The sequence below is a fragment of the Lasioglossum baleicum genome, chromosome 15 (genome assembly GCF_051020765.1).
Source record: "Lasioglossum baleicum chromosome 15, iyLasBale1, whole genome shotgun sequence".
Classification (NCBI taxonomy): domain Eukaryota; kingdom Metazoa; phylum Arthropoda; class Insecta; order Hymenoptera; family Halictidae; genus Lasioglossum; species Lasioglossum baleicum.
In genome coordinates, this window is record NC_134943.1 from 5,974,795 (window position 1) to 6,216,155 (window position 241,361).

The 241,361-nt window shown below is 44.0% G+C and overlaps 1 protein-coding gene across 1 annotated transcript; it reads left to right on the forward strand.

The window, feature by feature from the left end:
* Window positions 1-23,008: 23,008 nt before the first annotated feature.
* Octalpha2r (alpha2-adrenergic-like octopamine receptor) lies at window positions 23,009-181,064 on the forward strand. Its single transcript, XM_076439644.1, has 4 exons — window positions 23,009-25,287; window positions 25,390-27,919; window positions 159,618-159,998; window positions 163,060-181,064. The coding sequence occupies exons 2-4, from the start codon at window positions 26,726-26,728 to the stop codon at window positions 163,654-163,656; spliced, it is 2,172 nt and encodes a 723-aa protein (XP_076295759.1). The 5' UTR covers window positions 23,009-25,287; window positions 25,390-26,725; the 3' UTR covers window positions 163,657-181,064.
* The last annotated feature ends 60,297 nt before the right edge of the window (window positions 181,065-241,361 follow it).

Below are 241,361 nucleotides of genomic sequence, written 5' to 3' on the forward strand. Positions count from 1 at the left end.
ATTCTCACGTGACAGCGTTGCGGATTCTTCTAAAAGGTTAGGTTATCACCTACGGTAAAGCATATTGAAATTGGCCCCTAAAATTCATAGCATTCTTTCACGACTTTTCCTTATTACACAAAGAGATTAGGGAAACACTTGGAATATAGGTTTCAATGCGCTAGTCTTGAGGAACAATTTAATAAATAAAAGTAAATATGTTACGAATGATTTTATTAGAGTAATCGTGTTACAAAAGCATTTACTTGCCTCAACGATGTCTTAACGATATAAAATATTCACAACATGTCCTCAACGTTTAAAGAAAACTTCATCGCTCTTTTGGTACGAGAGTTAAATATTCCATTCCCAGCTGAATCGTCCCACACTCCGAGGAGATCGTGAACAATTGAGGAAATCGGTTGAAGAGACACGCAGCGGAGCATAATCCCGCGAACCTGAGGGATCTCTCAGCTTCCGCGTGCGTTATCATTGTTCCGGGGGTTTGAAACGAAGCCCGTGGGACAGCACCGGCAGAAACGAAAAGAATAATTTTCGAGAAGCTCCGCGAGAACGGGTAAGAATGGCGTACGATGGGAAATGTAAATCTTCGGCTGCATTATTAACAATCTTCCACGAGCCCTGTTCGACTAACCGCGCGCGGTATTAGCCCCGCGTGCAGAATTTCTGCTCGCCCTTCGCTCGAAATAATTCAGCGGAGCGCCGCTCTATATACCGGGAGTGCTTCTTAATTGCGCGTTAATAATTCACCGGGACGAATCCGCAGACGGAAACACGAAAAAATCGCTCGCACGATTCTCTTGCTCACCTCGCGCAGAAAATCGTCCTGTTCCTTTGCGCGGACGCCGGACGTCCATCGAGATAACACCGGGAACATCACCGGATGCGGCGTGTCCGTCACAGACGTTTATTATACGCGCGAACGACCAGCTCGAATGGATGTCAATTTTCTGTGCGACTGCAAATCGGAGGACTCGGCCTCCGCGTCTGGTATTGCGAATCACCTCCGAGAAATCGCGATCTAAAAATCGCACATCGTTTTTTCCGTCTCCGTTGCGTCCACGTTAACCTCATTTGATCGCTCGCTTTTGTGCGGTTCCTTGTTGTTAATTGTGCGAAGCAGAACAAGTGTTGCTCTCCTTGTTCATATGACGTGTATGAATAAATGAAAATTATTGGAAAGAGAGACTGAAGCTTTCGCATACACGTAATGTTACGTTACGCGTTAAACGAATTGAACGATGAATTGAAAGCGAAAACAGACCAAACAATAAAAAGAGTGTACAAATCGATTTGTTAGACCCACTAATACACTCAATCCCTCACAGTCCTGAACAAAACAAGCTCGGCCAACTCCCACGCGATTTCTACAGAGCTATATCTCAGATCAGAGCACGGATCATCGGCGCCTGGGCATGATGTTGCCCTAACTCCGAAGTTCGGCTGCCGAAGACGCTCGGAATAGCTAGTTCTCGCTGCTAATTCCGCGGTCGCGGGCAGAAACACGCTGCTGGCATAGTCGTGAACAGCATCTGCGATTCACGTGTCGTCTTTCGAGGCGAGAATTCACTGGCCACCGTCAGCGAAATCATCTTCCCGTCATCCATCTTCCATGCGGTCGCTATACAAGCGTCGACTATCGAGCATCTGTCGATCAGTAGTACACCGACGACGCGGCGACTGAAACTCGATTTACATAACATCGATCGGTTTCTGGGCCGCATAAAATCCAATCGCCGAAGGATTCCGGGGGCTGTCGGTCTCGCGCGAAATCTCTTCTTCGTCATCCGGGCGGACAGCAGCCGATTCCTTTTGTGTCCTGTATCGTTGCACGAGCTTGGCGCAATCTCGCCAGGTTGCCGATCGATCCCACGACCGACAGGCCCTGTCAGACGGTCGAGCGATCTCCAACGATCGATCGACAGCTTGTGAGAGCTGTGGATCTCGTCGATCCTCGGAATATTCGCGAGCTAACCGACCGCGAGGAATCGCGGACATCGCGGATAGTCTACCGTGATACATTCGACACTTTTTCTATTGACAGTGTGGTCTTTGGAACGTCTATGTCAATGGCTTCGTGTGAGTTTTGTCGGGAAATGACTGTTGACACCATCAAGGTGCCATATACCGTAGCGTCATGACAATTGAAAATTTATTCTGTGGATGATACTGTACAGGGTGCGGCCGAATAACATATACTAGCGGGCACCAGGTGGTTCCTTATGAAAAAATAAGAACAAAATATGGAATAAAATTTTTTCACTTAAAGCTTAGTTTTCGAGAAAATCTAGTTTGAAAATCCTATTCATACGTGTGCTGTTCCGGCAAAGTTACGGTTCGTCGAGCCGTAAAAGCATACGTACGAATAGGATTTTCAAACTAGATTTTCTCTAAAACTAAGCTTTAAATAAAAAAATTTTATTCCATATTTTGTTCTTATTTTTTCATAAGGAACCACCTCGTGCCCGCTAGTACATGTTATTCGGCCGCAGCCTGTATAAATTCGGTTATTTGTCTGGTTAATGACAATTTTGTCGCTCCAAGTAAGATATGTATCAGGTAGTGCACGAACAGTAATTTGTTCTTTACCTGAAATATTCCGGCGTGTAAGATTGTTTAAACATCGCCGCGGTTTTTGCCACCGGTAATTCGAGTTTGATTTCGAGCGGAGGTAATTTCCCGCGAGCTGCGGGCTGCGGCGTCCGAATTATCCGGTTCCGGCAACCGGTTCGCTTCTGTTCGCGCGTTTTTACTGGCTGTCAGTAGCCGGCAACGATACGGGCAAGAAGAAGTCTGCTGGCCCTCTGACCGGATGGACGCTGTAGAAAGAAGCTAATCGAGAATCGCTTCCGCAACGTTTCCACACACGCTGACAAGAACGCACGTTGCAGCCCTCTTTGCGTCACCACCCGCAGCGAATCGATTCTTCGAAATGGCACAACGACGCCTTGCTTGGCTTTGTTGTTTCTTGTACGATAAATTGCCCAATTTGGATGAAAGCTGAAAATGCCGACAAGCTTCGTAGGTTTCAAATAAAATCTGTATATATATTTTCATCCAGTATAATTCTCTGTTAATGTACACAGTCCACTGACATAACAAAGTTCCATTAAAATAATAGATTGTCGAATTGAGCCGATTTGAATAAAAGTCTAGCCATGCTTAAGAAAACTCGACGAATTTCGTCGAGTTCGAGTTAAATCCGCGAGTCCACAAAGGTCGCTGCATTCATGGAAGAATCAATTAACAAATGAGTATGTTAAAACCCGTAACAATCCCATTGTTGAGTTACCGCTGGGGAAACCGTGCTTTTCGCCCGAAAACGTGTATGTATGTACCGCGTTCCCTCGAACGCGAACGGATCAAAAAGTTGTCGACATTTCGCGAGCCGTTCACTTCAGTCGTCTATCAATTTCTAAAGACCCGGGTCGGTTCGCCGGGGTAATGGAATAATTAACTGACAAACGGCTATTTTAGCGGGGCACAATGGCCCCGGAGCGTTCGACTAATGAAAAGAACGTTTCTTCACGGGCTGATACAGAACCGGAACTTGTACTGTAATTACACGGTGATCCGCTGAAGGCAGCCGCAGGGGCAGAAATAGCAATAACAAACGTTACCCCCTTTTTTTCTGTCAATTTAAGCAAACGCTCCGCGGTAATTTGGGTCGCGGTGCCGAGCGTGAACAAGTCGAAATGCATTTATAAGGGAGAGGGAAATGCGCGTCCGCGTTCCTGGAGAAGTGGGTTGGCGAAGGCAGACGACTCTAAGCTACGAAATCGTGATACTACGCCGGCAGCCGGCGAAGAGGAAGTTTCTTCCGCGAAAGAATTGAATTACCGGGACGTGAGGTAGCGCTGGTAGTTAAGGACTGCCTTCGGGGGCAATGCGAGGTCGCCTTCTTCTTAAGAAATAACGCTACCTATGTCCCCGGCACGAGAATCATTCGTTCCAGAGAGAAAACACGATTAATATTAGTCCTGAGAAAAATAATTGTGGTACAACACCTCTGCCAACTTGAAAGTGTACACCATTTAGATTAGAAGGTATTTTATAGTATTTTTTAGTATAAGTGCAGTAATTTTTTATTTCAACTTTTTATTTAATTAGTGTCAGCAAACCCGCCGTAGATCCTTGGGGGTATACTGTAAAGTAATTATAATTATTCTTTAATGAAAAGCATGTCCACACGTACCCCTGGATTTGAACCTAGGCCTCCGAGGGATGGAAGTCAAGAAGCTAGTCTACTTTGCCAATGAGTTTACATTAGTCATATGATATTGTACAAGCATAGCTCTTACCTAAAGACATTGACTACGCATCATTTTTACAGTGTCACTTATCAGACGATTAATACTGGGGCTCTTTAAAAATAATTGTGGTGTTAAACAATGAAACAAGGCTAACTACATATGTCTAATAGCCAAGCAAAACTTCATCCTCATTCGTCAAACTTTCTTCTGGCCTAGACCAGGTACTGAATCTTGAACCCACAAAAGTGACCCCCTTTTTCGCCCAGGTCTGACACATCGATGAACATCTTTCCGACAGCTGATCGCTGCCGGATCCCAGCATTGTCAGAGTTTAGCGCGACCCAGTGCTGTCGTCTTTAGAATGAAAATCGGCGGCGCGTTTCAATCATCAAAAAGCAATCAGAAGATCTCTGGTTCGCGCCAGCGTTCCCGATAAGAGTGCTAGGCTGGTGTACGTCGATCGTAAATCGATTCGACGATCGAGCGACCCGCGTCATCACCAGAGAGAGAGAGCGAGAGAGAGCGAGAGAGAGCGAGAGAGAGCGAGAGAGAGAGAGCGAGAGCGAGAGTAAAGAGAAAGAGAGAGAGAGAGAGAGAGAGATACATCGACGCTGTGGGTACGCGTGTGTGCGTCGGCCTAGTCTGCGAACTTCATCCCCCTGCCCCGCACTCTGTGGCCCCTTTCTCCCTTTCTTTCGCGCATCCGTGACGTCACTCCGCCCCTACCATCGGTTTTCACCATCATGCCTGCATCCCTCGCTCGGTCTCGCTCCAGCCTTCGCGAAAGAATCTGCTCGAGGTCGATACACCTCCCACCCCGTCAGCTCGGAACCAACTGGCCTTACACTTCTTCCTGCCAGAATCCTGGCCGAGTCCTCAGACTTCTCTTTCTCTCCTGGCTTCGTGTGCCCTCTCGTTTTCCTCTCCATTTATCTCCGAACCACCCTCCCGCATTCCCTTTTCAATCCCCTCGACATGCGGCGATGTAACAATCCTCCCTTTACGTCTGTTGCCATGTGACTGCGTTATCTATGGGAATTAGCAAACTAGGGAAAGATATTGAAAATTTGTCATACTGAAACACATTGTGCTTATCAACTGTTATTTCGAAAACCAGCAGTCAGATTGAATTAAATTTTTTTCTGTTAATCCGGAGGATCAAAACTACAGTAAAAAATTTTTCTCTCGACTCAAATAGGAATCGTGCAATGAGTGAAATTATTTGTATCCAAAAAGACAACTTCCAATTTATCAGCATTTTGTTTCGTGTGAAATCTGGAAGTTTTTCATCCACCTCGTGTAAGGTATGGAGGTGTGTTTCGACACGAGTGTGACTGAAGAGGGAGACTCGCTATTATTGTTGAGCAGTATTACGACACAACAGCCCCGTTTCCGTCGCCAAACAACAAGCGTCGTTCACCGATTCGTCCGTGTCAGTGGCACGCGGTTATCAGAAAAGGGACGAAGGACGACGGATGAAGGACGAGAACCAAGAAAGAAGGGTGTGAGGCAGATAAACGGCTTCTGAAGAAGCACCGGACACAGGGCCGGCGGGTAATAAGGGCTACTCGTGTGCACGACACAGTTCGGAGTCCTCCGGATAGGAAGGGGTTAGCCGGGACCAGGATAAAGGGATGATAAGTAGACGCCGGTGTTGGAATGTTAAAGCGATCATTCATGGGGTTGACGTTGTAGAATCGTTGTCGGTCCGGCGCCACCTTATACAGCACGCCTCGTACAAGGCTAATCCCGCACGACCCTGCATTATCCTGACCCTTCTATATTTATATCGACCATTTCGGGAACTCGGAATTCAGAAGGGTTAACATGCTCAACCCTTTTCATTTAGCTTTCGTCGTGGTACTGTAATCCGTTACTGTCGCTTTACAGTCTGCCCAGGACCTGCACCGTGACCCATAAAATTGTAACATGTTCTAGACATTGTTGCTGAATCGTTTTGCCCTGGTCGTTAACCCTTCAAGTTCTCTAGGTGAGCAGAATTTATTAGGTTCGACCTTTTCACTGGAGTTTTCTTGAACATTCTGGGGTGGACGTTTTAAAGACGTTCGAATTTTTATGTATTGTTCTTTGATGTGTTTTTTGTACAAATATCTTCTTTCAGGATTATTATTTAAAGACCGAGCTCCAAGTGTAATTTACAAGTAAGAACAACTGACCTATTGATTTAGTCGTTCTTGCTCGTTCAAATTTATTTTTTCGATCGCAAAGTCGCCGGGCGCCTCGAACAACAGGGCTGTCCATAAATCGGCAAGGATTGCCCCATTGTTCCAAAAACGAAGCAGAGAATCGCCACCAGAAAATATTTAGTCCCGCTGTCCCATAAACACGCTTAACCGCAGTCGAATAGTCCGCAACAATGGCGATGATTTAGCCATTCCGGGGCATCCAACGATCCACCTCAAGATCCAAACCCCGGCGTTGCGTTGGCTCGTGATATTCGGGCTCGCGGGGTATCCGGGTCACCGGAAATAATACATTAAACCGATAGTATCGTTAACTTCTTGCGTCACGGGGGCCCATAACGATCCCGGTGAAAAGTGTAGTCGCCGAATCGGCCGGTTCGCTGGGATCTTCGGGATGAAAACGGGGGATGAAATGGCGAGTTTCCATTCTCGGTCGAGATTTCCGAAAAGCGTACCCCCCGTCGCGACTCTTGGAAAATCGAACGGTTTTACCCAATTTCTGTGACCCGTCTCGGTGTCGGAGACTTAAGGGTGGCGGGGATGAATTGAAAAATTTTGATAACACGACGAAAGTGTAATGAAGAAGCATGTAACGCTCCAGATTAATTAATTGCATTAGTTGGTTTGTGAAAAATGTTGAAATATCGCCGTTTTTGAGTAGAAAAAGAAAAAGAAATTCTGTTCTTGAGCGGGAGCAGGGCAAGTTGCCACTAGGGGTTGGCTGCGGGGGTGGAGGCACGCGGCAGTCATCCGACACGACCCCTTTTCCACGTGTTGCTCGCCCCTTCGTTGTCCCAGTGCACTGGCAGAGTGCAGTTAACGAGGACCCCGCCCTTGTGACGTCATACCGCGCGGCGCTTGCGTGTGCGTGATGTGCACGCACGACACACGCACATGCACCCACTTCGCGGACGAGGCCGAGCGCGTCACACACTCCCAAGGCACACCGCACGCTTGATTTCTTGCGCTGACTTTTTCCACGGCCTTCTCCAACCACCACCTCTACCTTCTCCTCTTCCTCAACCTCCCCAATTTCCATCCTTTCAGCCACCCCCTTTCACGCGAAGATTGTGTTCCAGCGTTGCTTTGTTATTCTCGGTGAAAAGGGTGGTTCTTGAATCGACCGAGAGTTCAAGCTGTTTTAGGCAATGTTGGGAGGGAAGGGTGAAGGTCTTCTTCTGGGTTAGGGGTGTGTGAATTGCATGGGATATAGTTTAACCACAGAATATTCGGAAAATTGTGACACGGTTGGAATATCAGTTGTCGGGGTTTAGGGCAGAGTTGGGCAAACGCTAGTCACAATTATGATTATTGACTAATAACTTCATCAGCTCTACAAAAGTGACTAACAATTAATGACTAAGTAAGTACTTGAGGGTGACTATGAGTAATATCTACATAAGTATTTGAGCGTAATGACTAATGAATAATAACTAAATTTTTATTAAGGGTGAATATTGAATACTGACTATAATGGCATAACTAATGATTAAATACGCAATCAGAGTTTCCCTATGACTAATGACTAAAAATGGTTATAAATTAAAATAAGACATAATAATAACAAAAAATATCCTATTAGTTTATAAACATATAAAATACAGATTATGACACGTTTGGTCACTGCAAATTCCGATATACTTTAAGTATACATATTAATGTATGTTCATCGCACAATAGTGACTGATGACTAAAGATTGATGACTGATCATTTAAACTAACTAATGATTAATCATAACTAATAAGCAATAACTAACGATTAGTTAGAGTTGTGACTAACTAGTGTCATGTAGTTATGATTAACTAATCAAAAAGTTTTAACTGACTTTTTTTAAGTTTTGACTAACAATTAATCAGACTATTAGTCATTTTTAATTATTAGTTGATTTTTGCCCAACTCTGGTTTAGGGGTCGTTTCCTAAGCTCTGTCTTTCGATATCGTTGGGAGTGGTTTTTTCAGTTATGAATTTACTTTTCGTTCACATCGTATTATTACACTTTTTAATATTTTCAAGCAAACGGGAGTAGATGAACACTCACGAGCAATGGTACACGGAAACCGTCATTGATACACTGGGGTGGCAATAACTGAATTGATATTCCGGGGAGATTGATATCTGGTTGCAAACCATATTTACTCGTTTATTTTGGAATACTTCGGAAATCACTAATTGTGAAGGAAATATTTACACATTTCATAGGTGTTTTCGTCCCTTGAATATAAACCAGGTCCGTTGAAAAAATATACGTCAAATATTTTCCCAAATTTTATATTGCGTACGCGTTTCATAAAAATCAAACCAGTAGTTGCTTGATTACTTTTCTGCTCACAAAATAGCCGTACTAAATCGCCGAAAATCCATAACGTGAAGATTTTATTCATCAAAATTGATTTAATGTTAGACCGCATAGTAAAACCTCTGCTAAACAAGAATTTCAAAAATCTAGAAATTCTTGATTGTCTCGATTTCATAAAAAAGAAACAAAGTTAACAAACAAGTTCGTACACTATAAACAGCGTACAGACTGAAATGTAATCACTCCCAGCTCAACTATTGAACAAAATAGGGCAATAATCAACTAATATTTAAAAATGACTAATAGTCTTTTTGAATGTTAGTCATAGCAAAATAATCGTTAGTTAAAACGTTCTGATTAGTTAGTGATAATTAAATGGCAAATAATTAGTCACAGCTCTAAGTAATTCTCACAGCTATTGCTTATTAGTGAATTAGTAGTTGAAGATCAGTCATCAATCTTTAGTCACTATTGTGCGATTAACATACATTAACATTATTAAATAGTTATCACTAACTAATCAAAAAGTCTTGACTAATGAATATTTTGCTACGACTAACATTCAAGAAGGCTATTAGTCATTTTTAAATATTAGTTGGTTATTGCCCTACTCTGCTATTGAACTAGTCTCGCTAAAAATCTAGCCACTAATCGTTAATCTCACGATAAAATCCAACAAACAACCACCCTTTCGGTACAGTTTATTCTACTGATCGATCCACTCGAAACGGAAAGAAAATCCCACGAGTGGTAGAAAGCAAAGCATAGCTGAATAAAAATGAGAAGAGCGAAAACAATTCAAGCAATCGCAACAATGTCCCAGCGTTTTCTATACCACCGCAGGAAATCTTGCAAAAGCTCGCAGGAACATCGTCTCCGATCTGCGACGGCAAGTATCCATAAAAAAAAGGGAAAAAATAAAAACCCGTAAATCGAGCAAACAATTCGGGAAAAACATCTCAGCATTACGAGAAGCGCGGATAGGGAGCGTGAGAGAGTGAGAGAGAGAGAGAGAGGAATGAGGGATGCGCGTCGAATCGGGAACAAATTCCGACGCGAAATTTCGAAATCCACCCCCGTAAACCAAAGAGGGAATTCGAAGTTCGTGCAACCGGTTGGAGGAATCCGGCGCATCGACGTACCCCGAAATTCCTGCATGCAGCAACCGCGTTGCATATAAGAGGCTGGAAAACGGTGGCCGCACACCGGGTACCGTGTTTCGAAGTTAGTTTCGCCGCTGGAGAATTTCTTGATACCGATACCCGATGGCGGATCGGGCACTCGGACCTCGATTTAGATCGGGAAGCGTATCGACGCGGCAACAACAAAACTCGAATCGAATCGAGACGAATTCTCTCGACCGGCCGCAAACGTCTGCGGTCCGCACAACAGACGTTGCTAATCCGTTTCGCGTTGCAAGTCGGTTCCACGGAGATCGAGTTCAACGTGTTGGACATTTTTCGGGGGTAATAAGAACTTTACAGTTCCGGGGGTATATGTAGAGATCAAAATACGGAGAGATCAAATACTATCACCACTCTCAGCACATTTAGTGCTCTCAGAAATCTGAGCACTCTCAATACTCTCACCACTGTCCGCACTCTCAGAATTCTCTGCACTCCCTTAGCACCATCAGTGTGCTCAAGTCTAGAGATGGGATAAAGTTCAATATACAGGGTGTCCCAAAATTCGTGAAAATCCCGAAAGGGGGTGGTTCCTGAGACCATATCAAGCGACATCTTCCTTTGCAAAAATGTTATCCGCGGCTTTGTTTAGGAGTTATTAACGAAAAACACGGACCAATCAGAGCGCGACCTAGACGCGAGTTGCGACAGCCGGCCAATAGACAGTTGGCGCGCCGGGCCGACTGTCGCAACTCGCGTCTAGGTCGCGCTCTGATTGGTCCGTGTTTTTCGTTAATAACTCCTAAACAAAGCCGCGGATAACATTTTTGCAAAGGAAAATGTCGCTTGATATGGTCTCAGGAACCACCTCCTTTCGGGATTTTCACGAATTTTGGGACACCCTGTATACTCACGAATCCGAGTCAATTTCAGTAAGCAAGTTTCATTTCATTTCGATTTCGATTACGGGTTTCGATTACTACTTAAAAGCAATAATGTTTCAATGATTATATTTGAAAAGTATTCATTTTATACAAACTGATATCGAGCCTCGGAATGAGTACTTACAAGTATCGAAAAGATACTCATAAGTACTTCGATGTTGAAAGGAATCGAATCTTTCACAAGTGTTCGATCGCAAGGGACCGTCCACTAGAATTGTATCGTACTCTCTCTTTCTGACTCTCTTCTTTCACCCGAAGGCTGCTCGATATTCATAAAAGTTTCGAATCTGTTCGACCAAGATTCGAATATACTTGCTAGTATTATTTCCGTTTACCAAAGTGCTTGTAAAAGGTTCGAAACTGTCTGGCATAGGTTCAAGTATACTTAAGAGAACTGTTTCTGTTTTTCGAAGTACATATAGAGAGTTCGAATTCAATTAATCCAAGTTCGAACCTGTCTGCATCCCTACTCAAGTCACTCTCAGCACACGGTCTACTCGCGAGAAATACTATCAAAGACCCCGGGATAAATCTTGTAAAGGCTATGTCTCGGCAATTAGAATTCGATTTTACTTGATACACATTGCTGTTAACATATTTGATACGGGAGATCGTTTCGGCTTCGTCACCGGACTTTTAAATATTCGCAGTGCAGCAGCGAACGACGAAGTTGCTCGCAGTAATTTCGTTCGACCGTGGTCCCGGCGGACCTTCTGGGAACCGGAAATTAACGGACGGCTCTGCCGCACGCGTTTTTCCCCATTATGCAGTTTATTTACCGGTCGCACCGGTCCCCTAGCGTATATCGCGGCCTCGCGCGGGATTGGAAAGTTTCGCGATCGATCGCGAAATCTCGACGGTGTTTTATTTGTTTTGCTGATCGCGTTTCGTTGGGATTGTGGCGGGAGACGTTAGCGAGCTTGGCCATTTATGCAGATCTGTCAATATTTTTGAACGTCATTCTACCCTCTGGTCAATTTAACACATTTTTCCTTGGTCGTTGGAAAGCAGTCTGTTTCACAGTTCATTTGATTTATTACTTGCGAATGTGAACAATTTATGCAAACATATTTAATATTTAATGGTGCTTTATGAAATTATTCTGATCGAAATGTGAGAAATTCTATTTCCGTACATTTTGAAATTTCATCTTTTAATTAAAAATAGATCGTGTTACTGTCATCAAAATTTTGGTTTTAATTTAAACAAGACTGTGTGTGATGTCAAATGAAATACAAGCGTTATGTCATCGTGGAAGATTGGTGTTCAAAGCTTGAGTACGTGGATTTATTAGATTGAAACTGACATTTGGTTTGGACCTGCAGTAGTTTTATTCATTCATACATTTATTTTTGACATGGTGAGCCGGAGGCTCGGTATTTATTTTTGTTCCTCTCGTTCATTTTGTTCCGTTTGGGCAGGTTAGCGTATTTATGTTTATTAGTGATTATTCCTCATTGTATTAACTTCCAGGCTGTTTCATTCTCATTTTTTATTGCATTATATTTTTTATACGTATGAAACACAGAAAATGGCATTTATGAACTTGACAAGATCTCGCATTGGGATCGCTAATATTTTACATATACAGCATTGAAATATATAATATTCATGACTGTCGCACTGGCTTATTGCCGCTTTTGTACAATGCTGGTACGTGACATATTTATATTTTTCTCGTAAATATGTAACGCGGTTTTCTGTATCTGGCTCCGAGTATTTATTACAAACCTGGAGAAGCTTGTAAATATCAAACCAATTTATTTTTTTCTCGAGAATTTTATTTCGAGTTATAGAAGAACGAGTACCATTCAATAAAGATGAACTAATTCGACATTTTATATCGGATTCGCGTGTCCTAGCACACACAAGTAGAATTGGTCTGTCATGATCAGACGCGCGAACCGAAAACGAAGCGTCGACTCCGAAAATGATATTTATTCTTTTTACTTACTTTTACAAATGAAATCTCCTCAGGTTCAGCTGTGCTGGATCACTTTCTGGATCTACGGTTTCGTGTCAATTCGAAGACAATCAGACAGTGATCAGAAGCTGAAAGACATTGAACGAAAAACGATCGACTGACAATGGAGAATTGACGGGATACGACAACTAGTTAATCAGAGACGCGTCGTGGATTACGCCTTCGTCCTCTTATCGCTGTCGAGACTGCTGTTATCGTAATAATACGTAACGACATGGTCAACGTCATTCTTAAGCGTCTCGTTTCCTATTGTCGACGCGTGTCCCGCATTAAACCCGTTCCGTGATTAACCTAATCAAACTGCTTCAGACGTCACACGATGAGATCAAGTCTCTCAATCTCCGAGCGTAATTTTCCAGTTAATAAAAACCCCTTCATTAATAAACTGATAGAACTACAATCTGTATAACCCGATTAAAGGGATAAAATCCAGTGAATATTTAAAAGCGTATAAAGAGACACAGCTTAAATCTTCAATTTTGTCTACCCTTGCTTTGCAACAATATTTAATGCCACCGATAAATCCATCGGTTCAAATTACAGTTAAAATTGCAAATATTCGACTAATCCTCGTAAGAAGCACGGGAAAACAGCTTTTCCAATTCAATTCGTTGCACAACGAGCAAATTTCAGTAATTTCGAGCGGCAACGCGATAAAATAATTTTTCTCCCGGAGGAAAAAACCGCTCGAATTATTCGAGCACGCGCGCCGCGCACTATTTCGCGTAAAAAATTATAACAGCAAGAATGGCCGACACGAAATTTAAATAATTCTCTATCGGTCACGTATAATTGATAATCCACGCGTGTCGTCGGGGCCGAAGCCCTATTTAATATAAATTAAATATCGATTGTATTTTACGGGCGCGAATAATTCCTTCGACATCGCCGATTCATGTTTCCCTGGTATTGCGATATAGCCGCGCACACAAGCTTAGAGGATCGGATTTGACGCGAGAGCTCGAGAATTAATGTAACGCACCGAGGGAATAATCGGTAAAAATTTTAATTTGTAATTTCCTGTCGCGAATTTCTGACAGTTCGTGGTTCGCGAGCGATGTTTCAGCCATCTAGCTTCGCTGAATGAATCACGTTTTCCGCATAATTTAATGGAGCCCAGCTTGCCGAATTGCTCGCGAATTCAGAAGCAAGAAGAACTCGACCAGGTCAAAAAAATATAATACATTCGGAACAATTTTAAGAAACTGAGAATATTTTCATCAATGATTTAAATACTATTTTTTAATATATTCGCAGACGATTTAAAAATCTTCAGCAGCATCTCGTCCTACGATGATGCTTGCAGATTACACGCAGACCTAGATCGTTTTAGCGAGTGGTGTTGCTAGAATGGTATGGAACTCAATATTAAAAAATGCCAGGTTATACGGTCTTCCCGTCGCGCTGTACCATTCATATATCCTTACCGTCTCACTGACTGTATTCTCTCCTCAATAAGTGCGATAAAGGACTTAGGAATTCATTTCTCCTCAACCTTGAACTTTCCCAACCATATTCATAATATTGTTAACTCCGCCTCAAGAACACACGGATTTATACTACGCTTTTCTACTGATTTTCACGCAATACACACAATTAGATTGCTATATATTACCCTTGTCCGTCGCCAGTTGGAATTTGCTTCAGTTATATGGTCTCCGAATAGCTTAAATTACGAAATCATACTCGAGAGAGTGCAGCATTTTCTTAGGTTTTGTTCTTATACGATTAATAATCTTTCGTCAATCTTTGATCACGATTACTCCACAATATTAAACATAGTCAACCTGGAAACATTGTCTGCTCGCAGAAGAGTATCCGACCAGAGCTTTATTTTTAATTTAATTAATAACCATATAGATTGTCTCTCTCTCCTTATGCAAATCGATTATTACGCACCTGAACGTGCTTTGAGATCTCGAGCAAGTTTTCAAACACTTATTGAAAACTCCAACACTCTATATAATAGTATTGATTTTTTTAATGGATCGTTACACACTTTAAAAAAAAAATGACGCAGGATTAACTGATAATATCAGTACCTTTATACCAACAGTTTTTTATGCATGTCCTTTCTTAGTAATTTACGTTAAGTCCTTGTTCTATTGTAAATATGTGTGTAAAAGGACCTCGGTCCGTTTATAATAAGTAATAATAATAGTAATATATGAATTTCAGATAAGAACAGTGTACTTTCAAAATGTGAAATGAACAAAATGATTTTTAGCCCGGTTCGCCAATAACGAAACGACGCACAGAGCAAACTCGGAATCAATAAAAAGCATCAAATTGACAGGAACGCAAACGGGCTTAAAACTGATCGGAAATAACTCAGAAATGAATTTTTCAGATTTTGATGGAATAATCTGAACGAACACGGCAATTTGCATGCCCATTTGGTATCGTGTTCGTTTCCCGAAGGCTTTTGACTCGCGAAATAAATTCGGTACCGCTAAAATCGCGCGTTGCGTCGCAGTGAGTTTCTCGTGCAATACATAGTAATCGAATTCATTGGTCGCCGGGTCGGGAGCACTTGCTCGCGCCGGTTTCGGCGCCACCTGTGACTAATACAATTGGCCGAGTGTTTCGGAAACGTCGGAGACACCGTCGCTGGTCTGCAAATGTAATTATATCGCGATTGACGACGGACTCTCGACGTTTTCGATCGACTCCTCCGTCGTCGTCATCGACGATCGAATAAAATTTCACGAAATCACGGTAATCGCGAATTATTCCAACTGTCGTAGATATATACGTGTATATATGTACATGGATACCAAGCAGCGCTGATATCAGCGTATAAAAACGTTTATACGAACAACTGCGAGGGCACTTCGCCCATTAATAATTCACTCGACGAGAATTTTAAACAAGAGAACGTCGTATCAGCTACGGCCCCCATAAACCCAGCGCGCAACTTTTATCCAGCAGGTTATTCCGCCTCGACGGTAATAATATCAATGTAAATCAGGCTAGTAAATTTGGAGCGGGCCAGTGTATTTACCGTGGGAATTTATAATGTGGCTATTCGGAAAATTCCACGAGATATCCGCTGGCGGGTCGAGGTCTCGCGGTTCGCTCGTTTCCGGCTTTGCCGCTTAAGTCTCTCCACTTCCTCGCTTCCGGAATTTTTAAAATGAAAATAGTAGACGTATTGGATTTAAAATTTGCGGGCGTATTCAGTAATCTGTAAAGAATATACAAGAATATTCTTCAATCAAATACGATCAGAATATTAAAAAATAATAAGCTTCATAAAAATATAGACGTATACGTACTTACCCAGAACATGGTATTTGTAGTTGCCTAAAATGAATAAAAATCGAAAAGGTTCTTCGAAAAATCTATGAATTAAGGTTCCAAATAAAAATCTTTATTACTTTCACTTTAAGAAAATCGTGAATCTCGGTGACGCGTAACAATGCAGCTAAGCGAGCAGCGTCTTCTCGTTTTGATATCGCCTGGAAAGCTCGATCCACAACGGACGGCCTGTTTCGCTAGATGTGTTCGATACGCAATTTATACTCGATACTCACGCGGGCTCGTGTTCTCACGTTCTTCGGGCCGGGACATCGAGTATTTCGGCCGCGGGACGATTTTCCGGGGTTAATCGATGCACGGGGACCATTCGTCGAATTCGACTGGATTTCGATATAGCGTCAGATGCAAATGTTTCCATCGCCCGGCGGGTAGTATCGTTATGACAGGGTTGCGAGGGAAAAACGACGGCGGCGAAGTAGCTGGCCCGATAAACCAGCTCCGTTTACGAGCAGAGTGATTCCTAAGAAGGCACAAGTTTGCCGTTATTTATTGGACCAGCGTAAAAAGCCCGGAGTTTACGGTCCCGGGGTTTACGACACCGGCCACCGTAAAATTAGCTATTAAAATTAGCCAGCCAGTTTGCTTGGAATTAGTTGGACGCCTCCGTATCGAAACGGGTCGGCGAGCCAAGCATCTCCTCTGTGCACAATCTCCATACGGTTTTTCTATTTTTTTTTTGTTTTGTTCTCTAGGCCTGTTTTCCGCAGCGATCGACAATCGGTTCGTTAGAGCCGCCAGGGGAAATTTCATGGTGTCACCGTTCCCCCGTCAGTTTTCTCCATTGGGAGCCGAGTCATTGGATTAGCGGAGCGGCAGGTAATTCCTCGTGTTACACCGGAACGGAAATGTAGAATGAAATTTTTCGGTACAAGGCTTCGTTTGCGCTGGAATCGGCTTTGATTCGATGGCTCTGGCCCGGCGCACTCGGCTTCGGTAGTCTGACTATCGCGTACTCGTTCTACTGGCGTTACTGTTTTCAAATATTGTTCGGCTTGGCTGGGTTTTTTTTGGGAGCTGTCGGTGATTGAATTACCGGAGAAATGAAATTCGTCGCGGGTATTCGATTAAGCAGAATTGTATGACTGCGGCTGGACACATCCATAGAAGGACAATCATTTTTGTGGACATAGTGGATTAATAATTAAAAGGTGAATGGTCAGGCCGGTCCATTATGCATCAGTCGTGTGACGAAGTAATGTCTAAATCCTCATGGGCCCCGCATACTTAATTCTCACCGCAACACCACCGTGCCAACCTCGACGCGAGTCAGCACTCGTCTCACCTCAGACCGCAAGAAATCCCCTAAAACCACAATCCTCGTGGTCGATTCGCCGCGGCTGCAGTCAGACTTAAATAACATCCCACCGTTCGTGAAATATCCAGCTGATATTCCCTCTCATGCGTTGGTCCAATCGCCGATGTAACGATCCGACTTTGTTTCTCCATTGACGGATGGCGTTTCGAGAATTCAATGTGCTCACTGGAGTCTATAATCCTTAAGTAGTATCCTGCCGCGTGAATTGGCCTGACAGTCTAACTGCTGCGTCGATCCGATCACCATACAATGATCCTGTTTCCATTGACAAATCACGTCATTGGAGCTCACAGTGTAATGGCCATGCGTGACAATCCGCGTGGCTGACTCGTGCCAGGCTGATTCCACTTCGAGAGAATCTTCTTGCGTAAGTCCGTCTGGGAACGTCGCTCGAGAAGTTTGCTGCGATAATAATCCTGTTCGTGGAACAATTACTACTTAATGGATCAAGATGTGTAACAGTTGTTATTAGTTAATGATAATGCTATTGTTGATTAACACTCTCGTGGTGTATTTAATCGATGAATAATGCAGAGACGAGACAGAGTGTATTACACAGGCTTTGTAACTCGTGTGCTAGAACTCATTCGGGTAGGTGTTAAGGTGATAAAAGTGGGTCGACCCGCGTCACGGTAGAAAGGTGCGAAATCTGCGCGGGTATCCGTCGGAGCGTGTTCCGAGGAGTAGATTGCATTAGTGCCGAATCTTGAGTCTCATCATCGGTAATGATCGCGTCCCGTCCCCGTTGACAGATAATGCGAGGCGAGTGTAGGGCCCGTATCTCGTCGCCGGTACCGCGGAGAGACCAAAACGAAGGAGTTCGTAACTAGTTTCCCCGCGGAGCGCAGCGCATGTCCTACGGACGGGAACAATGTCGATACACGTACACACCGTGTGCACCAACACGCCGCTGGGCCGACGCCAGAGAGAGGCCTGCACGTCGGAGTTACGACAATATCCCAAACTTACCAACGACAAACTTTCGGCGAAGAGACAGACGGAGAGAATGAGAGCAGCTTGCGGGGGCGGAGAGACTGCGTTGACGCGTCCCCGTCAAAGGAACCGACGGCCGCCGCCTTATAGATGCCGAGGCAGGCCAGGAAAGAACGAGGGAGAGAGAGAGAGAGAGAGAGAGAGGTAATTTCTGCTCTTTCTCGTTCTTCGCCCTTCGTGTCCCTTCACCCTTCTCCATAACATTTTACGGCGTAATTTTTTTCTCGCCAGGGTGTGATTGGCCACTTCAAACATGGTGAACGTGTTTGCAGATTGAAGATTGCGGAGGTAAGCAGGAGACCTTCATTTTTATTTTATTATTTGGTGAGATTGCTGACGATATTATGATCTGATGTTGATAAGATTGGATTGTTTGTGAGAAGGGTGGAATTTTTGATAATGGATTTATAGAACACAGTGTTTCAAGGATTTTTGAATACCATCCTATTTCGGATAACAAGATGGATTTAATTCATAATCATATATGGATATATATTAATGTATACATAGAACTTGTCTCATGAAAATATTATATTTCCCTTCCACAAACATTCCAAACAAACCGACATTAATATTATTTAATCCCATGTTTAATTACATTTAAATTATTTTGCTTAAACCCCATACTTCGTTAAATGCAAATTACATTAATAATACTGGTGCATTGATTAAACAAACCAGCCTTAAACCGATCGTAATCACATTTATATTAATTTAATGAAATATCTTCATTCGAGAACGATATAAAATTAGATGTTAGACAATTCGACGTAAAAAGTACAGAATGTGTACACTATATTCAACTTACTAACATCCTCTCTTTTAAAATTTGTTTTGTATTCCTATGCTCATCCACCCGGGATATGGAATCAGTGAAAAATGACTTCGCACCCAGAAATTCGAACAAACGAGTCTAGCACGATTCGACACAGCAGAAATCCTCAAAACATAAATGGCCACGAATTTTTTCGGGTGTCCACAGAGAAATGTTAATATTAATTTCGGGCAGAGTCCCCGGGAAAAGTAATGTGAATAAGTAGAATCCGTTCGTGGTTCACTCGGTCGACCCTCGAGGGTGGTTTCATCAGCGAGGAATGGGGACAACCCGGCTCCCCGTTAAAACCCCATACGTGGCTGGTTCCACGTCGACGATCGTCGGCTGTTGTCCCGGTTAATACGGCCGGATGAGATCGTGCGCGGAACAACGCACTGTCCATCTTAATTTGCCCTGCGCGCGCGTTTTTTAATTCGATCCCGCGTCTCGTTCGCTGTTCGCCCGATCCTCGTCCATGGTCGCTGGGAGCTCTGGGTACCGTGAGCCGTTGTAAACGGCTGCGAAAATATTTGCTGGCGTCATTGCTTGTCAACGCTTGTAGATTGCGTTCCACGCTGTCGTTGTTTTACCTGGACAGCGAAAAACCGGAGGAAAACAAGAATCCTCGGAAAGAATTTCCGCGCACCACTGTCACCATTGCGATACGCTATGGATGACCAGGAGTCGCTCGGACGGTGTCGAAAGCCATCAAGTTGGAACTATACTTCTGTTTATTTTCATTATTATTCACATTTTTGTCAGTTTATTGGAATGTCGTTTAACCGCGAAGCAGTTTATGAAGAAGAGGGGCTCGAAAATTAGTTCGGCCGTATCTAAAACGCGGTTTCGTTATCGTCGGAATACTTGATCATTTGTGATTTGCTTGGCGGTGAAAGAATCCTTCTTGCACCCTGTTGCCGGCGAGTGCTTCCGATAACAAATTTCGAAGCTGAGTTTTACGAGCCTCCTTTTCGCGGCGGGAGCCGTTCGGAGGTGCTACACCGCTTTATAACGACGATTTTTCAGGTTTCTTTTCCCCGGCTTCCTCGACGGGGAATCGTGTGGAACTGCGCTCGACCTATCATCCAGACACTTCACAACCTAATATCGTACATCGGCCGCACTTCCGGCGCCCGCGTGGGCATCGGAAATTCGCATGCGGACCCGCGGCAACTCGACAACCTTATAAGCGGTCCGCAGAACTTGAGGCACGAGGGGTGAGAATGCGAAATTTGCAACGCAGATTCGTCGTTCCGAGCTACGCCGGACGACCTATCGCTTTGAATCTTCGATGCGATTTGGTCAGCCGCGAGCCATTTCTCTACTGCAATATCCTCCGACATAGTAGACGTTGCTGGAACTGAAACATCGTTTCCAATGAACGGCGAAGGAAATCATTTTTAACACTGTACCCACCGCCGATCGTTTCGTCGTTTTTAAAAAGCCCATCGTAGAAAATTTCTATTTCCTGTATGGCTACATTCATTTTAATGCTTAAATATTGATTACACACGAATCACATTTTATTTCATTTAAAAGGAAAGGTATAATATTCATGTTTGTTAGACTATGATTATGATTATCTTCATCACGAGTGTGACTCGTTAAAATACGGCATGGGGTTAACCCAGACCGACCCTAAAAAGTCGAGGGGGAAAGCAACTTGGTCCTACGAAGGACAGTTGGCCCGACGTGAAATTAAAGGCTTCGGGTTATTGGCACGCGGTAACCCTGTTCCTTCGGTCCTTTCTCCTTTAAAGCATCGGATCGACCAGCCGCGGCGTGGTAAAACGAGAACGAATGGAAGGCGGACCGATTGTTGATGTCGGCCATCGACAACCCCAATCAACCGATTAACGTTGCCACGCCGGTGTCGGCGTTATCATCGTCGTCATCGGTGATCGTCGTGCACGTCATCGTCGTCGGGATTGCGCTTGTACGTGGCTGATCGCCGATGGGGTCGGCTACGTCTTTATTGTGGTGGCCGCGTCCGTGAATACACCCTCGGACCGCTAACAACCGGCCTGGCAGCGCAACATAATATATTCCCGATCCGGTGGCTCGGTGTTCTAAAGGCGACTATCAAGTTGTGGTCGCCTAATTTACGATCCCGGCAAATGGACCCCGGGTTTAGTGGACACGCGGCTCTTCGATCCACGGCACCCTCCAACAGAGTATTTCCCGTTTTCTCCGCTGCGGGAACCTCGCGGGTTGCCATCCCGTGCGCTATAGTTGCAGGATAATATACTGTTGGAGCTCAGAGGATGTCTGGGGAGAGAATTAAATGTTCAGAATTTTGTCCTCGTGTTAAAAGAATAAAATTTTCACTGGTCAGATAGCCATTGTTTTAAGAAAATGGGTGACACCTAATAATAATCTGGAATGTTTGGGATATCACTGAAAATTTATTTGGCATTTCCACGGTTCTTCTACGAATTTTTGTTGACGATTGGTGAACGCTGATATCAGCAACGAACAACAGCGTTGCAATCTGTTCCAGCAATGAAATCTACATAAATTATTAATATAGGTACGTGTAAGTAGAAATGGCAGCGCAGATTGATAACACAATAGGAACAAAACAGTGTCGACTAGAAATGCGTAATTGCTTTAAACACAATTAGCCAGGAACGGGGTATAGCGATCGTGTTATGTCTGCCAGCTAAAGTCGCCTCTCAGCCATATTGAACATCTGGTGGTCTGATCGTCGAGTATAGTCAGTGCACTACTGAAAGGGTCAAAATTGATCGTATCTGGTTATCAAGCTAAAATCATGGTAGTCCGTCCTCTCGAGATATAAATTTCTCATCCACGTAACATTAACTTGTTTTTAGTAATATCAACTGTCTCAGCATAGGCTACATTTATAGCGGTTCTAGCATTTTTCTAGTGCACCCGAGTGTTAGAAAAAGTTGCAGGGAAAAAAAATGTTTCTTGTCTATCAGAATGAATTTCAATTGCAAACCTGCACAAAGCAGCAGAAACTCGCTCCTACCATGATCGCCGACGATTCAAGTAACCATAGAAATCAGCAGCGAACATCAATCTCAATCATCAATAATCCCACGCCACAGGCCATCCCAAGGAAAACTCTCTCAGAGCCACCCAATTAGCCAGTTAAGCGCGCATTCAACCGGATATCTCCTGTCCCCATTGGCCTAGGATCGACGTCACCCACGCTCCGGAAATACGACTCCTCATCCTCCCCGAAACGGATAGGACTGCTTTGAAACGTGTGTCCATCAAACCGAACTCTTCCTAAAAAATCTCTCGACAAGCTTTCATCTCAAATCCTGCGAACTCCTACCAACAGTAGATGGACACTAGTAGTACATAGGTAAGAACCATCCTTAACACATTGACTGCCAAGTCACCCATATCTGGGTGATGGTATTATTTCTCGAAACATGAACTTTTCGTTTTGTCGGATGGACAGTTTTGATTTTACCGAATTTTTTGTGATCGCTAAGTAGGCAGTCAATGTGTTAAACGAAGTTACAAAAGGTCCGGCAAAAGGTACGGAAGCGTGCTAAATTGCGAAAAACTGCAACAAAATGTAGCGGAATGAGACAATGGGAGTCGACGAGGATAGAAAGAGAGATCCAAGAGTCAGCCAGGAGTAGTTTTTCGCGGACGAATCGGTCGATGGTCCAAAGTCGACTGTCGGGCCGCGGCGGTCTGGTACTGGCGGCGTCGCGACGCTTGCGCCGCAGGTCTTGCGACTCCGTCAGACGGCGCCCCGACGCTGGTACCGTCGGACGGACCGGTCGGTCGGGCCACCAGTCGGTTGAGTCAGCAGCTCTCTCTCTCTCTCCTCTCACTTTCTCCTTTTCTCTCTCCCCCCACCAGCGCACAAAGAGAGGCCGTTCGCGCGCGTGTACGCCGAGAGAGAGAGCAGGTTCGCACACTTTCTCACAGGGCTGACGCACACACTCTGCCCCGGCTCGGAATCACGGGCTCGTGGCGGGTCCCGTCAGTGTGGACCGACGTCGGACACGCGCACATGCACGCCCATTCTCTCTCGTTTCTCCGTTGCGCGCCCTCCCGACATCCTGCGAGAGAGAGTCTCTATCCGAACGACACGAGAGGGAGTCCGAGTTCCTGGCGGAGTCCCTCGCGGCTGCAGTGCGTTCCCAAACAGCCACGAGAGAGCCTCGAACGTGTCCGCACGCACGCACGCCACGCGACCATCAGCCCCGGCTCCAGGGGCCACGAGGTGGCCCTTCGACTCCGGATTCGGCGACCGCGAAAAACTGCAAGCTCCTCTCGTCGTCGTCTTCGTCGCCTTTACCGTTTTCGTCTCCGTTTTCGTGTCATCGTCGCGAGAACGTTCGACGTCGAGACGACACGCGTCGATCGAGTGCTGCGACGTCCCAACCCTTGATCTCTCGATCCCTTCGAGGAGCCTCTCTCGTGTCGACGTTTTTCCCGCGCGTGTGCCGCGAAGGATCGTGCTAGGACCTCGTGACAGGACACTCTTTGTTCTCCCCTTTCGCACGTTGCAAAGATTAGTGAAGAGGATCTTGTCAAGGTCCTCCCGACGATGATGGCTCGAGAGTGATCGTAGTGGAGATGCGTCGATGGAAACGGTGTCGGGGATCGCAGGCTCGATGGCGCAGCTAGCAGCGTGACTGAGACTCGAAGGGACGAGCTCGCAAGGACGACCGGAAGATCGGCGAAAGTGGTGGCTACACGTCGCTGGCTGGTGGGGAATCGATGACCGTCGAGGATCGCTGATCAGCTGACGGGTAAAGTGGTGCGCGAGGACTCCGAGAGCGCGTCAAGCGGCCGTGCGCGTCCTGTTGATCCTGAGCGGCGAGGACGAGGCTCAGGGGCGTGTGTCCGCCGCGACTGTCCCCGTGTAAATAGCTGTACATAACCGGGATCCTAAATTTTCACTACCGCGAGCCCATCCCTTTAGCTCCCTAACCGATCGCCCCTGAATCGATCAGTCCTTAATCAGTTGTGAACCGATCAATTCTTCCCAAGATTGATCGAGTCTACGATTAAGAGGGTACGAAGTTCTGTGACTTAGATAGAAGCGAGGAACGGATATAAAATCGAGAACGAAGTTCCAGTGAAGTTAGAGATAGAGAAACGGAACGGATGTACGATCGAGAAGTTCTATCGGTCGGTGGTCGGCGTGTATAAAGACGTGTACAAAGATCCTAATTAGTCGAGTTCGCTTTTCGTCGCGAGTGTCTTCTTCGTGCGGTGTCGCCGCCGGGAGGTCCCGTCGATCCCGAGGGGAACGACACACAACGTGCCGAGAACACAATTCGCGAAGAAGCAAGTCGGAGCAGTACGGGTATCCAGCGCTTTAGCCTTTTTAGCAGCGGCGCGATAATTAAGTAGCTCCGCGGCCGCGCGTTACGAGCGTTCGCGACGTCGAGCCGCGAGTAGAGAATTTACACATAACCTACGCGTAACATATATACATACACAGAGACACGGATAGATACGATTGTACGCTAAGATAACCGCGAGGTTGTAGAACGGGAGGGGAATAAAATCGGTCGACTAGGAATCAAGCGGGGACAGGGTGACGCGTTTCCGTCGCCGAGGACTTCGACGAGTCCTGATTCTAGATCGCTAAAAGAACGATAGATCCGATCTATTAGCGAAAGGGAGCAACGCTCGATTCGCGGAGCTGTCTCTCGCCTTCTCTTGTTCTCACCGTCACTTTTCAAAGGGGGACCAATTTTTCACGGTGATTCGCAATCTCTATTCCTTCTCTTCTCTTCTCTCTCTCTCTCTCTCTCCTCCGTCTTTCGGCCGGTCATTTCTCTCCGCCTTTCTACCTTTTATCTTCTTAATCCAGCCGGCCGGCGTGACGCGGCTCGGCGTGGCGGCGGACTATACCATAAATCTCGCCGCTCTTTCTGTATTAACTTCGTCATCGTGAGCCGACCGGCGAATATACGGGCCAGTCGTGACTCACGCGAGCAATAAATCAACGGAGCAGCCTGACTCACCTGGCGAACCGAAGATCCTGATATCACAGTCCTCCGGTATAGATAACGGTGCCGAGTAACAGGTAGACTGCTCGCCTCTTTCTCCTTCCGCCTTCATCTCCGTCAATCAGAAAAACACCGTGTCGAAGTGATCGAAACTAAACCTGATTCATCTGTGGCGACAGGAAGGTTCTCCTAACACAACTCCAACAACGGTGTCGAGTAACAGGTACATTGATCGCCTCTTCTCACCTCCCACTGTCTTCATCGTCGATCAGAAAGACAACCACACAAAGCAGCACGATTCACCTGACGAAAGAAAGATTCTCCTATCAGAGTCCTCCAGAACAGTTCGAATAATAGAGTGTCTCTTTTGTCATTCTTCATTGTCGATCAGAAGGAAGAAAATCTGGTATCGAAGTGAAAGAAGATCTTGCATCGAGGCAGTCTGACTAACTTGTCAAAAGAAAGGTTCTGCCATAGTGTCCAGAATAGTTTGAAAAACAATGTCAAGTAACAGGTAGACTGATTCTCTCCTTTTCTCTATCATTGTACATCCATTATCGAGCAGAAAAAGGAGAACATAGTGTCAAAGTGATCGAAACAAAGCCACAGCGAAGCTAGTAAAGTAGCAGCAGTCTAGAACAGCCTGAATCACTTGGGTAAAGAAAGATTGTCCTATGAGAGTGTCCTGAGTAGTTCGAAAAGCAGAGCCGACATCTTTTCTATCATTCTACCTCTACCATCGATCGAAAAGGGGAGAACCTAGTGTTGAAGTGATTGAAAGAGAAAATACTCCTGTGAGGGTCCTGGAGAATTGTTCTAACAACAGCGTTGAGTAACAGGTAGACTCTATCGTTCTAATTCTACCATTCTCTCTACCTCCATTATTGATCCAATAGTGAAGAATCTCGTGTCGAACTGGTCTAAACAAAGCCATAGAGGATCTAGCCCATTAGCAGCAATCCGGAGGATTCTGATTCATCTGGGGAAGGAAAGATTATCCTGTCAGAGTGTCTAGAATAGTGTCGAGGTGATCGAAACAACGCCACAAAGGATCTAACACAGGAGCAGCTTGGTTAGCGCAGCCTGATTCACTTGGAAAAAATCCTCCTAGTAGGGGTCCTAGAGGATTGTTCCAACCAGGTAAATCGTTTCTCATACTATCATTCCATCTCCATTATTAATCAAAGAACAGTGTCGAGTAACAGAGATAGACTGTCGGTCCGTTTCCAAGTATAAGGATACTCCTTCGTCGATCGGGGAGAGAGAGAGAGAATAGAAAATTGAAGTGCAACGCGGTAGAGGACCCAGCGAGCACCCGCGTCCGTTCACCGAGGATGCGATCATCCTGAAACGGGCATGACGCCCCTGGCCTCGAGATGCGACGAGACCACCACCATCCTGCTGCTGCTGCTACTCGAGCTGGCGCCCGGTGCACGGTGTTACTCGCGCGCGGCCACCCTGTCCGGCTCGACTTCGTCGAGATAGCATCAACAGTGGACGGCGAGGGTGCGAGTGATGCCTCAGCTCGGCAGCATTATGACCATCGACGCCGGTAGTCCGACAACGGCGTCCAGCAGCGAGCTCGAGGAGAACATGACGTGGTCTCGACCGGCCGGCGGCTCGACGTCTTCCTCCTTGCACGAGGCCCACACCGTCCGGGACGAGACACAGACCGATCACGAAGACCAGCACCTGCGCCAGTTGCTGCGTTTAGCTACCGCGAGCATCGGGGATCGGGGGACCACGATACCCAGCGCCGGGATCGACCAAGGACCAAGCGAAGGATCCGCGAGCACCGCCAAAGGGAACAACACCGAGGACACTGTTCCGCTGGACGAGCGCACAGCCGAGAGAATCGGTTGCGCGTGCGAGAGGCTAGATCTGGGGAACCGGTTAAGACACCAGGACATCTCAGTAGGATCGTCGTCATCCGGTTTGCCACCTTTTCTCACCAGTAACGAGACCGACCTGGACGACAGGACATTGCTGGAAGGCAGTGGTGAGGGTAGCACCATCGGCCTGGACTCCACCACCGGCATCGGTGTCAGTAGCACCGACAAGGAAGACGCGCAAGGACTCCGCGAGCTCGAACTGCTATTCGGCCTGGGTGGTATCATGGAGGACTTCGGTGGGACGTTCAACGAGTCGTTCAATCAGAACCTCTCGTTCCCGTGGAACAGCAGTCATTACAATGAGACCTACATCGTCTTCGGCGAGAGTATGTACCCATCCGGCTATACCTTGCCGCACATCGTCCTGGCGTCCATCCTCGCCACTCTGCTGATGATCGTAATCGTCGTGGGTAACATGCTGGTGATCATCGCGATCGCTACGGAGAAAGCGTTGAAGAACATTCAGAACTGGTTCATCGCTAGCTTGGCTGTCGCCGATTTCTTCCTCGGGCTGGTGATCATGCCGTTCTCCCTCGCGAACGAGATAATGGGCTATTGGATCTTCGGGTACTGGTGGTGCGATATCTATTCGGCTATGGACGTGTTACTGTGCACCGCGAGCATCATGAACCTATGCCTCATCAGCCTCGACAGGTTCTGGAGCATCACGCAGGCTGTTGAGTACCTGAAGAAGAGGACGCCCGCTAGAGCTGCTCTCATGATCGCTCTGGTATGGTTGCTGTCCGCGCTTGTGTGTATCCCGCCACTGTTAGGATGGAAAAGACCCACCCCAGCCGAAGAGTACCCCAAGTGCAAGGTGAGTCCTTCTACGGTTGTACAATTTATAGTTCGCTCGGTCCGATGGGATCGATCGAACGCATAATTTCGCTTTCGAACGACGTGCGAGATCGAGTTTAGATAGAGACAACGGTGCAACTAGCTCAACCGGCCGGCTACACGCAAAGACACGTGCACTCGACGACGTGCACCCGGCCCTGCACGATTAATGTTTAAAACACAATTTTCCATGGCCTCGCCGCACAGGCCGGCACCCACCCATCCGGGAGTTAATTATTTCGCGGGAACCGGATGCGCCGTCGTGCCGCTGACATCTTACTCGCGTTCTAGGGAGTTCGCAAAAATATCCGGGTGATTTGCGCCACCTTGGCCAAAGGATTTATGGCGGTTCCTTTGCGGGATTGTTAGATCGCGTTAACGAGTGTATATTTTCTAGCAGATCGATTTTGTTCTGGGTCATTGTTAGTATTCTCAATCATTGTCAGTATATTCTGCGGATTTAATTGAGAACAGTATGTTGTATAAATATAGGCTCCAAAAACTATTTGAACGTTGTAAGTCTTATATCATAGAAGTGATCAATTGAACCTATCGATTGATTACTGGGAATGATTGTCAGGGTCGGATAGAGGAAGAATCTAAATTCATCGAGAATGGAGTCGGGTTTCTTCCTCCGGTCACGAAAGGTTATAGGATAGGGTTGCTTTGCTAGGGAGGCACTTGGCCGTGATAGTGGGACCGTAAATCCATTTTGAGTAATTTCTCCTGCGAGTGCACTTATTATCTACGACGATCTGGGAGTTTGAAGCACTCGATTAAACCGGCTGACGTTGATTCTATTTTCTAATCGATAAAAGCCACTCGGTTTTCTATACCGGCGTCATGGCGCTCGACTCCGCGGCGTTTCTAATGTTGCAGGATTGTACAGGATGATTCTGGGAACTGGGTCGAACTATGGTTTTGGTCTGAAAGACAATAGGTAAAAATACGCGTAGAGATGGATGAATCCTATCGGGTCACAGAGCGGTGGATATCGATACTGTTGTGAAACGGTGTTGAATTCCGTTTGAGAGGAGACTCGTTGTCAAAGTAATGATAGATGTCGATCTTGGGATTATTTCCTGGGAACATTATTGGCGATGTAGAAAACTGAGTCGATCGTTATAAACGATTGAGTACGTGAATTGTTATAAACAATTTTCTCGGGAGAGTTAAAGGTTATGTGGAAGGGAGCGAGGTGACAAAAAAATGCAAAATCGTGAGAGGCTGAGTTATTGAATTTGTTTTTGGCGTCTCGAATCAGGGATTCAGGCATTGCAAGACCACTTTTGAATCCTCCGGTATAAGCAATTTCAAGTCAGAGTATTTCCACAGTGTATCCTGTGGCGGACACGCGAGAAGAGTAGGAACAGGATGCGGCGAGAGAAGTGGAGTGGAGAGGAGAGGAGAGGGGAGGAGGAGAGAAGGATCGGACGGTTGGCTTTTATGCAGCGTTGAAACCCACCCTTATCCTCAACCCTTCGGAACCAGCTTACGTTGCCCACTACAAAACGCCGTCCAAGATTGGATTTCTATGCCCGACAGTTCGATGCACGTAGCTGACTCGCACAACTTCACGGCGTTTTCCGTTTTTCTTCCACTCACGGTTCCACCCAATTTTTTCTTTTTCCCCCGAGTTTTTTTCGAATGTTCTTCGATTTCTGACGTTGAAAACGAACTCGAAAAGCAATTCCTCCGCCGGTCACGGAGAAAATAGTAGAATCCCTTTACCGGTCCTACGGGACTACCGCGAGGCTTATGGTCCCTATCGATCTCGCTGTTTGCTACTAATTGGAGGGCTAGTGCTCTTCGGACCCGCTGCGCTGTTTAATTAACCCCCGCGGGTGACAGGAACCGGCGAACCACTCGCACCGGATTTTTTGGAACTCTCACCTATTCGATCACTGCATCCCTGTTTGTTTGAAGGGCCTTGCTGGAAATGTCTACCCTGAAAAATCCAGAGTCTCTCCGAGTTTTGTATTAGCTAAAAAAGTCCGAATTGTAGAATTTTATTTACCAATGTTATGGAACACCGTTAAACATTTTTTAATGTTCCAATGGAGTATCATATTTATTTCACTGCTAACTAGTCCATCATCGATTCGTTAAAATACTCCAAGAATAATGATGAGCGAAGAAAAGAGGAAATGAAATATAGGAAATATAGTTGGACACACATTTTCAGTTCAAGATTATGTAATTAATCCATGCTTAACAAATGTCAGGCCACAATGTGAATACAAAGGATATTAATAATTTAACAGAGGAGAGTTCTAAATATAATGAATTTATACATAGGTGATCAGAAGACATATAATTTGGACTGTGTGGTTATAGATTCATCAAATTCAATTTATTTTGAATTAATTAATTTGAATCGATTCAATTAAAAGTCTCTTTGTCATTGGAATGTCGCGATGTGAATATAACGAATTAAATGAGTAAATTTAAGTGGGTTAAATTTAAATGTAGTGTAATTATAATAAATACTCTAATTTCGATGCTTAAATATTATTGTTGAGTAGTTTCTTGACTGGGTCAATGTTGATCGTTCGAACTTGCACGTGGTGTGCCAATTAATTTAACTGTGACTAGAAGGACCACTTCCTTGGTGAGACGAACAGAATTGCGAGATTTTCTAACAATACTTTATTCCAACTACCTCTGAGAAAGTCGACTGTCGGTACAGATGTCTATGGTTTCGAAGTTGCTAAGTCGACAGGCGGAAAGAATCTGATGTGTGGCACGCAGGACCAGGATAAGGAAAAGATGGTTTTTCTCCTTTACAATTTCAACAGGGTTGCTTTGAATTAATATTCGGACGCTCTAAAAAAGACGCTAACTTTTTTAACATTGTACTATACAATTTGAACTTTTTTGGGAAGCAAGAGCAATTAGTTTACTACAGGATGCGAAAACTCAGACGCTACCAAACAAGGGTTCAGTGTTCTGATCGAACGCTTATACAATATACATATCTAAACCTAAACAATTATTATTTCAATTTCTCGTGGATGCTGCATTTTAATAACGATCACAAAACGAGGTACAAATTATTATTACCAAAGAAACAAAGTCGAGTAAAGAAATTACCCTTAGAAGTTAATTCAGAGCCCGGAGAAGCACGAATACTTCTTTTTTCACTTATTACACTTTTCAACTTCCAATAAATGAGTGTATAATTAAGACGAAGCATTATTATGATCAAAGAAGCAACGTAAAGTAGAAAAGACACCCTTAGGGATTAATTCATAGCCTCAGAAAGTATAAGTACTTTAACTTCCATTTCTTGTGTTCCTCGTCTGCCAATATAATGAGTGTAGAATGAAGTTGAATCATTATTATTATCAAAGAGACAATGTACAGTAAAAAAAAACCAGCCGGAGGGGTTAATTCATAGTCCAAGAAATTATAAATCGTTTAACTTCCATTTCTTGTGCTTCCCGTCTTTCAATATAATGAGTGTAGAATGAAGACAAATTATTGTCTTCAAAGAGACAATGCAGACTCAAGAAACTGCCCTTAATTTATGTTCTGAGGAAGCATGAATAGGGACAGGATAATGCGAGGATCATTAAAGCGTGGAATAAACATAAAATATTAGTTGTTATGTGTGATGATATCTGATTAATTGGACTGCGAATCCTGGATGCAAAATGAAATTGTTGTAAACCTAAATACTATGAGACAGATGGATCAAATTCCACCCAAAATCTGGTATCTGCAGATTCCTCGCAGGGTTTACAAATACCGAACAGGTTCTAACCAAGGTTTAGAAATTCCGAACAGATTCAGATTCCCATCTGACACCTACACCTCTCGCGAGACTTCTTTCAGCATTCCCGAAGCGGATCCTTGCGAGGGGAAGCGTTTTGACACCGTGGAGGCGAAGTTCGCAAAGGAACCAGCACGGCGGATAAGCTTATCTGGTTAAGCCTAGCGTGTTGACTGAAGTCGACCATAAGTTCGCGCGAGATACGTCTTCCCGTGAGAACGTAAAAGCCGAGCGAAGCTGAGCGGAGTCGAGAGAAGCGGACGCGCGCCATTAAGCGGTCGCATCCGTGCCACGGATACATGTAATGCAAGAATAATGGCCCGTGTCGCGGATCTAATGGTTTATTAAGACGGCTCGCTATCTAGCCCGCTTTATTAGGGACTGTTGATGCCAGCCGTGCCTCGCTCTACCTCCTTGCCTCGCCCTCTATCCTTGATGCTTGCGCGCCGCGGATTTATGGTAGGTCATCCCCGGATTAAGTTCTTCGGGACTATAAAGACCTGGAAGTCCTCCTACTTTTCCTTTTCTGCCGCGTAACGAGACTCCGTTCGTCAGCCGGATTTCCATGCGAATTCTCCTTGGACCGACCCCAGACCGCACCACGTCGAACCCCGCTGCTTTGACCGTGTTTACGTTAATGAAACATGCAAAACAGGTGATTCGGCTGAAACCGCTAGCACGGATTAAACGCTAAGTATCGCAGCTGCTTGATTTATTTTTCTCAGCGAGGTTTATATAGGCTATGAAATAGTTCTGTAGATGTTACGAATGGATACGAATTATATGATAAGTATTGCGGATTGTTTCTTCATTTTCATGAATTATTTAGTTTCTCTAACATTCTTAGGGCAACAGCATTATCCTGATAGGCAAAAATATTTTTTGAAAAACATATTGAACCAACCCTCTCAGTCACCGTCATCCCTCGAAACAAAAAAGAACCGCATCGCAGCGATTTTTTTCCAGGGCTCGCCCTCTCAGAGTTTCCTCGTTGCAAGTGCGAGAATTAAGGCTAAAGGATCGCTCTTTTTAAAGTCAGCGACGAAACGACAAACGGTCGAATGAGATTACGGGGCTTATGGGGGTGGTTCGGGGGTGGGGTGAAATTCGCCGGCGCCGCAGAGGCCGCGGGTAACCGTCTTCCCTTTTTCTTCTGTTCCCTCGAACAGTGGCAAGCTAATCGCGTTAAAAGATTGAAGCACCGGGCTCCTCGGACGAGTGCCGGGTCAGAGCCGAGCAGGAAGCTACGCTTCCATCCTCGACTATTTGTCGCTCTTCATTCGTCACCGCTCAGGAAAAATCCGGCACGGGGGGTTGGCGCTAGATGGAGGGTAGGGGGTGGTGGTGGGTTTCGCAGTCTTCTGCGGCTGCGAGATTGTCAGCCTCCGGAATAGCGAGGTCGTCGCAGCTAGACGATGAATTACGGTTGAGAAAGGTGCGGTTGAATGTTAAGGAAGATTCATTTTCGTCGCTCCTCTTCTACGTCTGCGGGGACTCTCGCGAATCCGGGGTCCTCGTGAAATTTCTGCGACTCGAAAAGGCGGTGTAATTGTACGGGGTGAGTGCGATGAGCTAGAGATTCGACCGGGTTATTGCTGAAATGAATTGCAAAATGTACTCCTCTATTCCTGCGTATAAATTTTACTACTAGAAACTCACTTTGAGAAACCTATTAAAAATTGCTCATTATTCATAACATTGTTTATTAAATATGTTGGTATCTAATCAATTACTAAATATTTAAGTATTGTATCATCTCAATTTCATATCTATAAAATAAAAAAATCATATACAATGAGATTATAAAATTTGAACTTGAAATTTGTACTTGGCCCCCGTTTGCAATTTTTAGGAGTAAATTACCGAGGAATTTTCACGAATCGCAATTCTTCCGTTGATTTGCCACGACGAGAAGCATCGCCAGGTGTGAAGCACAATGCAGACCGTAGTCCGTGAAATTCCCCGTCGAAACGAACTTCGTATTTCGTTGTCGAGTGCCTTTTTTCGGGCCGTGTCTGTTACAAGCAAATTGATCATTTCGGTAAATTGGTAGACACAGTAAGGACAGTCCGAAACCGCCGAGCAATTACCGGCTTGAATCTACCTCCGAGCAGAGCGCCAACTAGGAAAATAGTGGACGATAGGGCAGTCCTGGATATTGGATTCCATCTACCTCTCGGCTCGGTGTATTCGAAAATCTCTTCTATCTATAGTTCTCTGTCCCGACAGCGGATATATCTCTGATCTTGGTCACGGTGTGAAGCCATACCGCCTGGGTCCGACGATTCCGGAGGCAATAGACCGAGGAAAGTGAAAATTGATATACCTAGAATTTCCCTGGGTGTCGTAAGTCAAAGCAAATGTTTCTACGGTGTCTTTCCTCATTCTGCTGTGCTGGGAAAAATTGTGGAGTAGTTAGATAATAATCGGAAATACTAATTTTGATTCAAATACGTGTAAATGTAGATTGAACACTTTATTACGTAGGGAAAAGGGTTGTCGTAGCAGCCGATTCACGTTTCCAGGTTGTTTACTAGGATCGTCGTTGGAATCCATGACAAAGGTGCTTCCGCCGTGAAATATTTCGCGGAGGGTCCCGAGCGCGAGGAAGGATCTCAGCAGACGCTTAAATGGGTATCGTCCGAGAGAGGACTCGGGCGCGATTAAAGTGTTTCGAACATAAAAGCGGGCCGTTCTGCTCACTCGTTGAACGAGCCAGGTCTTTAACCATCAACCCTCGGAAATAAAGTCGAAAGCCCGGCTGCTCGCCTCCTCCCTCCCACAGTTACACCGTTTATTAGTCTGTAATTAAGGGATTCTTTGTCGCAAAGGGACCGACTTCTGAAACATTTTCAGAATTTATAGATCTGCGGGGGAGAGACGGGGTTCGGTGTTCGCGTACTGGTTTCTTTCGCTGATGGACCGGAAGGCGGAAATAGAAGCGTATAATTAAACCGTGATCGATGGAGGCTTCGGTGCAGAGTGCCGAGGCACCGAACACTTAAGTGTACCGGGAAATATTATTCTTTTTTTTAGCCGGGTGCAGTCCGATTACAAATCATTTGCAATGAGGTTGGGAGCCGTTCGATTGCGTTGCGGGAATAGATGGGAGAAATTGTTTCCAGAGACTTTGAACTGGTTCGCATAACTCCTCCGTTGTATTCGATTAATTGCTGCATTTAATAGCAATCCCTATCTAGCAGAAGAGATCCCCTATTCTGCGAACAGGCCAACCAAAGTTTTGGGAAGTCTGAAGTATCATCTTTGGAGTCGTCGTGTATGAAGGCGTGCTCGCGGTAGATACATCTGAAATGGCGTTCGAGTTTTCCATGACGGGGCGAGCAAACGATTTCGTTGGCCGTGCGCAACAATTCGAAAGGTCTGTTAAGCAGCCCAGATAAATAGACCTGGGGGGTGGCGTTAGGCGGCCATTTGTTTAAGTTTCGGAGCGGCCTCCCGGGTACGGACGTGCTTCAATCTCCTAATGCGATTAAGTTCGCACGGAGCGGCGTTCCGCGCACAGCTACCGACGAGCAGCGAACTTGTATCTCCGGGGTGCATTATCCGTTACAAGTTCTAATAAATTCGGGGGAGAGACGGGTCTCGGTGCCCCGTGACAGTAAGTCGGTCGCCTCCATCCCCGCGCGAATTAACCCTGGGGCCCCCAGAGCGAGCATCTCCGCTTCCGCCACTGTACCCACACCAGCACGCGATCAGACGGAAATTCTTCCGAATCCCGGAACCGGGACGCTAATCTAAGTACGGGAGAACTTGAGCCGCGAGTCTGCCTGGCCATGAACGGATATTCCACTTGGAACTACGTTAACGCGCGACGAGACTCGAGAATTAGGATGTCGAATCGACTTACGCCGTTGGTTGCGAGTTGCTGGAGGAGTGTTGACTGATTTTGACTGCTGACCGATTTGCAATGCAGTTTCTTGGCTGAGAACAAAAGCTTGATTTGGAATATTGTGCTTTAAAGATATTTTTATAAATCACAACTAAAGGGTTGTTTAGTCTTGTTTTATTAAATTTATGCCTACTGAGTTTCTTTTTGTAGTATACAGGGAATATCATGTTTCTCCAACGCTCCACAATAATTTCCTCACAACCTGATGATTTTTACTGCTTACGTTTGGTACATTCATTCATTTCCTCAAGTAGAAATGACGCTACGAAAGCAATCGTTGGGGAAACGACCGTAGCCATAAAAAAATATACAAAAAAGAACTTTTTAAAAACCACGCTTATATTAAAATGCACTGAAAAGGAGAAAATAATTTTTTTAGACATTGCTGACTATAAATAAAAGCGTGGAGCGCTAAACTATATTGACGTAACCTTCGTGGGCGCTCCACGCTTTTATTTATAGTCACTAATGTCTAAAAAAATTATTTTCTCCTTTTTAGTGCATTTTAATACAAGCGTGGTTCTTAAAAAGTTTCTTTTTATATATATGTTTTTATTTTCTACTTTTCAGTCTTTTTTAAATGGGATGCAAGATATAGTAATGCTGGTACGAAATAGTAAGATATAGAAACGCAAGATATGGAAATACGCGAAATAGAATGAGGGGATGACTTCGAGAGATGACTCTTGATGGAGTCCGAAATTGTCCGAAATGGAACTGAATGAACGAAACGTTACATCCACACTGAACTCCTTAGGGGCGAAGTGGGCCAGTGGAGTGGGGATGAATCGGAGTGGGAACACGTAGTGGAGTAGGGATCGCTGAACGTGATGATGTACTACCGAGCGTCGCGCGGCGAGGTGTGACGGTTAATATAAAATCTTTTTTTTCTCCTAGACGCCCAGTTTTTTTAAAAGTTTCTCTTTTAATATTGCATTGTCATCCAGTTCTGAGGTATGTTTAAAGTTTCAAGCCTCTAGCTCATCGGGAAATGGTTTAAAATTCTATTGCTGTAGGAATGGCAACGTATGGCACCGTCGGTGGCCGTTCGGTCGAACTACATGCATTTAATCACCATTACCATTCGATCCGAAGGGACGGATGATCCACGATCGAATGACTCGTCCGATCGTAAAGGGATGATCTCTCCTGAACCTCCCTTAAATCGTGTCCGGGTCGAATGTAATCTGTTTATAGTGGTGAACGCGCGGGGGCATCGGGGTGCACTTATGGGTAACAACGTTCGTTGTAACGACACGACGGGCAAATGGTCTCCGACAGAGGCAGCGGTGGCACACGCTTGTAAACTCTTACGAAGGCACACGTGATCCGACTGGTTCACATCGAGCCGCTGTCGTACGGATTGCTGCCAGGCTTTAAAGATGAAATTGCTGGTTACCGTCCCGACGAGCCCGCATTGTCGCCGACGCTCTCAGTCCTGTCCAAATGTCTTCCGATGCAGAATGGCCCGATGGAATGTCAATGATCCCTTTTCAATCGCCGGCCAAGAAATTTCGGCTCTGTGGAACTTGGTTCCGCGATCCTCGGCTATTTCACCCATTCACCGAGTGTTCACCATTCACTGTTCCATAGCTACAAAGTAAACGTTAATTAACTCGCGATGTACGAAAGTACGGCCGACTCTTCGAGGAATTAGTATGGCGTCTTAACTAAACCGAATTCGCGGAAGAGCACACTCTTTAAGGCAGTTGACTCTCTGGCAGTGCCCTCTCATTAGCAGCTAAATATTAACTTTTCAGTCTCGCTTCTCTCTTTTTGTTTAGGAACAATTTCAGGAAGAGAAAAACGTATCTCTCCTTTGAATAATTTCAGGGAATCAAAAATGATACAACAATTTAAACTTATGTAATGCCTTCACAGAGTACTACATTTCATTCGCTCATTTGGTCGAAACTGCATAAAATCCACAGTTAATTTACAATACTCGCTCGCATATCTGGTTTCCAGATTTTAACATATTTCACATATCAAGCGATCCTGACCACGAGCAAAACGGAATTAAAAGAATTACGTTAAAAAGCGAAATTACTCGTGTCCATCAATCGATCGTATCCATATCAAAGGGATATACATGTAAAATATCAGCTAGCCAATGTTAAAATTAATCGTCAGAATGATATTGATGTTACGAGCCAAGGTTCAGGCAGCGATGCGGAACCGAGGGGAGTTTGGATTTAGAGATATTTTGGGTCTAGGTAGGAAGAGTACACGTAAAGGACTAGCCAATGTCTATTTTACCACTGGGTCGCCTCGTGTGGAACATAGGAGTGGACTAGCTGGTGTCTATCTCACCACCGGGTCGCCTCGTGTGTGGAATATGGAAAAGTGGACTAGCCGATGTCTATTTCACCACCGGGTCGCCTCGAGGGAACAAGGGAGTGGACTAGCCGATGTCTATCTCACCACCGGGTCGCCACTATAAAGGATAGGGTCGTGGTTCCGCTGTCTCGTAACTTATTGAATTGAAATAGATACACCTCGAGCGGCAAAGGTGTATCGTCATAGAATACTAGCTACTGGAAGATCGAAAAGGAATATGCCTAATGGAAATGAACTCCGAATAGATTAATACACGTAATATATTGTTGATAATAATTGAGGATACAAATGTTCAGTGTAAAGTGTCGCGGACTCGCGGACTAAACGCTCTCAGTTTTGCCGCACCGAGAAATGCGGGGGCGATATACCACAGACTGCTCGACAAAGACTTTAGCACCCGATCTTGCTCGAGATGACTTCTGACGTGGTATATATACATACTGCGCGTATTCACTTGAATCAACCCAACTAATAGGAGGGATCCATGCCCTTATAGTACCCAAAATCGGACCTAGCGATGGTGGGGGCCACGTGTTACTTCTGAGAGATTAGAAATGAATTCTTAGAAGTTATATCGTTTGCAAGAAGCCCCTCTATGATCCGATTTTGAGTTAGCCCTTTGTTCTTAAATAGGCCCTTTGTTTTGACACATATCTCCGGAAGGGTCAAGAGTCACAAACGGTAGCGTCTGCATATGTAACATTAACGACGAAATTACACTTTCTTCAATTACTAGGACATCGTTAAAGGAGTATTAATCAGCATTTATTTAGCAGCGGGATAGTCGAATAAGGCATGAAAAAACTGTTGGATGCGTACTGGACGGAGGGAACGTTTTCAGGATGGAATTAATTTGTTTCGGAGATTCCAGTTAGCATTTTTACGAGGGTGTTTCGTCCCGCTTCGAACCATCAAGTCGGCGAACGTCAAAACGTCGTTCGACGTTCCCGTCGCCGTTTATTTCACTCGCGACGTAACGACTGCGTCGTGGATTTCGGCCAAAAGTGTTCGAAATAAAATTTGCGTGCTCCCGGTAGCTGTAGGTAGCGGGTCTCGATACGCGAACTCAATTTCCCTGGCACGTCGACGAGATCCGGCGATACCTCGTAAGTTTTGCGAGCGTTCCCCCGATCGGTTTTACTATCGATAGCGCCCCTCCCCCGGGGCGTCGTCGAGAAATGACTAAATATATATGTGTATGTGTATATATGTATGTACAAATATATTCTATATATTTTATTCTAACATATATATCGTTCTGTTCGCGCAGCTCGCTTCACGGACCGGCAGAATTTTTGAGGAAGGATAAGGGATACTGTCGTGAAGTATATCTGTATCTCGTTACACGTTGTTCGAATGATTTACCGGCTACGAGGCCATCGTACGCCATCGTTTTGGCGTACTTGGCATTCGTTTGCCTCGAACGCCGGCTGATAGAATTTCAGATTATTGTAATGGCGTCTGATACCGTCCAAGAATGCCTCCCTACCGAATATTTTATCATTGATCTGTTTATTGGTACTCGAGAACCGCAGCGCAAAGAAATTCAACCGTTCAACAACGGAGAGAACCTTTCTCTCTCTTGGAGAACAGAGAAACTCGAAATCGGAATTTTATCACGAATCGCGAGCTAGGTTATTGGCTCTCGGGTAAATAAAGATTCAATCTTTGTTGCGGCCGTATTTAGAACAAATTCGACGTGCGAACTTTACGTAGAATCTCGACGAAATTTCTCCGGCTTAGACGGTTTACTATTATATTTATCTGATACTTTAACCTCTTGATCTTTCCTAGCAGTATTTCAAATTAAATAATTCTTTATTTGTTCATAGTGGTGAGGTGTGAGTTCAATTTTTCAATTTTAACAAGTTTGTCTAGAAAGTGAATAAAATGAAATTAAAATATAGCGAGGAGGTTCAGAATAAAAAGAAAATGGAAGACGAAAATCCCCGAGTGTAGGACGTAAATATAGAAAGCAAGTTTTCACTTTGAAAGCAACTTTCAAAGACAGAAGCACGTATCTTACTCGAGAGACTTCTCCTCGCGAAAAACTGTTCAAAAGCCTCTTTATACTCGGCCGAATTTCGCATTAAACTACGCGCTGCACAATCAAACGTTGAAAGGGATGTTCCGTGAAAGGACGTTCCATTAAACGAAATCAATGCAACATGAATAAATTCCTCGCCATCGAACCAGGAAAACACTTCAACCGTGTACATTTCGCCCATCAAGAATACCGATTTTCCTCAGTAGATGATGCGTGTTTCAACACCGAGGGCGTTTCATTCAAAAATTGTGTAAAAGATAGCAAATTGAAAGAAAGAGCGAGAAGGAGAGAGGGAACCGTAGTTTGCAACGGTGCTTTGGACTACTTTGGAGTTACATGCGGGGAATTATGTACTAGGAAATCCTAGTGGTTGGAACTCGTCGGGACCGGGTAAGACTAAATCCGTGGCCGGTCCCGATGAAATTTTCACTGAAAAACCACCTCGGACCGGTATCGATTCGTTGTAACACGTGCACGCGCGATTCACGGCGACAGCGAACATTCTACTCCGCTATCCACCGTATTATTGGCGACATCAACTATTCATGAGGGGCGAGCCACCGACGGGGAACCATTACAACGCGCGAACACGTATGCAACTTTCACGGATAATCAATGACGAGCGTATCGAACACTACGTGACGGCTCCACCGCCTCGTAATATGTAAATAAGATGTTGAATGCGCCGCCGTCGAAAACCTTGTAATGGATCGGCGACCTGTAATTTCGTCCGGGAGTCTCTTCGAGACGCGCGCGAGATCGATACGACGAGCTACGCCGTAATCTAGCTCCGACATAATCATACTATCAGCCATATATTCATTCTGATTCATGCATCCTTCATTCTGCACTTAAAACTCACATTGTCGAAATTTCATCTAACTAAAGCATTGAAAATTCAACCGGTAAATTGTTAATATTATATTATAATTAGAATTATCTCTGAATTTTATGGAGATCGAACGTATCTACGACCGTGGAAAATTCCTGTTGGTGATTGAAACTAATGTGGAAACGTAAATTGAAATCTCTTCTTTAAAATGACGTGTTAAAAATTGTTGCACGATTTTGTTTTCACCACGTCGCATTTTATATCGACAACATATTGATGCTTCTGAATGAAAGCATATCAAACAATTTTTTAAATGTATGACTTCATCTAACTTGCCGATGCTTATTTATAAAATAAATTGCTCCGATTTTATGGACCGTTTGAGTTTGCTATGTTGGCAATAAAAATGCGAAAGCACGACAAACGGGGGACGAATTCGCAAACGAGATTTCATAGACCGCGTCGGTAGTTCCTTTCCTGGAACGTTGACGCACGCCAGCGATAGCGAAATTCATTTACGACCGAGGAATAATCGTATTCGTAGATTAGAACGTAACGCTCCGGTATCGCTGCTTTTTATCGTCATTTTGTATTTTTTACAGCACGTGGGCAAAAGCGAGAGAGAGAGAGAGAGAGAGAGAGAGAGAATGAGAGAGAAAAAAATGAAACCACCCGCGCCACATCGAATAGCTTTCCGCGAGGGAATAAAAATTACGACTCTTAAGCTTTCGCGAGCCTCGGGAGCGAGTGGCTCCTTCAGCGCGGCGCTACAACGAGGATATATTAAAATTCTCGCGTAATAAGCCGCCCTCGCGAATCATGTCGCCTTTTGTCGGACCGTTGCCTGTTCATTCCCCGTTCCCTCCTGCCACCGGCCGTCGTCGCGATATTCCGTAACAGTATTTTAATCTCGGCCCGGCGATGAAGGAACGACAGGGCGAATCCCACTGAATAATTTTGATGAAATAATAAAGGGAAGATCTGATTCCTCCGGGCCAGTTTGTCGCAGAACCTACTTTAAAAGTTAACGAGTCCGTGCCGTGGATAAAGTTCCGTGTAAACGCAGTTCCGCCGTTGTTATTGTTGAACGGCGCTCTCGTCTCACGGTTACGGCTGCATTCAAGACTCGAGAAACACGATTTCGATTGTTGTTGGACAAGGGACGGGAATGTTTACGCTCAACTTACATTTTTAGAGACGCCTGAGTCCAGCCGCTGTTTGTAAACCTTTTGTGTTCGTTCGAGTCCGAGCTTAAACTCACTGAGGAAACGTGCTGAATCTGTACATAGTGATTTTTAAGGAAGGGTCTAACAGGATGAGCATGACCCAGCGGCCCGCAGGACAATTTTTATTGATATCGTGTGAAAACCAATTCCTTTAGGTTGATTCGTCCTCATTCATTTTTCTTCATTGAATAGTATGCAATTTTTCTGGCAGAAAATGGGAATCCCTTTCCGGACATTACTCCGTGTCTCCGAGAAAATATAATTAGAATCCTCGGTTCGTTTCCCATTAAAATCAGCAGTTTCTCACGGCTAAGAAGCCAAGTTTTTCTAATTCGAGCAACAGATCGCCGGAGCTGGCAAAAAGAAAGCCCACTCGCTCGGAATGTCCGAAGTTCCGATCGACTAGATATCTCCTCGCAGTCGATAGACCGACTATGAATTCTAATTAGAGAGCTCGAGGCGGGAGTGAATGAGAGAGAGAGAGGGAGAGAGCACGGCATCCAATTAACAGGCCGGCGGGCGTAAAAACAAATTCCGGTCCATGAAGCAGCGTCGAGGCCAACGAGCAGCTCGGTGAACTCCTCGGCAAGGTCCCCTTCGCTTATTTGACCAAGGTGGATCCTCCTGCCAAGTGGCATTTGCGGCGAGCGTATTTTAATCGTCGCCTAATTGTAACGAACAACCCGCAGTCAACCTACGCGCCCGTACCAGGCCGACAACGAGCAACTTCCCGCTGATATTCTCACGTTTCTTGAAAATTCTGCCACTTGTTACAGAGATATTAATTATTTTATTGCACGATTCTATAGAAACCATCTATTTCTGGTCATACACAATTCGACGGTAGGTTCGACGCCTCGGGGATGCGAGTTAATTTTCCCGACGAGGTTCGGTCGCCGACTACAAAAATGCCGTAACGTATATCCACGAAAAAAAGAGGTTATTACCTCGTCGGCCTGGCCTTTGAGCTGATAAAAGGCTCGGCTCGTCAGCGGAACGGTGGAAATTCAAAACGCCGCAGCTCTTGAGTCCGGCGTGGCGCGGACTCGTGTAAAAGTTATCCGGTTTAATGAGAAGCTTCCGGAATATGCAATAGTCGCTGCTGTCCCATTACGGATTCTTTTGTTCAGCCAGAGACACGAGCTCAAGTGCGAAATGAGAGTTCCTACAGCCCTGCGACTGGGGACTGTTTGTCTGGCGACCTGTCGATCATTGAAAAATGACGCTGGCCCTTCGAACTGACTCATTTTCCCTTCTTCTGGTCCTATACTGACTTCCTGGAGGACCTGTAGTGCCTCGTGAAAGTGTTCGAGTACTCACTACGCGATCGAGTGTAGTCAGGAACTGCTGTCAACAGGAGGGTCGGGCATCGACAGCCCGGAAAAATATTAAATCGCGTGCAAGACAACCCCTTCCTCCACCACTTCCAGCGTTATACCCACCTCTTCAACCCCTTCTCTCCCTAGCTCACGTAACCACAGCCCGAACCACCGAATTGCTATTGGACCATAGCTCGGATGCAAGTAAGGAGGGGTGGTTGGGGGAGGGTGGAGCTGTATTCATCGCGAAACAAATGCGTTCCCGTCCGACATGGCGATTCATTCGTGGCCGATTAATTTCTTCGGAATAAACTGCGACCCCGAACGGCTCCGTAAGAAGCCGGCCATTAATCCGACCACTTCAGACACTACAGGGAGGAATAGAGAGTGAGAGAGAGAGAGACAGAGAGAGAGAGCGGGAGAGAGAGAGGGAGAGAGAGAGCGGGAGAGAGAGAGCGGGAGAGAGAGAGCGGGAGACCCGGTCTTGCGACCCGGAAACCCGAAGACGGTTTCAGTCGATCCTGGAACTTGTTTGTCTTGATTCAGTCTTCGACGATCAATTAGTCCCCTGGGATGTGTCCGACTTCGGCTTACGAGGGCGTGCAACCTGGTTTCGAAACCATTTGTTCAACGTCACGCAAGACGATTGAGATATTTATTTATTTAACCAAGTAAACCTATTTGCGAATTTACTGTAGCGGGAAAGCGTCAGATTTGGTATTTTTTGGAAAATAAGCCGGCATAGGTGTCGGAGTAAATTTGGTAAATTGTAGTGGAACTCAGCCGGTAAGACCGCAAATAAGGTACAAACGCGACCGAAAGCGTCGTATTAGCATTCTAATTTTACGGTCGACGTAAAAAGCCTGGTAATCAAGCAGAAATGAAATTCTTCGAGGAAGGGAAAACGCGAATTCGCATAAACACCCGCAACCTATTAATAATTCAGCGCGTTAAAAATACAGATTTCGCCGCGTTCCGGTGTTTCGTACCCACGCGTGCCGCGAATGCATAAATACAAGCCGGCCCCCCGTGTTCGCGGACGATATTCGCAAGGAATAAATAGACCTGGCTTGCACCGCAGCGCGGCGGCGGGTCCGCTTTTCTCCTCCGTACTCCGATTTATAAAAGCGGCAGCCAAACAGAAACGTATTTTTCCACTAACAAGCCGCGTTCCTTTGAAAGAAACAACCGCCCGTCGTCAGTCGAATTAAAATCTTCATCTTATCGAGTTCCTCCGAGGTTTTCCACCGTCTAGAAAAATCCCTCGCGTTCCTCTCTTTGCCTCTCGGCGTTTCGCGACATTCTACAACCGCGATTCTGAGACCGATAAAACATCCTCAGCAACAGCATGTACGCGATTAGGTCTCGATAGATTACATCCTTTTTTCATTTTGAATTTTGATAAATCGATATCCTTGATTTTCTGGAAATGTATTAGCCAAATGAGTCGGTGGAGAGCACTAAAAGGAATGGAACAATTTGATTGGATTTATATTGGACCCATAGAAGGTTAAATAATGGTCGGACACGGAGTAGCATGTTTTCATCTAACGCAATAATAATAATAGAGGTAGGAGGGATCGCGCAAATTCCGCAAAAATCGTTGACGGGAATCGGGTCGGCGATACAGCCGTTATTTTATCAGAGAAGAATTTGCAAGTATCGAGAGTGGTAAAAAAAGGGTAACGATGGGTCGGCCGAGCAACGATTAATGGCTCTAATGGCACAGCGGTGGACGGTGGTATGCAGCAGCCGGTGCATCGCCGGAAAAAGAGATCCGGGCCCAGCGACATTATTTACCCTCGACAATAGCATCGCCGTTGTAAAATTCGCGCGACTCGACCCGCAGCTCGCAGTTTCGCGACATCGTACGTCACGGTTCCGCAATTTGCTCCTTACTACCGTCTTGTACCACGTTTATGTTATTCTGCCACGCTTTCTCTCTGCTTCTTTATTTCTGTGCCGTTACTCCTTCGGTGCCAAATCTGCATCCGGATCGAGGCTCGAGGATTAAGGCGTCCGGAGAAGTTTACTGACGTAATCAAAACGGCTACTCGAGCACGATTGCACTCTGCCCGACAGGGCTGAAGGGCCCTCGAAATCCGAGATGTCTGCGAGTATCGGCTCGCCCTCCGGACACTCGTAACAAAAATCAGAATGGTCGAGGGTCCGCGATAAATCCGCCCCGACCCGATGTTCCCCGTCTATAACCACGGTTAATAGAAACGGCAATGTCGAGCAATTAATTCACCTGGAAACGGTCCCGAGCAGGCTCGGAATTATTATAATTTACCGAGCACGATGACCCCGAGTGTATCTGAGTGAAACCGCGGCCTAAACGTTGTTACATAAATCCTGATGACACGGCAGCCCATTCCGGGTACAATAATTAGCGCTGACTAACACGGCCGCGTTACCATAACCGGATACACCCTGCTGTGTGCTCGTTCTACACTGTCTCCCTTGTGCCCTGGACGATAAAATTCTTTTTGTCCCATTGGATAGGGACGACAACGAAATTGTGCCGTTTACTCTCGGGGACCGTACTATTCTTCTAGGATCTTAACGGTTAGGGGATAGCACCGGTCTGAGATTTCTCAACTGGACAGTCTTCTACCTAGACGATTATAGCGCTCCCTTTGCTGTTTCTACGATACTAAATCCTCTGGAAAAACCTCTGTGCTTGTAGACAGAAACCATGTGTATGAGTCCAATGGTTCTCCTTTTTAATTTGTCGGAAGTGCAGGTGCCGATTGCTTAACCCTCATGTCAACAACTTGGTACCCGCTTTCAATTCCTTTTTAGAGCTCCTTTAATGTTTTTTTTTCTCAAATCTGAAGCAACACGGAAAAACAATGGAAATTTAGTATGCTCGCGGAGGAAGACACTAATTGAAGAAAGGTACGTGCCTCGATTGTGCGGCCCGACGCAGCCCGAGTTTTTCATACCAAGGAAAAAGCTGCCTCGTTTCGATCATCGTCTCATTTACCTCTTTTACCCTGCCAATAAAACGATCGCCGTCGGAGCAGCGCTAATGGAATTCGGCGCACGCGAAAGAAAACATCGAACTTCCAACCCGCAAACTTTCCTCGCATCCTCCCCCCACCCACCACTATCTTGTTTTCTACTGGTCGCACTCGGAAATATCCCGTTAAGAGTGAAACACGATTGGGTGAAGACCGCGAAAGCCCCCGTTGGACTTTTAACAACCTTTAACTGAATGGATTCCGACGTGGTCCAATAATTTTTCTTAGCACGTCGAAATTTCCTTCGGAACCACTGAACACAATTTATCTCGCGCTGCGGAACCGCCACTTACGGTTTCCGTGGAGTAAATGCAACCAGATTTTCACTGTTTAACAAACCCCGATTTTTTCTTCGATTTCACACCCCACAAATCAGTTTCCTAAAACAGCCCTTAGTTAGAAACTATATTAAAATGCACTGGTAGCTGAAGACTCGATTGGATGTGTCGTTCACAATATTTGACATCCATCCGCTGGTATTTTTCTCGAGGGGCATCGTTGGATCGTGCCCTCTCGCAAAATTCACTGATCCTGCCCATTACCCAAATCAACGCGTCCGCACGGATTTTCAACCCCATTGCACAAGGGTGCGAGCAGTATTCGTTCATTCCACGCGAATTCAGACACATGGCACACCCACTGAACTTAATCACGGGCCACACGTGACCCTATATTACGCTTCATACCAAAATTCATGGGAAAGGACGAAAAGCACATTAAAATCAGAAAATGTTCGACACATTCGTTCAAAAACGTGTCGTTCCAGAACTTAAAATGTGAAAAATCTGCTCCAACGAAAAATGAAACATATGCAGATTACTTCAAGACGATATTTAAATAGAATAATTACACAAAATTGTATGAGGTTGATCCGCAATGATCCAAGATAATTTATAAGTAGAATAATTACACGAATTGTGCTCAATTATTCAAGCATTCGTGAAAATTGTTTCCAAGTGGGTTAAGCGAGAGCTGGAACTCGAGTTTCAGCGAACAGGCACGCTGTTCATTGTGCGAGGGTTAAAATCGGCGCAAGAAACACTTGTCAGATACAGTAAATACGCTATTTGAGCCCCAGCCCCTTCTCGCCCTTCCGGATTCCGTGTTTCAGTTTCCTTTCACCTCTGTTTGGCCTCAAGTTCGAGTTGCGGCGCCTTTCATCGGCCAACCCCGAATCCACTAACGTTGTTTAGCCTCACGATAGGCGGCCATTGGCGGGGTGACAAAGGCGTTTGTCTATACGATTCTCACCCCCGGTGAGGTCGACCTCGATTTGACTATTGGCACTCAGCCGATGGCCACACTCGGACCGCGGCCGCACAGGGATCAACTTAAACGTCGATGCGAATCGATTTCATTTCTGACCGGCCGCGGTCCTCAACGTCGATTGTCTGGTTAACTTCCACCCTCGTCAACCGCTGTCACCGGGAAATCACCTTCGTATCGAAAGAAATAGGTGCGACAACTATTTTCCTTTTTCCATTGAGAGGATCGTACAATTCTTTGGACTAAATTATTTCTATTAAGGTGGAGTGGGGTAAGTGTACCCTAGTTTTTGCAAAATTGGACTTTAAACTGATGTATGTTCAGTCTGGTACGTAAAAACTTAACGGTTATTACTGATGAATTAGTACATATCTTCGGCTGAATATAATAACTAGGTAACTTACAATTCCTTATTTCAGAGAAATTGATGAAACAGTATTTTAAGGTTTTAAGATTATGGTAGGGAGACACCGTTATTTTAAACATAATGCCAATATCTGCTTATATATCTTTATTTTAAGTGGAACAATACATGAAAAAACATAATTTTGGATTAAAATAATTTTTTTAAAAAGTCGAGTTGCCCATTTATAACATAAATAGAAATCAGTATTTATCTTTCATCTACTTTGAACACTGCTCACTAGATCTCGTAGATTACTTTGATAGGTTATACCAAGTTTTTATATTAAATTCTACTTGGTTTCTTCTTTAATACGAAGTAGATAACTCAAAATGTCCAAATTTCAAGTTACCTAGTTATTACATTCAGTCGGCGATATTATGTAGGGTTCTAATTTTGCTCGAAAATTAGGGTTGTGATAGAATATTGTACAAAGTGTCAACTACTACGCACTGTGACATTGTGCGACAATGTCGAATAGTTCATACTAACTTATACTACATTAATAAATACAAGCTAGGAAAATTTCGTTCGTGTTATAATAAAAATAACCAATTAACACACTTGTCCCGTTGACGCACGTACCCCACACCACCTTATCTTCTTTTGGGTCACCGTGTCAGGATGTTCATCATCAATTAAGACACGAATACACGCAGTTCTATTTCGCAGAAATTCTATTCGAGGGAAACACTGTTCGCCAGCTGCACGTAACAACCGGATCGCGTATTCCATGCAGTGGGCGGCCTAGCGGGACGCGCGGAAGAAACTAAAACAAGTGTCGCGGCGTAAAATTTTATGAAATTCTCTGGTTCTCGGCAATTTCGTTGAAAAAAGTTTCTCTTTGACGCGAGTGCTCGAAACTTTGTCTGTAAAAACACGAATCTACATGAGCGCGATACCGTCGCGGAAACAGCTCCCAAAGTCCGAATCGATGGGGTAAGAAGATGGACTTGCAAGATTAAAATATTTTGAGAAAATATATTATTGCCACATATTAAGATCATATTGGAGAAAGGGAAACAATTTTTACTTTGCATAAAAATGCGCATACTGATTAAAACATTATCCAATCTTGTCGACAATATTTGTTGGCGCGGACACACCTCTTGTCGAATTGTACGACCATTTACGAAACACTCTGCATACAATTGAACCATCTTGCAGAAAGGTACGCCGTTCGAACGAGTCGCGAAACCGCAACACGGGCAGATTGTACCGACAAGGCATTGTGCCCGCTGCCAAGAAACGAGACTTTTCATTCTCGCTGGCAGGTTTTCAACCGCGATGCCCGTTTGTTATTCCGCGCGTCTTAGCGTTCACGCGAGAAAGGCCACGAGAATGACGTCGCCGAGTGGAGCGCGTGCCTTGCAGGGACAGGGCAATTTGCAGGCAATTCCGCGGCGCAATTCGCAAGGGCGCGCACGTTGCCTCGAGTACGTGGACCGGCGCGAGGACGTTTCTCCTCTCTTTCTCTCTCTCTCTTTTTCTCTCCCTCTCCGTTTCTCCCTCTCTATCTCTCTCCCAACGACCTCCCGCATCGTTATCTCGCGCGCGAAACGTACGAAAAACGACCGATTCAATTTCCATGGAGTTCCGTGGGAATTCGGCGCGAATAATAATCGCGGGCGATTGCGATCGGGCGAATTCGGATTTTCCCGCGTGTTTGCGCCCGGCCCTAGTTTCCACGCGGGTGCAACGGCCGGGAAAGAGCAAATGAACCCGCTCGTGGACAGAAACGCTTTTCCTGCACCCGCCGCACAATTTGATCGCAATTCATGGCTATTCGCGAACGTTAGCCGCGCGCGTTTGCGCAAAATAAAATTAGTTTCGCTTGCGATCAAAAGCACTAAGACAGGTATTACTATGTACAATATATGCATACAGTGGTCCAATTCTTATTCGTGTCATGCTATATTGTTTTTTAAACATCGTATTTTCATTTTAATCGAGTAATTTCGTTCGAAAAATATCGAATGTTCAGTTGTTTGGAGAAATCCAACTGAATACAGTATTTTATCGATGTAAGTCCCCAACACGGGTCTGCTCAGGGACACTTGTACGCCAGGGATGCTATCCTTTGAGTTTTGCAGAACGTAGAGAAGGACAGCCGAGCTCGAGAGGCCTTGGTCGCCGAGAAGTGTAAACATAACTAATCCGATGAAAAACTTCTTTATTCTTCATTATCTTTTTATGGAACTTTCACTAACATATTCGTGGCATTTTTCTAATGCAAAATGATACCAAATATGATATCATTCCGATGATATTTACTTGTGTAATGAACGATCAAAGTTTTCGACGCAAAGAAGGACAGCGTGTGGGAAAGAAAGAGACGCAGAGAGTAGCAGCGCGCCGACACAGTTTAAAGAACTTCCCATACGCAGTTCCTCCTTGCGTTCGAAACTTTGATCGTCCATTACACAAGTAAATATCATCGGAATTATATCATATTTGGTATCATTTTGCATTAGAAAATTACCACGAATATGTTGGTGGAAGTTCCATAAAACAATAATGAAAAATAAAGAAGTTCTGACATTCGGATTAGTGTGGTCTCACCGATATATCCGAGTCGTATGATGTCATACTTCAAGGGGGTATACCCAGTGTCGCCAGGTCGCCAGCAATCGAGGGGAATCAAGAACCCCCTCTTTGATGACCAGTTCAGTCTACGGCACGGGAACCGTGGTCTACGGTCTTGGTGGGGGACGTTGGAGTGTGCGCGTGGTGCTGGAATGGGATAGTGGAAGGGGAAAAGGAGGAGAGTAATTGATGACCATTTGGTCATCAACTGGCGACACTGGGTATACCCCGTAGTAGTGGGGATAGCTTCGGGACACTTATCGGCCAGACATTTGGGACATTTATAGATAAAATACTGTATTATAAGACGGATTACAATTAACATCGTGATTGCCAAACAATCCTTCTAGAGCGAAGCGAGGCGTGCGTGGGCGGATAGTAAAGCGAACAATGAGCGAATAATTTTTCGTCGCGTTGCGGGCTAAGTGCTCGCTCGGAATTTTATGACGGCGTTAGTTTACGCGAGGACGGGAAAGGGATCGATACCGGCGACGACGCTCTGTACAAAGCGACGACTGAAATTCCATCTCACCCTAAACCATCCCCGCATCATCCCCTGTGCCCTCAGCCATCCAGGAACCCGCCCAGTTTAAGATAGATTTCGATCTTTCCGGCCGGTAGTTGATTAAACGGAACCTGGTCCCGCCGATGGAAATGCGCGCGGTTCGAACGAAAATTGGGAAACTTTTGCGCGAAATATTCATGCCACGGCTAAATATATAGTCGCTCGCAAAAGTCTGCCCTCGGCGTCTGCAGAATTTGAGAGTGGAAGGTCGTCCCTGCAGATTTTGCGAACGCTGATCAGTGTTTTTGGTGAAATGAACTGAAGGAAATTAGACATTTATGATGAATCTTTTAATGAAACAGACATCAACAAACCTGCAAAGTTTGAAATTGACGTCTCCGTCAGTTTTCCCTTTAGAAATTCTGAAATATCACAAGGATTTTCGCTGTCAGAATTTCTTGTCGCCACGACATCATGGAAATTCGGTGCAATTTGGAAAACGCAACGGAGAATCACTCAAGAAACGGGACGCGTTAGCATTAATCACTGTTGGATGTGTCTTAAGATGCACCTCTGCAACTCCAGGCATTCGGTAATAGTCGTCGTAGAATTTAATGAACATAATTGGAGAGTCGAGGGGATGGCGCCGCGGAAACGAGGTTTACAAATCGTCTCGCCTTTCGAAATCTCTGGGACGGTTTTGGAGCGTAACTCAGCTCAGTTGTTACAGAACGTCGAGATAAGAACGGATTCGATCATCGCGATTCGATAATTGAAAGGGAAATCGGACACCCGTCTCGCAGTTTCCCGTCCTCGAAGCTTAAACTCTGTCCGAGGATCATCTCGCCATCATCTCCGACGAATTATCTTCGAGTGTGATAGAAGAGAGATGATCCACGGTAGAGGAAAGTTCGCGGCGGTCACAATTACTCCGAGAAGCGAGGTAGAAAGAGAGAGAATTGATGGTTAACGGCGCGGCGTAGCGGTATCTTGCCAAAAGTTCCGAGTTTCTTAAGGGTCTCGAAAAAGTTTAACGAATCTTTCTCCGGAGGATCGTGGAGTATAAAATACGCTTGCCCCCCGCTGTCCGGGATGAAGTATAGAGACGGCGAGCGAAATCTGAAATCGCATGAGTGCGCAATAACGATAGCAATATTCGTTATCGCCGCGAATCCTCCGGCTCTGTCAGAAACGGGAGATTCGCGGGGCCGAAACGCTCCCTTGCGTAGAGCGAAATTTCCAGGAGGAATTCGAGCATTCTGCCTTTGATTCTAGTCTTTAGAATGTGTACTCATCCGTTTGTTCGCGGGAAATTATTTCATTTGCTCTTTAAAGTTATAAATTTAAAATTTCAAGTTCTGTGTTGAAATTCGAAGAGATCTGGGAAGAATTCTAAAGCAAAAGACAATATAGATAAGCAGACAAATATTATATACTAGAGACGAATTCTAGTGAATCGTCTCCCGTCGGCTCTATGGGATATTCTACTGGGTACCGAGGTTGTCTGACCATTTATGGGCCACTGTTACTAGGTGTTGATCCTACTTAATCGTGTACAAGGGAATTCTCGGAGGAATTCGATACGTTTGACCGCTTTATGACCTGTACTACTGGCTGATTATCGCATTTAATCATAATCTGGCATGTTCTATTAGCTAATGAACATGTGTGATGCCATAGAATCTAGACATAGAAACTACAATCTAATCTAGCAGGTACTGAATGTGTTTGACCATGTACGAAACTATTCTACTGGGTTCTTGATGGGGCTGATCGTATACGAGCTAGTTCCACTGAATCTGGGTTAAGACCGATCATGTAAAAGCCTGTTGTGCTTCGCTCTGGGTAATCCGAATGATATAAGAGTTTATTCTACTGGGTATCGTACCATTCGGATTATATACGGTCCTATTCTACTAAACGTTGAAGTACTCTGATCATGTACGAGGATATTGTATTGAATGATGAACAACACTAATCTTAGATCCACCGATTATATTCGGAATTGAGCAGGGTTGATCAAATGTGAGGCTAATTTGCTGATTGCTGTTCCAATTAGGTTATAAATGAATCTGTTCTGTTAGAAATTGAATACGGCTGATCATATACAAGCCCGTTCTATGTTTGGGTGCTGAATATATCTGATCACCTACCAATCTATTGTAGTTTACTAGAAATTCAAAATGTCTGATCCTATATGAAGCTATACTACTCTGCACTGCTCTAGTATAATCATAAGTCAATCTATTCTATTAGGAATTGGACACGTCTGATCTGATACCAGATTATTCTACTGAGTACTGTATATAAACCATAAATCCATCTACCTACTATATAAGGCTGTTCTACTAGATACCCAGTCTCCTCTCATGCTGTACGAATCGTTGCTACCTAAATATCATGAACAAATGCTCGTACCTAACAGTAAGACCGAATAGCCTACGAAAACGAGTACCGGAGCACACGAGACAAAATCGCAGCGAACGGTATCCATTTCCGATACACTCGGTTACAGAAGCGGCAGGCAGGCTAACGGACATTCCATTTCCATTTACTTGGCGCTTTAATATTTCATTCTAGCTGGAGGAATCGATCGCGTCTCATTAATGTTTCCGTTCCGCGCAACATTCGCGAACCCATTTTCTTTCGGTCGCATCAAGAATTCATACGATTAAGAAACAATGTCTGCACATACACACGAGCTCTGCGCACGCGCGCATTCGCACGATCATTTCCACGATCCTCTGTCTCTCTCCCTCCGGACGCATCCAGGGATTGGCAAAAACGACCGGCAAGAAATCGTCCGTTATCGAAGCCTGTTATCGCCCCGCCTCCTATCTTCATATCGAATTCCGCGTCCGGCACAGATTTCCATAATTTATGCGCTTCTACCCGGTAACTCCCATCGTGCGGAGAGAGCCTTCGAAAAATCAGTCAGCCGCCCCTCCCCCAACACACCCTCCATCCGACCGAATCCTCCGGCGAGTGATTTTGTACGCCCTCCCCCCGAATTTCTTCGCGGACTGCAATCCTTCGGGGATGGGGGGACGTGCGGGAGACGTGCACTTCGTGGAATAACTTATATGATCCCCTACCCCGAAGTTCTTCGCCATCCTCCTTCCCACTCTCAGCAAGTATTTCACTCTTTTCGACATCCGCATCGTGCCGCTCGAAGCACACCGCTTGTTACGAAACGATTTCCCCGCGACTTGCGACTCCACTGATCGAAGTTCCTAAGGGCCACCAGGAAAGGCCGTTTATTTAAAATAGGTAGAATTAATTAAAAAATTTTCATGTCATGAAATGGGTCAAAACTAGTTCAAGCCTTTTAAATTTGTTTTTATTGTACTGCCCGTCCAACAAGAGATGGCAGAGATTTTGACAGTGGGGCGCAGGGGGGTTTGCGATACCCCACTCTTGCGCTTAGGTTCTGGCAGGAACGATCCATCATCTCTAGGGTTTCCAATACCGGACCTAAAATACAATACCGGTATTCGGTATTTTTTTAAACGTTGTACCGGAATACCGGTATTAATACCGGTTTAAGGAATTTTCAAAGAGATACAAAAACACAGTTGTTTTTTGCCATATTTATTAGTTTTACACAAAAAATAATAACTATAAAAATATAAATAATTATGTTATGTACAAATATAAAATTAAGGGGAACAAATGTTATAATAAAATATTATTAATAAGAGCAGTAAAATAATAGGTTTTAACATTGGAAACAAAAGATATAATATAAAAAATAAACCATTACAGTATTATAATACAATAAAGGAACAAAACATATAGTATATATTATTATTAAGAAGATCCTAATTACTAAGAGTAAAGAGGTAGTATAGATACTAAGAATAAATATGACATCAAAATTTTGTGTAGTCTATTATATAATATCTATTAATAGAAAAAAACTAACTAATTTATTAATTGCATATTTTTGAAATGTAATTTTTTAAACGGCACACACACATCGTCAGCGGTGAACTCTTACAAATGTGAGATTAGGTTTCAGCAAATGACAAGACAGCAAATGATTGATGTTGATACTACTGTAAATACGTATTTTAAATAAGAGTAGACGTCCGAAAAAAATATTTATCATTTATAGCTAATACCGAAAATAGCGGTATTTCACCTTAGCAAATGTCGGTTTCATGAAATTACAAAATAGCACGAAATACCGGTATTCGGTATATCGGTGTACCGGTATTGCAATCCCTAATCATCTCGCAAAAAATTATCAAAATCGAAGTTGGACACTCGGGGTCCTTCCCGTGTTAGTCAGGTTAAACAGGACCAAAATTGAGTTTCAGTAGAAAAACACAAATTTTCAGAAAGCGAGTAAACGACGGTAACCGCACAGGCAATTTTTGAATATTTATCCAACGATGTCTACGTTTCCCTATTTGTTCGGGAAAAAAGCCAGTAGTTTAAATACGAAATATTTTTCCAATTCTTTTTCTACAGATAAAAATGGCGGAGGGTGTTAACTACGCCGTAGGTGCTACGGAGTACAGTATATCGCAGAAACAACAGAGACTGTTTCCTTGCTTGAAAAGTAAACGTTGAATTTGTGAAGTAGCTTCTCCCGTTGGAACTAAGCTAATACTTGGATCACAGGCGAGGTGTGCAAGTAGACCAGACACCATAGCTTTTAGAGGAGAAGGGGACCTAAAAAAGGGAAGGGGTGGTTTTTAAACGTCCGAGTAATTTTGAAAGAATTCTGTCCTTGTATTGTCGGATGTTTAAAGAGATTCTTTATGTACGATTGAAGAAAGAAACGTGTTCCTTTTTCTTTCTATTTTCTTTTGTTTGTTCCTGGGTGACCTATTTGTTTTTACGGTTCTCGAGGCTTGTGGCTCTGTGAACTTTTGTCTTCGTTCGTTGGTTACGAACGAGGAAGGTTCGCGGTGTTAGGGAGTTCGAGGCGCTCGTTCCTGCGAGCTTCCCAACCCCATTAAACATCCCTTTCTTCCGCGCTCTCATTATCTCTCTCGCGTACCATCATATTCCCGGTGGTTGCGCGGTGAGTTACATTCCACGGTTTTCCGTTACGCAGGATCTACGTCCGCCACCCCCGCTTTTTCCCGCCATTCCTTGGATTTCGTATGCGAACCGGATACCGGGGTATTCAGGCCGCGTTCGCGCCAAGGAATATTCTCCCTGACGATGCCATAATCGTGTCGCCTCGCTTCTCAGCCACGGAACCGATTAAATTAATGAAATCAACGAAACTGCGCCAGCATTCTTCCTCAGCAATCCTTTAATCATACCTCCTGAAACAGTAAAGGATTATTTTAAACCTTCGAAAAATGGAAAAAAAATTTCTCGATGTATAACTACAAAATCTAAACAAATAATACAAAACACTTGAAAGTATAACAAAGTTATAAATCATAACAAAGAACATATAACGACTAGAAGGTTAGTTCGATTATTCCAAGTCGGAATTAAGTCAAAGAAAAGAAGTAGAACTCACAGAGAGCTCCACGCCTATCCAAAAGGCACAAAGGGTTCTGTTTCCTTTGGTAACACCTGCATCTTTTTTTAGCCGCTTCTGCATCGTTAAAGTGAACACCTTGCACAGCCTCGAAGCTTCTTTGACCGGGGAAATGGTTCGGTGGCTCCCGTGGCCGCACAAAGTGCCCAGAAAAATATTTGCGAAAGTCCCGCGCGGGGTAATTCGTTTTCACGGTCCGATAGTTTTTATTAGAAACGCATCTTGCATCGGCGGATCACAGTGGCCGAAAGTTAATCGGCGGGCAAAGATGAAAGGGCCCCGCGATAAGGATCGCTTTGGAGGAGCCTTGGCGATCTCCTACCGTCGGAAATTTCCAATAAAACCACCTTCCGCCCCGCCGACCCCCGCAGGGAGACGCGAGAAGGAATACTTGGAACGATGATTCCGTCTTCGGAAATTTTGCTGGGGCCCGAGCCTGAACGGGAATCGCTCGTAATATTTCCGGGACAGGAATTTACACGGCTGCTCAATTAATCTGCTCAAATAAATTCAGTTCCTCGCGAATTCGCGTGGTCTCGCATATTTTTGGATTCCCGCGCGGTGCATCGAACTGCGATCGAATAAAATGCATTCTTGTTCAGGGAATGTTCCTACTGGCATTCGCAAACGTTCCGAACAATTTTTGCTATTTTTACAATGCATGGAAACATTTCCGTGACAGCTAAATTAAGAACAGTGTATCATAATAACAAATTTAGAGTGCATCCTGAACTATTTGTCTTTCGAGAAGAAAGAGTTATAGAACCAGCAAATCCGTTGAAATTAGTACCGATATATAAAGTTGTATGAAAATGTGCCAGGGTCCAGGGGATATCAGAACGAGTGTACTCCAATTGGGAGTTAGAATCGCGAAGAGATTGGTTATTCAATACAATCGTTAAAATTAAACCCTGCATATATTGGGCCACTTTACAAGACTTCCTGCCCTCTCGCGAAAAATAGTGGGCGCCGGGGGAAGCAGGGGGTAGGTTTAATTTCCTCGAAATATTCGTGGTTACAACTTTTGCAACTTTCTTCATCAACCCGGGAGATTCACCCGTTCTGCGTTTATTTAGTCTAATCGGTTCTGAACACTTTAAGAAAAGCAATTTTCTTTTGAGGATTATATTGTGTGTTCATAACACTGAACAACTAGGCGAGACTCTTACATTAAATAGAGACTCTTATTATTAGCGCATCATTTTTGCAAGCAAGAACTGTCCGTTATCACACCAATTTCTTGAGTAATAACATAGGGTAAGCTTGAAGAATCGTTTCTGGCGTCACGTGCGGACTCCGGAGAAATGCGTCCGTGCGACATCCACTTCGTTGGGAGACTGATGATCGCAAGGTATCATCGCGTCGTCGAAGCACGAGAGAGAGAGAGAGAGAGAGAGATCCTCATCCGCGGATATTCCCCCCTGAACGGTTTTCATTTTTCCCCCGGAAAAATCGCTCCGTTTTCCGGTTGGGCCGGACTGCGATCGAGGGCAGAACAGCCCCATCCACTTCATGGGAATTTCGACACAATATTTCTCCCTCGGCACGGTCCGTTGCCATTCATCCGAGCGCTGCGGCGACGCTCACCCGAAACCATGGCGAAAAAGAGTCGAACGATGGGAAGAAAGCCAAGAAGCATGTACGGAAAACGATAAGGAATTCGAACTGGCCCATTGAAACCTCTGACTCGGTATGTCGACCAACAAAGATTTCGACCACCCCTCCGATCCTCCATTTTCCTTTTGCCTCTGTTCTCCAGGCTCGTTTCGCTTTGTATTTCGCTCTACGACCACGTACGTCGAATTCCCGGCACTGTGTTAATTCCGAGAGTTAAGTTTATGTTCATTAAGAATTTTTTCGAAGAATCTTTTAGCAAAAATAATACTTTTCTTGTGAAGAATCGCTTGGAATTGGTTGCAAGGTTTCGTTCGAGCTCGTGGAAAGGTCTTACTAATTTTATAAAATTTTAAGCACAGAAGAGCTCGTTTAGAAGTTTCGTTCAACAGCTGTTTAAATCTCTGCTGTAGGTTGTAAAGGGTAAAAGGATTTTTTCAACGGGGATGATGTATGTTAAAGAGCGTTTCTCTAATGAAACTTTTGCAAAGAAAATGGAAACAAGTTGGGAAACTGCGATACTATATCGCGTTCCTAGGCGGAGCAAGAAAGAATTTTATGGCCCGTTAATATACGCTCGAAAAAAGCGCGAAATTATGCGACGACCTAATAATTCGAGTGTGTGGTTATAAATCCCGCCTGTCTGTTTAATCTAATTCATTAACGTCCGTATTAAACGATATTAAACTACGTGGAAAACAAGAGTGGGACGGGCTAGTGGGGTAAGGACGTGCTTCAGACGGGCTGACAATAAGCTTTACTTAAATAACAGTCGTTAACGAGAGAACGCGGTGCACGTTGCTGAAATGTATGTTGCGCTGAATGAGACATTAGGCTATGTGGGTTTGTGCAAGATGCAAAGAAATTTAACGAGAATTGTCAGACCTGTGATCGACTTATTCTACTTGCACGATCGACGTCAGTATAATATCGTTTCGAGCATAGAGAAACCGTGTTGTATTTGACTAACTATCGACAGACATAAGCAGTTGTCCGATAACCGACTGACCTATTCTATTGACCCGAGTAATAGGCGACTCGTACTACTTGTTTGTATTCTACTAGTGGATCATTCACGCTACTTTTTTACAAGCTATTTAGTGAGATCAGTGCTAGTTTCGCACTACTTGTCTGATAAATTCCAGATCCATACTACTTGACTGACAATGGACAATCTCCACTTGTTTGTCCGACTAAAATTGTAAAAGTTTGTATGACTGAAACTTTCACCTCGGCTTGTCAATAACGGACTCATACTACTTACACAATAATAAAACCCTTGAAACCCATTCTTTCTGTGGAGATTAACAAATTTCCAGGTTCATCCGTTACCGCCAGCCATTCGTGAATGAAAAAGGGCTCCCAAAGAAAAATCGATAACAGCGACAACAACTATAATTACAGAAGATTAATATCTCATATAACGTCGCAACTCCACGCCCCATCCGGGCGCTGTACATTTCCGTGTCCCGCAGATGGCTCCAATTACCTAGGACAAAAATTTATTCTCCCGAGTGTCTTAATGACCGGCTCCTCGTCGCGGCGGAGGAAAGAACGGTTCCGAATGGGCGGACTTTAATCGTCCTCGAATTACTGGCCGCCCATGGGAGGCGGCAAGGGGGCCGACCATTGTTAATCGCAGTTTCGCGCGTCGGCGTTTAAAGTCGCTTAACGCGAGATCGCCGGTTCCTCCGGTTACAATTAGTACGTCTCGGGGACGACGACGCGTAAAAATTCGCGGCCGATTTGTACATGTTTTTTTTATCTCCGTCCGACGGAACCATTCTGTGGCGGATATCATTTTTCCACGAGCCGGACAGCCGGCCGAATTAATCCCTGGAAAGACCGGACTGATTCCGTCGGTGAATGCCAGTGATACAGATCCCGCAATCGAGCCCTTCGAAATTGGATATTTTCGTGGACATGGTTACACCGGTAATACGCCGCGATGGGTATTTACTCGGGAATGGAAAATGCCTTCCTAAAAATGCCCACGTGCCGTTCCATGAGGATTGAAGTCCATATTGCTGGCACGCTTTCCGTCCCGTCGCTTGATTAATGCTCTTTCTTTCTCATTAGGCATCTGCAACCGCGAATCAGATTCGCTTCTGCTACACACTTGCAAATTTCTAGACAATCCGTGGCTCAATAGTCGGGCAATGCGATCATTTTAGTGAATCCCAAAGTGACCACACGGAAACATCATTCAATCCATTTTTCAAAAAGTCAATACAATTATAGTACACTGTGTCCGAAATTATTTTATTCAACGCTATTCTGCTCCTACGTTGAGTGAAATAATGGATTATTAATCTTTGAGGCGACTACAGTTGAGAACGTAGATTCGAGTCAATGGAAGATCTACTAATTAAATTTGTAAGTGCATAAAAAAACTTCTGTTTCACTCCCGCTCGTAATTATACATTATTGAGGACACGACGGACGACAAAGTAGGTTTCGATTGCAGGGCACAATTGAACGCGCGAGCCTTGCAGAAAGAGAATATTACTGTGAAAGGCTTTCAGCAGAATTGAATCGAAATTATAGAATATTTATTTAATAATTATCGGACTGCGGACTGTACGCACCGCGTCGGTGCGCGGAGCCTCGACTAAAACGCGCTAATGTGAAAGCTTTAATAAAGTTTAATGCACGCTCACTGTATTTTTCTTTTTCGTTAAACAAAGTGCGGGCTTTATGCGTTCGCCACAGGTGTAACTGCGTAGAACGGTGGCGGAATAAAAACCTTAATAAAGTGTAATGGACTTTGCTTTCAGTTGCACGCGATAATAAATAAACCGCGGATCTCATGCATTTATAGCGTCGCGCGAGTGTGCAGAATGCAAATAAGGAAAAATATTAATAGCGCTTAACGAAGTTGATTAATGCAACGGAATAATATTAGCGCGGAACGATACAATTTTACTCGCCGAGTCACCGGGGGCTGCGTGAATTATTTGCGTTCCATTTGGGTATACGAGTTCCATTAAACCTTTGCGGAATAACATTTACCATCTTCGTTAACCTCTTCCAGGATAGCGACGCGTATGTGTACATTTAATTCCAATTTGACACTGCTGCGCAATGGTCAGCTATCTGGGCCCTGTTTGCTCTAGTATCTTCGAAATTGGGTTCGTCCTTCTTCAGCTTACACTACTCTAATCTATTCAAACTTGGTGAAACCACAACTTAGTAGAAATTAAAATCGTTCCACTGGGCTGACACCATTGTCACTCTGAAATCACATTCGGACCTTGTAATATTCTCCTAACTGTGTTTAAGCTCAGAAGCCGAGGCTAGATTCATGCAAATCCTTATTCACCATTTTCTACATACATTTATCAAGTCTAGCAGGATCTAGAAAATTAGAAGCATTGAAATTCATTAATTTCGATTCCGCAATCCACGTTCCGAAACAACGAAAAACTATGAGCAGTGTTGTCACAAATCACGGTGGCTCGTCGAGGAGCGATGGGAATCACGATTATCCTGTCGCTGGAAGGCATTCAGGATAATATGTATCGCGGCGGCGTGATTGCGCGTTACCGCAGCTGGAACGCCGAACATTAGCAATAGTAATTAATACCGTGTAATATCCAAATAGGATGAAATCGACGTTGTGGTAACGGATCGATCAGTAATATCTCCTGGCTGGTGGCGAACGTTCTGTGCAATCACGTGCGTGACGCTGGTTTAACTTTCGCTGTGATGTCGACGGTTATTCGCCAGAGCCTTTGCGTTCCGGTCTGCGAAAATTCCGGGACCGGTAAATCGCAATCTCCGTGATACGTGGAGGCGCCATAATCGCGGCTCAGACTCGCATACTATACGTTTCCGGGTGGCAGGGGTTCGAAGCTCGAGAACCAGCGGGGGAATTGCGGCTTTCTATCTGCTCCTGGCTCAACGATTTCGTCTTTTCGCACCTCAACGCGATATGAAAACGAGTGGTTGATTTGTACTACTTGTCCGATAGACATTTGATCTGAGGTCTGACTCATTCTTGACACATATTACTGGTCCAACAAATGACTGACTTACACCACTTGTTTAACTGGCACTGCTCATTATAATCGCGTTAACAAGCACATCGGGTGTACGTAGACGACTTTTCATATTTTCTGGCAGCCATCAGCGTCGTCCGCGTTAATAACGATGGCGTCACGACCGGATGGAGTTCTCTGCGCTTTCGGTTGCTCGCGAGAAAATGTTTGTCGTCGCCTCGATCGCCACCTCGAAGAAAATCTCGCGATCCAGGCGGAGAGAATCGAGATGAAGTTTGCTTCAGCGAGAAAGTTTGCAGAGCGTCCTCGAGATGAATTCGCTGGAGGGCGCTGGACGGGGGGTATGTGGTATGGGAACTGGAGAATGACGGCAAGACGAAGCGCCAGCAGGGAAAACAAAAGGAACGGAGATGGAAGAGATACAACAGCGTCCAAAAGTTCCAGTACACGTGTTCCAGAGCCGGGGAACGCGGAACAGTTGTGTTCTAGTCGAATAACCTACGATTTTTCGCCCGAGGGAATGTCAGAAATGTATCGCTAATGTTTTCCGCGCTCCGTCGACTTCGTCCCCGAGTGGAATCTTCGATGATCGTCTCGAAAGCGCGTGCAACACACTTTTCGAATCGAGGATTCATGGTTTCCTGTTATCCTTTTATTACGCCATGTTGCTCAATACCCAGTGGTATGTTTGTGAAATTATTTCTGAAACAAGATTTCCCTGTTCTTGGTCTTCTAGGTGGTTGGGTATCATACGTGTTTGGTGTGCAAATAAGTTCGGTGCCTTTTGAGCATACTTTTGATCTTGATTTATAAAAAGAAGGAATGCACGTTACGTTTCGAAGTAATCACCGTTACACCAAGTTCCTTAGCAAGTTTCTGTTGTGTTAACAATTGCTCTAATTCCTCGTCTTGCACTTTTTTCGGCATTCCACTACGTTCTCCATTAGTGAGATCAAAATTTCCACTACGAAACCTTCGGAACCACTTCTTGCATGTTTTATAGGTTAAGAGGAAGTCTCAGCACCATTTTACTTTGACTCAAATGCAAAAAGTGTACAGTGTCGAATGTGCTGTTTCTTAAACGCCGCGGTGAAAAGTGTTGTTTTTTGATGTTATGTACCAATTAGCGTAAATTTATGTAGTGCGTTTGGTAAGGTAAGGGTGATGCTTTGAAACACCAAAGTGGCGGGAGAAAATTCTCATTTGAAATGCAATTGAATATATTGTAAAGGCATCGAACTTATTTGTACACCTAATAATTTATTTATGTTTTCATACTTGCAATATCCTATTGAACGTTTTAGTATTTCCTTCGAATTCATTTCGATAACAATCTTCACCAAATTGCTTTTTGTTTCTCCGAGTTTATCGGCGAAACAGTCTCGCTTCTCGAGGATTCTAAATTATATTAATTGCAACAACGTGCAGCCAGAACCAGCGGAACGTGAGATCATCGGGGAACGCGGTGGCCGAAGTTCCCGTTTTCTCCTCGACCATTTTCCGATCTGGCGTGCTAGGTGAGAAAGGAGGTCGAAGAAAGGAGCGCCCTCCTTCATTACCAGGTCCTTTCCCTTCCTGGGCATAGGACGGCTTGGAACGCGATCGATGCCGCTAAGAGAACAAAACCCTCCCTCTCCGTCCCACTCTATCTCTCTTAGTTCATCCCCCGTCTCTCTCTCTCTCTCTCTCTCTCTCTCTCTCTCTCTCTTCCTCACGCGCCGAAACAGTTTGCCTGAGCAGCACCTCATGAAACCGAGCTGAAGGTTGTTGGGTTCTCGTATCTTATCGAGACCAAGGATCGATATATACGATTCCCAGTGTTTCCGCCTTATCTGCGAATGCACAGGCTCCTGGTCTCGCGGACGAGTGTCCTGGAGCTTTGATGTTGCGCCGCTGAAAGGCTGCTCGTGACCTTCGAACACGTGTCACCGCGCGTGATCGACGAGTTTCATTAGCTGGCCTGGCGACGATCGAGCCTTCCCACGACAGATCCGGGGCTTGTTTTTAACCCATTAAACCCATACCCACCTGATCCACTCAATGCCCAATCGAGGATTTGCGCTTGACCCGTGCCTGACCAATGGTACTGTAATATCGCTTGCATGAGAACTGATCTACTTATACCCCCTATTAAATTATTGACAGTTCAATTTTATTTGCCTCTCGGTTCTCTTTGTCTGACTGTAGGCAGCCTCATTCCACTTGGTGAATTGTAGGTTGTTTTATTCTACGTATCTGATCAGAGACTGTCATATTATATTCATCGTTACAGAGCCTAGAATATTCTACTCGTCTGGCTAGACACCATTCTACTTTTCTGGACACAAACTATGTCACTCCAGTTGTCCGACTACAGACAGTCTTGTTTTATCTTTTTTATGTCGCGAAAAGTGACCTATTTTACTTGTCTGGCCATTCGCCGTCCTATTCTACTGATCATACAGACTCATCTGTGCTATTTGTCTGACCAAAGTTACATCCACACTACTCGCCTGACCAGCGGTGTCTCGCACCACTAGCTCGAGAGCCGGGAAATTGAACGTGGAATTAAACGTGGAATTTAAAAGTTTACTTTGCAATCAGAAGAAGTTCCCAAAGGAGTCCTCAGCGAACTTTATTATCGAAACATTCCTCGCATCCCTGGAAAGGTAATTTCCCCGGTAACAGGATTATTCCTTCCGCATTAAATCATTTCGCAGGATAAAGGTCGAGCAAACGAATCGGAGGAACAGGAGCGGTGTTACAGGACGACGTACCTCTCAGAAGGGAATAATCAAAGGGTAATACGACAGCTACATCCGGCTCCCAAAAGTAAAAAGAAAGGAACGAGAGGACGGTCTGTTCAAAGGGCGTAAATCATTGAGCATCGGTTCAAGAAAACTCCGCGGGAAAGAGATCGTTTCTCGAGAGGAGTTCCCGAGAGCCGGAGTTTTTGTCGGCACTTAATCAATTCAATTGTGATTCGTCAGAGGGAATCCCTGAAGGTCCTTGTTTCGGACTCCCGCCTCTGTTGTTTTAATTACTGTTCTGGAGTACTTCGCCTCGGTGGCACGAAAGTCTGGCCACTTTGCCCACGGACAATGGACTTAACGAATCACAGATTACCGGGTTTATACCCTAGCACAGCTGCGTGGACTGGCGGATTAACTGGGGAATCGAGTGTCTCTAAACTTTTGAGGAATTCCTCGTCTTTGGAGGACATTTCGTGGAGTGTTAAAGTAAAATCCGTCGACAAAAATAGACAGTCATTATAATTTCAACTGCAGTTCGACACTTCTAAAATGGCCATTCTTGCGCAAGACTTCTTGTAACGACGAAAATTCAGAAAACAATTTCGCATAATAAATTCTGTCTTTTTTACGCTCGGTAAAATTGTAACTTTAGAGTTCCGTCCCGAGCATCTCGGTACTTTTTGATGAGTATTTACAGCTTAATTTCCCCGAGAATTCGTTGGTCTCCTTGACCAAATTTCCCGCGAGACCGAGTCGTTTAGCGAGCCCGAGATTTCTCGGAACATTTAATTCTTCTTTGTCTTCGAAGTGGAACGAGTTTATCGGCGCCGCTCTCGCGCAAGAAGCAAAGTTAAAAATGCGCCGACGAACCGGGACCGGTTACAAAACGGCGATCAATCCAGAAAAACCCCGGCTTTTTATAAATACGTTCTTGGGACGTGACGTCGATGTCAGGTTCGCCGCCGTTACTCCTTTCCCCCAGCAATATCCTCGTTCCTCGGATGATAAGCGCGTCACATCAGGACGGATACAACAGTCGATAATTCTATCAAATCCCAGCTAACGAACCGGCCAGGATCTTTTGTCGTGGGCGTGGTACGTGACCGATTAATTACATTAACACGCGACGTCGCTCTGAAGCACCTCGTTAATTGTCCATACCGGAAGTGACGGGGATCGAAGGCTGAAGGCGGTTGTTTTTCGTAAGCTGAGCTCTTATCGAGCGTGAGCGAATGGTGGGCTTCATAAAGGACAACCGAAGCTGCAAATCCCTTGGGAAAGCATAAAAATTATTTATATATTTCCTTTGACTGGAATTATAAGTTATAAATTTCACTTAATTCCTTTTTCATTCTACAATGGGTGTACAAAGTATTCGCACACCTTTTAAAAACTAATAACTTTTTTAGTTTTTAAAAGGTGTACGAATACTTTGTACACCCACTTGTATTTGAAGGATATACAGGAACACATATTACGGCAAGTAACCACAATCTTAAATGGTTTAATACTGTTGAGAGTTGCTAAAAGGATAATCTTAGAAAGTTAAATATTTTTTGAATCCGTACAGTGACTCTTTCCTAAATCATTTATCTGCATTGAGTTCCAGAAGATCTCGTATTCTATAACACTTTGTTCAAATTGCCTGTTTTCGCGCAGAGAACAGAAGCTCCCCGAATTTAGCACAGTAGATCTCTTCCCTTGCGAATCATTTCGATCCTCGGGCTATTATCTCCTGGCTTTTACGTGACCCACGCGGAAAGAGTGTTTATAATCACGACACCGACGCCTCTTAAGCTCCAACTGGTGTTTACACGCATCGCGAACGTCTATTTAAGATCCGAGTGCATTCTTGTTGCGTCAGCAAGCTAACTTAACTCTCGCTGACCGGCTCGCATTATTTCCAGGCTCGATTCCAAGTTATTTCGAGAGCATTACGGTTTACGTTGGGGAGGGTGGTATTTCGATTCAGTGTTGGAAGCAATGGACATCAGATGTGCCGTGATCAGTCAGACAATCCGATACGGCTAGCAATGGCTCTCTGTTTCACTCGAAGGGAGCAACAGTTGCTTCATCGTCTTGTTTCCGCTCGGCGGATCCTTAAATAAATTCCCCCTAAAACTGTACTCTGCGTTGAAAACTACTCTCTCCGGCGCTTCACGTAAATAATAAACAATCCTATCGCGTACTAAACGCGGATCATAAAAAGGGGTTACCTGCTCTGGTACGGAAGCGTCTCAATAACCGGAACTCTGCGCACAGGCTGTTCGACAGCGATGTATTCAGTTAGTTATTCACTACCGTGATCTTCAATTTCCATTAAATCGACTTCGCAACGGGAATCGTTACGCAATTTATGCTATTTTATCGTTGTTCATTCTGAAATTGGTATAGAATTTTTATTTCAAATTCTACAGAGTAAAAAGAAATTTATGTTAATGATATAAAAGGCGAGGGTACTGCGATAATCTATTTATACCTTGAACTTATTACTTCCTCGCGAGATCGGAAAATTGATTAATAAGTTCGTGGCCGTTCATTTGCTGCACGGATCATTGGCTACACTCGCGCGCCCACGTCTGCAAAGCAAGTGCGAATGAATACTTTATGATATCATTCATATTGCAATAAAAGTGAGGGACATATAATTGCAGCTACTATACAGGGTGAGTCACCTAACGTTATCACCTCATATATCTTTGTTGTTTTCAAAGGTACATTAAGTGTCTTGAGGACAATGTTGAATAGTAAAATGGGGCTGATACGACACCAAATATATTTTTGTTTTTACGTAATTTTTTTCAGAGATATCAAGGTCACCTTCATTTTTTAAAATGGAACCACCCTTTATTACGAATTCAGTGACTGTACAGAGGCCGAAATAATGATAGGTTCACTTCAATTTGTTGACATAATGTTGTGTTTAATGCAACATTTTTGATTTTGCTCATAATTATTTATTCATTGTAATATAATTAACAAAATACACAGGTCAATTGAATAATACAATGTTAATTAATGTAATTACAAATTTTCTATTACAACACTAGAATTTTAGTTGCGAAGTCACAGATTCTCTGAAAATTATGCATTCTACTGTAACTTTAAACAACGAAGAGTGCATAAAATGAATTTCACTGTTTTTAAGTGAACTGTCAGATTATGAATGTCACATATTTGTGACGGTGGTAGCAAACATGTTAGTGTATATATGTTTTTGTCTATCGATCGTATTTATTGGTAATAAATCTTTAAATGTTTTTGGCGCTATACGGTTCGATCCTTTATAATGTTAGTGTATCTTTGAAGACAACAAAGATATTTGAGGTGATAACGTTAGGTGACTCAGCCTGTATTACGGATACATTCAATTATTATTTACAGTACTAGAAGAATGAAATATTCAATAAAACAAGAACCACTATGTTGGATTCGTATAATCGTCCGTTAAATAAATAAATGGATTAGCGTTAATGTCGTGCTGGAGGAGCCAGTATTGATAATAAACGCTCGAGTAGAGCGGCAACGGCGATTGTCAGTCACCGCACGGTCAGATGTTATCGAACGGCTCGATACGGTGCATTGTGGTCCGATCGTGGCGGAGCCAGCGAATGTGACTAATTAGTTTCATTAAGTTGGAGAGCAACGATCGACCGGATTGTCACCTGACAGGATCACAGGGCCGCAGGCCGGCATGATCGATGCGACCATCGACCGAGGACCCTGCGGTCCGCAAACAGATGGATACGCACCCTTGAGGCTGAGTACATAAATACGACGAATCGGCAAACGTTTGCGACGTTCCACCGATGGACGTGACTAATTGATTTCATTAAGCGACCAGTCCACGCTCGATGACTCTTCAACAGTCCACGTTCCTCCCAGATTTTTCCTTGGACGCGATCAATACATTTTTCTTTCAAAACTGTTCGGGAAAATGAATTAAACAAGAATTATTTTTTACAAACAGCTACGATCGATGAAGAAAGAGGAAATTCGACTGTGTAAATTAATTTTTACATATTAATTTTACACGGTTTTGTTTATTGTGCACGCAAACAGATGTTCGTGAAGAATAAACGAGTCCCTTCCAGGGAAGATGCTTGGAACAATGTGTTTAAAATTCGAGGTTCCCAGTCTGTCGGAGAGTTTGCGCGGCAATGCAACATAGTATCGCTCGAACGTTCGGCCGCAATTAATGTCATTAGCCTTGCGGTTTGAACGGTCGAAATTAGTAAGCACCAGCTTCCATTGATCCCGCTCGGAGCCAATATCAGCCTGGTAACACAATCGCCGGATACTTTTCAAAGGAACGCCGCACACCGCGCGCCAGGTCAATAAGTACCAGTGGACCGTTTAAATATTTGTCCGGAACTGGTCGCGCGCGGTTAATAAGGATCATTAATTTCGGCGATACGTCGACTGTGAACTTTCTCCCTCGGCCGGAAAACGACCGGACTCGAGCAGAGAATCAATACTCCGACAATTTTTCGACCATCGAGTATCGACCGGACAAAAATGAAAGCCAGTGCCCGGTGACTGATTGATCTCGCCGAGAAATTTAGCATATCCCGTACAAAAATCGGCAAAACCTTCCTCCCATTCTGTAGCTATTTTTCTATATTTTTAATATGCAGTTCCGACCTGCAAAAAGAAGTTGTAGAATTTATCTGTGAATTGAAGGACGTATTTTTTTAATTGTGCCCTAAGGATTGTTCGTTTAATTTGTCTTCTTTAAAGTAATTCTGACGAAACTTTATTTGTGGATCACCCTGTAGCGTAGTGGATTTTGTTAATGCAGTTACATTTTAATGAACAACGTTATATTTTAATGTCCCAGCAACGAACTCGCAGAGAGAAAATGTAGCTTTATTAACCTGTTTAAGGTTTATGAGGATACAGAGCGATTCAAAAGAGGAATCCCTTCAAACAAAGGACACATTAGGATCCACAAGTTATTGAACACGACAGAAGACATTCTTTTCTAGCATTATGACAAGCATCATTTCTTTTTTATTTATACAAGCTGGTGTACAATGGACCATTCATTTTGAGTGGTCCTGTGTTCTAGCAGAGTGAGTTCTGCTCCTTGCAGAGTGAAAATTCGCGTAGCATAATGAAGCACGTTGCTCCAGCGGACCGTTTTAATTTACTGGAAACTGTCTCAGGCCGATTGCGTCGTCAAAACAGCCATCCAATCGGGAACACTGCGTCAGTGCTGTGCATGGTAACGCGGACCCGGTGATCTTTGCCGATAGATTTGCATTCGCAAACGCGGTAATGTAATGCAATCGATTGCAGCCGGCCTGTAAACATAATAAAGTCCGTGCGCAAACAAAGAAAACGGAAACGCGGGTACGTAGTACAAAATCGTCAGCGTGTGTGGGAGGAGGCGAGCCGTGCCGAGCTTGATTCTGTTTTTCCGGTTGTAATTTCACTGAACTCGCTCGGCAAACGGGTTAACGGGCTGAAATTTCGCGGCGATCGATCGATCGAGAACGCACGGTCGCTTCGTTAAAGTTTCACGTCGCGTCGGTCGGCAGTCGCGCGAGCTTTTCCTTTATTCGTAGAGGGAAAAAAATTAAAATAGAGAAAACCGAAGAAAAAATATCTTTTCTCACGTCCCGGAGACCGGTCCTCCCACGCGCACGAATTAAAATTGAATGGTGGCTGCGACGAGTTTATCGAATTCGCTTTCGAACGCGAACGTAGAAACGGCAAACAATTTCGTCAATTTGTGAATCGAAAAATGAAAGTTTAAAAGGTTTCATGAATCATGAAACAGAGCTTAAAAACACTTTATAGGGAATTTAATATTATTTTAAAATAGTACTAAATTATTATGACATTTTTTATATGATTAATATTATTTGAGGGGGTAATATTATTTATAAAAATTTCATAGAGTAATTTTATATTTGAAACTTTATATTTGAGATATAGGAATTGGTACGCTTTAGAAAAACTCGTTGACCAACGACACCGGGACAAATCCGGAACACGAGAATCGCATACTTTCCCGTGGAAAAAGGTGGTCGTTTGGTCGTTCAAACTTTGAAAAGGACCAAGCCAGCGTCGTCGTTTCAACGTCAGCATTTGCAAAACGTCGACTTCTTTCCGACGTGTACAACGAAAGTCACGTATGCCTGCGAGCTCGACCTCCTTGAGAGATCTGTGGACGAGGGTCTGATTCTCTTCCACCACCTGGCTATCACTTTGACAGTCCTTCACCCACCGCAGCGCATTTTCTTTTTCCCCTGATGTCCTCTAACTCTAAGAGCCCTCTAGTTGCGCAGGTGTACTTGATTCGCGTTGATCCTGCCTCGCCCCGATATTCCTCAAGCGAGATCCAAATATCATATCCTGGAAATATCCTGTTGATAAATAAAAAATTAAGAAACTTTTGTAAATCCCACTTCTCTAGAAATGTTTAGGATATTCAGTTGTCAGAAAATTTGTGGAAGATTCTATAGGAAGAAGCTCTGAACATCTGCCTGACTTGTGGTCGATATATTCTACTTGCCTGATCAGTAGTGAGGCTATATTTCTTGACTGACTATTGGCAGTTCCATATCACTGTGTGAATAGTGGCCCATTCATTCCAGTTGTCTGACAAGTGGTCGATTTATGCTACTTGTTCAAGCAAAGATTAATGTACACTGCTTGTACAAACCTGAACTGCTTGTTTGACTAGTACAGACTCATTTACCTGTTTGACTGAACCCTTGATGAAAAAGCGAATTTCCACAAATCGCGATGCACGGATCACATATCGAAGAGTTTGATCACCTTTCAGAGATATACTCCGGGTTGAAGGAGAAATTGGAAAAAGTGACGCCATAGAAAAACGATATTGCGTGAAAGGAAAACGCCGGACGGTATAGGGGGTCGGGCGTAAACCAGGGGGGAGGAGGGTTGGAAGGACGAGAAGCTCGGCTCTGCAGATCGATGTTCCTCCCCCTCCTTCAGACCCCGACCGTCCCTCTTTATCCCGGTTTTCGTTAATACAACCCGGTCAATAGCAAAGCTCGAGGCTCCGGGCTGTTTGTCATACATCCTCGCATACATTTCGTATTGGCAGATGGTTCGTGGCTGGCCTATCGTCAGGATGCCGCTGTTTATGCATGTCCCGGCGTCACTCGCCCCCCCACGACGGACTATTCTCGATCCGATACGGATGACCCGTCGTTCCCTAAATTGTTTACGGTCCGTCGCGTGACCGGGGCCCTAAAGTACTCTTACACGGACCTGGGGAGGGTTCATCCTTCATTAAGTGACGCCACGTGGTGCCTTGAATTCCCAATTACTCGATAGCCCCTTAGCCGTATCAAAACTTGTAAATTTCTCACTTATCGGTCTAGTACAGTCTCTTTAAAATAAATCTTTTATTTTTCTTTTCTCTACTACTAAGCAGAAACTAATTACCTTAATGGTCGTGCGGCGCGAAATGGGTCTCAGAGGACCCACCCATAGAGCGTCGCCAGCATTGTCGCGAAGAGTCAACAAAAGCTGGAAACTTTGTGGGACAACGGGACGCTCTGGCCATCGGTGAACAGTGAATCCCTTCTTCTGGTGCAGTTTTTTTTGGCGGTTCGTCGAGTCTCGAAAGAGGGATTGCAGTTCTTTGTGACGGTACATTCGTCGACGAGAGAGGAATTAAAAGAAAAATGGTGGTTTGTTTTAAGCGCCGGGTCTCTGGTAAACCCCTGTAACCGTTCCTTTGTAGCCATCGCTCAAACACAATGTCCACACGTGGAAGTATCTTTCTGCCGAGTGTGCAGTATTCCACGAAACTCTACAAGCCTTTCACCTATTCTGTTGACCATTCGAGTTCGAGTTCGAGTTCGAGTTCGAGCCCGTTGTTCGAGCCTGTGGATTCTGAAACGCCGAACAAGCGAGCGCAGTGTGTCGTTTGAAGTTTTCCCTACAAACCTGAAAAAATCCGGTGGAACGAGAGCAACGCTGATTAGACGAGCGACGTAACCCGATACGATTCCACGGGACACTCGACGCAGCGGAAGCGCAACGAAATTACCCCCAGGCGCTCCTTGGATTACCGAGCCAGCCCGCCGTCGAACTGCTTTCACTGTTAACGAGCACAATTTTCTCTCTGATAGTTCATAATTTTTAAATTAATTTTCAGCTCCACGCTGAACCATTAACATGCTACGAAATCCATGCCACTATGTAAATCAATCATTTCGAGCATCGAAACCTGCAACCCAATCGAAACGATAGACTTACGGATTATTTCGCACACAGTTGCTGAAACATTAAACCTCAATCTTTATGGAAATCCATGTTTTTAACACTTACGTGATCAAACCCATTCGAAGGACTCACTTTGAATAATTTATTTTGCTATCGCTGGGATATTAAAATTCTATGGAATTTTAATCGCTATGGAAATCCATGGTTTTAACACCGGAATTTTCGAGCAGGTTGATATTATTCACTTTGGGATTATTCATTCCGGAATTGCTGAAATATTAAATTTCAATCTCTATGGAAATCATTGATTTTAACACCAGAACTTTCAGGTCACGATCACTTCAGAGTATTTGTGTCATTATTACTGAAATGTTAAATTTCAATCTCTATGGATATTCGTGGTTTTTAGACTGTAAGTAGTGGACTGTTCGAAATGACCCACTTTGAATCGTTTGGTTCACGACCACTAGAAGACTTTAGCTTGTTTATTTAACAACTGCTGTTATATACAAGTCAAATCAATTGTTTGTATGTCGATTCTTTTGAAAATCAGTGGTACAAACACGCTTTCATCCGACGCTTGGCTTAAAGCTTCTCGAATTTACAAAAAGTATTTACTCTACTTTAAATTGCATGCATTTATACGAGTACCATACAAGATCCACATATCAGATTGCACCCAAATAAAATTCAGCAGTAATCCGAACAAAAGAAACGTCTTACGTTCTATATACTTCTACATACATATAATGAATCAGAATAAATGATAGGACGGCTGTCGCAGCTTTCGAAGCGCATATTGAACAGAACAGGAGCATCTAGAACTTGTGTTAGATCGTCGCCCAACATTGCAGACACAATGATCTCGTTCTTCAGGAAAGAATCCTGGTCTCGTTAACTTTCTCCGAGGCGAAATGCAATCACGACGAAAAGGAAAAGTTCCGTGGAAGTTAATTTCAGCGAACAGAGAGTCCGCTTCCATAACCGGTGAAAGGTGGTCCCTGGGTGCGTGTAGCCGAGCGGAAAGAACGGGAGCGCACAATCCACGAAGTGAAGTATTTTCTGTGCGTGCGGCTGCGCTGCCTTTAGCTGATCGGGCGATCGGCTTCGTAGTCCCGTTGTTTCGTGTCCGTGAAGCTAGAGTCGGTCGATAAGCCGATTGTGTATTTAGAACGGTAACAAAAATGATAAGCGGCAACCCAGTCGGATCGAGAGGAAGCCTGTCCGAGGGAAAATTGCTTTTTCCTACGACACGACAGATGCTGCCGTCCGAGAAACTCCTTTTCCATTTGTCACCGGTGATGAGTTCTGGACGGAGTCGGGTCGTATGTGACCCACGATGGAGAACTAGTATGTTTCAGCAGGGGACAATTTGTACCTCGAAGTAGAGGAACATATTTCATGCATGCAATGTGTTCGTTGTTGGTGGACGACACTGGTGTCTTCTACAAATAATTCATCTTGTGGCTGTGTTAGGACGAGAGACAGGTGAATGAATATATCAAATGTCATATTTTCTGGGAATTCAATGGTTGGACTCAATTTGGAATTGTATTGTTGGGTTGGTAAATAATGATACAATGTAAGAATTGTGGTTGGACAGTTAACTCTTGTCCTAAATTTTTGAAAAACCAATTCAGATTCAATTTTCTCAATTCCCTAGCGTAGTTCCTTGATCGAGGATAAGTCTAGCCTATTATCCCATAAGACCTCATTCTCTCAGCACCATTAACGAAACCGGAAAACTCGAGACAGCCTCCCGACGTCAATTTCACCTAGATGGGCCGATTGAGAGTGTTCGCGACAATTCCAGCCACCCACGCGCAATTTCTTGTCTCCGACGGACCGATCCCTCTTCTGACGAGACACCGAGCTCAAGAATTTCGTTAGCAGGAAGTCGATCGATCATCGGCACCGAGTTCGATACATTATCCGAGCGTCGCTGGCGATATTAAGTTGTCACGGCGACAACGGCCGCACACAGTCGCGCTGAGAATCGAGCATCCTCGATTCCTGTGTTTCCCCCGACATTTACGACGAAAGTAAGGTCCGGCGGATGAAAGGGGGGAAGAATGAAAGATACAGAGAGATAATAGAAAGAGGCGGAGAAAAAACTGGAGATTTTGTCGCATGCAAGCCGGCCGAGAAATCTGGAACTAGGCTGAGCCGAAAGAAGGAATCGATATCGACGCGAGAGAGTAAGAGAGAGACAGAGAAAGAGAGAAACAGGTAGAGAGGGTGGGAAGGGAGAAAGTTCGCAAAAACCGTCGGCTCCTCTATTTCCCTCCCGGTTTTTTATTAATATTTCTTTTTGTCGAGAATTTTCTTAACGCGAGCAGTTTTAACCCTCTCTCTCTCTCTCTCTCTCTCTCTCTCTCTTTCTCTACTCACCCCTAAGAGAAGGGTGGATCCATAATTTGTTCCGCGGGTTTTGTCCTTTTTTCTTTTCTTTTTCGTTTGAACAGTAATTCAGCCCGTACCCGCGAATGATTTGTGTGCGTTCTACTCGAAACGAAATAGGCGGCATTCTCGTCTTCTCTGTTTCTCGTTTAGGTTTGTCTCTGTGTTCAAGAGAGGGACAGTGAGAGAGAGAGAGAGAGAGAGAGAGAGAGAGAGAGAGAGAGAGAGAGAGAGAGAGAGAGAGAGAGAGAGAGAGAGAGAGAGGGAGAGAGAGTGGAATGAGAGAATGTGTGCGTCCCGCGTCAGTTCGTTGAAGTGGAAGACCGACGACGGCGAACTACAACGTTCGATCGGGGAGCCGGTGTTGAAACTAGGGTGAGGAAGACTGAATGCAACAACGGGTTTCTATTATTGAGATTAAAGAAGGGGGCATCCGGATTGGGAAGCGACCGCTCGATTTTCTCCGGGAAATAATTAGCGCCAGAAATGAATGACGCCCACAACTTTCTTGAGCCGGTCCGGTGCAGTCAGATGCATATTGTTCTTGCGGAAAAATGCTCTGATAAAGACCATTTACGATAATGTTGGAGCGTTCTCGAATTATTTTGCTTAAACGCAGATTGGTAAATTGCTTTGGAATTTTGTGTGTACGTAGATTTAGGTACATTTGATTAACGCGGTACATAAAGATCGAAAAATCAACCAAAACCATTAAAGGAACCTGACTCTAGAAGAAAAATTCTGCGAACCTTAGGACTAATGGCAGCCACTGTCATAATGATTGCGTTCTTCGATGAACAAATTTCTCTTCGAATTATAATTCTCAGAGGTTGGAAACCGCTCGCGATACACACATACACACTGTGGAAAAAGGATAATGGCCGGCAATCGGTGCAACGCTTTTCCCGCCGGCACTTAAGTCGAACTCGGCGTTCACACACCATTTGCGTGGCACAATGAACATCGACTGAGGAAAAAAACGAGGCGAGCTAGCAGTCAGGTGGAGGGGGACAGGGAAAAACGAGTAGAACGATGTATGTCAAGCACCGAAACAGATTTGTCGGCGGGTTAAATCGTTTCGCTACCGCGGTCTACGATCATGCGGGGCCGGGAACGATCGCGAGAGGTCCACTGCAGAACGCAGCCGAACGAAAATACCGCGGGCTAATTAAGTCGTTCGTCATCGGGCTGTTTCGCTTTAGCACTTGCACGCAATAACAAAGAGGGGGTTTACCCGTCTAGGGGAATTAAAGCGACGGGAATGACAATGCCGACGCGATTCTATCGCCATTTCGTGCACAATGCCTGGCCACAAAGGAAACAGTTTTATTCCATAAGTCATTTATTGACATTTCTCTGTGCACCTTCTCCAACGTTCTTCAGTCGCCTAGAGGGACTATTGCCCGATAGATTCCGCGAGACCGGTGGAAAGTTATTAATGTCGTGTTGATGGATTTTAGTAGAGATGATAAGTGGTAGTGAGACGAATTGTTCAGACGCGAGCGTGACCGTCGCTGTTCCCAGTGATAAATCTGAATGGTTCTTCACTAAATCGTTTCGAGGGTTCACTATTTTGATACTCTAGACGATAGACTCAATCAATTTTGGATTTTGGTGGCAAAGAACATAAGCACGAAAGTAATCGAAAGACAAACGTTAAAAGAAAGAGAATCAGCGAACGAGAGATGGCAATTCGACGAGAAACGGGGTTCAGGGATGCAGAGGAAGGGTGTTTGGTGGATTTTACTCGCCGGATTCCTGACTGCGATGGCGGAGGCCGCGTTATTGGTGAACGGACAGAAAAATCGATGAGAGTGGCAGCCACATTCGGTTCGTCGGAGCGTCTCCCTGCATTTTCTCGGCGTGCGACATCGGTATCTATACCACGAAAAGGGGTTGCTGCACCTACCTTCTAGAACGTCGCTCTTTAAACGTGTTCCGTCGCTTGCCACTCGACAGAGAGTGCTTGGAAAATAGTCTGTTTGCACGCGGGAACAAATATTGTATGTTGTCTCGCCCATGGTGTCCTATCGATTCCAAAATTAATACTCCAAACTACATTGTAACACGACTGTACTGGTCGTCACTTCACCCTTCAAATTATTGGCCCACTACAAGAAACTACAATTAAATTTGGAAATTATTTCCTGGATAAAAATTTCTGCTGAATCCTTTTAGTATTTCATATGAAAAATATACGGCCGATAATTAAAGTTTCCGGGCAAAAATTCGTTGGAATGAGAACAATCGTCTAAAAATGCGAGAGTCTATTTTCAGAAATATAAATCCCCTGAAACCATCCATTTTTCCACATTTTCCCTGATCCGTCACAAAAAGAGGAGTCCCCTATTAATTTCTGCTATATCACGGTAAATTCTTAATTACCAAAAAATTAGCGAGGAAGTTCCGAGGCAATTAGAGAGACTGTTAGTGAATTTTTGCCTCGAGGACCCGGGCTGCGGCGGACTATGGGAGCAGCAAGGCCAAAGGCAATGGGCTCTTTTGCATCGAAATGAAAATCGAAGTTCGCCGAAGTCACCGAGTAAATAATTCGGCGTCGATAATTATTCCACGGGGGTGGGGGTTGAGGTCCGGGGTATCAGCATGGAAAGCGTGGATGATCAATGTCGGGCCGCGTTTCGTAATCCCCGTGAAGGGAAGCGATTCATCAAATAGGAAGCGGATGCTTATGAATTATCCACCGAGTACTCCTCCCACGCGTTTCTTGCCCCATCTTCCTGTACATTCAACGAGCGCAAGACCCTCCCCGTATTACCGTAAACTGTCCGGATAAACCGAGGCAGCCGAGCATGGTCTTCGAAAGAGAATTTCGTATTAGCCTCTTTGGAGAGTTGGGTACACACTGTTCTATATCAACCGGCTGCTTCCGCTGAGGCTGCAACACGGTCTCGCAAATACACACACACACATGGTTGTACACAATGCCAATGCCGACGGAATTTAGGGTGTTACACTGGTGTTTTGGTCGTCGCGTTTAACCGTGGCCATATTTGCACCGAGTCTGAAAATTAGGACGCATTAGTCGACGAAAACATCGTTTGCCACTGTATTAATTGTTTCATGTGTCTATTCGTCTTACTATTACTATACAATTTTTATCAAGAACGTCGAGTCAACTAAATGTTTAGCAACATTCAATGTTCCTCTAGAATCACTTTTATGTTGTAAGGTGGAGCGGGGTAAGTCCGCCCTAGTTACTGCAAAGATGTATTTTCAGTCTGGTAAATAAAAACTTAACGTTCTTGGTATCAAACTCTTGCCACAGTTATTACTAATGAATTAGTATTATGTAGGATTCTAATTTTGCTTGAAAATTATTATTTTGATAGTATATTGTACAGAGTGTCAAGTAGGACGCACTTGCCCCGAAAATGGGGCAAGTCCGTCTCTGAGAGTTAAAAGTGCTTTCGAACCTTGTTTCAAGTGCTACGGGGCAAGAAAAGAATTATTATCAAGCCTGCTGCAAAATGCTTTTTATTGCATTAAATATATTTGTTTAGTTTTATAGTTACCCATACAGTACGCACTTACCCCACCGTGATAGTACGCACTTGCCCCGTGCAGTAATATTTACGGGGCAAGTGCATCTTAGTGTTTTTCTCAATAAATTTTAAAAATTTAACATCAATATTTGTTGTACTTACCTAAAATAACAACACGGAAGATATTAATAACTTGTGAACTATTGCACGTTCAGGGTAACTTCAAAGTTGTACGTGTACCTCCGCACGTGACTGTTTGGCATTGGTTGATTTCAGCGAGGAAAACAGCTTTATTCTTGTGCGACATCTAGTAGAATAGTTCATACTAACTTATGCTACATTAATAAATACAAACTAGAGAAATTTCGTTCCATCTACCTATATAAATAAAAATCAAATGCTGTTCGTTGGTATAAACGCATCACTTGAGAACGGCTGGACCGATTTGGCTAAATTTTTTTAAATGTTCGTAATAGTCCGAATAAGGATTTTAGGGAAAGAAAAATTGGAAAAGTGGCCCGGAAAATATAATATAATAATATAAAGTACAAAAATATGTATGTATCTGTGATCCGATCGATACGATTCGGTCTGACGATGTCACGGCGATTACCGAGCAGAACCGCTATATGTAAAATGTAAAATTGCGTATAAGCGAGATTTTATCGAAATTGCCCACTGTTCGCCGCCCACCCGGAGGGTCTGGTTGTGAGGGCGTGCCGAAAGCACGTCACAAGCAGCTAGTATTACAATAAAAATAACCAATTAACGGACTTGTCTCGTAAACGAACTTACCCCACTCCACCTTACTTTATAATTTCAATTTCACAAGGAACAAAACACCCTTGTACATAGGAGAACGATGTATAATCGGCTTCATCAGAGATCTGACAACGTGTAAACACACTATCAATATTGTCTGTTAATAAGCAACACTTGCTAGACTAAACTGTGCATGGCTAGTCCTGAGAGACTTGAAATCTCCGAGCGGCGATCGAGAGATCTGTGTGTGTGTGTGTGTGTGGTCTCAGTCCCCAAGAACATTATCCTCCAGTTATTCGCAATTAGTATCGACAAGTGCGGCACTCGGCCCGAGAATGGCCTAATGGACAACACTTTACAGAGGCGTGCGACGTCATCTATGAGAAAGTTGAGCGAGCAATCTGCGACCGCAAGGCGGTGGCCAGCGAGAGGTTCACTGGTATCAGCTGACCAATGGCGATCGGTAAGACTGCGACGTGAATTTCGATCGGACTTGCCAGACCGCAGAGCACCTCGGACTTGAACCGAGCTACCATGCAGCACAGCTACCCGCCTAACCGTTGGAAACCGCTGTCGGGTAACGCGTTGCTCGTAAACAGCCGGTTGTTCCGTCGGAGATGGCCCCGGGCAGGCTGGAGTCGCCGCTGGACATTAATATCCCATTTGGAGTTCAGAGTTCTGCGGTAGCAGCAAACGAACCGTCGTTGCGGTTCCGCTGATACGTCGACAGAATGCCACTTAGCGCTGCCTGCATTCGTACAGGGTGAACTGCTTCTTTAACTCTCAAACGCTGTCCGTGTCCAGCTCTGCTAACTTTAGGATTTTCAAACTATGTTGCTTTGCTCAGATTCTAATTCCGAAGAGTAGATTTTACCTGGGACGGAATCATGTATCGTCGGCAGCGATAGGCTTCACTGATCATTTATGACCCTATTACGGATCTTTATTTCAAACACAAATTTTTAACTAGTTGAAAATAATGTGCCAGTAATATTAAATTAGTCTGCCGTCTTGTTTATTTTGTCTTTCTCAACATGTCTTTATCCCATTGCTGCTTTCGGAATCAACGAACACATCCGAAATCATTTTACATTCCCTAGAAACTCGGAGTTCACTCTGTGCTTGTTATTTCGATATTAATAATTGGATTATGAAGGGTTAATAAGTGTCAAATCGCGTGGAAACGCGCCTCACAGTGGACGAGTGCGCGAACAATTAATTTCAGCTCGTTCGTCAAGAACGACGCATACCCGGATCACGGATTTTTCATTTAGGGATTTCACGCAGCTCGCGGAATACGAGTCGCGTAAAAATTCCCTCGATCCGCATAGTAAAAAACTGGTCGTGTTGGAGCCGGTGCTTTTTTCCATGTTGAGTCGCCCGAGCGTATAGTTTCGGCGGGGCACCGTCGTCGCCGCAATTCCATCATCTCCGGGTTTGCCAGAATTCGGGGATCCAGCTGCGCGGTGATTATGGTGTTCGTGTTCGTTTCGGGGTGTTCGTCGGTCGGAGAGAGAAATGTATGGCGCCGTGCAATTCCATTGAAACTGGACGGGTGGTGACTGGGTTCGCTTTGACCCAGATTTCCATCTTCTGACGATTTATTTCGGTCAACAGGTGTTTATATCGGGCCTAACGAGGAAATCGATGCGTTACGAGTGGACCGTGGATATTTGTCCATCTATAGATCTCTCGGCGAAGTGGTTTTCCCAAACTCGTATTCCCTAGATATTTATTTCCATTGTTCGGTTCAACCTCTGCGTCGATGCTGTGATTTAAACAATATTTTTAATGCACCTGTAGACAATCAGCAAAATTGTACTGATCTAAGAGTTTTACCAGAATTACTAAGAATTTTACCAGATCTGTTTCACCACATAAAAAAGGTGACTTTTCAATTAAATATAAAATTCAGATAACAAAAACTGTTACCCTCAGGTGAAAGGTTCAACCACTGTGCAATACCGTTTCTGAAGAACGAAAAACAAATGCACTGAATTCCCCCAGTCTATTAACAAGCACGCCAATGAATCACGACGAGCACAATCGAACAATAACGACGGGAACGCAATTGTTTCGATCTAATCGCGGCGAAGATTTATCGTCGAGTATTCCGGTGCGTTTTCCAATCGGCTGGCACCGCGGGTAGAGGGAAGATAAAACGGCCAATAAGTGGCCGATAGGACAGAAATAAAAGTGATCTTGGAAGATTGATACTCAGTGGTCCGCGGCGAATACGCTCGCGATCCTCGTCGAGGAAGGAAACGATCGTAATCCGGCGATAGTAGAACGATGCGACGGGGGGTATTCATTGTTGCCGGTCGACATCGTTTCCGGGTCTGGCTCGTGTTCCAAAGTCTCGTTCATTCGAAGAAATCTCTCCGGAGGTTCGGTCTCGACGGGGAGCCTCTTATCCGACCGAACACTTACCGAGGCTCGATGTCGAAGCCCCGACACGGTAAGTAGTCGGGCTAACGAGAGTGGCCTGAACGAGTTAGCTGGAACGAACAGGGCCCGGCCTGGGATCCGCTGTTTGCCGGAATTATGGATAGTGAGGCCGTAGATCAACGTGTCTCGTTAATTTGCAGCCTCGACGAGGCGAAACTCGAGCCGGTGTGCGCGGCCTGCGCCGCGAGTGGGCCTAATTGAATTGCTGTCCGCCAGCCGGCTCTAATTTACTTTCAATTCGTGCGAGCCTGGTCTCCTCCTCGCCCGAGGATTCGACTCTGGAGAGAGAAACCGGGCGAGAGTGTGGGGGGAGCGGGATATTTGAAATTCGGGGACGAGCCGCGACGGCCAAGTGGAAAATCTGAACTCGAAGTGGTCTTTCAGTTGGGGATCGTTTTGGTGTCCTGGATGAGTAGCATTAAAAAGGATTAACAAGCTTCCGGGGGCAAGTGGCTCTCTCTCTCTCTGTTCTTCAGGCTCGAGGACCCTTGTTATGTTGCTCGAACGGATTGGAATGTAGTCTACTACCCACTGTGTATAATGTATTGGGTTGGCAAATAAGTTCGTTCGGTTCTTATGATTTATTCCAATGTAAAAAACCGAACGAACTTATTTGCCAACCCAATACATGCCTCCTTTTTGTACACAAAGATTATCTAATCAGTGCTTGGTTAGGTTCAGCCATCTATGACGCGTCGGTACATGTAGCTGTAATGTTTCCGTGCAAATTGATCATTGGTGCCAGCAAATCATCTTAATTTCAATTTCAACATCGAATCCTCGCAACTCTCGCGGGCAAACGGGCAGACTGCCGTGAGTTATCGCAATCGGGGACGCGATACCGAGCGTAACCACGGCCTAATTTTTTTCCTGGTGACCCTTCCGACTATATCCTCTCGAGTTACCGTACGCGATAACGTTAAAACAATTCCCGGCAGAGCGATAAAGCGCGTGAGGCGAGGCCGGCTCTCGCGGCTTCAGCCGCAGCATCGTTACCCACGCGCCATTCGTAACAGACGGACGATTTAATATTCGCTCGCCGCGGCCATGAATACATCGTGCGCGATTTTACGACGGGAATAGCCGTGATAACGGGAGTAACCGGCGGGGGCACCGAAGAGGCGCACAGGGGGCGACGAGGAAGATGTAGCACGGCTGTCGGTGAAAAGTGGTTTCGGTACGTCACGGATCAGACCGGCGGCTGGCGAAAAGTGCGCGCGAGTGCCTGCGGATTCGCCGGAGCAAATATTTACACGGATCAAGCGGGGTAATGACCGCAGGTGCTTGCTTGCTTGCTTGCTTGCTAGCTTTCCTGCCTGCCTGCCTGGTTGCTTGCTTGCTTGCCGGGAATTTTCGGCGACGAGTGCACCGTGTGCTGAGTTAGGTCTCGGCCCGCGATTACTGCGGGTTCCAGCGAGTTTAGTTTGTTTTCTGCGGCCGTGTGTTACCTCGTTGTTGCTCTCCTATTCCGTTCTGCAGTTTTTTTCCACCGCTTTCCACCTTCAGATGTATCGATCTGACTTCTTCGTTCAGTTTAAACTTCGATCGGCGACTAATGCAGTTGAAATTTGTTGCTTCACTGTTGTGCGAGTTAGAGTTTAAATTGCTTTAGGAAATTAAAGTGTAGTCGAGAGTTGGATGACGTTAAGGGACTAATTTGATCTTGGAGAGACAATTTAGTCGACGATTTTCTGTAACATTTTATTGTAAAGTGTAACTCAGTATTTTGAAATACCGTGGAAGATTTAATAATGTAACCGTACATTTCTGTCGACGGCTAGACACGTGTCATCACGTTCTACCACTCAGAAGATCCACTATAGTCAGAAAGTTCTGCAGCATCTCTGTAAATAGTACAAAAACCAAGCGAATCGACTGCTACGTGTAGATACATGCATGTGTCAAGGTGTCAGAATTATAGCGTTGCACGTAGAATAACTGGACCGAGAGTTCCTATCGACAACCAGACATGTGTCGTCCCGTCCCGTTCTACCACTTAGAAGTCTCTGTACCAACAAGAAATCTAGTTAGGACCCTTCTCACGAATTCCTGCATCGAGGATACTGACAGTCGATTGCAATTTTATGATAAGAGTCGGGAACTTTCACAAAGTTGGCAGATGCATTTCGAGTTTTATAACTTTTCTAATAAAACGTTATTTCACAATACAAATCGGACTTCTTAGAAATTTAATAGTGAACTCACTTCACAAAATTGGACAAACGTCAGTCCATAAAAATATGAGAAGGAAAATTGCCACATTCTATTGTTGACTCAGCTTAAGTCCCAAAAATTACATATATGACAAGAAAACATTCAAAGGCCAAAAACCACCCCAAAAAGGAGGTCGAGTGCCAAACCAACGGTACAAAACTATAAACAGAACCCAAGAACCTGCCTCGTCCAACGAAACCCGTTCAAACCACACTTGTAAGAAGCAAGGGATCTCAACCCCCGTAATGACAAGAGGGGGTGATAGGGGGTAAGAGTTAATCAACAAACAACGGCGACTCGTTGCTCGCAGCATCTGCGCGAAATGTCCTGGGGCGTTCGCGCGTACGGTGTTCCTCTCTTGGCCAGCTAGCCCCGGGAAACTGGATTGAAGCGAAACGATGGCTGGCGGCGGTGCTGTAGGGGTGTAAGAAGGGTAGAAGAGCTGTGGGTGGGGGGAGGGGACTGTTAACAGGGGTTGGGAGGAGGAGCGAAGGACGACGCTTGCAGGCTGGTACGCGAGGCTCGAGTGTCTGCGGTATTTTAATATCTGGCATTCCTGAAACGACCGATCATCCGACTCCACCACCACGCCAGCCAGCCAGCGGCCCCGAACGTCTAGCTGCCGACGCGCCGTTTGCATCGGCGACGGTGTTAACCGCTGCTAGATATCACTGTCACCGGTGTTACTGTTATTGCCATCGTGTTGTCCACGCCCCGCCTCTCGTTGGAATTGCTGTCTCTGTCGATGATCCGCGGACAGGATCCACCGGATCGACCGGTGTGCTACAACGTTTCATCGCTCGTTGGTTCTGATGCTGACATTTCGGTTGCTTCGTTTCACAAGGAGACCGTATCATGCTGACCTTTGTTTGCACCTGCCGAGAGCGCAGTCGGAAAATTGCGTGGGTGAAACTGGTGTTGTGTTAGGTGTTCTCCGTAGGTCCGGGTCAATTCGAGGGTGTAAAGACATTTGGAGTCTATAAGGTTAACTGGCTTTGCATCTTGCGGTTGGATTGTTTGAAGTAAATGGAAGGTGACATTCTAGAAGATATTCTAGTGTTGGATGCTGGTCTGCTTGGCGTGGGTGGATCAAATAGGTTTGTTAGAGACTCTGAAGACTTCATTAAGACGCGCTGCTAACTAGAATTAATGCAGTGCAGTTTGGTGCTTATAGAACTGAATTTGTCACGTTCTCGTGCACTTAAAGCATGGAACGCGCTCGATTTCTAGCGCGATGCCTAGAAATCGCTTTCTGACGCTTAACGCAGTCGCCCCCATCAATGGATCTGCCGTTGTCTTTGTCTGTCGCACGACCGACCGACCCCTCTCTCACTCCAACGGGCCACATAATTTCACCGCACGCTCATAGATGGTTTTTGGACCTTACAATATTCTCGCTAGTGAAAACCCCCGGTAATTATTACCAACAAGGTGCTGTTGCTTCGCGCTTCCTGCATCTTGGAGGAGAACACCGTCTTCAACCCCATCGTTCGAGAAGAAGATTGTCGAAAGACTACGAGGGAACTTCGCCACTGTCTCACTGCCCTCCCGTGAAAACTCTATCTGAATCTCCCTTTTTTTTCGTTGTATCACATATTAAAATAATAGTTAGTCTTACCCGCAAATTGTTAACACTTAGAGTCATCCCCTTTCATTTTAATACTTAATGTAAACTCCTCTTATTTTTCTTCATATCGATTTAGAATTTAAATAGTTATACTTTCTTTAATAACTTGTGACTGAGTAAGATTTGCGACTCTTAGACTCGTTTTAGACTCTTATTTGAAACCCAGTGGGTGTAAAAATCCAAAATGGGTCAGGTTTTCTGCGAGAATCGCAGTTAATTGATTCCAGAACGATTAAGCAAACAGAACGCACCCAGAAAGCATAAAACCGACGGGAACACGTTTTATCTTTCAACGTTATCCCTTTCGAAAAAGGGGAACACAGTCGAGGTCGACGAACGCGACAGGCAGGGGTTGCTGGAACAATTTTGTTGCACCGGTTAGGAGCGTGTGTGCAATGCACTCAGCAACTCGTGCAGAGAGTTGATTTATCAGTTAGCGTAATTGCAACCGGAACACCGCGTCCCCTCTTATTTCGCCCACGATATTTTAGGATCCTACGTAATGGGTTTCAGGGCGCGGCCCGTTCACCTGCGGTTTCCTGAAAAAGTAGATCATTATTCTCGAGTGTGAGCCGCTTTTGAGAACGACTTGCCATTGATCAATGTGTCCTCGCCCGTTTCCCGATCTCATTTGTCTTTGCGACCCGCGGAAACTTCTCTCGCGGCTTTGTCGTTTTACATTCATCCTCGTCACTGACGTCGGCTGTTGACATTCGCCGATGTGTATCGTCGTCACTGACACACGACGATTTCGAATCGATGGCAGCGGGAATTAAAAATGCGCGATCTCGAGCTGTGGGATTCAAGAGTATTGAGTTTTTTTTTACAATTACTGTAGCTCTGATGTGTGTTCGCACAAGGATTTCAGTTTACACGTGTTAGAAAATGTAGAATAGGCCAGTACAGCCAATGCAGCAACTGAAGAAAATCGTATATCAGTTTTTGAGGCGGCATTGCACAGGGGAGACTTCAATCTTCACATCGATGCCAGAGTTACTCGCGAAAAATATTTTTTAAAGTTCTTACAGACATTTGAATTTGTAGCATTTTCAAGCAAAATATGCGCTCAGTTTTGCAATCAACGTGGTAAGCATGGTAGTCAGAACTGTCTAAGACAGCTTCGGATTTGTGCAAGGACCATTCAAGACGATTCCGGGACTGTAGACAATTTCCAGAGGCAAACACGAGGAACATGCTCCTAGCGACAAGCCTAATCTCCTCGAGATAGGTTTGTCGTCCAGCAGAAACAACGCATGACGTCGTGGTTGAAGGAGGAAACGCGTAGGTGTAGAAGGTTTTAGGGGTGGCTGATTGGAATTCGATTGGCTGAGCCAAACGGCTTTGTTCCATTGGAATGCGTATACGATTCCGTTCAGATGATCCATTGCATCGAAACGCGTCTATCTCCCTCCTCGAGAGCTTTCGTTTTTAGCCCTTGCCTCGGTCGGATTCCATTTGCTCCTGTTCTGTTTCATCCCCGTGGCCTCGATCGGCCGAGCCCACTTACCCTTTGACCTCTCCCAGGGGCCGAAAGCCCCCTCGTTCTCCGCTCCTGGTCTTTGGTATCACGTTGCCGGCACTTTTGCTCCAAGGATTAAACGGTGTCCGCCTCCCTTTCAAATGAGCACAGACGCCGTTCTCTCTCATCCCTCCTCTTTCTCTGCGAAGCTATCCGGATGAACGCCCTGTGTACGGTCTTAACCCCAGCTATCGAAGAATCGAGGGGAATCGAATGGGATTTAAAAGTAATACCGCCAGCAAGGAAGATCCAATTGGATTAGACCCGGTATCATTTCGAACATTATGTATGTCTAGAGTCGAATGTAATTAGTAGGCTGCGGATCTGATCACAAAAATGAATAGGTAAGATATAAAACTGTTGGCATATTAGTATCATTTTTTTAAGAATCACAAATAATTTAACCACGTCATTCCATTCAGAAATTACGTCTTCTACTCTCACCAGCAAAGTAGTGCTTCACAATGATCCGGGCGCTCCAATTTTTATCCGCGGTTCTACGCTCGACTCGTTTAATCCGCACGAAACCGTGTACAATGGAAAGGAAAGTCATCCGCGAGAAACAAAGAGGAACGAAAGCTCGGATGAAAATCTTCTCGAACGAAGCTTCGCGTATGGTCTTTTATAGTCCATGGTATTTCGGTCGCGGAATCGAACAAGTTTTACAATTTCACGTTCTTCTGCGTATGAGAAGCACGGATTGTGATGTTTGTTTCGAGGACGCACGATGCCCCAGTGGCTCTTGAACCCGTTTTAATATCTTGTCACGAGACGCCTGTTTGCTACGAAATTTACGACCGCTGGAAGTGGACGATGCGCGGGTCGCGTGAACTTTTTGAGAGCGCATTAATTACTCCAGTTTTCCTTTTCTTTGGTGCAGTTTCCAGGATCGCAGCTAGAAGTGCAACGCTTCAACCTGCGGACGTCGTTTGAACACAAAAACTATCGTTTCAGAGTGTTTCAGAGAAGCAAGTTAAATCGTGACGAGGAGACTGTTTTGCGATTTACGTTGTAGGAAGTGAAATATGCGAAATGCGGGACAGTTTGGGGATGCATTATGTTCTTATCTCCTTGAATTACTGTTACATCCACTCCAGAAGCGAATTTATGAAAGTGGGTATCTCTGGAAAAATTTCAAAGTTGTGACATATTTCATAAATCGGAAAATAATTTAATCTCTGTATTGCAGTCTTAACTTTTGCAAAAAAAATATAAGCACACGTTTAAACTGTTTATTTCATCAAAACAAATGTAATTCTTCCGTTACTGTTAATATTCCTTTTGTAACATACATGCAACAATTATAATGGAAGTTGAAATTGTTCCAGTTGGTATTGGAAGCATTCATTGTCCTTTGATAAATTAATTTTCACTTTAAAATAATCGAGTTTCGCAGTAACTGGGAATTTGTCCTGCAGATGTAATATTCGTAGGAATGTTGTACAAACAACGGCTGAAAGAGGAATATTCAACCACGTGTTTGATCATTTTAAATCGGCTTTAATGTTTTTGGTTCGCTGTAGAAGATCGTGAAGTTTTCGCAGTTTTTCGAATACTATGTGTCGTTATTAATCAGCCTTGCTCATCGGTCACAGAGAAACCTAATTTCCGGCCGGGACGTCTATTAATTAAGTTTCCGTATCGTCAGTGTAGATCAGCGGTAGATGCGCTTCGCGTCTATTAAACCGCATCTATTAATCAAATTCCTACGCCGTGGATGCAGCTTGTTCGCACGCGTGCTCTCGCCAATCGAATCGATATCCTGGGAACGTGATATTCGACACCTTTCGCAATACTCCAAACCTCGTTACTTCTAAACTCTGAACAGCTCAACTTGTGAATAGTAATACTCCATCAATCATCAGGCACCATTCAGAAGCTAATTTACACAAATGTATCTGCATCACGTTACTACACGGCATCAACTGCACAATTTTTTACTTCGGATCGTCCTCACCAAATCGATTTATTGTCAGCCGTTCTGGGGCAGAATTGACTGATTTTTTAATATCCCCATAAAGTCGGCAATCTGCTCATCGACACAGCGGAGCACAACGTGATTCCAGACAGCACTCGAGGCGGGAACGAGCTCAACTCAAATCAGTCGCCGCGCGTTTCGCGTGAACCGGGGGCTTATGAGCTCACGGAAATCCTCACCGGGATGAGAAAGGGAGGAGGTTAAAGCGGGGGCGATAGACGGCAGGAATCGCAATTTTATCGGGTCCCGGAGAATAATAAGTTCGCGGAACGACGGCCGATTCGTCTTTCGCCCGACGGAATCAAACGACGTCCCAGATTCTCTTCGGTCGTCGCGCCGCGCCAGTCGAGAACACCGCTCTCTCCGTCCTCTATAAATTCACTCCAGAGTTCCGCGATTTTGTAATATCCAGAAAGCGAGCGATGTCACACCACTCCCCCGGATCCTGTTCAACCCCTCGAACCCCCCGTTGCATTTATTGACGTTGACTTTTCGAAATTGCAGCGCGATTTCGTGGGAGACTATTTCTTAATGCAATCGATGTTTAGCAATAGTGTCTTCCAGTTCAGTGGATGGTAATCAAATTTCTGTTGTTCTCGACGTAATCCAGGCTATTTGCGGAAATTCCGAAGGGCCTGCGGTGTTTCTTCGAGCGTCGGGGTTTAGGAGAGACCGATCTCTATTTACAAATGGCTACGCCCGGGAATTATGGTTATCGTTCGTCGCGGTATTTCTGCGCGAGCCACCCGCTCGCCGTCTGGCTCCGCGTGACAGAGAGAAATGCCGAAGGAACGGCGCTTCATAGATCGCGGTTCCCCGGCGTTCCTGAATTATTAGTTCCCGGAGAACCGACTCGAGAGCCGTTCCCGCGGGAACACGTACTTTCGACGACTCGGCTATTCGTCAGGATAAACAAGAACGCGGTGATCGATCTCCAGAGTCGCGCACTCGCGACCCGGCTTCGTGTGCAATCATCGTTCCTTAGCCGGAAGTCGATCTTTGCGAGCATTTTGGAAGGGTGGCTGATTCATTTTGTCATATTCGTACGCTGCAAATACGGTGTACATACGTTCATTAATTTTTTAACTACCTAGCTGGATGCTTAATCACAAATGTTCATAGAATTTTTATGCACATGTTAATACTGCATTTTTCTTCAACCATGTTTTTCAGACCCGTTCTTCAGCTCTTACTACAGACTCTATCTGCCTTCGATCTTGAGAAAATGTGTACACGGTTTTATATTTATGCAGAACGGTCCATTAATTTAGCCGGTCTTAATTATCTTGGTTACTTTTCGAGACACACGCCCGGCTCTCATTTTACACCGTGTAAAACTAAATGGAACGTGTCAGAAAAACCGTGTACTACTAGATAAAGTGTGTTAGAAAACCCTGCAGAAGTTAGTTGCTTAAAAAGAGTTGCCTAAAAACTTCATAAATGTTTCATCATCCTCCTCGCTTCAATTTTCATTTTGAAGCGAACGTCACTCAAAAACCACGTCACCTCCCCGCGGGATTTTTAGAAGCTCGCACCAATAAAAATCCTCAAAATTGAAATTCTCCATTACTAAGCCAGGAATTCCTCTCTTATGTTTTCATGTGTACAGGCCACGTCTACTTCTTTAAATTACAATGAATGTATGCTCTATCTTCTTCATAAAACAATGTGTTTGAACCTATTGTAATCATAAGAATGTCTGAATAAGACTGCAACAATAAAAATCAATTCTGATTTGAATGAATGAACGAATGCAATGAAGAATCAATGAAATACATCAATCACAATTACTACACAATATTTCCACTATAACTTGGTACGAGCAACACCATCAACAGACTGAAAAGAACAACGCAAACACATTGCATCCGACTCAATAAACTCTGCACAACTGGATTCCTTAAACCAGAGTTATAGCAACCGCATGTTCAATGAGGAAACAAGAATAACAAGACTCATATATTCCAGTTGGCAAAGTCGCAGCGCAAAGACGCAGTGCAAAGACGCATCTCTCCTGCCAGTTTCAGACCCGAGACGTGTATATGTGTAGGTACCGCGACAAATTCCAGAATTAGATAGCCAGGTAATCCGACGAATTTACGGCAGACTATATAGCCAGGAGTAAATTCGTTTCCAGGTATCGTGGGCGCACGTGTCCGCCACTTTCTTTTCATTTCCCCGCTGTCCCATCGCGGCCGGCGTCTTATTTAGAAATAAAGTGGAACAGCGGTGACCAGAGGTAACCGTCCTCGCAGAATTAGAGAACCAGAGGCAGTCGCGGTCCCTGAAGCATCTGACGTCGTCTTCCGACGTGAGGGGGTGTAGCACACACCGACGTCGACCCGACGCAGACCGACAGACCCACCGAAATTTATGATTCCCTCGGCCGGAGAGAGCCTGCCGCCGGATAGAGGCCGGCGATAATGGAGTTTCTGCGCGAGGAAAGACAGAGAGTCGCCAGCGATGGCTTCGAGCCGCTCGCGAAAGACCAAGACAGCTAAATTCACCTTTCCCCAGCGAGCAATGTTCCTTTTTGCAGGGAAAGTTACTGGGTTGATACATTCTATGGATCCTCTACTAGGACCTTACACGATTTTCCTTTCTTCACATTTGGAGACTTTTCTGAGCTCCGTTTTTATGATGTATTCATTGAACTTGAGTTCTAGGTGATGCGAATTGTATGCAAAATAAACTTTTGTATTTTAGTACTAATTTTATACTACCAGACACAGTGATTTTTACAATAAACGTGGAGTACGCTCGCTCTTTCCCCAAAAAGGCGGGAAGGCCAAACGTGAACAGCGCCACTACACCAACGCCACACTCACACACAGACCGAAGACAGACTGGCACGAAACTCGAGCGAAAGAAACGAAAAGTGCATGACACCTCAACGATGAGATTTTTCAATTTCTAATTTACGATTGATATTTTTAGAAAGTGATGTAAAGTAGTGTTAAGAAATATTTTCCGACTCAACGATATGAATTAGACAGTATACAACAGTGACGCGGCTGGAACAGTGTTCGAGCATGTATTAAGTTCTTTGTTCGTCTGGATCACGGTCGATGTAATGCAGCAGGAAATGGGAAAAATTCGATTCGATAAATTCGATTCGATAAATCCGCATCCGGCCAACGCTCGAATCTTCCTTCTAGTGGAATTTACGGGGGAATCATCCCCAACAGATCAATGGAATTTCTTCGTCTTTACGTCACGCGCCGTCTGTTGGCCATCCTCTGGACGGGAGAAAGCCGCTCTTCTCTTCCAACGTTCTCGTGAGTCGATCCGACAGCCGAATAAATTGTTTTCTGTTTAATGGCGAGCCGACGGGGGAGAGAAGACACGTGACGGTACCTTTGTTCAACCAGGCCGATACTGATTGTGTGGAATTGTTGTTAACCGTTCTCCGCTATGCTGCTGAATTCTATTTCTACCAGGATATTACCCTCGCGAACCATTGTGCCTCACGATAACGGATTCTTGATATCCCTTATGTGATCCTGCAAGAATGTATACTACAATTGCCGACGCTTCCGAACTTATTATATTCGTATACTGGGGCTTCTTTTTTGCTAATAATTCATACAGTTACTTAAGCAAGCTGTCCGTTTCTGATGATGAATGTCATAGAAGAAACAGCTTCCATGAAATTGATCATGCTTTTCTGATAAATGGATGGGTTCGAGATGTGCTTAATTCTTGAGTAATTACTCGAGAAGCCAGCATAAACGTCAGGTAAAATCTATAAATATTGTGTTCCAGGAAACGGGTAACAGTGACAGACACGTGCTTTTTGAGAATGTCAGATCACAACGTCCATCGATTCCACGTGGCACGCAGATTATTTTTCGCGAGCGTGGAATGCCGTGCAAAAGTGTTATCTTGCCGCACGAACGGCTGCGCAATAGATTCACTCGGGAACAAGGGCCGACGATTAATCAATCCGCTCCGAAGCGAACGAGTTCATCGTGCCGGTTAGGGTATCAGGAATTTTTAATCCTTCTCGCTCGCGGCCGCCGGCTCAGCCTGCTATTAATGTCACCCTCTCGAGATTAATTGCACTTATCAACTTGTCCTAGTCCCACGGCTGAAAGGAAAAACTCTTTTTCATTGGAGGGGAAGAGGGGAGCTGTTCTCTCTCTTCCTCTCTCTCTCTCTCTTTCCCTCCCTCTGGCCGCCCTCTAACGTTTATCGATTCCGTTCCCGGGGAAAAATGATTTAAAGTGACCTGTCTGCCGTGAATTCGTTGGGATTCGTCGAGACGCGCGCTGCGATCGTCTTGAATTTCATGTAAATGGACTCGAGTCGAGGACTCGGTGCTCCGTCGTTTATCAAGCTGGACTGGTTCGTATATTGGATCCGCTAGACGACCACCGTATTCCTCCGAATAAACATTATTTTTGCTTATTTATCGCTTGTCGATTGCTATTCTGTTATCACTTGTGAATTGCCTTAGACCCGCTACACACATTCGTTTTTCTAACGTGCGGCGACCGTACGGTAAATATTGCATTGCGGCGCCGCAACTACATACGGTTCAAACAAACGTGCAGCACCTAATTGAATCCATAATATTTCCAACCGCAATTCCGGTACAGCACGGTCGCCGCACGTTAAAAAACGGATGTGTGTAGCGGGCCTTCTTCCGCGCGTTAAACGTTTCGTACAGTACTGTATTTCATTCACTATGTCATCTGGATTTTATGACGGAAACGGGCGGATGTAATTTAAAACAGTGAAAACATTCAGAGGAGTTACGAGCATCAAAATGTTATGTTTAATTTATTAAAATTGTTAAAGTTCCTTACACAACAGCGGTGATTTCTCTGAAGGAGTCTCTCCGTCTGATCAATGGCACGCCTTTTCCACTGACAGCTCCGTTCCAGCGAATCGGTTGGAAAGAGCCGGCAGTGATCAGACAGACGAATCGTCTAGGAGAACAGATCCTCTCGCAAATTCGTTAAGAACAGAGGCAAAAGAATGCGGCTCGCTAACAATCCCGGGGCGTATCGGCTAACGAGAGAAGGAAAGGCAAGCGGAGCTGATTACGTGTGCCTAAAAGCGGGGGCTGCCTCGTTCCCTTTGTCTCGGGTCGAAACAAACACAGAATCCGGCTGGAATTTGTTTGAACCGGCGGACGCGTGGGGATCCTCGGTACATTTTACCGAAGCATCGGCTCCAGTAGGAGGAGGTCGGAGGAGGAGACGCGCTAACTGGATTTCGCGTAGCTGCTTCGCTGACTCCGCCATCCCGGCTGCAGTTTATTACACCACCCACCGGATGTAATATTATACAGCTCAGGTATTTTGCTCGTTTTCCGTATTTCGCTCTGTCGGCGGACTCCACGGTTTGCTCCGGGTGTTGTCCGCGTCAGCCGCAGACCTCTTGTTTAATCTGTAAGCTGAATCGTTGCAATTCCGAGCGTTCGCTGGTCGTCCTCCTGGATTAGAATCGTTTCAGATTGTTTCGCGACCGATTGCGACCTCGCCGGAACAGGCGACACCGTTTACGAACAGCCTTCGTGACGCGGGCTCATCATATCGCGGTTTTGCGCGACATTGATTTAGCAACACACGAAAATGGGGATACGGTGGTGGATTTTTGTCGAAAATGTTCGCCTGTGATATTCAAACTATTACAACTTCGTGACGGAGACCCATACGACAATCGTTCCGGGCTTATTTTCAAGAGCATAGTTTGTACTATCAGCCAGTTAATCTAACCAGATTTATCGAAGATGTTTCTGGATCACGTGGAATAGTAAAAAAGCCATGACACTCTCTCCTTTCGAACATCTCTGCGCTGGCTTCCTGCAGGGTGAAAATCGTATGAACGGACAGTCTGAGCGGCACAATAGAGCCGAGATAAGACAAGCAAGAAACCGTTTATCACGCGACAAATAGAGTACATAGTCGACCGGACGGGGGATCCAAAATTCCTTGATGCCGAGATTAAACGAAGCCAAGGAGGTCCGTGCGACGAGCGGCCGTTTCCGCGTCGCCGACAACGCCGAAAGTCTTGCCAACTTGATTTTCTTCCCGTACAACGTGATAATCCCACTGGAAGAGACAAGAGGAACAGGCGGGCACAAAAAGTTTCGCAGCATTGTCCCTGGGTAACCCGCCGGCAATTGTCAGATATTTCTCCGTTTGGCCCGGGGAACCGGGGACGGGTTCCAGGGGACGAAAGTTAGCGGAACTGTGGGATGATGAATGGCGCTCGATCATGTCACCTTCGCGGACCGAGGCTGGGTGTTGAAATTAAAATTAATCGGGCCGTGGCTCTTTCAGCACAGTGTTTGACTTGATCGAGCGACGGCCAAAGCTTTGACGAGGGTCGGAATTTTTTCTAATTGAAAACCTGCGCGACAAGAATCAATTTCTTTAACGCTGAAGCCTGTCTGCGTGACGCTGCTGTAGGGTTAAATTCAATTCGTATGTGTACCCTCACACGTGTCGTATTCCTTGCTAATTTAGTTTGTATTTTAACTTGATTCGTTTTGTTTCATTCTTCATTCTAGTGCATCAAATAAATGCATCAAAAGGGTGATACATACACAACGACAACTTATTTGGAACATCTTGGAATCATTTGTGCGGTTTTCAAGTCGTTCACCGAGTCGAGGGGATCGCAAAGCTTCGTGCATGACGAATTTACAGATCATTACAGCGGCTGGGTTCCCGGCTAGCGAGAGGACAAGAGAAACAGTGTAATTCAATTAACCCGGCGCTTAAGCGAGGTGAAAGGCGAGTGGGAAGTACAAAGAACAATAAAAGGAACCCCGTCGGAAGTGGAGCGAAGGTCAAGCCGGCGTCACCGGCAAACGTAAGCCACTAATTGAGTTGCACAGGGAAATCGTGGTCGTCCGTCGGCGTATAATTAAGTGTAATTGCTCCCATAACGCGGCGGTTGAAAAGGGGTAGCTCGGCCTAGTATGTGTGGGTGGCTCGAAAAACCGGGGAAAAAAGAGGAAAACAGTGGCGCAGTCATAGAAAGGCGAAAGGCGGAAACGAACGTGAATTAGCGTCGCGACGAGAGAAACGTCGTGCGGTAAAAGCTTTCTGCGAGCTTCTGGACATCGTTGGTTCGCAATAAAATCGTTGGACGTCCGCGGATCGCCGCAAACGAGACTCTGGGTTCAATTTTCGCCGCGATTTCGAGGACACTCCAACGTTCCTTTTACCCTCTTGTACTGCTTCCGTCGAGCCGTGAACGTCAGGCGCGAAAATAAAGTTCCCGAAGAACAATGCGTTTAAAGTGTTTACCTGCCGCGATCGATCCCCGATGGGTTTTCGGTGTAGCCACTTCCCAGGCACAACAGTCTTCCTCGCGACGCGCAGTGCACGCCGGGCTCCCCATAAATTGCCACTTTAAACAATAGGCTCATCGTTTCGTCTCTGCCTGCCAACTGCCACCGAAATTCGGTAATCACGGTAGTGCATGTTATCCCTAACCAGACATTAAATATCGGCTATCCAACCATACTAAAAGAGCCGTAATTAATTAAACAGCCCCGCGGTTATTTACGCCGCAGCTACTGATAACAGCGAAGTAGTTTCAAACAGCCATAGCCATGCAAAATCTCGGAGCACGCTGCAAGCTGTAAAAATAGCGAAAACAGAATGCCTTTGTTTTAATATAGAACGGTCGCTTCGGGCGCAGTAGAATTTAATTAATTGCCAGTAACGCCAGAGCTACGGACAGCCCTAAAGGTACCGTAAGCCATGAAATTTTCTGCAGCGCAATGGCAACTTGGAGTCGCGGAAAGCCAGCGTTATAAAAGAAAGTATTGTTAACTGCTCCTTGTTTCCCATTAAACACCACACGCTTCGGGCGGAACACTTTTATTGTAACAACTATAAAATCCTTAAGGAGCTTACGGAAGCTTCCGCTTTATAGCGGCTCACTCTGGATCCATTAGGGAGAGGCCGTGCGACTTGTAATTGCGAGACTTTCAGGTGATTTCGCGGTGGCGGCAGCATAGAAACACTGTTCGCCTAATTTACGATCGACTGGCCTCATTCGGGGAGCTAACGTTCCGTCAGAATTTTTAAGTATATACCATTCCGTTCGACAATACGTGGCCCGACGTATTCCTCTCTTTCGCGATCCCTTAATCCGCTTTCGCGGGGTTCGCATCCGCAGGACTTTTCCCCGAAGGTAATGACGAAAATACCCTAATTTACCAAAACGGGTCGCTCGATTTCCGGAAAGAGTTTTCCAAGTCCCGGACCACGGAATAAAAAGCTTCCCTTGCACGGCAGCGAGGCATCGGATCCACGAACCGCATCTTCAAGTAGCGGTATCTGAACGGGGACGTCGATGCTTTAAAGCAGATAGCTCCCGGCGCTGTTTGAGCTCGAGGAGGAATTACATTCGCGAACCGAACCGATCCGATCCCGCCCGAATTTTAATGGTCCGGCCCGCGTCTGGATACGCTCGAATTGAGAATTTGTAAAAAGGGGTCGCGTTTAAGCCGGATCCGCGGCTGCTTAAAGTTGGCATTGTAAACGTCAAGATCCTCTATTCTCCTCCGATAGAATCCACAGCCGTATTCCGCGCGTGCAATTTGCTCAGACGATTCCCCGACATTCAAAAAATCGCTTATCCTTGCATTTTCCGTGTTCGTCCTCGGCAACCACACGCGCACGCGCGCGCGCAAAAAAAAACGAAATACCTTGTCAAGCTTATTTCTGTCAGTCCTCGTCCTTGCTCGAGCTATCAATCTATGGCTTCGATTGCTGCAAAGCCGCCTTTGACCTTTTCGAACTTGATAGAATAGCTGCGAAACATTCTCTCCTCCTCTAAACAGTTTTCAAGGTTGTAATTAGAAACTTCGAAGTATATAGCCCAGTTTTTAGTCGGACTCTGGCAGCATATTTTCTATTTCTGTACACGTTGCCGTTAAATAGATTGTGGATATGGTCAGGCAGTATGGAAGCAGATTCTACAGTTAGTATTCTGATAGTGGAAGTATGTAGATCCTCGGACGCTGCGAGCAGATTTTGTCAGGAATGTTCACCCATCCGAAGGAGAAAGGGAAGCTGAAATTCAAAACCGATGTTGCGATGGTATCGTATATTGTTGAATGTTGCAATTTGAAGTGGAAATACAGCTCGTCAGAGCGACAAGGTAGAAAACTGGGTGGTCACATAAGAGCCAATGGCGGCCAGGCTCGTTTGATCGGTTCGCGACGTGACGGGGCCGCGTTAACACGTATAATCGGCCCTCCGGTGATCGGCTATTCTGTACATCATTAATACACGAAACGTGGACAATTACGGCCGATCGCCGGATTATTAATTTCATCGCGTCGGCATTGCGAAAGTAACGAGCTCGGAATGGGATTTCAGTGATCCCGATGATTTCGAGTGGCGCGCGCGTGACGAGCCAGCCGCCGATATTGATTTATTCGACGAGAACCAGTGATATAACTCTCTTCCTTCCTGTTGATATCATTCCCCGAGGAAAATAACTGTTTCCCGATGCCGCGCGTTCGCCGCTCGATTGAATAGGAATATCAGTGCACGGTAATCGGTTCAAGAGGCTGACCTTTGCATGCTTTCAAAGGTCCAAGGTAAAATACTCTCTCGGCAGTGGCCAAATTTTGTACTCCCTCACCGTACCCCCTTTGTTACCCACTTAGCAAGGTCGAAGAACTTGCCCGGAATGTCTGACAGTAGACCTCGCTGTCTATGTATATCAAGTGCTTGACTATATGTGAAAGAGTCTACTTCAAGTGAGTGACTAGACATCGAAGAGACCGTTTCGACATTGGGGGAACCTACTTAGAATGTCTGAGTACAATGATCGAAATTTACTTCTATACAGGGTGGTCCGTTTAAGTAAGGCCACCTAAATATCTCTTCTGGTTATTGTGATGCAAAAAATATTTTCTACGTAATGTGTAATATCTGGCAAGAATATTTTTTTCCGAAGGTCATTTTCTCGGAGTTATCAAGGTCATCGATGTTTTTTGATACATAAATACATTCTTTTTAATTGCATCGTGTAACTGATCGAAAAATACATTGAGATATGTATAATAACTAACATGATCTTGAAATGACCTTGTTCTTCGAAAATTAAAGTTTTACCTTCAGATCAAGGTCCATGTCATGTTATTATACATATTTGAATGTATCTTTCGATCAGTAACACGATGCAAGAAAAAAATGTAGTTATGTATGTGTCAAAAAAAATCTATGACCTTGATAACTCCGAAAAAAATATTCTTGCCAGATATTTGGTCCATTGACACCATGCACATTACGTAACAAATATTTTTTGCATCACAATAGCCTGAAGTGATATTTAGGTGGCCTCATTTAAACGGACCACCCTGTATATAATAGAGGAATGTGCCTATAGTATCTAGCTACGTATGGGAACAATTCAGGATTTAAACATTTTTTGGCAACATTTTTACGTGAAGGGACAAAGGTATAGTGTTTTGAGGGAATTGCGTGCGCGAGCAGGTCATCTATTGAACATTCCGATTGTTCGGCGTGTGTCGCGGTCGCCAATACAGTGATCGATGTAATGAGGAGTCACTGGTGCGCCCAGCCGGTTGCCAGTCATTTTCTCTATTTATATTTTACGGGGCGTTCACACATCCCCTATAAATAGTGGCGGCGGATAACGTCGGGAAGGTAGCGAGAAACGGGGCGAGAGTCTGCACACACTCCCGCGGGCAGCACGCGCCGAGCCGCACACGCTCGCCGAGTTCCGCGCACGTATTCATGCGGAAACGTCGGTCAAAGACGCCGAGTCACGCCAACCTGTGGGACCTGGCCTGATAGGCGGTTCGGTAGCTACCACCTGCCCACCCACGGTACGTTCACCTCGCAGGGCTTCTCAAGCGTGGCCCTCGCTCGCCGGATTAACCGCTTACAGTCTGCCAAGACGTTGAGGCCATCCCTAACCCGAATCCAGACCTCTAAGACAATTTCAAGATATCTTAAAAACTTCATTCGAGAGTGATTTCTAAGAAACAGTCGGAAATAGCTAATGTTTTCTTATGGGCAATTTATGCATTAAATTCTTGAACACCCAGTATGTTACATAAATATACGACACTGCAATCGAACAGAATGTCGCCAATATCGCATTCTGATTTCCCGACTACAGTAATGTCTTATTTGACGCAAAAGCTTCGGGGGGATTCGGTTGCGTCGGTCGTAGACGGGTAGCTATTTTTTGAGCTTCAAAGGCCGAGCCTAACGTAGAGAAGGACAGCCCGTGTAAAGAGAGACCACGCGCGGGCCTTTGAACAGTGCCGGCTACGGCAACTGTCCGCGTCTCTTTTTTTTCTATACGCTATCCTTCCTTGCGCCTGAAACGTTCATCATCAATTAAATAACTAAATACAGTTGAAATTATATCGTGTTTGGTATCATTTTGCATTAGAAAAATGCCACGAATATATTGGTGAAAGTTTCAGAAAAAAATTAGTAATAAAAAAGATTAAATATTGGTGGACTCTCCGCGCCGCAATAGTAGTGTTTCACACCGATATACCCCGAGCAGAGATCAGATTACTAAACTGGAGGGGATATTTTTTTGCGTCAGGTGCGCGTACAGCCTTTTTGCGTCATTTGAGACATTACTGTAATTACTACGACTATCCGCTGTGCCTGTAAGTATTAGAATCGACCGTTCACAGCCAGACGCTCGAACATCGGCCACCCAGTCCACAATACGACTGGAAACGGATTGATCGGTACGTAGTCACGAGCAGTGCACATCGGATGATCGGTTATCCGCGTTTGCTCCGTGGAAAACAACGTCGAGCACGCAGTAGACGCGGCCATTCATAGTCGGCCGCTCTATGAATCGTGATAAGTGCAGTTGGACACGATCTAGGCCCATTATTCGCGCAAAACACGCGGTGGCTTGATATGCTTAGCGCTCCCGTTGGTTCAGGATATTAACCACTCTCTGGAAATCGAGTGTTGTACGAGGATTTGAGAGACCCTGGCCCATTGTGTATGCCTGGCCGCGGTGCACGCAGCTGACCTGTCCGTGTTCCCGGCCAGCTCGTATTACGAGAGAAGCTCCGTGGAGCGGTTCTTTTCTCTTTTCAGTGGAAAGAGTAGTAGAAAACGTTGCGCGGCCCACAGCTAGGCGTTTCGCCAAGAAAAATTTCAACGAGCCACTCGACTTCGCAACAGATAACGCTTTAATCCGGCGGCGAGATGCGCTCTTTATGTAAATCGCTATAACCGGCAGATCATTGCCCGCGGATATTGTTATGGACACCGTGATCGCCTCGAGATAGCTGTCGATAGTGACCAGAACGCAGGAAACGCCCAACAACACGATATTGAAGGGAAAGAGTTTTAAAACCAACCCTCGGTGGCTTGTTAACGAATTTTAATCGCGTTTTAGTCGAACAACCGGATTGTGGGTGGTATTGAGTAACGGACTCGAGCCGGGTTAGGCTCGTGTGACGAGTAATTTCGTCATTATCGCGTGCCGATTAAAGGGCAACAAGTTGTCGCGGTTCATTCGAGGCGGAACCGCGAAAAACACGCTTTGTGCGGCGGCGGCGCGGATCCTGGCGCCTGCCAGGATCTATTGATGGCTTTAATCGAGTCCCAAAGGGTAATCATAGACTCTGATTGCTGTTTAATAATACGGGTTGCTGGTACGTTTCGTGTTTGACACTTCGCCGAGCGAGATCGCGATGGGGAATTAACTGGAGATAATGCACTTTGAGACTTTACGTATTTTGCTGCTTCTTGTATCTGTGGTTTTCGTAGTTCATTTTATTCGGACAGTCTCGCTTGTAGTACTTATGTAGCCATCTTGTGTTAATTGTGTCTCTATCTCCTGCTAGCACTCCGGCACAGAATAAGTTACACTCGTTTCTTATGCGAAATTGCACGAGGAATACTCTGGTTCAATTAAAAATTAGCTGCCGCTGTCGGCTTTAACGAGTTGCAGCTTTAACGAATTGAAAACAGTACTACAGTGTTCTTAAACTATTTAAATGTTTTCACCGCTTTGCATTCGACCTAACCGTTTTCTCATAAATTCATCAATTTCGCAGTCTACTTATTACATTATGATAATGAAAATAGGTTCATTAAAATTCGTTCAATTATCTTCTGGGATCATAAATATTCTGTCGAAATAAATAATAATAGATATCACGTGGAATGGGACTTCCACAGTCAGCCGCAGCCATTGAAACAAATTTACGTTCCGTATCATGAAGAATCAGTAAATTGCAAAATACATATTAGGATGAGATATAGAAATATCATCTAGATAAATACTGATGAATGCGTAGTAGATTTGGTCGTTCACAATCAGACACATGGCAATGAATCACTTTCCGCATTACACCAACCGGAGCTGTTGCTCGCAGAGAATAGGGCAACATCCGCACAAATAACATCAAGATAAGTGGCAATGAATACGAAGTGGATTTGGTCGTTCGTAGGCAGACACATGAGTATGAACAGTTTCCTCTATGGTATCGAGGAGAGAATCTTGCTGAAAGTGAATCAATGCTCAGTAATTTCCTAGAAATCATTTAGACAAATATAGGGTGCCTCAAAATGACCTGACATTTTAAATTGCGCGCCACTTTTTTGTGGCGAACATAGAGTATACTAATCTGTGACAACTGGCATCAGGAAGTATTGAAGTTCAGTCATGGAGAATTACACGATCGAGCAACGCATAGAGATTGCGAAAATTCATTACAAAAAATGATGGAAATTTTTCAGTGACGGTTCGAAAAGTCCGCACGTTTTTTGGTCATCATAACGCACCATCTAGCAACACTGTGGTGCATTCAATCATAAAATTTGAGGATAGTGGTTCAATTTCGACCGCGGAAAGCAGTCGTCGTCCTCGTACCGGTCGGTCGAATGAAAACATAGCCGCAGTGAATGCGAGTGTTGACGAAAAAACTCCTTCCACCTCAATTCGCCATTGTGCTCAGCAATTGAACATTTCAAGATGCTCTGAGCAGCGAATTTTGACGAAAAATCTGCATTTGCATGCTTACAAGATCAAATTGACACAAGAACTGCAGCCAGCAGACCATGCGCAGCGCCGTACATTCGCCAACTGGATATTGAAGCATCAACAAATTGATGGTGACTTTTCGAAGAAAATCATCTTCAGCGATGAGACGCATTTTTAACTTAGTGGCTACGTAAATAAACAAAACTGTCGAATTTTGAGATTAAATGCACCACAGTGTTGCGAGATGGTGCGTTATGATGATCAGAAGACGTGTGGGCTTTTTGAACCGTCTCTGAAAAATATTCACCATTTTTGTATTGAATTTTCACAATTCCTATGCGTTGCTCGATCGTGTAATTCTCCATGACTAAACCTCAATACTTCCTGATGTCTATTGTCAAAGATTAGTACTCTGCTTGTGTAAAAATACGTTCATAACCATTTAAAATATTTTGATTAATTTTTACAGACGCAAAACGGAAATTTTTCAATTCTTGAAAATGGTCTAAATTGAGACCGAAACGTCGAATTAAATTTCATGTAATGTTTTGCAAACTCGCTTATATTTTTCCAACTGATCGAACCAGAGCGCCAATAACATTAATTGTAGTTTAAACAATTGTCGATCCAGATCCAGAGAACTGTTATTAGTACTCTGTGATCGTCACAAAAAAAATGCCGCGCAATTTAAAATGTCAGGTCATTTAGAGACACCCTATACAATTCGTTAGGAAGTAGATCTGGACGTTGATGATCAGACAATAATCATAGATCTACGAATACCACCAAAATCCAAATATTCGTAGTGGACACCGAAAATTTTAAAAGACTGACACACGTACGGTTCAAGTAGAAATAGCCATTTACGGTCAGACATCGAGCGATTTGAAGACTGCAAGATGCATCGGCATGAATCAGTGCACGTTTGTCGATGGGCGCGTCTTCCGGGAAAGTTCTCGCGCCGTGGGATATCAGGATATCGCGTGTCCCGATTGACGTCCGAATGGAAGGGAACATCAGTGGGCCGGGTCACGCGAACACCGTGTTTCCTTACGCGTCTGTGCATGCAACACGGTGCACTCGCCGGGGTCCGTATGTATCCGGAGTGCATATGGATGCGCATAATTACGAAAGTGATGTCGGCCGTCCAGGATCCTCTATGGAGGCCGAGTAAGGACGTACACACGGTAGATGCGTGTTTTCGCGTGGCGCTGTCCGTGCAGGTACAACGACCAACCGTCCGCGCACGCACTTACACGGACGCGTGAACACGCACGGGTACGCACACAGACACAGACAGAGACAGGAACCGCCCCGGGGCCCTTGATATGCAATGTTTAATGAATAGGTCCTCGCTCGCAGCCGCGCCGCAGGAAGCCGGGCAAGTTGACATCCGTGAAGTACGGCGTAAAACCTGGAATTATTCATGTAACGATTATTTTCACTCGTGAATAGACATTAACGCGATATTCCATGAATAAGTAAACGTCGGGGGATGCGAGCCGAGAAATCACGTCAGACAATTAACGCGGAGAGAAACACCACCCGCCGCGGCGGGGCTTTTCCAACCGCGTGCCACGAACTCGCGCGCTCACCAGCCAGTATCCGTTCCCTCTTTTTCGATAATAAACGTCGAATTCGGGTAATTCGTTTGGCCAACGGATCGATGACATTAACGCGAATGTATTATCCATCCCCCCCTTTATCAATTCAATTCGAAGGGAACGCCCGTCGGAACACTGCACGCGAAACGCGACGCGGGAAAATTAAATTGTTTCGTTCCGCGCGCGATCGGGCAGGGATCCCGTCGCTAATATCGGCCTGTCATGTCGGGTCAGTTTTAAACCTCTTTCCGGCGGTAATCGAGAGCTTTATTGCAAACATCCGCGATAACACAACTAAACGAAATATAATCCATTATACCGGATTAGCGATAGATTACCGGATTCTGCGTAGAATTCCTGAGGCTTCACATCGGGGCAAGCTATTCGCTTTCTGGGACGGAAAAATCAATTTTATTTAATCGTGTAACTTCGCTAACGCAACAAATGTCGAAGGATCAGGTTCGCCGCTTGCCGGTCGGAAATTACAGGTCCGATCTCCCGAAAACAATTATTCCTGGCTTTGAAATCGAGTCACGGCGCACGAAGCCGGCATAAGCCGATCGGCGGAAAGTTTGAATTTTCTAGTTAAATCTGCAGACAGCGCGGAACGCGCGCCGCGCCGGCGTTAAGTAATTTACAACCGGCCGGCGAGCGCCATAAAACTCAATATTTCCCCGCGTCCTAAAAGCGCGTCACTTTAAAAGTTCGTAATCACCTTAGAGCAACAGTGACAAGCAAGATTAACGTTTAATAACCATTCATCGTTGCCACAGCGTGTCCCGAGGAGCCCGTGCTACTGGAGAAAAGTTCCCGCATATCTCAACGCTGCGCAACTCTCCCCGATGCTACGTGTTCGACGAACAAAAAAAATGTTCTGCAAAACTTCGCCGAAAACGTTGGACAGGAATTTCCAATTTTATCATCCCCCTACGGCCCTCGAACCCGCTGCTAAAACAGTTTCTGTAACTCCGACAGGCGTGGGTTTTCACGCGCAGGATCCGTGCTCGCGAAATGTTTGCTTCTGCGAGAACATTTGTAAATTTTAATCAAAAATCTGTCGGACGTTTTCGCAGCCCTGCAGGCTTTTCGGATAGTTGAGGAACTATGGGAATCTGCGGCTCGCGTTGCTCCGCGCTGGAATACCGATTTATTTTCAACTTATGTTCCCCGTTAGCCCATAAGAATCCTAGTAAGGAAGTTATTTAATTTTAAGGAGGAGATTCTTTGGGCTTACGCCGGAAATAGTTTGGTAACAATTGGGTAATATCAATATCAAACTGTAAACAACTATTTCATTTATAAGCAAAGTTCTAATTCTACAAAGTGTGTGCTACGAATTTTCTGCTCAATGTACTAGTTGTCAGTAGATTAAACAGAAAGGTATTGTATTATTTAAATTCGCAATTGTTTCTTTTCAAAAACGAAGAATAGTTAATGCAAGAAAATACGCGAAGCCGATGTATCCAAACAGTAGTTCTGTAAGGCTGTAAGGCTTGCAGTTGTGATCTCTCTTGTGATTTTAGCGCGCCAAAATTATTGCTACGTTATTCATAGTGTGAAGGTCACAATATTATATATTGTTGAATTCGTCTTAACACCAGCTACAACATTACCAAATCAAAAATACAATTTAACGTTTAAAAAATCGAAGCGATCTTGTTTTTTACTGTTAAACTTTTATTTGACACAGTTCTTCGTCAGATTAAGAGAAGTTATTATTGCAAACAAATTTCACGCATAGCTGTGGTAAAGATTTAAACACAAAGTTTAAATTACAAAATCATAGTTTATTAACAACGAACCGTAGCCTATGTGGAAAAATAAGGCACTGATGTAAAAATCCAAGCCATGATTACTTTACTAGCAAGGATACTTACTGATGCTCATAACAGTTTTCGAAGAAACACTGACACTCGATTGCTAAATCACGATTACGTTCTTCCGATAACATAAACTAAATTCTACCAATAGTGACATTCATTCTCCTGCATTTACTTCCAAGTATCTATCATCCGCATATGATATACGGTCGATTAAATATCTTTTGTGTCCGCATTTATCCGCATCTAAACTTTTAAGGACTGTATAAAGCAATGTCTACTGATTGACCTCACTAAAAATTAAAAAGGTGTTATGAGGATCGGTCAATTCCGAGCACAACAGTCACTGGGAACTAAGATAGCAGCCTTCACATTGAAACTTAGACATTTTCAAAAACCCAGACATTATTTTCCAGAATCACTGTACACCCGCTTCTAATGATTTCAGCCACTCAAATTATTCGCAATTATGTGAATAGACGAGCAACTGTCAGATCGACCCAGAAATAATTGTTTATCAGGTGAACAGGTAAATGGTTTGACGAACGACTAAACAACAAATGGTCCTAGCCAAAGCACGATTCGAATTGCCACAGGTCCGCCAACAATCAATATGGCGATCTTGTTAGCAACGCGTCCATAAACACGCTCGAGACTCGCCGCATGGTCAACCTGTTAATTAGATTTCATTTGGTTGTCCCGTTCACCAAAAATCGATCGGCGATAAGAGTCTCAGCGGGCGAAGAGAGATGGAGAGGGAGAGAGAGAAAATCATCTTTGATGCCGTTCGTCTGACCTGACCAACTCTCAGCAACCCGGTCTCGTTTGACCCATTCGCCAGCGCCGTTCCCTTGGGAGTCGGTTTCATAAATGGCCGGCAAAAGTTCGTTCGAACGAGTAACTTTTAATTTCCAGTTGACGTTCGCTTCTCCGAAGAACCCCGGCGGTTTAATAACCCGTGGACCTGTCCACGGTACCGAAGCTTTCAAAGCGGGATGAAACGAAATTTCCACGCCCCTGAGCTTCGCCATTTTAAACACCGATTGCACTTCTTTAGTCGCGCCGTTCTTCGCTAAACTAACAGCAACATTATTATCTCTGCTTCACTTACAATACTACAAGGATGATTTCATCGAATAAATGTAGTCGGGGGACCCCACAGTATCATTTTTCAAAGTCAAGCAAGCGTAGAAAACATGTTTCCTACGCGGGACAGTAATAATAGAGAATTACCATTTGTAGGTTTGCCGAACGCGTCTGACCATCGCTCGTTAACGGGTCTCGGGTCAATGTACAGTAAACATTGACAGTGGCACGGCGTTATCCGTTTCCTGAAATAACTTGATGAACGCAGATGGTTCCCGGATACCGTCCGGACAGAAACAAATAACGCGGCTGTGACTGATTGTAAGTAGAAACAGTGAGTAATAGTCAGACGCGTTAGCGGTCGCATTCAGCGCAGCCAGAGTGCTGCTGGCTGCGAAATAGACGTCCTTGATTTATATTTTTGCTGGTTTTTTTGGTAATATTAGAAAGCTGGGCTTTCAACGATAGGCACGCATCGTGTGTTTCGTTGATGACGTGTTTCCATGACGCGGATTCGGGAGGTTTTTCGGAGCCATCCATTTTAGCAAACGGCTCCGCCTTATTTGGCAACGATCGTAGGAGACGATGCAGCGCCTGGCCAATCAATTTGCTGACCGCACAGGGATTACAGATGCTCGAACGCTTGGCCTGCTTACGGATTGTTAAGTCTCTTTGTGACTGCAGTTCCAAATAATATACAGGTTGGCCACGTTAACGAGGCAATTTCGCAGGATTAATTTTCCACGAACTGGGACCGGTGACAGGCCCGCATCCAACAGCATCCAAAATCCAACGAGGGATATCGTAAAAGGAATAAATCATGCGACGCACCGGCTAGGACCCTTCAAATATTCGTCAAAGTCGAATTATGACTTTTCGAGACGCTGTAACTTGTGACGAATTAATCGACCGACGAAATGTCTAGAACGCCTCGTTGGGAATTCTGGTTGCGTTAATCGCTCGCGGGACATTCTTTTTGCGTCGGTGAATCGTGGTTGAAGTCGTTTGTCATTTTTTACGTCTGCTGGGGATGGGAGGTGACAATTTAAATCAGTTCTGGAAGACACTTGTATTGATTGTTCCACTGTGGAAGATTATATTCGTTTGATCGAATTTGTTTCAATGTTTGTTCTTCAACATGATTGCTCCTTTTTAAATCTTCTTCTTAGACTCTTTTGGCAATTATTAGGAATCAGGAAATACTTCATGAATAGAATCAACACGTTCGCAGAGGGAATTATGGAGATTTATTAACAGCACGTAGTTTCGTTGCCAGAAAAATGCACGGCTTGGATTTCCGTCGGACCAGAGAACCCCGAGTTCAGTAATTTAGACTTCGGTGTATACTTAAGGGTAACGATATAGTGCGGTACTAAACCCAGTGGGGCAATAAAGACAGGTTTGGATACGACGGTCAACAAAGGGTATCGGACAAAAGGGAAGTGACATTTCACCCCTTGCTGTACAAATTAACCCTCCTCTATTAGGTATCCCGGAAAGTTCGTGCTGTTTTCGTAGTTCCCAAAGGGCGGCTACAGAGTATTTATTGCCATTCCAAACCCTTTAATCGTTCAAGTAGCAGGATTACCTCTAAAAATCTTTCTCTCGCCAACTTATACTTGTACTCGTTACACTGCAAAATATCTTAGATTTTTCTCCTCGTTGCAATTCTTTATTAATCTAACAAAAGTATGATAAGCACATACACAAAGTTACAAATTGGTCAATGACACATTTCTATTTGTAAATTGCCGTGTAGATAAAATATATTTATTGTTAAATAAAAAGAGTTTAATCATATAATTAGCTGTCCTCATGTCCACGCAGGACAGCTCTATTATTCAGCGTAAAATCGCAATTTCCGCACTCGAACTGTAGATTCTACGGAACCGGGTTCTAAATCACAGTAGAAACGGCCAGCCACAGGTCAGACAGGTCCCGCAGTGTCTGGACAACAATTCCCCGCGACATTATTATTCCCCGAGGGCCGTGGTGCCCAAACAGAAGGCCGCTCCCGAAATTTTCAGAGCGTGTCACGAGCGGGGATCGGTGTATTCGAATCTCAGGTAGTGGACGTGTACACACCCCGCGGACACCGTGGTTCCAGCAAACAAACAAACAAACAGGTACACACAGGTGCACACGCAGGAGCAACGGCCCTCGGCGACACCGGCTCGTTAACGGTCCCGTGGCAAGCACAACACCAGCTGTTAGGGGTGGATTATGATCGTCCTGAAGTGGAAAAGAGACTGCGAGGGGCAGGGGCAGAAGAAAACCGGAAGGCAAGAGGCAGGCAGAGGGAGAACGACCGCAGTGTCCGACAACGGCAACGGCACCGAGACACCCTCGTCTTTGTGCATAACGAGGAAAGGAGTCCTCCAAAGCGAACGTGACGAAGGGTTTCGCTGGTTGCTCGAGGGTGGAAAACACTACGAGGAAATGACCACGCGAATATGGAACGCAAGTTAAACAGAACCGGCACAAACCTTGGCCCGAGTCGAGTTTCAATTTTCTGGAACTTCCAGACATCGCGCGAAACAGAAACGAATTGAACAATATCCAAATGGAACGAAAAGGAAGATGACTTTAAAAATAAGAGTGGCAAAATGAAATCTCCCACAAACCAGGACAGTCTATCAATAACCCTGATCCCTTCCGCACGAATTCCGCCGGCAGTCTTCGCGTCAAGACGTCCATTAATCTCTCAATCTCGTAAACAAGGTTCCAGCTGCTAATTAAGCTAGGCCGTGAACTCGTGTCCATCAATTCCGCGTTTTCCCCGGGAAGTTTCACGGCGTGCGATCCCGCTGCGAAGACGGTGATTATGTTAAGCCGCCAGTGTAAGAATTAAAAGTGCAGCAAACTCGCAGCAGCGTCGCCGGGCCTGAAATATGTATACAAATGTCGAGGGTCCCCGGGAAAGTTGATTCGAACGTCCGCGGTGTATCTGAATTGCAAATGTTTTATGCAGAGCATCCGCGCCAGTATCTGTTGGCAGCGTCGAAGGGAAATATTTATGACGGCCGACGCTACTGTGCATTTATTTTCCCTGCCATCCCCACCAACTCTAACCTTCGATCATTCTCATTTCTTTTTTGTTCCGGCTCTATCCCGGGGAACGCGTTATCTTTCGAGCGTGTCGGCGACAATAAGCGCGCGTGGCCCGACTGATTTCATTTCGCTAATTGAAAACCGACCGATCGCGTCCCGATACCGAAGACAAACAGGGCCGCGCATTATTATCGATTTAATTTCAGATTAACGAGCTGGTATCGGTGCGGCTCGGACGACGGGTTCGATTCGGACGCTGCGCTGCGGGGAATAAAGTCGGCCCGAATATAATCCTGCCGAGGGGGGTGGCTCGCAGGCTCCTCCATTCGGTGATTAACTGGTTCCGGGAGAAATGAAATTAGATTTTCCGACGGTGGTCCCCGCGCGTCACTCGCGTTCCACGAATGTTTTCGAACACGTCCGCCCGGCGATATTAGCGCCGAGAAATTTACGAGAGCCGAAACTTCTCTAATCGATTTTGATCTCGTCGCGCATCTCTATGAGAATCCCTTAAACCCACAGGATTTTTAATGTTTCCGAACGCGGACGGGTAGCTTTGCCAACGATGTTTTCACTTAATGGGAGCACAATAAGTCTTTCGGGAAACTTCCACCCCGGGGAAAGTTTAAAGCCAAGTTTCACTTTGTTAGAGTCTGCTAGAAACTGTCTGCTGCTCGTTCTGGCCCGCAACTTGCTCGTGCCTTTTAATTGCGATATTTATTCGCCGGAAATTAGCTGATTTTCGAATCAATTAGAAGAGAGTGGTATACACAAGTGAACTTGTTTTTTATGTGCGTTGGAAGGCAGCTGATTCGACAATCGAACATCATGATCCCCGGCAAAAACGCTTTCTGGCACCATTCAGAGCGTATTGATTGCAAGCGAGCGGTCTATCAGTCAGGCACACAGTCAGTCCATCAATCAAGGATCCTGTGGATCGAGGCTGCGGTTCTGGAAGCTTTATCTGCGTCTAATCGTCGGTACTCGGATCGTGTTCTCGTAGGATCGAGAATCCCAGCTTGCGTGAACCTGGGCAGGATCGTCGGTCCAGGCAGGAAGTGAGCGACGTCGGTTTCGTCGCAGCGTCGGCGTCGCCGGCAAACGGGTCACTTCCTGGCCGGTTCTCTGCTTCCGTTCCCGGTTCCGCTTTTAGTATCCGGTTTTAATACCCGTTGGCTAGCTGCCTGAGCACTGCGGCCGGTTTAACAGGCAAGCAAGAAGAGTCTGCTAGAAAGGCACAGGTGGCCGCCTCGTTTCAAGTATCGGCCGAAATCAACTTCCTCTTTCGCCCGGCTCTCGAGCTCCCGGCACTAATTGGCGACACACTACCGGCCAGGAAGCACAGTCGCGTGTGCACAATTAGCCGAACGGCGAAACTTCACGGGAAATTATTCGCGACCTCTTCGACAGCGCCCCCATAGGATCATTCATAATCCTGTCTTTGGAATTTCGTGGGCTTTGTCACATACAGTGGGTAACGAAAGTATTCGAACGCCCTTTAAAATAAAATAACTTTTTTATACTTGTACCAAATGACCTCATTTTTTATAATCGATTAGAAGCATTGGTTTATGAAATGATATGCAAACAAGATTTTCCAAACAATTGTAATTTACAAGGTCACATGCAAAAATAAAAAAGGCATTTTTTAAAACTATTTTGTTTGGGCCCTTAATGAAAATTTAAAATATATGTAACACATCCCTTTAACAGTCCCTTTAAAATCCTCCAGATGTACTCTCGGATCAAGTTCTGATATAAAGATTAAGAAGCAGAATCAAATTCCGTGTCCATCTCTAAGTAAACTCTGTTTTTCTTTGATTATAAATGAGCTCCAGAGTTGAAGCGGATTGAAAGAAAACCGGAGTAAGGTGAGTGGATGGGAGAGGAATTGCTTAATCTTATCAGCCAGGTTATCGGACGTTGTTTTAACACCGACTCAATTTAATATCGCTGTTCGAAATGATTTCTTCGAATAATCGGCTACCGATCGCAGTGGGGCGACTATGAATATCTTGGCAATATGATTGTTGATCCATGGAGATAAATATTTACTAGATTTTACTGGAACATTTGGCGGCATCTAATATTGCCAATATTAAATTAGTACGTCGTCGTAGAAAATTATTTTTGAACGTTCCACATCCACGCAGAGAAGCGTATAATATTCTACTGAGTGACGTAGACAGCCAACTCACGTTCACCAGTCCGTTTCTTTTCGGTATGCAACCCGGAGAAATATGTTTCCCGCGGCGGCGTTGGATTATGACGTTGGAGGCTTACGATCCCCGAGATGCGTCTCCCTTTTCGCGAATAGAAACGCGAACGGATCGGGAACCCGAGAGCACCAACGTTGCAACGGGATCAGCATCAAATCTGCATATTCCCAGGGAAAAATCGCGGGCAACTTGTTCCCTTAGACCCCGGCGACGAAGACGAAGATTAGATTGTTCGTCGTAAAACGATTCCCGGTCGAAAGTGATCGGGACATACATACACGCGCACACACAGAGACTCCGACAGCCAAGGGGAGAACGGGCGCCGATAGTAAAACAGTGAAATGAAATTTCTCCGAGGCGATATCCTAAGAAAATTCTGTCAAGTATCGGGAACAAATTTCGACGAGTTCCACCCGTTCGTGAGGCTGGTTTGTCCTTCGAATGAGACGTCTCTCGCAATTTGTGCTAAAGTTTCTCAAAAAGTTTCTCCAATCGTAAAATGATAATTTGTGGAGGGACGTGGAGATTCTTTATAAAACGTGGGACTTGATGTTCCCTGGAAAATGCTTGAGAACATTCGAGCAAAGCATAAAATTGTACAAATAAGAAACGAAGAAGAGATTGATGCAATTTTTGTGTTCAAAACTGTTCAAACACAGTATTCTCCATGATTCCGTAGGCAGCAAAGTAGTTTCGCGAGTTCTTGTAAAGATCGTTTGAATTTTTAAGCCTGCTCCTATCGGAACAAAGTGTGCCGCGAAATTTATAATGCTGTTCGGAGTAAGAATCCTCCTGCGGAGCAGCATTTTGGCGTCTCTAACGGCTCCCGAAATATCGAACGGTCCTCGGATAGCTCAGCCGCACTTTGTATCCGTTCTATACGCGATCACGTATATAGAACGGCTTCGCGGTTATTAACCTTACGCCCCCGCGTCGCTGGTCGTGGGTGGAGACGAGGGAAAACAGCGAAGAAGGATGGAGAAGAAAATGGAAACGGATTACGGTGCAACCGGTCGATCAATCAGGGGATGAATCGCACTTTAACGGTAATCGGAAACCACGGGTCGGAGCCACGAGACGCGACTTTCACGAGAATGCGAGGGAAAGGGAGGAAAGCTGTGGAGAGCGAGAGAAAACCTGTAGAGTGAAAGAGAGAGTGAGAGAGAGAAAACAGGGGTGCATTGATACTGAATCGAGACAAAAGAGAGGCGAAAGAACGGGTGGAAGGCAAAAACTGTGGAAAGAGAAACGTAAATTGATCGGGAAAAGCTAATTCGATCGTTCCTCGGAAAGAGGCAAGAGCGAATAGGAAGGAAGAAGAAAGAAAAGCGCAACGCCCGCAGGTGAAGCTGATTTACGAGGCGAGGAAGTCTTTCCTCTGAATTGTACGTTGGAGAGTCGCCTTTTCTCTACTTGCAGTTCCTTCCGGTGCCTTCACAGATCCCACCAAAATTCTCCCTGCTCTGTTTACACTTCGCTCGACGGGTTTGCGGAATTTTCGTATGGAAATGCGCCAAGCAGTCGGAGTGACTGGGTAAGTGTGTTTTTATTGCGTGCGAATAACTGAGGCCTAACTAGCTTTGGGCATAGTTTCTCTTTAGCAAGAACATACCCTTTGTCTAGAGTGCCCGAATGGACCAGCTAGACAACCTGGATTCACACTAGAACTTACTGAAACTCGACGTTGGATTTATTTCGACGTAACTTGCATCCAACTGGGACCTGATGATTCGAAGACTATCAACGCTTGAATCTGGTCCCAGACGAACTTTCGTCTTCAGATCTAGACAAGACCAACCTTGAAACGAAATTCTCAGGGTTTCTGTGTCAAGATGGCATCGAGTGCAAATAAAATTGTCAAATGTGCAAATGTTATTGCTGATGCGGCTCTATGAAAATGCACGAAATTGGATTGTAACGCCGGCGACGACGGCTGAGCTCTCGCAATTCAGTAATAGAGGGTTGTGTCGTCGTCATCGTGAGGTTTCGTGGTCGCCTGAGCTCGTGGAAACTAGCCAGCGCGCGTTTACTCCATCTTTAATTACTCTAATTGGCCGAGTTTGATATTAGCGCGGGAGATAACGGGAGACGAACGGACTGGGGCCTCGAACGAATAGAATTGTCTGGGAAGACCCGAGTCTGTCGTGCGCTCCTGGTGTCCTCTTATGAATATTAACCGAGATCACTCTCGGGCCTAATTACCGCGAGAACTAATGGGAAAATGATCTGACAGGAACCCGACCCATAATCACTCTCTGGTTGGTACGAACTTTCGTCAATCATGTTTTTCCCGCTATATTCATTCTCTGAAGTAATGTAGAAGCCATGTTTTCATTTCAGATCTGAAGATCTGTATACTAGAAACATTACGGTCCATCAACAGGAAAATAAGAACTCTGTGGCTGATCTGGACGGTTCAAATCGATCAAGTGTCGAAACTTCTTGATCCTGGCTGAAAATAACGGAGTGGATCGGGTCGCAAAGGAAACGAACAGTTTCCGATTCTCCTCTCCTTCTCCTCTTCTTAATTTAAGTTCGACAGCTAGGCGACCACGCGAGAAGTTAATGGATGTTTGTCGCGATGGTCGGACGTCTCCGGAAAAATTGATTCACCGGTCGACGCGTGTGAACTTCTTCCTTTTCCGCGAAACTCTGCATCTCTCTCCCTCTCGCTCTGGTTCAACGAAACAACTTTTCCCGTCCAATTTCTTCAGAGGTGTGTAACTCCGGGTGCCGCGAGCTCTCCTGGCCAAGTTTCCGAAACAAACACCGGGACAAAAAAGAATTTCAAAAGTTCACCGTTCGAACGGCTCGTTCCCGCGGAACCGCTAAATAGTGGCCCTTTCAGCCGTTCAGTTCTCGGCCGTGCTCGATCGAAAGTTGCGAGGATCGTTGCCGGAAACTCGTCAAGTTTACCCGCTTTACCCGGTTCCGCCGCCGTTGCGGATTAATTGCGTCAGCCCCCGATACCCGCGCGCAGGGAACTTCGCCAGGGGAGAGAAAAATGCCGGGCCTCGGCTCCCGGCAACTGTATTAGCGGCTTTTCTGTTATTAAAAAAGTTACAAAAAATTCCCCCGCCGCACCGATGAGCAATGGAATTTTTTTCACTGCCCGGCCTCGCAGGAGACCTCCTGCAATTCAACGTTCGACTCTTACCATCCAGAACGAATATCCGATCGAACCTAAATTAGACCCGAAACTTCTCTAAACCTTAACGCAAACCTTTAAACAAAACAAAATATTGATTTCAAGAAACACGTTTGTGTACCAAGCCTTGAAATCGGGCTGAACGGTGCAGCCATTGCCGACCACTGCTCTAGCTCTTCGGGAAGTGGTTTAAAATTCGATTATAAGATTTGAAGCATACAACAACAAAGACACAACAAGCTAATATAAGCGTGGTAAAAATAGTTAAGAATAACACTGTCCAACACCAAATTTGATTTCAATGTACTGTTGGGTCCTTCTTATAGAGTTTTTTGCGCTGATTCCGAATCTGGTTTTAATTTTTTCCCTATACGTCCAGTTTTTGAGAAAATGGAGTTTTAAAAAAAGACATATTTTTCAACTTTAAACAAATATTGCGATGTTATTATAAAAGATATTGAATTGTTGTTTACAGCAAAAGATTCTGTAGACTTTCCCGAATACAGTGATATCCAATATTAATACATTATGATTGTTTAAACATGTTTAAACAATGATTAAAGACGGAGATGCACCACTTTTGCACCAATTTTTGCGGATATTTTCGAATTTATCTCAAAAAATAAGGGTCCAGCGAAAAATTGAACTATACCACGCGAAAGAGCAGACTTTTATCTTGAGAAACCCCCCTGTGAAGTTTGCATGGTCGACGTTTTTACCGAACCAGAAAGCAAAATATCTTTGCCCGACATGCGTTGACGCCAGTGGTGCTCTTCCACTAGCGCGGTCGTTCGTCGGGATACGGCGCGTGGCTATGAGCGCGCAATTATGTCAGCTTACTTAAATGTAATATTTTATTAAATGTTATATTATTGTTATTTATTATTTATTAGTATATTTATTCTGTATAAATTATTTTATGTATTTTTTAATGTTAGTCTCTCGTTTATAGTATATTTAATACAAAAAATACCTTTTGTAACAAAAAAATAATTTATTCACACACTACACTATTACACTATTTACAATGCTAATATATATGTGTACACTATTCAGATATAATACACTATATCGATTTAATATGGAGCAAACTATTTTAATTATGTATTTAAGTCAATAAAAATAGTCCCGTTTATATTGTGTTTGGACTTATTTTACTCGGAAGAATCTCGAGTGTTCATTGGCACTATAATTACAATACATAGATAAGACGACAATTACTGAAAATAAAATTTTTCAGTCACCGCATTGCAGACTTTCCTTACATTGTATGTATTCCGTTGTCCGTAGACCGTCATTTATTTCAAAATATCGTGTTGGTTCTTAAGAAAACTGATGCCAGAGTTCATTTTCGGCTTTGTGTTTGTTGAAATCAGTCGTGTCAAGCATTTCAAATCTGCATTGCTACGTATAAAACTTCATAAAAAACATTTATAGTTATTTATAGTATTTTAGTTGTTGTGTATATGATATATGTATTTTAGTAGTGTATTATATCTGAGTAGTGTACACATATATATTAGCATTGTAAATAGTGTAATAGTGTAGTGTGTGAATAAATTATTTTTTTGTTACAAAAGGTATTTTTTGTATTAAATATACTATAAACGGGAGACTAACATTAAAAAATACATAAAATAATTTATACAGAATAAATATACTAATAAATAATAAATAACAATAGTATAACACATTTAATAAAATATTACATTTAAGTAAGCTGACATAATTGCGCGCTTATAGCCACGCGCCGTTTCACCGCAGCGCGCCGCGCCGTATCCCGACGAACGACCGCGCTAGTGAAAGAGCACCACTGGCGTCAACGCATGTCGGGCGAAGATATTTTGCTTTCTGGTTCGGTAAAAACGTCGACCATGCAAACTTCACAGGGGGGTTTCTCAAGATAAAAGTCTGCTAATTCGCGTGGTATAGTTCAATTTTTCGCTGGACCCTTATTTTTTGAGATAAATTCGAAAATATCCGCAAAATTGGTGCAAAAGTGGTGCATCTCCGTCTTTAAACATTGTTTAAACATGTTTAAACAATCATAATGTATTAATATTGGATATCACTGTATTCAGGAAAGTCTACAGAATCGTTTGCTGTTAACAACAATTCAATATCTTTTATAATAACATCACAATATTTGTTTAAAGTTGAAAAATATGTTTTTTTTTCAAAGCCATGATTTTCAAAAACTGGACGTATAGGAAAAAAATTAAAACCAGATTCGGAATCAGCGCAAAAAACTCTATAAGAAGGACCCAACAGTATATTGAAATCACAAAAAAAGTTGAAATTTGTTGGACAGTGTAATTAGATGGGCTCTCTACTGACTAATTAAAAAAAACATTTGCACCAAAGGACGATAAGACGCTCCCAAAGGGTTATAAATCAGGGAATAATCTTTTCTCCTCTAATCTTTTCCGAGGCGCGTATTTAGTCAGCTATCGCTGCTCGACTACCATAATTGAATTAAAGGAGTGGTCAAACTGCCTAAGCGATAATCCGTCAGGCCCAGTGCAGTTGATTTACCATTCACGTCGCCGGATCAGGAAAGCGCGATTAGTTTCGCCTTGCCTCGTTATCGCGGCATTCTTCCACCAATAGAATCCGTGGATTATCGGGGATCGGGCGAATGAAAAGTGGTCACGAGGGTCACGCGCACGCGATTGATATTTATAAGGGTACGTTTATGTTGGAGCTATGATAGAACCTATATAGTAACTGTAAAAAGTGTTTCAACATTGAATTTCCGATCTTTGAAAAATTGTCACCATTCAAACCGCTATAATTTCGTCATAGATAAACGTACGACAATAAATCTTCGCCGATTTCAAATCTTGAAGCCTCTACTTTCATCATCTATCATTTATTTTCTTCTGCGATGCCCTGGAATGATGCAGCAGGTCGGATACTGAAGACATGTTTTGCATCAGAAAATTCTTAAAAATTGAAACGTCTCTAAAATAAGTTCCAATAAACTCACCCTAACACGACGCCACAGTTCGCCAATCCACTATTCTGAAATCTTCTTTTTTCGCACAACAATGAATTCGATTCGCATACGCAAGCGTGAGTGCGTGCACGAGTGCGCGACCACCCACGTTTATAATTATTGCCCTTCTGGGCGTACTGTTATCGCGAGAGGACGAATGCAAATGCAACGGGACGAAGAGAGGACGAGGAAGTCAGTGGAAGAGAGTACGTAGCTCCGAGGTTGAACCATGGAAAATTTTCATACATCTGCATAGGATAAATATTAAAGAAAACGGGGGCGGGAAAAAACCGTTCCGGCGATACCGGCCGCCACCTGCCGCTGCTTTGTATTCCGGAAGTTCCCCGATCCGTGCGACCGGCGGCCATCGTCGTCCTGCCTTCCCTCGGGGAACGTTTCCAGAATCTGGGCCAGATTGATTCCCCGGATAAATTTTCTCATCCTCTTTTTGAACATCAAATATTTAGGACAGAAAATAATTAATTTAATTTCTGTACATGATGATCTTCAGCAACACCTACAAATTTATAGCAATATCATTCATTTCATGTTCACGAATACAGCTATTTTTAATTCCTTGGTCCAACTCCTATAAAATAAGATTGTTCCCCGCGAATAAAAGTAAATGAATTCTGGAAGGTTTTCGGAGGAGCAAGATTAAGGCAATAATTTCAGCCATCTTTTAGTTCCTTTATCCAGGATCAAGCCTGGTTCCCAGTCCTACGTAGGAAACGGCGGAGGCTTTATAGAATCACTCGATACACGAGGCCATTTGTTCATGTTTCACAGCGTTCCGCACACCGGTTGGTGATCGGGCTGGATTCCATCGTAACGTGGAAAAAATTGCGGCCATAATGACGACGGAAATTAGAGAGCCGTCGCACCGTGTACACGAAGCAGCGCCGGTAAAAGTTCTCACACCCCATTAAGTATTTGTGCCGCCAGTCGAGCGTAACCGCGAGACTATGGCAATTTTCCCGGGTTAAATAGAGAAAAATGTACCGCAAAGTTTTGAGTCTAGCTTTTGCTATCAGCCTCCTGTTCTCCTTACATTTTCCTCGAGCTTACGAAACCCGGAAGAGACTGTCGAAATGTTCATCATCGCGAGATCGGATAAAATGATCGATTTACCAGCGAATTTTCTGCTGGAGCGATCAGGCTCGTTGTTATTGTATTGTCTTTCTAAAGCTCTGTAACGACAGCGATTAAGCGAGCCAGATGAGTCAACGAACCGAATGCTCTTTACGGGACCGGTCATAAATAATCATGACATTACTGGTCACAAGACTGACGGCCGATTAAAATAACGTGATTAATACGCGGACGGACTTGTACGCGATCGACCCGTGACACTGAACCGATCTGGACGAGCTTCTTCATCGTCCGAGAACTGACCACGCCGGAGAGAAAGTTGATGAAGAAAGAGAGAGAGAGAGAGAGGGTGAGCTGTGGGAATTGTAATTGACATACGTACAGGCCGCGATCCCATTTATCCGCGATATAAAACATTGATAGGGCGTGGGCTGATTAAAAAGAGGATATAATCGTTACTTCTTCATGAACTGTTTAGTGAATTACTATTATGATCTTGAAACGGAGGAAGGACGCTTTTTAGAATATTTTCAGTATCCAGACGCGGAAAAATTAGTACCTCTTTCATGAAGAAAAGCAGTTGCTCTCTCACGGAGGAAATTATCAGTCGTCCCACAATACACAATTCCCAATACCCGCATTTTCCTGAATGGAAGTTGCGTCGAGACGCTGGCCTATTCTCGAGCATTAATAAACAAAAGTCGAACAGAGTGATCGGAAGGGGACATCGAGCAAAGAAATTTCTACCGGATGAATCGTTCCGCGTCGTTGTAGCTGCAAAGGACAGAACGAGCCGGGAGAAGGTAAGAAAAGAGAGATCGACTCTGGGAAGGAGAGACCGCATTCATCGGTAGAAAGACAAGCAACACGAGGGGGGCAGATATCCGAGAATTTTTCCGGTCACGATTTAAAAGTTCGCGTTCGAGTGTTCCGTTATTCATGGCGGAATTATTGCCTGCATTACCATTTAACATGGTTAGGGATTCCGGGAGCAGAATCGTTTCCAAGTGGCCGGCGCGCACCGAATCGATTCGTTCGGGCAACCTCTTTTCTCCGGTGTCCCTGCAACAACTACAACCTTATCGGCAGACCGCGATCTCGCTCCACGTTTCTTGCCACGTTTCCCTTTACCTTTTTCCTTCGCTTTTTTCCCCCCTCGTTCCCTCTTCCTCTCTTCCTTTTCCTTTCTCCGACGTTCTCCTCTCCGGTAGCTTTTAAACGTTCCTCGAGCACCACATTCGATAAAGAACACACAGACACAGATGCACAATTGTACGCACACACGGACGTGCAGACGTGTAACCGAACCGGCGTATTTCTCGCCGCGGTATTTTTCGTCTTATCGTGCCGGTAGGCTTCATTTATTACGCGGACAAGAATCGGCCAGCCGGTTTTTATCGTCCCCGGGCCGACACGTCCTCTGTTACTGGCAGCTTTAAGATGCTTAATTTCTTTTTACGCCGCGAGACCATTGTCGAACGCCCGGATAAGTCGCTTCTTTCCACGAACGGATCGTTAGACCGCGATCGATGGCCCACGGATCGGTTAAATTGTCCCGGGGAACACGCCGCAGAACGATCTGTAATGACCCTTTTTTCGAATCCGAGATAAGATCAGGATTGATTATTTTCACACAGAATAACGAAATTTCAGCTAGGGGAACGTTACTAGTAGACTATGGATTTTATGCATTTATAACAAAAACAGGTTGGTGTAATTTAGGTTTGCGCAGGTGAGTCAAGAAATAGTAGTTGGTCCAGAAGGCGTAAATCCGGAAGATTGCGAATATTATACGAAATAGTTTGACCATCAAGCGTTTAGTTTCATTGCAATTGCTAGTTAGGATACTGAGGTCCTTCGAGAAGTTTATGGAACCCTAGAAGGACCATCGTGGGAGAGATCTGGAGTAATATAGTTTTTAGGGTAATATGCGGAGAGTTATGACCCTCAGACGGAACCTGAAGGATTATCCGAGATCTTAGTATGATTCTTGATGGACTAACGCGAGAACCGAGGACAGCTCTGGATAGAGCACATATAACCACAGGAATGTTTGTTAGAAGCTAGGTTGAGATCCTAGAATGATGTAATATTATGATTTAGTAATTGACAATGGAGGCTATATGGAGATCCCTACAGACTACCTGGAACAATCCTTGGAAGTTTGTCGAAGATTTTAGGATAATTTCTAGAACTTTATATTATACTTGATCCTTAAAATTATCCTTGGATAATGTTAGCCTATGTTCAAGGATCACAAATCCTGAGGGATTACCAGTAGGACTTAAAATGCAAGAGTTCAAGTTCATATTATAAGTAATATGTATGAAGGAACCACCTTGTTAAAAAAAATATATAAAAAAAACTTTTTAAAAACCACGCGTATATTAAAATGCACTGAAAAGGAGAAAATAATTGTTTTAGACATTAGTGACTATAAATAAAAGCGTGGAGTGCTAAACTATATTGAAGTAATCTTCGTGGGCGCTTCGCGCTTTTAGTTATAGTCACTAATGTCTAAAAAAATTATTTTTTCCTTTTTAGTGCACTTTAATATAAGCGTGGTTTTTAAAAAGTTTTTTATATGTTTTTTATTTTCTACTTTTTAGTCTTTTTTAAATAGAACGCAAGATAGTAATATTGGAATGAAATAGTAAGATATAGAAACACAAGATAAGGAAATGCGCGAAGTAGAATAAGGGGATGACTCCCAGAGACGTCTCTTGATGTAGTCCGAAATGGAACTGAATGAACGGAACATCACAACCACACTGAGCTCCTTCGGTGCAAAGTAAGCCAATGGAGTGGGGGTGAGCCGGAGTGGGAACACGTAGTGGAGTAGGAAGCGCTGGCGCGCTGAGTGGGGATCGCTGAACGCGATGATGTACTTCCGAGTGTCGCGCGGCGAGGTGTGACGCTTAATAATATAAAATTTTTTTTCTTCTAGACGCACAGTTTTTTTTAAATTTGTTATTTAATATTGTATTGTCATCCAGTTCTGAGCTATGTCTAAAGTTTCAAGTCTCTAGCTCATCGGGAGGTGGTTTAAAATTCGATTACAAAATTGACGCATACAACAACAACTCGGCAAGCTGATATAAGCATGGTAAAAAAGGACCATTTCATATTAACAAATGTACCTTAAAAAGATAGTAGCCCCGCAGAACGTCCTTCAAGGGCATCATCCAAGGACTCCTTTATAATCCTGCGAAGAATTCACAGGATCCTCATGACCCATCCACTTTGGATTCTCATCGAAGAATGACACTCTCCGTCCGCCCGTATTTATACAGTTCGTTCCGGTTTTTAATTAGCCATCGCACATGATTAAATATTGATTCGGCATTATCCTGCGCGCGCGAATTAATTATTTGCGAAACTGTTGTTTTTCCGATGAATTACGAATCATAACGATTATGTCTACAGTAGCCTCAGTTAACCGATTGTTCAATCCTGAATACGACACGGTTTATTACCAATTATTACACGGTGGGGCTGAAATATACAATTATTTGTCTCGATCCATTGTTTCTGTGTCGTCCGCTCGATTCGTTCTGCTGTGCCGCCGGAACGCGAATGTCGAATAAACGTACCACTCATTTGCACGATCTCTAAACAGTCCGCAATCATCATCATCATCATAATCATCATCATCAAAACCCACATTTCACTCCGATCCTTAATGAGACAACTAATTTTCAATTTTCCTGTTGAAATCAAATGGAAAATCCAAAGTAACAAAAATTCAATTCCTTGTTTAGAAAGGGGGTCACCAGTTCAGGCATACGAAAAACTCAATAAAGTATTAGCGGTAGTTTTTTTCAAATATCTCGAAAACTAAAATCGCGCGGCGGTAACATGTATAGGAAAAAGTTGTTCACAGAATGATGACCTTGACAACATATTTCAAGATGATGAAAATCTGACAGGACCCTCTTTCTAAACAATTACCGATTATTTTATATTTAGATTGGGCACATTCGATGGAAATGAATTTTTGGGACAACCTAATTTTTGGAACATGAAGAATTCAAATATCGCAGGTTCGGATAATTCGAGGCAGTGTTGCAGTTCATATAAATGTTCGACGAGCTAACGTTTTATGCCCGGACCAGACCAGATTCAGCTTAGTATAATATGTATTAAAACATTCACTTTACAGTTGTTAATATCCCGGTATACATAAATTTCCTTGGAACCATAGAAATCATTGCAAAGTTCCCTGGAAGTTCCAACCGCTCTTGCGGTTGGAATCCAGAAAATTCCAGCAGGGGATTTTTCCACTATTTTCCAGGGATGTAGCCACGAATACGGGGATATCCTTGCATTTATTAATCAAGATTTTCGTGTCCAGCGTTTTAACGTGCCGAACAATGGCTCGGTGGAATGCTAATTACCTCGTTCGTCGGAGTCGTGCGGGTGAAAGGAGACATTTCAAGACGCGCGGAACGTTGGAGGTTAGCGTTCGAGAGGGCGACCAGGGGACGGGAAGGGGCTGTGATAACAGAGAGGAACGTCTCCGAGAAGAAAAGGGGGTATGGGCGAGTCTTCTCGTGTATAAAAGGGAACAGCCGCCTCCGCTCCGTCGCGAACGAACGGGAACGGTAGACAAAGTTTCGCGGATGTCGCTGGCTCAGGAGTTGATTTTTCTCCCGAACGGAATATTTCACGCTTTGCACAATCTCCGGCATCGGTAGGGAAGATTTCAAGAGGGTGGAGTGGGGAGCGGTAAGGGGCCGCAACGACCAAGTAATTACATGGCGAGCACTCCCGCGGGAGACTTTTCGAAGGTATAAAAGTGAATAAAGGTTGGCTGCTCGTTGGACAGAAGGGTCACGAGGGAATCGACACGGTACGGATAGAAGAACATCGTGATTCTGTGGTTGGAACCGTGCCGATGAACACCGCCAGATAACGAACAAACCGCCATATTTACGGCAACGTGGATCTTGATAAACCCGACGACATTTGAGACAACGAACACCGTTTCAAATTGTTTGATTTGAATTGTGCTTATGAAAATGGGTACCGCGACGGTCTCAGTGGACAAATGCAAGCAATTAAAAGTATCCCGGCCGTCTGGTTGAGTGTAAAACAAATTGAAGAAGTTGCTGGAGGTCCGTGGAAACCGGGGAAGCACGTCTCGAGACGTGTTCTTTGAAACTTTCCGAATGGATCATTCGATTGTTCGCCGCGAAGAATTTTCCTTGCGACGAGATTCATGTAACGCGACCCTCCGCGAATTATGCCACTTTCCCATAATTCCGGGGTACCTACGACCTCGCTGTCACTTTTTATTTGCGACGGAATTTTACGGCGTCGTTCGAGAGTAGGTTAACTAGTGAATAATTCCTATCTACGTCGAACTGCTGTCTCCTCGTTTTTCTTTATCTTTTTTTCTTCACGACTTCCGTGTAATCAACAATCCAACGAGTCCTCGTAAAGCCGACATTTTCTTTTTAATGAATCGCTCATAGTCTTTAACGAGCGCCGGCTATAACCCTCCCCATTCTCTGTCCCCTCTCTTTCTTCCTGTCTCTTTCTCTCTCTCTCGTTTTCTTTCAAAGGGAACCAGTTCTCGGCAAACTCGAAGAATGCATCCTTTTACACCGAAGTTGCGAGCTACATTGTTACAGCCCCGGCTGTTGCTTCGAATTAATTTAAATACTCCGGAGCGAATGTAGCTCGCGAGCAGGTCGTGAGAAATGCGTACGGTGCTAGAATAGGTAATGTGTAATGGAACGTGTAACTAGCTATACTGCGTCCTTTTGCTGGAAAGTTCCGAGTGTGATTCTGCAAATCGCTTCGGGGTCGGATTTCGAAGAAGGTTGCCCGTAATGAATTTGTCGAGGCATAAATTTTGTTGTTTTTCGTGGTGGTAACACTTGTTTGCAGTGATTAGAATAAATGGGGTACTTGATATATTTTATTGATGCATTGGCCAAATATTTATTGCGTTGTTTAATCCTTTTTATGCTTAATTTTAGCTGTGAATTGGTAATCGTCAAAATGTTGCGGTATTAAAGTAATTGATCTGGTCATCCCACAAATAATGAGAATTTTCTTCCGCATTTTTGGGAGATGAAATACAATCACATAAACACAGCCATTACTATTTTATATATGTACATCTCCCCTAAAACGGTCAATGTATGAAGAATTGTGGAAGATGGAAAGTGGAAGCAATTCTGTCTAACAGAGCAAAAACTCAATCAAATTCCACTGAATCTCTTGCCACACTCGGATCGAGAGAAGCACACATGTTTCAGACAGTGAAAATACATTTTCCAGACCTGTAGAAAGCGGAGTTTCCGTTTTGAACAAGACGGGAGTTCATTACAGTAATATTTCCTCAAAGAAATTGCCCTTTTGAAAGAACGAAGGCGCCGACGCCGAAATTAATTAACAGAAATGTACTTGGAAAACTTCAAACAGCAATATCTCGGAGTAAAAAACTTACCTGAGTGAACAGCAAGGGAACAGTAACTGCAAAAGATATTTTCCACTGTACATGGTAAACGTTTACGGAAAAATAATTAAATTAAGCGATGGGAAGAATTAAACAAGCTTGGCGAACGATCTTTACACGTAGTGGACAAGCTCGAGAAAAATTACCTACTTTTCTAAGTAATAAATTCAGGAAATGAAAGCGTAAATAGTTTACAGTAAGATTTACCGAATCGTAGCTCCCCTATCACCTGACAAACAAAAAATCCGATATCCTCGTAATAGGAGTATCCAGGAACAACGGGGTGATCCCTGCAGATCCTCAATCCTTGGAGGAAGAGGATCCTCCCTAAACCCTTCGATCGAACATCCCCGTGGTCTACGAAAATTTGAATCCGCAGAGATCGATCGCAAACCTGCGGTGAACGCGTGGGTGGCACGTGTAAACCAGCTTCTCGATGTCTATGAAATTAAGCATGACAGAGCATTGTCCCTTCAGGAATCCTGCCACCATAATCTCATTAGTACTCCCATTACCACATTTTTGTTCCAACACTTCGTTCTCTGAAAAATACATTTAAACAAATATTTCACCAAAAAGAAATTAAGGCAGCTCAATTCTAAATCAGATTTTAAAAACTCAGTGTAAATCTTTCGAACTAATCGCCAAAAATGCGAATCTACTATGTTTAGCATCCATTATATTTAATTAGCACACGCCGACGACCGCAGAAAAATCGGCAGTGTCAAAGAAGCCGATCGATCGTTGAGGGAAACACGGATCTCCCGAAAAAGGGAAACCGGAGGCAAACAAAGAGGGGAAAAAGGTGTTTCAATCTGACCGCAAAATCTCGGATAAAACCGGGGATCCCGGAGGAGCTTTTTCCGAGGTCGACGTCTGCTCGGACATTTTCTCCCTTCCTTTCCTATCCTCCTAAACCACCCGCGTAGCAAAAGAGGTTCGCGTCGCCATTCACTTGAACAAAGGTGCTTCTTTAATTGTAGCCGGGGATAAAGCTGCTGCTCGTCAACGGAGGCGAGGTTTTTCGCGATTTTCACGGAAAACGCAGGGGTGGAATCCGCTCCCGTTATTCGGGGGTCCTTTTATTCGAACCAATCACTGCTAAACCTCGTATACAGAGTGTAGATGTGTTGAGGAGTTATTAACAAAGAATATGGTCCAATGAGAACGCGGCTGCAGCGGACGAATCCCGGCTCGGTGATAGGTCTTATCGTGCGTGGCGTTGGCAATGGCAAGAGCGATAGGTGAGAATAGTTAATGAGCTGCTATTATCCGAATGGTTTTGTAACGGTACCTGTTCGGATAAACGAGGTTCTACGGTGCAAGGGGGTGACCTAAATCGACGCGTATGCTTATCATTTGTTCGACAGCTGTACCCCTACCTCCGCAGAAGCCCCTCAACCTGTTTCGGAAATCTGTCTAACCACGCGACGCCGATTCCCAATGGCGCAGCGGGCCGACAACGCGGAAACGGCCGTCGGCGCATCGATGATCGCTCCCGACAGACATATCCGTGGAAATTTATGACCACCAGACACACCGAAAACGGATACCTCAAACCCTACCACGCACCCCGGGCCAATGCCAATTCCAGTCGAAATTGAATTGTCTTTTCGGAAAACTAGTATTTCCCAGCGAGCCTCGGAGACAAGCGCGACTCGTTACGTTACGGATTTCTGCCACCGATACTCGATACTGGCTGCGAAATGCATTTGAACACCAGATTTGCAGATGAACACCAGCGATCAAATGCTGTTGAAAGAACTAAAGAAGTGAGAAGAGGAACTTTCTGCCACATTTCTGACTGTTCTCCTTATTTGCAATTACCAAATCATCCCCTGAAACACACCCCATCAAAAACAAACGGAAAACTTCTAGATAAATCGAGTACGACCACGGAAAATATCAGTTTGGCAGGGACATCAAGAATAGTAAGCGTCGCCGTAATGTCTCGAACTAGAGCTCGAAGAGAAACGATCATGGTTCGGCGATTAATTAAATCGACGCAGCAAAGTGCACGGCTTTATTCGGGCTCCAGGAATATCGCGTAATGGGACGTTCGGTCGGAAGGGGTTCGCCATTTTTGATAATGACGGCGTCGGACATTGCCAAAAATGCAAATCGGCCGTCACTGGGACAATTTACGCGGTCGCCACGACACGTTGCGTAACGTCCTCTAAGCGCTGCTTATTTGTAATATCCGTGATAAAGATGTCTTCGTTACGAGGATCCAGAGCCCCTCAGTGCTTCGTTGGATCGACGATCGAATTTATTCGGGGAATTCCCCGTGGTACCGGGCGGTGATCCAACCCCGGCTTCTGGCGAATCCCATTTGCCGGGGTTTTTACGGGCCGCGATGCAGGCTAAAGGCTTTCCTGAATTTTTACGAATGGCCAGATTTCTCTGATACACGTATTCCTTTGGCCCGGCGAATATTCCTGAATGGAAATCGCGCCGATCTTAACGATAAATTTACGTCCTTCTTTGGCGGCCATTTTATCTGTCCACCACGTCATCGGCGCGTAAAAAGCCGTGAGCATTTTCATTTACAGTTTCGGTACTTTTACTAGGAATTTTTATTGCAAACTTTTTAATGGAATTTTTAACGTTGTTTTAGCAGCAGAGGTCGTTGGCAACGAGGTATAATGTTTAACTAACTGAATGATTGTGAAAAATAGAATTGAAAATTTTTTTAGTCTACAAATGCATAATATTGAAGTTCTAGCGATCATAATTACATAACATAAAAAAGGATGATCCATCGAAATCTCATTCCATTCAAGGTCAGGTGGATCAATGTCTGGTTCAGAGGGTTTCCGTCGACCTTAGCCCGCTTCGAAATCCGGACGCGCTCAATGTTCCATAATCTGTCGGTAAATACGCGCCTTTGTGAAAAACAGGAAACACGTGAATACGCCCAAAGCCGATTTAATCTTGAATGTCTCTTCAGCCCGGCCGTAGGATCCTCGAAAGCGAAACTCGGTTGTGCTACTTGCTCTACTCTGCTCGCAGAAGCGTCTTCCAACTCGAACTTAACAGAAATAACCGTGTTACATTATATCATCTTCTGCATTAAAATTTATTCGGAAGTCTCACATCATAACGGATAATCTACTGATTCATTAGAATACACAAAAGTCGCAGGAAAATATTTGACGAAGTTTAATATGTACGCTGAAGTATGTATATTCTATTCTATTTCTCTACTAATATTAACTGCAAGACAAATTCCATAACAATGTTCAAGCTCTGCGTTTAAGAAACTTCCTCGTATCGATTCCGAACAATTCTAAGTCCTGATTAGCAACTATAGTGTGCGAATCCCCTTTCGATTCGCGCGATTCCGATTCTCGCGTGTACGGATCCCTGACGAGTAATCAGACGGGGATCCATAGTTCGACGCGCATTAATTAGCACTTTGCATCGGATTAACAGTCGCCGACCTATATTGTTTCGGTTTTAATCAGCGTGACGAGGCGATCGGTAACGAGGGCTAGTTTCCCGGAACTCCTTCGGCTCCGTTCCCAACGCGGTTTACGACCGGCTTTACATCATTCCTATTCACAGCCGAGCTAAGAAATTCCCGGCGACGTAATTTCGGAGAGTGTAATTGCTCAGCCGAGCGGAGCCGAGCAGAGCAGAGTAAAGCAGAGCAGTGCCGAGCAGATCTCGGTGCGAAAATCAAACGTGTTTCCGTCAGCTCGTCACGTTCCGATCGTAAACTCTGCCGACGGTTCCCGCTTAAATGGAACTTAAAAATCGACGGCGCCGACATAGCCGCTTGAACTTCACGAAAATCGTATTTGCGAGATCGCTGGAAGGTGTGCTGAAGTGGATTCACTCGTAGATTATCTGTAATAACAGGTATGGTGTGGTTTATGGTCGCGAAAGTTGCTGCGATTGCAGTGGAAAGCGTTTTTCGGCGTGAGAGGTTCCGTTCAAAATTTAACGGGACATAGAGTGCACTGTTTTAGAGAGGGTTTACGTTATCGTTTTGGTCATCGCGAATCTGTTCGTGAAGTACGAAATTTTCAACTTCACAATTCGTGTCGAAAGTAGACATTTACAACGGTATAAAAAAATGGTTTGACTGCCTTTCTCCTACGAATTATGATGTATTTGGTATGTAATCAAGTACATTTATACTCCGCGCGGATGCAGATCGAAGTTTCGAACCTCCTATAGGATCAATAGTTGAGAAGCTATGGTCACTTAAAGTTGAGCATATTTCAAGTTTCTTGACAGATATGGGCGGCACCATATTGGTTTGTAGCGATAGTCGCACGCAGCTTACTAAGTTGGTTAGGATTAGGTCAAGGGCGGCGGCAAGGTAAGCGGCTCGCGGACGTCACTACAAACCAATATGGCGGCGCCCTAACCTGTCAAAAATGCTCAATTTTAAGAGACCATAGCTCCTCAGCTATTGATCCTAGAGGATCGAAACTTCGATCTGCATCCGCGCCGGGTACAAATCTACTGGATTACGTACTCAACACATCATAATTTGTAGAAGGAAGGTACTAATTTTGAGTCCGGTAAAGTAAAGTTTACCAAATTGTTTTTTACCAAATGCACAGCTAAAAATTCTGAACTGCTGTATCGTCAGTGCAGACGAGGATCATGCGTGCAGAAAACGCGAACGAAGAGGGTCTGCAAATGGTAGCCGAGTAGAAAGAAAAAGGAAGGACAGTAGACTCTGTTTCTAATTTCTTGATCGAGATCCACCGGTGTCTCGACGCAGCAGTCAAAGCGTTTTAATGGCGGAGATAAACCTGACGCTGCTGCTCAGCCGTTGCTTTTCTTTTTCGCTGGGGGTTTTCATGAGAAAGCAGGCTTCTTCTTCGCGCAAATAGATACTCGGCCCAAAGGAAATTAGCCGGACAAAGGGAGGAGCCGCTCCACTTCCGAGCGAACCCTCTCTATGGAACAATGAACTTGAATCACGGTAATTGCATTCTTTCCTCGCCACTGCGGTGGCCATTACGTCGAATTTCGTCCGTTTCATTCGACAGTCCGGAATTTTGCTTAAATATACCGGCGAAACGAAAAAACAGTTATTCAATAAGCTTGCGGAAACGCGAGTGGCGGCTTTGAATTGCTACACAACCGTTTCGTTCCAAGGACACGCGTTTCTGACTGGCACCATTTTATTCGCATGCATTTATGGTAAATAGACTGCGAAACTTTATGCAGAAGTTTTCCAAGTCCATTGTAAAGAACACTTGAAAATTTATTTCCCTTTTTAATCATTTTAACAAGCCGATTCAATAAGTAAAATATTTATGGGTAATATGACGGTAAAAAATTGCTGATCGCCGAGTGTCCAAATTGTGTTAAAATGAAATTTCCCGTAGTTTCTGTACACACTTTTCCTCTCGTTAATACGCTCTTTGTGAAGGATATTTTCGGTTAATACATAAATAAAATTAATGGCAAAGCGTTTATGAAAATTGAGAGACGCGAGCGAGTTGCTCAAAGAGTCCGAGATCCGCACAAAGCGTGCGCCATATGAATTGTTAATGAATAAATTCTGGATTTCCGCAGTCATTTACAGAGGATGGAAGCTGGATTAAACACGATGGAACTTTAATAATCTTTTGCAGAGAGTATTTTCTGTATTCTTTACAGAACGAAACCGTTTGTGTTTCAGTTTTCTCCTGGAGACGAATTACTTGTTAAAAATGTATATTAGCGTAAACAACCACGGCTTGCTTTTATTTATTTTAGAACTGTTTGAAGATTTTTGCACGCTATAAGTGCAAAACATTCCCATGATTTCAGTTAAGTTGACTCTGGATTTGCTGAGGTGTTCGCCGATTTCTGAACGGTCTCGGGAAACGAGGTTCTCGTTTCCGTTCGCCTAATTGACGAACAGTCAGACTAACGCTGACAGAATCTTGCAAACTATATCTTTCGCTTTTTTTCCTGCTCGAAGTCCCCTTTGTGTTCGCTGCTCGTATAAATAGTTTGGCGACGGTTCTTTCTTTCCCCACATTAAGACACTCGACGAGCAAATCCGATTTTCCAGGGACAGGTGAGAGTTTCTTCGAGGAAGAGAAGGATCCTCGTCCTTGAGGCATCCTCGACACCCAGTCGTGTCGTGTCGACTCACTTTGGAACACGAGATACCTGTCCTCTTGGAATTTCAGCACGTCACGTGGACCGCTTCGAAAGCTATGAAAATATTTGAGCGGAGCCGAACGAGAAACCTATTTTCCACGAACTTCTTCCTCACGGTGAAAAATCGCATTCCCGGTGGAATGGATTTTTACATCGTGTAATAACCGAGATTATTGCTCGTGGTTGTTGAACCATTACAACGATTGCTAAAAACGAAAAATGATAAAAGTGATTTGCGATTTGTGGATTTCATTGTTTGTTTAAAAACCTTGAGAGTTGAGTCGCAGTCCAGGATCACTGTGGATGTGCACTGAGGAGGTTTTATAGTTATCCAGCACGATTTTATGGCTCGATCGAGGTTCCTGGTATGGATCATTTAGATCATATCCCAGGGTGCCTCAGAGAGTGGCAGATGTATATATTCCGGGCCGTAAAAGTAGCACCGTATTACATTTGCCGTAAAAAGAAACGTCGGAGATAGTGGTAGGTAGTCATCTGGATCATTTCATCGCTGGATCCTGCGTATCGAACCTCCGACCTCTTTGAAAGTTCTGAGGAAAGTCGCTGCATAGTAATATATAAGACGCAAATGGTCACAGAGTCGAGAAAACCTGTAGAAAGCACAATATGTTACAACAAATGTTGGAAAGATTGTTATCAAACGTGGCAACATTTGAAAGAATTTCTTTGACAGTGACGCCGACTCGTACAATTAGTCACGTCGAATTCCGCACGCAGAATGTCGACGGAACTGGAATAAAATTACAAATCGATGTAAGGGTTGGCCAGCAAGTCCCCTGACATCGCGTCCTGCGTCGTTCTCATTAATGAACACCGCCCGCGGCCATTTCTGCGGAAATTAACGAGGCCGTGCAGCAGCCCTGGCTGTCTTTTGCCAATAACTCGAGACCGTCAACTCGTATTTCGTTCGATTTCAAAGCGGGCCAATGTATCCGGTTCGGAACACAAGCCCGCGTCCGTGTCCAGCCGCCTCGTTATTTCTAAATACCGATTAACGAGGACCGGAAACCCTGGCCGTTCTTCTGACGGAGGACGTGTCGGATTACCACCGCCGCCGGAGGAAGGATTGCGCTAATTATACTTGTAATTAGCGGCTCAGACGCGAACGAGGACACCGTTTTCCCATCGGCTACTCTCCGCGGGAATCCGTATTGAAGCGGCGGACTGGCTCGCCAGCGAATCAAATGCTGGCGAGGCCGGCTTAAAAAAGAGGAACACACACAGAGAGAGAGAGAGAGAGAGAGAGAGAGAAAATAGGAAAAAGTGTTGAATTTCGCATGACGCCGCTCTTTGACGAGCACGTTGACGCGACGTTCGTTCGATGCCGGCGAGACGGAACGTACATCGGGCTCAATGTCACTGGGTTTCATTGAAATATCGCCACGAGGATTTTGGTCGACGTTGCTGGAGGAATAACCAAGCCCATTTCAAATGAATTAGCTTTGATCCGATAAAGGTAGGACAACGTCTGTGCGAAATGTTATTACTACAATTAAATAGAACTTCATTTCAATATAAAGGGAATTGAGAAGAAGAAGAAGATCGTTGCATCCTGTATGCTATCGACATGCATCGTATCGGTCTCCAACCGGTTGAAACCCATCTCGTCGATTTACAGGCTGCGAGAAAGATTGATGAGTGGTTTCGGCGTACTATAATCGTGTGCCCCTCCCCCTTATTCTCACCCGCGCAACACGCGGCTCCTGGTAACAGGCATAATAGGCATAATTGAATAGACCGTGCGCACATAATTATTCTCGCAGTACACTAGGCCGCGATTACGACGCAAAACGCACATTATGCGGTGCACCGTATAGAAACCTGTCCTCTCGCTTTGCCAAACCTCCCCGTTCCTTCCATATATACATGTACACACATGTACGCCGCGATACAGGGAATAGTTGAGCCGCGCAATTTATCAACTGACCCATTTCCCAAAGTCACGCCGAAAGATCGGAATACCCGGGCGAGAGAGAGAGCGTTTCGATTGTTTCCGGCCTGGAGCCGCCGCGTGGCTCAGATTCCTCGCTCAACTATTACGCATTCCGCTGCATCTGACCCTTGATGACACCCCCGTGCCACCCCCTTCGACGATCTTCCAACAATTAAAAGATTCGCACTTGACTGAGTCAGAATTATTAACCGACGTCTTTCGTCAAAAAATATTTTCGCTGGCTAAAATTAACATGAATTGGAAGATTAGAGTTCCGCCGTTACAACGATCGTTAAAAACTTGATCTACGATTTTTTTTCACCATTTCATTGATGTCTGACTAGAAAGTCTACCGTCACCAAAACATGTTCGACTACGGAAGGTATTCGTTTTTCTGGACAGGGTTTTATACCGTTGTACAGTGGTTCGGCGTTGATATATTGAGCCACTGATAAGGATTGCAGGCTGGTCGAGCGAAAAATCTTGAAGATCTATCCGCTGGTCGCAATCGCGCTCGCGAGGCGCATCCTCGAGCAATTAATCACGAAACCGACGCTCGCTCGTGTCGGGAATTTACGACGGTAGCGCACCTGTTCGTTAGTCGCTAGCCAATTATACACGCGCGCCCCGTTCCCGTGGAAAACGATAAAGCATACACCGCCGCCGTGCACGAAATAATAGTATTTACGCGCAATTACGCTCTGCCTGCTCGCAATTATTTCTATGAACAACACAGCCGCGTGGAGCGCACCGGGGGGCACCGTACTCAAGAGCCGGCAAATAATTGTGCAACACGTATTTATTATACAAACACTAACGGGCCAATGGATCGAAATTGCTCGCCGATCCGCCGTGAAATCGCGCAACCCCGTGACGAGCTAACACTCCTGAATCGAATTGTACGTCGACCAATTAGAAATGCGCCGGCCTTTAAACTCTGATGAATTTTACGAGCTTGAGGAGAGTCCTGTGCCTAGTCGGTTGCGCTTTGAGTCGGAATTGAGGAATAAAAATCGTCCGCTTTAATCTGCTGTTGTTTATTCTAATTGGGACTTTGAAGCTGCTTAAAATTGTGTTGAATAAGAAAGAATTACTGTTAGATCCACTTTGTTTACTCAATCATTCTTCTAATTTGTTTCCATCGTCTTTTAATAATTGTCAAGGTATAAACAAAATCCTTGTCGTTATGAAGATCGATATGAAGAAAATTCGTATGGGATAAAGAGAGATTATTTTAGAAAAATTATTTTTACCGAGCTCGTCAGCTTATATGGCTCGATGGAACGATCGATTCGATATCCAAAGAAGAATTGCAGCTTTGCAAGGATCCCAGTGTTTCCCCATGGATGTATAAGGGAATCGAAACGTGACCGTTGGACACGGTGACCTCTCACGGATGGTCTATCCGAGTGTAATGATCCGTGACTGTGGAACTAACCGTGGATGTTTGCACTGGAGACCTCCCTAACCGACTGTATGCTTATCCCTGCCGAGAACGGATACTCGGGGTCGCTCTGTCGAATTTTTACGAGGCACTGCATGCTTCCTGCGACTTAATGATCCTCGTTTCGCTTGGCTCCGGAGGCGATTTCTGTTCGCAGATTTTACAAGCAACATATATACATACATATATAGAGAGTGCTGGTCGACGCGTAATTCTCGGGGCGAGTGCATTTCTGCTATTATTCGTCGAAGGCGTGCCATCCACTGAGCACTGAATTAATTAATGTAATACGTTCGCGTGATTAAAAGGTCGAATAGAGTCCGCTATGTCGACCCCTATTGTCGACGCAAACCATGATAATAACGTTAACTCGTTGAGAGCGTCCGCCGTTATTTCTGATTCCCGAGCACAATGGTCTCGTAACATCATTCTTCTTGTTAATGTCCGGCCCGACCTGCGTTTCCGGCTTGTAATCACCCTTCGTTTCCGTATAATAAACGCATGTCCTATCGCGCTACACCGTTAAATATGGCTACTTATTACATTCTAACAGACGGAACATCTTTGTGCGAAACCAACATTTTCTGCTTTCCTGCGAGATTGCTTCTTAAAAATTTCTATCTTTAACCCGTTGCACTGCGAGTTACAACTTCTTCAGAGACTACAACAACTAGAACTAGAACTACTTTCTTCGTCCATATTTCTGGATATTTGCTCTAATGGTCAAATATCGATAACGGTGAAAGAGAATTTTATTTCTCAACTTCGCAGTAACGAATAGCATGCATATCCAGTAGATTGTGGCTGAAATTTTTATTACGAGAAACACACATATAGTGTTCACAGTATTACCTTTAAACTTTCCACTGTTTTAAACCGCAGTTACCCATTTTTGTCACAAATGCGTAAAACCCTCAGTCCGATTATCACTGTTCTGATAACTCGACCTTTTGCAACTGGAGCTGGGGTTTCTCTTTTGTTACTGTTCGGAAAGCATTGACATTTTTATTCATTATTTGAAACACAATTGAATGAACGAAAAAAAATTCAGCAACATTTTATTACGAAATGAAAAACAAGTGAATCGTTCGGTGTTCTAGTAAAACGAAATTTCCGCTCTGGGCGAAACATGTACAATAATAGACAATTTTGGCTGAAAAGCGGGGCAGATATTTTTCGTTCAGCATTGTGACATGCGGAGTGACACGCGCTATTGATGGCAAACAATTTTTGTGTAATTTCACTCGGAACGAATCTCTACATTGCTGCATCTCCACCTTGTAAAAAACTCATCTAAAAATTACTTCGATTTCCTAAAATCAATTTCTAAAAAACCACAATATAGAATACGAAATTATTCAGCTCCGGCTGTAGACAGAGACGTTATTATCTGCCACAGAGCTGCAGGAAGTTTCTTTCGACGGTTCTCTTGAATATTTGACAGAGTTAAAAATGGAAGCGTCCATATAAGATCATTTTTTAGCGTAATAATTCACAGGGTCATGAGATCTCGCAGACGTTAAACGTCTGATCGTTATTAAATGCCATGAAAGTTTGACTAGGCAGAATTAGAACGATCCTGTAATCATTCTAGAAAATCGAGCAGATTTCTCAGTGTACAGCGTGGCAGTATCTGCTAGTATAACGCGAGGATGATATAGCAGTCGAAGTGTTAAAGGAGTTCACAAAATTAGTGCTCGAGTAGAGCTGAAGTCTGCAAAGGGGATGGGCTCTCATCAACGACTTTGAACAAGCCATTCACTTTGTCTCAGCTACGTTGAAGAAGACCACGGAATTCCTTGCCTAGCTCTTTCGTCGGATATTCTCGATCTCACTGGGCTCCACTATGTTCTTACCAGCCACTGTGCTGCAACTTAAACTTGCTGCGTTAACTTGCTCTCTGCTAATGGCAGTCGAAGGGCACCGTTGATACTGAGACAGAGAGGCTACGAAATGGAGACGACAGAGCAGAATCATTTTCCAAATTAGTTTTCTCAATTTTAACGCTGGAACTACTTAGCACTGAATACGACTGATGAATTGCTTTAGAGCAGGCATGCCAAACTCTTTTACCACCAAGGGAAGAAAAAAGCAGACTCGAAATAAAAAGGAAACACATTTCTTTTTATTACATTACTGTTACGCATAGAAAATAACACACGCACACATGTTGTTTTTTCAAGTTTACTTTATTTTTGTTTTCGAAGAAACTTGGCGAAGAACATAGCTGAAATAGGCCTAATTGCACACAACATATTGAGAAATCGGTCGACAGATAAATAATTGTAGAAATGCGAAATCACAACATCCATTATATATTTTTGTTTCAATACGGAATCATACTGCATTTTGATTAATTATCTTGTACTTCAAATACATCCTTCTGCAAGTCAATTCACCTTTCTGTAAATCAATTTAACCCTTTTGCAAATCTAATTCAAATAAAGTCTTTTTTAAGTAAGTTTTTGCAAAAAATCAGATTAAATGTAAATTAATCGTTAAGATATTCAAAATTTTATTTACTGCAAATATGTACATCAAATACTTATTTAAAAGTAATTACCAATTCAATAACTTTGTAATGTACGAAACTGTGTGAAGATATGTATATTCATTGTAGCCAAAGTACATTTTTATTGAAGCGTATTGAGCATTGAGTCTTCCCTCACAGCAATGGCACCGTTCACATGTGTCTAAATAAATTTATAATTTAATCGAAATAAATAAATAAATAATTATAAATGTTCTTAATGGGTAAAATTTATTTTCGTAAGGTTGAATTTAATTTGCAAAAGGGTGAAATTGATTTACAAGAAAGGTTAAATTGACTTGCAAAAGGGTGAATTGGGAGTGTAAAACCTATAAAGTGTCATCAACAGCTACAAAGTTTTTGGTCGGGCCGTAAACAGCATAGGCCAGTCTGGATTTGTCTAGATTTCCTATCATTCTTGTCATAAATTCATAAAATAAGCTGTTTAAAACAGGAATCTGATACACAGTATTCAATTTTATATTTCAAATATAAAACACCTTTGTACATTCTTATTTCTCCTGATTCTGACATTGTTATTCCCTTCTTTCATCGAGTGCAGTAAAAACGGTATTATTACGACGAAAGGCTATTGCTATATAATAGAATCCGCATTCGCTCGATGGCGGTTTCCATAAATGTTCAAGACCAACAATGGCCAGTTCACTTTGTAAAGAAAATCCTTTTCTTCGGCAAAAAAAGCACCGATTCTTCTGTTTCACGCTTCCCGGCGAGCGAGGAAGCGCACAATGCGTCGGACCTTTTCGAATTTTCTTTTTTTTTTTGCCAACTGCTTTTTGAAAGAGGAAAAACCGGTTCTCATCGTCGAATTATTTTTCAACGCCCTTTCGCCATTTAGCGGAACCGGCGCGGCGCTCCGGGCTTAATCAATATTTATAAACTATTCGAAAAAGCTCGCACACGTACGGTACACTTGATGCACGCCTCGACGACGCGCGACGGTACAACCGGCGTCGATTTAAAATTTAAACTCGTAGAACCGAGGCTGGGTGACAGCGTTCAAAGAGAAGACAATTTTCGAGGGAGAGAGAGGGAGAGATAGGAGAGAATGTAGCATGAAAACTGTCTGAAGAGATGCATTTTTCAATTTTGAAAGTTTAATGCGAATGCGTTGCGCTCTTTCCACCCTTTCTACACGACGATTTTTAATGGTTCTCGTTGTACGCTGTTTACCCGGTTGTTCAACGTCTAAATTACCCTCGCCTGGAACTGTCAACACAGCTTGTTTGAGTTTGGCTATCTTCAGAAATTGAGTTTCTGCCGTGTAGGCGGTCTCGGCTGGCGATTCGCTTCGATTCCGATCCAGATTACCCATCCCGGAACGATTTCTACCGCCTCTGGGACTCTCAGAAAATTTTTCAATTGTTACTGAGTAGATTACCACCTCTAGTAATTTCTTCCAATGAATTTCTTTAATTAATTCTATTTAATTTTCCTGTATTTTCTAAATTTTCTCATGCCACAAATTCATCAATATTCAGTCTCTCCAAAAGCACAAAGTCCATTTGCTTTGTTTCCCTGAAATTAAATATTCCTTGTTGAATATATTTGCAAAATTAATTTCTTGATACACGTTCCACTACTTTCGCAATTTCGCTGATCGTGGTCTGCTCCGATTATTATAATTTCTATCGGGCCGGTTCGGATAGCTGTTTATTATGCAGATTTTCTTCACACAGTTATTGTATCGCGTTTCTCACGGTCGGGTTGAATTTATCCGGCTATCGGTGGGATCGCGAAAGATTTCCATTAAGATAGCAACGATACATAATATCGCAGCCCCGATTGAATCGCATATCGAGGAGAATTTGGCCGGCACGGTCTGTAATAATAAAAATTTCGTTCCGGCGGATGGAAAATGATACGCGAAATTGGCTGGCTAGTCAGCAGGTTGATAAATCTGACTCGTTCTGGCAAATACCGGTACTGTTGCCTAAATCACCACCCTCAGAGCATAGTTCGAAACTTAACTACCTTTTCAATTGCCTAAATAAAGGTCACGGCAACTCGTGGCCTTCAATACCAGATTGCTTATGATTCTTCGGTGGATGATTCATGCGTAATCGAACAACTGTTGATACCGATCGATGCAATAAGGAATACAGATTCTGTATGGGAGTTCCGTTGGTCTAACCGAGTTTGTGTGAGCAAGTGAAACCAGAAGAAAATTTTTAAAAATTATTACCATAAAATATTATCAAGTCCGACGCACTCTAACTGCATCCAAGCCGCGCAGAATCGAAAGAAATGCACAACCGGCGATTGAACCGGTCCGGTTGGAAGAACACGATCAAATATTCACGGTTTATTGGCGGATTGGTAAATAGTGGACCTCATGGGAGAGGCCGGGCTTGTTGAGTTTTCCCGGTAATCTCCAAGTCAAACGATCCTAACCGAAGTAACTGCTCCGCGATTAAACTGAACGGGTACCGTACCTTAAGCTCGCCGGAATTGTGCAAACTTAGTTTGCGCACAATAACATCGGTAATCTTGTCCTCTGCCCGTGTACATACATATCGGTAGGTACGTGACGTATAACTTTCGGCCTTGTTTGAATTCGATTCCCGCCGCGGCGCTCGAGCGCAAAAATTAAACGATGTTTGCCGAGCTCTGATTCCGGGAACGTCTCCGAGTTACCGCGCGATTCGAATCGATTCACACTATTCTCGTTGACATTTCCTTTTTACATGGAAATTTCTGCAGATTCATTTTTTGGACACTGCTTCTCATTTGAGTATGGCTCGATACATTTGAGAACACAGTACAGGGGAAAATCGACGAGAGATGAGTCCGCGGACCGGCAGCGTTTCTGCCATTGTTTGCGCTTCATTTTTTATCCGTGAAAACGAGAGTCTCAGGGGTCCGTGTTCACTCGAAGCTGATAGAACGTAGCTGTCTGCGAGCTGACAAAGCGGAAAGTGGAAACTGCGACTCGAAACGGTGGAGAACTGTGAGTGGACAGGGAGGTCGGGGGATATGAAAGGCAAAAAGAATGGTGGTTCGAAGATGGACAGCAAGGAGTGGAGGGTTGAAAAGGAGCTGGAGACTGGTCGAAGATATCTCGAATGCAACAGAGGGATGAGAGGAGAGGGTGGGTAGTTGGAAAACGGCTGTCGATTCGGGGATATCGTCCAGATCGAGAGAAGCTGACGCTTTTCGTTTTGCGAACGAGTCGGAGAACGAAGATACCGAACGAGGCTGGAAAGAGTTGAAATGTTTTTCACCTGGAAAAATACTCTTACTTTTAATTTAATTTTTGTCCCCTTATATTTATTACATGTGTATTATACAGGGTGAACATTATAAAGCTTTACAGACGAATATCTCCAAAAAATATTGATATTGATTATACGCAGAAATGTTTCAGATGAAAGTTGTTCGGTACCGAGGGGGACATCATGTGGTGGGATCTTCATTCTTCCCGGTGGACACTCCAAGGTGAGGTGAAGGTCAACTTTCTTTTTTAAATGGAATGTCCTATTTTTTATACCATAGATCGATAGGGTATCAAATTCCGAGTATAAAAGCGTTGAGCTTCATATGTGCTGAACCGAGATGTTTACGAGATTGTTAACACGAGAGTGTTAACGAGATATTATCCAAAGAAGAAAGAAAATGGTTTCGATGATATCTAGTCAACTATTAGATTCAGGACATATAGAGGTCAATACATTTTTACTCAGAATTCGATAGTCTATCGATTTATGATATAGAAAGGAGGTCTTTCCATTTTAAAAAATCGAGGTGACTTTCTCCTCACCTTGGAGTGTCCATCGGGAAAATAAAAATCCCACCACACGATATCCCCCTCGGTACTGAACAACTTTCATCTCAAACATTTTTGCGTATAATCAATATTTTTGGAGATATTCGTCTGTAACGCTTTAGAATGTTCACCCTGAACGTGTAAAATAAAATTAAATGTTATTCGACTAAATATGAACGAAGAACTGGTTGCAGAAATCTTAAGGGAATCATTGAATTGGAGTATTTAGGGAGACCGTCTCCGGTCTGACCACAGCAATCCATTTCTACTGGCGGGAATCTATAGCCTTGCGGCGGCCGCAGTAGAAGCGGTCGGTTCCTAGGCAGACACCGTCACCGAGCCGTGTCAAAGACTTCTCGACCTGGTCTGCGCTATTTGCACAGTATCCATTACGGCACGGCGGCGCAGGAGGATGGGGATAGTCCAGCGGGACCACTTTGAAAAAACAGTGGCACCCCGTTGGATCTACATGGTTCAATTAAACCAATAACATTGTGTATTCTCGCACCTGTACCTGGTCAGCCGCGAAGCAGCCGGTGGTGCATCGATCGGTCGCTACATTCATAATACCACCTGTTACGATGTCTGCTCCGTTTCGGCGGGGAAAGAGACTCGATCAGACAAGTTTCGAGAGCGATCTCAACGAGGTTCACAAGAGCAGCGGTATCCTCTTAGGTCTCCTCTGCATCGAATCTCCGGGACTAAAAATATTTGATGATCGATCCCCGTCCATGTAGGTGTACCGATATTTCCTCACGAAAACTTGCTATAGTCTGGTTAAATTCCGGTGAGAAAAATGGGTCGACAGGATCGTTTCCATGGGCACGACGCTCGCTATAATCACGGCGATCTCGTGCAAGGAGACCTTGAGGAGGGAAAAAAAGCGGAGACCAGCCGACGCGAAAATAAATTTCTGGCTTTTCGCCGGGGAAGATGAAAGAGGTCCGCGAAAAAAGGTGAAAAGGTGAAATATTTGTGTCCGACCTAGGACGACCGCGACTCCTTTGCCTATCATCGTAGAAGGAATCAGTGAGCGCGGCGCGTCGATCGTCGAGCTTTTATTAGACCTGAAAATCAAAAGGACTCGCCGCGCCGCGCCGGCCCCGGCGCCGACTACGACGTTTCAAAGAGTAATATTTTTAATGTCTCCTTTGTGACGCCGCGCCGCGAGGAGAGCGAGAACTCCAGCTCTCCAGATTCACGTTTCTTCGCTTTGCGAGCTGACAACACCGGATCCGCGTTATTATAAGACCTTTGGCACAGAAGTCTGCCATTCGGGACGAAAACGATCGCGAAGTCTTGACAATGGGACTTCCTTTCAATCAAATCCACAAACAGATCACTTATTCTTCCTCACATTTATTCGTTGCACTGCGCTATTGTGCAAGACTTAACGTATAGCTAACAAACGAGAAAGGATAATACGCAATCTCGCGTCCAGCATCTCAAGGATCAAGATTCAGAATGAAGCGAGCCTTAGGATCCATTCTCAAACTTCATCAGATCTCAACATTAATTACATTGAGGATCTACAGGCTTCAGAGATTCTCCTGAAAGGGTCTGGTTCTTGACAAATCATCTAGATCAAGGTTTGTCTACAATCAACCCCTGTAACAACGCTCCCCAACACCCGGGAATAATTAATAACAAACACCAGTCGGATTAACACTGTGCTTCACGTTGTTGCTTCGCGAAAAATTCGCCTGATCGTGAGATAAGCATCCTTGGAGGCGTTGCCACACTGCAGCAAGAAAATGGTAGTAACGAGGGTGAGAAGGAAACCTAAATTCAGCCGCGAGGAACGCGTAAACGAGCGTGTATTTAGCGGCAGCGTAATCCCTCGCGTTTTATGCACCCGTACGAAAATTTCCAGCAGTTTTTCGGCCCAGCACGACGATTTCATATTCCACGACTATGCCGAGGCACGTACAACCTCCCCGCCTGTTGTATCGTCGAAAAACGGTTCTCCTTTATTTTGCATACGTTTCGCTCGCTCGTGGTTCGCACCGCGGCTGTGTAACCCCCGTGGAACACTGAACAAAGGTTGCAAAATTATCTATGAGGGCTACGCCGAAAGGTCTCATAGCGCTTTTTAAAATGCAAAAGCGAAACGTTGCGCCGGAGCTGGCGAGACTATTACGACCCTTCACCTATCCCATTAATTATAAATTGTATAACTTAATGAACTCGACGGTGTCCACCGTTTTTGTCTCCTGGTCAAATATACACCCGGTGTTGTTCAGTAAGTATTCTACTTTACTTACGACGTTTAAAATGTAATTCACAAAGTCAGAAAGGATTAGGGGTTAATTGGATTTATAATTTATACTGATATAGATATAGATTTAAAATAATAATTTTCATGATACTCGAGTTGGTACCACGGCTAACGATTTCCACTCAAAATATTCAAGTGTCATGGTAGACCGTCAAGTGGAATCAAAATTGGAAGCATCTAACGACAGACACAATTATGGAACAATTTATCACGTATACAGAATTTCCACATTACTTTTATATTCTGGAAATAATGAAGAATGTTGTAAAAACCGTGCCATCCCGTCACCTCGACAAACATTGTTATCCCGGGAAACGCGTTAGAACACTCCCGCTGGTTCTCTGGCGTTGATACTCAAAAAATTTCAAAGGAAAATTGGATAAGCTTCGTTCCGGCGACAAAAGACCGAAATTTTACGGGACATCAAAGCGTCCGCGCGTAAATCAGCTCAGAAATGAGCTCTCGCGTGCGTCGAGACGCCGCCAGTGAGAGGATCGAGCAGCGCGACGCGTTTTTACGCGTCACCAAAAAAGGTGATACGAGACCGGAAAGCTCTTACGTTACGCAATCTTGAAGCAGAAGCGGTCGGCTTTTTCGGCGAGGAGCTTGGCTCGCCGAATAATCCGAGATAAAAGCTCGTCACAGCACCGGCCGCCCAAGAAACGGCGAATTTCGGTTATCCTTGCCGTTTTTTTTACCGCGACTGTCTCCACGGAGATCAGACCAGTCAGTTCGAGAGAGGGAGAGAGAGGGTGAAAGATTGAAAGAGATAGAAAGAGAGACTGGATATTCGAGGTTGAATCCGGAACTGCGATTCACGGTGCAACTGGGAAACATCTGCCCAGGGAGCTTTAAGGCTGGTGACGTTCTTCCAGGAAAGCTTTCGAGCAGCAAACGAACCCCGAAGTGGGAGCCGCCGGGGATAAAACTCTTGATCAGATTAGAATTTTCTTTCTGCGATTTGTTCCGCTGGAATTTGAAGGAATTAGGGGTTTTCTGACTCCTCGCCGACCCACATCACTCGGAATCCTTTAAGTAGTTTTACATAGAGCCCCCGCGGAGATGGTCTATCCACTTTGTCAAACAAAATACTTTTACAACCAGTCTGCACCGCAATATATCAGATTCGCCAGCTTCGATGCTATCGGAATCCATTCTGTCAACGAAAAGTTAGCTTCTGATGTGCAACGGACCCTAGTCACTGGAAATTGTCTAGTTTCATACAAAGTCTAGAGATGTTTTGTTCGCAGAAAATGATGTTCGAAGTTTGTTTTACAACATGTTAGATTTACTAGAAGCGTTCAATATCGTGGAGATTACTTTATGGGATAAAAGTGTCGGGATGTTCTGCTGTGGCTGGCGTTTGGTTGAATTGCATCACTGGAAATCCTTCATATATTGCATAATGGTCAAGTGCTTAAAATCCAAAAAAATCTCAATAGATTGTTAATTGTTTGCGTTTGTGAGTGGCTAGTATCTTGGTGTGGCAGTTGAAATTGAAGCTTAACTTAGTTTCCGAGGCAATACAAGACTTTTGGCGGAACGGTTCGCAACTACGGAGCATATATTCACGACGCAGAGATACCGGACATTATCCGGTCCGAGTGAAAGCTCGAGCAAGTTGGTCCAGTGCGGGTCAAGTCGGCGTCCGTGACGTTGCACCTGAACAATTCTACGAGCAGTCCACAAAGGGAACGGTATATTTTAGCGTGTGCCGGCGACACGCGCGTTTACAAGCGATACACGTGTCCCGAGGTGGGGGCCCGCGGCATGGGCGGCCTGTTCACTTCATGAAACATTTCAGTCGCGCAAACAATGCTCGGTAACGAAGGGCTGCTCATAGCGCGCGTCCACCCGCTCTCCAGCTCTCGCTTTTCATGAAGCATCGAGGTTTACTTATTGCGTTCGCCGCGTCGCCGTGCCGCGTCGGTTAAGCCAATTATTTAGCTCGTTAAGGATGTTCTGGAGGTACAATGGGAGACAAAAGTACAAGAAATTTGAAATCCATCAATATATTGGCAATGAAAGCCATTCATGAGTATATTTTGCATTAAACTTTTGCGAATACTTGTACCCTCTGTAGCTGTATTCAGTGGTCTACACTTGTCGCGTTTCCATGCTAGTGAGACACAACACGATAAATTTGACGTTTTGTAACAGTTTATAATTTTTTGCTCTGTAACTGTTTAGTGAATCCTAATAAGTTTTGAACATAATTAATTACATAATTTTTACTGTATACAAAAAAAACTGGAGTTTCTAGTTGCGTTTTTTCAAGGTTTGAACAGGGTTTGAAGTGGAATTTCATGAATTCTCCATAAGAAGACGTGTTAAAATGTGCAAACTTTAAGTTGCTATAATTCTTAAACGGTGCAGTGAATCGATGCCAAACTTTGGTAATTGCATTAATTTAGTAAGAATTATATCTTGTCAAATTTTAAAAAATTTTGTTGCGTTTTTATATACCCCCAGAACATCCTTAAATGGCTATCGAAACCTCTACACCGAACCAGCTGTGTTTATCCGACAGAAGACAAATTCAGGCAAGCGAAATGTCCAGTGATATTCGGAGACGTACTTTGTTAGAGATGAAAGGGTCGTGATTATATCGTGGATGATGTAACGGAGAACTTAATTTATTTACACAGCGAATATATCAATTGTGAACGTAGTAATTACCATGTCTGACCATTCCTGAATGTATCCACTTGCGGTTCAATCTGATAGTGCTGCTTTCTGTTTCAAATGGTTGTACTAATTACATCACAGTCCATTACCAGTTTACAATCAAATTGTGAACAAAGTTGTTGGTGTGTTGGACCATTGTCGACTAAATTTGCTTCCAATTAATCTACCTTTGATTTCACGTATCTGGCCGTACCGTTTAATCTACACGTAAATATCGTACACTACCATCTCCTACAAATGATAGAGACGGTTTCGGATTCACAGTTTCCAAGATGTTTTTTCTTCTGCAGGATATAGGATAGAGATAAAGGAAATAGAGTAGATAAACACATTCTCCTTTTAATTATAGTTTTGCCGTCCACTCCTAAAACCCTCTCAAATAATCCCTTTATTGATCTACATTTACATTTTTACGACGCGTCGGGATAAAACGACGCTCACGAACGAGTAAAAACCTGACCGACGGCGATTCCAACAGCAATTAACTTAACACATTATCGTCCGGGTCTGCACATTCATGTGCTTCATTAAAATCAATGTGATGCCCGTATGCACGATTCACGCGCTTCGTTAAAACCCGAGCATTGATTTTCTGTGTACAGTTTCGTACGACGTTTTGCGCGAAATGTCTTTATTGTCATACTTACTGGCAAGGCAGTTGTGTACAATGATGGATTTTATAGAATGTCTGTAGATAAAGTGTTCGAGTGGAATTTCGATCCGCATTTTTCCGTTCATAAAAATCTACTACATCGTAAAGTATCGCAGCGAGTTAATGAACGCCCGCCAGCAATTAAGGGAAGTTGGGGGAGCAGCAGTAGGTTGTGCAGGTTCGCTAAACAATCCGAAAATGAACTCGCTATCGTTTTTCCAGCTGCGCGATCACGAGAATCCGGTTGGATCGCGTTACACGGTGGCGGCTACCGTTTGAACGGGCGGACAATGTAGATGGAAATCGGTGTATCTCGGTGACCCGGAGACCCGCAGTCCGCAAGCGACCCGCAGGGCAGGGTCGCGGCACCGTGTCGACAGTTTTTCGAGGCGTTCCCGTGCACTTGACAGCGCTTGGCGCGTTCAAGAGTCGCCGCGGACCGTTTCAAGCGGGCCAATTCCGCGCGGCCGGCCGTGAAACGCTTATTGATTCGCGGCCCGGATGGATCGGCCCACCAAATTGCTTGTTTTCCGGACGAAACAGCCAGCAGAAGTATTAATTTGTCTCCCGCGGGAGCGTCGCCGTGGAAAAACCCAACGTACCCCGTGTATCCGGTGAAGATGACAATTTAATTGCGTCCGCCGCAAAAAGTTCACCGGAAAGAACGCGACTCACGATTTGGACCCTCTGGATACCATTTGCGCGACCGTTTGTTCCATCAGAAATCCAATAATACCCCTCTGGATCCGCTTTTCTCGCATAATGGGTACCTAACGAGTCGGACAGAATAAATCCGACTGATATTTGTAACATTCAACCCTCGGACAGCGGGCAGCTTCTGCAACTACATACATAATTGAATATGTTGAGCACCATTCACTGCTTTATTTATGAACTCTCGAAATCCAAGACTAGAAGGTTCCCGAATGAAACTCGATTTTCGAGTTGCTATTGAATTAAGGAGCGAAATTTTCCTGTAACTAGGTTCGACGATGGTCCAGTTGGATGGGTTCAATAATCCACATGGCAGAAAGTGGCCGCGAGCGAAATTTCTTGATGTTGCAGGAGTCGAGACACGTTTTTGAAACCTGACTGAGTGAGAAAACCGATTACTCCAGAATCATGTACGATATAATATCCGTAAAATTAGGAAAGGTTTAAGTGTCATCACTTTGCTGATTTCGAAGTTGTACATAAAGTACGAACCTCGGAATCCCACAATTAGTATCGATCTTCATGTAAATAGATATCCTTCAGCTCACTTCTTTTATTTAATTCACTTCTCCATCTTTTATTCCTTACACTGTCTCCTTCTTCTTTTTCTTAAAATTTCTCTTTCGAATCTTTCCCTCGCTGTCTTCCCTTCTCTTCTACTTTTAACTATTTGTCTTTCCTCATCTCTTTAATCTTCTTTTTTGCGTAGTACTTCGTTTGTTCTTCTCCCCAAAGCATTTCCTTGTTTCGGGTCCTTTCCTGGTCCGTGTAAAAAGCAGCAGCTTCCCCGTTCGCCGAGTAATATCACACGGTAGATGGTCGTGCAAAAAAGAAACCCGCCGCGATTGATCATTCTCGCGAAGCCCCCTGGATCTTCGCGGAAACAAAAATTGTCCCGCGGTCTAATTAACCGAGCGACTTCGCCGACCGCTTCAATTTGCATCGAAACGGGTGCAGAATGGAAGCCCCGGCCCGGTTTGAATATCGTTAATGAAACTCATCAGTCCGCCTCCGCCCCTTCTTCCCGCTGCTCTCGCAGCTTTCTTAATATTCCGTGAGTCGGCAACGTTCGCGAAAACACCAAACTGGTCGCTCGCGTTCAACGCAATTCGAAATCCAATCGCGACTCCGCTTTATTTAATGAGATGCAAATTCGCGGGACTTCGGGAATTTTCTCTTCACCGCTAACGCACAGACTTAGCGCATTAACGAGAAGCAGTATTAATTATAGGGTATTCGCGCAAACTAAAACAGAATCGGTATTAATATTGATATAGTCAAGCTTGATAGTAAATGGAAGTCAACTTTCTGAATACGCTACTATAATTTTGTTAGTGCCCTTCTTCTTGTTACAAATAATTTATTATTCTTGTGAAATCATTGATAAAAATAGCGCAATATGGTTAACGAAAGCTGGGTAAAAATGAAGAGGAAAATATGGTCTTTTGAGTAGTCTCGTTTTCGAGGAGAATAAGTTCCAATTTGCGTAGAGCGTACGTGCTCTCGTGTACGGCTGCCTAATAGGTCTGACCATGGCTGGCGGTTTCTACTTTCGCCGAACATCGACAGCGTTACGTTATTATTTCTGTATTCCTGATGGATCGTCTTTTAACGATCGTGCTCACATATGTATCATAACAATTCCATATTTATCGAACATGTAAATGAGTAGGTAAATTCATATTAAATTTTAACTGATTGGAACGATTTCCACGCGAAATAAAATTACATTTTTAATTAGTCGCGTGTGAGCAGGACTGTGCAATTTCCTTGGGAAAAATTCACGCAGCAACAGAACATTCTAGATTACCGAGAATGTTTTACCGCGACCCCAGCGAGGAGCTCTCGCCTGGCCAGGGTTAAAATAATATTCCCGGCGACCTGGGTCAGTGTACACACCTCGCGAAGGATTTTAATACCGCAATTTGTACAGCAAACACCGTGTCGACGGGTGCGCGTGTTCGCTTGGCCAACTTACACCGCTGAAAACAGTGTATAACCGTTAATACGGTCGCTCGTTAAATATTGTTTTATTCATCCTAGTGCAGCGGCCCCGGCGTGTTTCACGTTGCAACAGCGGTGAAATAACAATTCCGCAGTACAGTACAGACCTTTGGGTTCGGCATTGAAGGTTTCCGCGAGACATTGGATCCTGGGTGATCCTGTGTGAATCGATGGTGTCTGATTTCCATTGCGTCCCAGGAATGAATTTCTTCGCGTCTCCATTCGAGGCGTCGCCGCCGCCGCCTAGCCTAGTCGAAACCACAATGGCCAACGGCGACAAAGGGAATACCAATCGGGTCGTCAAAGGAACGGGCAACGTCGAAGACGATGGAGGGAAAACCCATCGTGATGAATTTCGGATCTTTAACGTTCCTCGCAGCGACGCCGGAAGCCGCGCGGCCCGTGTATACTTATCGCGCGAGAGCCTGACACATTCTTATTGGAAAGAATCCAGCCTGGATTTCGGTAACCAATAACCCGGGTCTCGCTTCGCCGCGGAAATAATCCCGACTCTCCTCCTACTTCTACTCTTTCTCCACCTTCTTCCTATTCCTCCGTTGCCTTTTTGCCCCATTTCCTTTCTGCCACTGCTCGATTCCCAGTCGGAATTATTAGCATCGCTCGGGAAGCATGGGACGCCGGCCCATTCATTCGGCCGCGGACAATAAGACGCTTTGAATTGTCGGATCGACAATGTGCTACTAATTTGTTACACTGGAGGTGCTAGATAGGCTCAAATGCTTTCGGACCACCAAAAGGTTTTTTAATCACTGTGGTACATGTAAAAACTGAGTGAGTTTCTTCCGAGTAACTCTTTTAAACGGTTAGATAGTCTTCTGCAAGACATCATTAATCAAAAAATACGTGACCAGCCATTAGACGATTACACGACCGTCTATCTCTCCATTCACATCAAATTAGCGTAGAGAATGAAAAATATACAACCTCGTATACGAATGTACGTAAACATTCCGATAAGTGGAAAGAGTCGACAACGGTCAGACACGCGAAAAAAAGGAGTTCTACTGTTCTCGCGTGCCGGATGACCGTTGAAACGGAATTCCCGACGCAAGGAACTTTACGAGAGCCAGTTTCACTTGCCACTTTATTGCGAACCGCGTTCGGTATTTTATTTTACAAGCGTCGGGAGGGGAAGGAGCGCTATGAGATATTTCGTCGTCAATTAAAAATATTTCAGGGGTGGTTGTCTTGTTTATTTTTCTTTCTTTGCAGAGGCCTCTCGCGAGAGCCAGCGAGGATCGCAGCGCGTTGCCGTGCCGGTCGGAATGCAATTATATCGTGTGCATGAGATATAATCGTTGCCTCTCGGGTTTACGCTGATGCCGCGGTTAAACAGCATGATTTCCCCGAATCTAGATGAAAAGAAGCAGCGGAACAGCAGGCAGAAAGAAATTTAATTGGGTCGGGCAAAACGTGGCCGGGAGCATTCGTTCTACGGGCGAGAGACATGGCCAGCTTGCGTCTGCTTTTTTCGGCTTCGTTGAACTTAATTGAAGCGGTTCTACGGATCCCGACGGTGGCGTTACAGTCGACACGCTTCACGAACCAAAGCTGCAATACCCGAATTCCACGTAGTTCCGTCGAATAACATCCGCGATACAGGGATATCTTATGAAGAAATCGCTTTGTGACCGGCCGTTATCCCTTGCTTTTCAGCCAAGTAAAAAGTCTTTTTTTCATTCAGTATTGTTACAACCTGAACGCAACACGTGCATATTCTTAATAGTATTAGCCTTGTGATCCGAATCCATACTCGATTAGCGTTTAATCGATTTAATCTATTCAATTTAATTTATCTACTCACATTTTATTTCATTTAATTCCAAGTGAATTTAGTTCCATTAGAATTGTAATTGTGATTATTCCATTCTATTTAGTTCAATTGTAACTAAATTTAGATCTACTACATTAAGTTAAATTGCAATTTAATTGAATGAGAAGTGAATTGATTTTCTATGCTTTGGGATAAATACTAAAAATGTATGGAATATTAAAAATGTAACCTCCAAAAGACAAATTCATAAAAAGGCTGGTAAACAGTAGGAGAACTGAGAAGTATTTTTATGACCAGACCGGATCTATACTACTAGCAGCGCAGAACAGCGGCGACAGTGGAAACGGAAGGTCAAGGGCCAGACAATCGCCCAAGAAGGTTCACAGCACCCTGATATCATTTATCTTGCTTCTTACACGCCCATAGTGGTAATGATCGAATGAAGGACAGCAAAGAACATGACAAGCAATTCAATCTTCGTAAAATCAAATTTCCAGTCGACCTGCATGAAAACCGCAGACTATCAAAGTCGAATGGGACTTCCTGTAGAATAGATTCCTTCATACCTTGCAGAACACCCAGTACGTAGTCAGACATCTCTACAGCAGGAATTCAGTGGAATCGTCGCGAGATCTGTCGTAAGCCCGATAAAATTACAAAAAGAATATCGAAGTCTAACAGCCTCGATAAAAAAGGCTATCACATTTCCATAAAGAATAAGAAAAAGAAATTCTCGAGAGAGAGATGAGGGAGCCCGATAAGCCCTCGGTAGGGTGGAAACCCTATTACAAAAGGGTGGGCGAGTACCTTGGAATCGGTGGTTATTCCACCGTTCCTCCATTGCCGGAGCCAATGACGCGATCGGGCGTCATTTATCAGCATAATTGAAATCGCTGGCAAGCTTCGGACGACGTTTTCTCGCGAGAAAACGAGTCCCGGAGCACTATGGCGTCGTTCTGTCGAGAGTAGAAGCACTTCTACCCTGTTATTTGGTGGATGTCTTCTCCTCGGTCTCTTTTCGACTCCCTCGAACTTGTTTCTGTACCGATAGACTCAATTTCAACCGTACAATTGGTAAACTTCTCGCTCGAAATCGGCGAAACGTTTCGGATGGCTTGCGTTAGGTTTCTGCTGAGTCTGGGCTGGGATTAGGCCAGGTATTGGGTAAATCTTGATCGGGATTAGGTCAGGATTGAGCAAGAGTTTAGTTCGATTGGAAACAGAATTGTTCCTCGCTCGCTGGACACAATTTTTCTCACGATTGCTAAACTTCAATTGCTAAATGATTGCTAAGTTGATTTTTGTTAGGTTCCACTTTCCTTACAATAGATAAACTTTTCCCACGAAAACGTCGAAGCTGGATAATTTTAGGTCTCAATTCAGATTCGAGCCCAAACCGCCACACTGGACATAAGCGCGAGTTCTCGCTCACGTACGAGAGTTATTATTCATGATTTCATGAATTTTCATCCGCGGCACTCGAGATTGCTCGTTAATTCACGCGTACACGCGTTCGCGCTCGCGCAGCTCGTCGGGCTTCTTCCGGTTCTTCCGTTGCCTTTCTTCCCTCTTCTTCGTCTCTCTGGAAAGAAACGAAGAAGTGAAATGAATTTTTCATTAAAAAGGAAAGCCGCGAGTGTAAGTAAACGCATGCTTGCGAGGGGGGTGAGGGGACTGGAAGTTCCGCAGCCGCGAACCGTGTAACTTCTCGACGTGGGGATGGACTGCAATGGGCGGTGGTCGACCGACGCTTGACGTCACCGTCCGAGTAGGTTGTTCTTGCCCTCCTCTGACGAGCTGGGGAAGAAACCGGGCCGAGGAACATGACTGATGGAACCGAGAATTGCAACGCCGGGGAAGCATATGTTCGCGCGAACCCTCTCCCTCATTCTTACCTCGCTATTCGTCCTTCCTCAATGTCACTTTCGCCGTCCCTTTCTCGCCCTTTCGTCGCTCACAATCTTTCATTTTATTTTTCTCACACTTTCTTGGTTAATTTCTCTTTCCGCCTCACGCTGGCTTAGCTGAACTCTCTTTTTCTTTTGTTTCGTTGCACATTTCTTCCCACTTTTTCTGGCTGCGTTTCTACGAGATGGATCTCACATTTTTGTATTTCATTTCCACGCACTTAGAATCAACAGCCATTTGCTTCCTGTGCCTACTTAACATCCAATTTTCTCGAATTAAAAAATGAATAATAATATGAATCTTGCTTTCCAGTACCCACAGTCCATGCTCAAACAATAAAACTTTATCTAAATCCCGAACAAGTCACCGTAAATCATGAACATAAATTTAAATAAAACCGCAGCAGTCTGAATATAATCCACTGAAGGATTAATGCGAGGCTCAAAGTGCCAGAAATACTTGTCCATAAGTCGGAAAATGTTCTAGCTTCGTTAAAAGCAGCCGGAGAACTGAATCTCGTGGCCAGGCTACGGGTGCACTGCATTTTCATGAAAACGCGACCTCGAACACAGCTCGTTATTACGCGTGTCTGCTCGGTAAGGGCACACACCTGCTGCCGGTTCGTCGGCAAACCGTCTCGCACCCTTCGCCCTTTTTCAATCTTCCTGGTCCGGCACAGCCTGGAAAAAAGCGGTCCGGCGGCTAGATGCCACGTTTATGAGATCAGCGGACGATATGAAAGGCGAAAAAGACGGGCAGCAGAAAAAAAGGGAGATTAAACGTCCACCGTCGAGAGATGAAATTTTTCTACACGTTAATCGTTTTACGAGGGACTTCAGAAGAACTCCTGAAGCACCTGCGCGAAGTCACTCGACGGTTTAAGGCTCGTACCTGGCGGATGAAAACCGTACTGTTTGACCTTTCCATTCGTCGATCGTGCAAGGCTTGTTGATTCCTGGTAGAGAAACGAGGATAAGAGCACTGAAGTTCCGCCAATGAAACTTCGTTATCATAATTTTACGTTGTTCTTAAATTTTCTACGCGAGACTTTTCTTTCGCGTGGTTTAATTAGCTTGGCCGGAGGATCTTCTCTTTTTCCGAGGAAGTTTAGTAATGAGTTTCAATTTACTTGGTGAAACGTTGTTAAATTATGCGTTGGCCAATTTTTGGTCTACGCCTTTATGTTGTAGTTCGTGCTGTTCCATTATTATGGTCTTAAAAAGCAGCTCTTGCTTCCTTTTAAGAGAGACACGTTTTCAAAGAAGTCGCTAGTCTCTTATTTTTAGAAGAACATACAATATACACGCTACATTGCGATTCTATCGAGGCTGAAGAGCATTCGCGCAGAATTCTCACCCGTACAGCCTGTTTCGCTGTAAGTAAGGGGCATTACAGGACGACATAGATATTGATAATCTCTGAGAAGCCGAAGGAGTCACGTCTCCGCCATAAACCCAATCCAACCGCGTCTCTTCAACGCCGTTTGTTTCCCCCACGAGGATTCATTATTTCTCCGCGAGAGAAAGAGAGGGAGAGGGAGAGGGAGAGGGAGAGAGAGAGAGAGAGAGAGAGAGAGAGAGAGAGAGAGAGAGAGAGAGAGAGAGAGAGACGTTCCAGAGGCGCCGCAAACACCAGCCGCTGAAATCGAGGGCAACGCTATGTAACGCGATACCGGGGATTATGGCTGGTTACCGTGGAACCAGGAGCTACACTCCCAACAATGGTCACCGGGAATCCGTTGTAACAGCAGGCTGCTCGAACCTTGTCTTTCTCCGTTACCACCGACGAAATTAGGATAGAACGCGGTTGCGATCGTTGTCGAAACAAGAAGGCTAGTTGAGACGTCGACGACGAGCTTTCGCAGGCTATAGTAAGCGACCATCGTGTTGTTTCAACCCTTTATAGTTCATGGTACACACGGTATTCCTGTAGCATCGCGAGGTAGTTCTGTTAGAATGTTACAGAGCGAATGGGATATGGCGATGATTATATTTGCGGCGCGGAAGCTCGGGGATAGATGCATATTTCAGTTACTGTAGTATTATACAGAGTTCAGTATCAGTGAATTGTACTTGTTTCAGTTTAGACGGTATTACTGCAACCTCACTACGTTATTAGATTGTGAATCTTGAAAGTAAAATTATCAAATAATTTTCGATACATTGATGAACAGATCTGCATTCGAAATAGAATAGCAATAAGATTAATAAGAATATCACGATCGGCATCGACCAAGGAACGCCGAGTCGAATGAGTCACAGCTTCGACACGCACAATAAATAAACGAACGTCGTCGTCGTTTCGTTAACGCGGCCGTTAGCGTCGCGACGCGCCGTTAATAATTCGTATGCAAATGCACGGTGAAACGCGCGAGCTGCGAAGGAGTTATTACGCGGAATCAAACGTCCTACGCTGGGGGCGAGTTCTCTCGACGTTGCCTAGCCGTAAATTAAATTGTATTAAACGGCAACGTGCTCCCTGGTGCACACACCTCTCGAACAGGAAACCACGTTCTCTCTGCTACACGTGTACACGGGGCGCGACGTAACCCAGTTCTCCCTCGGACTGCGTGTACCGTATTCGTATTCGTTTCCGCGCGCGTGACCATAAAAGTATCCTCACTCTTTCTCTCGCTCTCGCTCGGCATGTGCCTACACGGCGAAAACTATCGGGCCAACGCAATTGCTGTTCATTCAGAAATCAGTCGCAACTGCTCCCGTGATTGCTGGACCCGGTGGAACACGCTCCCGTGGAAAATTGAAAAGTCGAAACATTTTTTCGTTTGCGGCGCACACCGAGTGTTCCGCAAACGTCGGGCAAAGTGAAGGGCGCGTTTTTACGAGGCAAAAATAAGTCGAGGTTTTTTGTATTTCCATTCGGCGAACAAACTTCCTGGCTTTTTTCCACCGAACGACCGCGAGTTTCATGGACTATCCCCCGGTTTTCGGGGACCGGCTCTGTTATTCGAATTTTTCCGCCGTTCCCGCGCGATTCGACGCGCTAAACTTCAATCTATCGAATTCTTTATTTTCGTAACCGTTACGGTTCCGCGGGTTTTCATTTTTGCGAGTGGCACGTTAATCGAAATCGTTGTTATACGAACACTCCTTTTTCTCGATTCTCTATTTATTCAGATTATTTGTTCGGGAAATTCGGTGTTTTCGGAAGTGTGTGTTATTGAATTCCGCGTTACAGTTTTATTACTTTGGATTGGTTATAATCGAACTATTTTTGCTGTCGAAACACTTCTTTTGCACGACAGTTCGCTGCTCGATATTTTTGTTGAGCCGGTTCTTTTGGGGAACCAATTGAATTTACTTGATGTGCGGAGTCGTGTAACACCGTAGTAGGGTAAGGTTGCTCAAGTCACACCCTTTAAAAAAAACCGTATAAAACTTAGGATTTATCAAATAAATAAAAATTAAATGTGTTATTCAAAACCTATGTTAATATTGTTGTTGTTTATTATAACGAAATTAGAAAATCTATGTGCTTTCACGTAAAATAAACTAAATCTTTAAAAACTTACATCGGTACGACTAAAGGAACCGGTTTCCTAAGTCGTACCACCTATAGCCTAAGTCGTACCTAGGAATTCAATTAAGCAACAATAATAATTAAAACATCACACACAAATTTTGTTGTTCTCTTGTCAACTTCAGCGCATACATCGTGCATCCATGATTTGCATTTCAAGCATTGAATCATGTTTTCCTCCCAATCTTCTCCACAAATAAAACAAAACCAATCGCTTTTCCTTTTCATTAATTACTGCGTTTCTTTTATTTGCCGCATTTTTTATGTTCGTCTTTATTCTGCGTTTACGTCTTTTCGACTGACGAGGAGTACGACTTAGGAATCTCATATGAGTGCGACTTAAGACACGGCACAAGTTAAATTTAAAAAGTAAACATAACCTAACTAAATAAAATTAATACGATTTCGTTTCGACCAAATGATTATGTAAATTCTACTGAATTTATATTTAATGAGGAACAAAATTTTATCAATAATTTACGTGCAAGATTAATTACCAAACATATGCAGAAAATTATAAGAAAATTGAAATAAACTTACTTGATGGCAGGATTTATAATGAGGCTGGTTTATGGCAGACAATAATACGTAAAGCAACTTGTTTGACTCACAGATGTATATTTGGTTGCCGTTGTATGTGCTGTTGTCGCTTGAGCAACCTAATTCAATTTACATGAACAGAGAATCCAGAAATTGAGTAAACGGTACTCATTATAAATAGCACATCGACGAATAATACATTCAGATTTTTCTGAAGCTGGCAACATATTCCTAAATTTCAGACATGGTACACCGTCTTCAGAATAATTCTACTATAAAAAGATACTCCCTATAAAGACCATACAGCCCTGTTATGAGGTTGATCGTCGAAGTATCGGCACCAAAAATCGCATGGAATAAATCTCCGGAGGGTCGCATAGACTTGATAAAATATTAGACGATAAATTAGTTCGATCTCGCAGTCTCGTCACGTCAGTAACGTAGACAAAGCGACGGTTCCGACAATGGGGCCATTCAACGGTTGTTCATTTCTGTTTCCAGCTTTCAGAGGACATCGGCTACGTCCTTTATTCAGCTCTAGGTAGCTTCTACATCCCGTCGTGCATCATGGTGTTCGTGTACATACGTATATACTTCGCGGCGAAGGCACGCGCGCGTCGTGGCATCCGGAAGCAGCCGCGTCGACGGCCTCCGATGCAGCCGGAATCGCCGGACGTCAGGCAAACCAGCTTCACGCAGACCACGCCGGCCACCGAGACCAAGAAACCGCCCTGTTCCGTCATGGAGAACGTCGCTACCATCGAGAACCAACCAGTTCAGATACCGATCGTCACGTGCGATTGCGCCAGCGACGTCAGCACCTCCGAGGCCGACCCTGGGGGAGGAAACAGCATACCCATGGAAGAGAAGGATACCTTGAAGGTTCGATCTAAAACATCTCCTTCCTACCCAGTTCCTAGAATATTTCCTCCCTCGTTGACAGCTGTTCCCTCTTCTTTCCCTAGGTCGACACTGATTAGTACACTGCGGATATTTATGGAAAATAAAAATGTCGTGCATTGATCGTGGGAAGCAAGAATAAATTAAACATTGATTTCATCCCTTAATAACTTTGTTACGTTAAACGCAACATTACAACATTTTCTTGAATCTTTCTCATCTTTTATTGTTGTATGTTTCACTCAACCAATTTCTTCATCAATGCATAAAAATCCGCAGTCTACTAATTAGACACGAGACATACTTTCCACTAAATTTTCATATTGAAGAGAACTTTATGCTTAAAAATTTAGTGTTCAGTGACATCTTGTTTATAATCGTTGAAAAAGCATTGAAAATATTTGAAATTCGATTTTACACCAGCAAAGAGAAGACTATGTAGAAACCTCGAAGATTCAGAACCTAATACCACTCTTAGTAAACACGATTTGACGTCAGTTATCGGTCGGAAGGTACCCGGCGAGAGTGCATCTCGTACTTATTCGGATCGAAGACAGAACAGCATCGATTTTCCCCGGTCCAGAATCAGAATGGATCTTCCGTTCTCGTCGATCCTCGGTAGGGATCCACGGGTCTCGTTGGTCGCGCATCGTATAAAAATGGAACCGGTAACTCAACGAAACCAGAAACTCACTATTGGATTTCAGTTTCTCCCTCCCCCGGCCCACCCCGCGGGTTTCCAAGCACAAATGGAATCGAATAAAGGCGACGGCGGATTCGAGTGCTCGCGATACAACGAGCGCCGCGCGCCGCGCCGTTTCCGCTGGTCTCGCAGCTCGTGTATCGAGGATCGAATCGATCATACATCTCCCCGGCGACGGTCCCACTGAAATTGCTACTCCTGATCGTTCCTCATATACTACCTGTTCGACGCGGCATCCCCCGATAAAATTAGAGTTACATCGGGCACGCCGGTTCCTGCCGAGGAAACGCGTATTACAGTTGGCGACGAAATTGAGTGGACAGGTAGAGGAAACCGGTATCAATCACGTGTCGACGAATTAACGTGTATGTAGGTTGTGGACTGATGTGTGTGGTCTGCGGATTTGCATGCGGAATTAAAATATTTTGCAAAATTTGTTGAGCAGACTGATAAGGATGGTATTCAGGAAACATCGCATGTGAAATAATTTTAATGAGTGCAAATGCAATTGGTAGATACTCACAAGCTATATTTCATCGAATTTTTTATTCAATTGATCAAAGAACCAGATCCGTAATATTAATTCGATAAAGGTGGATTGATAGCGATTTCCACGACCCCGTTCACTTAATTCTGTCCCCGGGACTGTATATCCCAGGAAGCATCGCGGAAGTGGTCACGCTTCGGACGTGCAACGCGGGAATTTCTCCTCGTAAATGAACATTTATGAGATCCCATTCCCGGCGCACGTGATTCTTTATGAAATCATACGGATCGCCGGCGAATACGGGCTCCGCGAATCACCGGGTGAAATGTATCCCCCGTCTCCATGGGCTTCTTTAAAACATCCCCGAGCTCCATCTTCGGCTGCCACTGGACAAAGCTCCTTTATTTCCGGCACGTAACGTTGTTGCGCGATGGTATTCCACGGAACACTGGGAACGTGAGCTATCACGAATGCGTTTTGATGAAGCCTCGGAACACGACTCCGTTGTAAATGGACTGAGGATGTTCATGGAATTTCTCGATTCGCGAAATAAATTCTCTGAGCCTCGATTTCTACGGAAATTTCACCAATCCAATCGTATATTCGACTTCAGAGTGACGAAATGCAGGGAAATTTTTATTTTGCATATAGATGCACAGAGTCTAGTAATATGTGGACAGCAGACTTACAGTGGCCGAAATAATGATACGTTCACTAGCCACGTCGGCTGGTTTACTGCTTCTACTTTTATTTTCGTTTTCGGAAGTCTACTGTGCCATTTGTTTTTATTTCGCAAGAATGTGTTCTACTCATTGCGTAAGCAGTCAGTCGACTATCAACAGTATTAGTGTAAAGATGTACCCGTTTCAAAAATACTTTGAAAATGATCGAGTACAAGATAGGAAATAATCTTAGGTTCACAGTGAAATATTTAAAAATTACTATTGATAGTACCATTTTTTAAACGTTTTTGTATGGCAAGTACACAGATTTATAAAGTTTAAAAATTACAAAAAATATTTTATGTTCGTTAAATATCATTAAAGCACAATGACATGGGGAAATCGTTAAATGATAACGAGAAGGGCCAAATTATTGCTTTCCACACTATGAGTCTCTCTAACAGAGAAATTGCAAGAAGATTGAAAGGGTCATTGAATGTCATAAACAATTTTTTAAAATTAAAAGAAAAATGCGGCAGTAAAAAATCTACAGGTCATCCAAAAAAATTAACACATAGGGACAGAGATAAAATTTTTCAAGAACCACGGTAAAATATGCTTAATACCTCTAAAATAAAAATGAAATTAGACTTGCCAGTTGCCATTACAATTCCACGCAGAATATTTGAAGTTATAAAACAGAAAAGAGGTTCAACTAACTAAGTACTGAACTATCATTTCTTTTCTTTAATTTTTTATGTAAAAATACATAATAACCTATGTTTATTTCGCAACTAAAATTCAAGTGTTCTAATAGAAAATTTGTAATTGATATTAATCAACATCGTATTACTCAATTGAGCGGTGTATTTTGTTAATTATATTAGAATGAAGAAATAATTATAAGTAAAATCAAAAATGTTGCATCAAACACAACATTATGTCAACAAATTGAAGTGAACCTATCATTATTTCGGCCACTGTACATACATTCACAACAAAAATGAATTTCATAATACTCTTACACAAGCCCCAACTGATAAAAATCAACGGGAAATCAAATACATTTTTAGATATCCCTTAGAATTATAACCCTTGAACCAAGCCCAAAGCTCAATCAATCACCCACTAGAAAAATGTCAAAACAATGTGGACCTTACTAAAAGACTGTCTCTCACCTTCTGTCAACAGGTGACGCTCCCGGTGCACATGCAGAAGAGCTCGCTGAAGGCGACGCTGTCAGTGAACGGTGACGGTCAATCGAGCGTGCCATCCCGATGTCGAGCACCTAGCGTTGGCATCGACGTCGACATGGTCTCGGAGTTTGACCCGTCGTCGTCGGACAGCGGCGTAGTGTCGAGATGTGCCGTGGTGAAGCCTTTGAAGCTTCGTCTCTGCCAGCCGATTTTTGGCCGACGGAACCTCGGCAAGCTGCGACGGGAGCACGGCGACGTCGGTCGTCCGTCGACGAAGGACGATGTCGGCGTCGCCGAGTCGAAATCTTCGAAATCGCGGGACCCAGAGAGAGAGAAGAGGAGACTGGCTCGTAAGAAGGAGAAACGCGCGACGCTGATACTTGGCTTCATCATGGGCAGCTTCATCGCCTGCTGGCTGCCGTTCTTCGTCCTCTACATCGTGAAACCGTTGTTCCCGAACATCGACATTCCGTCGCAGGCGTTCGTTATCGCGTTCTGGCTCGGATACATGAACTCTGCTCTGAACCCATTCATCTACACCGTCTTCAACAAGGACTTCCGGCGCGCGTTCCGCAGGATACTTTTCAAATGAGCCTTGTGGCTCCGTTCCCCGGTGAGAAAACGATCCGGGACACCGTACACAGAGGATCGATCGCCGCGGGTCACCTTCCGACAGTGAATCGGTCCGTCGATCCGACAAAAATCCAGAGACTCCAGAGAACAATCCTTTGAGTGCAAACATTCTGTTGAACAATGCGGAGCGATCGCGATCCTTCTGTTTCGAGCTCGAAAATGTTGAGGCTCTAATTAAGTCGCAAGGCTGGCTATGACACACAAATTTCAAGTTACTACAACTTCTATACACGATAGCAGTGAGGACAAGATTTCAGGAAATGCTGGGTTGACATTTTCAAGCACCGAATAAGGGAAACATGATCGTCCGATACTGAAACGGTTCAGCTGTGTCTACATTCATTATCTCGTTGCAAGAAAATTTCATCCGAGCTCTTCCAGTGTTCGTCAATCAAGTCTGATATCTTCAAGTATATTCTACTGACTCCACTTACCACCGTTCAATCACGTGTCATCTAACTCATCTAGACGTGTCGTTATTTACACAAAATCAAGCAACGAATGACAGTGTGCACATCACCATCTACATTTGTCATTACTTCGACAACATTCTGACACAACGAGGTGCACAAATGAATGTGGACACAGGTTCAGGCTGCAGCTACAGAATCGTCGTTGTTAAATCGAAAATTCTGCAGTGCTGTCTTTAATACTTGTCCTGTTGGTCGATCGGTTCGACAGTAACGATTTTGTCGCTGTGCCACGTTCAATCAGAAGTCGGGGGCCGATTCCTCCGACCATAAGCTGAGTTTTAGCAATCTCGGATCAGAATCGGATGGTTTTCGCCGGAAACGGCGACGTCCGTCATCTAACTGCCCCGACAACTGCACGGATCAAAGTTTCGATGTTAAAACTCGACGAGTCACAATCGTAAATCGTTCTAGAGGTCTCAGCTGGCAGCGGGAACGCTGTCGGGAGAACCCGATTAGATCCAAGTTTGGTCATCGATAGGAGATATCAAGACAAATGAGATCCCACGGGATTTGGCTGAGGAAAATTTGTTTGGAACGTCGCTGGACTCTCCGTTTCTGGCGAGACACACCCCTAACAATCGTCTCTATCTCCGAAGTCTCGTTGTCGATCGATTCAAGGATCGATTCCAGGTGAAATCAGAAATCGAAGCGTACTCGCGGCTTTCTTTCTTCGCAGAGTTCCTTGGACGGACGGCGCACGGTCCGATTGTATATTAAACGTCGCGACAATCCATTATTATCGATGTACGTGATTGTAGATATGTATAGCAACGTGCGTGCGTGTGTGAGTGCGTATAAGTGTACATGGCAGGATGTTCGTGTGAGTCTGTATACGCGCGCGTGTGTGCGTGTGTTTGGGTGTATGTGTGTGTATAATAAAAGAACGGAGATATCGGTCGGTAGAGTTTTTGTTCGCGGAATACGCGACACGCTCGAGGCGGGAAATCTCGTTTCCGGTGGATTCGAGAATACTGCGGGCTGCCGGAAGTTTGGCCACGAGACGGAGAGGAAGTTTCGTTGCGGAGAACAGTCTCCGTGGATTCTCGACACGGGAATGTCCTGGGAAAGAATACAGGGAGGACCCCACACGGAGTCCCAAGGATTCCGAGAGGAAAAAGTTTCGGGACGGGTCGCGCACAGGTACCGGTGAGTCACCTGAGGTTGCAAGTTAAAGTACCTTCGTTGCTTTGGATCACATGCCAAAATAGTTTCCTCGAAAAGATGCTGTTTCGCACCTTTGTTTCCTTAAAGTCTCAAAATGTTCACTTTTGACAGTTTGTTTGGGTCTGAGTGACATATAAGAATGGAAAAAGAATGCTGTCACAGGTAAAAAAAATTCAGGGAATGGACCCACCTTTAAAAAAAGATTATTCGAACCGACATTGTTAAAAGATGAATACAAAATGATTCGTAAAACACTGTTCAAATATCGATGCGACTAAAACGAAATATTTATGGAACAACACCTTCTCACAAGTACACCCACCGGAAATGAGCTCGAGTGCGCTAAATCGAATCCTGCGAACGAAAACGATATCGCGCGAGCCAGTCGAGTAATGTTTCCTATTAAATAGGCACAGTAGAATCGACACACCGTTAATCGTGTAACGTTTAATCTCGAGTTTCCAGATTCTATGATGAGGGCGCGATTTACACGATACGTAATAGTAATAATACCAAACCAAAAAAAAATAAATAAATAAATAAAATAAAGAATACTAATAACATTACTAATAAATACCGTAGGAGTTTCTCGAGTCGGACGATGAGTCGCGCGTTACCGTGAAATGGGCGCGATGATTATCGGCGGCGGGTCACTTCGAGCGAGTCAAATTGCCAGAGTTTCCGACCCTGGCCGGGTTTAAATATTAAATTCGATCGCATCGTGTTTAACGGCACACGCCCCGGCTGTTTGATGTCGCCGCGTCGAAAACCCGAAACACATCGCCCCCGCGGTTTCAATTATTACGCGGCATTACGCGATGTTTGCGCGGCGAGGTGCTAACTCGCGATCGGCCGCTTTATAATTCAACACAGCCAAGGCACACGGTGAAATCGATCCTCCTGAAATCCATAAGCTCCCTACTTACACCCTGTACCCACGCGTAATCGGTTATCTCACCCTCGAATCCTTCCTGTCTCCAGAAAAGCGTCTCGAAATTTCAAAACCAATTCTTACAAAATGTTTAAAATTTTTAACAATACAGTAAATCCTCTATAAATGCAAAAACCTCGGGGAGGTTCGTTTGCAAAGTTCGTAGACGGACACTATTTTTTTGATCTTCAAAGGCCGAGCCGAACGTAGCGAAGGACAGCGCGTGTAAAGAGAGGCCGCGCGCGGCCGAAGCGACTGCGACTCTCCGCGTCTCTTTCTTTCCCGTACACTGTCCTTCCTTGCGCCCGAAACTTTCATCGTCAATTAAACCACTAAATGCAGTTGAAATTATATCGTGTTTGGTACTATTTTAATGAGAAAAACGCCACAAATATATTGGTGAAAGTTTCATACAAAAATAAGTAATTATAAAACAGATTTTACATTGGTATTACATTGTGAGGACGCACGGGCCTTTGAACTGTGCATTAGTAGTGGTTCACACCGATATACCCGAGCCGAAATCAGATTACTACAATCGAGGGATATTTTTTTGCATTTATTGTGTACGGCCTTTTCGCGTTTATAGAGGATTTACTGTTTATACGAATGTTATTTTAAGTATCTGATCATAAGCACGAGCATAGTTACGCAGAAACCGATCACATAAAGCCGTTCCGAGGTGAAAAGGGTAACCAACAAGCGGAATTTGATGCCGAAACACGGTCGCGCTAGGATCAAACGTGTCACTCACCTAAAATTGCGCGATGGCTGCCAAATTCTCCGGCGGAATCGTTTCTAGGATGAAATCCGACGAGCACTGGTAACACCGGTCAGAATGTTTGACCGATGTTTGCTCTCCTGCGTCTAAACAAATCAAAGAGCGGCGAAACAACGGCTCGTAAATCGAGAACGGAATCATCCTGCGGAATGAATTTCGGAAAAACAATTTCCCCCGTACGTTTCCCACATCGAGCGGGCGTATTCAATCCGGTCCTCTCTATAACGTAGATTACAGTTCATCCCTGTAGCTCCGACCACGAGGAATTCGAATAAACAATTTCTACGGATAGCCGAAAACCTGATATTTTCAGAACAAATGGTTGCCCCGTTCAGAAACGGAATTTTTCCTGAAGATATCTTCTGCGATTACCGATTACCATGTCCGGCTCTTTACATGCTGGCTTGGATGACTTCAAACGTCAAGACATTCTTTTTTATCTCACTATGCTTGTTTTCAAAATAAAGGATCGGGTTCAGGAAGCTTGCACAATTTAAAAAAAAAAAACTTTTATACGATCTCTTGTTCCTCTCACATTTTTATCGAAGTATATTTCTGTACAATTTAATAATTATTCTTCCTGCATCGTACGTTCAATTTCATTTCCACCCGATACATTCTAACACACTTTTTGGGATAATTGAGGATGTAATTTCGATCTCATGGATGCATAAATCAATTTCGTAATGGCGCTCTGGTCATCCTTAATCAGTCGCACAATGTCCACTTTATTAAGCTTGTTAATTCTGACCCAACCAATCATCAAGTCATAGTAATTTTGCTTTCAAAACCGACAGGATTATTATCCACCATACCAATGTTCAACATTAATCATCATTTTAGCATCTTCTACCACTTGAGCCATCAGTTCCCATTTTAAACATATTCATACCTATAGCATGTCACTAAAAACAACCTTGCTATCGTCAACGAGCCGAGTACACCTGGCATCGACGAAAAAGCCGCGTCGTTTCTTGGTGAAACAAAGAGGCACAGAGTAATTAGTACAGAGTGTAGAAATTAACTGGAAGTTAATGCAAATTTGCGGGTTCAATCGATACTTTATTCCTTCAGCGAGAAGGTAATCAAGCCTCCGTTTCGAGGCAGGCTCTCGAGTGGAGCGTATACAAGCTCGCGGGATCGTTGTCAATCATTTATTCATACGTCAATGGGTTTTTCGGGAGTGAGAGAGAGAGAGAGAGAAGATTGATTAAAGCGTGCCATTACGACGTGAACAGGCATCGAAACAATTTTTTTTCTAGAGTTTCGGGCCTCCCCGACACACACATACCGAAAACGTTTTCGGATCACGTGCACCGGCCGTTCACGCGCGCACAGTGCATCGTTGCATCGTGTGCATGCATGCATGCGTCACGCGGCTACATGACATGCGACGCGCCACAACGATAAATCAATAAACCGGTGCGTGTATGAGTTTGTGTATGTTTGAATATGTATGTGCGCGCGCTCGTGTGTCTCTCCGGCTTTGCACAACCCCCTATTTTCCCACCCCTTTCGGTGTCTCTGTCTCTGGCCGACCGCGCGTTACATCGTTAACTAGGGCAAAAGTGTCGAGGGAATAGACGAACGAGACGGTTCCACAGTCCCCGGAACCGATACACGAGCAGCCGCACTGCTGATAAGATTGCCAGGATTATAAGCGTGCTCGAGATCGATGCGACACGCGCATCATCGTACTCCTGCAGCCCTAGTGTCGACGCTCCGATGCAGCGACGGCATCCGCGCCATTCGAAACTTCCCTCGATTCTTCATATGTCCGCATCCGAATGCGGTTTTGCTATTGAACTACTTTTTATTCTGGATGAATAACATAAATTTTTATACATTTGTTTTAAAATGTAGCTCATAGCACAATTTTTTTGCTTTGAAAATTTGTCGGTTGGTTAAAAACGAGCTTGGTCGTAGATTGGCTTAAATAATCAAGCAGCATTTGAATCCCCCTCTCTCCAGGACTCGCTGTTTCAAGTCTACATTTAAATTACAAATTTTGCCGTTTTGATTGATGCAATTTTTCCCTGGTACTTCATTCAGGCGTTCCAGGATTTACATTTTTCAACTGAAGGTCCGGCGTTCATTTTTGCGTTAAGTATGCGCGTGATCAAATATTTTTCAGCGGTAATGTAAACGGATAGAAATGACCCGACACGTTGGCTACGTGTGCATGCAGTTACGTGTATGCTGCAAATGGAGTCAACAGTGAACAGGCCGCATTTGAATAAAAATGGACAGCATCCGGCATAATGTATGCTATCGTTCAAAAATATCGCTTGTTTCGAAAGCGTTTTTGCGGAACGAAATGCGAGTCGACGTTACAAATTTCGTTGTAGCCGGAGTGAACACGCGTTGCCATTATAAAATGCAAATTCTTATGCATTTACGGTATGTTTAAATAGCTGAATCATTAAAAAAGCAATGCGTCGACGAAATTTCATCAAGGTATTTTAATTCATGCGGAATCCTTTTGCCGAGGAAAGCAATTTCTCTCTTGAAACATTTCCCTAATTTTTTGTTTATGAAGTAATAATAATCAGAAATGTATAAAATTTGCATTCATCTTGGTTATGTTATGCTTAAAATCTTGATCGCGAGTCCGACTCGCCAATTAGCCCTGGGTTTAGTCGTTCTATGCTCCCCAGATTAGCGTGAAGCGTCACATCCCGGTTAAAAATTCGCCAGAATTTCCAATAAAGTCTTAGTTCGCCGTCTCCGAAAATGATACCCCAGCACATTTCCCAATAAAATCTCGTTCAGAGCTCGGTAGAGGCTGTCGGGCCCGCTTATAGCAAGGGAATCCCGTGTTCTCTTTCCTTTATATTTGAGCCGCGAGGTCGATCTTGGCTACCTTGAATACTTTTCGCCGGGTGGACATATTATGCCGCATACCTCGTAACATGGGATTCACCGTTATACGGTCGACCGGATTCCTGGAAATTTATCGTGCCTGAAATAAAAGGACTCTGGGAGCGGACGTCCCGCGATGCGTTATGTTCTCGAACGCATAAAACCGGAGTGGAATTTACATCCTAACCGCGCGGAGCACTCGCCGCGTGCAACACACTCCTTCGATCGACCATCCCTCATCTCCTGATCCTTCCTCCGCCCCAGAATTCGTCGCTTCAACCAGTTCTCTCACGATCCGTAGATCCCAGAATCCATCGGGGGAAAATCCGCAAATCGCGGAAATCACGGACGATTTGCTCGCCGCGGCGAGTCAAACGGCTAAAAAATGTCAGCGTCTGTCTTGAAAACAGGTGGCGATCGATCAACGAAACGACCATAAACGCTCGGAGTCGACGAATCACAGCAATAGAGCGGTCTTCGGGAAACGTTTGTCCTCGTTGTTAGTTCCAGACTTTAATTAGATCGATGTAAGCAGCGAGGCACTCGACCTTTTTCCTTGTACACTGAGTAAGATACTGATATAAGCGGATCCGGTGGAACGCGTGATCACGATCCAAAGAATAACGGAGCACCGTAACAAACAAACCAAAATATCGTGAGACGACGTTTCACCGTTTAAACAATTGTTATCGAGACATACGTGTGACCGTTGTCGAGAGCGTTAGGCGATCGACAAAGCGATTTTGCAAAGCAACCAAACTCTTTTTCCAAGAATCTCTGTGCGTGTGCGAGAGCGTGAACCTATGGATTACACTAAATCTGACACAACACGATGTTACTCGAACCGTATATATGGGAGAACGTACTATGAATGAATGCGACCGCCGAGAAAGAACGAGCACAATCCTCTGTGGTCGATCCTGTCGTTTAAACGATCGTTCTAACTAAATAAATATTGAAACACGCTCGTACCGTCTCTCAGCCGACAAGCGTCACGACAAATTACCGATTGATTGGCCGAGGACACCGATATACTTTGTATCTATACACCATTGTACACAGATATGTATATTATTACTGTTATTAATATTATTCTTATTGATTCATCCACAGATTATTCTTATTATCGCCGTTGTCATTCTCGTTCTGACCGCCGTTCATTCTTATACGTATTATTGTGCATACAGTCAGCCAAACGAAGTCTCAATACCCTGCAAAAATGGAATTACTTTTTCAAAAATAGAGGAAATATAATTTTGGATTTCCTTTTTCTTGTCACAAATGAGTATAATTTTTTAAAAACAGTTAAAACTACTGTTGTATTATTTTTAACCTATATATTAAACATAAGAAAATATAATGGAAAATTTTTTCAAACAAGACTGAAGTCATTTGAACCAATGTGGAAAAAGTTCTTCCGTTTGAAAGGGTATAGGGAGACTTTTTGGTCCGATCGTATATAGATATACCGTCATGGAATAATCAAACGTCGCAGTAGGGATCCAACGATGGACCTTAATCCTTATTTCGACTCGTCGAGCGGCTGGCCACTCCCACGCACGAGAGGGACGCGAGATCGTCAGTAAAAATCGTATCGACTTCAAGGAATCGTGTTCAAAGAGTCGCACAATTATAAATTTGCGATTCGTCCGATGAATTTCATCCGATCGTCGAAACTCGCCGATTTCCCGGTCTCGGTTAATTAGGACGCGCCGGTCCAGCGCGTCCTACTGTTAATGAGTCTCGCAAAGTTCCACGGCGGATTGATCGCTCGCGCGACTTATGCAGAACTGGCCCCCACCAATCAAATTAACTATCTCGTTAGCTCCGATTGACCGTGATCCGCCGTGTCTTCGTGTGGAATTTATGAGAACGCGTCCCCGCTCGCTGATCGACAATCTCCGAAATGGTTCGACGCCGGGATAATTGGCAGAAGGTAGAATTAAAAAGAAACGAGACGGGAGATTCATCGACGGAACACGTTGCGACCAGTTTTTCGAATAATTTTTCATTAACTCGGCTCCATGGTCCGGTCGTTACACATGAAATTTAACAATTTTATAACGACGATTATGTGAAGCAATCTTGTCACAGAATATCGGTCCACATATGTACTTGGAATTACTTTTTCAGGACCAATATTCATTTCTGAACCCTTAACAAAAAAATTCATTCTTTTAATAATATAAAATATATTTTTAATATTGTACTTACTTGAACTGTTTTCAAATTGAATTATTTGTCGAAAGCTGATCAGTTAGACTATGCTCTTGAAACACTGGGTCCGAATGGACTCGAGCAACACCGTCCAAGGGTGAATCGAAAACCAGAAAACGAGTAAAAAGACGTTTAAGATATTGCCGAGATCATTTCGACAGTTCGAGAAATCGAAATATCGATCATAATTAAAGAAATTCTTATTTGTTGATATCTTTACAATGATTGAAAATATTCTAATTTGCGGAGGCAAGTGTATAGATTGTTATGGTGTGTACTGCAATTAATAAATTTCATTTTGAACACAGTTACGTCTGTTTAAAATTCGACACTTATGAACCTGATACCAAAAGATTACCTGCAACGCAACAAATTCTAACGTAAGAGACTCTGGAAACTTAATTTCCGTAGAATATTCCCAGTGAACAGACGCCGTTAATATACAATCTATAGTTTATTCGATCGCGTTGGCCGTCGACCAGGGTCCACAAAAATCCACCAACACGAAAGCAATTTATTTAATGAAGCAGAAAGTCAAGGGTGATCGCAGCGAGTGCGCTTTTAACCTTGTTACATCTCATAGATCCTGAAATTTAGGTTACTCGATAACACGAATATAAATTCCACAGCGTTTCTCAATTTTTCATCATTTTTAAGGGTTGCGTCCAGGCTTGTTGCATCGTTTCACTGCAGCAGAAGGTGATTTATCGAAATTGCTTATTAAAATCGAGGAATGATCGAAGATTGGTAACGACCGGGGTTTTCCGCTTGCAATATCGCCTTCGTAAAGTGCAATCGTTTCGAGAATGACGATCTCGCGATGGTCACCGCGAAAACGATCTCTATCGATAATATTGGAGCAATGAAATCACTGTGATATCACTAAAACGCTTTCAAGGTGTATGTACTGGGTTCGACGATGATCGCTATGCCCGCGGGGCTGGGCGTGGCGGGTTTTCAAAATCGAAAAGGAAAATGGCTGAAACGGGACTAGATATTTCGACGTATGAATGGTCGAGAGAATGATTGTATGACAGAGTGAGAATGAAAGAGAGAGGGAGAGAAAATGTATGGTATCGGTTATCGTAAATTACTGTAAATCATATTATATGCATCACGATATTGTATTATTAATCGGGGGAATCTATATACACAGGGTGCTCCACCTGAAGGCAATTATCCAAATATCTTCCTCACTTGTGGTAGTATAATCAATATTTTCAATGCAGTTTATGGAAAATGCATTTCACATTCAATTTTAATTTTTTGGAAGCTGAAGGTCGTCTGATTTATAATGAATACATTTTAATGTCAACTAAAACAATGTATGTAGAGGTTATCAAGTAAGTGAACTTAGAACCCTTTAAAATAAACATAATCGTGTCATAAAAATATTTTATGCGTCATATTCGTTCATCAACACCGTAGAAAATGCATAGAAAGTATTTTGAATATCCTCCGAACTGAAGAAGACATTTCAGTGTGTGTCTTTAATTGGACCACCCCGTATATGCATACATATAGAACACTAATACCACGATAAATATAAATATCACTAAAGACTATTGTCATCGTATTATCGTCATTAGCACGGTCCGATCGAAACCGTTGGATTATACAAGCCCAACTGGTTCTATCCCACAATTTCCGTCATCCGGTGATTTGATGAATCGATTCTATGAAAAAGAAGATTATCTCCGAGGGTGCTGGATCGATTTCGATCGGACCGGGATCATTACCGACGCAACAAGTCCTATTGTCTACTAGCGTCGATTGTCGAATGCAGAGCGAAAGTGAGAGAAAAAGAGAATGTATGGTGAAATGGATGGAGAAAAATTCTATTGAGACACGCGGTGAACACCGTGGTGCTTCCGAGTGGCGTTTTAGTGTACATATGGGGAGCGTTCTCCAAAATGGAGGACGATCGGCCCCGGGCACGTTCCAGCGTTTCCTTCGGCTAGTTTAGGCCATTTAGACACGTAAGCGATTAAAAACGGTTCTCTCCGATTTCGATATCGTGAACGGAGAGAAAAACAGGGGGAGAAAGGGAGTGAGAGAGAGAGAGAGTGAGAGAGAGAGAAACAGTGAGAGAGTAAGAGATACAAGGTCTCGAGAAGGTGGAGCGAGAGAAACAAATAAATAAACTAAAAATAAAGTAACGAATCTGTTAGAAGGCATTCTAATAGTCTATTAAAGCTGAGAATTCTATCTAGAGACAATAGCGGGAGAAAGGGAGGAGTTTGTCAGCGCCGAGGATGATGTTTCGAGGTCTGTTTATGAGACGCAGGATGATGGGAGCACACCTGGCTGACACCTCTGTTCGATTTGAAAATAAATGGCAACTGCTCGACACTCGATCTTCGTCCATTATTTTTCATCAACTTCTACTTCTACTTCTTCGTTGTTTAGCGACCGTTTTTGCGTCTCGTTCGCGAATATCGATGCGATTTTATGTGACCCACCCTCGGGCTCTGTATGCAATACTTTTATTATTAAAGCAAGATTTTTTGTAATTAGTTGTCAGCATATTTTACTTTCATCGGAAAACGTGCAATGTCCCGTTCGGTGCTGTGCTTCGTACAACAATGTGCGAGTGTGTACAGGGTATGGAAAAATTATGTTCTGATTCTCATATACTGGGTCATCCTATTCTGTTTGTTCGTGTGCCATTTTATTTTCCACATATCTCACAAGGGAATTTTTTGTGAGATGATGGTATACAGAGTGTCCCAGTTTTTTCCGGCCAAACTTTGCCAGCGTGTTCTACACGCAAAAGTAAGAAAAAAATGTTATATGAACATATGCTCTTAAATGTTTTATTACGGAGTTATAACTTATTAAGGAGTTATATTATGAATATCTCTATTTGTGTTTACATAAACTCTAATGTTTACTTGCTGAAGTAGTTGATATCGACATTGATTTCTGCTGAACTATTCGTTCCTGTATTCGTAATAACGGACGTCAGTTTGAAATGTTAACTCGTTAATAAAACATTTAAGAGCATATGTTCATATAACATTTTTTTCTTACTTTTGCGTGTAGAACACGCTGGCAAAGTTCGGCCGGAAAAACTGGGACACCCCGTATATGGATCCCTAATTATGTACGCAAAATATTAGGTGTAGTTACTCAATAGTTTTAAAGATATAAACAATTAAAGTTTTTCATACCTGTGAACCATGCAACCTGCTTACACGGCTAATGGAACTTCGAACACTACAACTCAAATCATGGTATATCAACAAGGTATGAAACTTTAATTGTTTATATCTTTAAAACTATTGAGTAACTACACCTAATATTTTGCATACATAATTAGGAATTCATATACCATCATATCACGAAAAATGATCAAAATCGAAGTCGGATACGTGGGGTCCTTTCCTTGTCAGATCAACGACGATTTTGTTTTTCGAACGAACCAGACTATCCCGATCGAAAAATCGTCCCACTTCCCATCGAAGCGGACTTCCGTCGGAAAATATAATTAAACAATTCAATTCCGCGGCGATAATGAGATCTTTAATGTCACAAACAGAACGGACATCAACTGTTCATTTTGCCGTCTCGTATTTCGCGTGGACTCTCGCGGAAATTTGAAACATACAATCCGCCGTGTTCGTTTCGATTTTCGAACGCTTCCGGCTATTTCGCAATTTTCGTCGATTCTCAATTTTTCCATTGCCATGATTGATCGTTGTTGAAATGGCACCGTGATCGTGCTGCTCATTAGTCGCGTTGACAGTATTTGAACAATTCAATTCAGAACAATAATGAAGGCTGTTAATGTAATCGATTATATTACTTTCTAGAATATAAACTGTGCACCTTGTGTTGTTCCGATTTGAATTAATTCTGAAATGTAATTTTATAAATTCGTGTGTTTCATTTTAATAGAGCCATTCAGTATAATTTTCTTGAAATATTGCCTGTATTTTCGTTTATAGAGGAACACGCAGTGTAGCAGATTTCCACGCCAATATGTATGTTTTAGGTAAATGCGTATTTACATCATCATATTTACAAAATGTCAGTTCACGGGTCAAAGGCTCCATTATGCGTTCGAGGGAAGATAAAAAGCTCGTTCAATTTTACGACGATTTTCGCAGCCCGATTATTTTTCCATCAATATTGCAAGATACGCTATTTTACAGCGGGTTTAACAACTTCACGGATTTATGGAGTCCTATATTACCTGGCTGTCGTTCTAGAAAATATTAGACTCGAAGTAAACAATCCATCAGATGCGTGGGAGAATATTGCCCAGCCAGCAGTGAAGGAAAATAAATTCTGACGGCGCGTGTTTAACGTCAAACGTCCTTGTGAACGGACACATGCCAAGCCTTCGACTAAAGTCTGCAGCTCCAAGGTTTAACTCCGCTATAACTGCCGCGTAAAATCGTCTATCCAATTTCTGGATCACAAATATTTATGTGGAAAGAAATTTTTATGGACTGTCGTGTGGTTGGAAAGATTTCTATGGAAATATGTAAAAGCATCGTGAAATTTTTCCCAACCCTCTTTACTATACTCGACTCTAGACAACCACACATGCTATAAAATTCGTATAAAATCTGCAGTCTAGTTACTAGAGCCATTCGAAAATCGATTCGACCGAACCAAAATTACAACAGACTGCCATCACAACAGGATTGACTTTGCGGAATCAATTATTCGCTTTCTGACTGTCTGCTGTTCATCCTCTGATGACGTCGACTAGCAATAATTCGCGTACCCCACGATCAGAACGTTTTCAGACGACTCTGCATTCGACGAATCGGTTTCGCGTTAGCGATCAATCGTCGACATCGGTTTCGCATTAGCTGCGATCCTGTCGCGCGAAATATACATGGAAATCGAAACACTACTTCCATTCGAATATACCATCCGTAACATGTTTAAATTTTAGTTCGCACAAATTTTTAAACGGAACTAAAATTCGCGCACTCCGGAAATTTCTTAAAGCGGTTCCCGAGTGAACGTCGCAAATATTATAATCGCGGAACGCCACTCGAGATAATTTAAACTTGTAAACACGATGAGTTTATTTTCGAGAGGAGGATAATGAATAGAAGAGGATGCTGGACATTTTCCGGTGGCTGTTTGTAAATTACAGACACTCCAAACGAAACACCGATGTCTGAATTAAACAAACAAGAAAATACTAATAGTGTGTTAGATTTTTATTAAAAAATATTCATAAAATCCGGCAATATATTTCTACCGTCCAGAATCGTTTACAACTCACAGTTTAGCGTACGTTGTACACCGATGTTTCGTTCATACAACGAACACAGGAACACCGTAATATAAAAACAAATTGCCGGTGCATAACTTTTGCGTGAAACTCCAAAAAATACAGCACGAGGCACGCGGGTCGGCAAACATACCGTGTAGAACGTTTTCAGCTTTTTTAAATGGATCGATTCGACCGCACAGTCACCACGTAGAATGCTTTTTGCATTCCGAACCTAAATGGGAACAGAAAAGCCACCGTATTGGAAATAATTACCATGGAACAGTGCAAAAATCGCTTATAGGAAACCTTCTACCACTAGTCTGCAAGATTCGCCGAAAAATCATAGCGCACTTCGAAAATCACATTTTTTTAGTCGTCAGAAAACAGAAAATGGTTACAGGAAATCAGTTGGCCAACAAATTTTAATATTTAAAACATTTCTGCATGTACCAAAATGATTTTAAAAAATTCTCGATCACGTTTCTTGCTGTCACAGTGCCAAAGGTGTTGATGTAAATAACAACTTTACCAATAATTTTCTTCATCATAAACAATTTTGCGGCAAGTTTCCCTTACAAATGTCCACCGATTCAGAAGTGTAGGTTCACCCTAGGACGGATGACCATTACTTATTATACACCCTGTACATTCGTCTACGTGTGTTCAACTGAAAGGCCATCGATATTCCTTTTTTGTTTTGAGGGAAGTAAAAATTGGGCTCGAACGATCTCCGGGCAAATATTTGTTCTTTCAATTTAGCAGATCGTTGCGGGGACGTCGGTCAATTTTCGATGCAAGCACGGCTCGAATGCAACGAGGTGTGCCGCGTGGAAGGCGCAGTTTGCGCAAGTTAATTACATTTTTACGTTTAAATATTTCCGCTCGTTAAACACGCGGAACACGACCGCGCCGCACCGCGTTAACAGGAAAACCGAGATTCCGACGATCGAATTCGCCGTTGGACCCTTTGCCCGCTCGAATAATTCCAGGGTGTCCAGGATATTATCTGTACAGACCTCCACCATGTACTAAAAACTTTCATATTAACGATAAAGCGGTTTACCGGGAATTTACTGTGAATTTTTGCACGGGTGTAGTGAACGTTCAGTGTCAAAGTAAACCTTTTTATTTGAGTTTCTTCTCAGAGATAGAGAGAGAGAGAGAGATTTTTCTTGAAAAAGTGCCTCTTCGAAAGCCCCTTAGAATTTCAATGTTTTTATCACATTTGTTTGTTCGGGAGAAATATTTCTTGAAGTAACGGGCTTTCTCTCTTTTCTTGAACGAGTTCTTGCAAACGATAATTTGTAGAAATATCCTTATTTAGTATGCTCATTTTTAAGCAGTTTTAAATGATGTTCAATACGGAAGTTGTAAGAGAGTAGATTTTATTGCACTTTTTACCGAGTCGTTGTATTCCTCATTTTAGTGAATTTGATGAACTTGAAAATTAATGTACAGACACATCTACAGATTATTTACAATTATTATTTATATAATAATTATTTTTAATCTACAATGATTAGTTTCTATTGTTTTGATTGAAACGAGCGGTTGATAAGTTTGATGAAAGCAAGAAACCGGTAGGAATCGAATGGATTTAATTGAATGTTCGACAAGAAATTATGGAGATTCCGATCTGCCTTCATCCCCTGAATTCGAGTAACGAGGAAAACAATAATATCGCTAGGCGCACAACGAGATTCGCGGGTAAGAAACTCGAAACTCGTCTGAGATCGTCGGAAAGACGGACGGAGGAGGAATCTAGTTACCTGTCGGGAGACGTTCGTTGTACAAAGCACAGTCGTAATTCAGAGCGATGAAAAATCAACGAGAGAATCCTCCTCGAGGCTGGCCGCCGCTGATGTCGACGGTAAATTGATTAAACAGAACCCTCGAGTCACTGGAATTTACTATTCGAGCGTCTTTCGCGTGCATTTTAATTGTACTTCGATCAACTTTCTACTGTTTATAATCGCCCCCTTGGTTTGCGGATCTTACTGTGACGTTTTCCAGATAACATTCTATCCTTTCGACAAAACAAATTTTTACTGTTTCGTGAATTATAGAAATTTATGAAAATCGAATGGTGGGAAATTATCTAACAGTGTCTGAAATTGACTTTTAAGCATTAACATAATTTTTACATGCTCTGTATATCGCCTTGTGCACAAGGCGTTTCGTATATTTATATTGTAACTTTTTTGTAATACCTTCAGTGCGTTGGAACAACTTCAGGTGAAAATTTCATAACAGGTGCAATTAAATTCGCGACAGAAGGAGGCCGACAAGCGGCGTTCAAGTTTTTCGAGAACAAAGGCAACTTGTTGCGTCCAGTGTTCACGCTCCCGACGCACAAAGCAGTATAATAAAATTCCTGGGTGAAATTTGACGAGTCGCCACGTGAAATTTACCGCCATGGATCGAGTATCAAAATGCAGAATCACCTCTCAGAATTTCTTTGTGGGAATCGTTCGGGATTAATCTCTAATTAATCAAATGGAACGTGTCGCTAGTTAGCCAGTGCGCGTTCGATAACGAGTCTGTTGCAATTACAATAATGATACTTCTTGAAAGAAAATGAGGATGAGCAAATACGATAAACGAAGCGCTAACATTCTTGTCGGTTTGCTTTGCCTCTTTATTCTCAGAAAAAATGGTGAATTTAATCGCAAGTCTTTATCAATTTAAAATTAATAAACGAACAGAACGAATTTAAATATATGTATAATGATTCAGAAGAGAGAACGACACAGGGAAAGGTGAGAAGATTGTGGCACGATTGTGCTGGCAATAATCGTAATGTTTAAGTATGTTAACAGCGATTTGATGGACCGAGTTCTATTGAGTCGATTTTAAAATGTTTTCTATCAGGATCAATTATATTGGTGTTATGTAATACGAGCTCTGAGAGAATCTGTTAAGCGTTCCCGACATGTATAGTAACCGGACTGTGGATCTTCATGCATTTACAAAAGACAACAATTTTTAAAATGGATAATTAATATTTATTTAACTTGTTCTTGATTTTTTGAATCTTCTGTTTCAGTATGTACAATGCCTAAAGATTCTCAGTCCAGTAACAACTTTAGTTATTGTTACACCACTACAATAATTATCGTTTTGAACGAACGTCTTGTGAAATTTTATGCGAGTTACGCCTCGGTGAAACGCGGACGTCGAGAGAATAATCCTTGTTGAGATTCGATTCAGTGTATAGTGTGCGATGTTACCGGGAGTTGTAGTTGTAATTTGGTTTGCCGGTATCTCGGAGAAATAGTGGACGAGAGATCCGGAAAGAAAGCGATCCGTTTCTCGAATGTGGCACCGAGAAAACAGGTACTTCGTCGAACACGAGTTTAACGAGACGTGTAAGAATAGTGGGAATGCGGGACTGTCAGCGAGAGAGTTGGAAGAAAATAATTAGAAAAAACAGGTTAGACAGAGCGGAGCGAAATCACGGAACGAATGGAGATGGTTAAGCAAATTTTCGCATGTTCGTTGCGGTCCTGTGCTCGAATTACCTGTTTTTTTCACAGACATCCCGGGACTCGATCTAACGATCGGGACCGATCGCGATCGATCAGTCGTGAAACTATTCAGATGGTCACGAAACACTACGATGTATACAGACATTTAACGAAAATGGAACTATCAGTACATTACGACTTTGTTTTATAAAAGATATTCGCAAAACGAACCGATATGTTGTTATTTCTACCAACTAACCCGTTCATTACTCTTCAAGAAAATTTTAATCAATTGTTTTTTATTTAGGAGAAAATAGTTAGCAGACTGCAATTATTTATACAATTGACAAATCAATAAATTTTAGACCGCATTTCGTTATGCGATTGAAACTTCCATACGTCTACAGAAGGAGAAATGAGAAAATAGAAACTTCAACAGAATTTTATTCTTTATTGTAGTACTCTTTTATTCTATAGAAATTCTGAATGAGCAGAAAAGAATTTTATTTTACTCTGGATTCTTTATGCAATTCTTTTCTGAAACGAATACTTCTACAGATGTTCAACAAAAGGAAAATAACACAGTATAAATATGAATAAACATTTATTCATGATTGCAGACGTTCCAATGTAATAAAATGGTTAATAGCCGAAGGAAAGTTCGATTTTAGTTTGGATTCCCAATTCGCTCACTCTGCCTATTCCCCTCACCGTTGACGCTCCCGTAGTCCCAATGTTTAAGCTTTGTCCCACTAATTAATGCAAATTTCAAAAAGTAAAAAGAAATAAGTGTATATATCATACAAAAAATTGTATTTATTATCAAATCAAATATTTATTGTAAATGTAAATTGCGTTTTCAATTTTTTAATACCGTAGTGACCTTCTGATGCAAAGCAACCTTTCCGTGCATTCAGCTTCGCAAGAAAGTCGTATTATTATTCTTCTTCCAAGAATTTTCTTTTTACCGTGTTTACCGTGACATATTTCGAAGTCCTGGTAACGCCTTTAGAAAAGTGGAGAAAAGCGCGCGTCCTCGACGTTAGAAGAATTTTCTATTGAATTTAAGGGAAAAATCAGCTGCTGTAGGCAAAACCGGCTTCTTTGCGACGAGTTCCCCGGCCGAGTGTGAAATAGGGTGCTTACTAATTTAGAGGATGGAGAGTTACGAAACAGGTAAGTGCTTACATTATCTCCCCTGATGTCGGTGTTTTCGTTTAAGGTGTTCGCCGTCGAACAGTTGACCCTCCAAACACGTCAGCTCCGAACGCGAACATTAAACTTAATACAACGCGGATTTATAAAAGCTTTCCGCAAAGCTGCTTATAGTAAATAACTTATAACAGAGTTCGAAGCCGGCTGAACTTCCTAAGACGGACAATTTCGTGCGACGAAATTCGCTTCGAGGACCGCCACGCCGAGCCAGCACCCACTAAGTTTTAAACAATAGTCCTCCCTCGCGAACTTGTTAATAGCCGTGTTTCTGATAAGCTATCGCTCTTCTTGCTGCCCGATTAGGGCTCTGGCTCCGTCCTCGAACTCCTGGCTCAAGTTACACTGCCCTATTCCTTGTGGATGCATAAATAATTAGTCGAAGAGATACCAATTCCGTTGATTAGTCTCGTTAACTTAACAGGGCTTCGGAGGAATTGGAATTTTAATTGATTCTAGAAGGAACCTAATTTTCTCCTTGAACGTGCTGAGACAGCAGTTGCATATTTTTATTTTATTTATCCTCTTATAAAATTTTCCTTTATTTTTCATCATTACCAGTAAAGTTCAGTTCTCCGTTTTGGACTCCATCGAGGATGTACGTTTCTTGGACCACTCAAACCAAAAATGACATAACTTTTTACATAATGCTGTCAATCTGAAGATAATATTTCACTAATACTTTAGTCCATGATTTTATCAGAAATTCGCAATAACTTTCTGGACATTGGGTATTCGAAGCGAGAATAAAATGCCAATAGACCCGAATGGAATTCGCGACACTTCCATGGAGCTGGTGTAGCTGCAGGGTGCCGGAAGACCGCGCAGTTATCGAGGGGATACTGTAAACGACAAAAACGGTAGCACGCCGGCGGCGACGCGACGGCCCTATATGCTGTATATAAGGATCAGAGAATTGGAATGGCAAAGATACCCGAACGGTTCGCGCCCGGAACAGAATTCAATTCCATTCTACGACTCCCTTGGAACCCCATTGTGACGATGGTAACCGGGACCGATTTTGCAGCGGCGTAAGCGGGCATCAATCGGATTCGGCCCGGAATGAGAGTTTCGACTTAGCCGGCGATCTATCGCGGTATCTGTACGCGGGATACGAACTTCAAAAGAGGCTGCTGCACGAATTCCTTGAGCTTAACTAGCCTGGAATTGTATCGAATTAATCCTCTAAGCACCGGGTACCTACCACGAAATTTAGACATCTTTATGTTGTATATTTTTTTTCGACACTATTTTCTTTTAATAAAAATTAATATTTACAGTTCGATGAGTTGACAGAAAAATATATGTCATTCCAGAATGTCAAATGAAAATGTGTGGAGTATACAGTGCGACTGATAGAATCTGTAGAGATCAGGGACCCTAACTGTTATAACCGAAAAGAAAAAAAGTCATGGAATCACAAGTATTTCATCGATTAAAATCGTATTGGTTACAAATAGGGATTATAAGTAACCGAAAATTTGTTCTCTTGTTGGTAAATGTTATCGTTGAGAGAAATTCATTTCGATCACCTATGACAGTTATCAATAGACTGCGCATTTTTATGCAGAATAAAAAATGTTCGCATTGATTGCAGGACACAGGAGCCAAATAAAAATTGTATTCTTTTTTTAATTATCCTATTTTGCTGAAACTAATACATTGATGTCCTTAAATATTTTTAACACGTCCACTGATTGAAATTGTACGTACCCATTCTTCTCGTAAATTGCAAAAAATCCGCAGTCTAGTTATCAATGAGAGAAATTCATTTCGATCGCTCATAACAGTTATCGATGGGAGAAGTTTATTTCGATCGCTCATAACAGTTGTCGATGAGAGGAATTTATTTCAATCGCTCATAACAGTTATCAATGAGAGAAGTTCATTTCGAAGCGTTCATTCCGGGCGAATGTATCAGCGGATGGGATCGAGTAATATCGAGTCAGATATGTGTTCTCTCGAAAAAAAATGATTGAATTTGCTAAATATAATGGATTACTTATTTGCAAATCCTATAACAGAAACCTCAAAGCAATACCCATTTTCTTGATGAATATCGGATCGAACAGAAAATTCGTTTCAATATTACGATCAAATTAAATAGCGTGGTTCCCTTTACTGCGTAAAGAAATTTAATCTGGTAATCCATCTCCTATTAGTCTTATCGATCTTAATCTCAGTGTTCGTTAAAAAAAATTGTACTCGACCACAAACATTGGTTTAAAAAATGTTTCATCCGTCAAAATCGATCGGAATCATGAGTCTGACGTTTGATAAAAATCACTTTTCTTTTCTGTGACTTTCTGACTAATTGTAAGCACAGCTGCTTAAAATAGTTTCAGGGCGATGCGAAAATATTAATTAAAATTTCCTAATATAACAATGGGGTTCGAAGCGTCCAGGAACCAGTGCTAGTATCGGCGATCTGCACACGGCGGTTTCTCGACGGGGAATTTCGCCTTAAATTGATTTGCGTCAGATGAGCGACAACTCGGCCGCACCGATGCCTCGTGAATGCGCGGGAATGCCATTCGAGCAATAACAATTTGGTTCATGAAAGCCGAAACTACGATCTGCCGATATTCACTTCCGATTGATTCTCGGCCGCTTTGAGTCCCGCGTGTGCCACAGACGCGGTGTGATGTATCTGCTTTAGCGCGTATTGCACACGCACACGTTTTGAATTAGGGCGGCGCGGCGCGGCGGAGGATTGTGCGTGGGCGGGGTTGACAGGAGGATAGCAACTGATAGGGATACCTTAGAGAGGGTTCATAATCGGTATCGATCCACGGTCATTAACGACAACAGACCGCGCGCTCGACTCGGGAAGGGAAATGGACCGGGAATGATCGATGAAATCTTGCGTTTGACAAAAGTGAAATACGGCCGCTTCCTCGCTCAACCGCCGTGAGAATCCTTCCGATCCGCTTTGTGTCCGACGACTGCGACATAAACGCTCGGTGAACGGTCTCCGTGATCCCATCATCCAACTCTAGAACTCTCGAAATCCACTAATCTGTTAAGAGATTGTATCTATCTCTAGGAATTTTTTCTGAACAAATTATTGCAGCTTTTTTTAACGAATAAATTTTATAAAACGTACTGTATAGATAAATATGCTGTCGCAGAGGTTTTTGAAATGGTTTCGTCACGATTTTCTCTGGAACGGATGATAATGGTGAACGATAGAAGGACTGCACTTGGGGAAGCGAAACGATCGAGATCGAGGAAACAATTTCATTTCGTCCGGGGAACGGCGCGGCTATCGAGCCTTGGTCTCGATCAAAGTGTTCTTAAACGAGGGTGTCTGCCAATTAATTCGCGTCAGTGACGTCCCCTCGTTTCGACGGCGGAACGGAATTTTTTCCCTCGAGCTGGACCGAGACTACTAATCGCCGGGGAACGCGACCCGGAATGTCGGACCGGCGCGAATTCCTATGTGCAAATGAGATTCTGACGCGAGTCCTGGACTGGGCCGAACGTGTTATTGGAAAGGATTCTAACGACAGAGGAACCGGAGGAATCCCGTTCGCGGATCGACGCGACGGCGCCGTTGAATCGGATAGAGGAGCGATACGGTTGCAATTTGCGAAAAATCTGAAGATTATAGTATCAACTCAAAAAATTTCTTTCTTTCGGAAATTATATATTGTTTAACCGTCTTTCTGTGTACCTCTACATACCTTCTGGACCTCTACATTTTAGCATAAGTATTTGCAGAAATTTTATTGGTTTTTAAAAGATATATAAGTATACATGCTTTAAAATTTTGAAACATATCACGGATAGCATTCCTAGAGAAAAACCTTTAGAAATTTTCCATTCGTCAACTTTTTATTTCCGTTTTCATCAGCCTGGAATAAATGTGCACCTCCTACGCAGAGAAAAGATTAAGCATTCTCGTTATTTTTAAGGTAATGCAAAGCAATCAGTTTTAAAAGAAAAGATTTACGATAGTTTTCCAGTCCAGTAAAACTAGATTTGTGTTGAATCGAAGCTGTAAATGGATCTTCTTGTATGGATTCATTAAGTTGATTTGCGAAGGATTTTACCCAAATTGCGATGAAGTTTTGGGTGTCCACATCTTTGGTGCCGCGCTGTAAAGAGGAAGGAGCCTTCGAAGGTGACGGGAAATCTGTTAGAACCAAGTCGAAACCATCAGCTTCGGCTACCTCGCCGCGAAAGTAACTAGTTCGGACGCGCGAAACGGGAATGGCGGGCCAAACGACGCGAACGAAACGCTAATTAGCCGAGACGAGAACTCGCCGGGAACACCGAAACGAGAATGAAATTTACTCGAAAGTCGATGCAATCAGGCCGGTTAGCGAACGGGAATTGAACGGACTTGGAGATCCAGACTCGATGGATCCTGGTCATTTTAAAATTCAACTTTCTCAAACATCGTATTTCGACTAACAAACTTGCTCGGGGACTCTTCATCGACCCATCGATATCTTTTCTCGCTGGATGAGTATTAATTAGCACCCCACAAAGTTCTCTCGCTCCCCATTTCACTACAAATGTTTGGCTACAATACAGTCCATTTAAATTGCTGTAGGCTGTTTGACTTAAAGAACACTTTTCTTCAAACGGTGAGAAACTTCCTTTAGCTTCAATATGGAAAAATGGATTTCTTTTGAACAAAAATTAAAAATCGATCAGCAGTAGAAGAAAAGCGACTCTTTCACGGATTTCTGCCACAATATCCTCTGAAATAATCTAGCCAGAACATTTTTGGCAAAATTAGGTTAATCGCCCGAAACTGGGACCACCAGGCAGTAACACTGAGACGGAACGAACTTTCGACTTGCGATTTACGAACGAAGCGGTAATAAAAGCAAACTGCGGGTGAAAATTGACGCGGAGTGTCCCGGGGAATGTCAATAGGTAGACCGGGAGTACAGAAAGATCATTTTTCGTTAGGGGATAGTGTCTAGGAGGAGGCTAGAGTGTTCACAGGAGGCGCCGCCTGAAGAATAATAATCGCGAGGAGGGAAAACAAGCGGGGCAAGAACGTCGCGTTTACGAAGAAGGATTGAAGGAGGGCGGCTTGCGGCTCGAACCATGGATATGGAATGTTTGTAAAGTAAATTTCGCCCGGCACGAAAGAAGAGAAGAACTCGATTTCGAGTTTTAATCCAATCCTCGGCTCCCGAGGGTCCGTAATCCATCTCTCTCACTCGCTCTCTTTCTCTCTTCCTCTTCCTTTCTCTCTCGTTCGTCCGCGGATCGGTCCTTGTTGACAAGCCACGCCCGGCCTTATTCAGTCCTCCTTTCTGTTTTCTCCATTTCCTGTCCCGCCATTTCCCAGCATCTGTATTCCCGGCTCGCGGAAATATCCGCCCGGAAGAAGCACTGTCTCTCTAGCGACTATAATTCTCCTGCATCCCTGTTCAGAGCGGCTGACGCGAGCAAACATTGTCACACCGACGCCAACATGTATTAGAGTGGCCAGTACCCTTGCTACAACTACTTCCTGGCGCTCCAGGTGAAAAGCCGAACTTCAACTTTGCGTTCAATTCATTTTCAACACCAAATTTTTGTGCACATCCTCAACAGGAAAGTCTGTTACTGGTTACAAGATCATCGTAGTTAATGTATCATATAAGTAAAAGGAAAACGGAGGAGCTTTCAGTGGATATCGGTAGTTTCCAAACACATAGGCGACAAGAACCAAAGACACAGTCAACAGAAGGAAAAGCGCGGTGCAAACGTCGTTAGCGACGAACGGAGGAGGATTACGGAGAGGTGAGCAGCCATTTTCCTCGAGGAGCATGGGATTTGCGGGTGCAGCTAGCACGGGATTTGCGCCGAGGGAAGAAGAATCGTTGTGATCGTGGAACGTCGAGGATAAAGAGAGCCGGCTACGTACGAAGGAACTTTCGGAACAGACTCCGGAGCAAAGTGGTCGAGAACGAGAAAACCGGGGATGAATTACCCGTGGAAAATGTGTTACGTATTGGGGGATACACGTCGGAGAAAAATGTAACCTCCTCAAACGCTACTGTGTATACAGTTGGTAGAAAAAGAAACAACGTCTATCACACTGAGCCAACTACTATCAAATTTTTAGACACTGCTCAGAAGTATATTTCGAAGTTGTCGAAGTTAACACGAACTAAGAAGGGAAAAGTGAATTTGTTCGAACTGAAAGGGTATTTGTAAAGTTGAAATAAGGACCCAATCTATCTGTCGTGTCTCGTCTAGTGAAATATTGTGAAATATTGGTCGGGTCTATTTCTTTCGAAGTAGTTCCGCTTAATAATCGCGTCTGCCGTCAGTGATACAGGCGGATGGAAATAATGGTAGGAGGGTTCGTGCACGATGCCCGATACCCAGCAATGTTTCATCGTCGATGATTTATCGAATGGAGGGCGAGCGCGACTCGTAAGTCGACATTCATAAGATCGTTCACTCCGAGAAAGGCGAGCCCGACTTCGTTAATGTAATCGATCCTCGGGCTATAGTGATCGCGAGGTCGGTTCAGCAGGGGTGGCATTGGTGGATCGCATCTCTCTCGATTCTTTTTAGACTGGCGAGAAACCGTAAACGGATCTGCCGGGGACGATCGATGCCGAGAACGACGTATGATCGTTCACGCGTGATTGGATGAAAGAATAGAATTATTCATGATGGTTTGATCAGCCATACGCGACGCACGCCTCGGATAAAATGACGTATTTCGTTATCGTCGCGGCGCAACGCGAGGGTGGGCGCATTAAAAACGGGGGCTCGATGACACGGAATAAAATTGAGACCGTCAGTCATTCCTCCCGCTGCTGCTTTGTTCCTGCGGCACGTTGTCTCCAATATTGATCAATAGGTTTCTGGAAGTAACTCTATATTTATACACAATGTATATTTTTGCTATTCATATTTTATCACATCCATTCATTTATTCGTCAAGTTAATTCTGTTCATTAATTGTAAAACGTGGCCATTAAAAAAGAACCCCTAAAACGGTATATAAAATGAGCACAAATGTTTACAGCAGCATTGGGTGGTACCACTTAAGAAGATTAAATGCATCGTTGATAAAAAACGTAATTATCCCAAGTTTCTTTTATAAACAACTTAAAACCCAGTTAATACTTGTTCCATTTTTCAAATTCTTTATCTCCCACCAGAGACGCAGATTGATCGCTCATGCACCTAATGCTGCTATTAATCATTAAAAAGAATAACACCAATATTCGACAAGAATTCCTCGGAGTTGCAATTAGCCCCGAAAAATTGGCGAGATTAACTCGCGAACCAATTTCGAAATGCGTTCGGAGCGAGGAGAGCCTAACTCGAAGAAACACCAAATTATGGTATCGGCGTTGTTCTCCGGTGCGTCTTGTACAAAGGCGGAACGTTCGCATCGTCGGATAATAAGGAGCACAATTAGGTGACGGTAGACAATGCCATCGACGTAATTTAATTGGATTCACGTTCGCGCTGGATCCCGTTCGATAGGAGTCCCTGCAACTTCCGCGTAACAATTGTTACACCTGTAATGCGCGAGTTTATGCGTAATTGAATGAAAAGAGACCACTTCGCGCATCCCCGAGCGACGCGTCTCTCTCATTCTCTCTCTCTCTCCCTCGTCGTGACGCCGTTACGGCCCTTTATAGAGCGAGTTAGAGCGGCTACGATGTTTAATTAGTGTCAGTTTTCGAGCGCGTCTCCGAGGATTTCGGTCTCTCATTACCGGCAACGAGGCGATATTAGCCCCGGCTATGTTCCCGCTAACTCGTTGATTAACGAAGCGACTCTGGACGAGAGTTTTCTATGGGAACCGCTAAATCAATTGCCCGGGACCCCAGGAGAACGCAGTCGAATGTGTTCCCCATAACGTAACTGCATTTCCTCCCGTGGACCGTAACCAAATTTCGAATATGATCATTTTAATAGCGTTGCGTCGATATTCATTCAAATTGGCTGTTCTCTGAACCCCCGTGGATCTCGTGAAGAAATTAATGAGTTTGTATGACGATTTTAGTCGCTATAAATATTTAAAGTCGAATCTTCGTGCAAAATAAAAATAAATATTGACGTCTGGGAAATATTGTCCAAACAACATTCATGCAGGAAAGGAGATAAGAAGCGGCGCGATTTGCGGAACTTCATGCTAATAATGCATTTAAAAAGTAATTGACGCGGGCCAGGTTAATTCGAGATCACGCCGTCGTAAACAGAGATCGTATAATCGATCCGGATTTCCATCCGTCACAATTTCCATCGGAAATCATGCAGATCTAATTACAGATTGCTCGAAGAAATCCGACCCGGAACGGAAGATACCGCGGGGACTTTACGAGGTTGGCTCAGCGTTTCTCAGTTTCCCATAAAATTGAATCCATAGATTGCGGGGGCCGGCGAAGCTTAACTGTGTCCCTAGTATACCGGGAGTCTCAATATGGTCGAGAAGAAACTACACATTCCCCATTCTAGCGAGGATAATAAAGAAAAAGATTAGGAGTTGGCGGAGACGTTGGACTCTCGGTCGAAATGTTATCTTCGGGAGAAGATGATCACCTCTGTCGATGGTTTTATGGTGTGTGTGTGTACGGCGTCCACACATAATTCGCTCCAATAACGCACAGCTCTATACAAAATATCTTATTTAGGCGTACGAGTGAATTGAATGCGAGTAGAGTAGATCCTTGAATAATGCGATTGCGTATATTCTTGGAAGGATGATTCTACACGATGAAATAAAAAGGAAAGATAGAGGGATGAAAATGCCGTAGACATTCTATTCTTGAGATATCAGATGTTGAAGCAGAGCAACCTGCCAGCACAATTTTTTAGAGATTTACTGTAAGATCTCCGCATAACGCGATGAAAGAATTGTTCAAAAATGACTGTACAGTACTGTACACATCTTTTGCGATATAAAGTGCTGTGTGTTTTAAAAAAAAATCTTACATTTATTGTGCACTTGTTGCCACGAGAGATCTGCTAGTTTTACATTCAGAATAAATCTCAATTACGACAATCGAGTTCGTTGTTGGTCGTAGATAATTAGTGGATTTTTGAGGAACAAATCGAGCGCGTAACATGGTCGTAGCGAATTTTCACGCGAAACCGTCCGTGACAGGGTGGAAAAGGAATCCATACGTAATCGTGAGAAGTGATCGGAAATAACACACCGCTGCGGTTCGTTAAACCGGTTCGAGCGACGGGAATGGTGCGTGGCCGAAGAGATACGCGAATTATCACGGTTACCGGTTCATTCGATCGATACGCGGATGCAGCGTTCTCGAAACGTGTCCCGTTCGGTAATTGATTTTCAAGTAGCTAGCGTGTACAATAAGAGTCGCAGGAGAATTACTTGGAAACACCGTCGAACAATCGTATCGACGACTACTTTCCAATTGACGCGCTGGAAGAATACCGTTCCATTTCTCTTTCCAAACCAATTCCTTCGCCCTTTATTTCGCGACATGCAAGCATGATTTAGCTACAAAATCTTCCCACCTATTTTAAAGATTGAATTAATTTCTCATTCATATTAATTTTTAGAAAATTTAGGCTTAGGATCGGAAGGTGTTTTTAGTACTTTGTCAGTGGAACGGTTCAACAACGGAGAAACTGGGATTGTTAATAGTTGGTGGACGAAAGAACGTGAGCGAGGTGAACAATACGAAAGTCGAACTTTGTGTGATAAATCGCGGAACCTTCCGTGTAGTGGTTCTTCCGTTTCCTGTTCTGAATGGCCTGTCCTCTTATCGGGCCGTGCCGCGACAATGCTAACTTGTGGTGGATAATATTGTGTGTAATGTTACTATACAATTAATTGGCTAGTATCTACAACAATTTTACCATAAAATTATGTTATCTTGCTCATGCTCATTTGTTACAAAGTACACAGAAAATTAATTATTCTTCCTAAAATTCGAATAAAAATCGATACAAAATTCTCATTATTACCGTTGTTCGTTCACAATTCATCAAAATAATTGCAAAATAATTACGCAATTTGTATTATTGGATTAAGTAACATAATTAATCGGATATAATGGATTAGATGCTGTTATATGTATATTGTAGGAATTTATTTAATTCTTTGTCACGTAAATTATCAAATGAAGCGATCTGTAATCAATTTGTCATTGATTGGGGTAATTGATTTGTCAAACGGGGTTAACAATTAACCGGGTTGTATTACATCGAACATTAATGAGTTCCATACTGTTAAACATTATACCACGCTAGCAATTTCATTTAATCAATTGTTTATTTCCTGTTCGACCATACAAAATAAAAATCTTCAGAAAATTCGTCATTGATCGAGTTGTCAATCTATTAACAATTACTTGAGCTGTTCCAAATCAAACGATCAAATTAATGGAGTCACAATAAATTCTGTACTGTTACAGATATTAACAATTTAATTGAATCAATTGTTTCTTTCTCGTTTGATCGTACCGAATAAAGATCTCTAGAAGATTTGACAGCGAATAAAATAATCGATTCGCCAAGCGATTAACAATTGCTTGCACCACCGTAATTAATCGGCCAATGGCAGATTCCCAGCTGTTTTACATTGCAGGACGCGGACAACCTTAATTCATTTAATTATCTCATCTTGATTTACTACCGGTCGAAACCATCAAACGGATTCGTTTAACAACGGCCGCGCGGATCACGTATAATACATCATCTTATTAATAAATCTAACTCGCGAGCTATCGGTCACATTTGTCCGTATCACGGATTCATAAATTATCGGTAATGATGCATCGGTCATTACGCAGTTAAGTAATCGTAATGAAGTTAGCGGTCATTTGATAAATTGAATGCCCGCCATTAAAACGGCTCGGCGCGGAGCGGCCCCTCCAATAAACGTATTGCCCCGGCGTGTAATGTAATCTGCAAAGTAGAACCGTGCCGGTACAGTGCATTCTAACGAGCCATGTTTTCTTGGCCCGCCACCCGGTGTATTCCTTAAATTAAATTTGAAAATTTCATCAACGCTAAAACTGTTTGCCGTACCTCAAAATTGGCTTCCGCCAAACCAGGAGACAGGGCACTGCCTGAAACATACTTACCAAATTAAACACCGGCCTCGAAAAATGGAAATTTCTACCTGCTCGTCGCCCTTACTCTCTTGCCCTGCGAGTCCCTTCATTACCACAGTAATTACATCTTCCTCACCGTTCTGAATTAAAAAAGTGCAATTTTTTTGCAATTTTTTCATGATATCGCGGAGCAGTTCTTTGTGAAAGTTTTACGACAATTTATCTCGTATTCAAGGAACATTAACCAATTTTTTCATTACCAAATACGTAGTAAAATTCAATTTATCACGATAAAAATCTCGCGAACGTTATCTCCCACACGTTATTCCATATTTGATTACCGTACTCCCAGCGAAATGGCTCTGTCTAATTGCTTGATTACCGTCTTTACCATCCATTCATCTTCCGGCAGATTCGCTCGCTCCTAAATGGAATTTAGGGACAGAGAGAGAGGTTCATTTACGAGAATCGTAATCTCGATTCGTTCTTCATCGATTATCAGCCTGACTACCTACCCCGCCAGGAGACAGTGAATCAAACCCGAACAATTAGGTTTATCTGCCTTTACTATCGAGTGCCAGTCGTCGCAGCGTGTTCGCCGTTGCATCTCTCGCTGCAGTTTACGACATCGATTGCTAAGTACATATTCTATAGAATGTGCTAAGGTAATTGCATTGTAAAACGGAGTGAAAAACTTTTAGTGCGGTAGTGCTACCATCTGACTGTACATCTTGAAAATTTCACTGACAAAGTCGCAAAATTAACCGAGTTTTCAAGAGGACGGTTACTCAAAACTATTTTCTCACAGTACTTCTTTTAAATCGACTTGTAAAATCATTTTAATTGTTGTGAAGGGAAATTTTAATATCATTTTCCAAGTTCTGAAGCCAAGTTCAAGACCAGCGGAAACTCGTGAAGATGCCAATTTGAAGTTTTTATTAGTCTGTTCGAATGAAAAATTCTATTTGGAACATCGGAGAAAAATTCTATTAGAAGAGAGTTAATTTACGTCAGGTGGCGTTCGCAGAATTTAGCTGCGCTGCCACGTGATCCACAGGGCGGGGCACGTAAATGGGAACACCTAGAAACTGTTTACGACTACGTTAAACTTTCGAAGGGGCGAACAAAATGGCTGACGGGAAATATTTCTTCAAGGCTCTCGAAGTGCTTAACTTTGCGGCGAACTGCTCTTTTTATACATCTACAAGAAATATTTTGAAGTTCTTTACCTAGGGGGTGGGCCGCGAGTGTGCGAGCCATCTGAATCAATTCTGAAACTCCGACTACGAAATACTTCAAATAATTATTGGTGTTTCAGACGATCCAAACGGTGTTCGTTCATTCAATTTCAAAACAATTTTATTTATCCCGAGCAGCTTACGAATTTTCAATTCGTTTCTCGAAATTCCCCTCAGAATTTCGGCTGGAAATGTGGAAGAACAATTTGTTATTTTATTATAAAGTTTAGCATTCTCGAAGGATGCCTTCGGAATTTTATATTCACCGCTGCATTATTCATTTAATCAAGGTACTTTTTATAAAGCTCGAGCATAAAGTTTGATTAGGATCTTCGTGATGCAAAAAGGTTTGAAGGATAGTGATTAGACCCTTGACGTTTATGCAACGTCGTTCTTTTGCACAGTAATTTATGGAACAGAAAGTAAAGTGGATTATTATTTCTCCTACCTAGAATTTTAATATATTCATAGGAATATGCGTGTCCCATCAAACCTCATTAAAAAGTCTTCATTTTATCATATTTCACAATATAATAATTGTAATCCTCAATTATACATTCTAATGAACAAATGGGTCCGATTCCTCTGGAAATATTCCATGTGCCATTTAAACTGTGGTGCCTAAGATGGTTCGGAAACCACCTTATAAAAACTGTAGGTCCCGTTGCGAAAAAACCCTGGCAGTTAAGTGCGACGTAAAATAACCATTAAAAAAAAAATGCGTCCGATTTTCTGCAATTTTCTTGGATTATAGTGAACAACTGAGCACGCCAATTTCCCAGTGTATCAAGAGCATATTGGACAAGCGCTGCGAAAATCGGAAGGAAAATCGAGCTCCAATCGAGCCGTTTTATCGTCCGCTCGCTGGACATGCGTTCGGCTTTCGAAGCGGAATCGAGTAGCTCCCAATGAAATCCGACAGGGTCTGATGAATGAGTCTCGCGCCGATTTTAGATAATCTACGAAACGCTAACGATTGCTGTAACTGTAACAAGCCATCGCGACGGCCAGCCCCAGGCCCGATATCAATCCACTTTTCCAATTGAGCCGGCCGCTCGGCGAGCTTATCGCTCGTCCTTCATCTTCCCTCTCATTTTCCGCGTCTTGTATGCAGCGACAGGAACCTTTCCTTCGGCTCCATATCGTTGCGCTCCACTTCGATCGTTTCCACTGCCATTCTATTAACATAAAACATCCACGAGGCAAGCGTATGGAAACCGACGTTCTCCCGGCTGATTTAGATCCGCGAGTAAAACAGATTGCTGCTAGAACGATCCTTTAAATAAGTACACAGAGACTTCTACGAGAGAAACTATCGGTGAAAATCGCGTCGTGTTGTTCGCACGATGAGTTTAATACCGGGAAAAATCAATCTGAAATTTGTATTCTTTTAGTCTGACCAATGATTGATGTTACTACTGAAAATTCGTTTATCGAGAAAACTGGGGAAGATTGTGTAAAATTTGGTCGTGCAATGATCAGCCACACAGCAGAGTTTATCTGAAGCACGCAGAATTTTCCGGGTTGATTTTCCCAAGATTGGGATCCTTGGAGGGAACATTTGTCCCAACATCTGATTTCGCGTCTACGTGGATGTCTCGTGGATTTATGGGACCGTGTTCCTGTACATATCAAGTGACACCATAAAAGAAATCGCGGGAGTCCAATCGTTGCTATCGGGTTCGTGAAAGTTCATCTGACGGAATTTTTGTGAATGGCCGGAAACGATGAATAACGGGAGCGACCGAATCGGTTGATAAGCTTTCGCGTTTTCGCTTTAAATCTCCGCTCTGGATCAAGGGGAGACGGTCCCGGGGTTAAGCTTCCTGGATTCCAAGGAAATCTCGATCGGTGCTCCGGTAATTTATGGTCGAGGTCAGGTTTGATCAGTTAACCAGAAATGCAGAGGTCAACTGGCGAGCTAGTGAGCTGCCCATTCCCAAGGGAGATGCCGAGAATTTGCCTTCTGCTGGTTACCATTCCCGAACGAATACGACGAAACCATTCCGCGCAGTTTCGCAGCCGAAAAATGCGGTTCGCGGAGCTCAGCGAGAGATTTATCCGAATAAGAACATTGTCTCCGATCTGGAGAGTCTCCGTTGCAAGCAGTTTTCAAATGGCCTCTTCGTCGCCTCGATCAATTAACGCAATTAATAGATGAATCAGTGGTTTATCATCGAGATACGAGGCTTCCAGGGCTTTAGCCAGAATTTCAAGACTTTTCAAACCTTATCTACGATGGCTCGCTACGAATGAGAAAGGACCAGTCTCCTCTCACTCGATAACGACCCTTTTTCCAAGGAGAATCGACTGGTCGGTTTTTAGGCGAGTTTGTCTCCTTTCGAAGTCACCGTCGAAACCATCGAAACAGTGTTCGTCTCTGTCAGCCGCGGCCCGTCGATACAAAAGAAGTTCTACAGGAAAAAGGATAAGATCGATGGAATGTTAATTCGCGTGGATACACAGGAAACTCATTTCTCCTGCAGCTCGTACCTGGGACTGAAGTCAACTTCAGTTGTTCTTTCTATATACATATACGGAAGGAACCTTCTGTTGTGATAGCAAAGATAAATTAATATTCTCTTGTTTTAACCGTTCGACAGCCGGACATATCCCCATTTAATGTCCCAGTTTAATGTAACAAATCCACAGTGCATTGACAGTACATCCAATACAAAAGATTTCAAAGTTCCAGCACATTACGATTTCCCCTCGTCGAATTTTCGAAGGGACCCGCTTCGATTTCTCGCAGTTACGGTCGCGGGGAATGCTTGGTCAAAAAACCGTCGCGGTAAACTTCGAAATAATACGGTTCGTTCGTCGGAATAAAAATCGGAATCCGATAGCGGAAGTATGAGGCGCGTGTCGATGTGGCAGGCCGAAAGAAACAAATGAAGAAGAAGCGACAAAGTGGCGTGGATCCTCCGCAAAGTAACTTCTGAATGGCGGGTGTGAGGGTGGTCGGAGGAGGATACGAGGGACTCGTAGGTTGCGTGGCGGGTGTATATCACAAAAGGAAGCTCGCACGCCGCAGAAAATTAAAGCCGCCCCTCGCTGAACTCGTCCATATGTTCGCGTTCGCTCGTCTTATTACAGGAGCCGAAATAACGGCGCGAGGCGATAGCGCCCGCGAGTTTATTGCACGAAAGAAGCCCCGAACTTCTCCTTTCTCCCCCGGTTTCCTCTCCCCGGGAGAGGAGAGGAGAGGAGAGCAAGAGAAAACGCCCGCGGGCCTTCTCCACTCGGCGTGCATCGGGATTACGATGTTTTACGCTCCGCGGAGTTGCCCGTATTCGGCGAACTGGGCTGAATGGTGTGCTGGCCGGTCGTTTCGCTGCTTACTCGGCTCGTAGGAAAGCTTCTTAACGCGACTTAGCTCGCCCGGTGCACGTCGAGCTTTTAATAGCGGATGGCTGACCCTGGTCTCGAATTCAAGACACCGACACATCCAGAGCACCAGTTCGCAGCAAAACTGAGGCTGGGTGAACCTAAGAACCAGCACTGGGTTCGCTATTCACTGGTCTTTCGGTTGCATAAATTTCTGATCGTGGTCGAAGTCTGTGACCAAAATTATGGACCGACAAGCACAAGTAGAATAATACAGTTGTCTTATCAGACGCGTGAAATAAGTCACGATCTATGATTCGAAGAATAGAATAAGACACTCTCCAGCCAGACAAGTGTTCTGTAAGCCCAGGATTGAAGCTGAATGTTGAATAGATTCGGAGCATCTTTTTTCTTCGGCGCGCGGCGTCCCGACAGCCAGATTCCACACGGAAGAGCCTCGTCCCGGCTCGCTCCGGGATTTATGAAAGTTTCATTAAGGAAAGCATCGTTGCGTGAAAGAATATCGGGTCCCCGGCATTGTCGTGGCTCGTTTCCGTGAGAGGTGGCTCGATTGTCGGGATACCCGATGCCTTTTGTGAACCCACCGACCACTTGAATTGCTTTATTTAGCGCAGACCGAGCGTTATTCGCCGAGGCGGCCACCGTCAGAGAGGTCTGATTCGATTAATTTTTTAACCTGCCCACGACGGACGCTGCTTCCCTCGCTGATACGCGCTCTCCCATGCCTTGTCCTGGCTCCGAGAAACCGAGTTAATGGGAGACATGGCGTGGCACTCACAGGGATACCTCGCAATTTCTTGTATAATATATTATTTGCTCTTCCTCTCTCTTTTCGTTCGTACACCTTTTACCGTTGCTCTCCCTTATTTATATACACTAGTATCGTGAAGCTGAAGCGAAACCGTTTTAACAAGTAAGCAATGTTATATAAATACTTAAACGTCATCACCGAATGTAAATACTTGCACAAGTCAACTAATACGAACATACGAGACTACTACCGACTTGCGACGCTGCTAGCACAGCTCCACCGTTCTCCGCGTCGTTTCTCGAAGTCACCACGCTCCCCGGGGAAATTATTACGTTTTTTTTTCTGCATCTCATTCGAATCTAATTACGGTAAGCAACGTTCCTTACGACCCACGAGGTTCCACGCTCTTCTGGATCGATTCCGTTCCGTCAACTCGAGTACCGACTCTCTTGTTCTACACCAGCAAACTATTCGACAAATGCGTGTGCATAAATAGCCGGTGCAAACTGGCATCGTCAGTTTTTTTTCGAATAAAAGCTTGAAGGGAAATCTATTGTCATGGCTTGAAAGTTACCTTACAAACCGTTTTCAAATTGTGCGTATATACAGTTGCCTATCATCTCCGATACATGTTCTATCAGGCTTCTATCAAGGCTCCCACCTCGGTCCTACTACTATTTATAATTTTCATCAATGATTTGACTACTATCTTTCAATATTGGGAGTACCTCCTATTCGCAGACGATTTAAAAATCTGCAGCAGCATCTCGTCGTACAATGATGCTTCCAGATTACAGGCAGACGTTTTAGCGAGTGGTGTTGCAAGAATGGTATGGATGGAACTCAATATTAAAAAATGCCATGTTATACGGTCTTCCCGTCGCTCTGTACCATTCATATATCCTTACCGTCTCAATGACTATATTCTCTCCTCAATAAGTGAGGTAAAGGACTTAGGAATTCATTTCTCCTCAACCTTGAACTTTTCCAACCATATTCATAATATTATTAACTCCGCCTCAAGGACACTCGGCTTTATACTACGCTTTTCTACTGATTTTCACCCAATACACACACTTAGATTGCTATATATATTACCCTTGTGCGTCCCCAGTTGGAATTTGCTTCAGTTATATGGTCTCCGAATAGCTTAAATTACGAAATCATGCTCGAGAGAGTGCAGTATAAATTTCTTAGGTTTTGTTCTTATAAGATTAATAATCCTATGTCCATCTTTGATCACGATTACTCCACAATATTAAACATAGTCAACCTGGAAACATTGTCTGCTCGCAGAAGAGTATCCGACCAGAGCTTTATTTTTAATTGAATTAATAACCATATAGAGATAATAACCCTCTCTCCTTATGCAAATAAATTTTTACGCATCTGAACGTGCTTTGAGATCTCGAGCAGGTTTTCAAACACTTAAATGCAAATCCACATATGGATTAATAAATCCTATAAATCGAATTATTGCGAACTACAACACTCTATATAATAGTATTGATGTTTGTAATGGGTTGTTACACACTTCCAAAAAAATTACGCAGGATTAACTGATAATATCAGTACCTTTATACCAACAATTTTGTGCATGTCCTTTCTTAGTAATTTACGTTAAGTCTTTGTAAAGTTTCTTCGTTAAGTTTCTATTGTAAACATTTGTGTAAACCTCGGTCCGTTCATAATAAATAATAATAATAATAATAAAGTACAACATTAGAGGGGAATTTCCATAATCTACCGATCGCTTTATATTGTATGAAAAATCGAATGTGGGTCAGAAGCGACCCGACGTCGCGTCGCTGGTATCCTGACGATCGAACGTTTAAAAAAAGGCTCCCACAGCGTCAATATTGCCCGACCCGTATCTCGGCATCAGCCATGATCGGATTCGAAATAGCTCGATCATCGTCGACAGGTAACAATGTTCGCGGATGGCCGCGGAGTTCGACGGGGTTGTTTGTGGGGGTGGTTCGCGCGTAACGGGAATCGAGGAATTCTGCGCAAGATAGAGAGAGAGAGAGAGAGAGAGAGAGAGAGAGAGAGTGAGGGGGGGGGGGGGTTGAGTGCGAAATAGGCCAGCAGAGAAAAGTGGGCCGTTAGCGCATACGTCGAGCCCGACATCGGCGTCGATTAATTAGAAGCACGCGGGGGGGGGGGAGGGGCGGCTGCGACTCTCCGTCTGTAGAAACGCGTAATCGAATCTAACGGTGCCCGTAAACCGATGTTAATCGATAGGCCAGCGCCGCGACATCGGGGAAGAGAGGGCCATTACGCGCGAGCGATTTGCAATTGGATCTAACGCGGCGGCAACCGGGAACCGCACTCATTCAAGAACCGAACGAGCCCGAATCCTTACTTGGTTGCCAACCGAAGTTCCGCGAGTAGGCTTCCGACTCGAACTCTCCAAAGTGGTTACGTTTCTCAATCGTCGGCCTGATGGGGTTATGCAGCCTGCGCCCCCGGGAACTGTGCAACCGGCCGGAATGTTGCGAATGCATAGAATGTTCATATTCAATTAAAGTTCTGCACGGAGACTTGCCCCGAGACTTTCCCGTTCGATAGCGCGGAGAAATTCTATTATAAGGAAGCCATACACTGCGAGCAATTTATGAAAGAGATGCCGCCTGAAAAACTGCATCGACAGCTAAACCTGATGAATCCGCCGAATCCTTCGGTAAAGCGGAAGATCGCCGAGTGATTCTTAAAGTATAATAGTCGGTTTTAATTCGACTCGTTAGGGTTCGCGCAGCCGGTGTCACGGTAATGCTCGGTTCGCGTGAGCAATGCATCAATACGGTGGTACGGCTGTCTTGGGTACAAATGAACTGAAATATGTTTCTACCTTAGAAGCAGCACAATGATAAACGTTATTACTTCCGTACTTGAAAACATAATTTATACCTGAGAATGGAAGTGTACGCAGTTAAGTTAAATGCATGCATTTCCTGAATGGGCCAAACAAAGCGACTATAAATCTTCCGTGCTTGGCACAATTTTCTCGTTGAGCTCAAGCCCCCCCCGATGCATTCGACGGCAATCTTCCCTTCATTCCGCACAGACGGCAACGTATTCTCGTGGTTACCATTCCTCCCCCGCGGAATGCTCTCGCGAGCCAGTTGACACAGCTTTCGCTCGGCGGAAACTAAAGATTAATAATTGCGAATTAAGCATAACGACGAGCAAGAAGATTAGAGGGAACGGGGAACTACGAGTGCTAGATCATGCAGGCCCCATTTCGTTAACGATCACCATAAAACTCGACGAAGAAAGGCGACTTCAAAATGCGCTCCAACTACTCCAACAGTAATCTTCATTTCCTGGTAGAATGTCAAACGGAATGTCCCGCGATGGCCTACTACTAAAAACTGCACAAGTTTACTGTGGATGAAACTGCTTCTACTCCTGTTGCTAACAATAAGTTTGGCTCAACTATATACATTTGGGACAATGTTTTTCTTACAGCTTTACTCAAACAAATTTTTATATCTATTTTCAAGGACCCAAAGCTGAAGAGACATTTCTGTTTTCACGTGTTTTTCTAATTGTGATTGTACTAAAGAAAGGATAACGTAACTGGTTGAATATTAAATGGTCCTTAAAGACACACCAGTCTCAATGATCCTTCTAAATGAACCACCCTGTTTGCAGTATCCGACATCGCAAGTATTAATGTTGAAGTTCGCACGGTGACAACACTCGGCAAGGATCTCAGACATCTATGATCCCGAGACTTCTCGAGGTCAGAGCTCTGTCGATCCTGCGAGCCTGGATCTCGTAGCCTAAGTTCTGGCTCTCTGGCTGATCCTCTGCTGTGTAACTCTGCCCCGATAAACTCTCATGTTAAAGTCCATATGGCACCGTCCTCTTAGCTGTCTCTGCTAGGTATCTATGTACACACGAGCAAGATCAAGCTGGTGTCTATCCGATCGGAATATTCCCCACCGAATAAATCGGCTCGTACAATGTCCGACAGCTGTTCCCTGTCTTCCACGAAGATGAGCAATGCTAATGGCTTTCTGAAAATCCATACTGCCATCAAGTGTCCTAGGGAAAACGGTCTTGCGAATACGAGAGCTTCTTTTTCTGAATTTCTTCTTCCAATATTTTATCCAATTATTTTTGCCAAACAATTTTGTACAATAGTCTGTTTAAAAAATTGACATGGAGACATGCACCAGGTTGTATTCAGTATTGAGTGGGCAGGGAAGATAAGTAGGAACGTTCGAAGAAAATTAATTGAGCGAATGGTAACATCCACGTGAGAGAACCGCGAAACGAGGGACCACACCGGGGCCAGTTTCGAGATTACAATTATGAGTTTGAGAGTTACAGTTGTGCGCTTGGCAACGAGGGAGAATGAGAGAGCGGTCATGAAATATTCCCATCCATCCCGCAGGAAGTTCCGTTCATGTCCGACAAAGAAATATTTAATGGGGGCATGGGCGACCCGCGGCTGAGCAACGGGAAACTTTAGCATCTGGCTTCATGGCGTGTTCACAAGCCTCGTTCACAGTGTCCTGTGTCCCTGGCGCGATCGTCATTCAAGCACGATTTATAAAATATCCTCAAGAAACTTTGCTTTCGAACCATTTTATTCCTTTCGATAGCTCAAAATGATAAAAGTATATATACTGCCACTATATTTTTCAAACTTATTTCATAAAATTATATATGTATAGCATGATAATAATTTAGGCTCGCCAGGTGAAGCTATAAATCTCGAGACACCCGATTAATTCTGGTAATGCAAATGCAGAATTTGAATCCAGTTGTAGCTATAATATTCATTCATTTATTCATTTGTTTATAAGGTAATCTATATTCATGTATGCATATTTGGTTAACCAAGAATATATTTTATCTTTTTTTCCAACGTTGTGAAATTACGAATAATAATGAACAGGTAAATATTAAAAATAGGTCTGTTGTGTTATTTGTTTCGTACATTATGAGCGACCGAAATAAATTCCTCTCAACAATCAAATGTTCCAACAAGAGAAATAATTTTCGGTTACTTATAATTCTTATTTGTAACCAATACGATTTTAGTCGATAAAATACTTGTTATTCCATGTCTTTTGATCTTTTTGGTTATAACAATTAGTTTAGGTTATTTCAAATATTTTCCCAGCGTCTGGACAAATGCTGCCAAATTCAGGTCGGAGTTGTCCTATGATTGACGATTCGGACCACGTGCCCGCTCATTGAAATTCGTCGGACGTCCAGCAATAATTTTCAGTTAAGTAGTCGTTCTGAAAGGAGCAGCGTTGCCCCGTGGCCGGTATCGGCCTGTCCGAAGAAACTCAGCTAATTGCAAATGATGTTTACAATCTCGCGGGTGTCCGAGGATCCCTCGGTTGGACACGAGGGCCACTCGTGCGAGTTTCACGTGACTCGAATTCCTCGGGTGAGAGAGCGTTCTTGACAAGCGGCCGGAAACCGATCGAACGAGAGAGGAGACCGAGCAAACCGAATCGGCGAATGGGCTGACGAATTTATGGGACGGTGCCGACGCTCGACGCGTAATAAAACCCATCTTACGTAAAACAATCTTCCGGTGAATCGCGTCTATTGATCTTCTCGGTGACCTCTGACCGGCTCCAATAAATCGGACCCCGTGTCTGCTCCCTGTGGGACGCAGACCCGAGTGACTATATGTATAGCGCGCCACTTCGATCTTCGAAACGAGGAACGAGTATCGCCGCAGTCGAACGTTCCTCGTTCTTGTCGAATCCCACTCGTGTAATTGGACTGCGACTGACAGAAATCCGGGAACAGGATCCAAAGAACTGATTGGTCCGGTAACAAATTTGCAAAATTCTAATTCTTACGTGTTCATATTTCTTTACATACTTATTAAACTTCTTTCAGATTTTCAGACGTGCTTTCGAATTTCTTTTTAAATCCATGTGATTTTATCATAAAGGACTCTGTTTCGACTTTAATTCAAGCCCTCAAACATCGAAAAATTCCTTCGGGAACACGTTCTAAAATTGTATTGATGCTATTCCTTAAAAGAATGATTCTTATGCAATAATGAAGTGAAACGTCGGAAATAATAATTATGTGGTTACATTAATTAGCAGAGGAATCGGTAGGATTGTAATTAAGCATCCACGAGTGACAAGTACGGAGTATAGCACACTATATTTTTATGGAACCATAATTCTTCGCCGGGGCTCTCAGAGGAGATACCGAGGCCTATCCATCAATTCCAACAACGAGCGCTGGAAACTGATGATTATGTGCGAGAGGTACACTGAAAGGAAATCTGTGGAACGCGATATGCAAAAACTGTCCGGGATAAAAGGAACAGAGGATTTCCATTCGGTGTAAAACGGGAGTCGGCGGCCGCACGTCTCTTTTTATGTACCTCGCTTTGCGTTCTCGTTTATGGATTACAACGTTACCACACCGCTGAAAATATATTCCAGGTCGGTTCTTTTTTTTCACAATATTTCGCATATCAGCCGAGCCCTCTCTCACATTCGCTTTCTCCCACTTTCTTTCTTTCTTCACGTGCCGTGCTTCGATCGACCTGGATCGGAAGAGGATTAATCGCGCCCGTCTAGAGTAAGCTGATTTGCATAACGTATTTCCGCCTGAATTATGTCCTACAATTAACGCGAACGTGTATGTTAAAAATTACTAGAAACTCCACTCATAAATTCGATATACTTATCAGCCGGCTCCACGAGCAGTTACAGTATCAAAAATTTAATATCAAAATTATCCTGTGCATCATCGGACTATAAATCCTGGGACACCTGCAGTTTACTAAGAAGAATATCGCGTTCCTTGAAAGCCCCGTATCACGCTCGCTTGCTCATGGTAATGTAAACACAATCTATCCAGACTTGACAGTCGCCATACAGTATATCATCCTTAACAAATATATTTTCGGCGCTTGCTGCGATATTGGAATCTTTAAATAAATCTCTCGGTTCAATTTTCTCTTTGGCCAATCTTCTTGTCAAATAATCCGATCCTGTATTCTCGATTTCACGCATCGTATTCATCCCGAGATAACTGTCGCTTTATTTAACCCTGTCAGTAATCCGGTTGACGGTCTGAAATTTTTGTTAAGTGCTGAAATTATGAATTTTTTTAAATATTTAACAACAGCTCAAATAAATCTTTCGGCATTGATATTTACGATTGTAATCGAATATATTCTGCCAGGGAGAACACTAGTCGCTTTTAACGTTTCCGAGCTGCAACGTGAATTGTAAACGGTGGTTTAATAAAGGGGGACGCGTAGGGCCGAAATAAAAATATTGTACGCCTGATAGTCATTCCGCGGGCGCTCGTTATCGCAAGAATTCGCGTTATTTCCAAGAGATATTTCATTCGTGGTCAACGGCGCAATCAAAATCTTGGCAGCGCGAGGGAATTTATGGGAGCCGGCGAATTTTCGAAATTACGCGAGAAAAATATATCGGTGGCAATTAATCGAAAGCGACGGACCCGGTGTAATATTCACGCATCGCCGCGCGCCGTCCCGACCGCGAAGAAGTCAAACACAATGTAGCCGCAAGCAGCGTTGACGGAGAAGAAGCCATTACAGGACTGGGGCGAGTGTAATATCGACGCAGGGACCGGGGACATTAAACATTGCCTGGCTGACGCGTGTCCAAATATAAACAAATTCCCAGCCAGCGCGTGCATCATATTAAACAGAAACGTCGAACGCGCGGGGTGAGACGGGCGTAACGCCATATATTTACAGTGGCGGGGGTGCGGCACGGGCTTTTGATTTATTCGGCGCCGGTTAAAAGCGACGACGCATCGCGCGACCCATTTTCCAACCCCCTAACCTAACCCAGACGGCCTATATCGCGAACCCGCCGATTTCTCCTGCGAATTTCGACGTCTCGGTTCACCTGTTTCTCAATCTCTTTCGGTGGAGATCGCAAAAACGCGACGGTCCGTTTCGAGACCGTTTTTGCATGAACTTTTTCATCGCAAGATATGGAAATACGCGAGATAGAATGAGGGGATGACTCCGAGAGACGACGTCTCTTTGTGGAGAAATGGAACTGAATGAACGGAACACCACACTGAGCTCCTTCGGTGCGAGGTGGGTCAGTGGAGTGGGTCCGCGTAGTGGAGTAGGGAGCGCTGGCGCGCGGAGTGGGGATCGCTGAACGCGATGACGTACTTCCGAGCGTCGCGCGGCGAGATGTGACGGTTAATATTAAAATTTTTTTCTCCTAGACGCAGTTTTTTTTAAATTTGTTTTTTAATATTGCATTGTCATCCAGTTCTGAGCTATGTTTAAAGTTTCAAGTCGCTAGCTCATGTGGAAGTGGTTTAAAATTCGATTACAAGATTTGACGCACACAACAACGACACGGTAAGCTAATATTAGCGTGGTTATAATCAGAATTATACGGGTTATATATTTTTTTATAGAGTTTTTTCCACTGAGGGGAAAAAAGGGGTGGAGGGGATTTATTCTATCTAAGGATGGAGGGGAGGAGGATCGTTGATTGTTGGTCGAAGAAATGGGCATGCTCGAGACGACCAGAGTTTGACCAGCCGCAGCATATACATAGGAGCATGTTCGAGCCATCGCTAGTGCCGAGGCGTCGAAGGGATGAGGCGGTAGATACCAGGAGGACGTACCCTCGGGATCGGCTTTGGATGAAACACGCCGGCCAGCTTTTGTTCCACCGCCGATCCTTCCTTGATAAAACGGTGAATGCTCCGTGATTACCACGGACAAAGAAACGAGCGACACGATCGCGTGCCTCTCTTCCGCCTCTGAGCCCCGTGTGCCAATTAACCTCACGGACGACCCTCTCTCGGCGGCGAGGGATCGCGGCTAATTAAGAGATATCATTTTTACGACGGCTGCTTGATCGTCAGTTAATCGACGGTATCAAGCACGCCATTATGCCTTGATATATACTGGCTGACGGAGGGATGATTCCACAAGGGTCGAAAGGTCTTCGCACTGTCGAGCCGACTCCGAGTAGAACGTTTACAGACACTTCAAGCTAATATTTGTAAGAATCGGAGAAAAGGGGGCGCGCTTGAAATTAGTTCGGAATCTAGCGTGTTCCACAAGCTTTCGTCACCGGTTATAGATCACGGAAAAAGCGATGGACCGTCACACAGAGTTTCTTAATTGAATATTAGCGATTCTGTAGGCAAAGAGGCAAACTTATTTCACTGTGCCAGAAACAACAAAATTTTGCTTACAAAGAGTGCTGAGGAAGATGACGTGTAGTTTCTTGTTCATGCGACGGATGAAAGACATCGACACGCAATTAAAAGTCAGCCCATACGCGTTAAACGGCGTGGCTCGGTCTCGTGGACGTTATAATGGACGAAGTCGCGGGAGTTGGTAGCAAAGTGCCGGCCGTAAATCTGGCAGCAAACAAGCGATGTGTAAAGTATGCAAATCCTTAATAGGAAGTGGCCGTGGCAGGCCGAGGGTTAAATAACATCCTCGTCCCCGGGGCTAGAAAAACATTCTCCTTCATGCGGCCGGCCATTTGAATACATGGAACCGAATAATTTCATTTTAATCCCGGAAGCGGGGGCGTCTCTTTCTCTCTGTCTCCCTTGAACCGCGCCCCAATTTCCCACCCCTTTGAGTTACACTGGGAACGGGCGAAGATCAAAGCCAGCGTATTCGTTTAAATAAATCTTCTTGGACGACGGTGCGCGTTCCTTTGCCCCACTCGCATCAAAATGCATCCTGCTTCCAGATGTTTTCTACGACGCTTCGAGTGGTTTCGGTGACTTTTTTTCAGTCACCTTCGTGTCCCTGGTGAAAAGATTTTAGCTCACGAAACCCAGGATTCTACACAGGATACCAAAGCTTTGAGAATTCATTGCCAGATAATCTATTCTGCGGACAACAAATTGGTTGGTGAGAAGCAAACGGATAAAGTGAAAAGATTTCGAAAAATCAGAGTTCTCTCAACAGGAAATTACTACTTCTAGAATTTACACTCTGGTAATCGATTCTGCGAATGATAAATTTAATTGGTCGTTGCTTGATCAAGTATGGAACGCCTTGTGCAAATTAACTGGTCTGAACGACGTGAGTCGAACTTGGGCGGTTTCCTTTAGAATACTTTAGATCACTGGATCGTTCCTTCCCTCAATTTGCAGCTTGAAAACTTACGGAGCTTCCAATAGTCCCAATGTGGTCCGACAAATTGGTGTACGTGTGATTCGACGCAGAATTTCTAAACACTCGGGAGAAAGCTCTCCAACTAGACTATGCATATATGAATTTATAATTTTCACGATTTCTCTAAAATTGAGGTACAATTTAGCACAATTTTATGCAAATTTAATTTCACAATATGAAAACATTTTTCTTCCACTCATAACAGAGAGTAAATTCAAAGTAAATCAACTACGTTTTTATTTCGCATAAATCAATAGCTACGAAAAAATACAATATAAATCGATTCCTACGGCTAAACTACATATTAATACCCCTAAAAGTTCTCCAACAGGAACACTCATTAACTGAATTTAAAGGACAGGCAGAGCAACTTGGGACAAAGATATTCAAATATTTACGAGACAATTTTTCGCGCACAGGTGAAACTTCCGTGATGACAGAGTCCACGGTAGCATTATACTGCCCTAGCAATGAAAATTAGGTAAAAGTCGTGCGTGCACGACAACACAACGTTCCTAGCCGACAGCGGCACAAAAGCTCTGTCGAAAAAAACGCTTCCGTCGTGCGACTTCCGGCCTACACGCACACATACACGTCCGCGTTCACGGAACTCATGCTCAGGACATTTATATTTTCGGTCGAGAACACCAGCCCTGGAAATGCCGGCGTCATCGTAATTTGTTCATTCCGAAAACGCGACTGCATTCTCTACCACGGGAAATTATTACCACGGATGCATATGCGCCCGCACTTTTCACGGCCTCGGAATAATTCACAGGGGGTTAAGAAGGAAATGCTTCACGGCGAGGACACTCGTTATTTTGCTGGTTTCAATTACGGCTGCCTGTTGTACGTTTCGCGGCCACCATCGCGCCTAACCCCACCGAAAAATCCCGTCGCCCAAAAGTATTGCGAGAACTATTCCAAAAATGGACTCTGGCAACTGGAATTTATGGGGCGGCGCACAATCTGCGTGCCAACCTCTCTCCACTAATGGAACCTGCTATTAGGCGGTACTTCGTTAATTTTATGTATAAAATTATAATTTGTACGAAGGGTAAACTTTACTTTGCCGGACTCAAAATTAGTACCTTTTTCCTACGAATTATGATATATTTGGTATGTAATCCAGTAGATTTGTACCCGGCGCGGATGCACAGATCGAAGTTTCGATCCTCTAGGATCAATAGTTGAGGAGCTATGGTCGCTTAAAATTGAGCATTTTTGACAGGTAAGGGCGCCGCCATATTGGTCTGTTGTGACGACCGCGAGCCGCTTACCTTGCCCTCCCCCCCCCCCTAGACCTAATTCTAACCAACTCGGTAAGCGGCGTGCGACCGTCACTACAAACCAATATGGCGGCGCCCTTATCTGTCAAAAATGCTCAACTTACAGTGACCATAGCTCCTCAACTATTGATCCTAGAGGTTCGAAACGTCTATCTCTAAATCTACTTCTAAATCTACTGGATTACATACCAAATACATCATAATTCGTAGGAGAAAGGCACAAATTTCGAGTCCGGTAAAGTAAAGAGCAGCCAAACTCAATATTATTTTGCCATATCTGATGGTTTCACACGCAATTTCCTTGAGAAATCCACCAGCGACTATTTTTGCACCGCAGCTCTAAGCTGTGCATCTTGGTCTTCAGTTTGGGATTACGTTCTCGCAAAAATTCGCGAATGACATTTCAAACGACGAGTACAGATTGTAAGTATTCCCCTGGCTCTTGGCAGCTAGGGTTTCTTTCCCCCAAAAATCCTCGGCGCATTAAGGACCGTCATGCAGAAACATTTAACTGGACTGCGTTTACCGTGAGTGTTAAAACAGAAATGAAACAACCGGGATAAGAGAAACTGAAATTGAAATAAAAGTGGAATGCGGCGGGAGAACGTTTTAAGCGACGCCGTTGACGATTCAACGACGAATGGCGACGAGGACTATGGCCGACGTCGAGGAAACGCTCCAGGAATATTCAGACTCGCGTTTCCTTGCGAGGAGAAATAGAGTTCGTTGTTCTGACACTGGTTTCGCTTATCGCTAAGTTAACCTGGTTGTCGACTTTTCATCTCGGGAACATTTTATTTCCCTATAACTAAAATATTCGAGTAAAACCAGATTCGCTCGACCATAAAGTACGAAAAATATTTTATCTTTTATTCCATCGACATATCGTTATGTAATATTTCATCGTTTAAACAGAAACGCAGAGATTCTCTTCCATTCGAAACAAACATTCCTGTGTGTAAATAAATTGTTGTTACCGCTTATGCGTTTAAGGATAATACGAGCACGGTGATTTCCATATTCATGTTGAAAATCAAAGTACATTTGACTGTTTTCTGGAATCTGTAATGTATCATAAAGATCTGCTTTCAATCCAGTTTCCAATGTTTGTAGAGAGAGGCAAGCAATTGCAATTTTCGTGAGCCTTTCTCTCTGGCCCTGTATGCAAAACGCCAGGCGCTGGAGGGTATGGTATCGCGCGAAAAAAAAGCGTGCAGAATCGTGCAGTTCGCAGAGTGCGCTCGTTAGACGGAACCCAGGACCAAAGTGGATTCTGTTGGAGCAACAAGCGGGACACGTAACCGAGCCCGCTCGCGGGGATACAGGGCCGATAAAATAATGAGAGAATGGCTAAATTCAATTCGCAACGGAGAGCCCGCTGTTTCCAATCCACTCCTCCGATAACATTCGGAGGCAGAGTAGTATCTTTGTATATTTCTCTGGATGGAAACGTGGATTGCATACGGCGGTCTTCTACTTTCTTTTCGTTGTTGAATAAAGCTCCGGACGGGAACCAGAGGAGAAACACTGGGAGAAATTGCTGTTACTAGTCGATGCTCGTTTCCGGAGACGTATCCTTGCGGGACCTGCGGAAGGTACGTTGTTGTTGTTGTCGGGGGCATCTGGTGTGTTCAAGAGTGATCCGAAAGCATTGTCAGATTGACGGTTCAAAGGATACGCTGCTTCGAGAGAGGAGACGGAACGAATTTGGAAGAGGATTTCGCGGATGCAGTGGCGTGTCATCGGCAGATGCTCCGCTGGTGTGTTGGGGAGAGACACCAGTGTTGCAAACTGCATTCTGTTGGAGATCGAATCTTATTTAGGGGAATTCCAGGTGTCAGTTTTATTATCGAAATGCTCCTTGATGTACCCCTTCAATCATTTGTTTTGATAGTGACCTCCAAAGTTAACCTTCTGCTTAACCTGAAATACTACACATCTGCCAAGGTACCCACGGATTCCCATGAATGTGCTGGAACAACATTTGCTAAAGCTACATCTTCCTACAGATATTAAAGTATGGTACGTTGCGTCATCAATTTCTTCCACGTTCTTTAAATGACAATTTCCATTTTGTTTGTGTTTAAAGGACCGACGTCTAAGAATTTTTTATGAGGAGGTTCCCATGGGATCCCAAGCTTTCCACGTTTTCTACACCTTTTCTTCCAATTAAAAATCTCAAGGAGGACCTTTTTACCTCGCTAGGGTTTCAAAGGAAAATTGATTATGCTCCAAATAATTCCCGTTACATTACTTACATATTGCAATTAAAAAACCATTCACCATTTTCCAACATTAAAAAAAATTCCTTAACCACCCCTCCACTTAATTATCAATTTATTTATATTCAACCTAAAACCTCTTGGTAGAACAAAGACAAATTATTCATTAATATTACACATGGAGCTTCTGTCCATAATCACTTTGTCCAGCCATAACAAAATCCTTTATCATCACAGTAGCCATTCCGAAGGGTGCATCTTCTCTGGCCTGCAAACCTAAAATAATCTCACCTATAGCCATTTCACCAATAAAGTGCAACCTTTGTAAACCATAGGGATAACAGAAAGGACACTCCATGTTCTCATTGACAAAGTTGGTAATTAAACGTTGCCACCATTCAACCGATCAAGGCCAGCGTCTTAAACTTGCTGAAGCGATCATCAGAGCTAAATAAAGGACAAGCTCCTGTGATTGTGGAACACCCACGTTTCCTGGCCCTCGTTACCTTCGTCTAACAACATAATGAGGGATGCGCTGCGGGGGTGGCGATGCAAAGGAAGTGCATCGAAGCGGAAACATGCAGTCGGTGCATAAATAAAAACACCTTTCGAAGCAGCCGAGTAGAAGCCCGGGATAAATAAGGAAAGCCCAAGGACGTTAGCGCAGAATTAGTTGACTGAAAGATCAGACGAAATGGGTGGCTCCAAACAACTACGAGAACACTGCCATAATCCCGGTGGCCAGCACAAAGGATCGGAGATCGGCCAACGACCATCGGCGACCATTTACTCTTCGTAATCGAACGTTCACCGTTGCACACGTTGCAATTAATATCGCGCGGCGAATGATACCGGCAACGATCCCATTAATGCGATATAAATTCTCTAGCATCTGCGAATCGACGGATCGTAATTGGTATAGCGGTTGAATTAATTCACCCACGGTGCGCCGTGTGTGCTACTACGCCCCCTCCCCCCGCCCCCTTCGGAACCATGACGGGAACTACGGGAGCCATTGTAATCGATATCATAGTTGGAATTGCTTTTCGAATCGGGAAACGGCCGATAGAACGTCGCGCTTCCCTAGTTATTTTCAGACTATTTTACTACGACTTTGGGATTTTTTCCTGGAACATCAATAAAAGTCGCATTATATTGACAATACAATTATTAAAATCAAAAGAAATATAATAATTCCTGTACATCTGCATGTCGAGATGATGATGGCCTTTCCGAGTCGCAGAAAACCGATCGATTTTTGAGTCGGAAAAAATCGAACCAAAGATTTTTCGAATCCCCATTAGTGGCGCTATCATCCCGTATCACTGTTATTAATTCATAAAATTTTGTTAGAAAATGGCGATCATTAATCTGATAATACAGTATTTTATCCATAAATATCCCAAATGTCTGGCCGGTAAGTGTCCCAGAACTATCCCCACTACTGCGGGGTGTACCCCCTTAAGGGGCCATGAAACTCGAGAAGCCTCGGTTGTTGGTGAAAGTTCCATAAAAAAAATAATGAAAACTAAAGAAGTTTGTCATCGGATTAGTTATGTTTACACTTCTCGGTAACCAAGGCCTCTCGAGCTCGGCTGTCCTTCTCTACGTTCGGCAAAAGTCAAAGAATAGTATGCCTGGCGTACAAGTGTACCTGGGCAGACCCGTGTTGGGGACTTATATCGATAAAATACTGTGCATACACCGCAACGAGATTAGCGATTAGACCGGGCACAATCGGCGATAATGAAGTCACCGAAGACGATCACGTGGGCGAAGGTAAAAGGCACCGGCACCGATTCGGCGGTATCAATTTCCGGTAATGCTTGGAGACGTTTCCCTGCAGCCCCCTCGATAACACGTCCCCGCAATATATCGGCGTGGGTTAATCGAATCCCGTGGATATTCGGTCCAATTATGCGGCGGGTGGCGCACACAGAGACGGAAGAGAAGGAAAGGTCGAGGCCGAGGGTTCGGAGAAATTGATGGAGCCGGTTGGAGGTCGAAGGAAGCAGCGTGCATCGCGGAGGAAAACAGATCATTCAGAGAGCACTCGTAATCCTGGCTTGTAGCGGCAATCAGACTTGGCTCTGACGAATGGCGGGCCGAGACATTAGCGGACCGACCGGCGAAATAATGTCGCGATCTCTCGATGAAATCCTCTTCTCCTGCAGGACTATAGTTTCCCTGTGGAAGGGACATAGGGTTCAGGGCACATAACCGGTCCCTGTTATTCGTAGGAACATCCGATGCGCTGCACACCTGTTCCCTCGGTGTATAGGCGCGCGGATCGCACGAAATTGCATGCACTCGCATCCCCTACGTAAACCAAATGCACGCCGGATTAGGGATTCATAACCTAACGGCGCACGGTGCCCACCAGCTCGCGGACGAATCGAGACCAAGCCTAATCTGCACCGGAGACTCCTCGTTTATCTGCGTTCTATGGACACAGAGTCCGACGGGTTATCAGCCTCGTAGCCGCAAAACCAGCCAACCAAATACATAGACCACGTCTGGTCCCTGGTCGGACGATGCCTGTTTGGCTACCTTCGCGTATGCTAAGTATCCAGAGCCCTTATTCGCCTGATCCCTCATTCGAATGAATTGAACTCGTCAGTTCGTCGAAAATGGGGATACATTACTCTCCAGGCTGATGTACGATTTTCCTTCTGCTAGATTATGAAAAGCTGCACGAATACAGACGACCGCATTCGCGTAAGGACACCGCGCGGAACGGGAAAGGATAATTCCGTGCGATGGCCTTTGCTCGCGTCTTCCTCTTCGTTTTGCAGTAGGGTTCCATTTTTCTTGACCCTCGCGGGCGTTACTCTTTCCACCGACGTCCGCGGAAATTGCATCGGCTAACCGTTGAATCCAGCCATGCCGCACACGCCACGCCACGCCACCGAGGCGCGATAAAGCTCGCTCTCGAGAAACGCTCGGCAGAGTTAAGAGAAAACCAGGAATCAGCGCTGACCTCCTTGAATTGTATTCCCGTGGGGTAAGGAACGGACTCCTCCGCTCTTGAGTTTCCTTGTCAGTGTCTGGATTTATTGTCGGGAAATACGAGTTATCTGTGAGATTTCATGAAGCGTACGTTTCGACGGATGGAGACCCCAAAAGATGATCGCTCTGATTTCCTAGCAGCCACCCCCCCCCCCCTAGGAAAGTATTAATGTCGGAATTAGAGATAGATCTTCCGACTATTCGGGAACGTCTCATCTGCGATCCGATTTCCTCGGACTTTTATTTAACGCGATCTCATTTAATTGCTTCTCCGGGAACGCTTGGACAATCGCTGACCTCATTTGTTCGTTTGTAGCTACTCCGACTTTCTAGATGAAATTGAAATCGATGCTGCAGTTCCTCGTATCTACGACTCGATAGAATGAAACATTAAGTTTCTCTTTTGCGAATTAATGTGCAAATGTGAGAATATTTGGGAGTTGGAATTGTTGTAATTAAACGGTGCATCTTCGTGCGAATTCAAAATTATTAATTCTCATTGTTAAATACAGTACTGCTCGTGCGGAAGCTAATTGTTCTGCAAACATGCTTAACAAATAAAAATATTCTGTCGAGTCTCCGTTTAAATTTATTGATGATTTTTATTTTGTCGGACCTTGTTTCCCGGAATACGCTGTGCATAAAGTATCGGTCTGGTCACAACTGTGACGTTCGAGGAGGCAAAAAAGGAATTGTAAAAGTGTTTCAATTGAGTTTCCGCTGGTTATTGGAAATTATGTTATTCTGCGACCGTTGTATAATCTGGCAGAACAGGGTGGATGCTCCGCTCTCTATCTCTCTCTTTCTCTATCTGCATCCTCTCGTATATTCTCTCTCTCCCTCTGTCCCTCTTTATTGGCCATGCTCGCGTTTCCTCTCCCTATCGACTGACTCTTCCCAACCACTATGTACCCTGCTTTGCCAGACAATAGCATAAGCAGTAGAGCGCGACGGCAGCCATGTTGCGAGTTTAGGATTACGTTATGTGAATTCGGGGAACAGTCGTCGACGGCCCGGATATCATTGCGTTCAAAGATGTCCCGATTGGCTGACCTTTTTCCCTCAAAATGTAGTGGGTTTTGCGCGAACTACGTGCTCCTCGAATTCAATCTATTGTCCACGTGATGTTTCAACAAAGCAGAGAATCCTTAAATTGATACGAAGCAGAAATGAAGAGTGACAATTTTGAGAAAGGAACATCTTAGACTGCGGAAGAACGAGGCCACCTATGGCGAGCCAGGTGAACGATGAATTCTTGAGAAGTAGAGAATAATTTCTCGATGCCGTTCAAGTCCAGTAACTTTTCGTACAAGTGGAATAAAACTGTATAATCGGTGCTCCGAGCTAGGATTTACGAAGCAAACACAGGCCAGCAGTTGAGCAGCGATCCCAGCAGCAGGGCGAATATAATTTCTGTTTAGAAAGTCGGCCACCGTTCGCGGAAGTGTTAAGAGAAACCAAATTCAGACATACTGAGGCGAGTTTCTCCGGGAGCACGCAAATTGCTAGCCGTATTCCACCCCTTTACTGGAATTTCATTCGGGAACGTACGACAAGGCTATTACACGCAGCCAGGGATTGTTAATTATAACGACACCGAGCCGAAGATCCGGCCGTATTATCGTCGAAATTCCAGCCTCGTGTCGGAAGCCTCGTCCTCGTCGTTTCACCCTCCCCTCTCGCGCATCGCTCCCGAGTACTTGTAAATAGGTAATTTCGAAGGCGAACACCGACAACAGCCAATCTCTTCTCATTTGCATTCACGAATCGATCTATCATCATTCCGTGTTACGCTGCGCTGGCAAGCTCTCGCGGTCGCGATGTCTGCCCCCATGCGTTTCGTACGCAACTTCGTGTTAATGCCGGTGCACATACAGAGAGAAGACGCGCGTCGTCGTCGTCGTCGTCACGAACTTAAAGTTTCCGCCCGGGAACCTGGCCGACCATAATCAAGAAAGCTCGTGCGAACAAGCAGCCACCCATGTTAATTCGACAAGCCGAGGCCTTTAACAGACGAACGATCATACTCTGTGGAATTAATTGCTGACGAACTCCCCCGGGGCTGTCCGCAAAATGCTCGACCCTGCGGGCGACATACAACACTATAATTCAACGTACACTCACTGTTGTTTAATATTATAGCGGCGTACTACAATGGAATTGCAATTATACACGTCACTATTTACAGAAACATTCATTGTTCCGACCAGTTGGCGCATTCAAGTTACGCCATCAAAGATTCACTCTATTCCACTTGTTTGGTCAAAGGTTAACTCTGCTTTGCTGTTCATAGAACACTCATGTACCACTTACGTATCCGTGAAAAGCGATGGATATTATTTAATGGTGGTCAGTATCGTAACTTCTTACACTTCATCTTGACTCCAGTGCTCAAATTTCATGCTCCAGCCAACGTGACAATATTTAATATTCGATTAGTGATCCGCGGAATGTAGGATCACGATCGAGAGGTATATTTCTGTGGTTGTATTTTCAGTCTGGTATGTAAAAACTTAACGTTCTCGGTATCAAACTCTTGCCACAGTTATTACTGATGAATTAGTTGCCCCGAAAATGGGGCAAGTCCGTTTCTGAGAGTTAAAAATGCTTTCGAACCTTGTTTCAAATGCTACGGGGCAAGAAAAGAATGATTAACAAGCCTGCTTTAAAATGCTTCTTATTGCTTTAAATTGTATTGTTTAATTTTATAGTTATCCATTTTTCAAGCAAACAAGTACTTTCATGCTGAAATATGAAAGGAGATGCAGTGATATTAAAACGAAGTTTAAAAATGCTTTCGAACCTTGTTTCAAGTGCTACGGGACAAGAAAAGAATTATTATCAAGCCTGCTACAAAATCTCATTGCATTAAATTATATTGTTTAGTTTTATAGTATCCATATATAGTACCCATACAGTACGCACTTACCCCACCGTGATAGTACGCACTTGCCCCGTGTAGTAATATTTACGGGACAAGTGCATCTTAGTGTTTTTCTCAATAAATTTTAAAAAATACAATAAAAACGGTTTATTTAATGTAAACCTACATCAATATCTGTTGTACTTACCTGAAATAACAACACAGAATATATGAATAACTTGTAAACTATTGCACGTTCAGGGTAACCTCAAAGTTGTGCGTGTACCTCGCACGTGACTGTTTGGCATTGGTTGATTTAAGCGAGGAAAACACCTTTATTCTTGGGCGACATCTATGTAGAATAGTTCATATTAACTTATACTACATTAATAAATACAAGCTAGAGAAATTTCGTTCATATTATAATAAAATTAACGCACTTGCCCCGTTGACGCACTTACCCCACTCCACCTTAATGCATAAACTCAAATTTTCATAAATTGTGACATGCGGCGTTTTTCATTACAGCCACAGATTTATCAGTCGATCGCCTGGCAGAACAATTTCGCCTCGTCGGTGCAGGTTATCGCGCCGGTGTTATTTACAAGCAATCGCTGCCACTATTCGCAACGCGCAACGTGGAATCTTATCCGTAGGCATAGCCGCCGGGGAAATATTTCACGATGATTAATGATTGAGCTGCCTACAACACGCGGCTCCGCTATCCATTTTTCTTCATTAGCCCGACGATACTCGAGAACAAGGAAACGGAATTAGGAAGCAAACCTCGGACCGTATCGCTCCGCCTCTTCGGGCGCTACACATTGCGTTAAGAAATCACCAGCTACAGGATCCTTTCAGTTTATTTATCAGACTTTTAGGGCACCGGAGAGAAACCGGCTACACAGGTGATGTAGGTCGCGCGGCTGATCTATTCATTAAGCCACTAACGCTCGAGGAGAATGAATTATTCCGAGTTCGGTGGGAGTTTGAATCCGCGCGGAATCCAGCTAGGGCTGCGCGGAACGGTTAACTCGAAAACACATTCCACTCACGGTAATGCTTCCCGACCTCCAACACTCGCCATATTTCTACCAACTTCGAAGGGGACGCGTACAGCTCGGAATCTTGCGCGCGCGCGCGCGCGAATCATTCCGCGTTGCGGACACCGACGTAAAGTTTCCGGAAAGAACTTCTTCGGCTATTCGCATTTTCTTTCGTCCCTCCTATTCATCCGCGTGAGCTCGGCTATACGAACGTGTCGCGAAACGCGCTGAAAACTGGTCAGTCAGAATTTAATAATTTCAGTGAAAGAAGTCTTCCAGTTAGTACAAGAGCATTCTCTGTAAATCTATTATAAATGCTCTCTTCTGTAAATGAATCTATAAGAAGAAGCCTTTGCATGAATAGTCTGTAGAATAGTTGCAATCAAAGCACGGCAATGTTCCTCTAAAAAGTCCGATAGCCTCGGAAAAATTCGAAATAACGTCTTCGAGGCAGCGAGTGCTATCGAGAATCCACAGAGTTAGATTGCGTCGGTGCGATAATCAGCACGAATCGTTCATCAGGATGGCGGAACGTGCAATCGGGGCATTGTAATATGAGTATTTCACCGCGGAAGGGTTGCTATCGAGTCGCGGCTCGGTTAGATAAAAGGAAGAAAGGCTTGAAAGAAGACTAGGACGCGGGGGTGGGCGGAGAGGCGAGAAGAAGCGAGATTAAAAGGCAGATAAATCGTCGTACAAGAGATGGATGGATGTAGAAAAGGGTGGGAGAAAGACAGGAAGGAGAGCTGACCGTTGAAAAAGGTAAAACTGGAGAATACGAATTAAAGAAGGAAACGAGGAGTGGGTGGACAGGAGGAACAGCCCGAGCGGAAAGGAAGCAAAAGAACCTGCAGAAAATAGAGGGAGAAAGAGGCCGAGGAATCAGGCTACTTAGCGTATGCAATGGCAAGCTTTTATCGGCGATCGCTGCCAGCAATTTCCGCCCTTATCGCCTATCAAACTGCAAGAACCGGCCGGTGGGAGTCTCAGCTCGCCTCGGGGGCCGAAACGTACCCTAATAGAACGTTCGTCGATGCATTCGCTTGCAGGGGAAACGGAAGAAAAGTTCCAGTGCTGACACGATCCGTCTTTCTCCCGAACGTAGTCGCGCTAACAACGTACGCCAGACGCGTACCGTCTCCGGAAAAATTGAATTATTGGAAAACGTGCCGCGGAACGCGGCCGACAACTTCCACGGGCAACCTGCAGAGCCCCACGGAAGTTATGTTACCGGATAACTGCGGGAATTAATCGTCGCCGGGCAATTAGCCCGCGAAAGTGTCAAATTAATTCGAGTCGAACTGATTAATTCTGGACTTTGAACGAGGACAAATAAGGTTCTTTACAAAGAATTTGTTTTTATTGTAACTTCGTTTTCTATCATTTGCACCATTCGCGCAGCAAGTTTGTTAGACTACACTGATTTCCACTGTTATTTTAAAACAAGCGTGTTTTCCTGCAGACAATTTATGTATGCAGGTTCTTTAGGAAGAAATAGTACATAAGCTTGAAGAGTTAGGGATTTCTTTTGTTTCGAAATGTAACTCTCAGCGTTCTTTCGTTTTCACCTTTTGTACAGAAAGTTTGATAGACTGCACTGATTCTTACTGTACTTTTGGAACAAGCGAGTTTTCCTGAAGAAAATTTATGTGTGCAGTTTCTTTCGGAAGTAATACATAAGTTTGAAGACTGAAAGATTTCTTTTGCTTGGAAATGTAACGTAGTTCCCTCTAATTTGCACCTTTTATGCAGAAAGTTTGATAGACCGCGCTCTGATTTTTACTGTACTCTGGGAACAAGTTTGAATAAAATTGGTATAGTTGGGTTCTTTAGGAAGAAATACATTACTTGGGAGTTAAAAGATTGTAGGCAACAGAACACAGATAAAATTACAGGTGCTCTGTTCTGTCAACCTTCTATATCCGATGAAGTAAAAAGAGTTGAATTGAGTCTACAGGTGCTAGAGTTGAGTAATTGGAAAGTTCCAATGCAGATTTAGACGAAAATTGAACAGAATCTATTTGGTTAACCATCTCCACGACATTTCGTCGACAACCCGAATTTCGTACCCGTACCTGCATTTCACTACTTCGTTACTTTCTGGATCTAGCGTTCCTAAAAAAATTAACTAAAAGATTGCAGCAGCTCGATTACTTCGGCGCCCGGTGTAATTACTTTTTTAAATCGTTTAGGATCAGGAGGGTAAGCGAGAACGCAATTTTCCCGAGCGACACTCGCCAGGGTTGGCGTTCCGAGGAACAAAGACGGTACCGAACGATAATCGATTTGAAGTTCGACAGAGGCGTCGACGTAAACCTTCGGAGGATTGTAATTCCGGGAGCCGCCCATCCACGCCGCTTCAATTGCGACGGCACGAACTTCGCGTGCACGGCCATTTGCGAGATTGCCGGCGAGAATTCCTTTCCTCTCTCACTCTGGCTGTCTCTCTTTCTCCCTTGCGAGGGATGCGTCGCGGATAACTCCGTCTCGCGCGAACGCAAGCGCTCTCCGAGTTTTCTTCTCTGTGTACTTAGGCAAAAGGTTAGGGCGACTGCACGAACAATGGATTTTTCCAGCTGCATTATTCATTCTTCGCCTTTCGCCGGTGTCTTAGCCGCGACGCTCGAGCGTGCCTGAATTTTCGCGGCAATCCCGAGCAAGCCTCGCCGTTGATCGAGCCTCCTTTGTGTCGCCGACGTGTTTAGTCCCCGGTTTTTCACACGGATTCACTCGGCGAACACGCGGAACTATACTTGATAGACGCCTGTGCAATCGTATTCCGCATTTCGCCGAGACTTCGGCCGATTTCCCACGAAAAACTTTCCCTATCGCGCTCCTGCGAAATATCTTTTGCTCGGGAAGCCGTTTACGAAACGCTCGATTGATCATCTTTATGAGATATCGGCGGAGACGCCGCCGATTATATTATTTTTAGGAGAAATCTTCAACTAGCATGATTTTTCACTAGCGAATGGGTGAGAAAGTAGAACAGGCTATTTTCCTGAAACATTTTCATTTTTCCAACTTTATTGTTGAACCTTGCATGGCTTCATAGAAAAAAATCGTACAGCATTCTACTTGGGCTGATCTTAACGGATGAAGTATCTACTTTCATTCCTCTTAGCTGTTCTTTATGAATATTTCTCTACTCGCGTAAGCTTCCATTAGAAAACAGGTAAGAAAATGAAGGTTGTATTTTTTCTGAAAAAGTGTCTACTGAAGAATGAAGTAAAGATTGACGTACGATTATTTCCGCCATTTTACATCACCCTGAACGAAAGACGACGCACTCCTCCCTTCACAGAAATTGTAATTGATGGCGGAGTCGAATTAAATGTTCAATTAGAGTTAAATTGAATGGAACACGGTTTAAGATTGTCGTCGGTGGATTTCGACACGAACAATGAATCACACTTCTACGTCGTGTTCGTCCACGTCGCAAGAGTAACGCCGAGAAATTCGCAATATATGCGTGCACACCGGGACTCGACGATTAAACGTCCATCGTTGGACAATTATTTTCACTCATTTCCATACAACCGCCCCCGTTCCGTATTTCATTTTCCATTCGCGAATCTAAACAGAGCTTTCAAGGGGAAAATCGATGTTCGAAATTATCTGAAAGCATTTCCACGACCATCCCATCGTGTCGGCGAGCACGGTGTACGAAAAATTTGTTCCGCGTTCCCCCGTTATTGCTGTAAACGTTTCGTTGAATTAGGTGCAATTTTATACTCTGCGCTGCCGCGATTTTAGCGGACTCGTAATAACGCGTACAATGCCTGTCAAAAGTGCGAGCTTGGTCTTTAGAATCGTTGGCGAGGTAGGTTAGGTTGAACATTTATAAACTCGCTCGGGAAGCATTTTAAATTTACTTCAATACAACTCGTAAAAATCAAAAGAAGAAACTTTACATTTGCAATTAATACATCAACGAAAGGCAGTGTAGAGAAAATGTTGCTGGGGCCACAAAAGACCTCACGGTACCATTCGAGAGTGAAATGTTCTGTCTAACTTTCACAAAACACCGATCTCCATAATTCTAAAAGCAGCAAAAGCATTCGATGTCTCGCAACAGTGAAATAAAAAAGCGGAGAATTAGCAGCAGGCAGGATGCCGGGAAAAATTGCCGAGGAGAGGAGAATGGTGAAATAATCTCGTTCCAGGAGAGGTAACTCTTTATTCGCGGCGCAGCCCTCGCGAAAATAGAATTGAGTGCTCGAAAAGAAAAAGTTTACAGCACGCGACCGCGTTACACGTCCCTTAACTCGCCGGGAAACAGTGTTTTTATTTCGCGGGTTCGGCCGGAGCCAAGTTCCTTAACTCAGCTGGCGTGCTTAGTCAAGATATAGACGAGTTCCGTAACATTTCTTGCACGTAATAACAAAGTTTCGTTGGGCACACGCCGCGCGGATAAACGCTGTCCAAGTATTAATGGGAGCCCAACCGCTCGCAAAAGGAATCCAATTCGCGGTTCGATGTTTGTCACCGGGAAACCGGAAGTGGACGGCTAACGCCACGTTCTCTCTCTCTCTCTCCCTCCCTCTCTCGATTCTCTTTTCGTTTTCTGACGTCGAAGAGCTCACCGCGAAATAGCTGTTACCGCGTCGAGGAAACGAAAGCAACTTTTCCACGAAAGAAACCATTAAAAAGCGTAATGAAATCATGAAGATTCCCAGGGAATATTGTAGCTCTTCTCTTCTTCCCATTTAATTCAGTTTCCTCGCCTGAGAATTGCTCATTTCCCGCGGCCCGACTTATTCGTTTCTCCGTGAATTAATCAGTTGTTTGGAAAATGATTAGCGCGATTATAATAGACTTCTAGGTTTGAAGGAAAATTCGAAGTTCTATTACACAATCATTCAACTGGATTTACAGAATTGTTCTCCCACAGGAATTGGTCTACATTCGACGGATCATCGATCCTTTTGTTCTCGTTTGACAAAAAAATACGGGTCAAAACAATCGAGCGAAGGGAGGCAACGCAGCTATTATTTCGCAACGGGAAGTTCTTTATCAGTTAATGCGAATTCATACGGACGAAGTAATCAGCATCGTGTTTTCATGTCCGACTTCATGCAAATCCCATGAAAAACCGATGCTCGTCGGGCGCATTCGTTTCAGACACACACACAACGGCCGGCACATCCTGCGATTGTGCTGGTCGTGCGCGTTCCAGCGTGTTCATGAAAATCCCGGACAGTCGTGTTAATATAAACAGGACTCTCGATCGTGAACGGCCATTGTATGAGCGCGACTGTTGCCCTGGTACACGATCTCGACCGCCCCGTTTGTGATACCGATTCCCGGCGCTGAATTTATTAAATACTTCAACGCGAGCAAACTGACTTGTTCACGCGAGCGCCGGGTTCACCGAGTAATTCATCGCCGATGGCAAATACCTTTTATTCGGGACCTCTAATTCGTCACCGATTCGTACACAGAATCAACCATACTTCATAATAAACCTTCTGCAACCGTGCCCCGGATTTCGTTGTATATTCTCCCAATGATATACTCGTTCGATCCACTCTGCACAATAAACTTTGCTTTTATTTTATCTCAACCTACCACGTTTTATTTTGCTTTGTTTGCTAGACTTCGGTTTGTTTTATTTCGCTTTATTTTACTTCGTTATTCTTCTACTTACTTCGCTTCATTTCACTCTGTCGTACTTTACTACACTGTAGTTTACTATATCATACTTTACTTTAGTATACTTTGTTATATTTTACATCATTACTCTTCCTTAATTTACTACACTTTACTTTACCTCGTTGTATTCACACTCTGCTTTATTATTTCATATTTTACTTCGTTATACTATCTCGTATTAGGCGTCTCCGAACCGTTTTATGTGGCGGAGAATGTATTTAAAAAATCAGGTGATGGTAAACGATACGTGCTCAAAAATCATGTAAAAGTATTGCCATGTAACTCACAAAAGGGAACATTTTTCAGCAAGGAAAAATTTTGTTGTTAAATGTTCCTGAATTCAAATAATATTATTAAGTTACATAGCACACGAAAAGGACCATCTTTTAGCAGGAGAAGACTATTCCATCACAGGAACTGCATTTATGCAAAGTTTATGGGGACCGCAGCAACAGCAGTCAATAAAATGGATACCCCCATCGTTGTCCCTCGCTGTCAAACAGTTTAATAACGAAGACTCCCCGATCGACACTCCCAATCTGAAAGTCCCCCGGTGTGCACTCGGTCGCGATAAGGTCGTAAGCAACGGGAGCAGAGGGATAGCGGCAGGGTTAATTTTAACGAACGTGTAATCGCATCTTATGACAGGCCATTCGGCGGAATAGAAGACCCGACAAGAGCAGCTTAATTACCGGAGCACGGTTTATCGGCGTATCTTTAAACAGAACCGACAGGTGCCAAGAGTAATATCTCGAGATTAAACCGAAATTTAAACGCAACATCGGTAAACGGGACTGTCTTCATGCCGTGGTTGTTAGTGGGACTCTAATTAACACGATCTCTTCGCCAAACCACTTTGTCGTCGATCCTTCAAATACTGAGAAGGTGCGTAGAATTGTGAACGTTGAGAAAAAGTCAATAATTAATGCTCTTCATTTTATCTTGATATAATTTCTCATGTATCTACTTTCAGAAATATACTCTTTCGTGATAGATGTGTCGATTGAGATTTCAATAGACTCGGATTGTAACTAGAAAGGAACTAGAATCTTACTACATTTTGGGTCGAAACATGGGTTTGCGCGTCTCGACTTTTTCTCCTTATTTGAGCAGAATTTGGGCTGGGTGAGGACTCATTCTATAGAGGAAGGTTAAATACAGCGCGCAGTATTGGCAGTTGCGTGTTTATCAATGTTACCAAACTTTTTTTCTGCACAGAGGTTGATAACAGTTTGAAATTGCACCGATCGGCTTGCAACATTCGTGCGTCTCGCCCGGTAATCACGAGAAAATTATTTGCGCCCTGTAGAAATTCCCGATATCCCGTTTAATTGTCGTTCTCCGGGATCCGCGTCGCAGCCGGAAGAACAGAAAAGCAATTTCGTATTTACCGCGATGGAGTCTGCCCGCCGATGTGTATTCAATTACCCCCACCGATTTATCCGCCATTCGCGATATGATTTCGCGCAAATGGCTCGAACGCCGGTACCTCCCGATTTGCGTGCGTTGTTGATCAATATACTAATTACCAGTCGGAGGGAATTGGTCAAATGTTATTCCGAAATCGAGGCTTCAGATGCACTCCGGATTATATTCGATATTCGGACATAAGTGACCCCTATCAACGGTAATGCATTTTTAAAAATGATTCGCCAAGAGACGCGAATCGACGCGATAAACTCGATAAGCGAAATAAATAAAACGCGTAATGAATGAAATACAAATGATTATTATTATGATGAATGATTATTTTTCGATTTGGTACACTATGAATAAACTAGATTTTTAAAGCTTAGCGATGTTTTCCATCATTTTTATTGTATCATAAATCGTGCATAAAAATTTGCGGGCTGATGATAAATTAATATTAATGGGCTCGGAGAATATTAATGGGAGTTGTTTACGAGTCAGCCGAGCCTGTTATCTCGATCTAAGCTCCCTGCCCCACAAATTTAACAAATTACCCTAATAAGTAACGCCTCGGATAAATCAGAGATCTCGCAGACCAATTTTAGATCGTGTCCCACGATAGTCTCGTTCCCAGACGATTTCAGTATGATTTCCCCGAACAACAGGGAAATTCAATCACGGTGTTTCAACACCGGTCCACGGTTGTTAATAAGCGGAATTCATAGTGAAAGTTTCGGGGCACGTTGTATCGGATTATCGATTGTAGGAGAGGTGCAGGGACGAGTATACGCGTGATGTTTCCGCGTCGTCATTAGCAGTATCGACGTTACTAGTCATCTCCGATAATGTACAATACCGGTGATATCTACACTGACAACCGGAGCTTAGGATTATCTTCGTGTCACGATTAAACCTGTCCCTCACTTCGGGACGTATCCTTTGATAGCCGGAACAACGTGGCGCGGACATCGCGATAGATTTAGGGTTTATCGTTCGTGATAACCGTACTAATTACCAGTTAATTACAAATTCTGACTGACTCGAATATAAAGTGGATAGAGGTGCTTAAAAGCTACGAGGCTGTCGAGCCCGATTGTATTCGACACCTACGATTGGCATCGGCATTTCGCATACCTTCATTTGCGAAAATAATTGCCGGAAAATTCGATCAAAAATAAACAAACAAAACATAAAATAGTAATTTGAGGAAACAATAAGATTTCCGACTACGATTACTAGACTGCGGATGTTTATGCAATTTTTAATTTTTTCAGGCAAATTTCAAGAGAAACTGGGAAGAAATAAAATCTTATTTTCAGTGGTAGTAGCCTTGATAGATCCGAAATACATAAAAATTGTATTAAATTTTTGAAAATTTTTGCAAGCCATAAATGCATAAAGATCCGCAGTCTAGCGATTACAGGTTCACTTTATAAAATTGATTAAAGGAAGAAAGAGCCGAGGTTGAAGCAGAAAAATTCAATTTTACACAAAGATCAGCTCGGGCCAACAACTGCAAATAATTTTATTAACTTCCAGGAGGTTATAGACGGTTGGTTTCCAGTAGATTTTCCAGAGAGAAATAAGCTTCGAGAGGCAGCAGATTTACCGTGTAGTAGACGTTTCCCGGAGAGCCGGTAAGTGATCCCCTTTCGGCCAGTGGCAGAGTTCAAAGCCACAAAAGTAAATCTTCGCGGATCTACATTGTAGTATGAACTGCGAAGAAGTATTCTCGTGGCATTGGTCCAGGCGGCAATACCATTAACAGGTCAACATCCGCGGGAACGAGCTTGAAACGTCCCCGGGATGACTTGAGAACGGTGGAGTTGTGCAATTCCGCGAGCATCTAAATCAGCATCGTGCAACGGCGCGTGTCCCGGAAGAAAACGTTCCCGCTGCTATTTATCGCACAATACACTTAATTTTATTGGCCCCCGGTTAGAATTTCCGATATTCTTGCGGTGTTCGATCGTCGAAAAGACTCATGAATCCGTGGAGCCGTAACCGGAAAACGGTTCGGACAGCGGGGCAAAAGGCACTTGCAATGTTCGATGCAGTTCCCTGCGCGGTGCAGTTGCCCGAAAAACCAGCACGATGCTACCGTAGCCTTGCGTCGAATCCTAAATCTTCTTAAGTTCAACGTAAGCGTCGCGGCGCATCTGCAGGATGCTGAACTTCCCCAAAGTCCCGATACTCGAGCAAGTTTTTCCATAAAATAGATCCGGCGTCTCGTTGGTAGCCAGCGTTTTTCTCCCGGAAAAACAGTCGAACGCCTCTCGCGACATTCTCGTTCTTCGGTTTTCGAGCTCCGACCGCTTCAGACCGTTCAATTAAAAAGTAATTAGGGTCGGAGCACTCTGCGAATTTAGTAATGGAGTATGTATGTAGAGGCCCGGTGTAATTTAGAGCTCGAGATTTCGTGATCAACAGTGTTGAGGGCTTGGAAATTTAAATTAGAGGATCTGGAGCTGATCTAGGATCCAATTGCCCTCTGGGGCACCTCTTTAATCTAGACGGGGCCAAACTCGACGAAAGCTAGTCATTTTCCATGAACTTCTTCGCTGTAGAAGTAAATATAATAAGGTAGAGTGGGTTAGGTGCGCCCCCTAGTTTTTGCAAAGTTGGACTTTAAACTGATGTATTTTCAGTTTGTTATGTAAAAACTTAACGTTCTTGGTATCAAACTGTTGCCACAGTTATTACTGATGAATTAGCATTATGTAGAGAATTCTAATTTTGCTTGAAAATTGTCATTTCGATAGGATATTGTACAAAGTGTCAACTAGGACGCACTTGCCCCGAAAATGGGGCAAGTATGTTTCTGAGAGTTAAGAATGCTTTCGAACCTTGTTTCAAGTGCTAAATGCAAATTCTTATTGCATTAAATTATATTGTTTAGTTTTATATAATAGTTATTCATTTTCAAGTAAACGAAAGAAAGTTTAAAAATGATCTCGAACCTTGCTTCAAGTGCTACGGGGCAAGAAAAGAATTATTATCAAGCCTGCTACAAAATGCTTTTTATTGCATTCAATCTATTGTTTAGTTTTATAGTTACCCATACAGTACGCACTTACCCCACCGTGATAGTACGCACTTGCCCCGTGTAGTAACATTTACGGGGCAAGTGCATTTTAGTGTTTTTCTCAATAAATTTTAAAAAATACAATAAAAACGGTTTATTTAATGTAAACCTACATCAATGTTTGTTGTACTTACCAGAAATAACAACACAGAATATATGAATAACTTGTAAACTATTGCACGTTCAGGGTAACCTCAAAGTTGTGCGTGTACCTCGCACGTGACTGTTTGGCATTGGTTGATTTAAGCGAGGAAAACACCTTTATTCTTTGGCGACATCTATGTAGAATAGTTCATACTAACTTATACTACATTAATGCATACAAGCTAGAGAAATTTCGTTCATATTATAATAAAAATAACCAATTATGGACTTGCCACGTAGACGGACTTACCCCACTCCACCTTACATTTTATTCACTATTCAAGTAAATATTTCATTCTCCGTTGCGATCGTCGTTTATTAGGAAGAAGCTAATTACGCATTCAGTGTTTACTAGTGAATTTGATAGTACAGAATATATTCCCAGAGCCGGTTTGTAATATAAACTTCGCTAAACTGTGCGAACTTCTTAAATATTCAAAGTTCAAAGTTCCGAAGTAGATACGGTAGAAATTGCCCCCAATGGCATTGTTCTGGGCGTCGCGTCGAAAGCCAGAGCATCGAAACCATGCCCACCGTGACCACTTCACGCAAAGAGAATAAGGCGTTTGTTCTACAATAATATTCACTGTAGGTCATGTTCCCGCACGTTTTGCGAATACACAAAGCCCTGGCGCGATCTGTTCAAAGTTCTTATTGAATCTGGACTGCCTAAACCCCAAGATAATCTAATCTGGGCCAAGTTCTAGCTTCTACAACCGTGTTAAACACGTGTCTCACCAATGCCAGACTTATTCTACTTACCATGACTTTCTCGTATATTTCGTCGAACATTTAATTCTTGAATAAATTTAATAAATAATAAATATTTTAGACAATCCTTATGTTGATATGACGTCATGATACAGAAATTAAAACTGTTCCGAGAACTATTGTTTATGTATATATTCCAGGGACCATATCTGCCGGTCCTGTTACACTAAACTTCGTGATATGTTTATGTTTAAAATAATGCCGACATGACTCACGTTTTTGGTATAAAATGTATCGGCGAGCTCCGGACCAAAATCAGTCAAAGCCTAGCTTTGGAAGAGAGAGCGTCTATATAAATATCGTTTAAAAGATATTTGCCGTTTTCTTTATTACAAAATTACCTTGCTTCCCAAAAACCAACACCTTAACTGAAAAATTCAATAAAATCGGTTTGAATAACACTCTTTTTTCTTGATTTTTTCATTTCTTTTTTTCCTGGCCGTCTTCTGCTCACCAACTTGTCAAGGTTTTTCTAAAGTTGAATTGGTTGGTGCGTATATGTATAATGGTAGATAGCATGATTCCCGACGCCAGGTTTGGACGCGGCCAGTTTGATCGCTGTTGCACTTTTCGTGAGCTTTTGATTTTTTCCGTCGGCGATTTTTATCGGCGTTTGATACGGGCCGAATCGCGGCCGCCGAGTGTAAATTATTGCCATATCGTCGCGTCGACGCGACGGATGCGTCTCGCCTCGCCTCGCATCCCCTCGAAACGAAATTGTTATCTCCATTAAATGCACGTCGACGCGGTGTATTAATTGAGTTTCATGCGCGCCGTTTGCACAACCGATATTCCTTTCTGTTATTTACTCCGTGACGCGAGCAGAACCGGATCTCGCCTTTCTCGATTCTCTCTTCACGTCGCGAAACGACGTTGGTAATATCGATCGATCTTGTTAACAATTACTTCTGTGGAGAGATATTCTATTACCACGGCTGGTTTTTCCGCTAATTTTTTCCTTCCCCTCGTTCGCACGAAAACGTTCAGCTTATTTAATTAACGACACACATACAGGAAATATTGATTGATGCAACGCAGACTGTAAAGGGGAATTAGTAGATGATTTTATGCGTTTGTGATGAAAATCAGTTGATCGGATACGAAACAGTGCAAATATCGGAAGAATTAATGGATATTGCATGTTGTTTTCTACTTATTAAAATTATGAAGAGCAGAAATATTTATTGGCAGAACTTCTTATTTACACTGGCAAATTAATATTACCAGGTTCTTATAATTTATGCGTGCAGTTATTATTTTTCATAAATATCCGTATAAAAATAATAAAAATACGGATTTTATGCATTCATGACAAAAACTTGTGGATAAAATGCAGAATTGCTCAAACATTAGCGATTTTTAGTTTCATTTTACAAAAATGGAAACTAAAACTCAGACGCGACAATAAACCCGCGCAGATCAGGATCAATTAAGCCGTCAGCGGATTCTCAGCGTTTCTATTGTCCGAAGCGGAACGTTATCGAGGTAACACGTAGCCGATGGTGTAGGATTTACAGTGTCGACTATGGTTGTGCGTTGGGTCCGATAATTTATTAGGAAAAACGTCGAGCCGCGGCTTTAACGATGATCGAGATACAAGGATTACGCGGCGTAATCTCGCGAAGGAGATAAACATTGTCCATTATTTATAACGGTATATCCCGGGCAGACGCGGTCGAATAATCGATTTTACATAATAATAAAGCTCGGTGACCGGTCGTCCGTGTATATATCATAGAAGTTGTCAAGCAACCGAGACGCAGGATATCCCCGGCAGATCACGTGCTCTCGTCCAGTCGACATAAATTACAGCGATGGCGCGAAACAACGCCGTCGATCAAACTGTCAATTTCGAAGGCGGAACCCGTTAGGCATTCCTCTGGTAAAACGTTATCGCTTCTCGATAACAAGTAGGGGAGCGCAAGCCGTTGCACAAGGAGAATGCGTCTTAACCTGATTGCCGAGCCTACGATCCTCTGACGTTTAACGTATCCACGGCGTACTCGTGATTACTGGAGGCCCGCCGTTAATTACACGGCCCTCGTCCCGTCAACGTTGCTGAACAACCTGCAATGTGGACCCGATTACTTACAAAGAACCTACTAAACTACCGTGGTGAACGCGTCATTACGCGATAGAGATCGCCGCCGCTGCCAAGTGCTAATCGGAAATCGTCGTGATAGCAATCCGCTGTGGGCGGAACGTCGAATTAAATACTGGCCGCGGTAAGATCAATCCTGCCTAACTGAATAGATCTACGAGACAGAGGTGATTTTAAGAGGTCTGGGTATTGTCCAAGGGTCGTCCTCCTTCGGGGACTATTCAGGTTCGGAGACAATTTATACATACATATAATATTATTTCGGATTCCTTCTTAAGCAAAAACACAAGGTTGATTCGTCTAAAAATATAGAGAATCAACAATTAAATGTTTGTGCTTCCCTATATTCTCTCCACATACAATCTTCTTTATAGAAACCTGCACTTGTAGATTTCTGATATTTCATCAACTCGTATCTCACGAATTATCGAGGTAATTAATTATTAAATGAATCGATTGAATCTCTCTATCTCACTATCTATCTGAATCTCTGTTTACTTTTATCCTCTCTAGTCCTGACCTCTCTCGAGTATCTATGTAACTCACCGGCCTATATACAAAGCTTACATACATATACTTAATTGGCCACTCAAAGATTGGAATTGGAAAAGTTTACATTAAGTTAAGAATATTTATTTGACTATTGATTGGCTGAAACGGCACTCGTTAATGTGAATTTTCAATTTTCTTCCAAGCCCAGCAGTCTCGCGTAATCCAGGCAATTTCTCTGACCCGCCATCTACGTAACCGAGAGCGCGTGATGCAGGAACAGGATTGTCTATTGTTTCCAGCACTTCCAAGTGAAACAGTGGCCATTGAGAATCCATCCGAGCTGGTGCGTCCGGCCGATATCTCACGGTTATCTATGATGTTATTTTTTCTTTCTTGTTAGATGAAATCGATCGGAACGGTCCAAAGAATATTACTGTGCGCTTCGCCAGCGAAAATATGTATCCGTGGCGCGGAGCGGAATGAAAATATGTTCGAGCACCGTGAAAACTTTCGTATTACATATTGTGTTATTCTTTCATAACCCATCCCCGACCCATCCCCGGGATGCAATAACCGAACCAGGAGTTCAATACGAAGCGTTCTCGAACATATTCTTCTTCCCTTAGTTGTTCCGAGATTTATCTGTTGTACCGGGTTAATGTTTCTACTTTCGAACGTTATTGCGACGAGAGTCGGCCCGGCCCGACCCGACGGCGACGCGTTGTTGCAGCGAACCGGACGTAATATTTTACCGTTTGTATCCGACGACGACTACAGTTGTCATTTCTGAGTGGCTCGCGGATTAAACTTCCGACCCGGTCAGATTTCACCGGGTGGAAGGTCAGTTCTGATGCGGCTCGACACGGAAGGAAACAAAGGGCTACTGTTCGCGAGCCTCGCTTAATATTCCGAACGCACCGCCTCGCCTGATCAGCCGCTTACCTATTCCACTTGCGGACGACTAGGCCGGAATATTTAACGGGCGTCGAGATTAGGACTGTTGCAGCTAAGTGTTTGCGCACTAACGTCAAGTGTTTCAAATGGTTTATATTAACCAATGGTAGCCGCGCTTCTTTTTTTATTTTTAACATTTATTAGGAATTGTCGGACGCAATCTACGAAAGTTGCGAATTCGCGCTGAAGAAGCGTAAATGATGATTCTACATAGAATTTGAATTTCTTGAATTCTTACTGTCTTTCAGTACATCCTCCGAAAATACACACACTTAGTAATCGTGTTGCAAGCTCTGCTCGCCGAGGGAAAATCTCGCGTCCACCAGCGAAACTGTTGGTTCAACATTGAATCCGTTTCATTTCCGGTCGAACTGGTGGCTTTGATCTTTCTTATAACCATCGCGGAACCATTAATCAGACTCTGATGGCGTTCCCAGGACCGAAATTCCGAAAGTTCGCCGGATCCATTAGCGACTGGCCGCGAGAGTTTGAATCCTCCTCGACGGATGCACTAATTAAATCCGCGACAATTATGTGTAAACACGGTTGGACCGGCCGCATCTGCGGTTTCGCAAATCCTGCGTCATTTAGTGTACGCCTCGCGGTGATGCCACTGCATGCTGCGTAAATTGCTTGTTATAGCGAATGTTTTAGTAGTTTCGGCAAGAATTTCTGTATATTAATGCGCGCGGTTTGTCGGGTCCTGTTAAACGCCCGGTGAATAATGTTGTTGCTAATGTTGCGCTGACAAGCCGCCGACCGTCGCGTCGGTCTTTGAAGGTTTGTTTTTGCTGGTTGGTCCTGAAATTACCAAACTTGATCCGGGAGCAGTTAATTTCACCGGAAATGCCAGCCAACGCGCGCGCGTCGGTTCGAAAAGGCATCGCAACTTCCATTCGAAAAATTACACTGGCTAATGAACTTCAAATTATATTCAACAAATTTTTCAAAGGGTGCTTCTGCTATTAATGTAATAGTATCACGCAACGCATCGTACGTCTACAATAAATTCATTGAAAGCCTCCAAATAGCGACAGCGGATCATTCAAAAATCATTGCTCGAGGAAAGGTTCGCGCGGCTCTCGGGTCAGATGGTTTGATCGCGTTGACAGGCATGACTGCGGTGAAAATGGAATTGATACACGCCCGGCGAGTACATATATTATACGTCAAGGATTTTCCTGGTGTTTCAGCGAGTTGTTTTCGTGCGACTCGGCCAGGAAACGCGTAATATCCATGAAAAGGTCAATACGACCGCTTAATTAAGCTTTCTTTGCCGCGGTATTAAAAGTTCACCTCCCCACTCTTTGGTCACGGTGTTCCGGTAATTGAAATCTCGCGAGCGAATTTCGACGTTCGGCCACGGGCGAGCACCGGAAATTTTCGGGGGCCGGCTTTCATTATACATCGGGGGCGGGTACTTGTTATATTAATGGGTGGAACTGCGACGGGAGGGGAGGGGTTCGAGAAGCGGGGACGGATCGTATAATTGCGTGATATGTTTTGCGGCCGTCGCTTAATTAACCTTTCGTCCCGCGGCCGTCGATCGGCCCCGCACGTAAATTCGCGGATTTCTCCCGGCGGGTTTTCCCTGTGAAACCGGTGTGCGAACGCGAGACGTCAAGCTCCGGACCGATCCCGCTTTTTCCAGAACGAAACGCTCGATAAACGGACGCGCGCAACGGTATCGCGCGATTATTTGACAAGAAGCCGTACCCGACGGGTCAATTAATTTTAATGAGCGAGCGCCGCTCGGTCCTGTTTCATCGGGCAAATGAACCGTCCTACGGTAAACCGATCTACTTGCTGCACTGCTGTTACTTTTTAACCGGAGAACCGACGTGCATTGTCGATTGGTTGGAATCGACACTGCTATATCCTGTCACATCTATTTTATATGGCTGTCCACCTGTCCTTCTCGTCAGACAGATAAATAACAATATGTTCGTGTACTTAAATACGTATCCATAAAATGACCGTGTGCAAGAGAAACATCAATGTCGAAATAGAGCTATGAATATAGAGAAACTATAGAGACAGAGGAACTGCAATCGCACGATGAAGACTGTTGGCTATAAATCCACATTAATATTTCAGCAGGAATAGGTGTATATCCTTAGCCTGTCCTGAACGAGTGTACATTTCAACCTCGGAATTTTTCATTGCGAAATATTTCTTCGTGGCCCCAGCAAGGAAGAAAGCTCTATTTATTACTTTCATGTTTCCAATCATTCTATAACTACAATATAAATCTGAAATGACACCGTACTGACAGTCCCATTGTTAATTTAAAATCTGCCCTAAAACTCAGTTTCTGATTGTGCTCCTTGTACAAATTTCACTTGGACATTTCTTAAATATGTTCCAAACTATCAAATTTTACGCTCAGACTTCATCTCAGACTGTTACGATTTTCATCGATCAGAGATCGAGTATCCTGAAAGTGTCATAAAAGAGTAAACATCCTGGGAGCGGAGAACCTGTTAAAAACGCTCGATCAACATTGATCGACGCAGTTCCAAAGGGAGGGTGAACGGAATCGGTATCATTCGCTCCACTAAATTCCGTGAGCTGGCGTGGTATCGTTCACGATCCATGGTCGATCGATTTCCCTCGATGAAATTCAGCCATTTCGCAAGACAAACGACTCGCGTGTACCGTGTGGCGGGAAAGGAAGAATGAAGAGCAACGATGTGCGAGTAAAACAAGAGGAAAAGAGATGGGACTTAGAGGAAGGACGAAAACGAATGAAGGAACGTTTCCCCTACCAGGATCGTGTGTTACGTGTTCACGTACGGGCTGGTGCGCGCGGTGGATGGCGGGCAGAGTCGATATCCAATCTTCTCGCGGAGATGGAGAAACGATCGCGGCACTTTTGGAACAGAGAACGAGTCCGTGAGAATAGCAAAGAGGGTACAGAGCTGGAACGGTGGCGCGAGAACGATCACCCGGCTCAATTTTGCCATTGGAATTTAAAATGTTTTCATGAATAAAAGTGGTCCACAGGTTCCTTCCGGGCAGCAGCGTGCGGATCGTCCGCCAACGACCGACAATCGGAATCGCTCAGCGAAAACGGTAACCCGATGCTCCGGTGCAAATCTGAGAGCAATGGGGCGGCTCCCAGCTCGAGCGATTGTTCTGCACGGTAACCTGATTGGCCGCAGCTGGCCAGCCAAGAGCCCCCACCGCTCCTTCTGACGTTAGTATTCCTCCAACGCCTCCGAAACTGCTCGCGACAGGTGCTCCCGGCGTCTGACGGCTTCGGAAACCGTGAAAAACCTCCTGGAACCGACCAAGGTGTTGTTTCTGCCCGGTCGTTCGCACATGGGAGCGATGATCTATGGGATTGCTTACCTAGATCTGCGACGATCCGCAACCTCCAGTTGAAAAGGATCGGGAGACCTTCGAGTGGTAATTTCGCGATAGCAGTCGGTTCAATGCATTTTCCTTCGATCCAGTGTACCAATTTCTCGTGTTCTATCATTTTCTTCGGAAAGACGAAGCACAGTGTGACCGATCGCCGATCTAGCTGTTCTAAATTCAGAACGTGCTTTTAATGACATCTTTTGAGAAAAATCTTGGTGTATATGGCGAATCTAGAAACGCGGAACGCCGTACGAACAGTCCCTGACCTTTCCACCCCCCCTCCCTATCCAGCGCGACCAAGACACTGTTTACACGACAGAACAAGTAAGGTTTTTCACCCCTCCCCCCATAACTTTATTTAACAACAAAAACTTAATAAGCTTATTATTACAAAAGAAAATATAATTATAAAACGAGAAAAAACTAGACATTACGGTCATAACATGTTCTTTGACATAGAAATTGAAAAATTCCTCATTGTCAAAGATAATCCTCATTGTAAAAATAATCCACAAAGGCTGAGCAGCCATGCTTTTGAGGTTATGATAGATTCCTAGCAAGTTACACGTTTCTAAAGTTTGAAAAGGACTATAATTATCAAGGAAATGACTCCATTAAATAAAATAATGGATGGTAATATGATATAATATAATACTTACGTTCCTTCACAGCTGGTGAGAGAGGTTTTATTACTCAACGTTTAAGGGTACACTACTAAAAGTAAAGATTTCACTAATAATCTGATACTGACCCTTTATCTTCCGAGAGATTTTGTAGCTGGTTCATTGTTTACTTAAAACCAGTTCAAGACTCCTTAAGCAAAATATTTGTTATGTTTCGAGCTCTCAAACATATAATTAAACGCCACACAAGCGTTGGGGGCAATTTTCATTTTGGGACTTTTGAACAGCTACATTGGCGATCGACCACACTGTGCGACAATTCAACTCTTTGCGGTTCTATGTTGAGCATGTATTGCAGCAGAAAAAGATTTATAAAAATCAGGAGGATTGTGAGGGAGGAAATTTTCGAATTTGGATTTATGAGGACGTGGAGCATCATATAGGCGAATCGTTTTCTCGTTTCCCGTTCCGAAATTCGCCGGGGACCGAAGACAAACGACTTTAATGCCAGCTCGCGCGGGTCGGCACAGGTGCCGCGAACTGCGGCTCCCGTATTTACCTGGAATCGTTATTCCAGATTTAACGCGTTATTGCGTAAATTGCGCGCGAAAGGCGCCCGATAAATAATCAACACATGGGACCGAGAACGCGATTCCCGACACAGGGAGAGAGTTTCATCGGCGAAGTTCCCCGTCAGTCGAACTGGTTCCGCTCTCGCGCCTTTCCAAACGCTCTCCAAGTTCAACAAATATCCGGGACGACTCTAATCGCGCGACCACTATTCGGCATGCCCGTATCACGCCCACGCGGTAAACATCGCGGGAGAAACCGCTGCAAGAGATTCCCGGCTAATTACGCCTGTTATTTGCGCACGACCGAGATATCGACGCGAATTTCAGAACGGCGCGGCGCGGCGGTCCTGCGAGGGATAGGAGTTGTTCGGACAAAACCGCGCTCGCTCCAGAAAGTATCTGAACACTAATTTTTGAAAAAATTCCACACGTTTATGCTGTTATCGTTTCGTAAAAAATAATTGCGCAGAGATAAACCTGGTCTCGTTACCTTCCGAAATGCTTTCGCATGATACACCAGCTGTTTTTCTTTTATTTTTTTAATGTATTCAACATTTGTTTGCGCACCGAAGGCAAAATTATAATACCTAATTTTTTTAATGAATTTTATAAAGCATCTTATTCCGATTCATTTGAAGTATGCCTAAAATGCAACGTAAAAATTTGATATAGTCCCAGTGTATTTTTTATCCGCGAAATACAATTACTGATGTAAATTAACTTTCCCTGCAACTGTCAGTACCTGAACTCCGTGAAAAAATACCAATTTGCATAACGTTGCACATGGTAGATATATTACTTCTCCATTTTATGTACGTGTACGTATGCAGTTGATAAAATATTTGTTGTACACATTGCTACTCGGGTTTTTAATATAATATTAGTTTCGCGTGTTTTTACAGTTGGACGTGATTCGCGTAACCGATTGTATCTATTTGAGAAATCGATATATAAATTGCAATGTGTAAATATTGTTTTGTATTTTTTATAGGGTGAACTGTGAAAACAGGTTATTAACAATGGCACGAACGTTGGGGGTAGCATAAGTCCAAAAATTAGAGTAAAGGACGAACAAGATGACGGTTGCAAAATAAGGGTGAGGCTGCAGTTATTGAAAAATAAAGATGGCCTTCAGCAAACCACTATGTAGATAGGTAGAAAGGCGAGGGAGTGGACTTCTAAGGCTGTCGCACTTGTTCTTCCCGGCTATTTTGGAGACGAAACGGTGAGACATCAATCTTCCTGGGCCATTTTGACTTACCGCGACAGAAATAATTTCCGTGGAACGTAGCCGGTTCGCGGGGTACCTACGATAACTTTTATCGAGTCGGTCTATATTCCCAGAGCTGAGAGATAGCGTATCCGGCGCGTTGCGGCCTTCGAGACACTCACCGCAACTCGCTTGACGTCTTTATGGGAACTTTATCTTGCCCGTTTTATAGGGCGTCTTGTACGCGCGTTCTTGTCGTGATACGGGCCGGGATATTAAACCGCCGCGCGCGCCGCCGCGAGAGAATTTGTTTCTCGAGACGGATAGGGCCTTGTAATTGTGACCCTGCATCCATTAGGTGTGCACCTCTGCTGGATAGATTCCAATCATTTTGCATCAGCTCGTAAAATGAAGGAACTCAACATTTTTCTTCCCGGAGAAGTCGTATCTGTGAACTTTTAATATATTCTCTCAATTATTTTGATGGTTCACATGCAGCTGGTCCTGTGTTCGACCGCGACCATAAATTTTCGTCGCGACGAAGAGGGTTTTCCTTTTTTTTATGTACTCGAGTCAAGGGTACGAAGTGAGGACCGAGAACGGTCTACGTCTCGTGACATAGACCAGACAGGATGTTCTTTGTTCACGGTTTAGTGCGGGTCAGCCCCAAGATAAGCATGTGCGCGCCATAACGTAAACCATCGGTCGACTGCGCGGCGCCGAATTTTCCTGGGGTCTTCGAGCGAAGACAAAAGGACGGTTGGGCCCCAGATGAGGGAGTCGAAAAGGCGCGATCGAGGCAGTCGTAGAAAGTCGTCCGGTAGAGTCACTTCGATATCCTTCGGACAAGGATCAGAGAAGAGATCGTGTGATTGAACCACGGTAGTGTCCAGTGTGAACGATATTGCGCGATATTGTAAATCATGTTTGAACATGATCATAACGAACCTATATACATAACAACACAAGGGATCCCTCGGAGTCGTACTCCGCCAGGTCGTGCCGCAGCACACACAACATACTTGAGGGATCCCGCGGAATCACGATTCCGCCAGGTCGTGCCGTAGCACACCTCTACATACACTCGTGTGGATCCCATGGAGGAGTGTCTCCAACAGGTCGTGCCGTAGCACACATTTATCCATATACACCAAGGGATCCCTCGGAGTCATACTCCGCCAGGTCGTGCCGCAGCACACACTACATACTTGAGGGATCCCGCGGAATCATATGGGATCCAGTAGAACTCCGAGTCGTATACATAACGCTATCAATACATGATAATTCATGATTATCGCTACTCTAACGCTCACATCTTCATCGTTATTTCTTTTGTAATCCACGTTAAATTCTTTATTTCTGGGGTTTTTATGCCGCAAGGCTTTTCCCCAATGAGCCAATAAACTATTTAAGATATTTCGGCTCAATTCTGTTTTGTTTATTTATAATTCATTCCTTTTCCATTTTTATATCCTAACACTAATTTTGAAATACGGGATTTCTCCATGTTGGAGAGATTTCGACGATACATTTTATGGTGCCTCCTGTGAGGTGTGAGCGTTAAAACGATGAAGATGTGACAAAACATTAGAAAGTTGAGCGCAATCGCCGTTAACACTGGACACGGAAAACGGAGGGAGACATTTTCCTTGCCCGAGGGAGGGCCCTACGAAGACGGGGCGCATCCCTTGGAGGGGGATACGGTCCCTCGAAGGAAAGCGCGCGGTTAACGGACGACTTCGGCTCTGACAGCGAACGTAGCATCATCTCCCCGAAACAAGTCTGAGCTATATCTACATAGATCTGAATTACGGTGCTTCTACAGTATTGATATTCTATTTAGACGCGTACTATCGCGTGTCCGCAAATTTGTCGGAATTTTTAGTACGCGGTGTGTGTGTGTGATCCGGAGATTTAAAGACAACAGTGCTCAGTGATAACACGTCGAACTCTAACGAACGAACGTTGATGAACTCTGGACACAATCTTCAGCAT

Coding starts and splice junctions, on each gene's coding strand:
- Octalpha2r (XM_076439644.1), top strand. CDS start 26,726: ATGCCTCAGCTCGGCAGCATTATGACCATCGACGCCGGTAGTCCGACA. Junction 27,920..159,617: donor AAGAGTACCCCAAGTGCAAG/GTGAGTCCTTCT, acceptor TTCTGTTTCCAG/CTTTCAGAGGACATCGGCTA. Junction 159,999..163,059: donor AAGAGAAGGATACCTTGAAG/GTTCGATCTAAA, acceptor TTCTGTCAACAG/GTGACGCTCCCGGTGCACAT.